Consider the following 243,793-nt stretch of genomic DNA (forward strand, 5'->3'; position numbering starts at 1 on the left):
ACCTATGGAGAAAATTAATAATAGGACTGTAGTAGGTATTTACTTATTCGTGATTTAGATGTAGCCAAATAAATAATTAGTACTGATACTAGAAACCAACCAAGGCACAGCATTTTTTTTTACATAACGTAAATAATATCTATATTTTTTTAACAATATAATATTATAATGTATTAGGTATTATATTTAACATGATAATCATACCACTATGGCATTATGGTGCAATAAATTTATAAAATGTTAGTAACCGTTTTAGTACTTTTGTTGATTTACATTTTATCAAGTAAAAAAATAAGATTATTCTGTATACTAGACTTTTTTTTTAATATTCAACCGATAGTACCTAATAAATAAGTAAAGTAACTGGTCATGACATAAAAACAAGACGTTTTTCAATTGCAAAAAACCTTATCAGTAACTACCTATACCTATTATAATTAGAAATAAAACCATTTTATTTAATAAAGAAAGATATAGTCCTACCTATCTATCTTATTATTTTAATGTATTGCTATAAACTTTAAAAATATTTTGATCTATTGCGTATTGATTGTGTTTAGCTTATAAAACCACGAAACAAATACAATTATACATAATATATGCCTATATATATTGTAATATTAACTCAAATTTAAGACTGACCTTTAGTGCATTTTCACATATACGTCCAGGTTAGTTGCAGCAAACACAGTGCAATATTTATACAGTTGAGATATAGGTACGATCCATTTTAAAGCATACAGACATTAAAAACAATTTTTTTATACTCGCTAAACTTGTATAATAAGTGTATAGGTACGTGTTACGTAGGTAAATAAAAACAACATTACAAAAATATTCTTTATGTTATCGAAAAACACAAGCGCATGATTCTCCAAACTCCAAAATACCAACTTGATTACAAATGCAACTTAATTAAATTAAAACCATATATTATACCTAGGTAATATATTGTTATTTATTACCACTCATTTTATAATGATTAAAGTAATATAAATAATACAAAATAAAATATATACCTATTACCTACCTATTTACTAATATATTAGATCTAATACAAAGTATTTTTAAACTTATTTGCAGTACCATATTTAAATTGTAATGCTTAATCCAACACACCCATGCAAATGCAAAAAAATACAAACATGTAAAATTAATACCAACCTAATCTATAATTTAATAACATATGCATATTACCTTAAAATGTATATTATATTTAATAATAGTGTAATAAACGTATTGTTTCACGTCAATCTGATTCATAGTATATAACCGTTATAAAACACACTAAATAAGAATATCTTAAACGTTTCAAGTATATTTGAATTAAAATTCTTGTATAGATTAGTCAATGGTTACATGGACTGCTTAGAACCGCTTAACTTTATAAATTTGTATGTCTCTCAACAAAAAACTAGGTCTACTTATACTTTTAATACCTATTCAATTGTACAGAACCATTTATACTATAAAATAGTGCTCTTTTTAATTAAAACCATAAGATTATCTAATGATACCCCTAAATTGATAAATTTACTTTTAACTCTATTGAGACATTTTGTATTAATTATATAGTTAGATTTTATTTGTGAATTATGTTTATTACATTCATTACCTAATAGGTATGCACTTTTATTTTATTATTTTTTTATTTTTATTTTACTCAACTGTTTTTTAATTTCACATTATTATAACTACATGTAAATTTTATAGCTATATTATGTTATTAACAAACAACAGAATTAATATTGTATCACGAAAAATTAACATTATAGATAGATCATTACTAACATGAATAAACTTACCTACCTAAATAATGTTATTTTTTTATATTATTATTATTAAAAATAAATTACAGCCAATATGAGTTTATGTACATGTAAATGTTTTTTGTTATAAATAATTACAATAGCAAAATAAAATATGAGTAGGCACCTAGTAATAATGATACCTGACAACTAAATGTCAAAATTGGAAATTAGCAGAAACAAATAATTAATGTTTCTAATTTCAGATATTTAAGTTTTAAGAATTGTGTGAAATTATTAATATGCAAAAATGCTAAATACTCAAAAACAATAGTGATTTACAAATTTACAATTAATCAATAAATTAAGCGATGAAAGATGATATAAAAATATTTTTATAGAACATATAGAATATAAAACATAGCAGGTAACTAAACAAAAACAAATATTAATATATTTAAGTTACCAATATTATGTTATGTAGAAATATATACCTAACTAATAACTACCTTTATAACCCAAGTTATTTTCCTGATGAATTGATATTTATTTAACTTTAAGCTTTAACTCATTTATTCTAAGCTTTCAGATCATTTCTGTCATTTTAAACAGTTCAGAAATTAAAATTTTTATTATTAAATATATTAAACAGAAACAGCTAATCCCTGTTTTTGTCAAATAAATAGAAAGTAAATATAAGACAGCTCTAGGCTTCTGTTAAAATATTGTTATTTTAGTAGGTATATTAAATTTAAATACATCTCTTTAGAGAATATCTTAGAAAATGTTTAATCGTTATGTGAATATTTCTTTGTCTATAAGTACAAACCAATAACCGTCAAAAACAAATGTTAAGTTGAAAAGTTGAAAAGTTATTAAAATATATTTAATATTATGAATCTATAAATTACTACAAATATCTAACAAAATTGTGCAATTAAATTTTTATTATTAAATATATTAAACAGAAACAGCTAATCCCTGTTTTTGTCAAATAAATAGAAAGTAAATATAAGACAGCTCTAGGCTTCTGTTAAAATATTGTTATTTTAGTAGGTATATTAAATTTAAATACATCTCTTTAGAGAATATCTTAGAAAATGTTTAATCGTTATGTGAATATTTCTTTGTCTATAAGTACAAACCAATAACCGTCAAAAACAAATGTTAAGTTGAAAAGTTGAAAAGTTATTAAAATATATTTAATATTATGAATCTATAAATTACTACAAATATCTAACAAAATTGTGCAATTAAATTTTTATATTTTTAAAAACAGTCTGTAATATGTTAAATCTTATTAAACAAACTACAAACATATATTTCTAATACAACAAGCCAAATCAGACATCAAAATGAAAAAAAAATGAATAAAAAATGTAGATGCATTCCCGTCTTATATAGTTACATATAATACAAATAGGTACTCTTTAAATCAAACATTACAACAAAGATTATTATAGAATAAAATAAATTTATGAATATGTTTATTACATTCATTACCTACCTAATAGTTATGCACTTTTATTTTATTATTTTTTTATTTTTATTTTACTCAACTGTTTTTTAATTTCACATTATTATAACTACATGTAAATTTTATAGCTATATTATGTTATTAACAAACAACAGAATTAATATTGTATCACGAAAAATTAACATTATAGATAGATCATTACTAACATGAATAAACTTACCTACCTAAATAATGTTATTTTTTTATATTATTATTATTAAAAATAAATTACAGCCAATATGAGTTTATGTACATGTAAATGTTTTTTGTTATAAATAATTACAATAGCAAAATAAAATATGAGTAGGCACCTAGTAATAATGATACCTGACAACTAAATGTCAAAATTGGAAATTAGCAGAAACAAATAATTAATGTTTCTAATTTCAGATATTTAAGTTTTAAGAATTGTGTGAAATTATTAATATGCAAAAATGCTAAATACTCAAAAACAATAGTGATTTACAAATTTACAATTAATCAATAAATTAAGCGATGAAAGATGATATAAAAATATTTTTATAGAACATATAGAATATAAAACATAGCAGGTAACTAAACAAAAACAAATATTAATATATTTAAGTTACCAATATTATGTTATGTAGAAATATATACCTAACTAATAACTACCTTTATAACCCAAGTTATTTTCCTGATGAATTGATATTTATTTAACTTTAAGCTTTAACTCATTTATTCTAAGCTTTCAGATCATTTCTGTCATTTTAAACAGTTCAGAAATTAAAATTTTTATTATTAAATATATTAAACAGAAACAGCTAATCCCTGTTTTTGTCAAATAAATAGAAAGTAAATATAAGACAGCTCTAGGCTTCTGTTAAAATATTGTTATTTTAGTAGGTATATTAAATTTAAATACATCTCTTTAGAGAAATATCTTAGAAAATGTTTAATCGTTATGTGAATATTTCTTTGTCTATAAGTACAAACCAATAACCGTCAAAAACAAATGTTAAGTTGAAAAGTTGAAAAGTTATTAAAATATATTTAATATTATGAATCTATAAATTACTACAAATATCTAACAAAATTGTGCAATTAAATTTTTATATTTTTAAAAACAGTCTGTAATATGTTAAATCTTATTAAACAAACTACAAACATATATTTCTAATACAACAAGCCAAATCAGACATCAAAATGAAAAAAAAATGAATAAAAAATGTAGATGCATTCCCGTCTTATATAGTTACATATAATACAAATAGGTACTCTTTAAATCAAACATTACAACAAAGATTATTATAGAATAAAATAAATTTATGAATATGTTTATTACAATTGATTTAACTTTCATTAATATTTTAATATGTTTGTAACCAATTTAAATTTAAAACTTGAAATTAATGCCTATTATTTAATTTTAATTATCATCATAAAAAGAAAAACTACATTTATAAAAAGAGTTTCTACCTAATGATTTTGGTCACCAAAATTAAGTTATTAATTTTAATAAATTGTCTATGTATTTTAATTTTTATAGAATTAAAATTAAAACTAATTAAATATCTTACAATAGCATAAAAAATAAATTAAATCATATTTTAATCTAATTGCCAATTTATACTTTAACTGCTAATTATATTGTTTAGCTTGTTTAGGACAATCTAGCACGAATACTATGTCTAGACTTTTTCTTTTAAACAATCATTTATCGTACAAATATTTATAATACATTATAAATACATTATACATTATTTATTATATTATACATTATCTATATCAAATAAAATCAGAGATGTTAAAAAATTTCAATTATATCATTCATAATACTAAAATTAATAAATTACTCTTATAATTCTCTTATAGTTTATTAAGATTTTTCAAAAGAATTGTATTTTATAGCCTCATATAAAGGTATGAACATATATTTTATCAAACTTCTAATACCTATATTAAATTTCAAGAATATTACCAATTCATTGTCAATACATTAATAATAATTAATTGAATTCTATAGATTTACATTTTTCATAATAATATATAACAGTAGGTAAGTACTAAGATGTATTATTAATTAAGATATATTTGAGCATTCTGATTAGAATTGATTAGAAATGTGTTTAATGTAGTAGTTTTAGAATAGTGTGGTAGGTACCTAATGAATTATTTAAAGCTTATATTTAGCTTTATAAAATCATAATAAATTTTGTTTCTTACAAGTTATACCCAGGAATCACCAATATAGGAAATAAGAAATGCACTAAATTAGAGAAATAATTAATAATTTGAATTTTCAAATAATTTTAGTTCCTTCTGTGTTCTGTATCAATTTTTATAATAATATACCTAACCAAAATACTGAAAATCACCAGTTATGCAAGAACAGAAAAACAATGAGTCTGAAGTGTGTATCTTAAAATAATTTAATATCATAAAATATTAATTTAAGTTCATTTATCTGAAAATTTAAAACAATGTAAAACAAAATTTAAAAAATGTTAAACTGTTTTATGAATTAAATTTAGTAATTAATCATCTTCTACTCAGAACATTCAAGAAAAATGCATTTTTTACAATTATACAATCCTATTAATATAAATAAAATTTTTATTTCATTAAATATTATCATACAATTTTTAAAAAATATATCACAGGTGTATGGTTTCTAAAATATATTATGTGTGTTAGGATGAACCTTAAAATCATATTATGACACCAAAAGTATATTTCATCAAGTGAGCTTATCATCTGTTTCTGTAAGTATTTAGTAATATTGAATAGTGAATACAAATTTAATTTTAGTGACCTTATCCCAGAGAAATTTTTCATTAAATCAACTAGATATTAAATACAATACTTTAATTGAATGGTTTTTAACATATTAATTGTATATATTGATAAATAAAATAAAATCTTATAACGCAAATACATACAAGCAATTGGTAATATTAATACTTTAGTATTTTTGAACAAAAGTGACATACCTTGGACATATGTGTTTTGGTTTGATTATTAATATTATGTTAAATCAAATATAAGATGTTTGAAAACTGGCATGTTCCTTCTAAACTAGCTTTATTTACTATTATGTTTTATTTTATTTTATTTTTTCGTGTGATGAAATAAATTTTAAATATATCTAAATATTGTTTAAATATTTTATCAAACCTAACCAAGACTTAACCAGTGGATATAGCAAAACTTTATGATGCAATAGTACCCAAAAACAATATAATATATAAATTAGTATTTAACTGTTTAAATATTTATTAAAATATTTTTTAAAACAAGACGCTTAATTCAAATGTCTGCTTGCCTACATTAAAACAATTAAAATCATTTGTTTATTATGATTTGTGAGTGTTCATATCTATGTAACCGACAAGTAATGAGGTAAATAATGTAAAACTAAAGCTCCTTAATTTTATAACACTATGAATTTTAAATGTATCAAACATAATTATTATTAATACCTAATACTTTATAATAAACATTTAATAAGAACTTCCCTTCTATACTATACAAACATACAAAATTGTTAAATTTATTATATTTCATACAGCCATACAGGCATATATTATATTCTTTATAAGTTATAATACCTGTTCACTATTCAGTACGTATAAGAATTATTCATCTAAACAAAATTAATTTTATAATATTCTTAATAACCTAACTATGTACATTAAGCAATACTATACATCAAAATAAACTGTTTTATACGAACTAAGATTTGTATCGTATCTATACGATTGACTGTAGATGATGAAGGAACAAGGTACATAATATTATATTAAAAAACTTATACTTAAAAAACAAAAGGCTAGGTGAAAAAACACTTCATTTTAAAAGAAAGCAAATAGTTTATTTAATAGTACTATGAGTGTATAGGTAATCATGACCAATTTTATATTTAATTAGTTTATTTTAAATAAATAATTTTTATTAAAAGTAGAAATAATTGTAATTTAAATTACTCATGCTATTTGGCACAAAGCAAATAATTTCAAAATTTTCAAATACTTCAAATTAAAAGTTTATGAGAATAAGGGAATAATAATATAATCAGTCTCTATTTAATGTTGTAAATGTACAATGTACATAAATAACATATATCTCTACATTTTTCAACTTTTCTTAAAACTGTTTTAGTCAATCATGAATAGTTCTATCTGATTCAAGAAAACATTTTTAATTCCTTTAATTTTATTTTAGATTATTTTAATATACAAAGAAACTATTTAATTATACTATTATACAATTAAAATTTAAAAAATATATATTTTATATTATTTTAATATTGCTGTGGCTTACAAATTCAGCCCTTTTATAAAATAACCTTTAATAATAACTGATTCACCATTAAAAGGTTAATTACCTTCCTACAATAGACAAGACTGTACAAGTAGATAACTAAATAAGAATTTATTATAAAAACTTGTGATGATTTTTTTTTTTTTTTACAAAATATTTTAGTATTTTACTAACATCATAAGAGAAGATAATAAAAACGTAAATACCATAAAAGCAATTCTCTCCTCAAAAATATGCATTTAGAATTTAAATCGAAATACTAAATACCATTTACTAACATAATTCAAAGTTCAAACAGATATGGATATCAAGTAATAGTTGTATATTATTATTTGTTTTATTTTTATTTTTATTTTGTAAAGTATAATAGTATTAAGAGTAATAGCCAGATAGTAGCGCCTATTATGGTTAAGTTACTAAATAAACATAATAATATATAAATAAAATAAAAAATATAAAATGATTTACAAGTATACCTACAAAATAAATGTTTAACCAACAGCCTATTATTACTAATTATTTAGAAGTAACAAAATAGTGGTTTAGGGAAATTATTCAACTAAATAATTAATTAAATCACTTAACTGAAGATTCTCAAGTTATTTATTACATAAAATAATACCAACTATCACAAAATACCGCAGGAATATATTATACTAAATATTATACTAGAAAAAATACCTCACCTTAATATACTAACAGTTAACACTCACATTTTTTATCCAAAACTTTTATGTCTTGTATATTATCTAGTCAATTTATGTCACTCAATGTTTTTCAGATTTTAATAATACATCTTTCTTGTCTTCTCATATTTCCTCTTATGGGGTTAACATAATATAACGTCCTAACTAAATAAAATATTTACTGAATGTAATAAACTAACTTAATTTGTTCTTGTCAAACCAAAACCATCAATTTTAAAATTTAATATACTATGATACTTACAATTAATTATTATTATTATTTTAAACTCTATTTTAACACCTTTTTTTATTATTTACTTTCTTTTGTATAACCAAGTAAAAAAGGATAAAAAAAACTTATTACCACTATAATCAATACTTAAAATTAAGAAAAAAAAATTTGTATGATAAATTATAATATACATATATCTTAACTTAGTTATGTCAATACTCAACAGTAATAGTCTCAAAATAATTTTCCTAATAATCCACTCAAGGTTATACAACAAGTACCTTCATAACAATAATGCATGTGAGAAAATATAATTTTAAAAATTTAACAACAAAACATGAATTAGTATCTAATTATTAGGCTTAATTATACCTAACTAATGTTTAGGTGCCTTAAAATTAAAAATTGAGATTTATAGGATCACATTGTATACTAGCATAAAAAAAAATAATGTAATACTTAAAACAAATAAAATTGTGTAGTTTAAGCATAAAGATCATATTATTTAATCTGTTGTAAATCAATTAATACTTCTAATTTTAATTAAAATAAATAACAATTGTGTAATTATTGAAAAAAATATAGTTTGTAATTTTCAATTTTTCTATTAGCTAAGGTACTCTTATAGTCCACTTTAATTGTACAACAATAAAATCAGTTTCAGTACCACCTAATTATAATACCTATAAGATAATTATATTAATTTACCAATAAATATTCAATCAAATCAATTATAATCAAATGAAAACCTATCACATTTTTAAGGGTTGTTTTATTACATTAATTATTATATTTATATCTCTCAGTAATGGCCAACAAATAACAGTCACGAGTTACCATACAATGCAAAATCTTAGATATACTTAAATGGCATGTATAAAATTGTATACTTTGAAAATATTATATGTAACTAATCAAAATAAATTATGACCTTAAATAATAAAATATAAAAAATATATATATATATATAATTGAATTAATATTATTTGTAAATTTTAGAAATATCAAAAATAATAGTTGATAATGAAAATCTACTTCTAAAAACTAAACATTTGTACTCGGGTAAGATTAAACCTATTATACTTAATTAAAACTTACAAAAATGGCTGATTTAACCTAATTTAAAACCTAACATGTAGAAGTCTCACGAAAGGGATAAAAGCAATGACATGATTCTTTAAATGTCTAATATGCTTGTTTATTGTAAATTGTAATATTTTAGGAAGATATGATAAATAATGCAGAGGAATAAAATGCAATGACATATTTGATGGTCTTATCAATCACTCTAAAATTTTGAATTTATATTATCGTTAGAAGTATCAATTGAAATGCTATCAATAACTTTGCTTAAAATTGATATCACATCAGTTAAACTATCCTAGGTAAATAAACCTAACTAAATGTATTTTTATTGCAATGATAAAAATTCTAGTTTGATTTTAAAAATAACAATGAAAATTCAAATTCACCAATTTCTTTAATCAAATTATTTCTAATATTAAGAGTATGAAAATGACAAGCTTAATATCAGGTGTAAACACGCCAAGCACAAAATAATGCTTAAATACAATAAGTAATACCAATCTATTTAAAAGCTCAATCTGAGATGAATGTTTTGGAGAAGCATCTTTGTATAAATCAAATTTTCCAGACACAAAACAAATTTAAAAGTTAATTAATTTGTGATAACTCAATAATCAATACCTACTATACTGTATTATTATACCTAAAATTATACTGTAGCAATTGTACATTGTGTTATCAAAACCATGGAATCATTTAAATTTTAAGACACCAAAGATGAATATTTTCAAAACATACATGATACATCAATCATATTACTAATTTTACCAAACAATTAATATATAAAATAAAATTTTAAATTATCAAATAAAAATCATATTGATATTATTGAATCAAAATTATTATGACAGTAGATGGCTATAACCCTCTATTAATTTAATTTGAATATTGTACAAGGAAAATATACTACCAAAACATTTTATTTCTTTTCAAAAGTATTATGTACACTATTTATCTCAGCAACTTCAAAAAAAATCATTTTCCTGTTTAAAACAAATTAAATCTTATTTGTCTAATAATAATATGTCAGATACTCAAGTACAGTACGTAATGTATGCATTAAATTTGAATTAAATAATGAATACAAAAAATATAGTCTTTCAGCCAAACAAGGATAACAAAGATATTTATAGTATTTAGTTTTATAGATATTAAGTAGGTATATTTCATGAAAATGTATACTCCTATTAATGCCATTGTATGTATAAAATATAACAATATTCATTGAAAGTTTCAAACAGACACAAATAATCTTAATACTGTATTCGTTCAACACAATTTAAGAAACAAAAATGAAACTAGATCCTGGAATAAAATCTTATGGTTATAATACAGAACTAATTTAGTTAGAATTATATTTTACAAATACTTTTATTATCAACAAATTTTTTTTGAGCTATACCTATTTGGAAAACAAAATACTAGAAATTCCTTTAAAAAAAATATCCCTATCTACTAGAAAAATTAAAGACCTGAAATCACAATGACATACATGCATCCTAACATAGCCAATAGGTACAATAGTCTTGTAAATAATTTGGTTGATAACCATTCAGAAAACGTAGACAAAGACACTAATATACACAGTCTTATTAATATTTTTTCAATATTATTTTGAAGATTACTATACCTATTGCCTTTAATTCTTACACTATAATAAGTAGGATTTCATTTTTAGTGAACTTATAATATTTCACAGAAGGCTATAAATTGATTTTATTTGATTTTTATTTGGCTATAAACATTTTATAAAATTTCAACTAAAAAATTATATCTTTGAAAATTTTTTCAATACTTAAACTTTGAATAATATGTACCTATATATCTTTTTGTTATATTTGTTTATATACCTGTAATTACAACTAATAATATATACTTGTATTAATATTTTTTAGTTTTTATTTTACGAATACAAATAAACTAAAAAAGTTAGAAATTTTTATTTCTATAAATAGCTCAAAAAAAGCTTACAAAATACCATTTGTAGGAAATTCTAGTAATATTATTTGATAAAAATTGTAAACATCGATGGCAGTTATTTCTTTTAGAATTACAAGAAAATTTCAAAAATTGCCTAAGGAGAATTTTACAGATTGAATATCAACATAACAAGGAATTTAAACATCAAAATTCAAACGCACATAAATAATATCTCTCTGTTTAATTTTTTTTATTAAAAACATATAGTAAATCTTGTATTAAATTTTCAAATCTCAGATATAAAAAGATAACCTTTTATAAATTACTGAAAACAAAATATTAACATTCTAACGCTTATACAGAAAAAAAAAATCTCAGCAAAAAATTTATAATAGATTTTTGATATCAATAAAAAAAAAGCTAATAATAATTGAAAAATTCAAAATGTCTATAAAAATAACTAAAAAACAAGATAAATATTTTAAAAATGTCATCATATAAAAAATGATAGAATATACATATCATGAAATTTTTCAATTGAAACCTTTCACAGAAGCTTAGAAAAACTCTATTATTGCTATTTTTTAAAATGGTAAAAATAATTCATAAACAATTATTTGGTGGAAAATATAATTTTTAAATCATAAATAGAATGTTTTCATCATACTTATTTGTCCTCATTTAACAGGTATTCATTGCGGTTTTAGAATAAAACATTCTACTATCATAAATTTATGATCATTGAATTCAAAAAAATTATTTTACAATAATTTATTACATTCAAATCCCTAACAAATGTAATCTACATAGACTTTGAAAAAAACATTTGATATTAAAGTAAACCATGATATGTTAGTTGACTAACTTCAAAAAATTGGTACCTATACTATTATATTGGTAATTAATCTAAATTAAATCATGGTAAGTAATATAACAGAAACCATATAGTTAACTACTATAAGAACTTAAAAACAAATAAAAGCAACTTCAGAGTTCAACAAAGTAATCTACTGCTACTATTGAAGAATAGTTTTCCATATGGAAGAAAATGTCATCTATTTACCACTTAAAAAATAAATCAATCGAAAATATTACTCTTCAAACTCTTCTAACGACAACAGTCTTGGATTTAACAAATATAAAATAATGAATGATACTTATACATTACAGGTATAAGAAATATTTTTAAATTGCACATAAAATGGTATGAAACTAAACTTGAAGAAATATAACATACTTTATAACACTTTCTTTTCAAGGATATCTATTTATTATAAAAATCAGTACAATATAATATATAATAACATTTTGTTATAAAAACTAGCGTAAAAAATATAGGAAATTGATTTGATATCAAGTTAACATTTAATGATTTCTTGAAAAATAAATCATTGACAAATTTAGGATTTTCAAAACATAGTTTAAATGATTATTACAGAAAACTAGCACATAATTTTATCTCTTTAGTTCACTCATATTTGGAATGTACAAACATTATTTAAGAATAATCTATATAAGAAAATACCAATTTTCTGAGATTCCTTTCTTATTATTCTTATAAAAATAGAATAAGATATTCTAATTAAAAGAAAATTATTAATTTTAATACTTTTGTTTAAATTACAAAATAACATGATTATATATGCAAAAGTATTAAAAAATATAAACTTCAAAAGCAATTCTATGTAGCTAAAGAAAAAAATCAGTTTTATATAAATTCAATTATACGTTACAATTGAGTTTTGAGTGCACAAATTCAAATAGTATTGATTTCTTCAATAGCATTATCATATATTTAAATATATTTAAAATGTTTTCTATAGTTTTTATAATTTCATTAATATGCCTATATAATTTTAATAATAATTACTTGCCAACCAATTAAAAAATTAAACATTTTGAGTAAAAACTCATTTAATTAAATAACAGTTTATTCGTTTCATTTTCACTGTTAAATATTTTTTTTTCAAGTAGTAACCTAACATGTTAATAATTATTATTATGGTAATTAATTGTTACTATTAAGAAAAAATAAACTAATTAATTCATTAAACAAATAATTAAATAAGGACAGAAAAAAAATTTTGAAGTACCCCTGTATTTTTTTATGAGAATTAAACTTTTCTATTTGATTTATGGAAATTTTATTGATAATTAATTTGCAGTTTCACAATAACACCATAGAAATTCGAGATAAAGTGATTAATTATATGTTACCTATAATAATGAAGAAAAATAAAGAATGTAATGTTTGCATGTGAACACTCAATCGAGAACCAAGACTCAAGAGGTATTTAAATTTACAATGTTTTTGTTTTTACTTGAAGATATAGTTAGGTAAATTAATATTCATAGTAATTAGTAACCAATTACAATATAAAAAAAACTTTTTTTAAGCATGTAAAGAAAATTACAATGTTTAAATGGTATAAAATAAATAATAAAACATTCGAAAGTAATTGTATTGAAAATTTTAAGCATTTTAACTGAAATTTAATAAATAGATGCCTACCATTGGAATTAGATTGGTTTTTATTATATCTATATGCATTAATACACTCAATTAATGTTTAGTTTAAAAAAGCTAAAAGAAAAACAAGAATAAACTAGCAGATCCAATTAAAGATTATTAAGTACCTAATATTATTTCTTTTAAAACTGGAAACCAATACTAACAAATAATTAAGTGATTTGGTTAAATTTTAGGGTTATTATTTATTTGGTCACGAGTAGTATAGTTACCTATTTAATCAATTCTTGAATAAATCAAATGAACCAATTGAAATTGATAACTTCAAGAAACTTGACTTTTCACTATATCTATATATATATTTGAACTACTACATATATATTATTATTAATTTAATAATACTGATATTTATTTATTATGTTTTATAATACACCTAATTATAATTTTGACATATTTTACGAATATGAAAAATATTTTCCTCGATTTGGTATACGTATTATTATTCATTAAGAATTATTTAATTTTTTGTTATTATTTTCATAAAATAACATTGCCTATTAAATAAATTTCATACCATTAATAACTTAATAACGTATAACTATTAACTATATTATATTATAACAAAACGAAAGATGGATGAATGTCTAATACTTATACCTATTTATTTACCTAATCATAGTGCCGAAATAAATAGATAAAATATACCTTTTTTTGTAAATACAGTATAAAATTATTCATTAAATAAGACTCTTGATAAAACACTAATAAACAAATAAGATTTTTAAATACTACATAATTTATATTATAGGTAGGTAATTAAAACCATCATAAAACATCAAAACATAACCTCCGGTATTTTAATTTTAAAAAATGTATACACGTCAATAATTATAGACCCCACCGCCCACGATGCACCCCAACCATAAAGCCCCATTTCTATAGTTCTATCGCCAACAGACGACAACGAAAACACCTAATATGTACATTGTACACCTATCCATGTATTATTATCTACTGACTAAACTGTGGTAGGGAAGAATACGAGTTCACCACGGGGTCAAATAATTATTTTTACATGCACACACTTACACGCGTGTCGTAAGTACTACAACTCCTTTTGTGCACCTTACATAACCCTTTCTTTCGCTACAAAAGACTATTGTAATGTTGTAAAATATACATCTAACATAGCAACAATGCACAACGGCGGCTATTAAAATCTCCGAAGAGATTGGATACGGTCCTGACCCCGTGAAAATACGCCCGTGAGAATCAGCCTTCGAGGACGTTTGTCTCCGTTTATAGAGTGTTTAGGGTACCACAAACATATACCTTGTAAACTTGACGGTTTTAAAAAAAACTAAACAAATTTAATTCCTAACTAAATACTCTTAAAACGCCAGATGGGTGTTTTAGTGTTAAGACATAGGTACCTATCTACCTAGTACACAACACATTATAAGAAATATTACACTTCAGTGCGTTACGCAGTCGATCACAACAACCTACCTACCAACCATATGTACTTAGATACTTATTATACTAAACAGATTCGAAATAATAAAATACTTTGTTTAAAACTCAAAAAAAAATTGCTTATCTATCAAATATACATATATTATTAGTTCAGTATAATAACATACGCAATGCCAATATATTATGTTAAATAACATAAGTCACACTACATAAAAAATATTTATGAACTAATTAACTAAACTATTTTCATTCTTCATTAACTACTCCATTACATTTTATTTTCAATTCCTAACCATTAAGCAACTATCAATATTAATACCTATTCATCAGAGAACAAACATTTTAAAACATATTTTAAATACCTATTTTAATACCTATATATTTTTTAATTAAATATACGTTTTGTCGTGTCATTTGCCAGTAGAAATATTATGATTGAACTAATATCTACAAACAATGTAACTTAAGTAACAGTACACTATTCAGTACCTATTCATATCATTATTTTTTTAAACATACTTTACAGTAGGATAGCATTCTTTTATATAAATTACATACGAATATGGAAAACTGACCATTAAATTTAGCGATTATATATATTTTATAAAACAATAAAAATCACTGTATAGATAATCTATAAATAAGTAATAACATAGAATATAAGTTTCTAATAATTGTCTGCAAGTATAAAATTAAATTTAGAACTACTTATATGTTAGGCTAAGCCTTAATGTTTAATAACAGGCTATAATACATATTGTTATATATAATTTTCATAATATTGTGAAATGTATAAATCAACTAAATATTTAAATTATCTAACAAAATGTAAAACCATAGTAACTATGGTATAGTTCATTTTTAAATATGTACCTATTGTGTATTTTTCATATGCCTTTTATTTTTATTAATTATAATACTGACTATCAATTCAATAACCTATACTTAAATAATGTTATACATCTATAGATTTTATTTTCAAAACAACAGAGAACTAGTATACAACAAAATTAAAAGTATTCTAATTGATATAAAAATAAAATACACTGCCTATAGGTACCTATAGGCTGTATGGTATTTATAGAGTTTACATTTCGTAAAACTCATTTCAATCATAAAAAAAAAATGAAATAAATGACCCATAACAATAAATAGGGTTAGAATAAAACTTGTTTTTCAATTTCTCTATTTGTCTAGAACGATGTAGCAATTTTTCAAAACTATCTATTTTTAAACGACCTGTGTATCCAGATAATAAAAAAGTAATGTTTTATAACTTTTTTGGATTTATACTTGTGATCCTACTTTAATGGAGGTCAAAACAATTCACACCCTTAAATAATACAATAACAACTAGATATAAATTACAAAAAACTTTTGAGTTGTATAAAACTATAATAATACACACTACACACAGCCAAAGTTTGATTTTATAATAGAAAATACAATTTTAATCACCATTAGTTTTATAAATCATTTTATGCCTATTTTTTTTAAACTTGTTTGCTATATACTATAAAACTTGTTTAGTTGTTCTACCTTAAAGTTTCTCAGTTAAAACTTACAAATAGGTATGTATCACATTATATCTATGTGCTAGTAAAACAATAATAATTATTTAAGAATAAATGAAGAAAATTAATTAGATTAGTATCTTTATTAGCTAATTTTTAAACACATCTGTAACAGTTGAACCTAAGCAGATTAATCATTACTTTATTCTAACATATTTAGTAAACAATATAAACATCAGACTAAAAATTAACTAACTAAAAGTGGCTATTAATTTAATTGAAATGGATTTATCAAAACTGTTTTATACCTGACAACTATTTTTAAATAAATTTATAAAATAACTTCAAATTAATTAAATCAAATCTACATTGAAATCTGGAAGAATATATAATAATTAATGATTAAGATGATATGCATACTTGATTTTCGGGTGATATTTTATTTTTGATATTTATTTACATAGCCCTAAACATTATTTGTAATTAATATTTAATTTTATACATTTATTATTTATTCATTATTATTATTATTCATTTATTATTTTTTTACTTGTTTTCAGATTTATATATTAAAATATTTTCCAAGTTACACAATATTTTCTATAAGAATACATTTAACTCTTATGAAATATAAAGAATCGAAATTCACACACAAATCATAACTAATATTTTTTTTTACTATACTCAATATTCCATATTGAATACTATTTTATTATTTTGTATATTTATATACATTTTCAAAACAATTATGTACCAAATAACTAAAAGAAAAAGAATAAAAAAAATATAAGAAAATTAGATAACAAATTTTTTATGGGTATCACATTAAATGTCTATTAATATTTTGATTTTAATAAATTATTGCATTTACAGAATTTGTTTTTTAATGCATCCATTACTTAAACTGCTAAAATAATACCACCATTTATCATCAACTAATAAAACTTTAGTAGTATTTACATATACATTAACAAATTGAGGATTAACATAAATACCATTTGAAAATTTGATAGGTACATAATATTATAATTTTTAAAAACAGAATAAATTAAATATAATATACATTAATGTATTTGTTGAAATTTAAATTTAAAATAAGTCAAATTTAATTTTTATTGAATAACTGATAATCTTTTCTAGGTAGAAACTCTACATTTTAAATTTGAATAGGTACTAAAATAGAAATCTGAATAATCTTCAAATTTAAAATAGTGTTATTAAAAACAATATAAACATATAAATTATTATTATTTATTATTTATTATTCAAGTCTAATAACTTAAAAATTGTTCATAAAATAAATACTTAGTAATGACAAACCTTTAAATAAACATAATTTTAGACTGATTATATATCAAATAATAAACTTTTTATAAGAGAAGTTTAAGCTTGTAATTCACTTAAAATTAAAATAAATAAAATTAATAATTAAAATCCATTAAAAAAAAACATTAGGTATTAAATAATTTTGAATGTACAAAAAGATTTAAAATAATTTTATTCATTATTTAAATATATAAAATTAATGAAAAATTATTCACATATATTTACAATTTATTATCAAGTTACTTTAAGGAATGGTTATATAAATCAACATATATTTTGCCTAAGTGATCTATAATATAATAACACTTTTATATTAGTAGAAAAACAATCACTTCTTCATATACACTCAAACTGTGATGTATCAAATGTATACATTTATATTTCCTACATAAATATTTAAGTACCTACCTATTTTTAGTTATTTTACAATGAATGTCATAAAAGTAGTAAGTATTAGAACTTAAATCAATCAAATTCGATTATACAAATTGTGTTTAATTAATAAAGTGGGTAGTATTTAGTTTTTTTTTTTATTAATTTATACTTATTTAGAAATATATTTATTTTATTATTAGTAGTATTTAGATAAATCATGAATAATTAAATTACCACATCATTTTGTTATGTCATAAAATATTATACTTTAATAATCAAGAATGTGTAATTTTTACAGTTAGAAATAAAGGTCATTATTTTGAAAAAACTTATTATACAGCTAATAGAAAAATAAGATCTTAGTAAAAAAAACCTTGATAAAAATAACAGAAAAAAATCACCAAGCACTAATAAATTCCCTTACAATAAATTGGATATCACAAAATTTTTTCTTTTCTAGTCCTAAATAGGTTATTTTGTGTTTCTTATCTATTTCAACTTTAAGAAATTTATTATAGTTTTTTACTTTGAGTATTTACTTTATTTATGTTACAGACATTATTTTTACTCAGCACCTAAAGTTAAAAGTTACAAGATTGTTTTCACACTGCTTACTAAGATTTAATGGAACCAACCAACTTATGTACTTTATCTTATTTATTTAGGATTCTAAATGTAGTTAATATAGTTTAAAAAATACCTACAGGTTATAACATACACATAATTTTTGCTTTTATTACATTAGGTATTTCATAAATTATATTACATGATTAATATGTTTTAAATACATTAATCAACTACATTTACAAAATAATTAATATTCATAAGACAGTTAAAAAATATTTAAAAATAATAATACAAATTACATTTTAAATATAAGAAAGTTAGTTTGTATCAAAAAGAAACTATAAATTTTTTAATACAAGTAAAATATAAATATAAAGAGGGATTAATGAAATATATTTTCATATTTTATAAGAATGTGTAAATAATTTAATTTACTTAAAAAAAATTTATTGTTCTTTTAACTCTAACATTCATTGAATTTAGTAATAATTTAGTTTTTAATTTTAGCTCTCATTAAAATCTTCAATTTTAATAAATTATTATGAACTTTTTATTTATTTTTAAAATCACATATTATAACTTATAAACCACAAATATTTTTCACAAGAACACTCTAAAACTAAATTAGTCCATAAATAAAAGTTAAAAGTCAAGTATAGAGTTAAAATAGGTATTTTAATCTGAGTTCCAGATAATCTCCAATAATAAATCAAAATTTAAGGAGATGAATACTAAACTATTATAATAACGTAGATACCAAAATGGTTAGATCTTTACAACTATGTGTATGAGGTAGATAGAACTAAGGCTAGTAGCTACAATATTGACTAATATTTAAATCTAACTTAAATCATATACAATGATTTAAGTTCCATTTTTCCTGCCTAAAAAAAGTCAATAAAATTAAGAGTATATGATAAATCTTTGCCTTACAACATACTAATCAGTTTTCACTAGATTAGAATGTGTAAAACAATAACATACTACCTCATTAAAATAATGTATTAGTACTAAACTATAAATATATAAAATGTGTATATCATCTGCATTTAAATAAAGACTTATCATAGATTATCAAAAGGAACTCTCAACAAATAAATTTACCTATTTTAAAACTCAATAATCAACCTATTATAATTATTTACTGATAAATCTTTAAGTTAGAAAAGATGTAACAATTTATAAATTATGTGAAAACTAATAAAAATTTCAACTTTTATACAAGTGCTTATAATTTAATTTAAATAGAAAATGAGTTATTATAATATAGCCTTTAGTAGTTAAATTAGTATTGTAGATTATTTAAAGTTTGTCACATTTGTTAATTATTCTTACATTATTATAACATTCATTTTAATTATTTTATTCATATATTAGAGTTCAAAGAAAATATTAGCAATTGAAGCAAAACAAGAACTGAACCTTACCCATTATAATCAATATAATTTTATTTCAAAGACATAACATACAAATAAGAAATCATCCATTCAAAATATAAGCCTAGAAGATCAAGTTTGGTACCTTTGATAATAAGCATATAAAACAAACTATTATTATCCTCTATTTAAATAAATTCATGTTATAGCTGATAAATATGGCCAATTAGTAGTCAAAAATCACTAATCAAATTCTTATACATATTGTCAACGGTAATTATTTCGTATTATATACATACCTAAACTAAATTTTATAACAATTAATTATATATTTGTAAAAACTTCTTAGATTTTTACATGAAATTTAAATGAAATGCAATTATCAAATTGTTAAAAAGAAACCACTTACAAATAATAATATAAGTTAATATTAACCCTGTTGACTGCATTAAAATACCTAATACCTACAAAAAAAAAATTAAAGTTACAAACCTCAACATCTAAACAGCCAACTATCTTAAATTTATTACATTTAATATAATTATAGATTAATAATTGCTCTCAAAAATATCGATTCACTATGATTGATTACCAAAAAACTTTTGCATTCATATTGCTGTCAAAATATTAAATATTTTAGATTCGCTAATAGAAAAGACAAAAACTCAAGTTATAAGAAGTATGTTTTTTTATATTGTTTTATACAATTAACATATTACATAATTTTCAAAATTCTTAGTTAGTAACTGAATACATAGTATGTGTTTTTAAAATCATTTATGAACACAACTCTTGAATTGAGATAACCGAGTTTATTTCCCTACCAAATTACTAACCTAACTCATGGTAATAATATATACTATTCATTTTTCTAAATTATGGGCCTTGAAGAAAATGTGTATTTTAATACTAGAAAATACATTTTAATCCACTACTTATAACATAGAGTAAATGCTACAAATACCATACTATTATTGCAAGTATACAAAGTCCTAATAATCACCAATTAAAATATTAAAAATATACTTAAATTTTATGCAAATAAAACCATATGTGTGTATATACACACTTTACATGTTACGATTGTTTTAGTAGAATACTTTTTTATTAAAAATAAAATCCTCCTCAAACATTAACTGAAAACCAATTGATACAAATGTTATTTAAATTGAGCATATCTGAATGATAATTTATACCTAATCAATAAATTAATATTAAAATATATTAGTACAAAAATACTTGATATTAGTTTTTGTTTTAAGTTTTAATTACCTGATAAAAATAGATTCAACTATTTTAACAGTAGGCGATAACTGATTTTTCTGTTCAAGCTAAATAATCAAACTTTAAATACAAATACTATTTAATAAACAGCATGAAATTAGGTTCAAATTTATTAATCATAGTTATCTAAGACAATGAGAAAATAATTTTAAATCATGAATTTTGAATAAGAAACATTTAATGATAAAAAAATACAGACAACCGTTTGTTTGTTACCCTAGTGTTCAAAAAATATTAAAATATGTTCAACCTATAATTAATTTATACTTAATACTTATATATATAACAATTGGTCATGTTTATGTAAAAAAAAAATAAAGATGTATTAACAGATGTATATAAAATACAAAGTTTACAATACAACTCCTGATATCAATAATTTTTAACTTCTATTAATAAATCTATTTCAACAAAATACATCATGGTATATGTTATTATTATAGAATTGAAGACAGGTAGATAACAGAACTAAGGTATCATATTAATTATTCCTTTAGACAACATTATAGATATATTGATACATAAGATAGTATTATAAAGTCAAATAGTTGGGTTTTTATTGATTACTTTTAAGTTATGTTAGTTTACAAATTATTTTCTATTATTTTCAAAATAAATACATTTTTGGGTTTGAAAAGAAACCAAAGACACTCATGTTAAATAAACACTATGCAAACAGATTAAAATTTGTGTTGAAAATAAATTGTTATATAAAAAAAAATTGACAACTTCAAGCCCATAGGGCTCTAGACTAAAGAGCCAAAATAATTTGTATGTAGTATAATTTGTTTTTCACTAGTCAACTTCATGTTTGAGTCTACAGCAACTTAGATGGGGTTGATTAGGGATTGATCACCAGTCACTCCACCAACCTCTTTGCTAACACAAAGTAATAGATACAAAAATATCCAGTCGTGTCTAAACGTTTAAACACATTTCCAATTTTAAACACTTCATCTTAAGGACCATCCATTAGATATATTAACTCCAACTTCTAATATATGAGGTTTGGAAAATCTAAAACACATTAGATGCACATAGAACTAAAAATAAAATTATTTTATAATGTTGCTTCATTAAAACAAAGTTGTTCGTTGATAAGAATACCTTAGAAATTGTTGACACGCGAAGATTTAGTCAATATATAAATAGTTAAGCGTTGAAGTAGTATAATCTTCAACACTGGTCATGGCTAATAATTATAGCGATGAATAAGCAACAACCTTCTAATAAACCCTAGAATTAACAACCTAACTCAGGGTTTAACTGTGGAGAAAGTTTTCCAACCTGTGTGTAATGACGGTTGAATAATAATAATGACGTGATGTTGGATTCACAATACTATATACCAATCCAATTGGTCAAATAATTGTGTAATGAAACCCCACTCCTCTATCCTTACTGAAAATAGTGTATCTTATAAAATCCAAATTTTGTATAAAAATAAAGTAATGGTAGTACTTACCTTGAGTTAGGCATAAAATCCTTACTTACAACATGGCCATACTATAGATTGTATACACATATAACATAATCAAATTTCACCTGTATAACAAAACAAACTTTAGTTAGACAAATGAGCTATACTTTTAACCAAAAAAAAATAAAACAAAATTAACATATTAATCAAAATAATAATAAAAAAACAATGGATAATGTACACTTAACAAGCATGAATTAATGTGAAATGTATCCCAGAAACGAATAATTATCAAATCATTAAAAAAAATCTATAACCCATCATTCTTGTTCTTTGCTTCAATAATAAATGAAATTTAAAATTTATCGTATGATACCTAATATTATTCACCAATAATAATGACTACCTTAATGTGATAATGATAAATGATATTTAATAGTTTTAATAAACAATTTATGCAGCATTTCATAAATATTAAAGTAAACTAAATCACTAATAACAGACAGCTAGAAATAATTTCTTAAATGTATTTAATATACACTTTAATCAAACTATTATATTAATTTATTGAGCCATTTGGCCAGCATAAAGAGTTAATAAAAATTTAATGGTATTAATATAATAATACCAAGGCTAATGTTTAAGTTGGAAACTTCACAATCATAAGAAAAGTAATAACAAATTTTCAACTATTAATTTAAAAATAAGTAAAAGCAAAAAGTGACGATTTCAATGAATAACTAAAATTTAATGAGCAGAAATTAGATCATAAATGAAATTAATTGATAAATAATAATTTAATGACTCAATAATGTTATTGAATATTTAGTGAATGAATAACTTTTTATTCATTCAACAACATGCTATAATTGATTCATTAAAAGTTTAATGAACGTCCGTTCAACCTGGCTATGCTTTACAAATAATGGCTAAACACAACATTTAGGATGACTTTTTACGAATCTACATATTGGACTTCACTTAATTTTTGTGCAACTAAAACACTAAGTTGAAAATTAATTTTTATTTTTTTATAAGATCTTTCATGAATTAAAAGAAAATGAGAATACAGTTTTATCAACTTCAAGTTGGTTTAAAATATTATAAAATAGTACTATGAAAAATCAGAACAAAAAATAACAAGTAGATATAGGTAGGTATATCATTTTATTTTCCAAAAATATTACCTTGAGGTGCAAGTATTGTCAGACAATATTTCAATATTTTATATGGTCAAATATTCAACATTATTGATTTCGAATCACTATTGAAGGTTTTGATATTATTTTCAGTGGTTTCATTACCATTTGAAATTTCATACTGAAAGTAGAGGATTGACTTAATTATAATGAGTATACATTTATTTTAATAATAGTGATAATTTAATGTCAGCACCTTATATTAAAATACTGATATAATATATATATATATATATATATATAGAATTGATTAATTTGTATGTAATACATACAAATTAAAAATAGTTTGACATTAAATTATAATTATTATAATATAATTATATTTGATTGAAAATGTAAACGAAAAGTATGTTAAAAGTTTGTTAAATTATTGACTTCATAACAATGGTCACTATGATACCTAACATTTTTTTTTTACTTATGCAATATTATTAAGTGTTTAAAATATATTTTACTGGGATAATTAATAAGTATGTGCTTAAATATTCTTTGTTTTTTAAATTTGTATCAACTTAATTTATTGTTAATTAATAATTACGAATTAAATCTCTGAAATGGTCACTCGTGCAATTTTTTTCATAGGTCAGAGAATTTCCTCCATAAACAAGGGCATTTATTTATTTTACCAATATTATATTAATTTTAAACTAAATAGATTTTATTATTTTAATAGTATTAGGTAAATTACTAAATTATAGATTATTCCATTCAATATTTAATTATTTATTTATGGGAATATCATTAACTTGCTACTAATAGGCTTATTTATTATAAGAACATTATTACTACATTAATTGTTCGCAAAAAAAAATATTGTAACATTTAAAAATTAAAGAGAACAATTATTGGAATTAAGAAGAAACAAATATCTAATAAATTATATACAAATTTTATTTATATTGCTATTTATCCTTAATTTATAAATATTTCAAGTAGTAAGCATTTTTTTTTTTTTTTTACAAGTACTGAAAGTAGTAAGAATTAGTATCGTAATACAATATTAATATTGATTACTTAACAATTAATAGTATTAATTTAAGCATAATACTTTATATAAATAGAATACCTATTTAACTATATTTATTAATCTGCCTACTTATTAAATAATTTACATAATAAAAATAGTAAAAAAATATATTTTTGTTAAAATGTAGTGTTATACATACTTTAAGCAAACTACTTAAATTAAGGATTTTTAAATCATTGATTTTAAAGATTTGGGATTTGGATTTTAAAAATGATTTCAATTTTTTGAATTTCAAAATCTTTTATTTGATGATTTTGGACTTGTTTAATTTTAGAATTTTGCCCAGCTCTGGATAAACACCAATGATAACTAAAGATGCATAATTTAATATAAAAACAGTCTATTAAGTAAAAGGATTATAAGAACCCACTTAATTTAATTTAAATTCTTATATAAAGTTTGAAGATAATAGAAATTTTACTTTAGAAGAATGTGAAGACAAATCTATTATGTATTATTTCCTATTTATTCCTATTTAAAAAGTATTTTATTTCATTTTGAAATCATTTTAGTAAATCTAAATTCTAGAAAACAAAATAAAATTCATTATGCCATTTTTTTTAAATAACAAGTGAGAAGACAAACCTATATAAAAATGTAAATTAGGTAAATATACTGGACCAGATTATATTACATACTTAATAGACTTTAATAATACAATATAATATCATAATATTATTATGCACATAGTGTATCGTGAATATCAGACGAACTCAAATGTAAAAATAAGGCAAAATGAGAACATATTGACACTCTGTATAATACAACTTTAGTAAGATATGTCCAAAATCTATAGAATATTATATACTTCAAAAAAATCTTAGGCTTTTAATTATTGTATAACAAATAATAAACCTAAAGCAAATACTAAATACATAATTGAGCAATAATCGAAAGATTCTAATTAGGTACGTCAAAATTATTCATCAGTTATCACAGACAAGAGAAGATTATGTTTAATTTGTATTCATTATTTAACGTTATTTAACAAAAGTTGTTTCTATGTTGGCAAATAAAATGAAACTAAATACAAGGTCAATTAAAAATAAACAAATTACTATGGTAATGAATGGTGTTTTTATTCCATTGTGAGTCATAGCGTGTTTCGTAACGATTGGCTAGTGGCCTTGTAAAATAATATAAAATCTTAAAAGCGTATGTTGTGGTAGTTGAAATAGAGTGAGCGTTTACGGTTCTAAAAAATCATTGGACGTGACTGATTTCACCATAAAAAATCATCACCATTTTATACACATAGTGAATATCAGACGTACTCAAATATAAAAAAACGTCAGAACGAGAACGTATAGACACCCTGTATAAATGTAAAAAAAAAAATCGTACACCACGTATCGTATTTTGGCAAATGGCTGCTTAACGACGGGTGAAGAGGAAGGGGGAATCGATTTCGCGTCGGCGACTGCAACGTTGCCACTGTAGACGACCTACGTGGGTGTATAGAGGTGGGGCGGATCCTTTGTGTGCGACACGGGCGCACGGCGGCTCAAGCGCAAGCAATTCGAAAGCACGAAATTTAAAGTAATCAATACTTCTGACTTCACAAAACCACCCCACGGCCCGTTCAAACAAAGTATGCATACATCTCAATTTATTATTACAAACTTTAAAACAATATTATTAGGTATAACGTTATATATAAGTATAATATGTGCATAGGTACCGCCCAAAATAATTGTACGTGCTAAATTATTATATTGTATAGGTAACTTATAGTACGATTGGTTATTACAAATAATATAATTTAAAATAAATTATACTTACAAAGTGACGAAAATCAAGTCAGTCGGTCAGCTGCCGGACGTTGCAGAGCAAAAGCTCCGAGGCCGGCGGCCTATACCTGCACCAGATGGTGGCTTGGCGGATACGTTTTTCGGCTTTTGGGTGACAATTTCTGTAACAAAACTCTGTAAGACGTGTGCACAATACAAACAATATAATATTAACGACATGAACGCTAACGCGGTCATGATATTATAATACTATGAAAATAACTTATGCTTACCGTCCGCCATATTTGTTGTCGGAGCACCGGCAGGAAAATCGAAGGACGTAGAACCGCTCGCCTTTGAGTGTAGAGCGCAAATAAAATATTGTGGGTAGTGATGGGCATAATCGAGATATATAATCGAGATATCTCGATTATGAAAAAGAATCGAGATATTTCGATTATGAGAAAAATAATCGAGTAATCGAATAATTTCCATTATGAAATTAAAGTAACCGAATTTTGAAATGTTTTGATTATTATTTATTATCTGGTAATTGATATTTGATTTAGTATATTTTAATTTTTAATGGGTTGTAAAAATAAATACAGATAATGCAATGTATGTTTATAAATAAGAATAATTTTTTGATTCTCTCAATACGTAATAATAGTCAATTATTCTTATCATACGAATAAATTATTTTAATTTCAGATATTCTCTCGATTACTAATCATTCGATTATTGTTTTCATGGGAAAAAACGATTTTAATTTCGAGTGATTTTTCGAGAGATTCTCTCGATTATGAAAATGTCTCGATTACTAATCATTCGATTATCGAAATCATTCGATTATGCCCATCACTAATTGTGGGACGAGTATGAACAATGAGCGTCGGCTGCGAACGGCCATCGGTGGGGCGGCAGCATTTATGAGTCTGCGCAAAGTGGAGAGGGCGCCGCCGCCGCCGTGTTATAGAATGTTCTAGAAGAACGTAGAACAATGACGTCAATACAAAAAACCGCTGTTACAGCTGCGTTTCCATTTCGACGGTTCACGACATTCGCCTATTTCAATATTAATGTGTTTCAGCGACTGCGCACGAAATATTTTTTACTCGTAGATTTCTAAACTTGACGGCCATGACGGGTAGGTATATCTATAGTGAGATAATGCGCACTGCGTAAAACCACTGCTGCGAATTCATACGACGGCACGTCATTATTGATTATATTTATATATCTATAGTATATATTACTAAAAAATACAATCATAAGCTCAAATAATCATTTTTGGAAGAACCAGTCACACATTAATTAAAAAAAAAAACAGGATTGTCTCCCCGGGCGTTACACCAATTATTCAATTATTCATATTTATTATTTATCGAAACGAAAATAACAAAAATATAATATCTTATAAACGTATAGTGTCTAAATATGTATAAAATGTATTATATCTAAGTATGTTTTTTTATTTAGCTACTAACCTGACTACCTACAAATAGACCACATTTGTATAGAAAGTACCTACCACAGTTCAACAATTATCATAATATATCTAGTTATTATTTTTTTAATTTTTGTCACTTGTCAGTGTTCAAAATTGGTTTTGTTTGTTTTTGTACTAAAGAAAGAAAACTAAAGTTTCTATTTAAGTATTTAACACCAATATTGAATATCATAGCTTGTAATTGATTAAAATATTAAAATATGCACGTCATGGTTAAACTTAACCACGAGTGTACCCGTTATAGGTATTCTTATTTTTTGTTATACGACTACTGTTGCAGATCTGTTCTATTTCATTGATCAACGTATTAAAATTATTTTTTTATGTTAAATAAATACCTAGGTAATGTGATTAATCGATTTATTGTATATTAATCATTATAATTCATTATTATTGCTATGTATAAAAGTATTATACACATTATATTTATTTTTAATGAACTGTAAATTTTACACGGAATAATTAGAATTAAATGGTTATAATTATAAATAATAGGTATCGACTTACATGTTTAGGTAAGTTTATCCTTAAACAAATAAATGGAAATACTCACTAATAATATATAGATCAGTTTTGGATAATTTTATAACTGCGATTTTTATTAAGTTACAATTTTGAATTATGGAATTCTTAATTATTTATAGATTTATATTAAATAGGTAGGTATCTATATAAATATAATACATGAATAAAATATATCTATTAAAATGACAAAAAGTATAGATTATAATATGTATATGTATTTACTTTAATACCTACCTAAAATATAAAATAATTTTGTGCAATTTCTTGCGTAACTTACGCAAGACAATTGCCTAATATAATAGTAGGTAGGTATTTATTATTGTTTGTTGACTATTGTTGACGCACGTGCGATATTGTTGTCGTACCTATTTCGATTATTTATATTATTTGTAGGCAAATATATGATATTTATTTTGCTGATTTGTTATTATTTGTTTAAAGTTTAAAATATTATAATAAGTAATAACCAATAAGTATATAGATAGTATATTCATTATTCATATTTATTATTTATCGAAACGAAAATAACAAAAATATAATATCTTATAAACGTATAGTGTCTAAATATGTATAAAATGTATTATATCTAAGTATGTTTTTTTATTTAGCTACTAACCTGACTGCCTACAAATAGACCACATTTGTATAGAAAGTACCTACCACAGTTCAACAATTATCATAATATATCTAGTTATTATTTTTTTAATTTTTGTCACTTGTCACTGTTCAAAATTGGTTTTGTTTGTTTTTGTACTAAAGAAAGAAAACTAAAGTTTCTATTTAAGTATTTAACACCAATATTGAATATCATAGCTTGTAATTGATTAAAATATTAAAATATGCACGTCATGGTTAAACTTAACCACGAGTGTACCCGTTATAGGTATTCTTATTTTTTGTTATACGACTACTGTTGCAGGTCTGTTCTATTTCATTGATCAACGTATTAAAATTATTTTTTTATGTTAAATAAATACCTAGGTAATGTGATTAATCGATTTATTGTATATTAATCATTATAATTCATTATTATTGCTATGTATAAAAGTATTATACACATTATATTTATTTTTAATGAACTGTAAATTTTACACGGAATAATTAGAATTAAATGGTTATAATTATAAATAATAGGTATCGACTTACATGTTTAGGTAAGTTTATCCTTAAACAAATAAATGGAAATACTCACTAATAATATATAGATCAGTTTTGGATAATTTTATAACTGCGATTTTTATTAAGTTACAATTTTGAATTATGGAATTCTTAATTATTTATAGATTTATATTAAATAGGTAGGTATCTATATAAATATAATACATGAATAAAATATATCTATTAAAATGACAAAAAGTATAGATTATAATATGTATATGTATTTACTTTAATACCTACCTAAAATATAAAATAATTTTGTGCAATTTCTTGCGTAACTTACGCAAGACAATTGCCTAATATAATAGTAGGTAGGTATTTATTATTGTTTGTTGACTATTGTTGACGCACGTGCGATATTGTTGTCGTACCTATTTCGATTATTTATATTATTTGTAGGCAAATATATGATATTTATTTTGCTGATTTGTTATTATTTGTTTAAAGTTTAAAATATTATAATAAGTAATAACCAATAAGTATATAGATAGTATATTCATTATTCATATTATAAAAAAAAATATAGTTCATTCAAATTTAGCATTACAATACATCATACGGAGATCACATTAAAAATACATAACGCATATAAAAAAAATGGTATATGACTTCCAATTTCATAATTTGAATCATCTGAATGCGGTATTCCGGTATATAAATATTAAATATATTACCTACCTATTATAAGATAGGTACATTAAATTAAAATGTTATACCTACGTACCGCAGGGAACTATAGAAAATACAATTTTATGAAACTAAATTTATCTTTTTAATTACAGGTGGGTGTGTGCAATGAAGACAGGTATACTGTATTCATAATATTCATTGTACAATATTATAAACATATATATAGGTAAGGTATACACTATACACTATACTTACTATAACAATATAGTCATATAATACCTACGCAGGAATATAATTTATCAGGCATGCTCACTATTTTCCTTTTATTTGTTCAAAATATTAGAATTTATATACACCTATATAGGTTATATAGGTACTTATAGTCCATACTACTGTATATAATACATAATACATATAAAATACACAAAATATAAATATATATATAAATTGAAATTTGATCCAGTAGTCAGTGACGGTGCAAACTTTTTAAGTTTTTGAAACATATTGTATATTTTAAATATTTTTTATATGATTAAAGTTGATGGTTGTATAGACTATTTAGATTCTTAAAAATATTAAATAAAATATATAATATTATATAATAATACTTAAAAAAAAGAAGAATATTAAAGTAAAATATATTTGTGTTGAGGTCTTACGATTAGATACCCGGACCCGCCCACTAATCCATTCAGATATGAAACAATAATTGCTTCAAATAATCCTATATAGCCCGCCTCCATTGTCAGTAATTTCTGAATTATTAAGCGTTATGTACTAAAAATTAATACATGGAGTAAGTATTAATAGATTATTATTATAAATTTGTGGGTTAGATAACTAACTAGGTATACTATACATATTTACCTAGATAATACATTTTAATATTGTATAAATAAATACTGACTATATTTGCATTTAACATAATATTATTATAAACAAAAATTACCTATATGTTTGCTGTAATAATAAAAAACATAACTAACGTTTTAAATTATAGATAATTATGATTTATTTCGAATTATTGGATGGTAATTGAGTTCTTGTAGTTCAATATTATTTTTATCATTATGTATCGTTTGCCTCTGATTAGTTGTTTCGAAATGCACTTGTATAGTTCTATGCTTTTTCCAATTATTAGCATGACGGAAATATTGTGAAAACGATCTAAACATCTGAAAAAAATGTAGAAAAAATTATAGGTGTATCTTTGTATTATAATATACACCTATAGCTGTATTCTTCATTACACATAAATTATTGTCTAATAATTAATATGAATAACTAATAAGAAATTAAGAATGAGTATCGTCGATGTATTATATCTATTTTTATTTTTTAGTATATCTATATATTAGCATTATTATCATACGTATTTTTTATTTTTAACCAATTACAGTATTATTTACTTGTTATCAACATAATATACCTAGCAATAACTTAATTTAATTACAAACATATTAGGTATATTGAAAAAACCATGGTACCTACATTATAATATTCTATAATCATAATTTATAAGACACTTATAGGTATTATTATTAAGAACTAAAGCATATTATCGTCTAACATTAAGGCTGTACCAAAAAATATATTATTTAAAAAAAATATAAATAAATAAATGTATACAAATATATAATATAAATAGGTAGATTATTAAATAAAGACTGATGTTAAATTTACGTTAAGTTACGCGTACATATTTTGATTTAAGGGTTTTAACCCTTAATCTTCCTTCTCATATAAGCATTTAACTTAATGACATTTATTTAAAGTTATTAAATAACTTGCTATTGTTACAAAAATCAAATTATATACCTAAATCTTACTTTTACTACTTATTACGTACAACTTATTTTTCATAAATGTCATGGGAAATCATATAAATTTATTTTTAATTAGATTTAAAATCATATTATCATGATATAATACTAAATACTTAGTAATACAATTATGTACTAATTTATCAAGACAAAAATGTTAGTTAGATAGCGTTTAGACCTAATCAACGATAGAATAATAATATCATTATAAATAATTACACCAAATTATCCTTCAATGATTAATGACATTTCCAACTGATTGCGTGTTAACTGTATGTACCTTTGAACAACAACCAAATGTTGCAAAGCATAATAGCATGATGTGTGGAAAAGCTAACATCATCCAATAAATAAAAAAATTTATCGGTCGTGAAAAATCGCCAAATATGTACTTAAATAAATTGCTAACTGGAAGCAAAAGTATTATAATGGCCAACCCTTGAAAAAGTAAAAATGTAAAACCAATCCATGTAACTTTTTCACACTGTTCCAATATTTCCTAAAATAACAATTATCAAAATTAATATTTATTTATTTTTGTTGTCACTGATATAAATCAAAATTATTTCATAAAATAATGAGTTTTTAATGATATTCGAATTTAGTACCTATTAATTAATTTCAAAAATACCTATAATAAACTTCTATATAAGTAGTTTGTAGATACTATATAGATACTATAAAATAGTTTACAATAGCTATGATAAATTTACCTATATTCATTAAGTGTCTATACTTATTATTTTTGATAGTTTCTAAGCTCTAACTTGAGTCTTAACTTATCAAAAAAAAAAAAAAAATTATATTAATATTGAATTTGATGTATATAAAAATATTTATTTATCAAACAAAAAATAAATTATTTTTTGAACCTATAAAAGTTAAAAACTAGACACCTTCCAGGACGCTTATATCTGAAAATATTTGTTACCCACCACTATTATATTTGTATATTTAAAATTTTAAACACGCACATATTGATAATAATATTTTATTGTATTCTTTATAGTCACTTTAGTTAACTATAGGTACTTTAATTTAAGCAATTAATGTTGTTAAAAAATACTTACAGTCTAACACACTACACAGTTACACTTATATCAAGTTTTGGACAAAATAATATATATATATACATATTACATATACTATTAATACTATATAGGTACATAATATAGAGGCAAGTTACCAATTTTTCAATATTTTATCTATTTTTTAAATACATATTTTACATAATAGGTACCGATAAGGTGATACATTTTACGTAAGACTCTTATGATGAATGTCTTACATTAAATGGATCACTCTGTATGTACATATTTTATAAATTGTTAATCTATAACCTATAACCTTATTACAATAAAATAATCTTAAACATGAATACATTTTTTTTTGAAAAATGGTTATACCTATTGGCTATCTCTATAGGTATTCAAGGTATTGAACACATTAGGTATACCTATATACATATATTTCATAAGAACAAGTTCTACTAAAATAATTGCTTTATTTAAATGAAAAAAAAAATCGTTACTGCAATATAATGTTATTTGAATAATTTATATTATATTAATTTACTATTAACATTTAACTTTTTAATTATTTCCCTATTTTATTGGACACAACAAATTTATATTTGATGCCTAAATAATAATTTGAATGCATAAAAAAATTTTGCACACTTACCACTTGCACGTACAGACACTTAATGATTGTTATAATCATAATAACTGGGAGCGTAGAAATTACTTCCACTATCCAAGCACACGTGAAATACCATGGGTCTAAGAAACTGTCACCCAAAATGACGATACACACAAAATATTGAAATGTGCCAAGTAACAGCCAACCAAGAGGTATTCCAATTAAATACGACAAAGGCATTGTGAATTGTTTGCTATACCACAGGCTAAATTGCTATACAGTAGAAATCCATATAATAGTATAATTATTTATTTTTCAGTAATATTATACATATAGTAAGATAAGATTATATGAAAATATTAATATAATCAGTAAGCTGTATTATGTATTAAATAAACTATTATATTTGTATATAATATATATGTAGATGTTACGGACAATTGAGAATTTCGGGTATTGTTTACACTGTTTACAGTATTCAATTAATTTGGGCAAAATAAAAATGATAATTTTAAAATATTATTATTTTCTACAATATTACATAGTAGGTAGGTATATGGAAGTATACGAAGTTTATATCTACACAGCCAGAATCGTGTGAGCAATGCGCCTATGCAAATTAAATATTCGAATAACATTTTAACTGTTTTAAAAACCGATATACTTTACACGATTAATATAATATAATAGACACTTCAAAATTTGCATGGCAAAGGATGTGACAGCTTCACGTGTATGACTTAACAATATTGGTAAATCGAGAAATTCATAGCTAGTTGAAATGTTACTGTTACATATGATATTAATCACATAATAATATTATTAAATAAAGGTTCAGTATAAAAACAGATAAAAATAAATAATAATTAGTTATTTATTTTTGTCTATAATATTAAATATTTAATCAAATTTAATATTTTCAGTTCATTGCTTATTTTAATAGTCATAACTTATGAGTTATGACTCATATACTCATACTGCATAACATTAAGAGTAATACATATAAACATAAAATTAGGCATGTTAATAATATTTTTAATTTGTGTTATAAATTGCAATTAAATATTATTCTATTTTATTTCTGTTTTTTTAAATTTCGTTAATTAATTAAAATATTTTAAATTTATCTATTTTTTTCGGTAAACGGACAGTTTGTACTATCTATTGTTAGAGTTGCATATCGCGGACACTTTGTACGGTGATAATAAATTGGTAAAATTCGATTTTGGACGTTTTGTACGGTATAAATAAACCGGGAAATATATTTTAAAAGATGAGTTAAATTAGATTGCAAATCATGATCACAATCAGTATATGAGACATGTGTTTGGTGTCACAGTATTAAAAGTATTAAATATTAACTATTCACTCTAAAAGAATATGAAATGAACAAAAACAAACTGTCAAACTAAATCCAAAAATGTTTAAAAATAGGTATAAATATACCATTTTAAGAAAAAACAAACAAATATTCGTTGGAAGTGTTCAAAAGTGTTTCGTATACGAGGAAAGTTACTATAGTTTGTATGCAAACCTTTATGAACTTATATTAACGGAAAGAATGGTACACCTATGGTATTCCCTCTTAAAATTTGGAATGTCAGACACCAAACAATTAACAATCACATAGACAAACAATTTTAGCGAAGGATGGAACAGTTCATTCAATTAATTGGTTGGATCGGCTAATACAAATTTCTGGAGTGTTTTGCGATCTTTACAATTGGACGACTGTGCTAGTCATTTAAACAAAAACATAAGAAATAAAAACCTAAATACACAAAACAAATTTCACGAAGCCTGTGTGCAGTACGAAAATAAAATAATAACAAAATTTATACAATTACTTGAAATAATTAGCCGTACCTAGTTTTAATTTTTAAATATATATATTATGATTTATGACTTATAATTGACAGTGAATATTTTAAAAATACATAACATGAATTAACAAATTTATTACCATAACTATTATTATTATTTTTATTATTATTATATTATTATTTATATGTGTTAACTAGCTATATTTTGTAATAACAAATTATGTCTAACATATTTTTATGCCTCAACATCTTTTTTACCTAAAATAGTACAAACTGTCCGCGATTTTCATTTTTTGTGGGTGATCATACAAAGTGTCCTACAACCATTTTCCCCACTTTTAAGGATATTTTCTATACACTAAAATCGGGTGGTAGGTTCCAAGTTTTCTAATAACACACACACATATAATGTATATTATGTATATGTATGAGTGATATATGAATATTGAATGCTTTTCCCAAATTTCCCAATTCCTATAGAAAATAATAATATATTTTTTAATTTATAATTAATTACTGATTACTTATTATATCTTATTAACTGCTTTCATTTTTGTGGTCCAAGGTGTTAATTTTATTAGAAAATAAATTTTCTATAGTATATAATATAATAATAATTCTAAGAAATGGCTTATGCATAAGTGACAAAATACCTACATTTTAATTATTTCTAAAACTTAAATTCAAAATACAACAACAAAACATAATGATAAACAAGTTACTGCCTAAAGATAAGAATTATATTTAATTTAAACAAAAGTAAAATTTATATTATCTAAATCTATATTAATTTGGAAAAAAAGGGAAATTGGAAATTTTTACCTAAAATTAATTTTCGACTAAATCGATTTTATTGTAATTTAAAGACAAATAATTGTAAATTTTTGAAATTATTATTAAAAATATTTATAAATATATTGAAATATTTATATTAGCATTTTCTATGCATGATAATGCATGTACATTGTGCGTATGTAACAATATGATTAAATTTTCAATTCGTATGATGCTTTCTAATAGAAAATCGTACTTAGTTTGTATTTTTAGAAGTTATAATTTCAGAAAAAATAAAGAAAAATGGGAAATGTAGGTATATTTTTTACAATATATATATTTTTTTTCGATGGAACTCAAAAATAAATATAACCACAGATACCTGCAGAAATTTAAACCAATTTAAACCAAATGTTTAGTTTAGCGTTTTTAATACTTTTATACATTTTCAATTTTTGTAAACAATTTTTTTTTTATAATTGTCGATAGAAAAAATTGCCTTAGTTAAAAACCTAAAAAGTGTAATACAAGGTTCACATACGCTTTTCATGTGTCAATTAAAAAACATTGAAAATACATGATCATAATATTTTTTGTAAGTGTTTAAGTGTTTTTTAAGTGTTAAAAATTTAAAAATATTCGTTAAAATCGTAAAAATTACTTATTATTTTGTAGTTAAAAATATTCTTTTACATCTAAAATTTAAAAATTGAATACACGATTTCTACCTATTAAAGTATTATAATTAAAAACTCAACCGAAAAAAAGTATATACATACCTACTCATATCAGTCATATCAATTATTTAAACTATTTCTCCTCAAACGATTTTTAATATTTTGTGTAATTCAAAAACAAATAATCGTGAATACTTAAACAATATTTCTATTTATTTTTTCTATACATGAAAAATTTAAAAAAAATTTTAACCAGTTATTAATAGGCATGAGAAATATTTGATCTTTTTTCAACTATTTTCTAATTTAATACGAGGTTTTATTGTAAAAATTATAAATTAAATTATATGATAAGTGCATAAATATTTCTTAAATAAGCATCTGTAATTTAAATGTCGTCAAACAATGTATTCAAACGTTAAATAACGATTTCTCATCAAACTACTTTTATATTTTTTAATTTTTTAATATAATTCAAAGTGTAACAGTCATAGAAACTTGAAAAAATCCGTTATCACTTAAATTATCGATTCCAATGAAATTTTCAAAATATTTAGATTCAATTTAAACTATTTATAATATATTATTATTATTATTATTATTTTACGAATTTTAATGAAAAAGGTTTTTTAATTATAAAGTGTTTATAAAAACTTTTAGGCTTAACCAAATACTTGAAAATGTATTACAATTAAATTTCCACATAAGTTGTTCTTTTAGTAATTCAAGAATATATTTTTAAAAATATTAAAAACAGTTTTATAAACGTTGGAAGTTCAAATTCATAATCACAAGCATTTGCAAATTATTTTGTAACTTAAAATACATTTAACGTTCAATATTTATATAGTTTACCTATAAAATTCAATATAAAGTTTCTTGTAGGTGTAGGGTTGAACATGCTGTGACCAAAAAATCTTAAAAAAATATAAATACAGTTTTTTTTTAATAAACCGTATTACTATTTTAATATTTAAGAGTAAAAATGAATCACAATAAATTATAATAATAATATATAATATTATAATAATTTATCAATTAATTCGAATTTATCAAATTTATAAATCCATTATAGTTATTTAATTTATTTAATGTACCTACCTACGTCATTAATCATTATATACTCGATAAGTCAACTCCGACTATTTACTATTTAGGTACTTAGGTATGCAGGAATTTGGTTACCTTCTATATAAATATATGATAATATGATCTATCCACATTTTTTACTATTTTTTTTTTTACTTTTTACTGTTTTTACATTCTTTTGTGTGATTGTATTAAAAAATAAATTAATATTTATTAAGTTAAAAATATATTGCTCTTAAGTTTAAATTACAATTAAAATTATAAGTCAACTATAGGAATATTTAAATAAAGTTAGTTATTTACATTTAGGTATATTATTGTATAAAAATATAATATAAGTAATTGGACCTATAATCATCACAAATCTACGATTATTAAAGTTCATCATAAAAATTAAAATACGATATAATAATATGGTTTATGTGGATACTATACACAAGTCACTACAATATTAATTATGGTAGGTATTAATTACCTTTTAAGTACTTATAGCTTAATGTAGGTTAAAAGATGTACATAATGTAGGTACCTTAATTTTTAAAACATGTTTGAACATTTTTTAATTTAAACATCAACTAAAAAACATAGGCATATGATATTAATTTTTTTACATTCCACAATCTGACATAATCATATTTTTGTATTTGTATTAGTATTTATTATTTAATTATATTAAACATTAACTGGAAAAATATAATATAGTGTATCGATAACACTTACGTATATCATTCCTCGATTAGCCGTCACGTTTCTCAATAAAACATTTTCTTCTATTTGCAGAGGAACATCCGATGGACTACATTCACTCATTTCTACATCTGCAGCTACGGGGTCGCCTTCACCATAAATCATCGAACTGCGACATCGGTTAACATATATTGTCGATGATTTTGGTTTCCCGGTCGCCAATAAATCATCTTTTAAATTATTTTTGGTGACTGGCATTTTAAACTGAACACATATTTGGAAACAAAATAATTGATAATTTTCCTGTAAATACATATTACATAAATCATAAATGTATTAATATTAAATGTATATAGGTACTATAATATAGCCATATACGTGCCTACATAATGTACATAGCTAGAAATATACCTAACATGCATATACCTTATACCTACCAGTTATTATTTAATAAATTTATTTTTACTATATGTTAAATTTGTATTATAGTATTATACAATATATAATATATATATTATATAGTATAATACATTAATATTTTTTTTAGGTACCTATATCAATATTGTTTTATAATTTTTATTCACGAGTAAAAAAAAAATTTACTTGAATAAAAACTAACTATAGAAACGATTAAAGATGATTCTTGCTTGTTTTACAGTGATGGTAGGTATATATCTATTACCTATCATTATTATAAATAAATCACACAATTTTTAATATGCATAATATGTATAATACATAAATAATATTAAATTAAACTCGTTATAAAACTGTATAATCTATTAATAACAAAAATTTAATTATATCTTTATTATAAGTATGTTGCGTCATTAATTAATACGAATTATTATAATTATTAATTGATCATTTGATCATAATACCTACTTAAATTTTAGCTGTTCAGTAATTACCTGAGACCTGAGTATCTTTTAAACTGCTATTATGCGGATTGAGGTTTTTATATAAAACAAATTATATAGGTAGACCATTGAAAATATATTAGTGTGACTGGACAACAGTTGACGTCTACATTAACTGCAATGTATCTACATAGTGACTGCATATTGTCCATTAAGCTACATAATGTGTGACACCAAAATATCAAAATTACCTTATCATTATGAAATTTTGAATAATCTGTTTATTGTTTATGTACATTAAGCAATCCGATTAAAACTTTCTTACATAATTATAAATTTTTGTATCTTAAATAAACAATACAGGAACTATAATAGGTAATAATAATATTAGTACTAATGTTTAACTAGTAAATGTCAACTTTATCAAACTATTATACAATAGTACTTATATACACAATACAAAGGTCACTTATTATATGATACTTAAATATGCATTAATCAATTTAACTTACTTATATCAAACTCTATTATATATTTATATATACCTATAACCTATATAAATTATCGCATTATCAAAAATACAAATCATAAAGGTGCTAAAGGTGAATTCACAAAAAAATAAAAAATACTTCATAATATTATATAAACGAGAACGAATCTATGAAAGATATCAAGGGAAGAGGGGGAAAGAGCATCCAAACTCTCTCTAACTTGGCTATGAAGTACAACTTTAAATATTTGTAATATATACGCATATACTAATATATAAATGCTAAAATTATTATAGGACGATACATATTATAATATATTACATACTTAGATTATTATTAGATATATTATAATATACTTTTAACATCGCGAATACGAACTATTTAGAATATTTTCTTATTTTCTTTTAAAAAAATGCAGGTTACATAGGTAATACCGCGTAAATATTTGATAAAATTAGTTCATAAGATTACTATCACTATTTAGATTATAGATTTTACAATTGAATAGTTTTTTTTAAAAAAAAAATTATTTTGGTGTCAGTCATTATCTTTTAAAGCTGTAGAAATTTATTTCGATCTTCATAAATTCAAAATTTAAGAATATGGTCCTTAGCAGCAAGTAATATCTTGTTGGTATTTTAGTATCTATATGTATTTGTATAGAATGGAATATGGATGAAGAAAAGAAATACTTTCATACATTTTTTTTTTAAAAAAAAATAGGTATTTATAGCATAAAAATCAAATCTAAACTTCTATAACTTTTTATACAACAGTTTTAGCAAATCCTAAAAACAATTCGTTTTACTCCAATATATATTTAATTAAACTGTAAAAACTATGAAATAAACCACCTTCTATTAAATCATTTTGTGTTTTACTATAAAACCATCATAGCCATAATTTTTTGTAGGCCCTAGGCACAGTACCTATATAGTGCTTATGCATTAATACGACCCTGTCAATGTATAGTCTACAAATGATTGTATTAATTTCGACCTATAGTAATTAATGAGTTTGATGCTATACGTTTTGTAAGAGGACTCAGCATGGGCGCCCATAGGGGGACAAGATAGGGCACTTGCCCCCTCCTGGTCAAAAATTATTATAAATTTGTAGTTCAATTAGTATAGCATATTTACATTTATATGTGAAAATAATATTCAATCTTTACTACCATCTTACATTTTAGATTTTTTTTATTTTAAGCCCCTTAAAAGATAAAAAGTTTGAATATTTATATTACCTATTTAACACAAGGTTCCCATATCTCATACGTCATATAAGTTGTTATTATAACTGGTTAAAAGTAGGTATAGGTAGGTACCTAACTACCTAAATAGGTATTAAAGATATTATTACCGTTTACCTTACACCATTAATTAATTATTCTATTGCCGTCTTAAGATAGGTACATCATCAAGATTTGTTTGTTGTTTATAGGTACTTTATAATCATTTGAAATTTACTTGTTCACAAAATTGATCAAAATCAGTGAAAATTTGTAAATTATTTAGTAGGTAAGTAGGTAAAATTTAAAAATGTATAAATTGTTTGATTTTTAAAGTCGCCACTGAATTAGGTTCTTTAGATAACTGTTTAAAGCTTTTACAGTTGGACAACAAATAACTTACTCAAGAACAAAGATCTGGACAAATTTCAAAATATCACTAGGACTCGTTTTTAGAATTAAACATTTTCAACATTTATAATAATATTAAGTTTTATTAATTTTATTTTCAAAAAAAATGAATGCCTACTACTTTTACAGAACCCCATAAATCTTATGAAAATATAAATGCTAAAAATCAATTTTTGTCATAATTTGAAGACAAATATGATGGAGACACGGTGTGACTATACTTAACTATAGAGAATACTCTATGATAAATAATTATAATAATATACCTATTATTCATTTTTCATTCCGATCCCATTATCACGACCGGTTGATAGTGTTATCATTTTAATCGCAAAGATAAAAACAGTTTGAAAAATAATCCATAATAATAAATCAAACTGAAGAACAACAAGCAAGTAATATCCACCACTGAATTGTCTGTAGTTTTTAAGACTATAAGTACATACTACAAATTACCTCGATCGATTTGTTGTCGATCCATTATGTGTGGAAGGTGGTCGATTCAGTTCCTCTAAAACATCACTATGTGTACCTTCAGTAGCATTTCATTGATATTCTTACTTGCCATTTTCAAATTTGATGGATTACATTCAGCCGACACAACAATTTGGGGACCAGGCCTCGATCCATTAATTGTTTTGCCAGCTCGTTACTTTTACGTTCAGTACGACCAGGAAAAGTAAGTTATTTTACACAAAATATCAACCCACCTCAAGTCATATCATAATAAATTAAATATTCATTAAGTCCTATAATTTAGTATTATTAATTACATTGGCCAAACGATAGCAAAGGAACATGATTTATACGAATTGAAGAAGAGGACTTTAGAAGAATGGTTTCTTCTCAAAACTATACCATGTTATCTCAAATTAGGTCTTCATCATAAACATATCATATTTATTGTTAAAAACATTTATAAATCTGCTTAAAATTATAAATTAATTTACAGTAAAAATACACATTGTTTTATTAAATTAAACATATATTATATTTTCAAAATAAAATTTTTGATTTTGATATGCATGAGGGATTATTATTTTTCTTTTGATATTATGGAAATTATCAATACAATTTTAGCAATTGTTTTTTGATGGAGGATTATGGTTTAATTTAATTTTATGTATTCAAATATTTTAGGGCAGACTTGAGGGCAACTATTCTAAGGATATATTCATTCAATATAATTTCAAATAATATTTCATGCTTAAAATATAGTATATACCTTTATAATATAATATCATTGCTATTCAAAATGTTTCAGATTTAATATTGCAGATTTTAATGTATTAATAAGTGGTAAAACAAAAAATGGTAATAATTGCCGTGTTTGGACAAATATATTGGATAGAAAAGATGCATCATTTATAGTTCGATATAAATTGTATGAAATTTGCTATGAATTCAGGATATTAGTGGAAAATAAAAAAACATTAAAAAAATACTGGAATTATTTTGATCAAGGTAATTTAAATTTAATATAGTATACCGATTTTTTACTTGAATTTTTTTTGTTAAATATTGATGGATATTAACTGTTTCATTAGTTTACATAATTATTAGTTACTTGTACCTATGAATAAAGTAATGTATGAATATTATTTAAAAATGAACATTATACAGATCAACATAAATGTATAAAGATGTCACTGAACTTTCATCATGTCATACATCTTTATTTTAGTCCCACAACAGATTTACCCATTGTTTTTTAGTTTTACAAACTGTACATTTTCTTTTAAATATAATCATCCCTTTATGTGAAATATATTTTGATTTAATACTATAATATATCCTTAATTTTGAAAACTTAAGAGTTTCTAATATTAATTTAATATAACACAGGACCAATTTATCCAGACGAATGTGATTGCTCAAAAGTATCAATTGATACATGGTTATCAAATACTAAATGCAGGACTAATATCGAACAAATCAATAATGATCTCAATCAATTTAAGAATGTAAATTTTAAAACCGTATTTGGTAAAATGGCTAAATTTTATAGTCAACACCCACACAGCACTAGTGTTTGTCATTATGTTGTCAAGAATAATTTAGTAAGTACATTTTAGAATGTAGCAATTAATAAAAAGAAAAATCATTAGATAAATGTATTTGCGTGTACTTTATTTTTACATCTTTATGAATTAAATTTTCAGATATTCCGAAAATGCTATGGAGAATATACAGGATTTAAGATGTTCATGGATAATTTATTACTGTCTTTAAATCGAAAGGTAAAACAATTTTCATTATTTGAATAAATGTTTTTATATTTTCAAATAAATATTAAACATAGGTTTTTATTTAATTAATTTAAAGCATATTTTAATACAATATGCATTGTTGTTTAGTTACATAAAAATTGAAAGAAAGAATAATATAGCTATATTCAAGCAGTATTAGATAAGTTACTTTTAAAAAGTAATGCTATTACATTGTTGGCTACAAAATTAAAAGGCATCTAGATTATTTTTTTATTACCAAAATACCCAAGTAGTAGGTAGTGTTACATTAATTTTCTAACTCAAAAGTAACTAATTAATATGATTTTACTTTCAACATTTTTAAATATGTAAAATTAAAAATAACATTAAATTACAATATTTAAAACAGGTAAATTTTACACGTTATATTCTTTTTTATCTAGTATATTATTATGTTTTCAAAATTATTGTCACTTATTTATGACCATTTATTGGTGCTAATATCTTCAGGCGTATTAAAAGGTGTTGTACTTGGAAGAAGCTTTCTATTAAATTGTAAAAACTTTAGTTTTATCATTTTTAAACTATTTAATATTCTTAAATTGCCTCAATATAGATTATTGTAAAAATTCTCAATTTAAGCTCATTTACACAATATTATCTACAATCATTGTAGATAATTATATTAAAAATTATTTTTTACAATATTAATCGAAATGTAATTTGTTTAACTGAGTTTTTTTTTATAAAATAATTTACTGTAATTTTTGTGTTATTTCAGTAAATAAATAGCAAAGTTACCTTAGGTAGCCAAAGTAATGTTATTTGAAAAAGTAACTATGTTACTTCTCAACAATGTACTCAAGACATTAGTATATTATGTAATACAGTGGTTTTCAACCTTTTTTGGATCGCAATCCTTTCAACGAAAAAAAAAATGTTGTTTTAATCATTAAATTTTGATTTAATTACCGATAAAATATTTAAATAATACAGAATTTTAATAATAATTTACACTGAAAAAGTTAATTAATCATAATAATACAGCATTATTTTAAAATGTATTGTTGAATTGATAAAATATAAAAACTACACAAATAAAATTTGAAAAATGTACAATTTAAATTGTTAATTACATGTTAATGAAATACTTGAGCTTGATCTTTTGATATTATTGATTCCATATTAGGTTTTATACTAGAGAGTAGAGACTACTGTAGTCTTAAGTTTGATTCTACATTTAATTTTATCCGATATTTATTTTTTATTACTGCAAGAGATGAATTCAAATACATTTACTGCCCAAATAACACATAGGTAGGAACTGATTATTATAATTGTTAGCGACTAAAATTGTTCAAATATATGTATATGATACCAGTTGATACGAGTTACAAAAAATTTAAAATGGTATGTTATTGTATAGATATAGAACAAAATAAATAATGAACTTTATTTTATTTTTTAAATAATATGAAAAAATAATTTTGTTTATTATTTTTGGTGACCCCCAAACCTATCATTCGTGACCCCCAGGTTGAAAACCACTAATGTAGTAGATGCCTTCAATTTTTCTCGAGAGAATGTTATTTCTACCATGTTATAATTGCATTTCCAATTGAAGTTAATTATCATTTTAAATCAATTTTTTAGGTATTTTTACCAGATCTGGAGTTTTTTGTGAATTTGGGAGACTGGCCTTTATCATCACCTAAAGAACTATTTCCTTTATTTTCTTGGTGTGGATCAAATTATTCTGTTGATATTGTAATGCCTACCTATGATATTACAGAATCAGCACTTGAAAACATGGGAAGGTAATTAACCTTGTATTTAATCATTCTTTTTTTTATTTTATTTATTAATATTTAAATATGTATTTTGCGCTTTTTAGAGTAACCCTAGACATGTTGTCAGTTCAAGGCAACATCGAAAAACCATGGTCACAAAAAATTGAAAAAGGTTTTTGGATGGGTCGTGATTCTAGCAAACATCGGTTAAATCTAGTAGAACTTAGCAAAAAAAATTCAGATATTCTCAATGCTTCAATAACAAACTTTTTCTTTTACAAAGAATTAAAAGAAAAATATGGTCCAGGAAAGAAGCCTATTTCTTTCTTTAAATTCTTCGATGTATTATTACAATTACTTATTATATTAACTATTTAATGACTATAATTATATCATTTATTTATTTATATTTTTAGTACAAATACCTGTTAAATATTGATGGTACTGTAGCTGCTTATCGATTTCCATACCTATTAGTTGGTGATTCATTGATTTTCAAACAAGAATCTGAGTACTATGAACATTTTTATAGTGAACTGATACCATGGGTTCATTATGTGCCAGTAAAAAGACATTTAGATGATTTGCTAGATCTAATAGATATTATGATGAGCGATGACAAAACAGCAAGAAAAATATCATTGAACGGTCAAAAATATGCAAGAGAACACTTAGCACCTCATAACATATTGGGATATTACTTACTATTATTTCAAGTAAGTTTAAAAGGATATTACCCTTAAATTGTTTTATAAACATATAACTAACAAATTGGCATTTAGCAGAACCAATGATGTATTTAGCTTAATATTAGATTGAATTGATTTATTACCAAACTTAAAGGTAAGAATCTATTTATGCAACAGTTTTTTATGATATTTTAATTTTTAAGCAAGCTATAATAATAAAAAAAATTGCAATTTAAAAAATTTAAATTAGTTTTTTAAAAAAACGTGCAAACGTAGATAATGTACGTACCTTTAATTTTAATTATAATTTAAGAGGCAATAGACTATACAACATTGATTCTACTAGTAAATTATTGTTTTATATGATTGTAAGAGGGAGATAGCTTTTAAAAGTGTGACTACTTCTTTAATTTAAGCTTTTAAGATACTATAATAATAATATTTTGCATGAATTTTACTTGTAAATGTTTAATATTTTATAAATTATAGTGAAAATGTATTTATTTTTTTATATTCTAGAATTACAGCAAATTTTTGACCTCTGTAGAAGTTCGCCCCAATATGGATGCAGTTATAAGTACTCCCAATAGTCCTAATCAAATACCATGTCAATGTGAACCCGAACCTGAACCTTCCATGAAAAATATTAAGACGGAACTCTAATAGTCATAAAAAAATGATTCATTCCTTTACAGTAAAAATTAATTGATGTTTAAATATATAATTATTTTAATTTTAAAATAACACTTGAAAGTAGATTATAATATTTTCTTTAAGACATAACTATTAAACTATATCTATATCAGATAACCATATTGATAATTTAAATGTTTGATAATTGATACTGAGTGTGTGTACCTAATACAATTTATATTTTTTATGTGTATCTTAATTTATTAATAATTTAACTCCTACTTTTTATTGTATTGAATCTCATTATGTATTTTTTATTCTTGCCTATTTGTCGAGTCAATTTATTATAATTATAAGGGATTATTAAAGGTTTATTATTATTTTTTTTAAATTTTATATTGTGTATTATGATTTATGTTAACTTAATCAACTTGTACTTATTCATAAACGCCAATTTTGTTTTAATTATTTACAATTAATAATTTAATTTTATATTCTTGCCTACTTAATTAGTTAATTTATAAGAAAATTATAATACTTTACTTTTGTTTGTTTTGTACACGACTATTGTTTACCATACTATACTATATTATATTACCAAGACTGGCCATTAAAGAGTTAAAAAAATTAAAGTGAGTTATTTTTAATATTAGATTACCTAATAAGTTACCTTTTTAAAAAAATAATAACAACTAACCATTTGAGTTAATTTTTATTTCAAATAAAGATACACACATATTTTTCTTTATGAAAATTAATACTATACATTTATATAACTTAAATACACATTTTATAGAATGTTGAGTGTTGAATGTGAATATAAATATAACATATTATTAACTTCCATAGAAAATTACAATTTCACCCAAATACATTCATTTTAAATCTTTCAATAATTACACTACCAGATAATCCAGTTTGACATTTTATTATTAAAATAAAAATAAGAATCTTAAATCTTAATGGTAATACTATTTTTATGTAATATACCTAGTGTTAATCAGTATTGAAACAAAGTTTAATTGTACAAATTGTTAAACAAGAATACATAAGCAACTCTATATCGTCTAAGTATGTATAATGTTGAACATAGACATCCTGTCTGTATAGAAAACATTATACAATGCTTTTTCATTGTATTTTAAAATCAAAAATGAGAAGATAAATGTGCATTTAATACTAATTAACTATTAAGTTAAAAGAAAATAGTCTACTATAAATTATTAAACTATGTATGCCTCTGGCTGGGCTCTGAGACTTATTTGTGGCTTTAATGACATTAACAATATTAATGTGAAATGTCAATTAAGAAGACTGTGTTACTTTGTAATTTCAATACAAAGAAAAAAATAGCACAACCAAAAACTTAGCTAATAATTACATGTGGATAGTAGCAACATTAGTTCATTTTAGAATATTTCTGAATATTTTTATAAAACATCATAAATAATGTTGCAATTAATATTGCCAGTGCTGATGTTCTCATAATTTGTAAAAGGTATTACTAAACTATTGAATACCATTATTTTCTTCCACATAAAATTAATAAAAATCAGTTAATAATTTAGCAAAATATTCTTCTAAGGCGTATAACATTTTTAATTTTTAATTTTTAAATCAAAAATTTCTGCAAAATCAAGAATTTCATTAAAATGTATCTATATAATGAGTACTGTAGATTTCTGGACCCTAAAATCTTAATAGAAATTTTACATTTTTCAGTCAATTCTTACAAAATGTACTAAATAAACCTTCATTACTTTTCTTTTCTACAAAAAATTAAATGTATTAAGTCAATGGCGGTGAATATAGGTATTGCATATTCATTTCATATTACTAATCCATTTAAAATACTTTAACTGCCTCACAAATACAATTTTTCTTGAATTCATAATCGAAAAAAGCGGGTAAGTGGGTACCGCTCTGCTGTAAATTAGGTGCCGTGTGGGTCACTATTATATATTATAGGAATATTAAATTTGAATCCAATGATAAGTATCATTATATACGAAAAATGATTCATATGTACATGTGCACATATTAAAATACTAATAAAATACTAAAATAGACTTTTGAACATTTTCTAACATATTAAATAATAAATTATACTGCTCCAAATAAGTAAATCATGTTTCACTGGTTAATGTTGAATAGAATAATTAGTTTTAATTCGTATCAATAAAAATAAATAGATTTCTATCATCCACTCAGTATAATTATAACATAAGTTTTGTCAAATTAAATTTCAATATATACAATAAAATGGTTAGTATTTAATATTTTATCAACATTGAAATTTTATTATAATTAATATCTTTTAATCTTCTATTAAACTTGAGATTTAAAATACAAATATTAAGAAAAGAAACCAAAAATTTAAATTTAGTTTAACAAATATTCAATCAATGAATTAGTTGTAGTTGACATACTAGCTCGGCCAGACATACTCTTATTGTTGTCACCACTAAACCAAGTTGTTCTAAACATTTCAGGATCATTTTTTGACTTACAAGTGTATTCAAATGGCACATATTCAATATTCCCATTCGACCAACCCTAAAAAAATTAATATATATATTAATACCAATGACGGGTTAAGATAATTATGGACTTCAAATGTAATTTTTTATATTTATAGTTTTATACATACAATTGTTAACAAAGACCCTTGTTTGTAAGTTGGTTTAAATGCAATCGTAGAAGGTTCTTCATCAAGCCGCCCTTGAATAATACAACTAAAACATACATTATCAACGATTAATTCACAAAGTTTAAAAACACCAAAATTAGATACTTACAATGGAATACAATCAACAACAGCTTCACTTATGGCAGTTTGAAATACAACTAGAGATCCACTATTTTTAAAAGTTATAGCTAAGCGTTGAGCATTCTGATCCCAGCACATGTCAGAAAGTGTTCCTCCAATTCTATATAACAAGCAAACATAGGAAGTTAAGTTAAATTTTATTATGAAGTTACAAGAATATTATGAACAAAAAGCTAATAGAATGTTTCTACCTCATAAAAATTCTAAATAGATGGTATATTTTATATAATTATTCTTTAAACAGTTTAAACAATAATTTTTATAGATTATCTTCTATTTCAAATTCAATAAAATAATTATTGTTAAATTAATGATACAACATCTAGTACACGACTAATATTGTTTAATTGAAATTAAAACTGTAAAATAATGAACCAGAATCAAAAGTCATCAGATTATCTAATATCACTATAATATAGATTTTAAACTAGAATTCAATGATCAATCATTGCATAAATAAAACAATGTTAAGCAGAGACTCTGCACTTGCCTCTATTATTAACACGGAATCTATAATATTTTTTTTTTTTGCTAAAACGTGTAGGTACAATACCTATATCATGTAGTATGGCTATTTTAGATTGATCAATTTATATTATAGTTAAAAGTTTTCAAACATATAACAATCCTAATTTGTATTTGCCTTATGTTAAGATATTAAACAAATTATTAATTTATTACTCACACTTTATCATTTATACATTCACTTTTGATATCAATTATAGGCCAAGCAACTTTTTTATAATTTCTTGATCCATTGAAGACATCTGATTTTCGAAAATCAATAGCATTTATAATCGAGCATGAATCGGTTGCAAATAACAAAATTGAACTGCAAGGTGACCAACAAGCACATTGTACTCTAGATCGGTTATTCAAAGACCACTTATCTGAAGTCCATTTATCTGTGGACCAAATTCTGTAGAGAAAATATAAAATAAAATTAATGAAATAAAAATTTTTATAAATTAAAATTAAATTAACCTATATTACCTAAATGTTTCATTAGTAGAACAGGAAAAAACTTTAGTATTATCAGGCGACCAATGTACAAAATTTAATGTGTCAGAAGTAATTCTACGTAATGGAACACAGGTTTCTAAAGGATAATTCCAAATATACATTGTTTTAGATGTTACTGCACTGGATATCAAAAGATCACCCTAAAAAAAAAATGTAAAATTAATTAATAAAAATTAAATAATAATAATAGACAATGTCTAGAATTCTGAATTGAGTAACAAACTTTTAAATAGATACAAATTAAATATTTATTTAATGAAAAAAAAATAAATTTTAAAATGTTTGTGACATTTTTATTTATTGGTTTATCCAAAACATATGTGAATAATATTACATATTATGGTATATAATAGAGTTTATGTAGAAATTACCATTTTATTCCATGATAATCCAGTAATATATCTATGGTCATCTTTGATAAATTTGCAAACATTATTTACAGTTGGTCTTACACTTAAGTTACTAAACTCAACTGTCCAAATGAAAATTCCTTTTTCACATCCAACTGCTAAAGTACCAATACTTAGTGGTCTAAAATAAAAACAGTCAACTATTAAATTCTAATAAATAAATAAATTATTACTATAAATACCTCCAAGCTAATGATAAAATGGCCCTTTGAGATTTTGATTTTACTTTTGCTTCAGTACCTTTTTGATTGTACACATGAACAATATCATGGGAAGAAACAATAGCAAGTTTAGTTATCTGTGGGTGCCATGACATACAACGCACTACACTAGACGACCACAATTTTGTTCTACTTATATCTGTTAACACCAAGTTTTCAGGACCCTAAAATAATAATGCAGAATTTAAAAATTACCAGAATGTTACAAAATAATAACATTTCACATACTTGTTTAGAAAAAAATTAATAACAAAGAAACAGGAATTTTATTTATGTTTTAAAGTAAAAAAAAAAAAATAAATATCAATATTTATTTAGTATTTTTTTCTACCATATAATTTATTAATATTATGTGAATATCAGTATTACAAGCTGCAATATTTACAATTATTTAAAAAATTTTCAATACATTCATATTTACATATTTATTTTGATAAAAACCTCTAAAAAATTAGTAAATTAGTAAATTAATAGCCAATAATCACTATTTATATTTTATATAATTTATATTATTCAATTGATTGTATTAATTTGTAATTAGGGCTAGAATTTAAAACTAATTGCATGTTTTTTTCTTTAAGTCCAAATTGATTGGTTGTCAGATTTGTCCACGATTTGGCTTATTCTCGTTTCAATAGAATTTTTGCATATTTTGAACATAATTGCATATTTATACATTTTTAAGTTTTCAATTTTTTTTTCAAATTTAAATGGTATTTATTTCACAAAATCAATATTTTTGGTTCATCCATCAAATTGTAGTAAATATATAGTAATAATAATAATAATAATAATAATAATAAAATAATATAATAATATATAATAATATAGCATGAATACTTACAATCTAATTTGGTCTGATTTGGTACAAAAGAAGAATAGGGGATCCAAAACACTTTTAAAAATTTGTAGCATTATAAACGGTGAATATGAATTGGAAGAAATTTTAAAATTAATTTAACTCCAGATCATATTGCATCATTTAAATATACTCCAATATCATTGTTGTGATGTGGAAAGGAATTTTAGTAAATATAAATCTATTCTACATTCAAATCACCGGTCATTCATATTTTAAAATTTAAAACAACATTCGTAGTAGCATGTCAAAGGTAATATAAACTAATATTTAATGTAATAAGTAAAAACTGCCTAATAAGAATAATTTATGAATTATGAAAAATTTATAAATAATTCTAGAAATAATAAAAATTTGTTTTTGCATATTTTGGTAAATAAAATGCATATTTTATAATTTATTATTGCATATAAATCCTAGCCCTATTTATAATAATAATAATTTACATTTTATCAAATAAATTTAAAAAAAATTGTAAAGACTAAAAAGAAGTTTTGCAGTATGTGGAGATTAAAAGTTTACTATTAATATAATATGTTACCTTCAAACTTGCACGAGGAGAAAATTTCATAAATAGTCCTAATGGATACATAAGAACTGATAGATTACTTGGATTTCTCTTAAAATATTTTGTTAGTTCGTCACAAGCAGACCAAAAATTTTCCTCAGCACTACAAAAACATAACAAATCAGATATAAAAAATATATCATATTTTCGATTATTACAAATAGCTAATAAAAAACATAAACAAAAAGTAAAAAATATTCTTTTCATAGTTAAAATATATTAATAACGCACTTACAATTTACTTAAAATTTGTTGTAATGTTGTTAGTCCTGACGTTGGTAAAAATAAAGGTTCAGGATTTTGATCTCCTTTCAATTGCACCACAATATTTGGGTAACCAATTTCCTATAATATAGTTAATTGATGTTTTTCAAATATAAATTCAATAAATAATACCTAACTAATTCAATGTTTTTTGTTTTGTACTTGATTTTCAACAAGGACATCATTAACAATATATTTTGTAAAAAAAAATAACTGTCATCAGAAATAGTTAAATCTATAACACAACTCAAAACTATATAAAAAAAATTAATTAATATACCAACCTCAGGTTTTATTCTTTTAATGACAAATGGCATGGATGCGGTCTTATCTGTGAGACTACAATCCCGTAGTTCAGGAAAATCTCTCAAAGAACACATATTAAATCGTAAATTTTGTGTACGTTAAATCAATGAAAATAAAAAGTTATTGATATTAAATACACGGACTAAGAAACTTAAGATTAACCGTTAACAATCCATACGACAAAGCTACAGTACATCCGACTTTCGTTATCAAAATTTGAAACACCTGAGAATTATTTTATACACCAAGCACTATAAACAACATTAACAATACAAATGCAAATACAAGCTATTTGAAATTGACAACAATTCGAGTTAAGCACAGTAATTATCTTTTTCTACGACTATGTAGTTGTAGTCTATATGACTATATCGTTATTCGTTTAAACTCGTCAAGTCGTAACGACCATGATATAACACTAACAAAGTAGGTATGTTAGCAGCTTATCACAAGAACACGAGTTGTATGCACGTTTTAAGATAGTACTATCGTTTTACGATTTACGCATCTGGTGCGCGCGTAACTGTGTTATAATCAGATAGCGCCGGCGCCACCATTTGAAATCATCACACACAGTCTGTTGTTCAGGTATTAATTGACATTAGGCGCTTTTTTTTTTTTAATTTTCGAGCGAAATAATGAACTGATGAACGTATAGAATTAACAACCATCTTTTTTTTTTGTGTATAAGTACGATAAGTCGATAAGTTATCGATAGAATTTCAATTTTGAGAGTGATTTTGGATAAAAAATTTGATCTAGCTTGTACTTTGAAGAGGTTGAAATGCCCAGTAGGTACTTTATTTTATGATCGGAAAAAATATATAAAAATTAAGGAAATACCAGAAATTTTACACTAAGCCAGATTTTGGCTAAATTTATTTCTTCATTTTGTTATAATTCATGAACTAAAAGTCAGTCTATTCATTTTTTTTACTATCCAAAAATAAAAAATATTTAATTCACAAACTTTTGTCCAAAAACAAGTCAAGAATTTTTTTCAAGTATACTTTTAACTAATTACCATCCAATTTATACTCATAGCCATAGTAAGGTCCATTAGTACTCCTAGAAAATTATAGTATTTGCGCCTCTCCCTCTCCCTCTCCTGTCCCCACACACAAACTTTGTGCTTAATTTCCTTAAATTCCTTATCATACTTAATAAATAGATGTTTGAATGTTATATCATTTTTTTCAATTATTATTTTTAAAATGTATTGACAAATTAATGTTAAAATATTTGAACTCTAAAATAAAAAGAGTGGTCAAGTGAGTACCTAATGCTCTGCTGTATAATAGGTCACTATAATTTATGTATTAAATTTGAATCCAATGATAGGTAGGTATCATTGTACACGAAAAACGATTCTGAACAGAAATGATTTGTCAGCTTAGGATATAATTTCCAGTGGTTGTTATAAAAGGTGGTTTATGTTTTAATGGCCTGAATATACCAAAATTTAAGTTCTTTTATAATTATTAATGGCCAAACTTATGGAAAATCTTGTATTAAATTTTCAACTCTTAGCTACTTATACAAACATTTTTATGAATTATACCTTCCAAATGATTTGCAAATATTCATGATTTTGATGGATCAATATTAATGAACTTAAAATGCTAATAAAAAAAAATTGTCCCTTTGTATTCTTATAATTTTTGAATCATTATAAGACTAATTTATGAGGAACTTTGTATTAAATTTTCAAGTATTTTGACTCGGCCAAAAAATTTTCATCAAAATGTATGAAAAAAAAAACTATTTCAAATGACTTAAATAGCATTAAAATAAGTGAAATATTTTGAAAATTAAATTGTGTAAAGAAAACGCCAATCTATATAACTGATGAAATTTTAAAGTATTTACAGTGACTAGTTTTTGAGTTACAATCATATAAAAAATCGATTGTGCCAGAAACTGGTTTTGCGTGAAAATTCCTGTTTTTCCGTCACATTTTTTTTTATTTTTCTCGATTTTTTTGAAGACTTTTGGAAAATGTTTACTTTTGACCTTTATAGTACACCAAGGATATTCACTTAGACATCGGAAACCACTCCCAAAGTTTGAATTAAAGCATTATTTCGAGAAATTATGCTGTACACACACACACACACACACACACACACACACACACACACACACACACATCATTTTAAAATCAATACTACATTCATCACTTCGTTCAGAATCTAAAAGTATAGATAATAGATACAATATTTAGAAATAACGTTAATTATTTTGAAAAACATTTAAAACCATTATTTGTATGATTATATTAACTTAAAACTTTTAAATATATTATGTTAGGTACCTACTTAGTACCTACTATGAATTTTATTATACCTACATCGACATTTTTTTGTTTAATTAATTAAGACATAATCTATTTATCTATTGATATTTTATAGTTTATACTATGCGTTTATTTTACTGTTTTACAATATTTACAGAAAGAATTTATTAAATTCTAAGTTGTTTAAATTGGTAAAATTTGGTATACAATATAATACGATTACCTATAATAATTAAATACCTAGGTACTAATAATTTAATAAATGCAATATTTTCGGATAATGCAAAATCGGAAAAATGTTAAAACTTCAACACTGGATACAATATATAGAATATATAGTAGTCAGGGTTTGTGATGCGTTCATAGATAATAAAGATATCTTTATTATCTATGGATACGTTTCAAAAATTCTATTATCTCTACGGTATCAATATTTCATTTATTTTATTTTTAATATAAATTACAAATTTAGTTTACAAATTTTACCGATGATATTGTTGATAGTAAATTATTAACTGTTTTAAAAAAGTGTTGTATTTAATTTTATTGACAATAATCATAAATCATAATCATTGGTACTAGAATCCGTTCCTGGCTAGACATTGATTAAGTAAAATTTAGAAACTTATATAAAGACCTTAGAAATCAGTGTCCTAGATACCTATGGCTTTTTTTTTTTTTATGATGGTTTATTTCATTTTTGGATATTAATCAAGAAAATGAATAGCATTGTGATCTTAGTTTAAAAACTGATAAAAATAAGTAAGTTTTTATCAATAATACTTTGAAGTTTTATACAAATTTACGAGTAAATATGGAAGTATAACTATTAGTAATTATTATGTTCTTTAATTTTTATCATGAGATTTATAGAAAGTTTTATAAAGGGCTATTATGAGTATAGTATTAAACTATTTTAATATGTTATACCCTAAGGAACAAATCTAGTTTACCACCCCCTCAAAATTTTGGTTTTTTTATACGTTTTAAAAATTATGGTGCCAAAAGTTTTTTTTTTCAGAAACCATTAGTTTTTGAGTAATCCAAAAAAAATATTTGTTTATTTTAACATACAATTTTCAGTACTTGTACATTATCATGACTACCACATATAGGGGTTATAGCGACGCTGTGTTCCACTCTAATCTTTTAAAGGCCAGCTTTGCTACTAGCATTTCTTATTTTTTTGAAGCCCACCATGTATGATTTTCAATAAAAATTAAGATTTACCTAGATTTACAATATATATTTTTTAATACATATATATTTATTATATCTATTTTAAGAATTAAAGCTATTAAATTTAAATTGCATTGTATATTTTAGTTTCTGAGAAGAAAACTATGCATATGATATATATTTATTTTACAATGTTGTGTTTTTAATTTTTTTGTTTCTGAAAAGCTTTTTTTGATGATATAAATAGTTTAAATTTATATTATTACTAGTTGAACCCTTGCATTTCGTTGCCTGTTAAAAATCCTACCTCTTATATGTCTCAAACTGTGTATTAAATTCATTACTTATGGTCAGGGCCGGATTGGTCTGACGAGCTACCGAGTAAAACCTCGGTGGGCCCCTCAAAATATGGCCTGGTATTATAGCTGGTTCGTTTTATATAGACATACGTGCCATGGAAACAAATAATAACAAATTCAAGGATAATAATTTCTCTTGTACTATTGTTATTACTTATTATTATTGTTTTTGAAACTAGTAGCAACCATCTATAAAAAAAAATTTCCATCGTAAACCTCAAAATGTCTGTTTGAGCACCTCCCGGGGTTAGGCCTATCACTTTTTAACTTACCCTATGTTCTAACCATAAGTCTAATAAATCTCTGTACCTAATTTTGTCTCAATCGGTCCAGCCATTTAGGAATGCATAAAGGGCAAACAAATAGAAATTCATTTTTATATAGGTATATATTAAATATATAATATCTTTTCTGATAACTAATAATAGGAAATTTAGTTAGTAATTTGTAGGGTTAAAAGTAAAATAATGTACAATACTTTCTTTACTTTACCCAATAGTTAGAAAAAATGGAAAAACGAGAATTTTGATGTATACGAAATAGGTTGTTAATATTAAAAAAAAATAGTTTTTATTGTTAAATAGCATTTAATATTTACTACTGCAATATTTTAAATTCTTCATAAGTAAAATGGAATTAAAAATAAAAGATTAAACTTGAATCTATATTATATTATAAAGTTTTAGTCTAAAGAATGTATTTATTTTTATCGTAGATAATATAAGTTATATTTTTTCAGGATAGATTGAAAAAAAAACGCAAAAATTTTATTCCGGTACCGGGAATCGAACCCGAGCCTCCTGGGTGAAAGCCAGGTATCCTAGCCACTAGACCATACCGGAGACATATAGAATTGTTATTAATAAAAGCCACATGAATTCGACTATGCGTTCGTGAAAATGTCAAACTCAGTGGTAGTAGCTGTGCCAGGATTGTGTATTAAGTAAGGCAAACTTGAATTTTGAAGCATGTAATTTTACTGAAGAGCCAATATATAAAACGTATAATAAGACATAAGATCTTTAAACCACATTTCCTGAACATCATTTTTGTTTGAGTATCTAGTGAATGATACGGTATTTCATTCAAACAAAAGATTTAAAAAAAATAATTATAAATTTAGGCTCCTCTTCATAAAATAAAATTCATAAAAGACACTCTTTTGAATAGCAAGTATACTCACTAATTATATTATTGATTTCATATATTTTCTATATTATTATTCACTATGCAAATTAGCATGGTTCGAACTTATCATTAATAAAACTAATATATTTATTTTTTCATTAGCTTTGAAATCAATTCAAGTTTGGCAACAATTTTTATGGTCTTTACGAGAGTCATATTTAGAAAATCTTTTACTTGACATAGCATTTTTCCAATTTTTATGTCTAGTTCTAGTAAAAATAAAGTCTGGGTTGTTCAAACAAAAAATCTGGACGGAAAGCAATAAATACTATTTTCTAATTGACTGTACTAAAGCCATTTTTATTGTTAAAACCATCTAGATTCTAGATATAAAACTCATTGTTCTCTTAGATTTACCTTTTATAATAATCAATTTTTTAAAAGTTTCTAAGTTTTGGATAGATTGGCCTTTTTCAATGGTTTGAGGAATATCAGCTGCTCCACTAATTTTACTAGCACTAGATATTTATTATTATATTTTGAAGTATTCCTACTGAGGCAAAGTCCAGACTCATTTACTTCATAACAAATGTTAAAATAAAATACTAATCTAATACTTAATAACACAATAAGAAATAATATTAATTTTTATAACATGGTAAAAAATTGTATAAACTGCTAAAATTTGTGTCATTATTATTATTGGATGAATATGAAGATAATATTTCTTCTCTAGCCAGCAAAACTGTTGTTTATCATATGTTTTGACTAAAACATTTTTACTAACACCATTAAAGTTATTATAAAACATTTATGTATGAACATAATAAGATTTTAATTAATAATACTATCAATTTTAAATATATTAATAAGCTATTTAAAACTGTGTAGTAAAATATCAATATGTAAATAAGATGTTATTTTATCTTTATAAAACAATTAAGTTAATAAGTTTTTTATTTTATTTTTTTTTTATATATAATATAAAAATACTAGGTAGAAACTGAGAAATTAAATTAATTTTTTTAATTAATTAATAGTGTTTTTTTATATATAATATGCATTAATGAATGTAATACATACAAATAATGTATTATACATCTATCCTATCAGTAATTTGTTTTCATAATATTTAACTAAAATTATGATTTTTAACATTTACTAAGTATAAACAGTTAATTCTAGTTTAGTCTAGATTAACTTAGTAATTGGGCTTTTATAATAATATATATGTGTATAGTGTATACCTACTGTTTAGTATATATATTTTTAATATTTTATTTTAGATCGGAGGAGATGGAGGCAAAAATAAATTAATAGCATTCATATGGCTGCTTCATATCAAAGGTTATATAATTGTATGTATTTATTTATTATTAATATGTATGTAACATAATTCAAAATTCATAACCATAAACAAATAATTTTATTTAAATATTTAACTGAAACAAAATTAGCTTTAATTATAATATATGACATATTTTAAAACTAAAAAAAGTCGACTTTCTTTTTTTTCTATCTGGTTAATTGGAAGTTCAGATAATCAGAGTTCTACTGTATTTGGTATTTTCATTTATTTATTTAAATCCCACTGAATAAGTTTTTAGTAAAGGGATTAGACATCCTTAAGATAAATGTTATGATGCTTAATTTTAATATGTTTTATGCATTTATTATGATGTAAAATATTTGTAAATCGTAATTCAAATACTTAAATTTAGCAGTTAGTATAAATTTGACTGGTGTTTAGATTTTTAGAAGTTTGATGTCTCTTTAACTTTTAAATTTCATTATTATTTTATCAGGTCTATAGAATAGTTTATAAACTAATTTATAAAAAACAGTTTTAAGTCCTGTCTATCAAATTAATTTTTTACAATTTCTAATTATTTAAAATTTATACTATTAATATTTATTGAAAAAATTAAAAAAAAATTAATATTTAAATATTTGTGTACAAACTTAAAATAACTGAAAATTATATAACAGTGTAATTTTACATATAAATGCCAAGAAAAATGTACTAGAAATTTAAAAAAACTGATTAATATACATATAAACTATGTTTATATATTATGTATGTATTTGCTCTGTTATAATGAAATTGATCAATGTTCCAGGATATGGTTAACTGCATAACATCTCAATATAGAACTGCAAACTGAAGTATACTGTTGCCATTATAAGACATGCAATTTTAATTAGTGGAATCGTGGAATTTTATACCTGTATATAATTGGAATTGTGGAACTTTTAAATAATGTAATAGTAACTATTTTAACATGAATTATCAAATATTATATTGCATTATAGTTTTAACATATTTAAACATTATAGATGACTGCAAGTGTAAGATCACCCCAAGAATTGGATGTATTGAAAGCTTAAAAAATAAAGAACTTTTTATTCCAAATGGCACATACATCATAACCAATATTGATGAAGATTTGAGAAAAATATAATAGTCAATTTAATTTTAAACAAAACAAGTAATGAATACATTGCTAGTTTATTATATAAAATATCCTGTCTTTTTAAAATTGTATCACTGGTAGATCCCAAACTATATTTTTATGGTTCACAGAAATATTATGTTATTTAACTCTTTAACTACACACGTTAGTATTTTGTACATTAAATTTTCATTTTGTTTTATTTTGGTCCATAATTGTTTTTTTTTTTATCAATTATGACTTAGAAATAACAATATATTTTTATTTTAAATATTTTTATGATTAAACTTGATATAAAATTAAGTTTAACTTTATTCTTTTATTAGTTATACAGTGTATCACCAATTTAGGGAACACTGAATTTCTCAGCCGGATTTTTTTAGAATAAATCGATTTTTTTTTATATAAACTGGTGGTATATGTATACGTATTTTTTGATACATTTCAAATTTTTTTTAAATTGTGGTCTGTGCATGCGAAGTAAACTTTTTTTTTTTTTTTTTGATAGCAACACCTATTTTGAACACCATATTCGGAGAGGCCTATTTTTTTTTAAAGTTATTTTCATGCATCAACTATGGTTCCAAGTTCAAAATTGACTGAAAAAAGGCGGGTTTCCACTACATACGTGCATAGAAAATTTTCTTCTGTGATTGATTGGTATACATGATAAGCTTTTGGTATACTAGACAGTTAATACGTTACAATCAATCACAGAAAAATATTTTTATGCATGTACACGTGCACGTGTATGTAGTGGAAACTCGCCTTAAGAGCCATGTCAATTTTATTAAATAATACATTTTTTTAATTATTTTAAAACATTTATAAAATCATTTGTAATTAATTCTAATTGGTTACTTTTCGAATATTTGTTTTTTTAGAATTGTCATAAACAAAACTAACATAATATAAGTATAAAATTATATCACTTCTAAAAAAAATATTTATTTATTAAAATTGACATGGCTCTTATTCAGTCAATTTTGAATTTATAACCATAGTTGATACATTAGAATTACTTAAAAAAAAATTGACCTATCCAAATTTAGTTCAAAATAGGTGTTGTTATTTTAAAAAAAAGTTTCATTATGCATGCGCAGATCAGAATTTCAAAAAATTTTGATATGTATCAAAAAATGTATATTTATATACCAGCAGTTTGTAAAAAAAATAATCAATTTATTACTAAAATATCCGGCCGAGAAATTCAGTGTTCCCTAAGTTGGTGAACATCCTGTATATACCACTTTAATTTCTATGTAAATCAAATTGATGTACAAAATACACCACATGTGTAATTATTGAAAAAATAATAGCTTATATAATTAAGAATTATTCTGTAAAAAGTATATGGTATTAAATATACCAAAAACTCTCATACCACTTCTATTATAAAATGTATTCAAATAATAGGCTTGCAATATTATGGTGAAACGACCACCTATTATTCTCAATTTCCACATAACAGTTTTTCTTATCATCTAAGATTGCTCTTATTAAGACAGATTATAATTTATTATATTATTTCCTAGATATATTTATTTTATTTTATTATAAATTTTAATTAAACTATTATAACATTAATTTTCTTGCAGTGATATGACTACTGAAAATTAAAAAAAGGGCATGTCAATTCAATATTGGTCATTTCAGACTCCTATTGCCAAAACCTCAGGCTGGATAACAACAATTCTACTGATTTAAAAATATTGCAGTTCATAATTGTAAATGTATTTCTTTGAAAGTTTCACTCTAGCCATTTTGTTTATATAACTTATGAATTACTTCTCAACAATTTAAGTTTAACTTTGTAAAACTTATTTATTTATCAGACATGATTATAACAATTAGTACTTACAAATACAAATGCATTTGGAAAACATCTTGTGATAATTATAATTAATTCCTTAAAATAAATTTTAAATTTTGAAAATTTTCTAGTAACTTCCTTGTATATTTTAATAAAAAGATTCTGAATAGTTTAATATAATGAATCATCTTTTAGAAGAAACAAGTTGCTCTTGTATAAAACTTAAATTCAGAAAACACTTAATTAAATATTAAAAGTTTGTACAAATATTTTCAGTCATTAAAAATAACAAAATCTAACGTTGAAACATTGTTCTTAAATAAATATCCTTAATATTTAAGTTCTTATTAATCAATTATATAATCCACATATTGTGCATTAAGATTTATGACTTTCTGATAATGTCTTATTATTTTGTGTGAAATTACTTTTAAAATTATAATTTGTTATTAATTTTGAATGGTACAATAAAAAGTTTATATTTACCATAATTGTGTATTAGTACCACGATTGCACTGTTAAATAGTACGTTTAAAATACACCCAGAGCGCTAGTTATTTGCTACTTTTGCTAGTGGTTACTACAACTGGTTAGTCAATAGTCAGTCTAAAGAGAGTTTTTGAGTATTTCGACTAGTACTGAATCCTGAGTTTGAGTGACATTGTGTTTATTAATTTTATACATCTATTGTGTATAGTATATTAATACACTTTAGGGCTTGAACTCAACATATTAATCACATTAATAGTATAAAATCTTCACGAGTATATGAAAAGTTTTTAATCATTTACGATTGCAATATTCATAAAATATTAAGCTACTCTATGTTTTGTTTTTTATATTATTAATATAATTAGTATAGTTGGTACCCCGAATTTAAATTATTTTTTATCACAATATTCGTGGTTGGTACAGTAATTTTGTAAACTTTCATTGTGCATTTGACATGGACTACTCGAGGTAAGATTTTTTAATTATTAGAAAATTAAATTGGGATTCATTAAAAGCAAGCCTTTTATAAGTATGGTTATGTTTAATTTTTTTAATTGGCAAACGCCCAACTTATTTTATAATTATTGTGAGCCAAACTTATGGAAAACCTTTTATTGCGTTTTTATAATTCTTGACTATTTTCATAAAATTTTTAACCATCAAATAATTTGCAAACATTCATCATTTTGACGAATATTATCAATATTTGAATTTTAAAAAATAATAATAAAAAAAAAATTGTGCCTAGGTATTCCTATGATTCTTAAATCACTATAAGATGAACTCATGAGGAACTGTATTGAAATTTTCAAATATTTTGACTAAAAATGTTATCGTCGATTATAAAAAAAAAAAAAAAACAAATATTATAAATACCCTTAAAATAAGCGAAGTATTTTGAAAATTAATTAAGTAAAGAAAATGCTAATCTCAATAACGGGTGAAATTTACAAGTACCTATTACGTATTACCTACGACTTCTATTTTTCGAATAATAACAAATATTAATTAAAATCGTCATCGTTACGCGGTTTCGTAGAAATTTAAACTTGAAACGCATACAAAAAAAATGTGACCTGCGATTTTGAATTTTTTTAACTTCAATAAGAACAACTTATAAGAAACTTTGTATTCAACTTTCAAGTTTTTAGGCATTCAAAATTTTTTTTTCGACACATTTCAAAAAAAAAAAAACTTAAAAATCGAAAATTTCAGTTTTTAACTAGCTCAAAAAAACCAGAATATTTTGAAAATTTAACCGTATAAATAACGCTAATATAAAAATTTGGTGAAAATGTCTAGTATTTACAGTTATTCGTTTTTGAGTTAAACTATATAACAAAATTTTTTGATAAGTGCTGGAAACTTCTTACTTTAGACACTGAGATAAATAAGAATATTATACTAAAGTGCGGACTCGCCTAGTTCGTTTGTTGCGAAAAACGGACCGTCTCAACTGCCGCTACCCCCACCACCTATGGCATGAAATTGAACTTCCATACAAATAACATTGAAAAACTACTCATTTTAACTTAACTTTTAACTTCATTTTAACTCTGGGATAAATGGTCGTGTTGCGTTAACTTTGGTACCAACATTTTTGTTTTTATATGTACTTAAAATTAATACTTACCAAAAATAAAAATATAAATTATTTGAAAATCATTTATTTACTCATGCCATTTGCATAATATAATTTTTTACCATACAGCCATACAGGAGTGGGGTAACCGGCCGGTTTTCACACTATAGTCCGCGCTCCAGTATATTCTCATCTATTTCAGTGACTTAAGACCATTATAATAAATATACTCATTTAGCCATAGGATACACCCCTGAAGTTTTAAATTGAAGCATTATTTTAACAAGTAGTGTACAGTGTATGCAGACACTATAGTCTATAACAAAACAAAAAACATCTGTAAAATCAATACATACCTCACTTCGTTCAGAATTAAAAACTATAATATTAGGTATATTATATTCAACTAATCAAAAAAATAAAAATAAACAGTTTAAATTAACTATCGAAGTATCTAACTCTTAGACTACAAAAAAAATTATTATATCCAATTTGAGAAATCCGCGTAATTCTGTATAGTAACCAATTATAGTCATTGAGTCGGAGTGGAATGAATTTGATTATCTTTAATTTAATAATAGTCACTGAGTATAATATGCAGTTAAAATCTACTTTAAGTAGGTTACTTGAAATATTAATTTATCATCATATTATATATTTACCAAAAACTGTCGTGGGGTTTTCCATAAATAATAGTGTAATACGGCAGATAAAGTATTTGGTAACGACAACTATAATTACATTGAAATTCTTATATGATTATAACAAGAAGTAATAATAAAATAAATTTATCATTATCTGTTACTCCAATACCATACGTCCATACTAGCAGTTCTTTGAGAGTAATGAACTGGACTTTGACCAAATGTGTCTGTAACAAAATAGAGATATAATATATTATTTGATTATTGTCTACCGTGCTCACGATATGAAAGTATAATATAGGTATACCTATGGAATATTATACGTGCCCGTATCTTTTTTGTCATTTTGATCATCACTACCTTTTTATTCGAATATTTAATATTTGTATCGACGTACGACCCTAGATTAAAATAAATAATAATATACTAGTATATATTTTAATCTATGGTACGACGTAATTAATGTTATTTATGTACCAATTTTTTTCAGAAATAATTGTAATCGCCAAACGCGAACCATTCCTGGTTTAGGTATTATTCATTACATAAATATTATATTACTCGTATTTTAATATTAATTTTCGACCGTCGTTAAATTCTTCACCGTGTGTGAGATACTCGCGTCTCTCATTGTTTAAGAGCACGCTACAGTCTAGCACGTGTTTCTTTGTCTCACAAAATGTAAAACATAACAAAAAAACTGATTAGCGCGGGAAACGATCGAGAAGGCTACGGTCATACTATAACTCGTAACTAAAGAAACGACATTTTCACCGGTCTGAACAACAACAAAAAGTTGTTCAATTCTGAAAATGCGTGATTTTGATACAAAAAGAATTACCAAATAAAAAAATAAAAACGATATTAATAATGATTTATATTATAAGTACCTATCATATAGCCAGTATATAGATCGGAAAAAATTACAAATAAATACGCAGTATGGCCCACGGAAAACCGTGGGATCGGGCTAGCTTTAGCTCACCCAGCCTTCTCGTCTATAAATCGTTAAAAAACGCGTACGGTTAATGTCCGAAACAGCGGTTCTAAAGCTGCGTGGGTCGCGAGTCAATTTTTGGAGGGTAGCTAGAAGTGTTTATTAATTATACATATTATGAAATATTGTAAGAAATGTATGTCTTTTAAAAAAAAATTGCTTAGACTATAGGACTTCTATAGAAGTATAGGCGGTCTCGATAGATTTTTTTGGAAGAACATTTGGGTCGCGGTCCTTAAAAAGAGATTGAGAACCACTGGTCTGAAATGATTTCACGGCGCCTTTAAATATATTATTTCATTCAGAATAACGATGTATTCATTGTATTAATTGTCGTGTTCAGACTTCAGACGGGTTTTTTTCGGCGGCGATCACCAGTGCTCTCCCCGCTTCGCCTAGTCCATCACCAGTACAAACATCTGCCGCCTAGTGAACCCACCTGCACCCGCCTAGCCCACGTCCACGTTCATGCGCACTAGTCTCCCGTCGACTGTCGAGTATGAACTTATTTTGAATTCGAAATTTCGAACACAATAGATAAAGGTACGTGGCATACCTTTCTTTCTGAATTCCAAGCGAAATTTAGGGTTGTTTGATAATAAAAAATTGTAACAGTGTGCAGTGGTAGGATTTTAGAAAATCTGTTACCAATGATCACGCGACACCGCAAGATCTAGTAATGTACGCGATATGGTAGAGATTACTTTTGAAATTTTTATTACGTTCAATTGGAATGTGTCATCTGAACATTAGGTGTTCAGGTGTTCTCAGAAAACACACCACACGTCTTACCTACGCTCAATGACAATTTTCACCGGTAAAGCACGTTTGAGCATAATATTTACCTTTTAGGCAATACGACTGAGCATAGAATATTGTATGTGATGTGTTGCCATATTCACGTTAACGACATTTTGTATTTTGTCGAAACACAAACAGAGACGTCGAATAAGATCAAATCAATTCAATTTATTAAGCAGATAAAATTAGAATCGATATTTAAATCGTAAGAATACGGAATCTTTTTTAATATATTTAATCCAAGTAATCCAACACGGAAATAGATACCAAGGTTGAATAATTACAATTTTATTATTTAAACAAATATGTTTGTATAAATGTATAATACAGTTCAAAATTGAAAATGCCAGTGTTGCAGAGTTCTTTATGCTCAATCGTTTTCTTCTGTGTTTGAATTTCCTTTGATACGCCGACAATTTGCTCAATTGTACATTTGTACCTCAGCTATTTTCACATTTCATTATTTTCTAGTAAGTAGGAAACTTAATAATAACCATTAACCTACTAGATAGGTATCTAATATTGTTGGTAGCCGGGAACAGTAGGTAGGAATAAGACGCTATTCGTATATTCATTATATTTTTTGGTATACAGCAATACAGCATCAATAATGTTGTACTACTGTTATTTATACAGGTAATTATATTGGTTGTATACACCTTTGTGGTGCTATTCTGGACTCTGGTACCTATGTCAATGTCAGAGGTAGACAGATTTCGTGTAACGTATCTTCTGCATTGTAAACTGGACAGAATTATAATTGAATATTATTATTAAACTTATTTGTTGTTTCTATTTTATAAAGTATACCTAATGAAACTTAATTAACATTTTACAGATCAATTGCTATTGGGGGAAAAAAAAACGGTCATAAAAGTATTGATGTGTATGCAGATTCAATACTGGGAGTGTTTAAGAAGAAAAATGGCGATCTCCAGTATTTAATTAGATTTAAAACCACCAACGACATATCGTTGCCAGACAGTTTTATTGATTCATTCATCATGAATACCATACATCCTCAGATGGTCATCGAGTATTATGAAAACATAATAACGTGGGAATAAATAAAATCAATGAGATTTGGAACAGAACCATATAATTATATATATATATATTGAAAAATACCTATTTATGTGCTTTTTGTATGAGTATTGGTAACTTTTTGTATTATAAATATTATTTTTTTTTTTCGTTGAAATCTAGTAATTCATTTTTATATTTTTAAGTATTTTTTTGTTTTATGATACATAAATACATAAATAAATACAATTGATGTAATGATGTTTGTTAATATTTTTCATAATGTAATAGAAAAATATGCTTTTATGTTGTTACAGAGGGATGAGAAATGTATTCAAATCAAAATGTAAATTAAATTAAGGATTAACCATGATTTAACCTAACTGCTCTCTGTTGCTTGAGATAATTTAAAAACGGGTTTCTCGATAAACTTTATAGAAAGAAACTTGCCTAAAATCACATGTACTAATATTACTGCCACTTACAAATTGTGAAATTTAGTGTTAGCACCTTTATAAAGATTATATTTTCATAAATTGTTTATAGTAGAAAAATAAGGGCTAAAAATTTGCTATGTTGTACATTATGCACAATACACGCACAGACACATTTTTGTTCTTAATCAAAGTTGGTATAAATAAGTTTTTTAGAACAATGATTTTTTAAAAAAATATTTAATTTATTGGTTTTCAATGAATTTTAAAAATTAATTAAATTATAATGAAAGAAATCAATTAACAAAAATAAATTAGTATTCAATAAAAATATTACACTAGAAATACTAAATAGTACATAAGACTTATAACATAAAAATATTTTAAATTTACAATACGTCATATTACACAAAATAAATAATTTTATACAGTTAATACTCTTAAATTAGTGTCTTTATTATCTACAAAAACGTCACAAATACATCAAATTCTTAAATGATTTTTAACTAATCAATGAGAATTAATTCAGGTTTGGACTTTTTATTGGTATTTTTTTCAGATTTTGTAATTGTCAAACTATTACCGAGGTGCTGGAGCTGTTCAAAATTAAAATTCTTTGAAGTTGTTGTGATGTTTTGAACATGATGTGATGCCAATAAAGTTTCATTTGGTTTTCGGTTATCATTTGTGTTCACAACTGGTGTTATGCTTAAACCCGGACAAGATGATAGCAACATGGCTGGACTCAATGGGACGGTAGCAGTCTTCTTCGTTTCAGGATTTTTATTCTGGAGAATTGTAGACTTTAAACGAGCCTGTTCGGCAGCAGAATCCAAGTCTATATAAACTGATTTTGGATTACGCGAACTTGTTGTCTTAGTCATCATAGTCGGTTTTGACTTACCCATAGGTACAAGTGTGGCGGCCATTGAATGTTTGACAGCTTTTGGCTTGTCTGAAGACAAATTGTTGGGTTTTTGATTTTGTGACTGACTTATGCTATTAGATAGTTTGTTGATTTCTAAAATTGAATCCAAATTGTGTGATGTTTTTAATTCGTTTGGTGTGCTATGTGAAATATTTAGGGTTTTACTTAGTTCTAAACGATTAATTTTTGGTCGTTTAGTGGGTTTATTGATGGATAACTTAGGATTTCGTACAATTTTTGAATCAATACTTGTTTTGATACTAGTACTTTTTTTTGGTTTATTTGGCAGTCTATGAGCATCTGATTTCTCAGTTTTAGAATTGGTTGATCGTTTTGTTTCTGCTTTTGGTTTATTAATGGGTTTTTTTAATTTTTGTTTTGTTGCTTGCAACTTTTGCTGCAATGTATAGTTATAACTTGTCTCTTGGTTTATTGGGTACATTAATGGAGATTGTGTATAGGGAGCGAACATAGACATTATTTGATTGGATAACTGTGTATTCAATGGAAGTGCATGTGATACTTGTGGAGAGTAAAGTCGTTTTTGATTTTCAATTGACATCTGTGTTGATAAGGTTTGCGACGAATTCAGTATACTAGTAGATTTAGAATTTGCAATTGGTGATGTAAAATCCTAAAAAAAAAATTATTTTGTAGTTAGAAACGATTTTGAAAATTCATAAACAAAATCAAATCACATTTATTTATTTATTTGTTATACGTAATTTATTTTCTAAGTTAACATGACATTTTTAAAATTGAAGGCATTGATAACAGTGATCTGAGAAGAGATTTTTAAAATTATTCAACCAAGGCAAATATATAATATGTACATATTATAATGAGCTCACGCTCACTTAAGGAGGTATTGTGGCTGTAACAATTGTGTTCATGCTTAAGATGATACATATTGTGCAAAAACTTAATTATTTAAATCACAGATTTACAATTTAATCCCTCTATGTTATCATATTACTATAAGCAGCCTTGGTTAGGAGCCCATTAGTCGATGTAATTAGTTATATTATAAGAAGTAATACGGATTTTATCTTTTACCAATTATTTGGCAGTACCTATAATGTATGTTTGGTGTACCAATGTTATTAAAATCGGAGTTTTACAGTGTAATTCATAGCCATTGTCAAAAACTAAGGTTTAACCTAGGTTTAAAAAAACTGGGTTTAATTCTTAGACCTTCGTTAAACTCGGGTTTAATGATGTATTATTCATAGTCAATGAGGCCAAGTTTTTAAAAACTGTGGATTTTCTTAGTTTAAATAATATAAACAGTAATATAACTCTCCAAATTTCCATATTATTACTAATTGTTACCAATCTAAAAAAAAAATTAAAATAGTAATATTAGTATAATAATTTAAGATTTTGAACGAAGTGATGAATGTATTTTATAATCATGTATGGTTTTTTTTGGGTGTACAGCTTAACTTGTCGAAATTATGCTTCAATTTCAGACTTCAGAGGAGTTTTCAAATGGCAAAGGTTATATCTTTGGTGAAATATAAAGGTAAAATGAAAGAATTTTCCAACAGTTTTCAAAAAAATTGGGTAAAACATAAAAAAAAGTGACGGAAAAACGGGAATTTTACGCAAAATTAGTTTTCTACAAAATCAATTTTTTATGTGGTTGTAACTCAAAAACTAATTACTGTAAATATTTGAAACTTTAGTCAAATTTTTTTTTTGAGTTATTTATAGACAACTAAAATTTTCGATTTTTCTGAGTATTTTTTTTTTTTGAAGTGTCGATAAAAAAATTTTGGGTGTCAAAAAAAACTATTTCAAAATACTTGAAAATTGAATACAAGGTTTCTTATAAGTTGTAGAGTAAAAAAATTAAAAATCGTTAGTCACAATATTTTTATTAACGGTTGAAGTTCAAATATTGACAAAAATTCGTCAAAATCATTAATTTTTGCAAATTATTTTGCAGTTAAAATTTATAAAAAATGTTGTATAAGTAGCCAAGAGTTGAAAATTTAATTCTAAATTTTTCATAAATTTAGCTTACAATAAAATTATAAAAGGACTTCAATTTTGAGGTATTTATATCATAAAAACATAAACCACCTTTTTCACCACCCACTAGAGAATATATCCTAGATTACTAGGCTGAAAAATCATCTCCGTTCAGAATCGTTTTTCGTATTCTATGATACCTATAATTGGATTCAAATTTGATACATCCATTATATTAGATTATCTACTATTATAGACGGTAGAGCGTGACTCACTTGACAACTTTTTTTTAAAGATGCTAGTGCTCTATAAATGACTCACACATCAACTATTAGTTGGCTAACATTATGATAATTTCCATTGTCATCCTAAACCTTAAATTATAATAATATAGGTAGGTACTATGATCAGTAATTACTAGTCCACTATCTAAATAACAAAGTGCAATAAAAATAGTAAACTCAATGAAACTAGTTTTCCACGATTGTTAAGTGCTCGAGGTAAAAAGTCACGAATTTTGTGAATGATACATAAGTATTCTGCTTTCTAAAATCGATATTTTTCCTGAAACTTTTATTGGTAAGTTCGTTATCATTATATGAATTTAATAAATTTTCTGTTGTTTAAAATGCAATTTCCTTAAATTTCTTACGCGTCTAACATTTTGTATATTACCAATATACATTTTTCGTAAGTATAAAATGCACAAGTTTTTAATACACGAATGAATTAAATTAAATGATAATAAGATAACAGTGATGTTTTTAATGAACCAGCTTTAAATCTAGTATTTACCTAGTTTATAAATCAGAGGGTTATCGTTAAACTTAGTCTATACTCTATCATCTAAGTAAAGTTTATCGTCTATGAATAACAAAAAAATAAACTATTGTTAAACTACTATTGAACCATTGTTGACTATGAATAACACCGTTACTGTCTAATTATTTCTTACTGTATTATAAAGAAAATTTATTGGTATAATATTAAATAAAAAAATAACTCCAGAATGGTTATAGTAAGAAAATGTTCAAAAATCGATTTATTTTTTTTAATTTTAAATAATATCAAAAAACTTATTGTGTTATAATGTTGAAATAAAGTTAAAAATTTAAATTTAAAAATGATTAAATTGTATTTGTATACTAAACTAGCAATATACTACTATACAGTGGCGTAGTTATGGGGGGGGGGATATGGGGATAGATCCCCCCCAGAGCCTTTTTTTAATGTTTAAATCATTGACTTATTGAGCCCCCCACTTTATGTTTAACCAATAAATTATAAATCCCCCCCAGAACAAAATCATAACTACGCCACTGCTACTATAGAATAACCTACCTTAAATCCTACCTACAAATTATGCCAATACTATTACCACTAAATTACATATTTAATCGCATATTGTTATTACTACACAATAATGTTGTTGGTAAATTAGGAATTTTTGGAATTCAGTAAATCATTTTTTTTTTTTGGTAAAACGACCTTCCTTTTTTGACCAAATAATATATTAAGTAATTTTAATGGTGCTTCTTATAATGCTCTCCAAGTTATGCTAAATGGATTTATTGAGTCAGCGCTTTCCAAAATATTGATAATGTAACCATAAGTGACAAAAATGTAATTATTTTTAAGTGAAAAGAGGAAGTTACTTTTTCATATTTGGGCAAAAATAGGAATTTTTGGAAAATAAGAGTTGTACCTATTTAAGATTTTTATAATTATAACCCCACTATGAACTAGTCCTTGGCCCACGTCTGGGATTCATGGCACTCAACCTCAAATACTCTACTATTCATAATTTAATACAGCAAAAAGTAAAAGAATAACCTCGTATTATAATTTTAGATCTATATGTACATATGCCATAAAATAAAATTACAAAAACACTAATTAATAATATTAATGTTTCTGTTAAAAATATTAAACATTTGTTTTTAACTTGTTGAATTTTTGTATGAATTATTATCTATATACTTACACTTTCATTATTTGCGATATTGCTCTGGTACTCAATCTCTTTTTCTTTTGTTTGAAGTTTTTGACAATACTTAATGATGACGTCATTAGATACATCGTCCTGTAATAAAATATTATTGATAAAAACATCATATTTAATTATTATGCATTATGCATTATAATCAAGACAAATACTTTTTAGCTTTAAACTTGTTATGTTTTATTATCTGTTATTCAATATTGTTATCACAATAATAAGTGATATAATATTACTTACTTTGTAACATTATTTTATAAAACTTCCTTTAAATTTCTCATCATTCAACATATCTGACTCGTCTCCCCTTTATATATTTACATATTTTATTTATGACGTCATCATAAAAAAAAACAATATTTTTGTACTACTGATCCTAAGAACTTGAACTTAGTAACTCATACATTGTATCATTTCCCATCTTTATTACATACATTACCACATAAAATAGGTTATGCCTTATTTCCTTCAAAATCATACACAATTGCTTTTGTTTTACTTCTATTTATCTATAGTTCTTTCCCTTTAATCACTGTTCTTCACTTTTCCAGTCTCTTGTTGACTTACTCTGGGTTTCATCTATTAATAAAACTTTAAAAGCAAACATTATGCATCATGGCACATAAACCTTGTATATTTTTTTTGAAAATGTGTCCATTGCTAAAGAGGGGATTGACACTGAAACTTGTTGCATAATTAGTCTAGCTCTAAGATCTTCTATTGTAGCTAATGGAATTGTTAATGTTAATGGAATTGTGATCCCTTAAATTTATGTTCTTATTTAAGTGTCGCAATTTAACACTTATTATTTAACATAAGAAGAATTCACTATTATTTGATTTATAAGAATTAAAATAATCTTACTTTTGTCCCAACAATGTTTTGATAGACATTCAATAATAGCTTGGATAATGTGTTATCTTTTTGTTGCCAACATTTGAATACACGCTTATAACTTTTGAAAACTTGAATTAAAAGCAGTTCATTTTTGCAGCGGTTATTAGTTTTAGCATATTCTGATTTCATTCTCCTTAATATTTGAACACTAAGAAACAATGCTTCTTTTGAAATACCTTCTCGTTCATTATCACGTAAATATTTCCTAAAATTCATAGTTCATTATTACTTACAATATTCTTATCATTTAAAATTGAAATGTTTACTGGGAAATTTTAACAAAAGTATTTGGTATAAATAATCATATTTTATAACTTACTTATCAAGATCGGGTATGTATTTTAACTGTATAGCCAAATCAAGTAGCATTTTGTGGTCACCAGTTTCTTTAAGAAAATCTAATAATAGATGTATGCAGCGACTCATGTGGTATGCAAACGAACCAGGGCGATCTATTTCACTAACTGGTATTCTCCAAACACCCTAAATTAGAACCACATAAGTAAAAATTGTTTAGATCTAGTAAAATTATAAAATTACATGGAAAAAATTATGAGGCCTTTGCCCAACAAATAATCCTCGTTCACCAAACATTAAATCTTTGAATTTATTATAATCTTTATGAGATGGCGAACGGAAATAGAAATGAGCCAACCGATAATATGACTTGTAATGTTGAGGAAATCTTTTGATGCAATCTTCTAAAGCCCTAAGGCATCTTTGAATTAATGTCCACCGAACTAGGGAAATACAATTACAATGCCATCATTTTTACAAAATAAATTAATATAGAATTGTGTAATACATACAGTCAATTAAATCTTGAATAGATGAATCCGTTTTCATTTTTTTTATTGGTATATTTAAATTATCCTTAAACAAACATTTTAAAATAACTAAATATTAAATATTTTATCAGCAATACACTTATACTTACGTTAGAAGTTTTGGTAATAAATTCACTTTGAAAACCATCTTTGAAATTATCAATTTCTTTTTCAGATGTCATCACATGATTAATGATTTTATTTAAAGTCTGTTTCACAGTCAAATTTATGTCCTACAAAAGTAATAATTTAACATTTTATATTTAAGCATTAAATCAAAATATTTTTAAATAAATGTATTATAAGTTTTTGCAATATTTACTTAATTTCATAACTCTTAAATTAAATTATATCAAAAAAAAATCTTTAAAGAATATGTATACAAAGTTACTCATTAATAAATAAAAGAATTATGAATTAAATTCTATAAAGTTGGTAAAAAAATAAAATAATATTTAGGATACGAATATCTAAAAGATATTGATATATTAATGTAAATCTTTTCTTAAAAATCTCTTTATGTTTAATAGGTTATACTTATAATGTACCTTTTTTATTATATCCTTACAATTTACCGATTTTGGAGTGGACACATTATTGGATTTCCTAAAAATATTTAATAGATAAATTTTAGTTAATATTTATTGACAAAAATATTATACTCACTTATCAACAATAGGGGACATATCAGATATTTGATCTAATGCTATTTTAATTTTTGTAAGTAATTCTTCATTTGATGATTGATTATCATGCTTTTCTAATAATTTTAAAGCTCCAGCATGGATTCTGTAATAAATCTGAAATTAAAAATATTACAAATACATTGATGAGTAGGTAATGGAAATATTTTATAATTTATTCTATTAATGTAATTAATATATGAAGTTTATGAATATATATTTTTATTAACTTACGATCAAATCAGTGGCTTAATATAGTTTAAAGGGTTAAACATTCTCAATACAAAAACTCATCCCAATTGATATCATTTACATAAAATAGATTTTAAATTCAATTTAATAATGTTACACTAAAATTAAACTGTAAATACACTCACTCTCTTATTATTATATATTCAACTATGCACTATAACTTGTATGTTTAATTATATTTTTTACCTCAAGGACTTCAATTGAATAATATTGAGGAGAAGTATAAATAATATGTTCTGGAAACATAGCCCCATACGAATCTAAATACTGAGCAGCTTTTAAGTAATGATCCATAAATACTAATGAGTTGTCATCATTTTTCTCAGTTATTTTCCCAAGTACATAATGATGCATCCAGCGTTCATCCTGGGAATCACAATCAGTGTATTCCCAAACCTAATAATAATTAATAAAATAATTTATATTAAAAAATATAAACAAGTATAACTAAGTTAAAATTTACATTATTAGCAGTTTCAAAACATTTTCTAGCAATTTTGATCATTTTTTCTTTTTCATCTTCAAGCTCTCCAAACATTTGTAAACTCATATTAGAGGTTTCCTGTAAAAAATTGTAAAAGAATATTAAATATAATTTGTAAGAATATAAAAGTGGAAAAAAAATAATTAAAAATTATATCAACTATTTAAGAAAAAAAAATACAACAAGAATAATATGACAATTTAACTATTATTATACAAAAGTATTAAATTCAGCATATATATATAATAATATAATATAAAAATTATGGTTATCAGATTAATAAATGGAGAGTTATCACACTTGAAGTGGACAAAGTGCCAAGTTATCAACTAAATTTTATTATAGAAATTACAGAAATAATTTTAAATTAAAATTTTTACCTTATCAAAAACAAAAATTAAAAGTCAGTCACTAATAATGCTTAGTTAACTACAAATATCAATTCAATATTGGTATTATACATCATAAAGTCATAAACAAATAATCACATACACATAAAATAATTAAAGTAACAAGAATTAATTAGTTGAAAGTACTAAAAACTAATAATAATTTAAATACACACTTGTTTCAATAAACGTGAACAAAAAGAATGAATGCTATAAGTGAATGTTCCATATTCAATGAGAAGAGTTGTATTTTCAGGACTAATTTTCAGAGAGTGCTTATAACATCGACCAGTCATATGAGCTCTTCTAATTATGTCACCTTCATTTTTTATTGATTCACACTGAAAAATATAATAAATAATTACTTTTTAAATTTATACACACAAATAATAACAATTTAATGAATTGAAATATTTAAATTTAAATTTATAATTTTAAGGGACTGGTACAGATTTCCTGATTTTGATAACAGCTGACTTGTATGTAAAACCACCTTGGGTAGAAAGGGGTATCTAGTAGACTAAGGGGAATAAAAAAAAAAACAAAAAGATTAATTTTATGTTCTATAAAATAAAACACGGGTTGACTTTTAATTGACGAGGTTAGGTTTTATTAGCTTATTACTCTAAGGTAGGTACAACCGAATAACCGAACTTCCAAAATTTTATTTTGGCGATATCTCACAGTTATCAAAATCAGGAAAACTGTGCCAGCCCCTAATTTATACCCTTTTTTTTACTTCTATCATATTCTATACATAATCAATATTTCTACTAATTAATACATTATTTATACCAGTATAAATAAACTAACTATTAAACAAATTTGAAAATATTTCCACGATAAAAATATAATAGAAGCAAATATAAATAAATATTGACTTACAGAATTTAATTTTGTTTCTATTTGACTTCCCCTAGCTAAAGCCATGGCAGCCCAAGAATCAAAACGATCTAAGTTATTGCAAAGATCAAGTAAGTAATATCGAATAGCTTTACTCTGAAATACAGTAATACATTATTTATAATAATTTTATTAATATTTCTAAAATATAATGAAGAATTTACCCAAGTTTTGTTCTTGAAATTAAAATCAGCCATTAAGTAAAATATATCTTTTACATCATAAGGTAAAGGATTATCATTTTTAGGTAACTGATCTGTTTCCCCTCTGATATACATCATTAAATTATCCATTAATCGATCTGAAATATTAACATAAATTAATAATGATTTATTTACCAAAATTTATTCTATTATGAATACATATATTATTTAACTTTACTTGGTTTGATATCTTCAGGTATGAGAGCTATGACTTTTTTAAACATAGCTTCTGTATCAGAATTTATGGTAAATATTTTTGATATACCATCATAACTAGGTAATTCTTGCGGTTGATAAAAATGCATTAATTGTCTAGCTCGTGGCCATGTTAGTGCTAATCCCATGGAATGATGATCCTGTATAAACAAAAATTATTGTTAAAATAAAAATAATTTACAAGAAAATATTATTTTATTGTACCTGTACATGACGTGGTTTATTACGTTTGATTAAATGTGTATATAAACAATAAAAAATTTGATCGACTTGTTGTACTAGGGATGTGTTATACAAATCTGTATGAATAAATGGCTCTATTTCTGATAATGTTAGGAATAGAAGGACACCATCTTCAAAACAACACCATGATCTTCTACACAAGAATAAATTAAAATAGAATCTTATTGATAGATATAAATATAGATAAAAAGATATATATATATATTGATCTAATACTTACTTTCCTAAATATTTATGACCAAGGAAGAGTAATGATAAAGACGATGGAATATTAGTAGTTTGAGATGAAAATGAATTGTCTGATTTAGATTCCTCACTGGAAATACAATTGATTATTTAAAAAAATAGTTATATGCAGAGTTTAGGACTTATAGCATTTGCATATCCATTGTAAGTGATGCAAAATATAGCAGAGTGATATACAAATATGTTTTATAGTACAGAGACTTTAAATATGAAATTTTATTTTGCATAATTTTGCTAATTATTATAATATTATATAAATAAGTATTTTTTTTTTTATAGAACATTCAAAACATTTCCAATTTTTTTTATATTTATTTGAAATAAATCCTTTTTAATGAGTGCTTTTTTTTTCATTTTTAGGGTATATTTTCAAGTTATTAGAGTCATACATAAGTGCATATGTTAGTGCTATAGGTCCTGAACTCTAGGTATATGTATTCTGGTAACAATATTAACTAATAAAATATAATACACACGTGATAGATAGGTATTCATTTTAAAATTATTTAAACCAAATAAAATTTCAAATTTCAAAAATTAATTTAAATAAATAAAATATTGGTCAATATATTTTATTATTTATTATAATATATTGAAACAGTATATTTTAATTTGCTTTTATAAATTTTAACATAAATTTATTTTTAAATAATTTCAATTAATTAAACATGAAAAACTTACTGTTTTAACAAATTATAAATTAACAACCACGGAGATACAGCATCGATTTCTGGATTTCCATCAGAAGTTTCTATCAGATATGATAAAAGATTTATGACTGATTGTATGAGTTTTGATTTAGATCCTTGTGATACATTATCAACTAATAAAACATTAAGTTAATAATAGAATCCTTTACATGCTGCAATTTTGTTACTTACAAACATCTAAGCCCTCTATCTTGATTGATTCTAACATAGCATAAAATATATTGTTTATAAATTCAGCCTGATTAGTTTTTTGGTTTGGATCACAATCTTCTATAAGACTTTTACGATGTTGTAGAATAGCTTCATACAAACATGGCTCACACCATTTAAATAATTCCTTTAAAAATAAAGATTATAAGATAAACCATTAAAATTAATTTATGAATTCTTACATGATAATTTTTTAGCTCTAAAAATGAATTTAACATAAATATGTATTGATTCATTCGTGTCATTGTTTGATAACTGGGTATCTCCATGAAAGCACATTGAGGTTTTAAGGTATCTTTTAAAATATTTACAACACTTAAATATTCTTTTGACTCATACAGATGTTTTACAGTACTCAACAAATTATTTCTAGAAAAAAATATTTAAATTTTAAAAATACAAATACAAATATAAATACAATACTAACAAACCTTTTTAATGTGATAATAAGTTTATCTGCTATCCTTTTATTTATTCGATAAAAATATTCTAAATTTGGCAAAACAATTTCATAATCATCCAGATCGCAGATGAAATCCAATAACTGAAATCATTGTTATTATTTGATTAGTTTAAAATAATAATTAATTTATGTATTCAGTATTTTAACTTTAAAAATATTAACTGCAAAAATTATTTATAAGATCATGAGATTAATAATAAATTATAATAATATAGATCAAATATAACATACATAAAATATGACAGGTGACACAACAACTAAGATGGATAGTGATGCCTAATATTAGGACTCCAAGGCTGAAATTGTGCCTTATCATAATAAGAAATTGATAAAGTCATCTTAAAATAGAAAAAAAATTATGAGAATTTGCTTCATTATACATATAAGATGATGAAAAATCGTAAAAAAAAAATTGTATAGCGTAATCCTTTAATTTATAATATGCGTCACCCTGCTATATAAGTAATATTCATTCTTGATAGGAATTTACAGTAAGTTTTACAAGCAGTTTATACATATGTAGTTAAATATAAATACTAATAAGTGAAATGGAAACTTAATATTACCATTTCAAGTACATCACACGTAAGCCTGGTTTCTTTATCTTGCAAGTTAAATAATGCTCTTAGCCATAGAAAACGAATATTAATCACCATATGATCTTCTTTAAAATCTAATATTGAGAGTGCATCGTTTATACTACCAATCCACAAAGAACAAAAGTCTCCTCCAATAATACTAGAAAATGAATTTATACAAGAGAATTTAATAATAATTATCAATATAAATAAAAATGTATAATTATATCAGATTATTAATGCTTTAATACCTTCCTTCTAATGGCTTATGAATAGTTTTTAATTGAAAATAAAGATCACATAATAGTTCTCCATAAGTAAGTATAGATGTAATTTCATTTTTAACTTGAATAATTTGTTCATCGTCTAAAGAATCAAAATTTGAGTCAGAAATATAAGTTATATGTTGTTTTTCTGTATGAATCCTAATTAAATAAAACATCAAATATAAATATTGAAAAATTATCTAATAAATTTAGTTTACTTACCATACTCTTTTGAAAACATCAATGTATACATGAACCATGTTGGAAGGCCAAGTATTGGTCCATTTATTTGCAATAATAATTAAAAAAATTTCTAGTAAATCAGAAATTGACTTGTTGTTATGAAGTTCAACAAAATTAATTAAATCTTTTGCTTCATGATCGGAACCAAAATAATTTTCATCATTTATTTGTCTAATAATAATATAAAAAGAAAATTATCACAAATTGTAACAAGTATTTGATTTATTATACATACTTAAGGCGTTCTTCTTCAGAAATATTATTTTTCAATAAATTTTCAGTAAGTCCATCACTCATTGCATCTGAGAATTCATATAATCTATACAAATCCATTGTATCCATAGAATCGTCTGACCATTTAATTGGATTACATTTATTACTGCCATCATTACTAAGCCTAAACCAATGTAATAATATAAATACAATCATACTATAATCTATTTAGTTTAAAAACTAATCTTACAATAAATGTTGGGGCATAGTATTCCATATTGATTTGACTAGTGTTGACTCATTAGCTTTTGAATTTGTTTTATTTCGAGCTGATCGCCGACTTAATTTAAGTTGATCTGCAAGTGATGGTGAACTTTTTCTTCGTTTTGTTACAGGAACTATTTATTTACAAAAAAATATAATTATACAAAATAAACTTTGTTTTTTTATAACTACCATTAAGTTTGAATGAAAGCTTTTCAAAATCATCTTCAACAAATTTTTCATCTACTATGATACAGTGTTTTGTTGTGTCTGTAGTTAAGGAGTCGTGATTGAATTGTATAGGTTCATAAAGAAGCTGAAAAATTATAGTTAAGAATTTTAATTATATATTAAGTTAAATAATTTATGTAACTCAAACAAATTTATATACTACAATACAAAAACAAATAAATAATAGAAAAGTACAATGTACATGTATAATATTGGAATGTCTAAAGGTTCAGTTATTTTATTACAAAAAAATATTGATTTTATATTTATAAACATTTTTATAGTATACAATGTAATAATTAACATGACTTTATTTTTATGAAATATTATGTACAGCCAAAAAAAAATAAAAAAATGTCTTTAAAATTGTAATAAATGAACTAAAACCTTTCATTATTAAATATTATTCTAAGTTCTATACAAAAATTAACACATAACTACTTAAAAAAAAAAAAAAATTGTATTTATATATTATCTGATTTTAAAATGAGAAATTATTTTTAAACAATATATTGGTATTAGACAATGAATAACTTCTTAAAAACAATTAATCTATAAATATTTATTTTATATGTTATTTCAGTATCAACTATTTACTATTTTACTATAAAACTATTAATATCTTAATAATCATTTTATTTTTCACTTACATATTTTTATTATTTTAGATTAATTAAAAATTAAAAAATATTCAAAAATGACCAACAAAAAAATAAAAAAAAAATTAGGTACATACATAATATATATACTTATTATATAAGTATAATACATATACAAATAACCATTAATTATTGAAATTTAATTTTAATTACAGGAATTACAGAAATTGCATTAAACACAAAGAAAAAGATTAAAATATTGTTTATAAGATCCTACAGTTATTAATTTTATACTGATAACATTAATCTATATTCCATGTTCAGAGCTAATTAAACTAATTAATTATTTCTGTAATAAATATTTGAAACAAAATAGCTACTGGAAACATTTAAAGTAGTAAAGAATCACGCAACATAAAAAATGTTTTCTTCAAATTATTACTTAATATTAAATTATTGTAGTTCGAATGTGAAAAAAAAATATTAAGATATTTAAAATAACCGTATGACATAATTGGGCTAGACTTGCTATGATTACACATGTAATCATAGAGACCTCTCTTACACGAGTAAAAATTTTTCACTTTACCTGAAAAAAACTTATTCTTTGAGTTTTATGCTATTTTAAATAAGTTAAAATTACCGAATGTTCATAATTTTCAAACATATGATCATAAATTGTTAATAACCATTTTCCAAGTTGTTCCCAACTTTTAAATTCTAATGATTTAGCATACAACATTGGTTTGCACTCCATACTTTTAGACAACTTTCCTAAACACAGAGTAGGATCATTTTTCTTAATATCTTCAATTTCATCTAATATCTTTTGCTGTATATTTGTATCTATTATTTCCGTACATGTTATATCTAAGCCACTGAAAGTAAATACAAAAACAAAAGTTATTTTGAATTATACTTTTTTTTTAATATTAATTGTTTAACCACATTTTTAACTTACCCGTCAGAACAATAACTTTTAAAATAGGATATTAATGATGGAAATTTTTTGAATATAATTTCTTTGATAAAATGTCCTTTTAAATATCCAGAATCTAAATTAAGTGACATACTTATATGATATAAACAACAAACATATTCATTGCTTGCATATAATAAAGTTATCAGTTTATCCAAAGTAGGCCAATGATTAGGATTACATTTAATACCCTGAAAATATAAATATTTTAAATTTGTTTTATGAAAGTTTCATTGTATTAAATATTAATACACATGAACATTGTACAGAAAATTGTACATAGTAGTGATGTTTTTATGGTAATTTTGATAACTTATTGTTTGTTAATAAACATACAAAATTGTGACTTAAAAATGTAAAACATACATAATTGTGTATTAACGTTTATACTTGGAATATTCCTTGTATATGACCATATTAGGCATATTATTTGCATGATAATAATAAAATGTTTTTCTAATTCTTAGTTACCTCTAAAAATGCCGATATTGCTTGATCAGTTTGATATAACTTGCTATGAGTAAAGCCTATTCGATACCATAGATTTAAATCAGTATTATCCATTTTTAAAGCCTAAATAATAGATAATGCATTTAAGTAATCAATATTATTATGCTTAAAATAAATAATTCAATGAAATTTACCTCTTGATAATGAATTAAGGCTTCAGGGTAGTTGGATTTTTTTAACAAAAGATTTCCTAAATTTGTAAGGCAACAATATTTCAAATGAGCTAATAATGATTGAGATTTATCTTTTTGGTTCAATGTAGTATTTAGCTAAAAATAATAATTAAACATAGTAAGAAATTAATTGAATTCAAAAATAGACAATTTTTTAAACATACAGAACTAATAATTTCTTTTTTTAACAAACTTGAAAGTTGTTCCTCTGCTTCATCTAATTGATCTCTCGCTAAACACTGCAAAGCTTGGCTATATTGTAATTCTGCTTTCGTTTCCTGAAATTAAATATTTTATAAATAATGATGAAATGAAATTTATTTTTATCTTTTTACAATAAAAAAAATGTAATTTATTGAGAATTGTAATTAAGAGCCAAAAAAAAATATATATAATATTATAAATATTATAAGTCAAGTTGATTATTAGTAAGGTTTAGATTTGATTGAAAATGGTACTTATTAAGCGAGTGTGATAGAAAGATAATCTTATATTATAAATGTTTTGAATCATTTTGATATTTTTCCATTCGTTCCTTTATTCTTATTTTTACACAATTTTCATGGAAATTTAACATATTTTTATGTATATTATACTTAATATTGTTGTTATATATAAATAGAGAACTAATAAAATATCTAGATATTGTTATTGAACTAGAATTATAGTAAATGACTTTAATTACAGACTTTATTTACGTCTTAAGGAAAGGGAAAATTATATGTATAACAGCATACTTTCTTTACACATTCAAATATTTGAGTTGATTTATAAATGTCAATAGTTCGTACAATGTTCTATAAAAATTAACAGTATGATTTAAATGATTTAGTTTATATGGAATATTTACCAATTACTTTAGTTGATGTGAAAAGGTAATTTTCTATGTATAAAAATATATTAGCACCCAACAGGATATGTTGTAGTAAAAATAACTTGAATAAATAAAATAAGGTTATAAATTAGTTTTTTAATATATTATTTTAATTGTTTTTACATTTAATTTTATCTAATAAATACTGTTTTTGATTTTTTTTTTTTTTTTAGCTACTTAAAATACATAATAATTACTACTTAAATTAATTTTATTAAAAAATCCAAGCATCTTTATGGTTTTGATTTAAACAAAATAGTTTAGCTTGTATGAAATATACACCGATATTCCTTAGTGGATGACGAGTGTTTATTTTTGATTTATAAAAATATTTTTATCTGATAATAATCAGTTTCACAATCGAAAATTAAGCTAAATACATGGTCATTCATTTTTCAATTTTTTTTTTACTTAATTTTGTACCTAGTTTAAGTTTATTTCTGATCGATCAATTACATTATTTAAAAATAAATGTGTTTTTTTGCTATTTGTTGTGCTTTACAATCAAACTCTAATTATTAGTATCATAACTTAAATATATGAATATTGTCAAAGTATAAGTATAAGTACTATGAATAATCTTGAAAAAAAAACATTTTAGTTTTTATAATTAAAGGTAAAATAAATGGATGACAAAAATTTACAAATTTATTTTGACTAGCTTAGGCCATGATAAAATAAAAAAAAGATTCAGTTATTTCTAAGGTATATATAGAGTAATACAATCCTAGATATAAATAAATCATCAACTATAAATCAAACACAATATTAACAAAATTGGAGACAATTATTGATATCATTATTAATTAAAATAAAAATAAATTCTTATAGCATAAAAGTGTTAAGTGTTTTTCTGAATAACTATTAATGTAATTGAAAACCACTTACCAATGCTTCTTTGGTAATTTTAACCGGCACATCATCGTTGTTGCTACTCTCATCAGTGGAACAATCATTTAACGCTCTGAGCTTCGTCGGTAACATAATATAGTATAAAAGACAAAATTTACGAAACACATCGACGTATTCGGGTAGACGCGTAAATGATGGTCACGCGAAAAATGAACTGTACTTCAATCGTATCTCATATAAGTACGAAATGATTATTGGATTTCAATTAAACTAAAACTTTATCGTATAATATACGAATAATTTAAACGATAAACGGAACGCCTGTAAACAATCGTAATTAATAACGCTCTCGAGCTATCTCAAGTCTTAATAAATAATAAGTGGTCTCTGATAACAAAGTAAAAAATAACAAATATACGACAATCCGTTTCAAACACAGATAATATATTAACATATGTGGTTATCATGGTAAATGCGTTCATTAGAGCATGGCATTAGAGTAACAAATAAACATGGCTGGTTGCGGCGAGATACGTAAACGTTATCAAAACGTTTCGTGAAAACGTTTTTCTAATGAAACATGAAAATGATATTAAAAAAAATAAAAATAAAATGGCGACGATAAATGGACACAGATTTCTATGTGGAATTGTGGAAGTCTGTGTAAACGGATTGTGTTGCTTACCGGCGTTTCGTGGTACGGATTGATGTTTAATAAATTGATAATACATTTTCGATTTTCATTCTTATCAATAAATTATATTTTTCTCGTGATAATTTAATATTTTAGTATGTGAGAAATTAATTACCAAATTTTATATTTGTTTAGTTTTCCAATTTTCTTTAGTCTTGCGTGTAATATCGTAACCCATAAAATTGCAACTATAAAAATATGGCGATTCAAAGGAAATATCTTCTCAAGTACATTTCGTTCATAAATTATGTATTGAAATCGTGTTTCAACAGATCCAAATCTCAAGTCATACGGTCAAAAATGCTTCACGATCTCAGAGTCAACATTCTTTTTGGATCTGAAATACATTTTAAATGTGTTCCTGATAATATATTGGAAAAGCTAGTAACGCATCATTATGACAATATAACAATTCTAAAACACAATTTAGAAATTCACAATTGTATATTTGTCAGTCAGGAAACATTAGACAAATTAAAATTGAATAATATGCAATGGGTACTAGCCAATATTAAGACTAAAGATTCTTATAGTTTACCTATGTCACACTATAACAGAATAATAGTGTTGACCTCTTATAAAGGATCTGATTGCATTCTAACTTCAACAAATTTATTTAATCTAAGTAACTGCAATCATACTTGTCAAGCTTGTATGTTGAGAATTATCAAACCATTAATAGACTTTGAACCAAAAATAACACAAAAAGTATCAATATCTGTGATGAAACCCTTGGTATTTAATGCAGAAACACAAATATTACAGGATAAAATACTTTACAATTATTTTTCTCTTCCAAAATGTGTATCAATAGGAGATATATTAAAATTAGATTTAAGAAAGTCTTATCCAGAAGCAGAATATTTAGTAGAATCTAATAGTATATCAATTTTTTACATTAAAATTGTTGACCTGGAAGAAAAAAATGTGCAAACAAATGTATACAATTGCAAAAATAAATTTTATATATCTAATTTTCATACTAAATTAAATGAAGTTCAATATTCAACTAACACATATTTACCCATAGAAAAAGAATTTGCAATAAATAACCTAAAAATATTAAATATAAATAATTTCAATGATTTTATTTTGAACATATTTCCGGGTGGAATGAATGATGAAGGGGAATTAATTGTGTCTATGATTAAACCATTTATTTATCAGAGGTACACAGGTAATAATTTCAATATTTTCTTATTATCTTGTACATCTAGCGAGGTGGTTATAATATTTAAAATAGCATTATCTTATCAAATTAAAAAAATGTATACTAGAACCTTGATAGCTTGAACTAATCAAAATCGGATCTAGTATGAAAAAGTAAAAGTTTGGTTACTGGAAATTTCTTTATTACTTTACATAGTGTATCATAGAGATATAACAATTTTACATTAAAATTAAAATTACATGATTATATATTAATATTAAAATATATACATACATTTTTTTTACAAAGTAAAAGATACATGATACATTGTATATTCAATATGATTAAGTAAAGTATATGATCGCTATAACTAATATGGTGTTCAGATACGTTAATTGTAGTTTGGATAATTAAAGTTCAACTAAATTTTAAAACATTAACCATTTTTTTCTTTTTTAGATTTTGAATCTTTGAAACCAGTTTTCTTAGTTTACGGAGTTAATGGTTGTGGCAAAAAATTATTAATTGAGTCAGTATCAAAATATATTGGAGTACAATATATATCTCAATGTTGTTTTAACTGGCCTACAAACAATATTGTTCAATTCAAAAAAAGAATAGAATACTTTTTTGATGATATTAGAAAAATGACACCTTGTTTATTACACTTAGAAAATATTGAAGTAAATATAAATATATATTAAGATTTTTCATTTTTGAAATAATGAATTGCATTATTTAATTACAGGCTTTAAGCTTATCTTCCACTAAAGATTTAGAACAAGAAATTTTAGATATATTTATTAGACAAATATATGTAGAAACCAAGAATCCTATTATAATTATTGCTACTACAAACTCAAAAGAAGATCTAAGCCCTGTTTTCTTAAGACTATTTTTACAATGTCAACAAGTTGGAAATTTAAGTAAAACAAACAGAGAACAGTTATTAAAATGGATATTAAAAAGAGATTCTATTGCATTAGATAACAAAATAATTAAACAAATTGTAGACCATACTTCTGGTTTCAATTATACAAATTATATGACAATGCTGCTATTAGCTGTAAAGTAAATTTAGAAATGAAACAGTTTTATGTTTAAAATATATATAGGCATGCCTTTGTTAATTTATGTATATATTTATATATTTTTTTAAGGAATCATATGGCTGTACATAATATTAAATCTACTGATGTAACATTAGATGAATCTGATATAATGCTTTCAATAGGTTTGTAAATAATTATTTTAAAGTTCATATTATTATATAATATTAAACTATGTTGTATTTTTTAAATTATTCATTTTTATAGACAAAATAAATTTAATATTCACAAAATCAATTGGAGCGCCATCAGTACAAGTTGTAAAGTGGGATGATGTTGGGGGCTTAATAAATGTGAAAGAAGAAATTATGTCTGCATTGAAACCTTCAACATTTAATATGAGGAGATCAGGTTATATATTTCATTAATTATAGAATAGATTGATTAGCTTTGACTACTGCATTACAATATGACTACTTAAGAAAAAAGCATTTTAGTCAACTTCAGCAGGTCAGTGATGTTTGGTACAAACCTTACTTAGTGCTCTATGCCGTGTCTGTTACTAAAAATTAAACGAATACATAGTAAGCTAATCGTCCTTTTAAACACAATTAAGTACCCATAGTTAATCCATTTCATTTAAGTGAACTATTAAGATTAAATTAATACATTTTTAATTTAGAAGTAATAATTAATAATTCTCTATAATTTTTTAAAAATAATTTTACATATAATTTTGTACCTAGGAATATTATTATATGGTCCACCTGGAACTGGAAAAACATTATTAGCAAAAGCTGTGGCAACTGAATGTAAATACAACTTTTTATCAATTAAAGGTCCCGAATTACTTAATATGTATATTGGACAAAGTGAAGCTAATGTACGAGAAGGTAAATATTTAACAATACACTTGTATAATACTTTAATTATGCTAGTAAAATAGTAAGTGTGAAATTAAGATACTCAAACTAATATTTTAAATATTTATTAGTGTTTAACAAGGCTCGTTCAGCTGTACCATGTATTTTGTTTTTTGATGAACTCGATTCATTAGCTCCAAAACGTGGTCAAAATGGAGATTCTGGAGGTGTTGGAGATAGGTAAAAAATTTTTATTATTATTTTATAATGCTATTTTTTTCCCATATTATTTATATTTATAGAGTTGTATCACAATTGCTAACTGAAATGGATGGAATGACATCAGAAAATCAACAAATATTTGTATTAGGTGCTACAAATAGACCAGATCTTATTGATTCAGCACTTTTACGTCCAGGAAGGTATTCTATTAAATACTAATAATTTTAATACATCTTATTAAAAATAAATATTTATTTTAGACTTGATAAAAGTATTTATGTTGGTGGTTGTAATGATAAAGAATCAAAACTTCATGTATTAAGAGCATTAACAAAAAAGTATGTAACATTACACTCGCATATTATATGAAACAATATCAATTTGTATACTAGGTATATTGACATGAATACATTGAACACAAAACACATACATTTATATATTATATAATTTTATTTAATTTGAGACAATTTATAAATTTTATTATTTTGTGTGTATTATTTTTAAGATGTTTTAAATTTTTAAATTTTTTTAGATTTAATTTATATTCAAATTTTCATCTAGAAGATTTAATAGAGCATCTTCCAGACCAAGTAACAGGGGCTGAATTGTATGGAATGTGTCACAATGCATGGCTAAACAGTGCTAGAAGAGTTATTCAAAAACGAATGATACTTATTAATGGTAAATCTTTTTATGTTGTAACATAAACTCTTGTACTGTTGAAATTATATATTTATTACTACTATAAGTTAAATGAGTACAATAAACTATGCATTATTACTTATTTCAGACAAACAATGTGCAACTCATGACAATGTAATGGTAACTAAAGAAGATTTTATGAACGCAATGAGTGAAAGTTTTATCCTAAAATAACTGTCCACATAACTATAACTAAATATACAAAATAATAAAATAAATAAGACTGATTTTATTTTAATTATTTATTGTATTACATTTAGTAATAATTTAAAGTATGATTTATTGGTCTTGGAAATATCTGTTATATTAATATTAAAAGTACATTAATATTTTACATGATGGCATTACCACATGAAATTTTATATAACCAATATAACTTATAAGTATACTGATGTGGTTTGTTGATATTTTTTATTGAAATTTTTCTAAGAATAAATATATTTTCTTTTATATCTATACTTCTATAACACCAACTTGCTTTAAATATTAGTTAAATTTAAATAAGACATCTGACTAACATTTCTTGTTATTCATAATTCGCCTACACTTTAATTTTTAAATTATGATTTTATCCATTGTTATTCATTAAGCAATTATACAAAAAATGTTATTAGTTATAACTTATAGTTAACACATTGAAGTAAAATTATTTTATATGACATACACCAATGGGTAATCAAAATAAATTTACAGATTTTTAATTCTATCAACTACTATGATTATAATTAATTGAATAATAAGGTCCAGCAAAGTATAACTTTGATTTGGAGGGCCCAAATTCTGGTTATTTATTAAGTTACAAAATATAGACAATTGTATGCATTATTAAATTAATGTTCATGTTAAATTTATAATTAAAATCAAGTCAAAAAATTAAAAGGTACACACAGAAGATACATTTTTTTTTAATATATATTTTTAAGAAGAAAAAATTATGAAAGACACATTAAACCTATTTTCTAATTTTAAACATATTTTTTTAGATAGAATCAGGACATGTTTAACTATTAAGCTATGTACAAAATAGTTACCTACATGAATGCATATAAGAACCATCTTAAGTTTTTTATATTTTTAAATGAAATAAAATATATATGCGTAGAGTAAGGCTTCTATTTTTCATATACTTTGACACTATAGTAAGTAGTATTCAGTAATTAAAACTTAACTATAATTTTAAAATCAATACTGACAGAATGAAAGCCATTTCAAATTCTTCTGATTTGTTAACGTAGATATCACATCCTTTAAAGCAGGCATGTCAACCTCAAAGTACCAAGTGGGTCAAATATATTGAATGGTTAACTACATAAACTGCTCACAAACATTGATCAAAAAAAAAAAAAAAAATATTTTATAAATTTTTTTTAATTTTATAATTTATAATTTATTAATCTAATATTTCATTAGATAAACCGAAATAGTGCGTATCTACATTTTCATCAATTTTCAGGAGAGCATTTAAACTATTTAAATTGTACATTTCTCACATGATACGTGATATCACTCATTTTAGTTTTAGAGGGAAGAAATGGAAATGATTTTTTGGTTATAGTGTATATGAATAAAAGAAAGCACAAGAAGATTATACATATTAACATAACCTAACCTTAATTTGTTCAAAAATGTATTACGATTTACATAACGATATATATATATATATATATATATATATATATATCATAAAACCATTATTAATACTTTTTTGATTACAGTTTTTCAGAAGATAAGACAGTATAATAATGTATAATATACCATTCTCTAAGATAGTTGTTATACAAAATAAATATTTTATAATTTGATTTATTATTATTTTTTGATTTGGTCCATCAAAATTGGTAGTTGCAGACAACAAACAACTTAAATTAACCACGAGCCACTAGTTTGACGTGTCTGCTCTAAAGTAATCAATGTAATCTGGCCAAGAAATTTAGTGCAACTTAATACTATCTCGTTTTTATAATTTTTGAATATAAGTTAAATCAACATAGTTTTAAATATTTTTCAATTCAATTCAAATTCAAAATTTATTTATTTTAAAAATCATAACTATAATTTGGATATGCATAATTTTGAGTGTAATTTGTACCAGCATTGGTTGAAATCAACCATCTAACGGAACAAATAAAATATCAGGTATCAATAAATAATAGCAACAATTTGCTAGTATAAAATAAATAAATATCTAGGTATAAATATATACATAAAATTGTTAGAAAGTATTAATATACATCAAATTGGCTAGGGTATTCAAAATGTATATTGTTTTCACATTTTTGAGGTTTCCAGGATTTTATCGATTCATTAGAAGATCCATAAAGACACAAATTTTTAGGATCATAATTAGCACAGCTTAAAGATAGACCTACATCATTAGAAGAAGGTAAATGTTCACCACTTTCAATGTCAAATATTCTCATTCCTCTTGTTGATGGAAAAAATGCAATATCTTCTTTTAAATTGTCAGTAACATCAAACTGATAGTGTTTATGAAGATGAGAAGTGTTTAGATCACTCAATGACACAGATGCATAATGGTTAGGACGCAGTTTACCAGTATTAACATCCCTGCAATAAATAAATTATTATTGTTATATTTTTTTATTATCTAAGTACAGTATTTTAAAATATTGAAAGCCGTTTTAATTTTGATTAAGAAATGAGTTATTTTTACTTTTGTTTTCAACCTCATAATTAAAAATATTATTATTTAGAGTCAATATTACATGCACATTTATTACATTTATTAAAAACTAAATAAACACTGCACTAACTTCTCAAATGTCTATTTGATTAATTAACTATTGAATAGTAAAATAAATAGGGTATCCCATGAGGATTTACCTATTGCAATATGTCCTTAAATAATGGAGATATCATAATTCTGTTTTTTCATAAAGACAAGAAGTACAAGTATTTTATATTTTATTTTAATTTAATTTAATGTATTGAAAAAAAAATATTTTTTCATTTAACCTTTTTGAAAATTTCGAAGAAAGCCATTTTGTAGTTAATTTTATTTTTTTTTTTTGAATATTTTAAAGCTTTAATAAAATTGTGATTTTAAATATATTTTTTTTTGAACACTGAAAGCATTTGCTGGCCACAGAAACCTGTGGGCCACGTGTTTGTTAAACAGTACTATGTTATTAAATAATTAAAAATTATTATCAAAACTATAAAAATACTAAAAACCACCAAATTAATGAAAATAAAATATCAAGTCAACATTTTTAGAAAAATATTTTCAATATTTATGAAAATAATTAAATATAAAATAAACTTATAGTCCTTGTCTCTGTGAGTCTTATGAAAAAAAAACAGAATTTCAGGAGATATCCGAATGGGTAAATCCTAACATGACACCTGCATATTATATATATATATTACATATAATATTATCATATTATAATTCTAATAGTTCATAAAATATTAAATAATAATTTTTACCAAGTTTTGATGCTTCCTTTGTAGTCAACAGATATAATATTATTTCCGCAATTATAAAAACGTAACCCAAGAGCTGCTTTATCAAGACTTGATATAAGACCAGAATTATCCCTTTGGAATTTTAAAACATATTTCATTTGATAACGAATATCCCATAGGAAAATATTCCCACTGTCATTGCCAGTAACATATTGTTTTTCATTTGTTGGATGCCACTGGATAGTTCTTATTGCCGATTTTTCAATATTATTCATAGTCATTACAACAATACCATGCAGCATATCAATTATAAACACATGTCCAGTAGCTCCTGACACTAAAAAAAAAAGTTGTTTTTTTATTTATTTTTGAGTTAAAAAATTAATTAATTTTATGCCTAGATAACGATGACATATTTAAATGTTATCATATCAATTTTTCTAAATTATTTAGTACCTGCAACATATTTGTGAGTACTATTTTTTTTTGCAGCTATAATATGGTTCAAAACTTTAGTACGCAATTTCACAGTTTCAATTATTTTACAAGTATTTGAGTCCCAAAAATGCACAGAATCAAAATGGCAAACAGAAAATACTGAACCATCCCAAAGCCAATGTACTGAATTTGGCGATATTGTATTACTTTTTGGATCAAGTGGAATAGGCACACGCTTTATGTGATGAAAGAATTGAACTTCGGATACATTAAACAATGTAACATTATGGTATTTGGACAAGACTAGTAAACTAAAAAATAAACACATATTTTAAATCTATAATTAGAATGTTTTATAAATAAGTTCATTTTAGATTATAAAAAAACACATTTTTTTAGAATAAAATTATTTGTAAGACTTTCAAGAAATAGTATATAATGTAATTACAATAAAAATTAACTTTACTTCAATAAATATCCCATCAAAAGACAATATATTTTTAATGCATATAGATATAGAAATAATAACAACTTTTTATATTTCTTAATATAACCCAGAATATTAATTTCTACATTATAAAATATACATACCGTTTACCTTCTCTAGGATCAACTTCCATACCTAGAATAGTATCTAGTATCAATCGTGTAGGACGAATCCGATCATTTATGTTAGTAGGGTACATTGTAGGCAAAGAAAATCTACCCGATGAATACGACATATAATTTAACTCATTAAGAATTGCACGACGTTTATATTCCATGGAAGATATAGCTCCAATGGAGTATTTTATCCTTAGATCCATAATAGAATATTGTTTTCTCTTCTGTTAAAATATCAAAAATAATTATAAATATATAATATACATAGCAATATTATATTTACAAATAATAATACAATTTAATTTATTATTTTTATAAATATACATATGTATCTAACAAGTTCAATAAATATAAAGTATTGCACAAGATAAAGCTATACACTTAAATTAAGATTATTGTGAGCTGTGAAGAAACATAATGGTCAAAAATCTAAAGGAACTATTTGAGGTACCTACCAAAGTGTATATATATTGCCGGCTCTAATTAACTTATACCAACATGGAATGTATTAATTTTATAATGGCGCCAGTAGACTAAAATAAAATAATTCATGTAATGAAATAAATATCAAATATTTTGTAAAGTATTGAGAGTAAGTAGGTAATTACGACAAGCGTCCAGTAATTGCAGGTAAACCGCAATCTGCAGTAGAACGCACATGACAAAATAGCCATAATTTTAAATCACATATATCTTTATGTGCATCATTTATACAAACACAAAAACAGTAGTGTTTTGACAGCTACTAATACTATGTAAAATGCACAAAATAGGTTAATTTTAACTTTTTCTATGTGATAGATTTTTAAGATGTTATCCATTATAACATGTAATTTACTATAGGTACACTATCAGTGTTGTTCTCATATCATTTATCTTACTGTTATTTTACATATAGATTTTCATTCTAATTCTTATGACGCTTGATCACAAACTCTCTTTTTTTAGCATGCGCTTGCTTTTGAAAAAAGAACATAAGTTTTAACTATTCTTTGTATTTTAATTTGTCAAATAAATAATATTATCGTTATTGTTAGTGTTACAACATATAATTAATAAAATTGAAAAGAGAAAGCAGCGAAAGGGTCTAACTTTTATGGTAGGCTTTAAGAAATATAATATAAATTTTCATCACTTACAATAGATATCGGTGATACTATTGAAATTCACCATATTATTGTCACTTCTATGGCCTGGTATGAGAAACTATTGAACACATCTCAACGTTTAGCCGCCCTAATGTAGAACTAACAATCGCTGTTTAAACGGCGATCTCAATGTACATATTTTACCAAATCGGCATCCGGGATAATAAACACGGTGTTTACCTTGAGACTGGCGGGCTGTGCCTGTTGCATGTCGACAGGAGACGTTTGAACAGAGCAGAGCAAGACCACGACGGGGCAGCAGTCGGTACGCCCTTGGTCGGGGTGGGGGGGGGAGCGGGAGGTACTCGAAAAACGTCTCGTCGGGTCGTTGACAGTCACTCTCGTGCGGCCCGGACGACACGAATCCCACAGCACGACGACGTAGTAGGTACGTGTAGCGAATCAAACAGTTCGACGCGTAGCTCAAATGGCGGGTTGGCGGCTGCTATCATGAGACGACCACGGAGCGTTTTCGGAAGTGATGTGCAGACGGTGATGATTTCCGGTGAACTGAGAGGGAGGGTACAGCGAAATTCGATTGCGCCGCCAAGTCCATTTGACTCGGTGAGCGCCGAACGCGATCAATCGACGCGTCGACTACGGCACAACGGCGTTGGTCGTAAAGATAGCCGAAGCACCTATACCAGTGATAAGGGATTGGTAAAAACCAATCATGTGAAGTTGCGTAGCGTACACTGCAATTACTACGGGCGATTTAGTTGTAGGTAACTAAATTGGATGCGTAAAATAGAATATTATTCATTACATATTATATTGATATATATATATATCTCATATATTAATATATTATTATATTATGTGATGATATAATTGTAATATACGTTGTTTGTAAGCGTTTTATTATTCTATATATACCGAGTAGTCCGACAGCTTGTATGTCGGAATTAATGATAAATTAACTCTGTTTTAGTAACTTTCTATAGTTAATTAAACAATAAGCAATAAATACCTAAATAAATAAAGTACCCAGTACCTAGGCACATTATTGTACACACTTAAGTCCGACATTTAATTAAAAACATTAACAAAAATGTACATATTAGTTATCTTTTTCAAATTTCCTTTTAAATAAAAATAATATGGAGAATATGAATATCAATTCTGGTTTTCAAGCATTAATACTTGCTGTTAAAATCTTAAATTCATATCGCTCAGAAATCAAAAATATGTCCTGAAATCCTATAAATCTCATTTTTTTTTCTGTTTAAAACTTAAACTACTGGGTTTAATTATTTAGTAAATTTAGTTATTTTTAATATATGTTAATTTAACTGTTATAAAATACCATCAGTTTATAGACTTTGCTCGTGTGTGTAAATTTATTTTTTGTGATGTTTATTTTTACATATTTTACACGTTTCATAATTATTGCATGCATAGAGGCAGTGGAGTAGCCAGGATTTTTCAATGGGGGGGGTTTACGTCTTAGGTCTATACAATAGATAGGTATACATAAAACAAATTATTTCAAATTGTATTGTAAACATTTAATGTCAAACAATATTTTAATTATATTACAATTCAGTATTTACATCAAGCGTAGTCTTCTTGTTTTAGTCGCTAATTTATTTAGGACATCATCAGGGTCTATTACTATATCACTATGTATATTCATCATTGCCAAACCATTTAACCTATTTTCACATGCGGTGTTTTGTAAATATGTTTTCAATCTTTTTAATATAGAAAAAGATCGTTCACTGCTAGCAGTTGTAACTGGGAGAGTTGCTAAAATCTGTAAAAGTTTGAAAGTAGAAGGAAAAATTGATACGTTACATTTTTGAAGAGCGTCAATAGCATTTTTTGGTAAATCTTTAGTTGCTGTAAATTTTTGATGCCAAATTTTAATTTCACTCACAGCTGCTAACACACTGCAGTCTAAATCACCTTGATACATTTCAACTAGCTGCTTAATTTTTCTTCATTAGGTATGTATACTATTGGATGATGGTAAAATATAGTTAAAATTTTCAATTAGGTATAGATTTATGATTTGAAAATCGATCATTTAATTGATTTAAAAAATGATCTATAAATGGAATGAATAAAGATATACGGTAATAATCCTCAACCATTGGTTGTCTACTATGGTAAACTATCGACGACCGCGTGAGAACAGAGAATTGAATAATTAAAGAAATTATTAAATAAAAATCAATGGGGGGGGGGTTACAACACCCAAAACCCCCCCTGGCTACGCCACTGCATAGAGGTATTTGTCTTTTCTTTTTTTTATATCATTTTCGATTATCTCATGTTATAACAAACATTATTTATAATATTATTGTAGAACTTTCATAGTAACATTTTTATGCTACCATTTTTCCACTTAAAATGTTTTTATTATTCATCCATAAAATATTATACGAGTAGTTTTCATGCTATAAGAGTTTTTTTACACAAAAATGTAAATATTGTTATTACAAATTATAATACAAAATGGTATATCTTGTTTTTAAGTTATATTGTAAAAAAAATTCTCTCATGTAATCATATTTTGTACCTTGTATAGTTAGGTAGGTACAATTTTCTACTTTACTATATTAAAGTGCACAATTTTCTTATATTTTTTATATGAATTTATTATGTCATATTATGCTGTTTTATATTTGTACATTTTCAGTGTTATCAAAATCTTATAGCTAATTACCATTTTCAATATTACGGAGGTACAATATTTATATATCATGAATATTGAATTATACATTAAAAATAAATATGTTTACTAAAACTCCTTTTAAGATATGCATAGGCAATATACTATACATTAATGGGGTTAGGTTAGGTTAGGTAAATGATCAATTTATAAAAATATAATAATAATATGAAAAACCTTCAATTACTTTTCAAATAAAGAAAACTGATATACTTGAAATTGTTACCAAATGTTGATGTTATTATTTTCAAAATATTTTGATTCTTTTTGAATTATTATAGATACGTTTAGAATTTTTTTCTTGATCCTAAAACCTTCCACGTTTTTAAAGAAAATGTCTTGATATAAAGTATAATACGAGTATTACAAGGGTTAGGTTATAGAAGGAAGATGAGATACATGTTAATTATATGATCTAGAAGTCAATATTTATTTTGAATGATCAGTCATACACAATAATGAGTATTGATCATTTACTATGCATTAAGAAAATGTCTAAAAATTAAACTAATTAGTCAGTTTTAAATTCCTCGTGTCTGTATGCTGTCAATCAGTAGATTAATATTTAAATATTGTTCTTGGAATTTGTTAGTAGATTATTTAAGTAATATAATGGAACAAGAAATAGTCGACCTACTAAAAATACACACAGCCAAATTTATTATAAATTATAATGACAATAATACAATACAATAAAATATACATTTTTACATAAACATATTATTTTTCTTAACAATAAAAATTAACAATATAGACTTTTAATTATAATACCTATATATATTGAATTTTTATATACATAGGCAGTATGTACAAATTGCAATCACAAAAATAACTATTGCACAAAAACAATTATTAATATCAAAATATTACAGTGTGACTATTTATTATCTTTGGTGAAAACAAAATTAGTGTAAAACTGAAGATTGTCAATTTTAACACTTGGACCATGAGAAATAGTATACAAATTAAAAACCAAATGATCTTAAACATAAATTAACACAATAGAACATACACAATTTCGTTGAACTCAATAAAATACAAATTAATGTAATTGAATATCCACTAAAATTTAAAAGTTTAACATTTATGAATTTATTTGTAACATTCTAACTATGAGATACAATGTATAATAAAGGATAATGGCAGGTACAATTATACATAAAATAGGTAAATATAAAAATACTCAAAATAAATATAAATTTATATACTTGTTTTAATTTATAATATTTTAACTTGAAGTTCTAAATATTTAAATATATTTAAGTCATAAGTACAAAATAAAAAATTACAAACGTATAACTGTGCATATATCTACCAAAATAAACAGTGGTCCTTGAAAAATTACTATTTTAAAATTAAGTGGTAATAATAATTATTTTATCACTTAATATTAGTAAAGGTTCAAGTGACTCACTGTCACTAAATTTAATAATATAACTTGATCTCTAAAATATATATATATAAATGGATGCATCTAATTAATATTTACCCTTTTAAGTTAGAAAATTAAGATGTGTATGAAATAATAAAAAAAAACTAAAATTGCACAAACTTTAGAAAACTAATTTGTTAACACGAAAAACTCTATCAATCTTTTAGTGCATATGAAAAGTATACAGTGACAAGTAATATATAATTAGTATTTAATTATGAAAAATATATGGGTAACAATCAATTTAAATTTAATTTAAAATAGAAATTTAAGTAAAAAAACTAACAATAAAAATATGTAGTAACTAAAATTATAATATAATGAACAAAATGAGAATCATTGGGTAATTAAAATATAAAATTTTAATTGTTGAATTCGTAAATACTACAAAAGTAATGTTGAAGAAAATAACTCTTATTATACTTCTTATGTAAAAATATTATTCTTATTCATACATATTTTTAAAATAATTCTATAATTAATTTTTGTAAATATATCAAATTTACTTAAAGTAACATTTTAGAATTATATACGAATATATAATTTAAATCAGTTGTGTATTAAAATGGACCAATACTACATAAACTAACTTTTATTTATGACTTTAATAACCTAATAATAATTCTTTTTTATGAATAGCAAAATATTGACTAACTTTCTAATTACTTTGAGTATTAAATTTATTATAGGTCAACTATATAAATTTATCACACGGTCGTTTTTTAATTATTGAACATAAGTCACTGAGACAGATGAACTATCAGAAGTTGATATTTCTCGTCGATGATTTGGTCCCTTGAGCATCTGTATTTTTACTCGATAAAATTTCAATCCTTTTTTAACTTTATATCTATTATCCTCCTGTAAAAAAAAAAGTATGAATTAAAAATGTTTTAAATATTTTTTTTAAATAAAAAATTACTGCTTCAAATGTCATATATATAAAAAAAAATAACGTTTTAATTTTGCTTAAGAATTTAAAACAATGACACATAAAAATATTTTTATTTAATTACCTTAACTGCTTGACAGTATTCTTTTTGTACAACTTCTGCTGAAAAATGTTGTAATTTTGGTGTTTCATCTACAAACAAAACAATATTTTGTAACTCATGTGTAAAGTATATTAAAATATTAGTCATATATTACCTACAAATAATTTTAGTGTTTTAAAAATATGTGCAAAAAAAAAAAACAACATATTTCAGTTGTAATCTCACATACAATAAAATTATTTTTTTAGTTTTATAATATTTCATGTGGTCAATTATTTTATAAATCTTTAATTTAATACTAATATTTGTGAAACAAATGGAATGTATTTAATGCAATTTAAGGTAACATAGGTCAATACAAATAAATTTATAATAATGTGTGTAAATAAATATTTTAAAAGAGTGTTTTTTTAATTAATTTGATGAATTTATACTCCAAACACGATTTAAGATATCTTAAATCATGACCCTAAACCATGAATGGTTTAATTATAATATGGTACTCTTAAATTTACAATAAAGAATGATATTAATTCAAGTTAATCCCTGCCATCTTTTGAGTATGAACATAGTCCATAATTTAAAATAAAAATAATTTATATATTTGAGATCAGCGTGAGTCTGAAATTTAATAGATATATAAGATGAGATCCAAGGTAATGATAATACTAAAATTACAGTTACATTAAGTTTTGGGCATAAGCAATTGTGAAATCAGGGCCCAGCTGCTATTTGCTATACTGATACTTCAATATTTTAAATTATAGTTTTATCCAGTATACCTACTAACTATATTATCCAAATATTATTTATTATTATACTGAATACTGATAGATCATAAAGGCAGATTTTATACGATTTACAAAGCATAACCAAAAACAAATTATGATTTACGGTTTTGAAATTTATCATAGGTATTAATTATTGTTCAGCAGATGTTATTTAATTTATAGCTTAATGAAATATTTTATGTATTACATAATCAATCATATTTTACTTTTGTATGATATATAACTTTCAAACTTCATAGAGCTTTATATAAAACTTTAATACTAAGTCAAAAAAAAGGTTATTTTATGCATAATCAAAATTAGATTCTTATTAGATAATACCATATTTTTAAATTAGATAAAAATACTCATAATTTATTAATATCATTGATACTAATTATTTATTAATGAAATAAAATAATTAGGACTAACATCAATGATTAATATCTTAGATTATAGACATTGGATGGAGTCATGTCCTATACTCCTAGCTTAACTACATTAGACATTTGAAGCACATATTAAGCCGAATTCCCACGATTGGTGTACTTGACAAAATGTGACACAAGTCAAACGAGGAACGGCCAATATTACTTGAATTACTTGTCAAGTACGCCAGTACAACTGTAAACGCCTTAATCGTGTACTGGTCAATTAATGTACAATAATTGTACAATAATTTTTATGGGCGTATTTGCAAGCACACCAATAGTCGGAATTCGGCTTTATCGATGAGTTTCACAATGAGATGGGTAATCTGCGCATGCGCAAGTTTACTCGTCACGTACAAATCGTGGTTATCACTAGTGAGTTTCCATGGAGAAAACAGTTTTTTAAATAAATATGCGCATTTCAAAGCGAGACTACGTTTATAATATGTGCTTTAAAATATCGGGACATGTCGACTCCATCCATTGTATAATAATTATGATCTATAAAAAAAAAAAAAAGAGGTTAGATTTGTAAGATTAATATAATATGTATTTTCTTCTATGTACGCGGTTTTAAAGTTATTTTTCCAACAATTATTTTCATCTGGCAGAAAAAATTATTGTTGGTCACGCTGCTTTCAATTGTTATCAATAAATCAGCCATCAAGCGGGAAATTAATGCTTCGTAATATTGTATATATGTAATATTATGTATATGCCATATTGTAATTTTGAAATATCACTGTAAATTCTAAACAGTAATATCAAATACATACAAATGTATAAGTATTTATTTTATGAATAGTTTGATAACAAATATTATATTCCGGTTAGTTTTATTTGGTTTGATACATTCGGATAATTGTTATTTCTTAATTTCTTATATTCATTATTTAAGAATCGACAACGGCAACAATGGAATCATCGCTACATATCATTTTAATGAAGGTAATATTAAGAAAACTTAATTAATATTAAATATTTTAAAACAACAATGATTTTAATTGTGTTAAAACGTAGGTATCATAAAAACACTATCAAAAATGAGCATATTAATGTGTTATTATATTTCAAATATTATCAACTATATACTTATTATACTTTTAATAATTTGTACAATACTTTAATTATTTCTTAATACATTTAATTACATATTTATTATAGATCACTAATTTACAAATAACAAAATAGTATTTTAGATTAAGAATGATTCATCATAAAAGGACAAAACAATTAAGGCTACCTAGTACCACCACCAAATAGACAATCAGAAAGTGAGAAAGATAAGAAAAGAAAAACAGATTCTTCATTAGATGAAATTTAATGATTTTTACTTTTTTAGAAACTTTGTATCGCTTAAGTTTAATCAGTCTTTTGAACAACTTAAACAATTATTAAGAAGTACTTGCCAAAGTCTCAATCAAAAAAACTTTTAACTTTTTTAACAATAAATTATATTATAAACTTAAACATTCCTTAACATATTAACAAATTAACAAGCATTTTATGATCAAAACCATTTTACACTTTTTTGCGGACATTATTAAGCACTAAAAAAACACAAAAATAATAAATTCAACGACAGCACGGTACGAATGTACAAACAACGATGGTTATATTATATTATGACATTTAGACATTTAACAATGTTCAATACTAGATAACATTTATTATATTAATGAGATAGAATATAGAGTATAGACAATACAATTTAAAATTGTATAATGTAATTTAGAAATGTAGGACTGTAGGACGAGCCAGATTAAAAAGGCTCGCTTGCCACCAGTTGCCCACCCCTGTTTTATAAAATTCTTTAAACATTTTTTTCTGAAACCTATTCAAATTATTGACAAATAAAAAAAATTTGTATTATTTTTAAAAATTCAAAAGTCAACTGAGATACTTGATAATCTTGATTAAATAGGTATAGACTATAAAATTAATAATGGGAATTATTAGAATGTCTGCATAAACTGACTATGTATCTGATCTAACAAAATTTGATAAAGAAGCTAATAAAATACCTTTAAAACATTATTAATAGTTCTTGAAACCGTTAAATTTTATTAAATATTGAATAATTAGTTGAGTTTGAAAGATTTACTAAAGTAACAAGTAATAGACTAAGTTCATGAAAGTATTAATAAAATAAAATATTAAAATAAACATCCAAAATATACATTAACAGAATCAATATTTAATTCTATGAGACGTCAATTATAGTAGGATTAGCTAATATTATATTAATTCAATAGGTTTAATTAATTCTTAATTTTTTAATTTAGGTATTTTAAAAATACCAAAAGGTGTATAATTTGTCATTTCTAAAATATTTTATTTTTATCTGGAAATTGAATAGATTACTTATTTAATAACTTAATATATTTAAAAGTATGTGATTATAGCAATGTTTCTTTTGAAATACAACAATGAACTTATGGTTTATAACATTTTATAAGTTTATTTTTTTATACAGCAATTATTGGAAAAGCCTAACTTTATGATGTTAAACATAATGGCTAATGATTATCAACACTTATTTTACTTTAATTTTGAAATCATAAATATAATTCAGCAATAAGTTAAGCGTAATATTAAAATACTTACCAGAGCCGATTTTTAGTAATAAGTTGTCTATGCTGTCAGGATGCAAAAATACCAAATTTCTTTTATTTTCTTGATATACTCTATAATTTCTGTACATAGAGTCCCATATAACCAAAACATAGTCTCCAGCATTGCAACTAAGTAATGAAAGAATATAATATAAAATTATATGAGTTGTTTTGTATATTTTATCTTGTACTTGTGTATAATATACTTACGAACTGATAGAAAGTTTTCCTTCATCAGACTCAGAACTTGAACTCTTACTCTATACATAAATAAAACAATGTTAAGATTTTATAATAAAAAAATTGTATTTTTAATTTACCAATTCCACAAAAACACTGCTTGATGCTGAACTAGAATCTATGTCCCTATTTAAAATACATAAAAATATGATATTACTATACATATAATTTATATAAATATAGACAGGAATACTATAGGGTAATACAGAGATTAATCTTGATCTTATTAAATGTCATATTTTTATAATAAAAATTATATAGAATAATTAATTTGAAATTGTATGAATACTTAAGGCTAATTTATAACTTTGCACATAAAAGTTACAAATAAAATTTCTAAATTACTAATTTTCGAAAATTGAATGCAAATAAAAATAAGTTGAAAATAAATATCTTGATTGGATAATAAATTAAGACACAAGGATCCATATCATGATACATCTATATATTATAACTGTAAATATATTTTTTAAACTTGCCATTCTGGTACAGCAATGCTATTTGATCTTGGTTTTGGAACATAAGTACTTAACCTAAGATCATTTGAACTTTTTTCCTTTAAATATTTGAAAGATTTGTTTTTATCATCTGTATTTTTCTTGCTTTCGCCCCAAAGGCACTAAAAAAACATTTTAAATTAATTAATTAACATAAAATATTATTATTTATTATTTTGTAAGTATAACAAATGTAATGTTATAAACTAGTTTTAAAGTTAATAACTTATTTATAAAAGTATTAAGATAAAAATTAAATTAAAATTAAAGATCTTTTAGCACTACAATTTCTACTTATAGAAAATAAAAATTGTATTATAAAATATAAATAATTATATTTATTAGTACTAATTTATAATTTAAAGCAATAAACCAATAGGGAATAAATAATTTTAAGAGAACGTTACGATTATAGGCTATAAAATCAAAAAAAATTATTATTGTTATATTGTTATAATTCAAAAAAAAAAAAAAACACTGTAAATACTTGAATGTTTATATTATAGTTATCTATACACTGTTAAATTTTCAAATTTTATGGTTTTTTTTTTGAAATGTAGATAAAAAAATGTTGGGTATCCAAAAAAACTTGAAAATTAAATACAAGACTTTTTAAGTCATGTTTATAGTAGTTAAAAAAAAATCAAAATGTCAGTCAAAATTGTTTTATAAAAGTGTATATTTAAGTTCAAATTTTTAAGAAATATATCATATCGCGTAAATTTTGTAAGTAATTTTGTAGTTGAAAATTCATAAAAATTTTAGTGTTCATATCTAAGGTTAAAAAATTCAACACAAAGTTTTCCATACGTTTTCCTTCTAAAGTTCGAACTATAAAGGAAACTCGAGCATCATTAGAGAAAAAAATTTTATGAACGTCTAAATTTTTACAAAATTGCGTAATGATAACGATTTATCCTCAAACAGTTTTGTATATTTGTTATTATTATTCAAAAAGTATAAGTCATAGATGATAGATACTTGAAACTTTCACCAGTTATTTAGATTGGCATTTTCTTAACACAATTTAATTTTCAAAATATTGCGCTTATTTTAAGGCATTTGAAATATTCGTTTTTTTTTTTAACTATTTATTATGAAAATAAGAGTTTTCCCCTAAACATTCGATGAATTATTTTTCGCTATAATTTAGTTTCGTTATTTTCATTTTCGATATTTTTAATTAGCAATGTTTTTTTTTGCTTTTTTGGCTGGTTACCAGACTTTAGGTAACTCATGCATGCCTTATTACATTGTCTCCATTTTACAAACACGTAAAATATCAAAATGTTCTCAAAAATCCATTTAACTTGCTTATGCTTAATATTATAGTGAATTTACCTATTATCAAATTTAAATGTAAGAATGTTATATAGTGAACTTCACAAGTTTTTTACATTGTAATTTTAAAACAAGTTATGATTTAGGTAAATTTTAAATTCTAAATTTTTTATGCATTATAAAACGTTTATTACTCGCTTTTAAGTTAAAATATAAAAAAAACCTATAAGGTAGTAATCATTATATAACATTCAGACATTGAAATTTGATGTTTTATGCATTTATAAGTAGAATACAATGCATATGTTTGTAATAGTCTCTTAATCAGAGATTGAATTAACTTTAAACCCAAAATATAAAATAATAGTAATTATTACTATAAAATAATTTATTGTAAAAAGTATTTAGATTCAAGCTACTGACAATTACTTGATCATCCCTTTTTTCATCACATTTCACTTGTCGTTCTTGAGCTAATTTTTGTTCACACTGTTTTCGTTCTTCCTGTATAGCTTGCTCTTTTTCCAATAACAAGTCTTCTTTAAGCTGGGCCATCATTGCTTCATGATTAACAAGTTCAATAACATCATATCTCTGTTTAAAATCAATAAGTTGTATATGAAGTTTATAGTAATGAAAAATAATGTATAATTGTTATAGAGAATAAGTTTAAAATTGTTGAGGATTTGAGAATAATATATACTTTTTCATCTGCGCAAAAAAACGATGAATTATGAATATTTATAAATGGGAATTTGTCTATGTCTCTATGAAATAAGTTTTTCTTAAAAGATTCTATAGTAACATAATTATATTATGCATTTAATACTAGAGGCAACCTAGGTCATATAAATAATAGGTTAAAAAAATATACATTGTACAGAGCCAAAAATATATCTATTTTAATAATTTATTCTTATTAATTTTACCTTGTTTTTTTCTAAGCTTTGTTCACTTGAACTACGTTCCATATTTGCTGCTTGAGTGACTAATTTAAAACGGGCATGCATCATTTCTAACTCTTTTTTATGTGACATTGTTAATTGATTTGTTATTTCTTTACGAGCATCCTCTAATCCTTGTTGCATCCACTCATCTCTTTCATTCTCCATTCTTATACGTAACTGACGTTCATGTTCTTCATTTTTTATGTGCATTTCTACAAGAGATTCCAACTCATTTATTCTTATTCTCATATGATCTAACTCACGTTTACTTTCTTCAACACACTGAAATAAATAAAAATAACAAATAGTAAAAATAAAAACAAAATTAACTTTTATGATAATACACTTATTTTTCTACACTTTAATTTTAAATTAATCTTACTTGAATAAGCTGTTGCAAATAAGAAGTCTGAATGTTATATTTTGATTGTAAATCAGTAGTAAACATATTAATTTCTAAATTTTGTTGAAGTATAAATTGTTTAAATAAATTTAAATCTGATCGCAATTTATTAATTGAAATATTAGCTACATTTTCCAATGTGTATAGACTTTTCCTCAATAATTTTACTGTATGCTAAACAAAACATAATAATAATATAGATAAGATGCAATTTTTAAGTATTTATATGAATAAATGTAGTACTTCTTGATGGCTTCCATTATACTTGTGTGGTAATACAAAACTATCTGGATTATAGCTGTCGTTTTCCCTGAAAGCAAAATATTGGGTATTTTTAAAATTTAATAAATTAATATTAAAATAATGCTCCATACTAAAATACAAAATATATAAAATATACTAATATAAATTCATTTAAATAAAATAACATTAATAATATTCAATACATAATAATAAAATATAATATACAATATACATGTTACATATATATAGAACCAATCCAAACTTAATTAGGTTTAAAGTACTGCCTACAAAGTTACACCAATATTGCTCTCATGTAAAGCTATTTTAAATAAACTAAACTAGAACTTGTTTCTAAAATTATTATACATAATATTTGTTATTAGTAATATTAGTTCACTAAACAAAATATGTATTTGTTATTTAAAAACTAATAAAACAGTGATTTTGATAAAATATTTAGGAATGCCAGGAAGTCATTTTTATTTAAAAAATAGTCATAAATCAATATTTATTTTAGTATAAGTTAAAATTTTACTGGTCTGAAAACAAAAGGTTCTATATTATACTTTTTAAATTCTATCAAAAGTTTATTTAAAATTTTAACTTAAAGGAAAATATTAAGCACCTTGAAAGTTTGAAGTAAATAGTCATGATTTATTTTAATAATAGGATCAATTGAAAAAGAAAAGTTTTAAATTTTAATTGTTTTGTTTTTATTTATATACCTAAGAACAAATCAAAATAAATTTTTAGCTAAATCGACATGAACTGGAATTTCGAAATAGAAAAATAGAATTTTAGAAGTTTTGATTCCAAACCATCAATTTTTATTGTAATATAATATGTATATTTAATATTATATAATTTATTTATTTTGTATTATCAAAGAAAAAAATGTGGGTTATAGAGACGAAACCTACAGTTATGAGTTACCTAATAAAATTGATATCCAATCATATTTTAGGTACGTAGGTAATCAAACAAATCTTAATAGGTAATTGCGTTATTCATAATTATTAAAATACGACATATTTTAATTTAATTGTATAAAAATTTACAAGCACTTAAAACTAATAACTAAATATAAACTAAAAAGTGTTTAGGTATATATGATATTTAGATGCATGCATTATGAAATTGTCGTTAAATATACTCATTTATAAAATAAAAAAATAATATAACATAATAATATAAGATCGGTTTGAATCTTTTATAATATATATCTTATCTAAACAGTTTCATTCTAACAATAAATCTCAATTAATTACGTAGGTCAAAGGCAACTTATGTACCGATAATATTTTAGTAAAATTGATGCTATGTAGCATGTACGAGACACAACGTTTGTCTTTAAATATTCCAAGTTAAAACGTGCGTACACTCGTACACATCAAAATTAGTTTTTTTTTTTAAATGATTTATAAAATTATAAAACAATTTTTGTTTAAAACACTAAAAATGGAAATGAAATACATTTGAAATACATTAAATGATAATAAATAATATCTAAGTACTAAAATATTGTCAACAAATACACTAAAAAATACATATTTCTAATCGCGTTGTGAAACGTAATTATTATGTTCTGCGTTCGATAGTTGATATATATATATATCAATACGACAATACATTCACATACTAAATGATCTACCAGCAAAGATATGTAAATTCTTTTAAATTAAGGTTTTTCTAAATGATTTTACAATATGATTTAAAAATTAGAGTTATTAAACAACTCTTTAACTAAATAAAATGTAGGATATCTATTTTACAAAGGTACCTACTATAGAGTATAGGTTATTTAATGACAAATTAATCATTTAGTAGGTTCAATACTATGATACTTTTATTTGAATTACTTCTATAACAAAATAAGTTGAATATTAAGACATTAACAATTTTGATTACCTATACCTAATGGCCGAATAGTTATTGTATATTATAGATATATATGTTACATATCTATATCGACGTAGGTAGGTACTATTGTAGTAATGGGACTTAAAACATTCTTCGTCAATTTAATAGAGCCTAATACTAACGATAAGTGTCTTATGGGAATTAACTAAAAACACTGTTTAGCGCTATTATTGTAAACTTATTTGTTAAGTTACCTATGTAATTACAATAATCTGCTGTTTCTATCAGTGTTAAAACGAACCTGCGTTAGTACTAAACACCAGTTTAGTAATCAGTGCGGTACCGCACAGGACAGAAGTATAATGTAAAGTGTAAAAGGTAAAGGTAAATTCTAAACTTTTGAATTTTATATAGTTAATTACAGAAACAATTTTAAATCAAGTTGCATTAAAAATAATTATGTTTCAGACAATATAACGGCAAAGTTACCAATTAAAATTGAAGAGAGCATTTTAGATAAACATCCAGATTCGTCTTTAAAGTATGTAATATTTATTTTTTTTTAAATTAAGTTAGATTTCTTTATACAAAAAACTTTTTAAAATGACTAATATTTTAATCAAACAAAGGTATATTGAATCTATATTATAAATTAAAATAATGTACAATTTATACATTAAAAAACCCGTCTAATATAATATAGGTACGTATTATCAATAATAAATACAATATTTTTTTCCTTTTATTATTAACCGTTTTTTTTTTATAATTGATTAGGCATAAATAAAATCTAATAAATAAAATGACAATTTTTTTATGAAAAAATAGGTAATACTTTAATAGTAAAGTGGAATAAAGCAATACAAATTAGAAACATGATTTAAAAACTTTATACATTATATAATATTAGAATTACAAGATTTTCATTAAATAATAATTGTTTTGTAGTAGGGTTCCATAAAAACATGTATAATTTAATGATTCGCTAAAATTTAATAATATAAATACAAAATATGGGCTACTAATCATGATTAAGTGACCATTAGCTAAATTAGTGCAACAGGCATAAGAACATTATTGTTACCATAAGATCGTTAGAATGTTATCAGACATTTTTAGCCGCTTTAGAGTTTCTAAATGTTAATCATGTGCTAAATAATTTGATAAATAATTACTAAAATTGCAATAAAAAAGAAGCTAAAATTTCAACCAAACGTATTGAATGCGATATATTATATCGTTTTTTTTTTGTTAAATAATTTCGAAATAAAAACATTTATTATTAAATGATCAAATACTCAAATTTAAAATTAATTTGAAGTGCTAAAATGAGTATAGTTATAACACCAGGTCTCACATATTATGTCTTAACTTAGCTAAAACAATTTAATATATTTTTTATAAATTAATATCTTACGAATTACAAGTATTTTTATGAACACTTTTAATAAGAAAAACGATTAGGTAAATACAATAGGAAACGGAGCTCTGCCTAGTATGATAACACAATAACCTCTATGACCCACCAAAATAGGTAGTCTTTCAAACTCGCGAAGAAAATCTACTTTCGTATCATAATTTGTATATATTAATATTTACTAATAAACGGAATAATAACAAGTATATACATCATTATCAAAGTATTATAAAATATTATAAAATTACAAATGAGTAAAGGCTAGTAAAGCGATTAAAAAAAATACATACAATGCACAAACTAATGTTCAGCTTATATCTACGTCATATTGTGTACGGATGCAAGATTAGGATGCTTTTTTTCTTACATTTATAGATATTTTGTAACAACTAAATGATTAAAAATTATCATTGTGGCAAAAGTTTTACAAGCTGTAAAAGCTGTACAGCTCAAATGTTTATATTGATTACGAAAATATTTATTAAAGTTCCTTCATAAATATTTTTATTCAGAAATAAAATAAACCTGGAGTATAAACTGTTTAAAAAAACATCTAGTCTATACTGTAATATCCATATTAATTATTATTTTTTAAATATAATATTTAAAGTATCCAATTATGTACAATTAAATCAATCATTTATTTTTGTTTTTATTTTTTTTTAGTAAGTATAACATGGTTAATAATAATTATAATTTAACACAAAAAAATATTATTTTAGTATTTATTAAATTTGAGTTAGATAAGCATATAATATGTTAAAAAAACTTACACAACTTATCATTTATCAACATCGTTTATATCATCTATATGACTTTAACGAAATCTAATGACCTTTGTTATCGGTGATCGCGATAATTTAATTTCTAAACATTTAATATTATAAATTATAACAATTATGTTCTACAGTCTAAAATTATTATTTATCTACTTGGCATAATCGAAATACCATTCTTAATTTTACCGAAATTTTGTTGCAATTTAAATTTTATATTTTCAACGAAATTTTTCGAAATGTTTAAAATAAATCTAGGAAAAAAAGGCAATTAAAAAAGAAGTAACGGAAAAAAGCAAATGAAAAAAAGGTATACAAGTAGGTATAGCAAAAAAGCAATATGCAATATAGTTAATATTTTTCCTAACACAGTAACACCATAGACTTCAAATATTTTTTTAATACATTTTAAAATATACAAAAAAAGTTTAGTGGGTCGATTTTAGTACAATAATAATAAATCATAATATCGCTTCCAAGCTTTTAATTAAACTGCATGCAAGTAGGTAACTACTACCTATAGCGAAAGCTGAAAGTCGTAACTATACCTAGAGCTTTAGAAAAACATTTTGTAAATATGAATATATACCTACTTAACATATTAAGTAGGTAATAGTTAAAAAAAAATTCACAAATTATTAAATAAAACCTTAATGGGAGAGGATAGGGGAAGGGGCTAGGTAAATTAAGTCCCGGAAAAAACAGGTAGTAGATTAGTTGAGTCTCGGGAAAAAATTGGTAGTAAGTAAATATTTTGATTGATGTTGAGCTATTTACAGGAATATAATATTATTTTTATCTTAGATAATGGATTTTGCATAAAATGCATGTTGCTATTTTCAAAATTATATACATGCAGTCAATGAGTGTCCACAAATCGTTACTTGATTGATTAAATATCAAAATTTTATAGTGTATGTTTTTGCATATTCCGACGTTAGCGTATGTTTTGCATATTTTAACAAAAAACTATATACGATCCAAAAAGGCGTGGAGCAAAAAAAAAAACAGATCATACATATCATTTTCGTACTTTTTTCCTTTTTATACCAGTATATCATCAATGTATCTAATATTTAATTTTAATAAAATATTTTTTACAATTATCAATGATTAAAAATTAAATTACAATTTTACAAATTACATTTTTGTATTACATATTTGTCATATTATACATCTTACTTTTTGTTTATAAAAATTTTAATAAAACTAATAAATAATTATCACTGCAAAATTAAAATCAAATATAAAATGTAATAAAAATAGAAATTTTATTCTGCATGTTTTGCATCTTTCTCTTGTTTATTTTGACCTTTTTTAGTGCATGTTTCCATGCATATTTTTAATTTTAAAATGTATATAAATTTGGTTTTTGATAATAATGAAATGTATTTTTATTGAGTTCATCCTACTACTGTTTTTCCGAGACTCAAATTACCTACTACCTTATTTTTTCCGGGACTCAACTTATCTATTACCTGTTTTTCCCCGGGACTCAATTTACCGAGTTAAGGTCTTTTGGGACTCAATTTAACAATCCCGAGAGGAAGGGCAACAAAAGCTACAAAAAACCACGTATATTTAATGTATTTCTTTGTTAAAGTACAATATTGTTGGTATGGTATTTTAATTTGATTTCGAGTTACCTACTAAAAGTATTTGAAAAAAAAAAAACAAAAAAAATGTATCGATTACTTTTTTTTCAGTTGCCTTTTTTTTTCTTATTACTATTTAAAATATATCATTATAATTGGAAATTAAAATATATAATAAATTATTATAAAATAAAAATAATTCTTATAATTCTCATTATCACTAATATGTTTGAACAACTTTTAAGGACATTTTCACGATTACCGTGATTACTAGTATTTCACGATTACTTAGTACCCATTCTATATTCTATTTATTGATTCTTAAACATGCATTAAGTAAAATAAGAGTATTTCGAGAGTTAAATAGTGAGTGGTATTTATTGACTAGGTACCAGTATCTCATTATTTAGTATTACCAATCAAACGGTTTTGTTTACAATTATTTAACATTGACCTTGTGTAAATTTAGTAAATTGAATTTTTTTTATTGCTAAACATCCAATCACTAATGTTATTCATATAAAAAAAGAATATTTTCATCAAAATTGCTCACATAATATGTTTGACACCCAAACTGTAGTTATTTTAAAATAAATTTAAAAATTTGTAATAAGTATATGGATATGATATTTTCCAGAAAAAATTGAATCATTCTGGAAAATAAATATTTAACTTTGAAATACATTCTATTTGTGTTTTTTTTTCAATACGGCCAAACCAGTTTTAAGCGTTATAGGTATTGAAAAATTTTGCTTATAAAAGAAACTAATAAATATAATATAATTAAAATGATAAAAACAAATCACTATAATAAATAAAATATAAATAATAACTATAAATTTCAAAATTTGGGGAGATTTTGCCAACAAATTGTTTCTTAACTTGTATTTTTGATATTTAAAATTTAAGAATATGTATAATGACAACAATACACACTATGTTTCTACGATATAGTATGGAAAACTTAAGATAGATACAATATTAGAATGTGTCATGTAAAAATATATCTATGTATTACAGCTATTGCCACCTTAATATTGTCTTTTAAGAAAATAACATTTATATATATATATATAAATATATAAATGTATAATAAATATATTATATATATATATATATATATATGTATATACCTTTTAAATTTATTTATTTTGTAACTGTCATTATTAATCAGTCAATGATAATATAATATGATAGACTAGACTTAAAATGATAAGCAATGAATCATTACTCATTAATTATTAATATTATAAAACAATATATTATGATTCTTGACTTGCATTATGAAAGGATAACATTAATATTATAGGTATAAAACTTGGTAGCAACTTTGATACAAAAAAAAAATAATCCAAGTCTTTAATTCCGATTAGACTTTTTATCATGATTATTTTTGGAACGTAAATAAGTAATAGTAATAGTGTGCAGCTTGAATTTTTGTGTCAGCAAACTGAAGAGATGAAATACTTATGTTTACTTTTACAAAACATTTGTCTATTTTAGGTAATAGTTATTTGAAATCTTATTATTTAAAGTATTACTGACTCATTTTGGGCAAGTTTCACTTAATCTAAGATCACAATGTATATAGGAATTTTTACCAAAATTATTTTCTGCACAATACAGAATTCCATATTAACTTATTAGTTATTACTAAAGGTCCAACCATTTTCATTATACTAATTATACTATGTACTTACAGATTTGACTGTGTCTCACTACATGCAAACTTTATTCTAAATAATTCATCCAACAAATAATAAAAAAAATATCAACAAACTAGTATCATTGCATTAATACAATAAAACGAAAATCAGATACTACCTATTTATTGGTTTAAAAAAACTATTGAAAAAACTTATAAATTATAATAACATAAGCGGAAAGGTTAACTAGCCTCCTCCTCACAAAAAAAAAAAAAAAAATAATTATAAAATAGAAAACATAATATTAAAGGAGTACCTATATCTTCAATAGATATTTTATGAATTAAGATTTTATTTAAAAAAATAATATCCTAATGACAAGTAATAACACTGCACAGTGCACATGTAGAGATATACTTAGTTAACCTTATAAGGTTATACACTTATAATGAAGAACATCAATCACTGTTTTAAAAATATGGTTATTAACTGTGTTAATACCAATAATCAAAGTAAAATTGTTATAAAATAATAATCCGTTATCTTTAAGTAGTAAACATCATCTTATTTTAAAAAATAAATATTTTAATATTAATTATGCTTATGAAAATTCGATTTTCCCTATCAATTATCGTACTTACTCTTTAAAACTGTAATTGATAAAAAAAAATGAATTAAAAAACAAAAAACCAATTAAATGAGCTACTTTTAAAAACTGGTGCTCCTTACCACTCCTACAATTCAACACTCAAATAAATATACTACATTGTACACATAAATAGCATAATCTCGATGTTCAGGATACCTTAAAATATTACACGATACCAATGGTGAGTTATTAATTATTATACTATAATAAACATTAAAAATATGAAGCAATAATGTTCAAATTCTAATTTATGAAAAACAACAATAAGACAACAAATTAATGAATTAACTTTTCATACATACATCTCTGAATGTGTTCTTTTAATGACATCTGATTCTAGCTGCATATCAATCTTACAAGATCCAAGACCAACTGCTGTCATTACTTCATTAAGTTTTTCTTCTATTGTATTCATATCTCCTAACATTAGATTACTTGTTTCCATAGCTACAGACTTATGATCATTATTAGATTCAATAGCAAGTGTGCCATCTTCTTGTATTGATTTTGATAAAAAGAACTGAGTTATTGCATTAAAATTGGGTACTGATGTTACACGGGCTATTTGAGGCAATTGTTTAATTAAAATATCTAAATCTTCTAAACAAAGCTAAAAGTTCAAAAAAATTAACAATTTTTATCATATTTACAAAAAACTAATAATTAACTGAAATGATTTAATGATATTACTTTTGGTAAGTTATAATCAAATATTGGAGGTGCTTGTGTTGCAAATGCTGGTGGCATATCTTCAAGTCCAGGGAATAATGGGCTTAAGAAGTGACCTTCAAATTGAGATTGGAAATTTTTACGTTTAGCGATTTCATCTGAATGACGTGCCATCATATGACAGGCAAGATCACTTGACCACTAAAATTAGAGACGTACTATTTAATTTGTATAAATAACTATTTTTCACGGGTAAACTAATGATTTTTATTATTAATGAATAAATGACATAAATTCAGAAATTTTACTCACAATTAGTAATGCTTGAGAAAATATGCGTCTTCTAACAACTTCAGCAACTGCATTAAAATAAAGTGTTGGTGTATTATGTAACTGTTCAACAACATCCAAATATTCACGAGTCAATTTTATGCTGTCGCTATATAACAACATAATAGCTTCAACATCACTAACTTTATTTTCTATAACAATTAACCACCTAAAAATAATAAATATTAATATAATATGCTATAAAATACAATTAAATTTATTTTTTCTTTAAAAATATAAGTTAATTATATATATATAAAGCCACTGTTTTCCTTTTTTATACATTTAATATCAAAGTAGATAATTATAATGGTGACTCATTTTGTATACCTAATTAATTTTAAAATTAATATTATAAACCAATAAATATAAAGCAAAAGTTAAATTTGTTCAGCTTTTATTCAAATATTTAAATAACAATTAAAAAATATATATTTATTGTGTTTAATTAATTAATTAAGTAAAAGTATTTTCCTTAGTTGTTTTATTATTTACAAAAGCATTTAATAAGTCTAATAATTTAACTGTTTTACATTAAAGATGACTGAAACATTTCTAATATAAAGATTGAAGAATAATAATATATTATTTGAATATAAAACATCGGAATTTATTATTGATTTAATTTTTAATACAATGATTATTTAAGTTTTTACTGTAACCAAAGTTGAAGCTAAATTCGTTTTAAAATAACTATACAACTATTTTAAAAAATTACATAATTGATATTTTAAGTTGAGTGTGTAGTAATAATTATAATGCATTTGATCTTATGAGAAGCGTATTTACAGGGGTAAATTAGGGAGATATTTCCCCCCTTGACCCCCCTTTTTTAGCTTATATTTATGAGTATATTTGTGTTTTTTCATTTAACACTTTATTTATAAATAATAAAATTCCAAGAACATTGACAATTTTAGTCTATCTCCCTCCTTAAAGAAATCTTAAGGACGCCACTGAGTCTTATCATTATGTATTTATACATATGATATAACATATGTATTAATTAAATGATTTATTGTAGTATGATTAGTTCCTGTGTTAATAACATTTTAATAACAATCAATATGTTTATGTATCAAGTTATTTGGATTATTTTATTTATAAATGTGGCTATGACCATTTTTAACTTCAAATTACTCTGACTTCAAATTTTATTTGTTTTCAATGATTTTTTTTATAACAATTTGTAATTATTTATATAAATCTAATTATTTTGTTTATTTAAATAATCATATGATACATATAAGTCATAAGTTTATAACTTTAAGCATAAATTACAAATTCTAAACATAATAATATGTTCGAGTTGAAACTTAAAACATTAATAATAATTTTTTTTAAATAATAAAGACTTACTTAAGTCGTGGGTGTAGATTATTGCAAAGTTCTTGCTTTGCTAAAATACTTCTATTTCGAATATCACATAACCTTAAATTGTTTTTATTCATCATTTCTAATTGCTTATCGTGAGATGCTAACAACACACTTATAACTGATACATCACCTTCATTAGCAGCTTTTGCATGATTCATTTTTATAGTCTAAAAACAAACAGAATATAATAAAAAATAATATGCAGAAAAATAATTATAGTTTAAAATTAATTTTTAAAAAGCTCTTAATATTTACATCAGCAAGATTATATTGTTCTGTTGCTAATCGTTTACTTTCATCCATCATTTGGGCAAGTTTAAATAATCTATGTTCCAGCCCTTTGATTTCAGAACAATCACTTCGACTAGAGCATTCATTCATGGCTGATACTTCTTGTAAGACTGCGTTTAACATTTCTTCGTTAAACTAATAACATCAAATATTAATTGTAATAAAACAAATAACCCATTGTTTAAGAATTGTCCTAATCCAAAATACCTGTTTTAAACTATTTTCACAATGTTCAACTATATGTTCCAAATTTGTTAATCCTTGTCGGGCTGTTACCCATTCAAGTAATGACTGATGAACTACATTTTTTACATCATTTGTTGAACTATCCATTCGTGCTCGTTCTTCAGAATTATTTTCTAAAAGAGCTGGTAGCAAAGGAATTTTTGATATTTCTAACAAAATATCATTAAAACTGAAAAAAATAATAATAATATTAAATAATTATAAATTTACACCTCAAAGAGTATTGATAGGAAAGGCACACATAATTTATGAAGGTTCATTTGTATAAAAAAAAAACTAACCGAATTTTGAATAATTTTATTATAAGCAACCGGTATTTATTTATTTATAAAATTAGCTCCATGGCTTCATTAATACACGAACCTAAGTATATTTTCTAAGTTTAATTACTATACTAATACTTTCTTTATTAACTAATAACATATCTAATAACTCTAAGAAATATTTAAATATTTAAAATAATTCATAACTGATTTATTAAAGTACAATTTTTAACAAAGTTTGTTTTTTTTTTTAACCAATTCAAAACAACAAAGCTTTGTCAGTTATATAACATGGGATAATTGTACATTATTTTTAATGGTTTTTTTAAGGTTTTATTAATTATAGTTTACTAATTACAGAATAAAATTTAATAATAGTATTTTTATATTTCAATTTTTAGATAATATAAAACTAAATATCTAATGAAATTTGAGGGATACCAGTTAATTAAATAAAACAAATTATTAAATTTAGATTAACCATTGTAAGAAAAATACAGTTATAGTAACATAAACATAACATTAATGGTGAACATATTTTAAAAACTGATTTCATTGTTATAATAAAAATTTTTTAAAGGATTTTAAAACTTTATGGCCTAACTTCCAAATTGGTACTCTAATAATTATTAATGATAAATAATATATGGAAATCATAAATTCAAAATATTATCGTATTAACACGTCTCATAAGTTTCAATAGTTGTTTTTAAATTTATATTAAACACTAATTAATCTTTATTTAAACATATAAATTAAAAGTAAAACATTAAAAAAAAGATTAATACATAGTATTAAGTATAGTTAGGATATTTTATTAAATACAATTATTATGGATAAAAATCAAATAAATAGATTTGCAAGCTGATGCTCTGCTCCTATTAAGGAATAATAACATTTTTGAATTAATTATGTAAAATAATAATATCACAATTTTTTTAGGTAGTTTCTTCTCCTAAACTTAATATAACACATCACAACATACTTGTTAAGTAAATTAATACTGTCTTCTCGTCCATTGAGATATTGTTTAAAATCATTTTCAAATATATCAGCTTTATATTTAAATTTCTCTACTGTATCAAGCATATTTGCTACAGCTGCTGACCAACCTTTAAATAATTTAAAAATATAAAAATTATAAGACTATTTTTCAAATTACATATTACCAGGCGCGGATCTAGAAATCACAAATGGGGGGGGCTTACTTATTATCAAAAAATGATAAATAAAGAATTTGTTATTAAATTTTTTTAAAGTAATTTAAAACTTAAAATAAGGCCGAAGGGGGGGGGAGCTAAAGCCACTTAACCCCCTCCCTTTCAGATCCGCGCCCGCATATTACATAAAAAAAAAGACATTAAAATATTTTTTAATAAAACCTTGATGCATCATATGTTGGTCATTGATAAGGATATCTATACAATTTAAATTATATTGAGCATTTTCACTATATTGTTGTGCTAGAGAAACTCTAACATTTAATGCTTCTATTGTAGGTGGCATTCCTTGAGTCCTTTGGTGTTCTCTAGTAAAGTCTATGTCTGAAACATAAATTTAAACATAAAAATTGAAAACTATGTTATTGTTAGGATTACATAATAAACGTAAAAATATTTAAATACAATTAAGTAGATAAATAAAACATGATTTTAATTTAGTAAACTAAATTAAAAAGAATAGAAAATATTTGAAAAATAAAATGTTAATATGTAACTTTATACTGTAAATGTCAGTTACTTAGGATTACAAACGGAAATGTACCCGAAAACCCTGCAAATATAAAAGCACATAGCATTGTCCAGATAAAATTGTATTAAATGGTAATTTGTACTTATAAAACTAAAACTAGATGGACATAAATTCTTATAAAAAATTAAATAGTATATTAAAGTATAATAAATAGCACCTTAGTGAAGCAGAAAAGGGTAAAAAGAATTAAATATGAACAATTTTGTTTTGAAGTTTCTAAAAATGACAGAATTTTCAAAATATATTCATTAGTTTTAGTTATTTTAAAATTAAATAATATTTTTTATTATCTAATTCAGATTTTTAAATAATAAAAATAAATTTACCTATTTAATATTGTTAATATTTATATTAATGTACATTTTAGCTATTAAATTATATTATTTTATATATACCCGATTCACATTTAGAAGCAACCCAGGAACAACCAATTTTTATCGGCGGTGGATAGGTCATAGTCAAACAACCCCCACACTGTATCAGTGGACTGATATATATTCCATGTGTATAAGTTTTGCCCATGCACAGAAGATGGCCGCCTGGGTTGCTTTTAAACATGAATATAGTAGTATTTTAAAAAAATACATACATTTTTTTTAAATTTTAGTTCTGTGTTTTTAATCTTTATGCTATAGTTATATTTTATGCAAGTACTAAACTAATAATAATATGTTCAAACTATTATATTATAATATTCTTACAAAAATAAGAGCAAGATTACATTTTGTATCCATTAATGAGGGCTCATAATTAAATGTTGACCCAACAACAACCCCCTTTGTTGTTTCTAAGTCTAAATCCAGGCTTGCATACTAAGTGTTAGAATTTGTTTGAAACTGATGACTAAGTGTGTGTTGTTTATTTAATATTTAACAATAATAATTATAGTTATGGCTACCTTCATAATTTTATGATTGATTTTTAATTATACAACATTATTTGTTACATGTTATATACAATATTAGAATATAACTTAATTAAAAATAAAAATAGTGTGATAATGTAAATAACAATTTAATAATTCATAAATATCCATACTTAATTAGTTAATAAAAACATTTCACCAAATATAATTAGATAGATAAATATTGTAAGACTTGTTTCAAATAATATCTCAATAAACTATTTTAATTCAAATATTAATATTTTTCAATGTTAATTTTTGTTTTAGAACTTTTTCAGTTGATTCAAATTAATACCTGACCAACAATGCTAATTAAATACTAATTTATTCTCAACTTTTTAGGTATTATTATATGCTCAAGAAAACTAATCTGAAAATCGTATTAATGTTAATGCTAAATATATAGCAATATATAAACCAATGGGTTTGCCTACTTAATTTTATTTTTCTAAAACAACGATAAAATAATACAGTAAAAGTCATTAAATACTAAAAGAGGTATATTTATAATAATGTATACATAATAAATATAATATCCATATTTCTTTACACTTTAATTTAAAACGGCGTTAAACAAGTCCAATATAATAATTCAACCATATATAATAATAAATAAACATTTTATGGTGGGTAAATATTAATACTGTATACACTATACTACTATAGTACAACATTATTTTAAAATGTTTCATTTATTCAAGAGAGGTACAATTAATTTTTTTTATTTTTAGGATGAGTAAATCAAGTTTGGAAACTGCTGGTATAGCAAATAAAGAAAACTCATTCTCCTACAAATTCAGATGCATTTGAATTGGTTTGAAAATAATAAAAGTAATACATTTTTTGTATGAATAGAGTCTGAGCAAATACAAAATTTCATCCGAATTGGGTCTGGGCATGTAAAATGATGTGTTTGAATTGGGTCCGTTTATAATTATTTATCGAATCATAGTGATAATATAATAAACGAATATAATATGGATCACATACTTTCCGTTGAAAATTAAAATACACTGATCAGGCATAACAATAGTAATATTTTATCGTAGTAATAAAATGCGTTGAATTACACTGATACATGACACTAGTATATGTTCACATTCCATACATAATGGACACGTCTTGTAATATTATGTTGAGTATAAAAGACAAACATATTAATGTTATTGATGGTTTTAAATTTTCATTTCATAAAAGTCTAAAAAATGATATTGAATGATGGAGATGTGTAAAAAAAACATGAAAATCTTTTTATAAACTCCAAAATGAAATAATTATTGAAAAAAATATCTCGCACAATCATAAACCTGATTAAGCAAATATTTTAACCAGGCAAACAGTGAGTAACTCTTTAAAAAGAAAATATCAAGAAAACCATTATAAAATTACATCTAAGTTGTTATATAATCAATTTGAAAATGATAAAGAAACTCCAACATATAAGGATTGTACTTTAATCAAAAGAAATATGTGTAATGCTAAAAAAAGTATTCAACCGAGTATTCCTATAAGTTTAAGCGATATTGATAAAACATTAAACAATTTTAAAATAAAAAATGTTTATGTTTGATATTTATGAAAGTAAAAAAAAAATCTTAATTTTTAGTTCAATCTTTAAGTTAAAATTTTTTTGTGTACTCAGTGATAACCTGGGTAGGGAACCTCTGATTTAATAAGTATTCAGCCAGATGATGAATGATTAAACAAATTTATGGAATATTTATTAAAAAATTATATTTGTCCCAATGCAAAGTTCCCTCCAAAATTATGGTCTGAATTTAAGCCTAATATAATAAGAACTACAAACGCATGTGAATCCTTTCATTCACACTTCAAAGTTCAATTCTATGTTTTATTCTGCTCACCCAAATATATTTCAATTTATACAAGTTTTAAAAAATATTCAAAGCGACATTTACATTAAAATGAGAAGTTCGGAGGAAAAAAGAAGAAACTATATAATATCTAAGGAAGACTTTGAGAAGGAAAAATTGACAGAAAAATATTGGGAAAAATTAATTGCTACGAATTTGTTAAATCTGTTTCTTATAAATTATTTACTTAACTTAAATTAATAACTATATGTTATTAGACAGTCCAAGTCCAAATCTGTAAAAATGGGAAGGGAAATATTTTTTTTCTGGAACCCAACTATAAGTACTGCAGGCTTTTTTATACGAGACCCAATTGGTAAACAATTGAAATCTGGAACCCAACTGGTATGCGCCAACAAATTCATGTACATTCAAATCTCAGTAACTCAAACACTTTTATGTCTCATTTTCTTTTGTCATTTAAAGTTATATAACTCAAAAAATAAACAAGTAAAATGTATTTTTATCCTTGAAATTTAAGTTATTGAAACTCCAGTCATATAATTTATGATGATACAACATATCTTAATGGTTACAATCATAATACATTGTATGTTAACTCATTTATATGTTATTTCATTGCATGGGTAATAAAATAATAAATCTAATCATCAAAACATACTTTAATTTTAGTTCAAAATTAAGAACTACTCAACATAAATAGTCATCGATTTGTTTATTGTTTTAATTATTGAATGTTGTCTGATAATATTTTATTTTACTTGTGTACTTTTACCTGTAATATATTATTCAACTTTAACTTTGTACTTATTTTTTTTATTATTTGTATGTTAATTAATTAAAAACTGTAAAAATTTGATTATAAAAACAAAATTAATTGGTACTATTAAAAATAAATATACTGAGTGATTCTTTAAACGAACAAAACTTTTTATTTCAAAATCTATGAACGTTTTTGAAAATATTTTTTTACTTTTTTGAATGACTATATACATTTTTAATTTCATATTCTTCAGAATAATTTTTTAGAATATTTTAATACGCATAAATCAAAACTGAAACAAGTAATTTATAAGTTATAAGCAGAGCTAGGATTTGTATGCAACAGCATGATTTTTTTGATGTCCTAAAGGAGTTTTAGTGACCTAATGTCCACAATTTAAATTATTCAGATAAAACTGGTACTATTTTTATTTTGCATGTTTTTCCATATTATATTGTATTTATTATATTTAAGCTGGTAATAATTACACTGATTAAAGCAGTGTTTCTCAAAGGGTGTGCCGTGAAATTTGAAAGGTATGCCGCGACAACTTGAACTTTTTTTATATTATTACCTAGTAACGATATTATTCGATAAGTAGATAATATTTATCCAAAGTGTGCCATGACTTATAAAAACTAATAATAATGTGCCGCGATGGGAAAAAGTTTGGGAACCACTGGATTAAAGTATAACTTGGTTTTTTGTCCAAACATAAATTTTATTTTTATAAATACATTTACAGTACAATAAAGGTATTATAATCATCGATCATTTATATTCAAAAAATTTAAAAAATAGGTGGTTGTAACATGTAACATATATTTCTTTTATTGAATGAGAATTATAAATTTTATTACTAAAATAATAATTAATCCATGCGAAAAAATCTTAATTAATCTTAATTATATTGTATTAAGACAATCAGCCAATCACTGATGTATTACAATAAATAAATGTATATTGTTTTTTACTATATTTTTATATGTATCTTTTAAAAATTAAAATGCATATTTTTGCATATTTTACAATTTTCTATTCCATATAAATCTCGTTATAACTAATTAAAGTTTAGGTGAATGAAGTAGTAGACAACAATAAATTTTACGGAGTATCTCCATAATCATTCTACTCTCCTTACCAAACTTTGATAAAATCTCAGTGACCAAGAGTGTCTGCTATTCAGAAGATTTTACAGTATATCAATTATTTTATGTTTGAAAGTCATTTATAATGATAAAAAATTTAATTCCTTATGGGTATATGTATACAGAGTGTACCAGGTCTATTTAACAAATATAGTAACATTTGTAATGGAAGTTTGTTAAATAGTTTTATTACACCTTATATATAAATATTATTTAATAATTCTCAGACAAAGTACAAAAGCTTACCTGGTCGAGTGTCAAAATAAGCAGAAGGTGGTTCAGGATGATCAATAAGTCTTTTACTAAACAAAAAAAATGGACTTGTATCGGTGCCGGCACAATAACATGAAACAGCCTTGAATGGGTCTAGATGCCCTCCACCGCTGACTAGCAAAACTTGCTTGTTCACTGGAATGTCAGTCTTTTTTTCAATTTGTAACTTTAATTCAGATACTCTAAAATATCAATGGAACAATAATTATCATGGTAAATAAATAATATATTCATTAAAGAAAATAATTTTACGTTTTATTGAGCATGCTAAAGTCACATGTAATCCATCTTCCGATGTCAACATGATAAACTAAAAGGTTTTCCATAATAAATGATGATAATATATTTATTTAAAAAACAGATCTATTCATGTAATGTCTTCCTGTTACCACAACTTCTGTTGTCAAATATGTTGTCATAAATACATTGTTATATTTTATATATTGCACATTGCAATGACATGCCAATTCTGTAATATGAAATACATTTGGTTTAAAACCTAAAACAAATAAAACAAGTTTAAATTATTTATTTAAACAAAAAAATTAAAAAGATTACTTATAGGTTATTTAATTAAACTAGACAACTATACTTGTATTATTAAGAAATATGTGTATAATAATGAAAATACTATAAGTTAATATTAGGAAAAAAAAAGTATTTTAATAGATAAGCAATAATAACGAGTAACATGAATTGGAAGTCTTTAAAAATATTGATATACATTTAGAGCACCTTAATCATTTAACTATATTCTATATATATGTATAGTTAAGGGGATTGAAAGTGACGATTTTCTGTTTTTGTCTAATACATGAACAACATAGGATTATAAACATGTTAAATGTGTATGATATAACCAATATACCAATTTATTTAATGAAACAATAAGAACTTTGAAAACAGATTTGAATTTATTGTCAGGTCTAATTGAGATCGACCTTCAAAATCCTAAAAACAGTATAATTAAAAAAGAGCAACTAAAAACTTTACATACCTACTTCAATTTTTGGAGAAGTTTAAATCAAAAATGTGGGAAGATCAATCTCAAGTAGACTTGACTATAAATTCAAATCTGTTTTTAAAATTCTTATCACTTCATTATATCAATCAGTACATTGACATAGAATTAGCAATAATCCTATATGTTTATGTGTTAGACAAAGTCTGATAATCACCGCTTCTAATCCCCTTAATAAATTAATTCACTTCTGATCAATGTTGCAATATGAAAATATTATGTATTACTTATATAAAGAATTTAAAAAAATTCTACGTAAATTATTAAGTATAGTAAATATAAAATACTAATGTATACATATATTTATAATATAACACCAATCATATTCAATAATATCAATTAATTTTTCAGAATTAATAACAAACTTGTATTATAGTCTATAGATATATGACACACTTAATACAATTTTTAACAAATATCAAGCAACAAAATCAAGTAGGTATAGTAACTACCTTTTTAATCTATATAATAAAAAGTATATAAGTGTATTATTCTTTATAAAAAATTTTATGACAAAATATGTTTCAAGAATAATTAAAAATTTAAATTTATTTAAAATAAATAATAAAAATAATAATTAAACATTACATAATACCTAATATACCTACACAATTAAAATTTTCAAATGAAAAAAAAAATAAATATTCAATCCATAAACATAATTTAGGCATTATAGAGTAGTTAAATATATTTTTACTACAAATAAACTTTCAGGGACACATTATAAATACTTAAATTTTTGATTTTTATATACTCAGCCTAGATAGTTAAAAAAAAAAAAAAAAACATAAATACCTATATCTTTAAATATTTATAATAATGTAATAAATAATACTATAGTAAATACATTTTATTTATTTATTTATTTTGAGGAAAGTTAGATGCCAAATTTATAAATGATGACTCAGCGTAATACAAAAAAGGATATTCCAAAACTAACTAGGTAGTTAAGAATTTAAATAGTGTATAAAACACTCAAAATGCTTTTTTTTATCTACATTAAGAAGGTAAATGCATGTCAAAAGAATAAACTAAAGAAGTGTTTTTATCAACAATGATGTAATAATTTCATCATGTAGGTTCTTATTGTTAATTTGTAAAAATAAAAAAATTACATACCACATTTATTGGCGCTCGCCGGACGGCAACGCACCAGCGTGTATAAATTCCATCGTGACGGATTTACATGTCTAGTTTTTTATCGAAAATGTCCTGCGTTCGCGAATAAAATGGAAAATAAAAGCTTACAAAACAATGCGCAAAAGTACAAAACCAAAGATAAGGAACACAATGGGGAAACAAAATTGCACAGAAGACACTCCTCAGCTGTTATTATAGTTATGATTATAATTTATGTTGAACAAAACGTTGGAGCACGCAATAGTACAACGACGGAATGAAACTGGACTAAGTCTAAAATAATAGCGCACTTAAAAAAACAAAACGAATAATAATGCAACGACTCGGCGCATAATATATATATACATAACAATATTCTCATACATGCAAACTATTTAATACTTTAATTTATTTATTTCACATTTTTAATCACTGCAATAACAACAACAATAATAATAAAGGAAATAATCGGAGACTCGTTATCATCTGTGCTGGTTGGTCCATATGTTCGACTGGCCGTCGGATCAGCTGACGGATTGTGTGGGACCGAAGGCTTTTGCACGATATTATTTCGCGGCAATCAACACCGCGAATCGCAATCTCCGCATTACATATTACGACGTGTTTGTCCAAGGTCTTGTCCCAGAATAATATTGTTATTGTTATTATAATGATTGCACGACTGAATAAAATAACGAGTAATATTATTATATAAGTAGTTTGATTGGATTATACGAGTAGTTTGTATTATCGGGAATTACGTAAATACACATTATTGTTTATCAGGTACCAAATGTATGATATAATAACCTGAATACTGATAGCATATATAGGTAGGTACCTACTTTGTTCAAACTTAAATAATTATATAAACTTTAATATTTTATTTTTAAATTATCTATTTATAATAATTTATACTACGATCCTATTCACACTGTTGAACTGTTCAGTGTCCTAATATACCGCCTACGTCACTGTTGAGTGATATCCTGATCCTTAGAAATAGAAACTAACAAACCGTTTGCACTCAGAATTTATTTATTTCTTGTATCCAATGATTTTGATCGGATTCTAATTTAACACATCCATTACAGACTACAATAACGTTATATTAACAAACCTACTTAAGTACCTACTAACATTACACAATAGCAAAATACACTCGACAATTCGAAACATACTATACAGCACACTGATTTCCCGGTTATACATTAATAAACATTATGTATATAATTACATAATTATACATTTAAAAATAAATTGTGTGTTTAACAATTGGCTTTTATTAGATATTGATGACTAATGAGTAATGAACTATTGACTAATGACTATTTTAAAGATTACAAGATTAGTAGTTATAAAAAAATATTTATTGTTATTTTCATTTTTATTTTTATTTTATTAGGTATAGGTAAGTGGAATAACTGTAAGGTAATTTAAAAAAAAGTTAAAACTTTCAAACTGTTTACAATTAAAAATTAAAAATAAAATACGAGTATACGTATATGCTATACTGCACACACATACAAACATACCTATATAGCCAAATAGGTACCTACATAAATACAGGTCATATAATACAATTGTGCGCCACATACATTGATAATTTTATGTAATAACACTACAACAGTATGACACAAATACATATTGGCATTCTTTTGTCTACTCTGTAATTAAGTATTAAAACTACAATGCCACTTATGGTCAGTGGCGGTTTAAGTTTTCAAAATTCAAGAAGCAAGTTTCAAAACAACCCACCAACTAAATTTACTAAGACCAATGTAATATTTTGTAGATTCTTTTTTAGTTAAATTTTTCATTAACTTTTACATTTTATGAGATAGATATAATTGTTTAATATTTGAATGATCTGTCTTTGAATCTTCTGTTATGAGTTATGAATAAACCTGTTCAACTTGAAACATTTTTTTCCTCATTTTCAGTGCAGGATCAGAGCTGCTCCTAGTGACTTAGTATACTTATAACAATTTAGCATCAATTGTCTTGAAAGGTTTTTTAAAATATTTTAAAATCATCATTTTGGCCTCAAAATAACTGATACTATAGGATGACGTATTTGAATATTCTCATTTTTCATACTTAGTGCTTCCTAATGAGAATCAATGTTATTTTATATTTATATTATTAACATTTAAGTATGAAATTATGATAGGTATTTCCAGATACCTACTTTATAAATTAAATAAATTAAGGCGATAAACCATATAGCACGTTTTCGTTATCAATAAAAAGTACGATAATGAAATTGATGATTGTATTTAATAGGTAGGTAACAAATATTTTTCATATAAAACAAATTTATTATATTGCTCATAACATTATTCACTATACTGAAATCGTCAAATTTTTATTTTGGTCCTTAATGCATGTAAAAAAAGTTGGTCAAGTGAGTACCCCCCTGTTGTAGATACTAAAGGTACCGTGTGGATCACTATTAGGTATATATTATAGGAGTGTTAAATTTGAATCCAATGATAGTTATCAATGTATCATTGTATACGAAAAACGATTCTAAACGGAGATGATTTGTCAGCCTAGGATATAATTTTCAGTGGTTGGTGAAAAAGGAGGTTTATGTTTTAATGGCCTGAATACAACAACATTGAAGTTATCTTATAATTATTGTAAGCCAAACTTATGGAAAATCTTATATTCAATTTTCAACTCTTAGGTACTTATAAGTACAAAAAAAATTATGAATTATACAAATTATACAAGGCTACAAAATAATTTGCAAATATTCATGGTTTTGACAAATTTTTTATAATATTTGAACTTGTAATGTTAATAAAAAAATTGTGCTTATGTATTGTTATAATTTTTGGATCACTATAAGACTAACTATTGACTTATGACTTATGAGGAACTTTGTATTAAATTATCAAGTATTGTGACTCAGGCAAATGTTTCTATCGATATTTATAAAAAAAAAAATAATCAAAAACGAATATTAAAATTCCTATAAATAGCATTAAAATAAGCAAAACATTTTGAAAATTAAATTATGTAAAGAAAATTCCTTTCTAAATAACTGATGAAATTTTCAAGTATCTACGACTCATATTTTTTGAATAATAACAAATATTTAAAATCGTTTGAGGATAAATCATTATCGTTACGCAATTTCGTAAAAATTTTAAATTCAAATGCACTTAAAATTTTTCCTATAATAATGCTTCGAGTTTTCTTTATAACTACTTCAAGAAAAATTTATGGAAAACTTAGTGTTGAATTTTTCAACCTTAGATATAAACACAAACAATTTTATGATTTTTCAACTATAAAATTACTTGCAAATTTTCGCGATTTTGACATACTTCGTAAAAATTTAAAATAGGTATAAGTGTTTATGATTTTTTTTTAACTACAATAAGAACAACTCATAAGGAACCTTGTATTAAATTTTCAAGTTTTTTTGGACACCCAAAATTTTTTTTATTAACACTAGGTACAAAAAAAAATTAAAAAAAAAAAATATTTTGAAAATTCAAGTGTACATAGCTAACACTAATATAAACATTTGGTGAAAAATTCAAGTATTTACAGTGATTATTTTTTGAGATACAACCATGTAAAAAAATCTATTTGGACAAAAACTGGTTTTGCGTAAAAAGTCCTGTTTTTTCGTTATTTATTTTGTTTTTGTTTTTCTCGATTTTTTTGAAAACTGTTGGACAAATTCTTTTGACCACTTTAATGCACCAAGGATATTCACTTTGCCATCTGAAACCATCCCCGATGTTTGAAATTGAAGCATTATTTCGACTAGTTATGCTGTACGTACTACACAGACACAAAAACAAGCAAAAAACAAAAAACTAATACTACAAATTCTTATGAATGTAAATCGTTATCGTTACGCTATTCGTAAAAATTTAAAATTCATATCTTCATGAATTTTTTTTTATATTTTTAAAATCATTGTTAGGTATCAAAATTTGTAAAGTTAATATATTGAATTACAAAAGTGTGCTGTTAATGTAAATATAATTGTGCATTGTGATAAAATAGGCAATAAAATTTAAATAAATTTAAATATTTTTAAAATGTCATTGCATTCATAAAATAAACGTAACAATTTTAGTTTCCCGCAAATAAAATCTTTGTATAACAATAAAATAACTGAAATCATTATTCTTTGTTTAAACTTTAAATATTTAATTCTGTCAACAGTTAAACTTAAAATATTTTTAAAAAATGGGGAAAGTAGATAAATACTTATCTTTGTACATTAACCAGAAGCGTGAATGTACATCGTCATAGAACAAATCACTGTAATGTGTCACTACTCACTGAATAGATAAACTATTAGTGTGAAAACTTATGACACTCTGTCAACTTATATTACTATTTATTCACATTGTTATTAAACATACTACATACATCATACATAACTATAGGTTTGTTGGTTGAATTTTAATGATTTATACTAAGAACCTAGTAATCATCCTAGTTATTTCCTAGAATTTCCTAGTTATCATAAAACGTTATAATTGAATTTCACTTATTATGTTTTTGAAATGTTGACAAATAGGTATTTTATTGATGCAGTTTATATTTTAGATCATCACTATACCTACCTACCTCAGGGTTAGAAGAAAACAGTTTTTTTTTTTAATAACAATACAAAACAAACGTTTTATTCATTTAAAACTTAGATGTTTTATACAAATTATAAAAAACAATTTCAATTTTAACAATATACTTATATACTTCGTTTTAAGTGTAGGTAATATATAGGTACATTATTAAGTATATTATGCAGTACTTAGTTAAAAACAAATTTAACTTTAACTATAACCAAATAGATTAAAAAATAAATAAAAAAAAATTATAAATAATAATAAAAATATTTCTTGTGAATTGCGTATCCGTACCTATATTGGTTGTAGTAGTGTACATATCTAGGTACTGTGATATGAGCTACACACAAAATGTATACTTCATAAAATTTGTTTAAAACACAAAGACATTCTAACTCTGGCTTACCGATGTACCTACTATAATTATATTACCTATGAAATTGTACTGTCTGCGATGATTTACGAATTTCAAACTTTCAAAGCACTATTCCCTGTTACATTGCTTAAAAATTAAAATCAATGGTTTTCAAACTGTTTTGGCGAAACAGGTACCTACTTTTTTAGTGGAAACGAGTACCTACCTACACACTTATGTTTAATCTTTTGTTTATAATGTTTATATGTAAAGTGTTTAATGCGTTTATTATACTGCTTGTATGGATAGGTAAGCAATAAACAATAATTTCAATATCAGTTTAGAAGCTTGGATAGGTGGTTTACCTATTCGGCTATTCCTATAGGTACCTACTTACATAGTTATACTCTCCATTTTTGTACCTAATTATTTTGTAGAAAATGCATGAAAATAATACAATAAATATTAATGATATTGATTATTGACAAACAATTCATATCATTCAAACAGAAAAAAACATAACTATATATTAACGGTAGGTACCTGTAAAAAAACTAATTGTTTTTATTCATATGACTTTCCGTATCTTCCGTCACGATGTATGTTGGATGTAACCGTGTTATTTCTCTCCATAGTCCATGGAGGAATTAGTTTACCTCCACGACTCCACTGGTCGTTGAGCGTTTCACACACTGTTATCAACGATGTATTTTATAAAATTGTATTTAATCGTCACAGAGATAACCTTGTCGTAGCCTAAAGGTTGATTTTGAGCGAGTGTTTCAGACAGATTTTTTTTGTTAACGCCCGTAAGCGCGTCAATTTTTTTCAACTTAAATTAAATCAAAACTTTCACCATGCTTGGTTCAAAAGCCGTACAAGCGTTTAGACAGTTCTCGACTACTGCAGTCAGGAGAGGACACGCTTATGAAGGTCCCGGACACGTAAGTTTAAAAGAAAAACGTGATTTATACAGTTTTGGGGTTATCTAGATTTTTTGGACGATCTCGATTTTTTAAATATATGTACCTACTTTTAATGTTATACTTATTATTTTTGTTTACTCTGCAACATGATGACAAATATTTCTTTTAAAACCAAAGTATTTTTTATATGTCTTATCATTTAAAAATTGGAATACTTAAGCTTTCAATGTAACAATTTTAGTCAAATATCAGTTCATTAAAATGGCTTTGATTTTTTAGTTAAAAGACTTGGGTCGCCTAAACACTTTGCAATGTCATTGTAATAAATTATGTTAAATATATATACAGTTGAACCCCTCTAATCCGTCACCTTCTGAACTGGGTGTGTGGTTGAAACGCGAAAAAGGTCGGATTATCAGAATATACGAAAGCAATTAAAAAAAAATAATTTTATCAAATTTATTTATTAAATTATTTTAAATTACATACATATATTAAATTATTTACTACATAATATGTGTTATATAAACAATTTGAATAAAAGTATTGCATAATATATACTTAAATGTTTGATCCAAATTGACATATTTTCAAAGTATTAAAATTGATAATACTATGGTCGGATCAACCGAAGTGGTGGACGAGAGGGGTTCTACTGTGTATGATATTTTAAAATTTTTCCAATGATCAAACTAAATATCTACTATGTAATGAGGATAGTTACCATTTTATCTGAACTGATTGATTTTAAATCTGTGTGACAAATTATTTTTGTGTACTTATCTAAAATTTGATTTTTTGATGCTGTTTGGCTAGTGTTAGACATTTAGCCAACATACTTATTTGTATAGATTTTTTTTGTGTGCTTGATATAGATGTTCTAGCAGCATTATATTACACAATTTACTAACAAATTTTATTAATTAGATTTATACCTAAGTACAATGAAAATAAATATCTTATCATAGATAATATAAATTAAATTGCACGTATAAGTTATTTTAATTTTAATATTAAGGTCAATATTGAAAAATATTTATCATTATACATCTCTAAATAATAAATTATAGAATAAGTATATTAATTTAAATACATCTATTTTTTTCTAATTTAAAACACTAATGACATGCAAGGTTCAAAAGAGATATCCTAATCTGAATTTTAAAGGACATAAGTATAAAATATAATAACCTAGCCATTTTATGTAGGAAGTTATAACTTTATAGTTGAAACATTTTATTGAGAGTTAGTTTATAAGTTATTATGTTTTTTGTTAAGTTTATCGATTATTTTAATGGATACAATTTGTGTGTATTAAATATATATATATTGGATCATAATCGAGCATTTACTAAGTTACATAATATGTGATATACCAGCAATATGTTTTGAATCTAGACTTTGATATGAGTTAATGCGTAACTACTTTGTGTTAACATAATTATATAGGTAACATTTTTCTTGAAAATGTTGATAGTATGCATCAATAAATATTTGGTATTACATCATAAATTAAAATAATATTAATAAAATATTAATATTATTATAATAATATAATTATAATTATTCCTTTTAAATACTGCTAGTATACTACGATTGATATAGGCAAATTGAATGAAATTAAATTGAAATTTTAAATATATTATGTATTTATTCAATATTCAGACATTTACTCGCACCAATATTCTTAAAACATGAAAAATAATTAATTATTATTCAATGAACTTTTTGTTATTTTGCGATAGTTATTAAATAATTATAATAGATATTATTAAGTAAATAGTTAAATAATATGAAGAATTTGGTTAGTTTATGTAATTCATTTTAAAATCACAGTTAATAATGTTGTTGGATGTTTGATGCTTATGATATTTTTTAAGTTATGTAAGGATAATATTTTAATAAGAGGAGAGTCCAAAAACTCTAAAACAAAAATTAAAAAATATCAAAAACTAACTCATAATCTTAATTCAGCTACAATTTGATGTATGGCCATTCAATGACTGAATATATTATAATTTATAACTAAGTATGATTATAAGTTCACTAAATTTATTTGAAGTGATCTAATTACACTTAAAGTCTACAGACTAAACAATTAGGTATAATGAATATTTAAGTATTAAACAAAAACATACATATTACATTTGAAAAAAACATTATGAAACACCATAAAAAAAATAAAAACTTATGTAAAACTTCACATTTTAAAACAAACTTTGAAACTATTTGGTATCTACTTATTTTGTAAAAAGTCATTTTAACATTTAAGATAAGGAACCAAATAGTCACAGTAAAAATAAAAGAACTTTTATTGTGCATACTACTTATTCAACTATGTTTTGGAATGTGAAATGTGAAAAATTTAAAAATAATGAATTTAAAAAATTGACTTGTATTAGATATAAATATATAATTAATAAAATAAAAACTATTACATAATAAAAGTGTTTTTTTTTTTTTATTACAAATATTTGGGTTTTTAACTATAATGAAAATTACTAGAGACCTTATGGTTATCACCTACAAAAACAGTCTTAAATAAGCAATTTACATATTCTCTTGAAGTAATAAATATACATTATTATATTATTTAAGTTAGGAAATAAGTCAATTTTTTCTAACTTTTGACATATTTAGATCTGAGAATTTTTATTAATAAAATCACTCGAGACACATTTTTCTTAAATTTATTTATTGATTATATAATAATAATTACATTGCACTATTTAAATATTTATAAATTAAATAGTATTATATCTAAAATAATTTTTGTATTTTCAGAATTTGCCATTTGATGTGTTCAGCAAGTACAAGTTTACTCTTTACACAGCACTCTTCTTTAGCTCTGGTTTTGGTCTTCCATTCTTAATGGTCAGATACGTTAGAAAGAGGAGTGGATAAATTATTGTCATCAATTTTTTATGGTAGTATAATATTTTCTATTATATTCTTAAACATAATAACAATGTTACCTATTATTTTTATTAATGTTTTTTTTTTTTTTTTTTTTTAGTTAAACCAATCATTCCAAAAAGCATTCAGTTACACATAATTATTATGAAACAGTTTTTTTTAAGCCTTAGGCGCAATGTTCATTTGATATTTTTCTGTTAAATTCAATAATAAACTTAAAAATTATATGAATTATTTGTTTTTTTTTTTTAATTTTATGTTAATTTAATAAAACCATAAAAGTAACATTTTTTTTTTTTGTCTTAGTTGGGACTGATTAAAAATAAAATTATCAAAATATGGATAGGCCTATTTATATTTTAATTGAAAACTTCAATATATTTCTATATATAGCCTACTGGTTGTAGTATACTATAGTTGTAATAGTTGTAAGCTCACCTAAAAATATTGTAATACTAAATCATATATTAAATACATAATTTAATGTATAAAATTTTATAATTATGTAGAACCATTTAACATTACTCAAGTATTATGAAACAAATAATTTTAGCTATGAATTATTTTAAAAAGTTAATATACTTGTAATTCATTAGTATTTTTAGGAGAGTTAACTATTTTACCTTTTAGGAGAGCTAAAATCATTATGTTTGGGGTTTGATAAGTTTCCACATGTTACATAGTATAATCATAATTATATAAATTTCTACATAAACAATAATACACTATATTGTAGGCCGTATTATGTAAATTGTAAGTTAATTTTTATTTAAGGAAACTGTGGATTGCTATCACCTCAAACAACTTGATTCTATTTTATTTATTTTACTTGCGTTGATTTAATGTATATATGCTAGATAATCTATTTTTTCTCATACTAGTTATGTTGGAATAAATAGCCTTTGTTATTTATCAAAATGGCTTAATGTTCAATCACAAAATATATAAACTCAGTATTATTACTTATTTTTCTATTTTTGTAAAACAAATGAGACAATAATATGTAAAAACATGTTATATTTATTGATGTATTGGTAACATTTCAATGCAGATGTATATATTATAAATTATAAAAACAATAAGTATTGATAGGTATCAAATATGATTACTGACTAGTGTGCTAATTTCTTTTAATAGAATAAAACAATTATCCTATGGTTTTAACCATTGATAATATCAACATCAAATAAAATAAATATATATTTTTGGAATTTTGATTTGCATTGTTTAGATTTAATAGACCAAATTTTTCGATATCCATGCACTGACCTTTTTTCATTTGTCTCTCATTACCAAAACTATCTTTTGGTATTATACACAAATTTGCTGAATCCTAAAACAGTCCAAATAATTTAATTGTTATGTGTCAAAATAAACTAAATGTTTAACAATTATGTATAAATAGTTCTTTACTTTAACGAAAGCAGTGTTAATAGTTTGAGATCGCAAATTATAAGGAACTAATTTAGAAGAATTCCTTTCTTCTAATTTATTACCGCCAGTAAATATAACAAAATCAGCAATGTCTTCTTTATTTTGAAGTACTAACCAGTCAATTTTTATGTAACTACTTCCAGATCTGAAAACACATTTAAATAAAATATAGGTATAGTCAATATAATAGATTATTATAAATATTGTTTTAATTTTTCTGTTAAGCCTAATATATTTTTTTAACCATTAAAAATTAATATTAAAATTTTAATTCAAAAAGATTACATACGTTTTTGATAATTTAAAATGTTGCCTTATAAATAGATAAATCATTCAAAAGGAATAGGTAGCTTTATTTGAATAAAAAAATTTTAAATTGTATTTAATTTATCTTACTTATTTCAATTTTTAAATGTTCAATACCTTCAAACACTAACAAATTTTTTGATTTAAAATTAATAAGATAATAAAAATAATATTGCATTATATCTAAGTCATATTGTAATAATCATTAGGTATTTTAAAAAATATGGTTAAGGATATTTTTATACTTAAGTAGAAGTTGGCTTTGGTTTGTTTCAAACATTATTTATCAATAGGTACCTACTGGTAACTGGGTTTTATAATTATTTTTTTAGTTGGATTTAACTTTTTGCTTAGTTTTTATAATATATAATGCTTAATATAGGTAGTACTGCTATATTAAATATAAACAACAAATTTTGTTGATGAATTATAATAAATAATATATTATTATTATTCAGTTTTTTATAATTATGAATTACCAGTTTATCATAAATTTAATATAATTATATTTTAATATTTATGATAAATAATAATAAATTAGTGCTAAATTATTTATTTTTTTTTCTATTTTTATACATTTTAAGTAACGTTCAAAATAAAATATAAAATTATGTAATGTATAAACAAAATATAAGAACCATGGTTTTATTATTTATTGCAAACCATCCCTTAATTATTGATTTATTATAAGCACCTATTTTATTAAATTGAAAACAAAAGGATAATAATTAAAATTATTTCTACTAAATGTAATAACTATTTAAAAAGTCCATTGCTAATATAATATTTACCTCTTTATCTGCCTAAATTTTACATCTGGTGTTACAATAAATGTATCATCGTCATCTTCTATGGGAATATCACAAATCAATTCACTCTCGCTTAAATCTGATACATAAGATACTTTTGATGTTAATAATTGCACACATGTTATATTATCCCATTGTGCATCTGGATTAAGTTTAGAGTTAAGCATTCGTTTGATGGGAATCAATGAACAATCGCATTCAATAGGATTACCTAAAGATGCGTATAACTTATTAATTAAAATTGTTTAATTATACGTATAATAGATATATAATTAATAATTGGTAAGATATTTATTAATATTAGGTACAACTAGGTATGGTACTAACCTTTAAATGAGATTGTAGTTCCTTTAGTTACAATTTTAGCCAATTCAGGAGGAAAATTATTAAATAGGTTGTTTTCTACATTGAAAGTTTTCAATTTTGGAACAAAGCTTATGATCTCTTTTGAAAGTTTTGTCAATTTATTGTTGGAAATCAACAATACGGACATATTTTTAGGCATATTTCCTACTTTTTTCATTGATTCCAAATTATTGAATGATAAGTCCAATACTTTTAATGATGTTAAGTTTCCAAGTACACCTGAAATGTAGGTATGTATTTTAATAATGAATATACTGGGTAGATAAGTACATACTAACATTGAGTAAAATATATATAATCAATGGTACTAGTCAGTTATTGCATAAATAATTACATATTAAATTATGAAGTTGTATACATTTATGACTTATATGTATACAAATGTTAATCTTATTGTTTAGGAGCTTACATTTTATAATGTGTATGATTTTATATTACCTGGTCGTATTTCATCAATAGAATTATGACTTAAGTTAAGATATTTAACTTTGTGCGTTCCAACTGTTATGTCGTATGTTATTATTGGTATTTCATTATAGCTCATATCAATTGATTCTAAGTAACTAGGTGTGTACATATGGTTTGGAAATGATTTTTTGGTGAAAAATGAAAACTGATTATGACTTATATTCAACTGTAAATATTTTAATTTATCAAGTATTACTATACTAAGTAAGTAGTTAAAATGAAAAGTATTAATTACTTACATATTTAAGAGATAGGCAGTCATCCAATAAACTATTCGTTTTGTTGTCTAAAGAATGTAGTAGATTATGTGACACATCCAATGTTGTCAATGATACCAAACCTACATATTATAAAAACAAATCAAAAATACACACGAAACACAATACATTAATGAGGATATAATATTTAGTTTAAAAACAATTCATTGTGGACTATAGAGTGTACAGTCTATAGCTGAGGTTCCCAAACTGTGGGTCGGGGTTATATTTTTATATATTTTTTGTTGTAAGCAACTAATTTATTAAAAAAATAGGTCATTCATTGATATAGTGGGTCGCCAAATTTTAAAAATTCCCAAAATGGGTCGTACAATAAAAAGTTTAGGAACCTCTGGTCTATAGTATAGACTATAGTGCCCTGAGGTCTGAATTGATATAGTAAAATATATGTTAGCCTTAAATTTAGTTATAAAGTAAGTTAGTAAGTAGCTTTGAATTATAATGTACTGTTATATGTATACAGATTATATCTTAATGTAAAAATGTCTATGATTAAAGGTCTATTTTTCAAGAATAATGTATATATTATATTATTATATTAATATTTCATTATTAGTTATTACAATGATACATTTTTTTTATGTCTATTTACACATTATATAGTGAACAAAAATATGATACCATCTTCAACTGAGGGTGATAGTAATTAATTAAATCTTAATGTTTCTTTGAGGAGGCCAACATGAAAAATTTTTAGAATTCTTCTAAATAAAAATAAAACCGAGAATTTGTTCGTAAAACCAATTATTGGCAAAATCGATTTTGATTATTTTTGTCATCTAACTCAAAAACAAATAACCACTTGAAATCTTCACCAAATGTTTTTATTAGACTAACTTTATAATTTTTTTCTATAAGTTATGATTATTTATTTTATTTGACCAAAAAACCTGAAAATGTAATACAACATTTTGAGTGAATTTTTTTAAAGACATTTGGAATTAAAAAAATGGACGATATTTAATCAAAGAATAATGATGTTTGTTATTTGGTTATAATTTAAAAATATTATTCACGAGAACTTCTAGCTACTACGTAGGTATATTTAATATTACCTTTTATATTTTAACGACATTATCAAATGCAATGTTTCGACAAAAGTTAATTTAATCTAGGTCATACATATATTGTATTGCTAATGGTAAAATAAATTACTTTTTTTTTGTATCCAGATTAAATATCTATACATCCTATTTCGTTTTTTAGTTTTCCAATTATTATTTTAAATAGGTAACCAACTATTTCATAAATAAAATGCCTACTGACCTTTAAATGCGCCATTGGGTATTTCAGTTAAACTGTTTTCAGTCAAATTCAATAATTGCAATTGTAATAACCCATCAAAAGCCTGCGATTCGACTTGAGTGATATTATTTTGTGATAGGTCTAGATAAAACACTACAGGCAATACTCCAAAAGCCTTTGTACTGAGCTGTGTAATACTGTTACCCTAAAAAGGTTATTTAAAATACATATATATATATATATTAGTATATATTATTACATTTTTGCAGGTACTTAATCAAAATAGGTATTTAATAACGTTCAATATAATATTACTCTTAATGATAGATGTCTTGTTGAAACTAGTTTGCTTAGCGCTTCAGCTGGTGGTATTGTGATAGAATTATAATCCAAAATTAAGCTTTGTAAAGACAACAATTTTGAAAACGATTCGCCATTTAAACTGTTGCCTAACATATTGTAACTTAAATCCAGCGAGAGGAGTGCGTTCATTGACGGCCAAGCTCGATCAGGTCCAACATCTTTGATAATATTATGACTTACCGCCAGACTTGACAACGATATCGGTATGGTTGGTATTTGCGTGATATTATTATATCTTAAATCTAAGTGACTCAATGATGACATTTTAACAAATGTCGCAGCATTAATTTTTTTTATAGAATTATTATTCAAATACAGTTCGAGTACAGTCGGTAGAGTGCCAAATGTTGTAGACTTTAAGTCTTCCAGGGCATTGTGACTGAGGTTGATGGATCGTAAACTGAGAAGCGATTGAAACACGGAGGGGCTTATAGATTTTATACGGTTATAGCTGAAATCCAATGTATGTAGTTCGTAAAGCTTTGGAAATGTACCTTTAGGTATCACCTTAATGTTGTTGTGTGTCACGTTCAAGATTTTAATGCCCGCCATGTTGGTAACTGGTACCTATAATAATTGTATATTATTAATTAGATATTATATTATATTCACAATTCATAAGGAAATAGGTTACATAGGTATATTATTAAATTGTCAAATATTGAAGCTAATTTCGAGTATTATATTAAAGATTAAATGTAGGTACCCATTTTATATTTCTTATGATTTTGTATAAACAATACTTTTATTATGAATCATCGTTGACGTATTAAACATTTAAATAAAACAAATGAAACGGACTCGACATTTACCTGAGACATATCCGTCAAGTTATTGTAAGACAATTGCCATACTGTAGCATATGTATTATTGTCAAACGCAGTGCTTGGTATATTTGATATTGAATTGTACGACATGTCTAACATCGAAATATTAGCACAGTTTTCAAATGCTCCACTGTCGATTTCCGATATATTGTTTTTGGATAAATTTATGTAAACTAAATAAAGATTTTTGAACGATAGTTTTTCAATTTTAGTGATTTGATTTTCAGATACATCAATGACCTAAAATATTACCTTATTATTCACATTTAGTCAAAATACAATTTATTTAATACAAGTACCTAGTACAAATTTGTAATAAATAAAATTAACTTCTAACAAACTTATAACTATATATTTCATAAACATACTTCAACGTAATTTTGACCAGAAAACATTTGATAGTCGATAATCTGCATACGATTTCTAGCCAAATCTATGGTACCTATTCTTGTCATTGACGCAAATGTCCCTCGGTCGACTTTAGCAATTTCATTGTCGCTAAGATATAATCTTCGAAGAAAACGCATACCACGAAATAACTCCGAATCTAAACTTGTCAGTTTGTTATGACTTAAGTTTAAAACCCGTAGTAATGTGTTTCTTGCAAATGCACCTCTTTACAAATAAATAAAAATAAATATATAGTTAAAATTGAATACCATAATAAAATTAACTAAGTATATGAATGATTGCTAAAATAAATTATAATAAAACCTTGTAACGGATGGTAATGAATTATTAGCCAAGTTAATCGACACAAGCTTCGTTAAATCCCCAAAATGGGAAGAATCTATTTTAGAAATATTATTGCTAGATATATCCAATGTTTCTAAGTCTCTCAACCCTTTGAACTGATTTTTTTGAAGCGTTCCTAATGCATTGCCTTGAAGATCGAGATACTTTAACTTTTTACATGGACCTAATGAGTCAGGAGACAAAGACGTTAATTGTCCATTTGTTATGTATAATTTTTCTAAACGGGTTGGCAATTGACTAGATTTAAACGCGCTGGTTGGTATAGTAAATATTGCATGTTTGTCCAGTCTCAGTACTTTTAAATTGCCCAATATCTGTAATATAAGTTTAATTGAAAAATTTAAATGTATAGGTAAGTAGGTACGTTTTTTCATTGAAAAATATATCTTGTATTTATCAAAACAATTTACTTACTTTCAATGGACCAGAGGGAAATTCAGCCAATTTGGAGTTTACGATGTGTAATTCGGAAAGTGTGTGATTAATACCAAAAAATAAATCATCATCCAGTAATCGTATTGGCGTATCTTGTATAATCAGTCTGTTTACAGGAATCGAATAAAATATGTCTCCAAATAAACGACCTGTACAGAGATATAATAGGTACATCAAAAATACACACAATAGAATAGATGCTATTGCTTATTATAATACCTAAATCATGTTTATATAATTTTAATATAATAATTAATATAGGTACTATAATAAGAATTACCGATATTGCACGATGAGATGGTCAAGTTGTCCACTACTACGTCACCAAGTGATGCAACGTTGGAAAGACCGACGGATAGTGAGGCCAAATTGCTGTTTTCGCAGTGTAACGCTAATCCATTGTCGGATTCTGCTACGCATCGACATGGGTGCAACGCCAGTTCAGGCAAACTGCCTATTTTAGGACACCTATACTTAGGACCGGGTTCGCTGTATTCGCCATCAATGGAGTAAACGTAAAGAATCAAAACTAGAAGTATGCGATTCACCATATTTTTAAATGACTGGAAAACAAGAATTTGCATCGTTAGTACCTAATAATCTAAAATAAACTAATATTATAGGTATATTTTTAAATTTTACTCGCAGACAAAATGTAAGAGTTGGTATTTACTCTGAGTCTTTGTAGACTTTAGGTAGGGACCTATAGGTATTTCATGTTTTTTATTCTACTGCAGTAAAATATGTAAATGTATATTAGACTTTAGAATTCAGACATACCTATACACGGCTACACATTATACACAAATATAAATGATAATATAATAATATAAATATATCTATTTGACGTTCCAAGTATTTTAATATTTATATAACATGTATATAAATACATTCAAGATAATAACATTACAATAAAACTGTTTTCTTTTTACGAGCGATCTAAAGAAAGTAACGAATAATTATCCTAGTTTCTGTAGGCTGCAGCTGTTGTTACTTGGATAAAAAATAAAAATACATGATATTTAAGATCCATTTTAGCATGTACAATGTCTGGTAATTATTTAAAATAAAAAAATGTACAAAATTGTTTAATAATAATCCTATAACCTTTGATTAGGAGTAGGTACCTATTTTTATTGCTAATTATAATATTATTTATTTCTTATTATATAACATGTACTCGTGTATAATTATACTTAATACAAATAATACCTACTTATAATAAATTAATAACTACGTTTAGTTTAAAAATTTCCATTTCAGTTACAGTTTCTTTTGTTTATAAGTATTGATTAATATTTACTTATTTAGTTGGTATTAGAAGTGAAACAAATAATATTTATAGTAGCTGGTCAAAGAGTAAATATCGATTAATTAAAATAGAACCTTTTGTTAATAAATTTATTGAAAAATAAAAAAAGAGGGAAAGTCAATAATTACTCTACTGTAAAAGAGCCAGTAAGTATCTAGTTTACGTCGTCATTAAGTAAATCACTGTAATGTATATGGTATACCTACCTATGTTAAAATAAAAGTGAATTCAATAATAATTCATTAGATACATATTAAAAATGATTTTGAGCGAAGACTGTTCGCCTAAATACGTATATTATAAAGTAATTAAAAAATATAAAAATAATCAATAGAAATATAATAATTGAAAAATGAACCTAAATGTTTTTAAAATACCTACCATTGTGTATTCAAAATATAATAAATATACGCAAAAATGTCAAAGATGTAATGCATAAAAATTCTTATTGTGTCCATATTTTTATTTGTTTTTTCTGATTGTTTTGAAAAATACTCCTCTTTAAGTACGAACTAGATCCAATTTTCTATTAGAAGCCACCTTCAAAGTTGAAGATCAGAGCATTTTTTTTTTTTTACATAATATCGTGTGACTCGTGTACAAAAAACAACACATACACAATACGTAGACATATTGTAAAATCAATAAATATCCATTGTTCCGCACACAAAAAAATCAATTTACATATAAAAATGAGCAAAGAAAATAATAAACTTAATATTTTTTTTTACAAACTTATTTTCGTTTTAGCTACTTGAATCATTAAAAATCCATGTCTCATGCTCAAATATAACCCATCTCTATTCTAAGATAAGAAGGGCGCCTGTGCTTAAATAAATCTCAAATAATCCATGATATCTAATCAAATAAATTGTATAAATTGACACTTATTATGTCTCAACTGGTGATGTTTGTTTTGTCATTGTGTATGTTTGACTAGGTACCTAGTGAAACTTGTTAGCACAATGAGAATTTGTGTAACTAATATTTTATCTATGAAAACATGTTATTAATAGGTAGGTAAAATTTTTATTTTTTTAGTGTTATTAATTATTAATTATTATAAATCTGTTATAGTTATAGGTAGGTACCTATAATCATGTTTTTTATAAATATATATATCATGTTGTTTTTGACTTCTAATATGGTTCTTTATTAGGTATATGATTATCCAACTATTTAAATACGTTATCTAATAAAATAATAAAAAGTGTAAGAAAAGTGTAAGAAATTTAAGGGAATAGGTATCATTTGGAAAAAATATGCCAAATCAAAATATTTTTGTATTGGTAGCTAAATTACTTTCCTTATGGACTATAGTTCGGAATCTTTACTCTTTAGCGAGCAGTTCTAACTTAACTAGACCCTAGTGAACACATAAATTGATAAATTCAAAATCAAAGTTATATGATCGTAACGTGCACTCGAGCTAGTCGAACCGAGTAGGTAATTTATAATGTGACGTAGGTAGGTACCTATAACTCGGTAGGTACATATTATACATTAATATGAGTCCATTAACCATTTACGACCTTTGTTTAGGCATTCTTACATCATGTTCATCATAACTAGTAGTTGAACTCTGTATAATTTATTAATACAAATATACAATAAAACTATAACTATTATTATAACTTATAATCATATTATTCATATTTCATAACACATACCTGTAGGTACTATTTCACTAAACAACGACTACGTAGTAATCCGTCATTTTTTCATTCGTGTGAAATATTATGAATATAACATATTTTCCGTGCAGAAGTTTTTCATTGTCATCTAAATTAAATTTGTTAACAACTTTATTATAAACACTGCAGCATGTATTTGTTCCTTGAATGCGATAGACTACTGCAGACTGCGGTATCTACTACTTTAACTGCGGTTCACATGATACCCATTCCCATGGTAGGGGTAATGTCCTCGGAAGAAAGAGAGAAAACTACTATAGAATTTCGTGCGTTCAATTCCCTTTCACTCTGTGTACTGTGAATCATAATAAATATTATACAGACTATAATAATAATATTAATTAACTGCTGCATAGTAGTTATTAGAAATATATATGACAAAAGTTTACCTACCAATATAAACACACTTTAAGATCAAAGTACGTTTGTATCAATTTGTATATTTATAGGTAGGTACAAATAATCGAGAGTATCAATTACTCGTGACTGTACTTAATAGATATATTAAATTTTAATTCAATGATACATAATTGTACACGAAAAAAAAATTATTCTGAGCGTAGACGACCAGCCTACCTATATATTATCTAAAGATATTTTATTTTATTATATATTTAGCTATTGTTTCTAGTAAATACTAAATAGTAATATATTTTTCTATTAATAATACAGTAAGTTGAAATAATTTTTTATAAAAACAAATTGCTTACATTATAAGGTAATTATTAAAATATTGTTTTATAATATAGGTACATATATTATATATATATACCTATATAAGTATAGCTGCTGATAGTATCTTATAAATCAATACAAACATTTATATTTTTAAATAATAAAAAAATAACAAAGAGGATAAACTGGATAGAGGATAAATCTTTATTTTACGTAGGTGTGTAAGTGATTATAATAATGTCAAAATTTGAACTTTTATTGCTTATAAAAAAATGTTTATGACTTATTTACGCTTAACGTTTAATTCCCAGTAAAAACCTTCAATGTTAAATTAAAAATGTTTATGAATTTTTTATTTAAAAATTAGTAATTTGCAGAAAATTTCACTGATGTTGACAAATTTTATAAAAATTTGAATTTGAAACGCATTTAAATAAAAATTATAACAATAGCCTATAGGTATAGGTGTTTTGGATATTTTTTAATAATTAAAAAGATAACTTAAATGGAAACTTAAGTATACTAAACTTATATAAATGTCGTTCTTATTGTAGTTAAAAAAAATCAAAATCGTTCGTCACTATTTTTTTTTTTATAAGTTATAGATCAAACTTTTACCAAATATGTCAAAATCGAGAAAATTTTGTTGAAAAATCATAAAATTTTTTGTGCTTTATCTAAGGTTGAAAAATTCAACACTAAATTTTTCATAAGTATAAGCTATTCCTTCAAATAGCTATAGAGAAAACTCGAAGCGCTATTATAGGAACAATTTTATGAGCATTTGATTTTAAATATTTGGTTTTATTCAAAAAGTATAAGCCGTAGATTCTTAAAAACTTCACCAGTTATTTAGATTGCCATTTTCTTTACATGATTTAATTTTCAAAATTTAACTTTCGCTTATTTTAAGGTTATTTATTAGGTATTTGAAATATTCGTATATTTTTAGTTTTTTTTTTTTTATAAATGCCTATAGATAAAATTTTTTTGGTTAAGTCGAAATACTTGAAAATTTAATACGAAAGTCCTCATAAGTTAGTCTTATAGTGATTCAAAAATTATAAGAATACAAAGACACAATTTTTTATTAGCATTTGAAGTTCATTGACAAAAATTCGTCAAAATCATGAATATATTCAAATTATTTTGTAGGTATAATTCATAAAAAATTTTGTATAAGTAGCTAAGAGTTGAAAATTGAATACAAGATTCTCCATAAGTTTGACTTACAGTAATTATAAAAGAACTTAAATGTTGGTACATCCAGGCTATTAAAACATAAACCATCTTTTTCACCAACCATTGGAAATTATATCCTAGGCTGATAAATCATCTCCGTTCAGAATCGTTTTTTCTATACAATGATATCTATCATTGGATTCAAATTTAATATACCTATCCAATATACTATTGTCTATTATAGTGACCTTCTATACAGCACAGCGTTACTACTTGACCACTCTTTTTTACCTTTGCAAATATATACGTAACTCGACTCTTTGATAAAATCGATTTCGAACATTTATATATTTATATTTATTTATACTATATATTTGTTAAATTATTCAAATTTTTCGACAAAATAAATATTCTGATTATTTTATTGTAATTTGAAAACGAATAAACATAGAAACTTGACTTTTTTACAATATACCTACCTACAATATATACACATAAACATTTTAACATTTTAACGCTTATAAAATAATTTTTGAATGCTTTTTTGATGTTTTGAATTTGGTTATTAACAGAATATTCCTTCAAAAATTCTTAATTGAATTTATACTATTACTTATTTATATTTCAAATACTAAATCACTTAATATAAACATATCACTCATATATTTATATTCAGTTTCAGGAGCAAACTTAAGTGAAGAATAAATTATGGTATTTTTAACTAATTTATTTTAATTATTTTTTAAATGTTCACTTGTTAGTTGTTAGAACTAAATTGTTAATGATTTCATCATCATTAAATTTTCCTAATGCATCTTTTTTTCACATAACATAATAAAAAAAAAATATAAAATAAACTTATCCAACATTTTTATTTTTATATTTAATTTTGTTACAATATTTTATGTATAAATTACAAACCAATCTTTTTAATATCTTATTAGTTAAATTTATACTAAAATATCAATATGGTCTATAATTTAAAGTCCTTATACCTTAATCAGAATTTTATCAAATTTAATGTTTCTAATACATTTACTAATTGTCCTTAGGTTTTGGTAGATTATTTTTAAATTGAATCACCTCGACCTCTTTTTATCTTAATAACTGTTTTCAGTCCTTCACTGTAATAAATACTTCAATTGTATGTTGAGTAATACTAATTTAACTAGGGTTAAAATAATCAATGATTTGGGTATTTTGAATTTGAATTATCTTACAAGCTTAACCATAACTTAGTTTTAAACAAAGCTCATAGAAGGCTTGGTTTTGTTAACAGAAACACCTAACCCTTCATAAATATAATTCATCTTAGAACTCTGTATTGTTCCCAAGACCCTAGTTAGGCTGTCCCTAGAATTAGGTTTCTAGTTTAGTCCTAAAATTTCTCCACCTATAATAAAAAATTGGAAAACATACAACATACAATTTTTAAAAGACTCACTTATTTTGTTACAAGTCCATCGTTAACTAATGAAATCAACAAATCTATCCCAGAATCTATAGGTTTAGACTCACTTCAACTTAGAAGACAAGTTAATGATATTATTTTTACCTTTGATTTTCTAAACGGCAACATTTATTATCCTGAACCATTAGCTTTAAATTTATCATGTATTAGAGTCACATTGTATGATCATCTTTAAGATAAATTAGTATTGAATAAATTTAAAGTACTCAAGTAAATATTTTAAATACTTCAACTAAAGTTATTCTACATAGTGTTTTAAATATGTTTTCAGTGTTAGTACTTAAAAAAAATACCAATTAGTAATTTTTCAAATAAGTATATTTTAAGTAGGAATCTATTTCTTTTTTTTTTTGTGTGTGTGTATTTAAATCAAATTTAATAATATAAAAATAATAAGTATTGCAAATAAGAATCAAAAACATGCAGTAAAGTGACAAGCTTTTTTTTATAATTAATCAACAAACAAAATTATATTCTATTTTAATTACACTCATTTTATGGGGTGGCTCAATGGTCTAACCTTAATTCAAACAGTACTTAATTTGAGTACAACAAATGAGTGTAAATTTAATATTTTTATTAATGAAATATTGATATAGGTAAAATAAAGTAATAAAATATATCTTGTAACCAACAAAAACCATAAATTGTAATAAAAAATTGTATAGATTTGATAGTGATAAACTAATTTTGATTAACTTTAACATGGCTGTGATATTGAATTATTTATTTATTTATTTTTTGTTATATTCGACAATATATTTATAAACTGTTGCAAAAGTCTTTGTTTATCTCAATGTATTTTTTATTTTAAAATATTATTTTATTTTACTCTTTCAAAAATAAACTCTGGATATTTATTCTCCCCTTCTGCGGTACAATAATACAATCTGCCTTGACGCTTAGTATAACAAAATTAAATTATCATAAAATTATGAATTGAGAAGACAAGAGTAATATTAACATTACAATGTACGAAATACATATTTTAGCTACTTATGTTTATTATTATAACTGTTTTTTTTTTTTTTTTTAACAGCTTATGGATTGTATAATATTATGTAACCATAATAATATAAAAAACTTTAAATATATAAAAATAAATACTAAAAAACGTTCAAAAACCTTATTTAATAAAATTATAATACATCATGATTTTATTTGTTTGAACTAAATCAAATTTTTAATACATTTTATTTTTAAGAATTTTTTTATAAGATTTATTAAATACATAGCTTTCAAATACTGTGTGATAACTGATAACATAATATAGTATAATAAATTAATAAATTGATGTACATAATAATATCAATTACTTTTATTAATAAATTAATTGTTTTGAATATGAGAGAATGAAGTTAATTAATTCAATATTAGGTGTGTTCACAATAATAATCTTAACAAAATATTTAATTAAAGTATCATTTGTAGTTTAACAACATAAATTGCGTTAAAAATTATTTGCATGAAAGTATACATACATTTTTACTTCTTAGGTATGATACAACATCTTAAATAAATAATTTAGTGTTTTTCAAAATTAATTTGTTAACTAATTCTTGATAAGTTGTTTTGTTTTTACATAAAGCAGTCAAAGTGGGTTCAGCACCAAGGTCTCTCAACTCAGTTAATCGTTCCTGTAAATTAAATACAAATTAAATTTATTTATTTTTAAGTCAATTTAATAATTATTTAAAAGCTGACCTGCAAAGTAGAAATACTGTGAGTAAATACACGTGGAGTACTCAATATATGTGTAGGTTTGAATCCCTCATTGAGAAGAAAATCTAATATTTCTTTTAATTTAGTAGGACTAACTCTCAATGTTGTAGGATATTTTGAACTAATATAGCGTATAGTTTTCTCTGGTACTTTAAGTCTTTTGGCTAAATATTGTGCAGTAGAATCTTTATTGAGAACTACTCTATTTTCTTGTTTTATCTCTATAGTCCTAAAATATTTATGTATATATATAATATATAATTGGATTAACTAAATTCTATATTAATAAATATTCATTAATACCTTTTAAATATTTCAGGTGTAGATCGTAACATCCAAGGCTTAATTGGTAAATTTGCTGCTTTAGCAAGAGCGATTCTTTGATTTATTTGATCAATGCTGTACATAAATATCCAAGTATCTTTCCAAATATCATTCTTATTGACATTGTTTTCTAAAAAAAAAGAAAAAAAAGTAGACTCAATAGATAATTTTTGAATATTATTATTTTAAAATGGCTTTTGACTTATAATATTTAAGTACTTGTATTTTTGATTAAAAATATTAGTACAACATTTATAAGGCCTTACATTATAAATCAGGGGTGGCCAAACGATCGATCGCGGACAATTTCATAGTCGATTATGTTAGAATTTATTTTTAGGGCCACGCACCCTATAAATATTTTTAATAAGTATAGTTATTCAATAATAAAAATAATTTTCTATAAAAGTCAATCCTCAAAAGTGGAGTGTGTTGTTAGTAGTTCGTGACCCAAAATGTTAGGCCACCCCTGTTATAAATTATAATCTATATAACATAGTAAATTAAAAAGCATAATATATTTTTTTATTTTGTATAAAATTTAATTAATTAATTACCGATTAAAATATGATATATGTGGCTGAGAGTTGTAAAGTCCCGTGTAAATAAAAATTTGTAACGCATCAAATGGTAACATACTTGTTCGGGTTTTTTCTAAAAACACAAATAAGATGTTCATCACTGATATTTATATTGTTATTATATTCTGATTTAAATGATTTTATTTATTTTTCACATACAGTCATCAGAACAGTTTAGGTATTCTTTTAAATAAAATGTACAATTATTAATTAAATTTCAACTTATACTTAATAATAAAAAATGAGATAATCATTATTTTTCTACATTTTATTATATGAAACATGTAGTATTATATCATGTTAATTTATAAAATAGATAGTGTACTATAAATTACATTATATATGAATCAATATAAAATGTATACATTCATACCTCAAAAGTAGATGCAAAATAATAAACTCTATTTCCCTGTGGCACAATTTTTGATTCTATATGAGTTTTTTTAGTAAGATATACAAGTCTTTTCATAGGCAGTTGTAGGAGTACAAACAAATCATCCATTTTTTTGGGATTCCATTTTTTTAGTAACACTAATCCATTACTCAAATGATCTGGAAAAAACAATCAAAATCATCATAAACATTTTTTTTAATAATACTATTGAATAATGTACACAAAGACAAGACAATGGCATATTTACAGGGGTTAAGTTGACCCTCAAAACCAAAAAAAAAAAAAAAGGATAACTGTAATACCTACTAAATATATTGAAATACTAATTTAATATTATACTATAATATACATAATATAGATGATTGTTATACTAAACTACAAAAGACTAAACACATTGTAAGTGTACAAAATAATTTAGGTACCTATAATAATTTACTTCATAGACAGTTAAGAATAGCTGTTATAGATACAAATCCATATTTCTTAAAACATTCTTATCGCACGAAATTGACGACCGATGCACACTGTTATGCAATTATTACTATACAGCTATTTCCATTTTACTCGAATTTTAATTTAATTTCAATTGTCTACAAAATATCAACTATTGTCAGCTATTTATTTTGTTCTTGTTAATGGTGAACTTCCTTACAGCAGACTACACTCTACAGTTTACTTGAGTAAGTACTAAACATGATATTATATAGTTTACAGTAAAGATACTCTCTGATCTCATGAAATTGTAGATAAACTCATTAAAAAAAAGACAATTAGATTTTGTACTTAGAAAATTTAAAAAAAAACATTTAAAATTAAAATATATAATATTATATTTTAACCACCACACAGTTTTTATTTATATAATCTATTAATTACTATTTCTTATTTCCTAATATCAGTATCTATAATATAATGTAAAAAATAAAAAAAACATTGGACCCTCCCACCAGAAAAAAATTGAAAATATGCCACCTCATACAGATTTAACATTATTTAACTACCTATCTTTCAAATGATCAAATAATCCAGTGAAGCAGAAGTGTATTTTCACTCACCTACAAATCTGAAATGGTGTAACTACCCCAACAAAAGTATTCCCTCGGTACCATATAATTATTATACTAAAACATAATATTTAAAGCAATAGTTATGTTTCTCATAAATGAAAGCATTGTGTCAGCTTAGGTTTTGCCCCCTACCACTAACCCATTTTTCATGAAGTATAGATTTGGTACCGCAAAAAGAATTTTTAATTTTTGATAACTTTTAGCATCTCTAATAATATCTATACTTAATTTAATCAATGTATAATACAAATTATGTTAGTCTAAATAGCATTTTACAAACAAAATTAATATTAGTAGGATAAGGAGAATTTAATGGGTTTATTTTCAGCCCTCGTCAATGTCAGTGTAAGAATTTGGATGTGTTATATAAACAATAAATCAATTGATTGAGTGATGCAATAAGAACTCAGAAACAGATTTAAATTGCAAGTCTACTAAGATCGATTTCCTCACATTTTTGACTTTATCAGTGTAAATGTTTTATTATCAAAAAAGTAAGTAAAAATTAATTTTATCTCAATTAATAAATTTTAAATATATGAATGTGTAAAAGTTAACCTCATTTCCAAATATTTTTTTATGAGAAAATGAAATTAATTTTCAGAATTTGCTTAACTATCAATCAGTGTATTGGAAATAAAACACATTTAAATGCCTATGTTATGTGTGTGTGTTAAATGAAAACTATTATTTAAAAACATTTAACTGAATTGTATAATTTAAATATTTTACAACAAAAAAAAAAAAAAAAACCCAATAATGGTACATAATTTATTAGGGGACTAATATTTAATAATAATATTTCATTATTTTACTTACCAATATTAATTTTGAAAATCCATTCATTACTAAGAACTGTATTAGAAGTAAGTCCATGTTTAATACATTCATTTAATTTCTCTTGATGATTTAAAGTAGAATTCATTTTAAATTGAACTTCATCTTGAATAAAAAATTTTTGTTTTTTATCTATCATGGAACTTAAATATTTTCTTAATTTAATAGTATTTAAATATTTTAATGGTTTGAACATATTTGAGACTAACATTTTTGTCTATATTGATAGTTAAAAATTAAAAAAAATATAACTTGATCGTAGTAAAAATAGAAAAAAAAGTTAGCTTAAAAAATTGCACAACATATTACTACAGTATGAAGAGACATGAACATTAAAAATCAAGTTCAATACCAAATAAATTAATTTAAGTTTTGTGTTTTGACGTACTTTCGTTGTCGTAATCGTATAATAAAAATCATGATAACAATATACATATAATTTAAAGATAACTCATAAGATTATTTAATAAAAACTATGATAACATTTTTATCATGATAAAAAATTAAAAACTATGAACGGTCACGGTTTTTGGGTTCTAGTCGTTTTAGATTATATGAATACGTTTTAATATGAATTTTTTACAAAATAATTTGTTGAGTTACATTTTACTAGTTAATAACTAATAAAAGTGAAAACTTAAAAGAATAATTTTATTCGTATTTTCATTTAAAACGTTTCGCATAACTTAGTAAACCTTGCTAGGTTTTACAAATCATGAAAATAAAAACTAATTAAGAAGTACTTAATATAAGTACCTATCTATTTAGTACTCAATACTGAAAATGAATATGATTTTAATTTTTTTAACTAATAATTAAAAATTAAAAACTAAGGTCTAAGATATGGTACTAGGTAGGTACCTACTCATAACTCATTAATGAGTGGTTTAGACGTTTGGTTCATCACTTCTAAGTTATTTACTTTCATAGTTTTATGCTTTTGTACCAATTCACATATAAAACCTACTTTTAGTATGAATTTAATATAGGCAGATTGTCGATTGAGTAGGTATTACTTGAAAAAAGTTTAAAGTTATGTATTTGTTTATTAAAATGTCTCTTGTTTGGAAATTATTATTATACATTAGGTACCTAAGTATTAAAATAAATTTGGTACCTACGACCTACCACTGTAAATATATTTTTAAATATTTATAAACAAAATAATTACATATTCTGGAAAATTAATTATTATTTATTTTCACGTAATTCTATATTGTGGTATTTAGCTATAACTATACTACTACATTGTATATTATAACTAGATATTTGACAATTATTTTACTATTTTTTCTATTCATAGCATCTCAAATTATATATTATTATAGGTATTACCTATACTATATTAACTGAATAATCAGTTATACCTGAATATTTGATTAATCATTAAAAATATGTGTACATTATGAACAGTGAACACTTATACTATCCTAAACGATTTAAATTAAATCTATTATTGTATAGGTACCGAAGTATATGCATAACGCATAGGTATACCTACTAATAACTAATTTTTATATACATATTCAAAACAATACGTGTAATAAACTAATAACTATATTGTTACTTACAAACAATATTACCATATGTACATTATTTAACCAAAATATCGTAACCCAACTATAATCGTTTATATATTACAATGAACATTCATTAAAATTTTTAAAATACTTACTAATTTACTTAATTACATATGACATATTATATATAAAGTGATAAATTAAAATTGTGCATATCTGTATACAGTCACTTGTTAATATAATTGATTTAGGTGTAAGGCTAAAATAGAATAGATACTCATGGTATTTAACTATATTCTGGAGGTATAGATAATAGTTTTTTACGTTAATACCTACTACTTACTCCCTATAGTATTTAAATATTAGAACAAGACACTTTGCTTATTCGTTGGTTATTTTATGCTAAAAAAAAAAAAAGGAAAATGAATTTATACAATAACACAAGAAAAGATTTTAAATTAAGTATACAAAATTCCGTCATCTGTTTTGTAACATAATATAATAATATAATTTATTTATTTTGGGTATCACGTTTAGACATTAGTACTAGGTATATAGTATAATATACAACTTTTAAACACCACTAAACCATTCATATAATATAGTAAATAATAATATAATACCTACCTATGTTCTAAAAATTAATAAATATTAAACCAAAATATTCATCAATTGCATTTATGCTAGTCGCATACTCTACTTTATACAGGGAAAAATCATATGCTCATACTGTACATTATTATACAATAGTATGATTTTTTTTAAATAAAAAATAGTTCAATAATTAATTAAAATCTAAAGAAATGTAAATTATGAGATGTAAAGGTATACATTTTCATCCAATCAATATAATTAAATATCAATGGATATTCTTTACATTTTAAAGTTTTTTTTTAAATTTATAGATGATTTTCTATTAATATTTTAGATTCTGAATAAATATCCTTGGTACGTTATAGAGGTCAAAAGTAAGGTTACCAAGTGTTTTCAAAAAAATCGAAAAAAACACAAAATTGACGGGAAAACGAGAATTTTTACGCGAAACCTGCAGCAGTTTTCGACAAAATCGATTTTTATACATAATTGTAACCCAAAAACGAATCACTTTAAATACTTGAAATTTTCAATTTTTACCAAATTTCTCTAGGGTTGTATATACACAGTTAAATTTAAAATATTATGGCTTTTTTTGAGTTCTTTATAGATAATTGAAATTTTCGATTTTTCTAAGTATTTTTGTTTTGAAATGTCGATAAAAAAATCTTGGAACCAAAAAAAACTTGAAAATGTAATACAAAATTTCATAGAAGTCGCTTTTATTGTAATTAAAAAAAAAAAATCAAAAATCGTAAGTCACAATTTTTTTTATAAGCGTTTACACTTTTAAAGTTCAAATTTTTCCGAAATATGTCAAATCGCGTAAATTTGTAAGTAATTTTCTATAGCTGAAAGCCTGAAACTTCATAAAAATTTTAGTATATCTAAGGTAAAAAAATTCAACATAAAGTTTTCCATATGTTTTCCTTAAAATAACTATAGAAAAAAGTGTCATTATATAGGAAAAAAATATTATGAGCGTCTGAGTTTTAATTTCTTACGGAATAAAGTAATAACGATTTATCCTCAAACAATTTTAAATATTTGTTATCATTCAAAAAGTATAAGCCGTGTATCTATTATATTTGAAACTTTCTACAGTTATTTAGATTGGGATTTTCTTTACAAAATAGCTGATTAATTTTCAAAATATATAGGTACCCATTTAAAATATTCGTATTTTTTTATAAATACCTATCGATAAAATGTACTTGGTGAAGTCGAAATACCTACTTGAAAATTTAGTACAACGTTTCTTATGGGTTAGCCTTGTAGTGATTCAACAATGATAAGAATACATGGGCACATTTTTTTTATTAGCGTTTGAAGTGCAAATACTGACAACAATTTGTCAAAATCATGAATATTTGCAAATCATTTAGTATAGTTAAAAATTTATAAAACTTTTGTTTGAGAAGCTAAGAATTGAAAATTGAATAGAAGGTTTTCAATGAGTTGGACTTAAAATAATTATGAAAAAAGTTGAGCGTTGGTTAATTAAAAAAATTTTATCTTAAGTTTAAATTTTTACGAAATTCAAAATTTACTCGTAAAATAACGATTTACTATCAAATAATTTTAGATTTTTGTTATAGTCAAAAATTACTAGTTGTAAAAATTTGAAACATATACCAATTGTTTAAATTGTTATTTTCTGTTTATGATTTAATTTTGTGGTATGTAAGTCATTAAAACATAAACCACTTTTATCCCCACCCAATGGAAAATATATCCAAGGCTGACAAATCATGTCTGTTCAAAATCATTTTTTGTATACAATGAGACCATTGATTATCATTTGAAGTTTAAATTTTTACAAAATCATAAGAAATTACGAATTTCAAGTTCTTTGTAGTAAACATTTTCAAAAAATATCATTCATTTTAAATAATATGAACAATGAACATTTTATACAATATTATATAAAAAATATATGTATTTTATTAAATGTAAAAACGGTGTACATTATTGTTAAAATTTAAAATATTATTTGTAGAGAATTCAAACTATTACTTATGTATAAATATGAATTTTACATTTTTATTTTTTACCATACACGATGATCACTTCAAAATATTACATACCTATATGTATATTATATTTAATGTTTCTTCTTTGTTTTTTAAAAAATAATTCGATACACAACAACCAGACATATTTGGTACCTAGTTTAACTTTGAGATATTACTTATAGTTATATAATAAATATTAAATGTGTTAATTGTACACTGTTTAACATTACCATCTAAGCATTAATACTAGCTCAAAAATTATTCACAATAGGTAATATAAATAATAAATATACATATATGATGCAATATGATTATATACATTTATATTATTATAATAATTAAATATTCATAAAACAATAAATGATATTTTTTTGTAAAAGAAATACATTTTTCTACCGTAACACTACCTACTAGTAAAATAAAATACTCAAATAATAATATTAAAAAACACAACACAATATAATATGGAATCATACACAGTGATACATTTTGTATTTATGTAGATAGTGTTTTCGCTTAGAATCGTTTTTGCCGTTTTTGATATACAATTTTATAATGACACGGAAATCAAATTTAATAAATCGACTAGAGTAGTACAGTGACCTACTTTACAGTAGAGTGGTGGATCACCAGCCAACGATTTGTTTTGTTATTTAATTGCTTTATTTTTAATTATAGTCAGCCGTTTACAGACATTTACAGTTTTGGTGGGACGAAAAGACCTTACGAACATCGACGTGTTTTCTCTCTTATGGTATCCTAATACTACTACTGCGTTCGCGTTGTCGACCTTACATAATGATAACAAACCTGTCCGTTTTGCTATTGGTTATCATTTTTTTATATGTTCCCTTGGTCTCTCTCCCTTTTGCCTTATATAATATCTCCATGGTGATGCATGACGGGAAGCGTCGGGAGCAGCAGCATCTGTCAACCGTGTGTGTAGTTTGTTTACAATATTTTTTTCGCGTCTACAAATCGTTGATCGGTGGTCTAGTTATTTTAAGGAAACTTTATTCTACATTTCTATATTTATATTATAATAATCGTAAACTCTTAATACTCGCATAACAACATTTTTTTTTTTTTTAAATTACGTGTAACTGTGTAAGTGATATAACATATTATTATTATTGCGTCGACATACTTAATTTACAACTGTTCTCTACTTCGTACTTATTATTATTTTCGTCATTATTTTTCGTTATTAGTATCATTACAATTATTTGGAAATAAGTATTACCTTTATTAGCACCTTTTTCTTTTTCTTTTAAAAGGTTTTCATTTTTAATACTTATTATAACGCTGTAAATATTTGTGTTTGTGTTCCGTATTTTCGATTTATGCTCTATATTGTCTTGTAAAATTAAATCGTTCGAAATGTTCAAATTGGATTCAGTTCAGATGCCTCAACAACTCAGTCAGGCCGCTCACGATCGTGAAAAAGTATTTCAATGGATTGTTGATTTGTGCAATGCTGAAACCAGAGAAATTGCACTTTCTGAGCTCAGGTAACAAAACCTTTTGTCACTAAAGTAATATATGAAAAAAATCTTTACACAATGTTATACTGTTATTGTAAACATTTCTTTAACAATATTGTTTTTTGCAGAATGTTAAGACTGTACTGTTGGCTTGCATTTTTAAAAAAACTGTACAATTAGTACAACTTAATTTATATCTAGGTATAAAACTTAAAAAAAAAAAAAATTATGTTTGCATTTATTTAAACACACATTTTTCTATAAGATAAAATATTATAATTATATTATACCTAGTATAAATTAAAAAAAAATTAACTACTTATTAAAAACAAAAATATAATACTTATTTTGTTTATTTTTCAGCTCAAGGCGTGATATTATCCATGATCTTGGTCCAATGATTTGGCATACAACAGGCACTATAGCAGCATTATTGTTTGAGATTGTGTCTACTTATCAGTTTGTTAACCCTCCGACCATGTCACTTCAACAAGTAACTCGCCTTTGCAATGCTCTGGCACTCTTACAGTGTGTAGGTGCTCATCCAGATACACGTTCTCAGTTCCTTAAGGCCCAGATACCTCTTTACATGTATCCATTTCTACATAATGCCAACAAATGTCGTAATTTTGAACATCTAAGACTTACAAGTTTGGGTGTGATCGGTGCTTTAGTGAAGGTAAATGATAAATTTTATAAAAACTATTTAATTTAAATACCTATAAAAACATATAGTCGATACATCAAAAAAAAAATCTATCTTACTAATAAAATTGTATCTAATAAGTGTTACTCTATTTGTGCATAACATTTTTTTTTTAAATTGACAATTTTTTTTTCTTTTTGTTGTAACTAAGGTCTGCATTTATATTTTCTAAAAAAAACTGTAAATATTTTTTAAAAAAAAAATTAAAAAATGTAAAATTTTACTATTTATTTTTACATTATTCATAAAATATCTAATTTTATTCAAATAAATTATAAATTGTTGTAATGGAAATATTGCATTATAGCAGGGGTGGCCAAACAGTCGATCACAGACAATTTCAAAGTCAATCATGTTAGAATTAATTTTATGGCTCTATATGTTTCTTAATAATTAGTTATTCAATAATAAAAAAAATTTTCTATGGAAGTCAATCCTCAAAGGTGAAGTATATTTTAATAGATCATGACCAAAAAAAGTTTGGCCACCCCTGCACTATAGAAATAATTATATAGGTATAAACAATATAATTAAAACATTTATTATATCAAATTGTAAAATATTTGAATAACTGATATATAAATATTTTGTTCTTATTAGTATGAATAAATAACAGCCAGCATTACAGATATTAGCCATCATGTTTAATGAACAACTTGGCTACATTTGTATGCTACATAATAGATATTGTGTCAGTATCACAACAAAGATTCACGTTTTTTTTTCCTTTAAACTGGAATAAATTTAGAAAAGTGTAATATAGGTTTATCTATATATAATATATATATATATATATATATCCTTTAAAAATTAGATTAAAAGTAGTCAATATCACATAAGTTTTCTATTTAAAAATAAAAACAAAAAAAAAAATGAAGCTGTACTTTTTTATAATTGTTATATTTTAATAGAATATACCTACTATGATAAATAATTTAATAAAATTTGTTAAGAGTCATAAAATTGGCATAATAAGTAATGACAATTAATTACTTTTCAAGTTAGGCAGGTAATATTACACAAGTCTTATGTTCTTGTATTTTTTTCAGACAGAAGAACAAGAAGTTATTACTTTCCTACTAACAACTGAAATTATTCCGCTGTGTCTACGTATTATGGAAACTGGTTTTGAGTTAACTAAAACTTTATCAACTTTTATACTACAAAAAATACTCATGGATGACAATGGTCTTAGTTACATTTGTCAAACATATGATCGGTTTTCTCATGTTGCTCTCATACTTGTAAGTATTTTTTCTACAATATCAACAAAAATTTTCAATATTTTTTCATTCGATTTTCAGGGGAAAATGGTCTTGGCACTTGAAAGAGAACCATCTACTAGATTATTGAGACATGTTGTGGGATGTTATGTTCGTTTGTCAGAGAACTCGAGGTATACAAATAATTATATATATTTTTTAATAATAAATAGGTGGATTAATTTGATAAAAATTATCACTGGTACCTAATAATATATATTAAAATATATGGATATTCTTTGAGTTTTATAATTTTCATAATATTTTAAAGAACTAATTTACTTATCTGGTATATATACATCCTAAAAGGTTAGCTTTATTTTATCCCGAAAATATTTTCCTATGGATACAAGTGACTAAAGTACTATCCAATAATAAAAGTATTTCATAAAAATAAGATCCTATTAAATTAAGAATTTACTCTAATCTTATAGTGCATAATAGTGTATAATAAAGTTCTGTACAGTAAAGAGGATGGAATGAAAGGATTATTTTAAGTTATAAAATGGTTTGTGTTTGTACTAAACATACTCTTATTAAATTAACCTTTTTATTTATTTTTTTTATTATTTAATACCTAATAAAAAATTATTTTTATTTGCAGAGCTCGTGAAGCACTCCGGCAGTGTTTACCTGATCAATTAAAAGATATGTCGACTTTTTCTGATTGTCTTGCCAGAGATCAAACAATTGCTGCCTGGTTGTTGTTGTTGAAAAATAATTTGGAATCTGTTATGCCTATTGACGTATCTCCTGGTGTTCCATCTCTCGTCAAGCCATAATAAAATAGCTTTTAAAATGTTTATTATTCAAAAAAAATTCACATGTCTTTTGATATATCATATCAATTTGATATTAATTAGTAGCGAATGACAATGTACTTATCTATCGACTTTTATGTGTTACTTGGGTGGGGAGGGGCTTAAATAATAATAATAATAAAGTAACTTGAGTCTGACTTATTATTATTTATTTTTTTTATTTTTTATTATAAGTTAAAACATGTAAAACAATTACCTCTCTAACAATACCAATAATAATTATTTAGTATTATATAATTGTGCTGTTTGTTTAATATTACCGTCTCAATGTTCTTAATAATTGCTTATGAATTTTAAAATAATATATCAGTAACTATTTTTTGGTCTGTTAACTCATATTAATAAAAATAAGTAAATGTTAAAGCTCATTGGTTAATTTTAAATTTATAATGACAAAAATAAAATTTTACTTCTAATTTAAAAATTAAATCTTGATTATCTGAGTATAACATAATTTAATACAATTTAACAATATTACATTAACTAGTACAAAAACATTTTGTCTTAAGCAAAAGACTAAAGAAATATTTTTAAATGTTTGATCTCAATAGGAATTGATAAAGATTTTTGATTATTATTTTATTATCTACTATTTAGGCTCTTTTAAAATATATAGACCATAGTTTAAGACAATGGTCTTCAAACTTATTGACTTGCAACCCAATTTTCTTACCTTCCATTAACAAAAAAAAAGGTTCAAATTGGTTTATGTCCATTGAAAATTATTTTATCTAATGCCATATGAAATCTTTTTGTGTCACATCGAACATATAATAGTATATAGTATATATATAAATATGGATTTTTAAAGTTATAAAAAGTAGATATATCAACCTATCTATATACCAAAAATTGAGTCGTGATCCATAGTTTGAAGGCCACTGGTTTAAGACATAAAAGTATGCAACAGAATAATATTGCGTCATCAATGTCAATCCTACCTATTCGTGTAGATTTTAGCATACTATATTATTTACTACAAAGTTACAGCATACTTTTTACAAACATTAATATTACATAGTATTTTTCATTAACAACTGTTATGTCTAGGATCATTACAGATTAAATAAAAATTAATTTTACTCTGTCATTTAAAATATCCAATTTCTATAAAATTAAATTATCAAACAACAATTTGTATAAGTCCCTTGATATTCCTATATTTCACTCCTATAGAGTTAAACTGATTAATTTAAATTTTAAATTTGTCATGTACAAGGTTTCTAAAACAAGAAACAAATATTAAATTAATATATTTTTTAAATTATTATTTATATAGAGTAATGCATTTGTTTAACAGGTGTAATAGTGACTTCTACATTTGAATAATGTTTATAAATCATGATTTAATTTAGATGATCAAAAACATTATCAAGTTTGTCAATTGTTCTTAATTATACAAATTTATAATTAATAATTTAAAATTAATCATACTAAAAATTCTAGTAATAAGTTTTATTTGGTAAAATCTGTGAGTCTGTAACAATCTGTTAAATTGATATCTAAAGTAAAATTTAATATAGTATATTATATTTTGGTATTAATATATTAATATATATATTTCATAATATTTTATGGCCCAATATATTGGATGTATCAAGGAATCACTGCTATTTAGCAGTATACTCTTACTATTATAGTGTTATATATTAATATTATTTCATATTCATAGTACTATAGTAGAACATTGTAAATAGATTGATGGAATAAACAATCTAAAAATGTTTGGTTTAAATTAATATTAATATTTTGAAATTTGTATCGTGTATATTAAATAGTAATATATGTACATTATATATTGGTAAAAAAACCTTACAAATAATGTTTCATAAATAACAAAAAATTAACTTATCATAATTATTTGTTCAATAATCAAAATTTGATCTTGAAATGTCTATAAAATAAATTTAACAAATGTATTATCAGATTTTTAAGTTTATGTAAGAACAACATATGTAGTAACTGGTGACCTACCTACTTGTTATTTGTTAAGTTATGTTACTGACGCTAAAAAATTGATCTCATCTGAAAGACATTATCTCTCCTTCAAATTAACTATTAACTATTACTGTGTAGTTTATTTACATCAGTAGATAATTTGTTATGGCCAGTAGTACCTAATGAATATATTATATAATAAATAATCTAACAATATAATTCTCACAGTTTGCTTCTGGGTCATAAACTGTAGAAGGTGTATGCCCTGGTCATTTAAAACGTAAATTAGTAAATTATAATAATTTAATATCGCTAAACGACAAACATTCAAAAACGATAAACGTTTGTTCACAATGCACGTTTTGTTATGATTTCGATATCAAAACGAACCTGACGTACAATGACGTTATACTCGTGTTTGCAGATGTTTATATTGCCTTCATGTGGAACTATAGGCTTCAACACTTTTGAAAAGTACGTTTCGGCAACACAAAAAACCGCGAACGTGTACGTTTGGTCGCTTAATTTATAAACGTGTGTTGATCGTTGCGAGCGCCACGACCAACTGTACTATAACTATAAAATTAAATATAATAATATCTTGTTATTGAATACACATTATAAGTTATAATTGTTAAGTTATTGAGTTCACGACTCTCGCCGTATTCCTGTGGCACAGTCACAGGTAATGGCACAAACCAATTTTACGAAATTTATCATTATAGTTTATCTAGGTACTATAAAAGAACTAGAAAGTGTATAAAAATTCTAATTACATCAGTGTTATAAACACACACACACACAAAAAAAAAAAAACACTAATTGTTATATAGAATAAAGAAAACAATTATTTTTTTAAAAATGGAAATCATTGTATTAATTTCGACACTCTTACACGAAAGCACACGCCGTCATTCAGACTTAGGTTCTATGACGTCATTCGAATATTTTCAAACTAAACTCCTGTATCGTATTAATACGATTATTGTGTTAAATTGTGAGATACATGTATGGACTATGGACACATGTCATAATTTTTAAATAACGACATACCTAGTTTAAATCTAAGCAAACTTGTTTTTTATGTTGTGATAGGATTATACGAATATAATGAATATGTAATAATATATAAATATGATAATATCATGGGTTAAGTCATATATATCATGGACATAGTTATGGGGAGTTTTTTGGGTTGTTCAAACACCTTCCGAAATTAAAGATAAAACAATTTTAAAATAGATATTGTACTACATGTATACTATACATGTAGTAGTTCGTGTATTGAGAATTAAATTTAATCTATATCCACGATTTAAGATATACATAAATCTGTATATCTGTATATCTTAAATCGTGTCAATATCTAATGTACACCCATGATATATTATATTATTAAATCTATGTAAACACATTATATCCCTGAATATATTGGTATAGACTGCATAAACGCATTATGGCTCTCGTATATATCGGTACGATATAACGGCATAATCATTATATTATAATGCATGAGTTGTAATAGTTGTATTATTATGTTATTAATTATTTATTATTTTCTCGGAGATGAATATCAACAGACGCAAAAGACATTTTACTAGCCATCCTGAGTCGACTTGTAGGTATGCAATACGTCTTGGAGCAAGTGATCGAGTCTTACATGACGTCATTAAAACCTATGTAAATCTAATGATTAAAAAAAGGTAGAAAAGTGAGTGGTACCGCTCTGAAGTACATGGGGTGCCTAGTGGGTTACTATTATGTTCTATTACTAAATAGTATTAATAGTAGAGTTAATAGTTAATTACTATTATGTTCTATTTCTATAATGTTTCTGATTTAGTGAATTGATGATATTTTCGAAACGTCAAATTTACATAGCTATCTGGCATTGTATTGCCATTGTTTAACTATTATTTATTAACAATAGCATTTTTTTTAAATACATTTTTGATTTTTTTGTTGAACAATCCAAATTTGATTTCCTTTTCATTCTGGACCATTGAATAGTGTAAACAATAGTATACTAATTTTTAATAATAACAAATAATTGGGAATACCAATGAAAAAAATATCAATATCTTTAAGTAAAAATTTGATAATTAATAAAAATTTAGTAACTCATTTTTCATTAACTTATAGAATCAAAAATAGCCTTAAAACCTGCTTCACTATGTACTTTTTCATTTACCTTAACCTCTATTTTTAATACATTCATTAACTAGATACATACTTTGGAAGCATTATTGTTTTTCATTAACTGAACTCTATTTCCTTGTTCAATTATTTTATTTAAGTAAAGAACGGTTTCATCAGCAAAAGATTCAGTCTTTTCAGGAACAGATTTATTAACTTGCTTTGGTGTTGATATAGGTTAGGTTGCAAATAGAAACAAACATTATAAATAAAAATTTATAAATTAATGCAGAAATATAAAATTTTAAAAATAGAGAAAGCTCATACTACGCATATGATAACAAAAAACCAGGGCATAAATGGAAAACAATAGTTAAAATACTAACTATGTTTTATACACTACTATTAATTATATCAACATAGGTTTTTTTTAAATTACCTCAGCATCACTTTGGGAAATTGCTGCAGGAACAGTAGTTATTGGAGTTGTTTTTGTGTGACCATCAGGCATGTTAAATAATACTAATGGCATTCTTCTCGGTGTGAATGCTTGAAAAACCATTTATTTCTAATAAATATTTTAGGCAAAACATTTTCCTAAACTAAAACTTATCTAAATGGCTGGTATGTTGATTGTTGAATCACATATAAAGTAACCTCTACATTGTAATTGAATCACATCTCCTTTCTTTATATCTTTCAATTCCGAATCACCTAACATTTGCGATTTCCAACGATTATTTTTTGTATTTAAATATTGGTTGAAATCATCATCTTTGGCTAATACTGCTTTACTGATTAAATGATCAAAATAAACACAAATAGCTGGCACCTGTATAGGCAAGACTTCTTTAAATTCTGAATAACCAGTATTTGGTAGCCAAGTAACTTTAACTGTAGATTTAAAATCAGTGTTTCCAAGGTCAGGCACTGCATACATTTTTTCTATTTTATTATTATTTTGATTTCTAAAGAAGAAAAATCACAAATGGTAATCTTTAAGTGAAAAATTATGAATTCTAATTAATAACCATTACTTTTCAATACCATTTATTAAAAGATTGCCCTAGTTAATAAATGTTGCTTGACGCCCAGCTTCTAATAACTCTGCATCACTATGATTTATAAAAATTTTAGGTGTCTTTCAGACACAATTTTTTAGTCCTAGTTGGGAATTTTTAGGATGTCTAGAGATATTGTCAATTTTATGTGGTTTTTTAACATCTTCTACCACAACTTCAGCAGGTGGATAAGATAATACAGCATTTTCTTTATATTTGAATTGGATAACTATAAAGTAGTATGCCTGGGTGCTATTGAATCAATTATACCGTGGTTCAATGACCAAATTTTATCTTACTGCATAACTGTAACTTATGCACATACATAATAAGCGAACTAATGAAATCCATTATGATTCCTTATTTTAAAAATGCTTAGTTTAATTAATATAATCTAGTTGATTAAGTCACAGCAAAAAAGAAAAAAAAAGAATTGCATACGCCATACAATATACTTATTTTTTGTATCTCAATAAAGACATAAAGTACACAAATAGTTATGCTAAGTGATTTCTTTATTTAATACATTCATGTAAAATTACATTGATAATATACTACAAAGTTAATTGTATGTTTCTGTCTTGGTTTGTCTGTGAAATTGAGCTTTTATAGAACATAAGAGAAGTGCTCACAAACAGAAGTCACACTATTTTTTTTTTGTTTTTTTTTGTTTTTTTTTTTTTTTTACAGTATGATCTCTGTGTACGTGTATTTACTATGTTTTACATTTAAATGTTAATAATGACAAACTAAACAAACTATAATACTAAAATATTCTTTCATTAATTATCATCATTGTTCAATACTGCTTTTTTAAAAAAAATATTTATAGTACATTTAAAATAAATAAAACAATATTATTTTTTTCTCAACTATATAATAAATAATAATAATACTTGTAGCGTAAAAATAATCAACATAAAAAAAAAATTGGTAACAATTTTAAATATTATTCAGAATTACTATGTAAACATAGAATTATAAATTAAATTATAATTATAACTCAAGCTAATCTAATAAGTTATACAACAAAAATAAATAACATGTATAATGCATACCACAGTCATAAAAGTGTTGCGAACAAAACATTCAATTCAAAGTAGTTAGATTTATTCATCTAATATATTCCACTATTTCACTCAATTCTAAAGTATCTAGAGTTAAATATTTTATGTCATGACTCAGACAATAGTCGCTGATAATGAGGCATTATCTCATGAGTAGGTATATGGAGACCAAACTCTAAAGCTACTAATACTCCAAACTCAGAAACCATTAAATCTTTTCTGCTCAATCTAAATACTATTTCAGTTCTCTGAAAAATAAAAGTAAATAATATATAGTTAAAAGTTAATAATAATAAAGATATATATTATATATGTAGATATGACATAGATAGGATATGATATAGATTAAAGTAAAACTTATAGTTAGTATAAAACTAAAATAAATAATTAATATTGATAAACAAAATGTATATCATTGAAATCAGTAAATATAATATGATTAAGCTATGTTTAAAATTAGAGCTGTGTATTTAATGTTTTCATTTAAAATTACATTTGCATTTATTTGAGAATATCTGTTATCAATTAATATTAAAATCAGTTTTGATATGTATTTTTTTAATTAAGTATAATATTTAAAATTATTCTATAAAGAAAATTGTTTACGGCTGAATTAATAAAATAATAAGAACATGTAGTGTTTATATGTGTCATAAATGTTTTAAAACATTTATATAAAATAAACTTTTATATTTGTGCAATAATATGATAATATTTATATACTTATCAAATTTAATAAAATAAACATGAAAAAAAAAAATATAAAGTCATTCATTTATATCACCATGTAATAATTAAATTCACAGCCTTATTTATAAGTTTATAATATTAATTTGGATTTAAATGCTAAGTTATATGGGCTTAAATATTATTTAATCATATTAAGCAAATAAATAATAATAATAATAAAAAGATAAGAAATCTTTAAAATATTATGAGATTGATAGTAAAGTAAACCTACTTCAATGAGATTAGTTAAAGGTTCACCCTTCATATCATTTAACTTTGCAGACAAAATAATACATGCTCCAGCACATAGTTTACGATTTTCTTTATTGATTAAGCTTTTGACTAATAATCTTTCAAAAAATACATAGGCCTGTGCTATAGTTAACAAGTCTGAAGTAGCATCTGGTTTTGTAATTTTCCGCATTTCTCGTTTAATACTGAAAAAAAGATAAAAAATTAATTACTTAAAAAACTAATATATAAACATAATTCTATGTTTATTGATATATATATTTCTAATTTAAAATTAATTACCTTCTAAGTTTACTTAATGTTAACTCAATATGTGGAAATTTATCTTGAAATTTATCATTCAATTCTTTTTTAAGATCCGCTGGACGAACGTAATCAATAATTGATGTCTGAAATATAATACACATATATATTATATATATATATTGTATATATTAAAGACGTAACAGCTTCAATGATAAAATATTTAAGTAATATTAATGTTATACAGTAGAACCTCGGTTAACCATCCGTCTCTGGACCAGAGCTTTGACTGATAATTGAAAAAGACGGTTAAGTGAGTAACAAACATTTTAACGTACACATAAGTAGTCTACCGCCTGTCGGTTAACTGAGAAAGACAGTTAATCGGGTGACAAACAATCAAGGTTCTACTGTACTTGTATTTAATAATTTTAATCCATTATTAAACAAGTATTTTGAAACATATTTAACTTATAAAATTGGTTTTCTACACATCTTTACATGAAACTCATAATGAAACAAGTCCCGATGACAGGGTATCAGTAGAAATATATAAAATCAGCATTTTCTCTTGCTGGATAGAATATAGTAAGAAATTATTAATATTGTATGATGTATAAACACATTTAGATTGTAGCTTATAATAAATTATACTTATCAATTATTAATAATTATAAATCTGGGTTCTCACAACTCATGCACTTGTTCTAAGTCTATAAAAATAAAATAAGTAATTTGTATATCAAGTGTTCTATTTAACAATAAATTTATTAAACATATTCATTAATCATTAGTATGTTGGCCTTGACTTGCATCAAATTTACTGTAAATCATTAGTAAGAGTACCAAACATTGGCAAAGTACACTAGTAGTGGGAATGTGGAGTTTTAAGATAAATGAAGATTTAATGAATGTATAGTTAAATAATACTTTAATTAAAAAATAGTTAACAGTACATTCTAAATATATAAAATAATTAAACCGAAATATGTTTACCATGTAAGATATGAATGTTAAAAGTGTTCTATGTTTTCCAGCAAAAAACTCAGGGTCATCAAGAATGTTTGGAGAAAACATTGCTGCTCCATTTTCATCTTGTTCAGTATTAGTAACTAAAAATATATATTGGAAATTATGTGTTATAAAATTAAAATAATTTAATAAGAAAATGTTTACATTACATTGCACAATTATTTATGATTATTAAATATTAATTACCTTTTGTCAAATCACCTTTTGGAGATGATGATGCTGGTTGAACAGTGCACATTTTGTAAGTACCAGATCCAATTGCTACATTATCAGGAACATCAGCTGAAATACACCTTGAACAAATTATACATATTTAAAAAATGAAAAATGAATAATAATTATCACATTATTTTTAATAGTATTTAACCCTTTCAAATATTGATAAAACATTTTTAATACTAACAAAAATTTAATTATTTAAAATGTTTAATAACAATAATAGCTGCCAATAGCAAATAATTTTAAAGGGGTTCATAAAATAAACGTAATGAATATTAAGAAAAATAAATGTTGAATACCTTTAAGAAATTTAATAATTTTTTTAATAAATTTGGAGTTATCTTAATAGTTAATATATTACACATTTATGAATTAATTTTATTTACCTGCTTAAGGTATGCGATTTTGACTGTATAGTATCTAACATCATATCTTCAATTGGGGTTTTGGGTTCAACAATTCGTGAAGGAACTAATAAATGACTGTATGATATTTCCTGAAAACAGTTAATAAGGGCACAACAAATAAGTCAAAATATTAATTCCAAAATTTTATCAAGTATATAAAATTTTACTTAGAAATTTTATATTATAAATATAAAAGAGACTATAATATAATACAAATTCAACATATTACACCATCATAACATTTTATTGAAATATTTATTAAAATTGAGGTTTGGTTAAAAACAAAGTATAAATATAAAAAGACATTTTTTTTGGGTAATTTTAGTTAAAACTTATAAGAATAAGCAATAGAAATTCTTTTAAATGTTTTACTCATAGAAAAAAAGTTTAAAAATTGATAAAAAAAATTAAGAAGTTGACTGTTTACCAGTTGAGAATTTGTTGCTTTCTAGAGCAGTGTTTCTCAAACTTTCTTTTATGGCTACTAAAAAATATACTCTTTATTGGGAAGGCAACCCCTCCCCCCCTAAAAAACATTGGAACATTAATGTTCATTTTTACTATAAGTCAGCGGTTTTGTACCGCTAGTCAGCGGTATTGTTAATAGTATACATACAGACTACAAATTACGATAACTAGATGAAATTTGATGCTAAAAATCAATTAATAATACTGATAAACACAATTTCTTTGGACAGCAACATCTAACAAGTTATTAATGTAGTTTGTAACAAAATTTTCATTTTTAGATGATAAAATGTTGTTTAAAATGCTGTTAAGTGATGTAAAAAGACATTCAAATTAATTTTTTTATAGAATTTAGTAAAATTATTTTGGATATCTATGTTAAAAAAATTTAATTGTAAAACATATAAGCCACGCAAAAGATTTTATATTTAGGTCTGTATTTAATACACATTAATTACTAATCAAGTTTCTATGATTTTTTTCCCTTAAGAGGGTAAAAAATATGCTAGATCCGGCCCTGTTAACAACTCATGGGTTAGGGAACACTGTTATTATATTTAATGTAAGTATTACAACTTTAAAAAAAGTAAATAATTTAACTATAATTTTGAGATAGTCAAAGAAGTTCTTTTTGAAACATACAATAGATATTAAAATATTATTAAGCTAATTATAAAATAATTATATGTTTAATATTTGATAACTTTTAATCAAACTTTGTAACTTAAAGTAGGTAACTTAGTATTATACCTATTCTAAAATAATGTACTTTATTTAGTTCAATTAAAATATTTTTATTTGTTTTTTTTAGATTAAAAATGAATTTATAGATTATTTATCATAAAAAAGTACACATATTTACAAGTTTATTATGGAATAAAAAACAATTACATACTGGTATTATTAAAGGCATCAATGACTGTTCATGGATTGGTGAAATTGACAATAAGCATTAAGGAATATTGAATGGAAAATATTCTATGTAAATGCGAGCATACTGAAAGTTTCTTACTGTGGGAAGATTACAAACATGCATATTTATGTCAATAACATTTCAAATGAACAAACATTATATAAAATTATTGTTAGGTATATTACAATGCTTAAATGCTTTTTTAAAACAAATCTACACAAATTTATGATAATTGTTAAATTTATTACATTTTTAGCTTGAGTAAGCTATGAATTTGTTATTAGCTTCACAATGATACAATGGCAATTGATAAAAATATTATACTTTTTACTTAATTAAACAAAATATTATGTGTTCTATCTTTATAGATTTAAAATATAACATAAATTTTACTTAATCCAGAAACATTTTTAAAATTTATTCTCTTGTTATTTGGTGAAACCAAGAAAAATAATATTTTAACTTAAGATACAATCCATGAAAATTAAAATTAATTATATTATTTGTATTGAAGAAAACATTAAAATAAGAATTACCTAATAATCAAATTGGTAACTAATTTATTATTTGTACTGTACCTGTCCATCTTTGCCTTTTTCTAATCCAAAGAGATCAAACGCATCAATTATATCATTAACAGCAGATAAAGGACGAGTTCCAGATGTTTGTCTTCTACGATTCGGTTCTTTCTTTTGCTCACATCGCACACTACAATTATATCAATTAACAGAAATAATTAAATATTTATTGAATAACTATAAAAAACATGGTACAAACATTATGGTTCTGTTAGATCTTTTGAATGGTATTAGCGAATAAACAAGGAATGGAGTTTTCTGTGGAGTGACTAATACTAAACGTTCATTTTTGAATCGATGTTGTATTGTTGGACGTACAACTCTAATATCCATAGATTGATTTGAAGAGCTATTTTCTTGAAGCAAAGTACTAGTTTTATATAGAGCTGTAATTTTTTATACAAACTAATTAATCATTAGTTAAATGTGTATAAAACAATTTTTAGTCTAGCTTAATACTTGATATTTATCTATTATTATTTATTTAATTATAAATAAATATATTAACCTAATTTCATGTAACATTATCTCAAGAAGATTTTATTAACAATTTTATCTGCTAAGAAATTGTTACAAGAACCTATCAAAATGTATTAAAATAAATGTTTAGAACCTACGTTATAATAATAAATTATTATTAGAAAATGCTATTATTCTATACATTATTTTGATTACATGTTATTGAGTAAAACATTATTCAGTTTAACATAATATTATATTATAATTTTATTTAGCTGTAGTTTAAGTGAATTTATACTTGTTGAATATATTTAGGGAGACATTGTATCATAATAGCTAAATAAAGATAGGTTAGGTTATTCTTGAGAATCTAGTAGTTAATTTTTAAGATTATTTTTTTCTTTTATCTATTTTAAATTAAAATTTTTATTCTCCATAAAACAATTACACTCCCTTACAAACAAGTATAATAACATTGTTAAATAAAGAAATGTTATAAAAGTGAGAATATAATCAGAAGGTTACTTGGTTTAAAATAATAAATTAAAAAAGTATAATTTGAAACCATTTATACCTCTTAATAAAAAAACCAAAGGAGTTATAAATAATAAAAAAAAAAATTGTTAATATAATTTGGTTAAAATTTATGTGAATAATATATTATATTAAGAAACACCACAAAATATTTTATGTAATATTATTATAATATCATGGTTAGGTAACTTGAGGATAAGTTTTAAATATATTAGTATAGTATTATAACAAGCCTGAGAAGTCTATAAGTTTAAGTAATTATAAAGAAAAATATTGAACTACTCATAGTCGTGAAATTTATAAAATAAAAATAAATAATTAATAAATAAAAATATTTATGTATTCTGAAGAAAATTGAGTATAATTAAATAATATTATTGTTACTTAAAATGGTTTCAGCTTTGTAAAATATAATAAATATCTTCATAAGCATATATTTTTACCTAAGCCAAGACTTTCAGAACTGCTGAAATTTGTGTTACTTTTATCATCAGACAATAAAGATTGAGGAATCATGCGTTTACGATAGTAGGCTGCCAATTTTTTTGATTCCATAGTTACATCACTTCCAGTTGTGTTAAGTCTAAAAATGTTAATTTTTTTATTGGAAAACATATTCAATAATAATTAATCATAAAATACAACATAATCACCTTTCACGAAATGGTAGCCTTCCACAATTCTTATCAGAATCCAATTCAAAAAATTTATCAATACTATGTTTATCATTGATATTTGATTTTATTGGTGTGGATGTTAAAGATCGTGTTTTAGTTAGTCTTACAGGACCATGAAATTCAATATCCATTTGTTTCAAGATAATGTCACTTTCACTGAATGTATTCTCTTCATTTTCCATCCCTATGTCAGGAAGTGATGGAAACTCCATTTCAGATTTTTGATGATGATACATATTATTTTTGATGAAAAGTAATTTGTTAGTATCTTTATGAGTGCCATCTAGAGAAATATTTGTTAAAAATGACAGTGCTGCTATTCGACGACGTGAAGTATCCCCAGTTAGTGTGCTCATCATGATTAATTTTTTTTTAAATTCCTGTTCACATATAACATTATATTAATTAAAGTTAACTATATATAGCTATAACTTAGTATATTAAAAAGTAAAACAAATATAACACGAATCATATTACACAATATATTTCAAAGTAATATTATGTAATATTAATTACTAATTAGTAAGTGCTTAGTAATATGTATGTTTTAATATATTATAAATAATAACCTTAATAATTCTTTTATAGTCAATCTTAAAGAAATAAAATCAAAAAATAAGTACAGGGTTATTTAAAATGATTCATCCGATTTAAAGTGCTTATATTATTTTATTTTTTAGGTTTAGAACAATATGTAATACATTAAATATAAGAAAAATATGTCAAGCTTAATTAACTGTACCAATAAATGTGGCTCCCTTGGTCACAATAACAACACCTAGTTGGAATATAATATAATACCTATTCATCTCAAAAGACTGACGATTGCGCTATTTTTTAACTCCTCTTTGGTTGATGATAATAGTGATACGTATACAGTATCTTTAACATATCCCCAAAACACATAGTCTTATGGCATATGATTAGGTGACCCAAGAAGCCAGGTGCAAAGCATCGGATGATTCATTTTGAATAACCCTGTATAATGTATAATTCATAATTTACTTTAAACGTACACTATATTTAAAGACTTATATATTATTATTTATTATAATTAATTTTAATCAATGGTAATAATTTATGAGAAATTAATTTTCATTCAAATAAAAAATTGCGAATTAAATAAATGTATTTAATTCAAATAATACCTTTTACAAATAATTATTTTATAGTGATATTAACTATACTTTTACTTCTTAATAAAAAGAGAACAAATCTAATTCATTTAACTATAATAGTATGTTACTAAAATAACTAAGCAAAAAAAAAAAACAATATCACATAATAAAATATTTAAAAATATTAAGAAAGTAAATTAAATAGGTAATAAAAAACATATATTAATATTAAATATGATAGCAATAGTCAAATACTTGTCAGTTTTGATTACTATTAACATGATTTATCATACAATAAAACCTCATTAATCTGGAATAATAGGAGCTCTAGGTTGTCCAAATTAATGAAAGTCCTGGTTAAATAAAATAACCAAATATCGTAAATTTTAAATTAAAAAAATTTTAATTGAATACATATAACTACTAATATTTATAGGAGCAACTAGGGTGGGGCTTTGGGGGCTAATCCCCCCCAAAAATAATCATAACCCCACTAAAAAAAAAAATATTTTACCTTTGGTTTAGTTTTGAGGTGGGGCTTTAAACAAGAATAGCCCCCCCCCCCTAAGATTTAGTGCTAGTTGTGCCACTGCTAATATTAAACCTAAAAAAAAGTACATAATTGTATTATAATCATTAAATATACAAACTACATATAGTATTAAGGCACACCTTCTAGCACCTTTCAAGCATAAACTAACGTAAATTATATATTATAAACGGCTGTCTGTACTAATGACGTCCGGATTAATGAGGTTTATTTGTATTATACTATTGCACACTATGTTTTATTTAATTCTTATATAATAATTTTGATATTATAGCTATCAAAAATTGTTTTTTATTTTATAATTAGAAAATTTAAATGATATTAATTACTGACAAGTAATAAAATTTATAGTTTTTAATTAGATAAAAACAGTTACTTTTTTTCCATTACTCTGAGTTCATTTAATAATTCACTGACTACAGAAACAAAAATATAACTAGGAGTGTTATTATAAAAAACAAACGTAACTCTAACATGATACCAATCAAGGAACACACCCTAACGATACACATAACAGGTTAAATTAGTCGTAGTATGATTATTCATTCATATTAATATATTAACCATTAGTTAGAAGAACTATTGTAAGCAAAATATTATGATACACCTACCAACGGTTGCAACAAACTGGGTTCTTATCCAAAATTCGAAATGAAAGTCCACATTTTTTGCTTCCAATTCACAAACGTAAGATTTTCACTATTAAATAGATACATAACTACAATTATTAATGTTTATAAGACGTATAAAGTATAAACATAAATTTATTGTTCGATTTAATACATTTTAGTTCGATCGTTAAGTTTTGTTATTAATATTGTATCTCAAATATTATACTTTTTATTTTTTTATCATTTTTAAGAACACTCGCCATCTTATCTAATCTCCGTCTCTGGATGTGATAACAATAAATCAATAATCATAATAAATAAACCAAAACCACGGATGTTTTTTAATACGTCCGTGACCAAAACCAATTTTCTAGTGATCTTCACGGTGGTTTTCATTGCTACTATACATTTTGTAAAATGTATTATTGACCATTGTAGTACGACATTTACGTCTCTTCATAATAAAATAATAAACTGTGAAAACTGTTTTAATAGTTGAATTTCTCAAAACCTACTAGTTAAAAATGTTAATAATTAGATCCTCTAAAATTCATTTTCCATCTACATAGAGGAAAAAATATAGTATTACATATTTACATCAAAATTCCTGTTTTATAGTAGACAACTAGACACATGTATTCACTAGATATTTCATACAAGTACTAGGTACCAGCCACTTGAGCCACTAGGTATTAGGACAGCGGCATGGGCGCCGCGAGGGGGGTGCACTTGCACCCCCCTGGCTTTTCAAAAAAATAAAAATAATAAAATTTAAAAAATTGAATGGTTTTATATTATAATATATTTATGTATAATAACTATTAATATACAATATATTTATACATATTAAAAATTCTATTTAGAATTAGAAATCACCGTATACTGTGTACATGCACCTCCCTGATAAAATTCCTGGCGGCGCCTATGGACAGCGGTTCTCAACCTTTTTATATTTGTGTACCACCTACACAATTTGAAAATTAAAACGTCCTAATAATTATGACGTTAAGACATACGTACCTATATAAATATATGTATCTATAGTTGCCTATCTTTTACTAGTTGGTTTTCCGATCGACGATCAGCACAGCAGTAATACCTACGGCCATACCGTTATTTCCCAGAAAACATTTATTGAAAATATTGAATTTTTCCCTCGGACTAGGAAACCAAAAACTAATAAAATTGTATATTGTATATATTACAGGCAAAGTAAATAAGTTGATCAATAGTAATTTTATACAAGGTGAGTCTGCCACCAAATCTGGACAAAATAAAAAGTTTGTACCTAATAATTGTTTACTATTACCGATAGGAGTCATTATAGTTGTTTTTATATTACAATGACCAGACAATTTGAACTGCCCGACGTATTCGTGAGTTGTGGGCAATGCAAAGGAACTCTAAATTTTACTTTACACATTATTACCTGCTCTATTGACTATTTATGTAAATGTTTTAAAAATACCTACATTCAACATTGTATATTAAATTATGTCAAATATCTTAACAAACAGCTTTTGTTTTTATAAGTGTTATTATAGCAATAATATTTTGCTATGTTATCTGAGAAATATTTTAGCTATAACTATACTCTATTAGATTTAATATGATTTACAAAACTAATTCTGGTACCTAATTTAATATTAATATAAAATTATTGGTTAAATGTTGTGTTATATTTTTGAAATATTGCTTTTATGATACCATTTTATATTTTACAAATAATATTTCGATGATAGTTATTGTTATGGTCTTTGTATTTTGGTGATACTACTCGACTTGTCTTAAATAAGTTGAGTGATATGTCACTATTTCAGTACCTACTGGTTTTTATTGGTGTATTTGAAGTGAACGTTTATAATGTTATTTTTATTTAAGTTTTTTGAAACTTAAAAATGTATAGTTGAAATTTGATAACTATTTACTTGAAATATTCGAAACCAATTAACATTGTACCTATCTGAAGTTTATTATGTTTATCAGCGAACTTTCTCAAAACATAATTTCTTTAAGAGATATGACTCGACACAGGTGTTACTTAGATAGAGAAGAAATGATATATTTGTACCTATAAACAGGATTGTCTTATAAAAAGTTAGTTTGGTATCTACATTTTACTTATAAATGTAAAGCAGCGATTAATGAGTAGATAACTCGGAAGTTCTACAGTAGTAGGTAATTTGTGCTCAAATAAATAAACATAGGTACTTAATAATAGCATATAGATTATCGATAAATAATAAGTAATTAATTAATACATTGTTTTTTTTTTTACAATAGGTATATACTTAGTTATTTTTATTCGGTAGTTTACATTGTCCTACACTGATTCGTTCTTTGTAAAAAATGACTGAACAATGTGTATTTTCACTTTGAACACTAAATCGGGCATTGTGTATAGCTATGGGTACCTATACTATCAAGGTACCTACTGTGCACAATGCGTCAATGCCCAATTTCCTACATTTCCCGTAACATATAATTTAATAATAGTATATATTATAGCTGTCGAAGATTAATTCCTACATTTTATATTAATTTACCAGTTATCTTTATCATAGTATAGAAACTAGTGATTGCTGATGTGAGCTATTGTTTAGTTAGGTATATATTTGTTAAATTTCATTTTATGTCAAAATGAAGATATACTGTGTGATAATTTCCATCAAAATAAAATTTTAAATTATTTAAAATTCATAAGTTATGTACAGACATTTTAATCATTAGATATATTTTATTTTTTTAACATTTTATTTATAGGTATAGGAAGAAAATATCGCGATGGGAAATGTCCTAGATTCAGCAGTAGGCACAATACCTATGCATCGTCCATTCGTCCCTGTTTTTATTGTAGTAATTCGATATGGTTAATATCTAATAATAATATACAATAATAACAATATTATAGTAATAGTGAATTTAAAATTTTTAATTTTATTTGACGATTTGACCAGAAAAAATTGATGTCACTGATATGAGAGTACTGCCGTACTGGTACCCACTTAGTTAACCTAAGATAATTCTTTAGGTGCCTATGACAAATTAGACAAATTTGATAGGCAGGTATAATATGATGACATTAAACATTAAAGCCAATTTCACGTACCATCTCTTCTGCAAAGGCTAAAAGGAGGTGATTTTAGTAGGCGTGCGTCGTATGTGTGATGAAATTGACTAAATTGAAAATAATTGTCTACATAAGTATATAAATTGTTATATTTTGTATACATTTGTACAGAATTAACTTAATATACCATAACCCTCATATTATATGTTTTTCTAATGTTAAAAAATTAAGAAAGCATAATGAAGTATATTAACTAGTCAGTACCTATAAAAATTAATAACAATTATAAATGCATAACATACCTATTAACATTTTGGTATAATATATTTATTATTTGTTGAAAAATGCCAAATGGTTACGACAATTCCACATCTTCAACCGATTTGTATATCAAAAAGATATTAGTGCACTAGTTATTTATTTTCTTTCTCACCCACGAGCAAAATAAAAAAAACTCTTTCAAGCAAAATCATTTATTTTATATTTAAGAGTAATTTTAGTGTGAAATATGACTTTTTGGTAAACTTTTTTTTTTTTTTAATAAAAGTTAGACTGAAAAACTTACGGAAATTTTTAAAAAATGTTTAGTTAGTAGAGTTTCTAACTTCAAAATATTCATAATTTTGACGAAATTTGATAAAATTCTAACTTTTAATGCTTATGAGAAACCTAAGATTAAATTTGCAAGTTTTTTGACCCATTCAAAATATTTTTATCAATATTTATTGGAAAAAATTAAAAATTTTAAATACCTACCTACCTTTATATATGTATTCAACCATATAGGCAAATAGCATAAAAACAACTAAAATACTTTAAAAATCATATTTATAGAAAATGCTAAAAACCTCAAATATCTATGGTTATTATTTTTTTTTGTTTTTTCGTTTCACCAAAGAAATAAAATCAATTTTATCGAATATTGGTTTACGTAAAAGATCTAGTTCACTTTTGTTTTTGGTTTTTTTTTCAGGTTGTATTGATATGTATTTGAAATTTTTAACTTTTGACCCAACTAAGTATTCAACAAGTACCAACTAGGTACAATTTTCTATCAGAAATATTACTCAAAGCTGTAAATCAAGGCAAACATAGCCCCAAAAAATGATGACAGACACAAATAAAAACAAAAAATACATATATGGCTCCACTCAGAATCTAAAATGTAGATAAGAATTATGTAATAGTATCTATATTCTATATATCCAAAAAAGTATGTACAAAATGGTAAGTATTACAAATAAAAAAAAAAATATTAAATTGTAGTTAATGTGTTGAAAAGTCTTGATATTGTCTACTTAACTCATTAAAATCATTACTGCAGTAGTTGAGCTTGAGTTCTTATAATAATAAATCGCTTATAATATATATTACCATCAAATTAATACCCAATAGTTTTCAATATTTAGTAGAATATAATTTTAAAAAGTGATCAATAAAAGTACCTACCTATATGTACACATTATTTCAAAAATTTTTAACTTTTTTGAAAATACGAGTATAATTTTGGTATAAATTGCCATATAATGCCATTTCAAAACAACATTTAAAATGGTATTTTAGGATTATTTTGATCGTTATGACTTTAATTTTTTAATTTTTTTAATGACAATATTCATTTTATTAATTATAATAAAAGGGTAAAACCTTTTAGCATGAGTAGTTGTGTACAATTTCACTTAATAACTAGATAATAGAATAAGAGTAGTATTATATAAACGTAAATATAAACTTAATATGAGATTTAATTAAATAAAAAAATAAAAATTTAAACGACTTAAAATTCTTAAAACTATTTTGTTTCTATTAATAAACTCTAATATTTAAAAAGCTTTATTTTAAAAAAAATATTAATGTGCATTTAAAAAGATATATTGCAGTCAAAAATAATCCTTAGGTCTCTAATAAATATAATTCGTGTGACAGTAGTAATAGTATAGCCATAGGCGCAAATTGGTTCAATTTGGCGGGGGGCTAAGCCCTGATTATTTATACATTAAAAAAAATCCGTTAGTACTAATATTAAATCACGATTATTATTGTAGTATTTTAAAATTTAACACAACATTCGTCGAAAATCGTTTAATATGGCATACCTAATAACTATGTCATAAGCCTATAAGTATAAATAACCAGATCTAGTGTCCCACAAACTATCTATGATATGATATATTTGTATAGGTACTCGTAGTATTATTCTGTAGTCATACAATATACCAAGTATATTTGTTTTTATTTAGAGTTTGGTTAAATCTACAACTACCTGAACTACCTACTATGTATTTTAACAACGGTGCTAGATCATTCGAAACGATTTTAGGAGTTTTTTTAATTATTAATAGTAGGTATATAGTTGATGTAATGATTTTGACAAAAACTAGTTCTAATTTATTACTAATACTAAAAAAAAATTAGTATAAAATACAAATATACGAGTATATCTATAAAAAAGTGTGAAAATTTAATACAAGATTGATAATAAGTTGTTCCTACTTACAGTGTTCAAAAAATACTTTTGAATATCAAAACAATTTGAAATTCATTTTGTTGTTAATAATTAATAATTAATAATATTGTTAATTTTAATAATGAAATCTTGAACTTTAAATGCAAGTTTGCATTGTTTTTACTGAAACCTAGAAATCTTAAAAATACAAATCCATATTTTTTAAGTTAAAATTTCAACGAAATTGAATTTTTAAATTAAAAGTAATGATTTTAATTATTTATTTTTTTTGCGATTGATCTAAGTAAGGAGCTTGGTTTTTTTATATATGAATTTGTGGAGTTTGCACTAAATGCTAGATAATGTTTTATTATACCTAAACCTATTATGTTAATACATAGGTACCTATGTATTATTAGTTTGTCGGTAAACATTTTTGCGTATTCTATATCCATAATTATTTTTTATAGAATCATTACTTTAAAATAAAAAAGATAATAAATCAATGTTTATAATTGAAGTCTTTTGACAATTTTTTTGTCTTTTTATTGATTGAATGTTATCAATGTTTCCAATTTTTCTAGATATATAAATTAGAATGAAGACGTGATTTTAGAATCTTTAGTTTGCTAAATGATCTATTACAGTTAATTTCAGATAAACTGACAATATTAACAGTTATAATATTAAATTTTATAAGTCTACAATTTAAATTAAAAGAATCTAAGTATAAAATATATATTTATTTATAGTTAACTGGCCTTTGGGGAATTATATTGTAAGATTATTACGAATGGTGTTGTATTAGGTACATACACATTACAATATTATACTACGCTTTTATTATATAATTTATATAATATAGGTATTACATCTACATTGTATACGTACAAACATAATGTACGACAATTCGTGGAACGCGATTGCAAACTGCTGGTATATAATGTTATAATGTTATAAATTATATTATTACTGTACACAGGTACTTGTTGCGTCGGTTGTGTGTATTTTGTTTGGAGATTTTTTTTTTATCATTTATTTATTTATAACTTTTTTTATTGTGCCCGTCGTCTCTTTTTTTCGCGAGATGATTCCAAGCAGAACGCAAGTGTACTTACACGCGATTGAGTGCGTGTGTTTGTGTGTGAAGTCGTCTTGGTCGTCGCTAGTGCGTATAGATTCTGTAGCAGCGGCAGCTGTACACAGGTACGCAGTTGCAAGACGGTCGCAGTAGCGACGACTACGGCGGCGGTCGGTATATTGTCTGAAAAGTTCATTCCCCCTACTATACAAGCGACCAATGGAAGAGAATAGCGCGGACACGCACACACACATACACAATCGCGTACACCCAATGTCTTATATATTATTTACGAACGAGTGTATTTGTGTGTGTGAGTGTATTGCTATTATTAATACAATATAATATATATGCGAGTTGTGTTTGTATGTGTGTGCGAGTATGTACGTGCGTGCGCGTACATAATCGCGACTGCAATACATCTACCGGAATATTATATATATTTATTATTTCGACGATGACGACGAAAATGATGCAATTAGAGCCCCCTCCGCCAAAAAGTCTGTACGAATTACTGTAGTAGAGTTAAATAAAATATTATGTGGAGTACCTATAGTAAAATATAGAGAAATTCGCGTGTTTTCAATTCGACGATTATATAGCCTATACCAAAATGACGTTGTGTTTACCATAATATTAATATATAGACACCGTGGTCAGTTTCTTGGCGATTCGTGTCATACGTTATTATAGTATGACTGCCATCCAGCATCGAAACAGCGCATGTCCAGTGTTAATATACCTAGTTTATTTATTGTGTTTGTAAACGATACTAGTTGAAAGACTCATTGGCCCCAAATATATATTGAAAAAGATATTATAACATTTTTAGAAACTGACAGAAGAATAAAATTATTTCAATTACCTACTTAAATGTATAATGGTACTTTTGAGGTGTTAAACTCAGCCAACTCAGGCATGGTTTTCATTGCTGGTAATATAGTATAATACTTCGATTATTTTGTTATGAGTTATAAACTATAATTTTTATAATACGATAGTATCGTATTTGCATGATTAAAACTGTATGTTAAAAAAAATATATGTATAATTATTAAGTATGTATAGTGATGCTGATTTATTCTTTAAATGCTTACCTATTATGCTACATTAAAGCGAATTTAAGTTTCATCTCTAAATTTCGAATTTAATGGTACCTACTTAATTTATCTATATTATTCTACACTTGTGAAAGGAGAGATAATATAACTAATATGAAATTTTTAAATTATTTTGTTTATAGTTTGAATGATTCATCCGGATAGTTGTGCAGTATACAATTTTGAACCCTGGGAAAACCCGATTACAAGAATCATACTTTACTTAGCTTCAGTAAAAATGAAGTATTCTGAACTATAGAAAATGACCCATCAACAAGAGTTTTTTGTTAATCTATCAAGAAATAACGAATCTCATTTATAATTAATTGCAGTAGTTTGAGTACTAGTTATCAAATAGTACTTATTATGAATTTATACCTTTAAAATTTATCTTGTTATAATATCATATATGAATGGCGTTTATATACTTATAAAAATCAAAAAAATATACAAGATTAAAATAGGCAAATTAATCTGCAAATTAGTTTATAAGTACCCTCTCAAAGAATCAGAAAAATTTCAGGTGATTTGCTCGCTGTATATAATTTCCAACGGCCATAATTCTAATGTCAACCCATATGTGTAGGTATATGACCATATAATATTTTAAATGAAATTCAAAATTTACAATAAGGTTGATAAAAAAAAAGTAGACGTGGCATCTCTCCTTCGCGGGTTAAGAATTCCTGTTTTATTTAGGAATTACTTAGATACTTAGGAATCACGTATTCATATTATAACTATGATTTTTCAACAAAATGATGAAAGTTTATGGCAAGGGTCGCGGGCATAGTATAATATAATATGTTTACAGACTTACGATAGTATAATATCCTGCATGGGAACTATAGGTGAACAATCAACAAGAAAAGTACTTTTGTAGTACTGAATCCTATAATTTTTCGACAAAATTGAACGTGGAGTATTATCGTCCCTTCCTTGCAATCGGTTCAAAACAATATCACAATTTTATAAAATCCTTTTCTAGAAAAGGAACGTATTATATTTGTCATTAATTATAAATTATAATATAAAATTGATTTTCCTGAAAAAAATTTAACAGAATATATTAAGTAAATTTCAAATGAAAAATAAATAGAATTGTACGTCGAATAAAATATTTAAATGTATGATGGCATAATATTTTTTTATTTTTCAGTACCATAGGAGTATAATATAAACCGTTCGTATTAGAACATTGTTGATTATTTCACAGTCCGTTTTCGATGTTGACATTATTATGGTAATATTATTTTGATATGAACTTGAGTAGCTTGACGTTAAGTGTACAACAACATTACGCTGCGGACAGTCGAAATAAAATACGTTACAATATTTTTACGGATTAGGGGGGGGGGCGCTAAATTTCAACCCCACACTCGCGGAATTGAATCGTGAGCACCGACGTAAAAATGTTATACACATATTATGTATTATATAGGTACCGGTAATAACATATTATATTTTTCTCGTTACTTACTATGGCTCGCGGCCGCAACCTTGCGCTCGAGGAGTGGGCAAATACCGGGCGCGGGCGGCGATCAGCTGATGGGGCGGCCGCCGAACTCCTCGCCTGTTGCAGCACAGTGGTGTGTATTATATACGTCCTGTGCCATCGTCTTCCGCGGAGACGACGACGACGACTCCGCGCGCGCCGTCGGTCATCAAACGCGAACAGAAGGAAAGCGACGCGCCGCTGTAATAATATAATTCCCGTCGACGATCCTGCGCGCGCGACCACCACAGATAAATAATATCGTTACACAGCTGCTGCAGCAGTCCGCGCACGATACGCGAGTCGCCGGTAAAATAGTATACCTATCGTATCGCCGTGCGCAGCGTCACACAATCGCCACCGGTCCGTCCGGAACAACGGGTCATTGATTCGGTCTCCGTCGCCGTCGCCGATTTCTGCACGCGCACTTGTACGTTTCGTCTTCTGAGTCTCTCTCTTTTTAATTTTAATTTTTTTTTTTTTTTTACTTTTCGCGCGCACGTTCAAAATTCTAGAATTTAATATATTGACTTATTAGATTCGAAGGAAATCGTTAACGTACACGTTCGAGTTTTTTACGTCCGCTCCGCCGTTTCGACAATAGCAAAAATTATATAATATCTATAAATATTGTACTGTTAGGTTTATTATTATAATATAATAACCATAACGCCGGATATTCGCTCGTGCATCGTGCCATTAGCCGATATTATTAATTATAAATAATATATAATATACCGATTCGGCGCAGTTCTGTTCGACTTCGCATTTTCCGCGTCACGAATTTCGCCGCTGCAGGTAAGTCGCAGAATACATATCTATATTAAGGTGCGAAGGTGAACGTTCGTTGACATTTCGAACGATCCGAAAATACAAAATTAATGTTTATATTATATTAAATGAAAATATATCATATTATACACCGGGAATTTAATTTCTATGTAACCAAGAATGGGGATAATTAAACGTTTTCAAAACTGTAAATATGTTTAAAGCACAAATGTAATATCTATATGAGGTATTCACATTTAATATATTATTTATTTTTGTATCTGTGTAGGTCCCATGGGTATCTAAGTGTAAAATATAGATATTTTTGAGTGTTTTAATTTTGTATTTCTTTGCAATTCGCACATATAAAGACGCCATAATAAACGTAAATGGTGCCATTGAACTTAAATATTTATTTTTTAATGGTATATAATTATTGAAATCCGTTAGGTTTGAAAAAAACAGAACGATCGTCTATCCCTATGCATCAATGACTATCATGTCAAGACGAACCGCGCCATGCGGTTGAGGAGACATCAACGACAGTTAAACGAGAAAACATTATTAGTCAATTTACGCTATTGTGCTGATATCGATCGATATTCGAATACACTCTAAAAATATATATAAGCTGTGGTGCAGTAGTCTTCGTAACTACTGAAATAACCAACTACCTACAATATTGTTTATCGCGAGATTAGAAGACACATCGAATCACACAGGTAAAAAATTGTCTTTAAACCGTTTTCATATTCAGGTAGATTAATATATATTAATACAGTATATACAGCCAGTAATTATTTAATATTAAAGTGGTTATATTAACGAAGTATAATATACAGGAACACAGTACAAAGTATGATGAGAGTATTCATATAATTATGAATGAGAAAATTAAAATATTTATTTTTTATAAACTATAATTATATCAAATTAATTATATTAAACACAATATATCATCATAGAATTCTAATATTTTGTTTAACACATTAAAGTTTTAGTATTTTTGTAAAGATTCTCTAACTGTTTTATTAATTAAAACATAACTATATACCTAGTAGGTAATGATTAATTTTTTTCAAACTTTTACAATTAATAACAAAATAAATAATGGAGTCCTTAAAAATTGTTCTCATATTGAAATATGTTAAGAAACACATTACCTTTATCATTTCGACAAGCATCAACCATGAAATTGTATTTTAGATGGTCACTTTTAATGACCTTAGTAGCCGTAATTGTAGACAGGAGAATGACCCATTCATCGTGGTTATTTTTTTTAAATCAGAATTCTTTGTGCAAAAAATCATTAGTTTCCTTCAAAACTCTTAATATATAAGTATATTGAGCTGACTTAAAAAAAATTGTAATATTAAGTTTGAAAATGGTTTTTTTATAATAAGTATAGGATAAAAACATAAATAATATTACAAATTAAGAAAAATTAAAAATACATTTTTATTAAAAAAATAATAATACTTATTGCACTTAATATCTATATGCGTGTTTCTTAAAATTTATTTATTTTCTTACAACATTTAAATAATGTAACAAAACTGTATTTTTGTAGCTTTGCTTTCTGCCTTATGCATTTAGTAATATGTGTATAATTGTATATATACCAATATAGTACCTATTGACATATTGTACATTTTTAAGAAAACTTTTATTGAAATTATTGAAACTATACTTAAAATGTCCAAATAGTTTTTTAAATTTAATTAGCTTATAATATGAACCATTTTCATTGGCAGTTTGCTATCTTTTTTTTTTATTCTATATAAGATATAATAACAGAAACTTTTCATCTATTGATAGACATTATATTATAGCAATGTATATTTAATTGTGGTAGGTACTAAATAATAAACAAAATACAATTTTGAGTAACTATATCGTAAGAGTATACTTATGACAATATTAAAATTTAAGATGTATAATTTTAAACGATAAAATACAAGTTAGAAATCAAAATAAAATATTAGTTTTATTATTGAAAAACAGTTAAATACATATAATAAGTATTATATTAAATAAATTTTTATTAATCAAAATCTACTATATCTTAATTTAACGGATAACTAAGTCTTAAAGTGAAAACAAATAAAACAATATTAAATCGTTTGAATAAGAAACAATACTTGACTTAGTATTATATTAAGTATAATTCTTTTGTTTTATAAACTTTAAGCAATAGTCTATATATCTACATGTCAATTTATTGAAATTGAATAATCGTCTAACCTACAGGCTACTGAAAAGTAGGCAACTTTCAGATAACTTCAATATTGTAGGTATTTAAATTGCGTGATGGAATAAATATCAAAATGAATATTTCTATTATGATAATTTAATTAGTATACTTATTACGTAGTTAATAGGTTTTGGTAGTTCTTTCTTAAAGATGACCGATAAATAAAGTGTTATGATTTTCGATGTTTAATGAACAAATAAACGTTATTTAATAGAAATTATCTATACAGATATTAGTATTTACTATTTAGTATAATCTAATTATATATTTAACTAGTAAAATAGAAACAATGTGATGTCTTTGTATATACTGTATAGAAGGTAATACATTAAATACTAAAATTAGTGTCAATGAATGCACACCTTGTTTATAGTTATAATGCTTAGTTAATTTGGTTTTCATTATCATTGATTAACTTACAAAACTTTTATTTTACTATAAAAATGCTATTGTATAGACAATTAAAATATACACACACAAAAAAATTAATACATAGATATAATAAAACATAATGGGATTTTCTAATATACCATGACTGGATTACCCATGAGTTCAGTGAAGTTCATAAAAACATTATATAATGTGTTGATAGAATATATATATTTATTATTGCATTACAATCGTTTTTCATAGCACATTTTCATAATCTATATTCTAAGTTATATATTTTAATTTTTCTGTGACAAAGAAATTAAGGAAAATATCTTATAGGATTTAGTATAATATATTATAATTTTTTATATGATATTATATAACACAACTAATAATAACTAAGATAAACAATGATTTTTCCATAATAAGAGTTTTTATATTCAAATAGGTACCTAATGATATTATAAAGAAAATTGAATTGCATGAAAGCTATAGTCGAATACAATTAGGGTCTTGGGATACGGTTATGATTTCATTTTTAGATTTTATATAACATTTTTTATTTTTAAGATTATCTAGGATACCAACATGTGATAAGTGAGGCCTAAAATTATGAAAAACTTCTTAGTTTTTTTACAAAGATGAAAGAATCGGTAAACATTTTTATTTTAACAATCTATTGACCATTGCCGTTTTAGATACCTATAACAATAATAGTATATAACACTGTCAAATAAACAATAACATGCCTTCTAAAGTTCTACATAATGTTTGTTCCTAATCCATGCAACTATATATTTATAATTTATATACATATCTAAAAAATAGAAATCACATTTTCAAACAATAATTATTATTATAGAAACAATGCATGATTATAATAAGTATTCTAGATCGTGGCGATCGTGCTAGTTAATATATAACCGACTTTTAAATACGCTTTTGTAAGACACAAATTAAATTTAGTCCAACGATAAAATACGTTCTATCACATTATTATTATTAATAACAACCTTTGTGTAATGGGCCACTCACATTATTGTAATATGCACCCGTTAACAATAACGCATATCCGTCTGTATTTTTAATTATGATATCTAATTGAGTACAGATATTGAATGAGATTTCTCTTATAGAGGAAAGTAGTGTACTATACTGTATGTAGGTACCTTTATTCGACATCCGCGTTCAGTTATAGATCATTAAACCACACTGAGTCTAACACAGATTACGATTATTTTGGAGCGAAGACAAAGAAGACATCGAATGCCGAATTTATTTTATGCCGTATCAAATAAGTCCGTAAATAATAGTCACAAAAAACAATTCAAGAACATTCAAACTATTTAAAAAGGCGTGTAAAACGTTATTGTTAAAAATATAATAACGCACAAATCATAAGTAACTAGTAACTATCAAATATACCTACATATATCGGTCAAAAAAAAAATATATATTTATAATATTATCGATCATTTTAACGTAATTGGATATTGGTTGTTGATATACCTATATCGGTCTGGTTCTCAAATTCGATCCAAATTTACGTTAGCATAATAAATGCACGATTACAATAATTAAAAAAATCCATGAAATAATTCGACTAGCTTATTAGTTATTATGTAGTATACGTCATCGTGCCCATGAAAACTAGGTCCCACCGCACTGTCTCGGTAATTAAGACATCGGGAAATTTGCGAATTTCATCTATAGATTACATATTATTATTTTATATTCAGTTTATATATTTCGTCCTTGTCATCGGCATGTTTCGATCTAACGACCGGTCAACGAACTATACGCTCGATAAATTTTTTTGTATCTACCGGAAAGAAACAACTAAAAGCCGTTCCAAATCTAAAATCATGAAAGCCCACGACCACGAGTCCAGGAATAAATTCGTCTCGTACGATGTTCTACGACTACAATCATATTGATAATTATACAGATTTATTTATACTCTACGGTTCTAAAATCCGTTGTTTAAACTATAACGGTGCGTTGCGTCGTTTAACATAAGAATTTATCTATACACTACAGGTACCTACATCATCTTACGTAGGCACATATAATATATGTATAGGTATTGGATACCTATTACGAAAAAAAGTGCTAAATGACCGCGGATAAACAAATTATAATATGAATGATTGTTTTAGAAAAACGGGATCAGGTGGACGACTAGAGCAAAAGTTCGTTGTTAAATAATAACTTATTTAATAATATTTTTACCTAGCTTAGGTTTAAACTTTTGTTATCCTTGAGCAACAGTATTGAACCCTTTCATAGATAAGCTCTTATATAAATTACCTCTATATTTTTTATGTGTATAAAAGTGAGTGGCCTGTTAAAATGTTATAATATACTAGCAACTATTATCTACTATACTAAATTGTGCCCAGTTTTTAGCACGAAGTATATCATAAAAAGTAAGGAAACTGACTTTTATCAAATTTTAATAATTTAATCATAGTTATTTTTCTTATAAAATTATCTACACAAAATACAGAATCCAAAAGATCATGCAAAAAAGATCCCATGCAGTTTACGCCTATGTATAGCAATAATATCACGTATGGTGTACGTCTTGCACATTTATTTATACATGATCGGGTGCATCGAGTATCTACTTTATAAAACTAAATGAAAATTCGTTAGGGAAAGAAACAAAACGAGTAATCATTAAATAACAGTGAGAAAATCAAATTAGTGTATGATGGGTACTTAACAATAATATATAATGATAAAACGTTGGGTGTTTGGTAGAATCTAGTCAAACAGGATTACACGTCGACCGTTATTCACTTGCTCGAGTCCGTTATTATACATACTCACACAGTCACATAAACACACACACGCGCGTGCGTAATATCTTACACTAAGAGAAATTACTAGGTATATACACATAGTCACTTGTATCGGAAATCCTACCTAAGCGTGTATAGATATATATTATATGCTTATTATAGGTACGATTACATAGAACTAATGATATTTAATTATATATATATATAAACGTGAGGACGTTCGGGGAGATGGTACTTGTGCGTGTGCTTGTACGCTGTGCGAGAACCGTTTCTGGCGGCGCGGCGGTCGGTCATTGTCACCGCCGCTTCCGCGTATATACGAGTATACACCACAGATAAATAGTAAATACTAGATCGCAAAATTCGATGGTTTTACATTGTAAAAATGTCGAGTCTTCGCAATTTAGACGATCATCATGATCGGCATCATTAATTATGATGCCAATAAAATAACCCATAATTCTTTTATAAGAGGCGATTGTTTAAAAAATGAAACGGTAATGGGCTGAAAATCGATTCAAGCACACTGTAAGGTGCCTTATTTTTTAAATTATGTATTGATGTAGGAACGTATAATAAAATAATTACCGCATATCAGGTATATTTTTTGATATTTATCATTAATAGTTTTTAGTATTTATCTATTAAAACTTAAATGCAATATATAATATATATATATATACTAATTTCTTAAATCATAGGAAACGGATTCGCAATATCATCTCTAAGTCAGTCAACTAGTATTTTTATGCACTGTCTACCATTTTACTATTAATAATAATTTTTATACTAATAATATACTTAATATTATCAATCTGATCGATAAACGGACGACAAACGGTATATCGGGAAAATTCGCGTTTCCTGTACGGTACCTATATATTATGTGTATGTACGTCATCGTCGTCATTACGACGTAGATATTACACACGATGTATACATATCGTATATTCGTATATACCTATAGTAATTATATTATGTATATGTATACGATTTCGGTGAGACCGCGAGTTGCTTTGTATGTAACTTCGTTATACATGACTGCGTCAAGAGGACCGCGGACACGACCCAACGCCACAAGGTCATTGAGATTTCTTTTCGACGTGTACCGTTATATGATTTACGCTGCGGTCGTACTATAGCTGTGATACACACTGCACGCGCGATCGTAATAATATACTTACCTAGTATAGAACGGATATATACATACCTAACTATACTATAGATATAGACGATATAGTAGCAAGTAGCTATACTAGGCGGGTAACAAGTTTTACTTTACGCCATTGACGTATAACATGCGACATTCGTGTATAATATATAGGTGGACTTTGACTGAATTTTGGGAATTTCGTTGTAGTAATATAGTAATATATTACATATTTTTTTAAACAATATATAAATGATTGTATTATATAACAGCAAACGGTCCATGAGGTCGTATATTTTTATAAAGGGGAATTAGGTCATGCATCTTCGCCATTGCCATTGAAAAAATTTGAAGTATATTATGTTGTATAATAAGTTTCTGCATTGTTTTCTACACATTTCGGAGACTTAAACTGCGAAATAAATTGTATGCATACTCATTATACAGACTAATGAGTAATGAGTAATGACTATTCACGATAAACACGAATATTATAGATAAAAATTAACATTGCTAAAAGCTGTAAGTTTTTTGGATATTCTTTAAAAGGATAAGGACCAACAACTAGGTTTTTCACCGTATATTTATTGAAGGGCTCCAATGCTATATTTATATTCACGATAATACACATTTGATTCAAATGGTCGCTGTTAAATTAATAAAATAGTTTCATAATATTCATAGTATTCACTCTGGTCTAAACTTTGACTTCAGAGTTGTTTATGTAGGTGACGTAGCGAATTTGAAAAAGTGTATTTTTATTAGATTATTAGATGTGAATATTCTAAAAGGCGAGTAAAAGTCTGATTTTTATTAATACGCGTAATAAATTGAACAACTCAAGTTCAACATTTCACAAATTTCTAAAACTTTATCTTTAATCTTTTTTACTATATACGTATATAACCTATACATTTTAGAAAAATAAGTTTGTTTGCATTATAGTATTTTAATTTATTATTAGTACTAGTATACTACGGTTCGTTAAAGATAAATTAACTTTGAGTAAAACAATGCGGGACCACTGCACGATCGTCTTGATGGTAAAAAAGCGTTTTCATCGGGCACTGCAGCGAATCGCGCTTTCCCGTTATACGATTACATGCGTACCTATAAATTATAATCTATATATATTTACGTGATCAAGCGGACCTCCCTAGTTTCGAAGATTCCCATCGAAACAATCTATTTATATATACCTACATTTACACGGTTCTACATCGTGTTTTAAGTGCCCTACATTAAAATGTATACCTTACCTTTACCATTTTAACAAGATTGTTAGACGCTCGCTATAACGGGCATGTCAAGATTGTCATTGTAGAGGTATCTATGGTCTGATTGAGTGCTTTTACAAAATAATAAATAAAAGAAAAAAAATATTATGAATTTATTTTACAAGCATTTGTATATTTTTTAAAAAAAATCGAAACTAAAGATTATTTTAAGTAGATATCTATATACATTTCATGTTTATCAAATATTTAGTTGTATTAAATGGAAAAATAAGCAAGCGAAAAATGTTATAGTTATTATTTATTACGTGTTAAAAACGGTTTGAACCACCCGTATGTTCACCGAGTGATTGTTTACTTTTGTCTAAAGGCAAAGCGATGGTATAATAAAATAGGTATACAACTATATTTTTTAGCTTTGTATATATTATACTATTTTATTGTATTTTTGTTCACGTAATTTAATTTTGGTCATTATGGAGTGGGAGTGACAATCGCATACGGGTGTTTCATTGTATTATATTCGCAGAGGACTCAAACAAATCGAAGTTGTTCGTCCCGTTTGCGTATATTATTAAACAGTTTTATATTATAAGTCATACCACGAGTGTAAAAATTGTTAATGTTACTCTACTCTCTTATCACTAAGGGTCTGAAGTTTTGACTTTTGATGAGTAAGTCTCAAGCCATCCGAGTTCTTGTCAAGTCAGTGTAAATATACGTGAATATAATGGCACATTGACGAAGACAAATTCTATTTTAATTTTTAACATTATGTATAGTAATATTATACTATTATTATGTTATTATATATTTATGTGATAATGCCGTAAAACGGAATTTTAGTTTTATTTGAAAAAAAAAATATTTGATAATCTACGTAATACGTATAAATATATTATATATTTGTCGGTATTACATCAAAGTATTTGATCATTGTAAGTGTTTATATATATTTGTATAATCATTTTCAGAGATATTTTTTAACGCTGGAACACGTGCGTTCACTGGGAAAAATTACAAGAACTAAATAAGTAGGTACCTCAAAGTATGTCATAAATTACATATTTATTAAGTACTGCACTTTTGCTATAGCTCAAGAAACACCAGTATGGAATGAGAGGATTTTTGATAATACTAAATAAAATGACATGATATTCTATTATTATATATTTATAGTTTGTTAATTTCTAATACGTATATTATAACTAAGAGTCAACGAAAAACATAATATATATATTTAACTACATTAAACTACATATTTCCCACGGAAAATTATTTAAACATGTTTATTTTCTGTATAAATAACAGTTAATAAAATTACCCTCTATTGTATAGTACATTAATTGTCGCGATAAATAACTATGCGTTATAAGTATATTCGTATTATTATATCATCAATATATCATATTAATATTAATTATTAGTAATAGTAAATACTTCTAAACAAAATTACGGGAGTGCTTAATTTTACTAAACAATATACGTGTCCGTTACACTACTGCTATACCATAATATATAGCGGATATTCGAAATTTCTCGAAGAGACTTAAACGACCATGACCTAACGAAGTTTTTACTGTTTTAACACGTGACAGTGATGTTCTCAACTCATCTCAACATATCTCGGATCTTTGTTAGAAACCCGAATGCTGTGTGAGAGCAAACATGTAGTATTCAATGAGGCGGGAGGAGGGAATAGTTTTCTAAAAGTTGAATTAAGCTAAAGAATAAAAATTGTAATTTTTATAAATGTAAACACTACAATTTTGACAAATCGTTCAATTCTTATGCCGGACACACAATATGAGCCTATACAGGAAACGATCGTTATACTATAATATAATATATTGTATATCACAACCAGTATTATTCGATTTTTGATTGTAGTACCTATATAGTACCTACCAATAGTGATTTATGAACGTGACTTTCTCAACGCATATGTTTATATTATACGTAATACTGTACAGTCATAGATTCTTGGGAGGCCTATCGTCTACAGGCATAACACTCATCGGAAGTGTTTATACTTTATACAAATATCTGGGTGACGGGATCAATGTAATATAATTCGCTTTTATGTAGGTGCGCCTTTATATATGTATACCACACACAACTCACAGAACCTACCCAATAAAACAGTAATAATAATAATAATAATATGTAAAACGTGTTTTCCTTCGCCGAGTGCATACCTATATCTCGCATCAAATAGCTCGCTGCTGTGTTATATATATACAACCCATATTATAATAATATTATATACTAAATTTATTTTATTCCTACATAGTTTATGTTTTTACGGATCACGAGACTAAATCAGTATATATAAGTACTTATAATATTATAATATGACGTTTTATATGTATACAGGTAATAGGTATTATAACATAATATCTATAATATAACGTTATCTAATTATCTGCTAAGGTATAATAGTATATATACTCATGTGGAATGTAACGCGCACGTTTGTCACTTTATGCTGTACGTGTAACACACGTATTCAGCAATTTTCCGATACTATTACGATTTCAACGGTATTTTTTCTTTTTTTTTTTTTTTTGTAAATCGATAATTACACACTAGCCCAGACAATATTAATTATTGTCGTCTTAACGCAGTCGTGTTTTTATAACATAAAAGACAGTAGATAGAGAGCTTTTTCTTTTTTCCTTCTTCAATCCGGACACATGCGTCCGCCGACCACGCCGCGCACGCGTATAATTACCAGCTATATACATGTATCCGCTACTTCTGCTTCGGCAGACGGCTCGCCTTCTTTACGATAATAATAATTATTATATATAGGAATAACCTCTCCTCTCGGATCTCGTGCGGCCAACACGTACTCACAATATTATATCCATTAACATTCCGAACGATCGTCGATATTGGTCCGCAACGCCATTGTAATATAATAGGTTAGGTATATATTATGTATATGTACGCCACTGCCATTTTACTGTATACGGCGAATATATATATATATACATACTGTGCTTGAAGATGTATAATTGCCGCCGCAGAGGACGGCAAACGCTACAAAATATTAAATTGACCGACGTAACGATATTACGCAGAGCGGGAACAACTATATACCTACTATTATATAGTATAGGTACCTAAATAACATCGTAACGTTTATGGTTAAACAAAAAACGTCGGTAAAATTTAATCTGTGAATTTTGTGTTTGATTTCCCGCTTTAAATATTTTTACTATATATTGTATAGATCATCAATTTTTTTTCGATTCAATTCAGTTTACTGTGTTCATAAATTATTTTTTTAAACGGTAAAATTGACGACGTTTGACTGATGTATCAGCTAGCGCGAGTGTATTTTCCAAACTGAGGGTATTTCTGAGGATGCGTCCACCTAAAAAGAATAACTTTGCTTAGTTGAAAAAATGAGAATTATGCACAAACCATTCCCGTATTATTTATTATACTATAATAATTATAGGTTTCATATTCATTAAACAAATACATCAGAACGTCATCGATATATTATAACCGATACACATATTCCCAATGTAGACGTGTAATATAATTTTGGTTTGTGCAATAAAGATGGGTTCAATGTTTCTAATTTATTTTCTTCTATATTTTGTTTCTTGCTAGTTGCTAGTGATTTTTTAATAATTATGTACTGTTATATATATGTATTCGATAACTAGGCGTAGTATTTATATAGTATTCATATCTTTCAAGATAATTTGCTAATGTCTCGAATGACCCGAATTGGTTTTTTATGGAATTTTACTAGATGAAAATTGTTGGCACTTACTTAATAAGAATATAGGACATATTAAATACATAATATGCGATATTTCCATGTATATACATATATAGGTCTAAATTCGATCTTAACTGTTTATCCACAGTTTTAGTATATAAGTTATGAATAAAATGTTGGTTGATCAATTTTCAGAAGAGATAAAATAAGACATCGAATATTTTTCACGTACCTGTAATATATTTCATTTGATTCGAATGTATACAATTTGTTGGTCATATTTCTCTGTTAACTTGACCGCAGAAAAAATTAGTATTCATCGAATCATTCACGCCAGTATAAACCATTTTACAGTTACGACTCTCGTGAAATAAATATATAATATACATGCGCTGACGACAGAAATTGCTAGATAATGCAAATTCATGACTCAATATCCGAAAATAGTTATGGCGGTAGACTACAACGACGACGACGTTTTGACTTTTTCTCGGGTCATATTTCCGAGGAAAAAAATTTAAATTTTAAAACACGTACCTCTGTTTGCGAAAAAAAACTTTCGCCGTTTTAAATCGTTGACCTAGAAATATCAAATAGGTTGTTATAATAATATTCGACCTACGTTCGTCATATATAATAATAATATATCGTACTCATAACATGTACATTACGTCTGCGCTACACCGTTACCGTTCGGATGAATAATAGTGACATAAAAAATAAATTCACACACAGGATTTAGGTACGACCACGCGTTCCATTTTATGTTTATAATACGACTTTCTACGTGATCACGGTTTTAACGCTTACGAATACATGACTAATCATTGAACAGGAATACAAAGCTTATGCGTTAATATCATAATGCGATTATGAAAAGTCGAATGCGGATGAATTGGTAAAACAACAAATACGTGATGCATACAATATACATTCCGTTTATTCGAATATTTCGATACAACGATATCTCTGTACTAATAATTACTATATTATAATATATTATTATACTAGATGTACCATTGACGGATTAGGAATTAGATCTTCAGAAAGGCTTTATGACTTTTGTAGACTTTTGTGAAATGTTGAAACATTATTATAGTATAATATAGGAAGTAAAGTGCATATTACTTATTGTTAAGTTTATGTATAGGTACTGATTCCAAACGGCTTTTAACTTATGAGTCTGTTTCTTATATTTTTGTTTATCTTGGAGTAGGGAAATTCTGGCCTACTGAATGTAAATCTAACGAAGGGTCGGAAAATAAAATAATTATTCTACAAATTTGGAAGGGGCCAATAATACACTGATTATGGTCGGTCGACTTCTCTTATTAGTGCTTGCGAACTTATATAGATATAATACGTTTCTGTATTCTGGACACGATGGCATACGAGCAGACGAGCAAGGTTACAAATTTATAACCAATAAATAAATACCAATTTGATTTTTAAATCTGTTCATTTTTGTCAGTCATGTGTGACATTTAATTGCAGTAAACTATGAACACAATGAGAATCACTTAAAACTTTACGTATTGTCTGCTTATTCTAGCACTATATTATTATGTTAAAATTAACACAATATTATATTACGAAAATGACTATACTCGATTTCACAAATTTTGTAAACAACGATTTTTTTGGTGGTTTTTTCTTGTTGTTATACATATCTTAGTATATTTAATAACAACGCATTATATTATTATTTGTATCATATATAAAAAAATTCACATTCGGGCATCGCTCTCTGATTTCAAGCGTGTCTTGTTGTATCATCGTAGAATTCGTGTATTGAATGGATATGTATTATTTCTGAAACATAATATAACCTACGTAGGAAACCAATAGATCGTCATTAATGGTATTATTATTTATTGATAGACATAAAACTTATTTGTGCTTAGTACTTATATTTTTCGATAAAATTTATGGTTGTCTTAATATTCGTTTATCCTATCAATTCATATATATTATATTGACAGTGCATAATTTATGAGGAATAATTACAGGCTTGGTAAATATTGTTAACACATATTTTGAAGTTTGTTTAACTATATTGTATCTTGTATTAATATTTACAAGCAACGTTATTGATCATGACTAGAGTTTGGTACTTTTGAATATTAATTATATTTATGAAAACTAAACACGTAAATAATCATCTTCACTAAAATAATTTTGTATTGATAAATTATTATAAGAATAAATTATTTAAAACTTAATTTTGGGAATCAAAAAATAAATTTAGTTATTTTTTTAAAAATATTTTAGTAATGTGTTTTATATAAGTTAAATTTTGTTTCATTTTCTTAATTTTGAATACAAATAAATTTTAATGGCATGTGCTTAAATATGATCTATATTTTTCAAGAAAACAAATTAAACACAAAACAAATACTTGTATTAAATTATATTTATAATGTGGTTATTATAATCAATAAAGAAAATATTGATTACAGCAAAATATATCGAATGAAACGTATCTAATATTATTTACATTTCTGTTTTTCGTACCTTTGAAAATATTAATATCAAACTTTCATTTAGTATTATCAAGTGCCTTGACTTTGTTTAATGCATTTATTATTAAGTAAATAAAAAAATTGTATAAAACATAATACCTAATGATATGTAGATAATAGATGATTGTATTTAATAAAACGTTTAAAACATAATAGGTGCGTAATATATTCATTATTGTTTTAATTGAATGATTATATTGTATAGGCGAAACTATAAACTGATTTACCGATATAATTGTTAGGCATATACATACTTCAGGGTGGGTCACATTTTATACGGAAACATGAACTAAAAATTATATTATATTATAAAACCATCCATGATAGTTGGTACATAATATACTACATTATACGGGTAAGTACTGATGACCAACGGGTATATTATGCACAGGAATCCACACCGTAACATCTATCTCGGAGATAAGCCGTACCTAACTAATTTAAATTCAATGACATATATACATATTATATGGGCCATGTACTCATGTTGCTTATACCCACACGATATGTGACACATTAATTTATATATATATATGTATATATTATATTATATATTTTTTAAACCATTAACATAATAATTATTATAATTTATCAACATTCTATCATAATATTGAGTGTATCTATTATTAGGTAATAATAATTAATTTTTTTTTTTAATTTTAAGTTTTTAATTAATCGATTTTATGATGCACTTACCTAATTAAATGCTATTATTAAGTAGTATTAATAAATAAATATTAGCATTTATGTGATTATCATTGCGTTGTATACAAAGATGATCTCTTCAAATATGAATTAAAAGCTCGGTACCTATCTATTCAAATATAACCCATAATATAGTATATATACGTGGCATATACCTATCTACTTACTGCGTCATATTTTGAAACTAAAATATAATTTAAAATTCTATTGCATTTTCGCTTAGCTAATGTATAATTATATTATGTTTATAGGCTATAATAATTGTTAGAAGTTCTTGAACTTGTACACACCACCGTGTTATCAAAACCCAAAGTATAGAAATATTTTATCGTAAATGAAAAAATCATTTTGAAATACCTAAATAAAAAAAAACCACTGTTCTATTTTCAAATACTTTTTTGAAGAATAAAGATTTACATTTTATATGGACTTACATTTTACGCATGATTAAAATTCTAATTGAAAAAGATCAAGGATGCAATTGATTTTCCGCTAGATTTTTTTCGCATCTATGACGCATTATTTCTCAGAAATGGATCGCCGGGTTCGACTAAAAAAAATATGTATATATATATATATATATATTCATGATTTTAACCAAGACAATTTTTATGGTGTGAATGCAGTGACACTTCACCCTCGGTTAATTTGCATTTTCCGTCATAATACGATTCAATACACTTAAATTGCATACTTAAGAATTGAGTACAATAAATGTTCCTACATCATATTTCAAACACAGTTACTATCATTTAGGTAATTTAAATTTAATCCTGTTTTAGTGTAACAAAACTCATTTACCTGCAGACTATAGCAGATTGAAATAAAATATGTATTATACATTTATACATTATATTATAGGTAGGTATTTTTCTCGAGCTTAAAAAAAAATTTACTGCAGTACTTAATATTAAATTTAGAGTTATAATATACTATATGAATCATACTTTATAAAAAATAAACGAGATAATGTAAATAGTTTTGGATAATTCACTGCAGTTAGTGGGATAAGTGAAAACGTGAAGCTGTAGGTCATAGCTTAGAGACTCCTGTGACTTAGTACATAATATCTACCAGCAAATATTGTTTAGTTTTTAATAACTGAAAATTAAAATGTCCAATATGATATAATATTTATAATATTATAAATATTTAAATTTATATTTTTCATAATAATAATAGACATTAAATTACTTTTAATATGATTAAATATTAGAAGTGACAATTAAAATGTTTCATTATCGTTAATATTATATTCGTAGTCACATTTTAGGTCTTGGTCGTAGAACAGCTTCAACGTATAAATTATAAATTCGGTGTTTACTATAAATGTTTATTATAAATTATTTCCGTTAGATATATATCCACAATCTACCTGTCCATCTGTCCATTAATCAAGTAATCGTACCTACATTATCAGCTGTTAATTTGATTAGCCATAAGCCCATAAATGATAAAAAAATCCCCTGTATTCTAATTCTATTTCCTATATTGGAATTATCTTGTATTGATAATTTTTTTCAGTTATTCATAAATTGAATTTCTATTTTAAATTTTTAAATTGAAATAATATTAAAATGTTTTCAATTTTTTAAAAAAACAGTTTTTTTGTTAAAAATGTTGATTATAATATTATCAAAGAAACAAAAACAATTAAAACGCTTAACTAAATTGTTAGTAGATTTATAAAAATGAATATTTAAAATATAGACTTAATTGGTCATTTGAAAAATTTAACTAAAAATAGTAGATACAAAATAATTATTTTTTACAGTAATGGACTTGTCTCATTATTCTGGAATTTATTTTATCATTGAATATATTCTATGACACTCACTAATACAATATTTTAAGGAAATTCATATTAATTATTATAATTTATAATATAATTATACATATTGGTTATTAAAAATTATGTTATTGACAATTGTATTTTTGTATTTAGAATGAAGAGTCATGGCATTTGTTCAGCAATGAAGTCTTCGTACAATAAAACATTATTACTTAAGATATCCATAATTGGATTGATCATCAGCCAAAGTTTAGTGAAATCGTATCCCTCGTGGGACACACAAACTACGATTACAGGTAATACCCAAAATTCTAATGACTATAATACCTAAATAATTTATTTAGTATAAACATGTATATGACGTATAAACCAACATAAGCATAATATACTGTTAACTGTTAAGTGTATACGGGTAATTATATACTATAAAAAATAATAAAGGTACTTACCTACATTTTAATCGTTAAAAATGCAAACACATATACATTTTAGATAACTATAACATCATACATTAACCGATAGAAAGTGAAAATGTTGATTAAAAATAATATTATATATCTATTTAAGCCTTTGCGTAATAAAAAGTGATATATCTAAAAGGGAAAATGAATAATAACTAAGTAATTATAATTTTATTTATATTTACAAAAATTAAATAACATACTCAGACAAAATTATAATACACGGATATTCGAGTTCTTAAATCGCAGTGCAATTGGATAATCAGTCGTAGGTTATTAACCTCGGTCAAAATCTACTACAGGTATTATAGTATACGAACAATGTTATAATAATTATATGTTTTATTCTGCTTATACCATTTCAAACCGTTAATTTATGTATATAAACTATTGGGAACTTCAAGTATGTAAGAAAATATGCGTGAACATAATTTTAGTCTATTGAAATTTGGAATAAATAATATTTAAAAAGTATTTTCGAACTACTAAAGGACCGAAACTATTATTTGTTTAATGATTGCGAATGTAAAAATAATTTATAAATAGTTTAAAAATAATTTTCAACATAATAATATTTTAGGTCGAATATCAATTGTATGATTATTTAGAAAATTAATTTTTTTTTAAATCATCCACGTTTATTAATATCTAACAGTTAATGAAGTAATAATTAATAATAAAAAAAATCGTGTCTCAAACAATTCAATACTCGTATATAACTCGACACTTGAACACTTTGTGTAATTATTTTAGTAGCTGCAAGCTCAGATAAATATGTGATTTAGGGAGTGTTATTTTACTGTTATAATTTTTCAACGTTATCGATATTAAAAATCAAATAAGTACATTTTATCTTTAATCTTAATAAACCAAATCAGGAAAACAGTAAGGTCACGATCGTTTTAAAACATATCCAAGTATAATAAACTCAATGACTTTTCAAGAATGGTATAGCTGATGTCCTGATGACACTTTCTTTAGTTTAACTCGTATTATAATGAAGTGAATAATAGTCTTCGGGAGGTAGGTATAAACAAACTATGTTTACAGTTAGGAATGAGTCATTACTGTTATAGTGTTATAACATAGGCATGTACTATTCTCAAATATAAGTAACTTTTCAACGTGTAACCTACCTATACCTACTATAATAATTAATATTACTTATAAGTCGCAGAAGTCATATCTTATTTGCGCATTTAAGCATCTAAGATTGTTGTTGACTGTTTTTATTTAATTGAGCTAGCTACCATTTACTCAATATATAAAATAAATATATTTTCGATTCGCTACATTTGATCGTGTTTTTTAAAATATTTCTGACCAGTTCAATTTATCTAGCTGAGGCAAATGTTCACTTTATTTAATTTGTGCTCGGATAGAGTGTCTACTTTAGGACTAGGGTTAAGTTTGTATTGTTTATGCATTTTTTTCTCCGTCCTATATTATAAAAATGGAACGAACAATAACATAGATTAATTTAAAAAACAATCCTGAATCGTATGAATGCAATGCATATACTTATAATTATAATACACAGATAATATACGGGACTACGATGATGTATGGGTAGGTAGGTTAATATTTTAAATTTTAATGTGTAACAATTGCAGTGACAATCGAACACCTAAGTAGAACGACAAACGTCTTGCGTTTTTATTTTTCTTGGAGGCAAAATAAAATCACGTTCAACAAACAACTATGCGCACAATGCAAGCTGAACATTGGCGCATACATTAAAAAAACTTGTTTTTCCACTACCTTTACGGGTACGGGTTTTTTGTGGGCACAATACAAGACAAGATAACTGTTAATCGAAACACACGCTGGCGCGCGCGTACACTCTCAATCTACTGACCTACAAACTGGCCAGACACAACTCTGGCCCATTGTCTACACCTATATATGTATATATTATACACATATGTATGTGTGTACCTATATGATGCGCTGTATACAGGGTGATCCATTTATAAGCTACATAATTCCTGTAATAATTTTCAAAGTCAACTTTTGTATTATTGAAGAAAAAAAACGTTTTTATATGGGTTTCAATATAATTACACAATATTATCCAATTTTTTTTCGGTTTTTTTTAATGATAATCAAGTTTTCAAAACATCATGATTAGAAGCAGAATACATCTAAAAAACTAAAAACGTAGATGTATTAATATTAGATAGGAAACAAATAGTTATTGATTGATTAAAATATGTTTTTAATTTTTTTAAGTTCACGCGAGTAGATTAGGTACTTCACTGTACAACTTGCAGGCATCTCTTGTCCTTAGTTATCAACTTAAATTAGTTATTACTTATAAAAAATAAGCTTTCTATTCAATGTTTAATATTTATTCATTACCTAATGTTTTTATATTATAAAAGTATCTGTGTTTAGTTATGCAATTAAAAATGCATAGATCGTCCATAAAAAAATTAAAGAACCACAAGATAAGAAAATTATTTTTATAAACATCATAATTAATATATTTCAATTTTAAATAATTTTCAAAAACCCGCAACAACCGACTTGATCATTCCGTATATTGTTATGTGTGTCAGTATTTTATAAACATTTTTCACCACATAGGTATTTGTTATAATAATAATAATAATAATACACACCCACTGCAATGGACAAGAGTAGCCGATTAAGGATAAGGGAAGTAGCATTCTTTCCGCAGTCGGAAAGACTCGCTAACAGATGAGTAATAGGCCGAAATTACTACTTACCTTACTATCTATTAACAATTTAAAATTGTGAATAGAATATGAATAGATTAATTGCTATTATAAATTAACGGTGGGTAGACAACCATAGATATGTAGTTTGTACCTTCGATAAAATGTATTATAATATAGTATACTATTCAGCAAACTTTTAATCTTTATTCCATATTAAAAATGACAATGAAATAAAATATATATTAATAAATTATTAAACCATACGTTGACAATATTGAACGATTAATGATTAAACAAAAAATATTTTCATATTTTTATAATATTGTTATTGTATATTAAAGTTGAAAATAAGTATGGATTAGGTAAGTATAACAAAACAAAAATGTTACATTATATCATTTAATCATTATTATATTACATAGGTACCAAGTTGGTTAATAAATAGACACCTACCGTTTATAACGTGAAAATCGATTTTGGTTTTTTGGAGTAACTCAAACCTGAAATTTATTTTTCAGATTATTTTGACTCTTTTTAAGCTATTTGTATTCATTTGAAATTTGAATTTTTTTTATAAGTGTATAAATGCAAATATTTAAAATAAATTTCCATAACTTATTTTTGCTTTGGAATTTTAAAGTAAAAATATTGCCAAAATCCTTAAAAATCATGAAAATTGAAAATATTCACACATTTCATAGCTACGGCTTGGACAATTTAAATTAAAGTTCCTCACAATTAGTTTATACTAAAAACCAAAAACTTTAAAATAATATAAACGCATAATTTATTTTTATAGACATTTTTAGTTCCAATTTTGAACGAAATTAAGTACATATTTAAAATATGAATAATAATATTCATTATTTTGTTATAGTTCAAAAATATTATTTGGTAGAATATAAAACTTTTATTAAAATTTAAGCTGATGGATACTCTCTAAACCTCCACTCAGAATCGTTTATCTTGTACAATGATTTATTATTAAATTAAAATTCAACACATCTATTACAGTGAGTGAATACAATTGCAGTCTATTAAATATACACCACATAAACGAATTAATTTAAAGAAAAATAGATAAATTTCTAACCATTTCTAATGTTATACAGGATTGTGCACTTGTATAGTAAAGCTTGGACTTTTGGTCCTAATATAACATTAAAAGATGATAATTATAGCTAGGTACAAGCCATAACTAATTACATGCAGTATTGTAACAAGTTTAATTTTTCACGAAATATATAATATTAGTTATAATATAATTGATTTTCATTGTAATTTAACAAAATAAATGTTTTACTATTTAATATTTATACTTCTGTACTATACAGACTCTATACTTTATATAGATAAAATATAGGTAGTTACTTATGTATTTTATAAAAACTAGCTCATTTAATAAAATATAATACACTTTTGATTTTTAACATTTTCACTACAAATGAGTAATTTTAATTTACAACTTAACTTTATAATAGTAAGTACTGTAATACAATAGTACCTAAATTGTTACATTTTACAACTAGACATTTCATACATTTTTAATTTATTCTATTTATTTAATTATATTTTATGTAAACGTGCTTTTAGTTAATTAAAAATTATTCGTATGAATAAAAAATAACTATCGTTAGTACATACAATTCATTTTTGATTACTCGTACAAAGATTTTTCTTCACCTTTTATCGATTTATGATCAATACAGGACATTTACACGCAAGTCACATGCACTGCTTCTTTTTTAACCATCTCATTATTTAGTAATTTTATATTTAATATAGAATTCACACAGCATACATAAAGTTCAGTGAAGTTAAAATTCCCACATTTTTATAAGCTTGACCAGTCTAACCAGCATTTATTCACAAGACAGAACCAGTTATGAGTGCAATTAAAAATAATTTGTCATAGCAAGTATAAATTGAACGCAATATAGAATTTATGATGAGCTTAACGTCATAAATAATTATTATTGGCATCGTAAATGTAATAATCGCTCATCTTTGATAAATATAAATACCTATCATACTACGATAATATACTTACTATATTATAACTACATTTATATATGTAAGACGGATACAGGTAGATTATACCTATATATTATATTGATTTTAGTTATTAGGTATACTTATTATTATATCGTTGGAGATGGGCAGTAACAGATCTTTAGTGAAATGGCATTTATAAGTTTATAACATCTATAAAATGTTATTATTTTATTAAGATATATTTTTTAATACTACTTGTAACTAATAATTAATTCAATAGATAGTTCAATATTTTTTAGTTGTGATATTTAGACTTTAAATACAAGTAATAAATAATAAAAAAAAAATATTTCTTACTAATTTTTAAAAATATTATACTATAAGTATACATATAGGACATGGACGGTATAATTCTATTAAATGATGGCCATGAACTTACAAAAATTCTGTACAACATTGTGAGTTATAACATTGTTGGTACATAGATAGACAGATCCTCTGTGTTTCGTATGAATGGTAAAATATGAGTACTTAAGAGAGACCATTGTTTTTAGAATATTATAATTCATAGCTCTTTATTATTTATTCTATTTGTTATTATTATTATTATTTTTTGTTATGATAATATGACAATCAAATGTGTTTTATTATAACTACACAATATTAATAGTTTTAGACTCTAAGCAGAAAAATGAAAATGAATATATTAATTTTACAATGATGTATAGTTTTTTATTTATACATACGTCTGAAGACATTTTTTATACTAGAAAAATTGCTACGTTTTTCAACTTCGAGAATAGATTTTAGTAATAGCAGTACTCTAGGGTAAAAAGTGCCCTAAGTATTTTATAAAATAATTAAGAAAATCCCGAAATTTTTACTGAAATAAAATTTTCAATTTTGTATGTTGTTGTGACTCATAAATAAATAATTTTTAGGTCATAAAACAAAAATACATATTAGCATTTACTAGACAAAAAAAAAATTATTTCATATTATTGTATACTTCCTAAAACTATGCAAATTTAATAGAAGGTTCCTTGTAAGTATAGTTGTTACTAAAACCAAAACATAGGCCAATTTTTATGTATATTTGAAGCTAAAATTTGGGCAAAGTTAGATATTTAAACAAAGCATAAAGGTTTAAGTTATTTTGTTGTAATTAAAAAATGTTGATCGTTGAACTTAAAAACTTGAAGTATATTATTATTCTTTATAAACACAATTATTTATCGTCGAGTTAATAAATTTAAAAAACCATAAATTATAATATACAGGTATACATTACGCAATGAATAATACTCGATAACGATCGAATAGGTGTATACTCTACAGGTTATACTAGGTATCTACAGCCAATTTTTTGGATTAAAATTACAAACGCCACACATTATCGTTTCTAGTACCTATATTATTTTGATAAATAAATCATAATACGGTGTGTTGCAGATTTTGGTCGCAATATCAGACAACTGCCATGCGTCAGCCGAAGGTCCGGGGAGACGGGCGTGTGCATGTTCGCCTACTCGTGCGCCAAAGCGAACGGCACGCATCTGGGCACCTGCATCGATCGATTCTACTTCGGTAGCTGCTGCAAGACTCAGTCGGCTGCCGACATCGACGCGGCCAGCGAACCGGACAACTACCTGAACAGCGTGGACAACAACGACGTGGCCGGCCCGGCCGCAACCACGGACACGAAAACGGGCGCGCCACTGCACCTGCTACATCAGACGACGGGCGCCACCGCCGACAGATACAGCACGCCGAGGCCGAGCTCGACGACGGTAACCGGTTACCCGACGTCCACTTCACAGTCGTACAAGCCCACCGGCCATTTCGCCGTGTCGTCGTCCACGCCGTCCACCACCACGTCCACGTCCACGTCTCGCACCCAATACACAGAGATATCGGTGTCGAGCGGCACAAAGCCATCGTACGCGAGCAGCAACAGCATCAGCAGTTCGCCGCCCACCGGTTCGATATCGTCTTCGTACTCGACGACGATATCACAATCGACGAAACCGATGCCGTCGACCACTTTTTCCACTGCCAAGCCTTCGGTCAAGCCGACATCGTTCAAACCGCCGCCGATCAGGGACCAAGCCACTACCGCCACGGCCACGGCTTCTGTTACAACGGCCGCCGTCCAAAAGCCAAAGCCTCAGACCGCGAGACCGACCGTCCAGTTTAGCGTTCCCAGCTCAACGGCCAGCTTTTCACACGAACCTACTACGAAACCCGTCGCCACGACCGGTCAACCGTACACCACGATGACGTCCATGCGTCCCGGCCCGCAGCATAACAGCACCGTCACAGCCACGTTCTCTACAACCAAACCCGTCATGAAACCGTCGAGCACCACGTACAAATCGACGGTAGCGTCCACGGCCCCGTCGTCGACGACCGTCGCGTCTGCACAAAAGGTCAAACCACAAACCACAGCCAAACCCACCGCGACGACGGTCAAACCAAAACCTACCACCGGAAAACCGGAAGCGTACGGATCCACTGTCGAATCCGCGACCGGATCCACGTACGCGACTCGCTCAACGGTCGAAAACGTCACTGAGATCATCGCCAATTTCACTGCGGCAACCACGAACGGTCAGAGTCAGACACCGAGCTACGCCAGCATGACGACCGTCACGTCTACCTCGCCGACCCTGGTCACTTGGACCACTCTCGACAAAGTTCCCGTTGTACCGGCCGAAAACACGAAACCACCACCGCCACCACCAACCAGTAAGTTTTTGTTTGAAACTCCCATTTAGTCAAAAAAATTTTGTATCATTAATAACATGTTATTTATGTTTTAGTGACGCACAAGCCATCGGTTATCGACGGTTCGACACTTCCTTCTTGGGTCAAACTCCCAGTCGAGACACATGAACCAAACACAGTCGGTACACCGCCGAAAGAGAGCAGCTCTAGTGCATCATACTCGTCGACGATGACGATGCCCAAGCCGACGACCCTACCTAGTCCATCCGATAATGACATCGTTATGACTTCAAACAGTGTCGATACGACATACAGTAGCACGCAAAATCCTTCGAGTACATTGTCAATGCTTACGCAGTCGACTTCGACGGATTCCATCGAAGCCGGAAATGCTCCTCTGAATATGTCCAACTACAAAGATGGTAAGTTAATCATTTATATGATACATTATAATATTTATGTCATGAATGAAATAAATTATTAAAACCTTTGTTTCCTAAAAATAGTTTGTGGAAGACGACTTTTCCCAACTGCTAGAATAGTAGGAGGTGAAAAAGTTTCATTTGGCAAATGGCCATGGCAGGTAAGTTAATTAAAAATTTGGAGTAAAATTTTAATAAAATATAACCAATAAAATGATTTTTTGTATTAAAGATTTCGTTAAGACAATGGAGGACGTCTACATACTTACATAAATGTGGGGCGGCATTATTCAACGAAAACTGGGCTGTAACTGCTGCGCATTGTGTTGAAAAGTAAATAAAATATCAGATATAGGTCTATCGGTTTTATGTTTTGCAATAAATATATTCTTACAATTGAATTGATTTAATTTTTGAATCTAATCATTTTAGCGTTCCTCCGAGTGATTTACTCCTCAGACTCGGTGAACACGATTTGTCAGTAGAAGAAGAACCTTACGGTTACGAAGAACGAAGAATACAAATAGTCGCATCACATCCACAGTTTGATCCCAGAACTTTTGAATATGACTTGGCCCTTTTGCGATTCTACGAACCCGTTAAGTTTCAACCAAATATCATACCTGTTTGCGTTCCTGAAGATGATTCAAATTTTGTAGGTTCTTCTGCCTACGTCACCGGATGGGGGAGATTATATGAAGGTTAACATTTAAATATTAATATAATAAAACAATATCAAGGGCTTAGAGCAATATAATTATATATATATATTGAGTACCCATATATTACTGTATTTAATGTAAAAATAAAATATTGTACTTGTGTTTTATTGATAATGAAGTATATATTATTTAAAAAAAAATAATAACAACATTTTATAAAATAAAATCTTCTTCTTTTTCATAAATAGACGGGCCGCTTCCTAGTGTTCTACAAGAAGTGACAGTTCCTGTGATCAACAATTCTGTTTGCGAAACTATGTACCGTGCAGCTGGATACATTGAACACATACCAGATATATTTATCTGCGCTGGTTGGAAAAAAGGAGGTTTCGATTCGTGCGAAGTGAGAATTAATCCATAACTTAATATTTTAATGGTTTAAAAGATAGGAAAATTAATTAAAAAAAAAATATATTATGTTTGTAGGGTGATTCCGGTGGTCCTATGGTAATCCAAAGACCAGACAAGAGATGGTTACTAGCCGGTATTATATCATGGGGTATTGGATGTGCTGAACCAAATCAACCCGGTGTATACACTAGAATTTCTAAGTTCAAAGACTGGATCAATCAGATATTGCAATTTTAACGGACAAAACAAACGCGCAACACTCGACATAACCATTCAAAATATCATATCAAGTCGGTCGGTTGTACAACCACAGTTTTTAGACATTTTTTTTTGTTCCTAATGATTTTATACAGTACTCATAGTATATGTTTTTTTCGCACGACTTGTAACAAAAGAACATCATGCGGAATGGTCAGTTTAAGTGTTATTGATCAGTGTGAATAGTTTCTAATTTTGTTCGTATACGTTTATTGCTAATAGGAGAGGTGTTTTATTTACAGCAAACACAGCCGTTTTATAGATCTCTATAGACTATTACGTCAACGGATGCAATTAAATAGAACATCTTTTTTAGATATTGATCGACACGTCACACATTGTATACTTGTTATAGTTGTTTTCACTAGATGTATGTCTTATTATTCTTATTCACGTGGAAGTACGCTCGTCTTTAAACTATTGAGTTGTCCATCAGTGTAATACTTGACAGACACCTTCACGAATTGATTTTGCTATACAAAGGACATAATATTGTTACGACTCACAATGTTCCTTTTATTTCAAACACCATAATACTTAAAATTATATGCGATTTAATAATTCTTACTAAATAAATACAAATTGAAATTTTATAGATAATAATTATTAGACAAAATCAAAGATAAAATATTGAAATATTTATTTTGTGTAACATTAAGTATGAATATACATAATTTATCAAAAAAATAATATCATTCAATCAGTCGATAAATAATATTTTAACTGAAGCCAAAAATATTAACTATTATTATGATTAAAAATTTGATCTTATTGTTTATTCGTGTTAATAATTTTCATATTTTATACTGTTCAATTAATAGTGGTTATTCATTTTATCATTGGTTTAATTAATTCATTTCTCCTTAAATCATGTTTTAACAGTCAATTTTAGTAAATCACATAAATTAAAAATCACATACGAATCTGTTAATATTGAAATACTAATTTTTTCGTTTTCAAAAAATTTTAATCGGACATTTGTTTCATTTTATAGTTTATGTCTATTGATTTATTATAACTTATTCGTACATAGTATATATATATAATATTATTATTATCTATAGATATATTTGTTGTTAAATGCTACCATAAGTACAATTTACCGTTAATTGGTTTATAGACATAACTTTTACTACCAAAATTTAATTAATTTTGGTTTTGATTTCACTTTGACAACATACGAGTACATTCACATGAAGAAAGTACATGTATTTTTAGGAGTTTGAGATCGAATATATTTTGAGGGTGTTTTAAAAAATAAATATATTTAGGTATACTAAAATAACGGGAATTAATTTATTTTAATTATCTAATTTATTAGTATTTTTGTAATTTATTGTTAATATAAATTTAATTAATAATTTATGTATTGTGATATAACTTAATTATAAAAGTAAATATATTTTTATCATACATTATTTATTATAAGTATATAAAAATATTTTATATTCTTATGAGATGTAGCACATTTTAGCCAGTGCTCATTCTATTTATATTCATAATTAGTACCTATGGTAAGTTAACGTGTTTCAGAGAAATCCAATTTATATTTTAGATAATTTACACACGTAATGTTTTCTTATAATTTGTTCAAATTAAATATAGGTAAAATATTTTTTATTTAAGCAATATAAAATATTGAATTTAAAATCGGTTAAGGTATAAATCCATTTTATGTATTAGGCTGGGTATTTGCATCAAAGTAATTATTATTGTGATAATATATTTTGAGGTTTCTCTGAAACATTGTAAATATTATAGTAATTACCTATATTTATAAATATGATTTATGTAAACAAATGTATGAAAGTACATTGTGTAATTTAATGTGTATAGGTATAGGTTTTACAAGATTAGTGACCAAATTTAGAAAAAATATATTTATAACATAAAAGTGACTATATAGTATATAAACTCAATTGTAAAAATAAGTGGTTTTATTTTTTAAATAAAGTTTTTATACAATAATTTTGTTTTAAATTATGATATAATATTATAATACATACTTTTACTACTTAAAAGTATTAAAAATATTATCGCCTTACAAGAAGATTTTTAATCGATCAGCCACATGTCGTAGGTTTATACTTACCTAATCAATACAATCACTGGGTGTAAGAATGATGATGTAAATTATACCTGCACATGACATATCATGATATTTATTATTTTTATATATATTATATAAATATAATATGTTATGGCCAGGCGCGTACACAAAAAAATATTTTGGGAGGGGTTTTGGTTTTAAATTTTTATTCTTATATAATCTAACCTAAGGTTATAAATAATAAAACTTATTTCCTGAAATTTCGGGAGGGGGGGGGGTTTGAACCCCTAAAACCCCCCCTTGTGTACGCGCCTGGTTATGGCCCATAGACAAGTAAAATACCGAGTGTTTTATAAAATGCTCGAACAATGCTTTTTAAGTTATAACCTATACATGTAGGGGCGGATAATTTAGAACAGAGGTTCCCAAACTTTTTATTGTACGACCTATTTTGGATTTTTTTTTAATTTGGCAACCCACAAAAACAATGAATGACCTTTTTTAGTGAATCAGTTGCTTGCAACAATATAATATATGTATATATTATATGTATATTTATTTTTAATACAATAATACAGCGCGACCCACAGTTTGGGAACCTCTGATTTAGAAAATACATACCTATCATATTAAGTCCAAACATTTTATACACCTAGTAACCAAACTGACGAAAGCTAAAAAAAATATATGAAGATAAATTTTTTGAGTTTAATTTGTATATAATTACATATTATATATATTCAGAGTAAGAATACATACATGCAATTACTAATTAGGTAGGTACCTTCATTTTTTATTTTATAATAAAAACATACGTTTTTTTTTTTAATAAATAATTTCATAAGGTATCATTATATTTTTTAGTCCACTCAATTTATTGAAAACAATCATAATCATACACTTTATAATATATTCATTCATACATAACTAAGAATACAATTCAAAAAACACAATGATTCGATTTTTAAGTCAGATTGCGAGAATTAAATGAAGAATAAAAATGTTTATTTAATTTATATGAATATTAAATTTGAATATTTATGTATGTTATAGTTTCTACACCTGCACGACATTAAAATTAAAATACTTTACTTCTCTCGAGAATCGTAACCAAACCAAAAAGAACCGGTTCTTAAACCAGAATTGTGGTAGCCAGAACCTATCATTTGAATATTTTAAAATAGTTCGAACCAAAAATGGAACTTTTATGAAAAATATTGTGTTTTGAAATGATTATTAATTTTGATTTTACGTGATTTTTTTTTCTAGTATAGTAAAAACGGCTTTGATAAATTATTTTTCCATTATTTTTATGAACTTGGATAAAGTTTTGCAATACAAACATCCTATCGGTAAAATGTAAACAAGCTTAATTTACTTATATAGGAGAAGGGCAAAATTGTATGTTAAGGTTTATCTATTATTTTATGAAGAAATATGATTTTTAATGCGTTTTAAAACTTACATGACTATGACTTTAAAGTTTGGATTTTCTAAATTCTAAACTTAAGACGTGGTCATACCAATCTATTATCATTATACTTAAATAAACGAATAAAATATTTTATTATAATTTTATATTTAGTAACAATATACTTAAATCTAGTTTTAAGCTTGTAGCAATAATAAATAAGACAAATTAATCAACCAAGAATAAAGAAATTGAGAATTTCAGAAAAAAACAAGTACTAGGTAATCATATAAAATTGACTTTTAAGTTATAACAAATACACATGTACTTAATAGTCGTCATATTGACACACTTCCTATAATATAAACTTTTTAAAGTCGATATTTATTAAGCTATTGCATAGCTTTTATCGCAGGCGTGGTGACTGAAAATATATTTTTCGTAACGAAAAAGCGTGACCGTTACCCGTTAATTGTTACCATGGTTACCGAAAATAAAATAATAATAATAATAATCGTTATCATTTATTTATTATTTTAGTTTAATATTATTCACTGTTATCTACCAACAAAACAAATGCATTTTGTCAAATCTTGAGATATGCGGTGTTGCAGTTTCAGCGACGATATACAGTATAATAATAAAAATAATATAATAATATAATAATATTATATTATATTATTATTATTATTTTTTTTATTAAATTTTATTAACTTCTTATTTCGTGTTAATATGTAATACTGCAATAGCTTTATCGCGGCAGTCCCCGAGTGCCACTTGACTTTTTTTATTTTGATTAAAAAATCCTAAGTGGGATTTAGTAACATTAATTATAAATATAGGCGCCCGGAGGGGTGCAAGCTGGGGCATTTGTCCCCCCTGGTTTTTTAAAAATATTTTTTAAATTGAATGTTTTAAAATAAATTACTATTTACTATATGCATAACAAATTCTAATATTGTCCCCTCCTAGAAAAATTTCTGCTGACGCCTATGGTTATAATTATAAATATTCAAAACAATTATTTAAAGAGTAAAAACTATAATGAAATAATAAATTTAAAATTTAAATATCGAAAAAGTTATTTTGACACTCAACATTATTTTCATAAGATTTAAGTCAAGATTCTTGAATTTTGGATATTTTTGGTTATAAAATGGTTACATTTTATATAATTTAGATACATAAAAATAATTTTGAAAAGAAATTAGTGGTATTACCTCAGCACCTGCCACCTGGTATTAAAAACGGGAATTCTGAATTTCCTTGCAAGTTATAAAATTAGTTATCGTGATTAATGATTATACTTCAAAAAAAAAAAAAAATTAATTATTAATTTTAAACTTAAGATTATAATTACTAATTTTTAATAAAATAAATCAGCATTTATATATTTTTACTTCAATTAAACACTGTTTAATTTGACAACAATATAACGATAGGTACCGAGTTAGATAACTCAATTGACAACCACACGCGTTAAATTGGTCTGCTCTTACTACGACGCCGTTTTTATTACTGTATATATTATAACCATACACATGTGATTAATGGGTATCAACCTCTACATGTAGTCGGCGAATCATAATCCTCAGAAAACGAACAGCGCATTTCGTTTTTTAATTGATACTCTAATAAAATTAAATGCCAGCTGAGACAACAGACATTTTAATTGAGCTGAAATGATTCAGTTTAAAAAATTTTATTTTGCATGTTGATATAAATTGTTATAATCGTACGTAGATCACTAGTTGATAAGTACAATTTTATGTTTATTTTATTTTCAATTTTCATGTTTGTGGATACATTTTAATTATTTAATACGTGTTCAAAAATTAGAAATTATAAATAATTATAAAATTGTTAATACTTATAAGCATCCAAATTAAAAAAAAAATGTAATTATTCATTCAAGTTTGAAATAAAAAATATTAAGTTTTGTTTATAAGTTAAAAAGCTGGATAAGTAGGTCGGTAACTGTCTTACTGTATAGTATTATAGTAAGAGTCAATTGTACGAAAATTATTAGCTCCATGTGATTGTGGAGTTAAACATTATTATCGGCATTTTGCTGTTGCTTTTTAATAGCAGTGTTAACATTTTTATAAATTATAATTCACCAATAATAAATATGTATATAATAATATGTGTACAGTTTTTTATGCCAAAAATCACTTATAACATAAGTCTAAATGTTTATCGAATAATGTGGTATAGTTGGCCAAAACCGCATAATAAGTTTATGTATAATGTATATTGTCTCTAAAATATTAATACCTACTTGTCAATATGGTTCTTTAATAATAAAAATATTTCAATAAAAACATATTAAGTATAGGGTGCTTACGCTTAAATAATACCCACAACAGTGACGTGCCCCAAAATGTGATTGTCAAATGTTTCTGTTACAATATAACAACTACCTATAATACGTTATAAACTAAATTTTTTACTAATTTTATGTAATGAATAGAAACGCAACAGTAGATCAAGTGTGTGTCAAACAGTATACAAGCCTATAACTACTTACTCGTGTATAGGTACATTATGTTGTACGCGCCTCAGTCTTTGCATTAAAAATGTTAATGATTAGCTGATGTTTTATAATATATAGATACTTTATAATATAATACCCATATATCTGTTGTTGTTGATTTGTAGATAATAAGCATCTACTTCAAGTCTTCAACTTAAAATCAATCTTAAATTCTGTATTAATTTCACTTTACATACTATTATAGGTACCTAATAGGTGATGTAGTGATATGTAGTGTACTACCTATACATAGATTAAAAATTAAAATGTTGAATATCATTTGAAAAAATATACTAATAATTACCTGATTAGAGTCCTGATTGATCGGGGAAGAATTATTGACTAACTTTTTTTTTAATGTTACATATTAAAAATCTTACAAAAAATAAGAAATAATATTGGTAGGTATAACTTGTAATTTATTTATTTTTATGTTGGTGAAACTATTGATCCCCGGAGAAAGTCTGTGGAGAATTTTATTATTGAAAAATAAGTGTTGATTCGTCTCCTAAATCATGTCTTTTAACTTAAAAAGTTTTTTTGAAAAAAGAAATAAGTAATTAAACTGTAGCACGATTTTTAAGCGACTACAATATTATGGTCTGAAAGGAATAATGACAATAACGTTTTATTTATGTTATCTGATGCCGATAAAACTACAAAAAATGTAAAGCCATTTTATATAATCTTATATTTTGTATTCTTGTCCGTATGATTTTGTGCCCCTCGAAATCCACCGAATTCCAGAAAAAATAATGGATACCTATTTTTCATAACATAAATTATTTAATATAATATAAGCAGAGGAAAAAATATTTTGTAAGCAAATTATTTTAATTATTTTTTTAAGTAAATCCAAAATTGTATTTATGTATTTCAGATTGGTATAAGTATTATGAGTTATTTATTTTTTTTTGTTAGAGATGAGTTATAAGTAATTTTGGAAATGAGTTTACTTTTCTTCCTTCTCTTTCTAGTCATGTTTGTGTAGGTATCATATTTAATATTTATTGATTGCTTAGACCCCAGTGGCTAAGTATAACATTACTAGTTAAAACTTAAAAGTCTTAAGTAAATTATGGATGTATCATTATTCGTTATTAATACATGATAAAATATCTCATGTTATTAATTATTAATAATTAGTAATAAAATAAATAGTGATAAAGATAAAATTATAATTATTTTAAATTGTAATATGTTATTAGTTTATAACCATTCAATACTTTATGTTTAATGAAAAAAAATGTAAAAAAATATATACCTCATTAACTATTGATTTCTATCAAGTTACATAGGTAAATGCACACTATATAATGTAGTTATTTTTATCTAGTTTAATCAATGAGACTTAACCTTTGAGTTTTTGTTATCGTACTTAGGTTCTTAATATTTTATTCATGGCCGAGTTACCGCATAGAGTCTATGTTATATACTATGCCTAGGGACCACGAACAAATAGAGACTACATTTTCAATAAAAATGTAATTTAATTGAAAAATCGATGAAAAAAATTATTTTATCGATAATATTGATATTAAATATGTATTATTAATTCTGAAAAAATAAAAATTATATTATTAAATGGTTGTAAATTTAATATTTATTTTTAGGTACGTATAGCCATAATTTCTCCATATTGTAGAGAAAGTGTCTAAGAGCCTCCAAATGACTTAATCTGAGCTGATAATATTTAACCAGTTATGAGTAATTTCTTCCTTAGTTACTTGTTTTTATATATTACTGTTTTGAATGTAAATATAATATAATTTAAAACGATTTTAAACAAATTGTTTCTTTAAAATATACATTTTTGGAAAATGTTATGATTAAAACCTACCTATCAATCAATTTATGATAGTGTATAGTCAGTGCAGTTAAAGTGACAAAGATAAGATTACTACTTTACAACTACTATCTAATGTCTATTTTTTCTATTCACATGATAATACTAAAATAAACGTTGCGTATTAAATGTCAATAATTGAGTCCTCGTACCAGAATGCAGGAAAAATAATTTATTAGTCAAATCTCGGGTATAATCGAAAAACTGTAACCATTTTCCTACAAAAATAAGATACCTATCAATATACCATAGATAGGTATTCCTTTTCTATTCATTATCCTCAAAAAAAAAAAAAACAAATGTTGACTATGTTTTTCCGTTATTAAAATAAGAAATTGATACACATTTATTAATTTTAATATGTACCTATTAATTATACTAATTACTTCCTATTTTTGGCCAAAATTATATTTTAATATTATTTAATTATTGTTAAGTATAGGTAGAGGTGGGAATTTTACCGTAAATTTTTTTTTAGTAAATGAAAGTCATTATACATTGTTGTGCACATAAAAACAAGTGAAATGAGTGGTCGATCAACTTTAAAACGGTAAAAAATATTTACCGGGTAAAAAAAATATCGGTAAAATTTACGTAAATCCGTAAAATTTACCAAGTAAATTTACTGAGCTTCCATCTCTAAGTATAGGTAAACACTTAACATCAAAAATTAAATAATATAGAGAAATATTATTTTACAATAATTTTTAACTATAACATCATATTATCGTCAATTTTCAAATTACCTATATATTATATTATTATAGGAATACTAAACTCTTAATTAAATACTTATTTAAATACAAATCAATTAATTTATATGATTATTTTATTAATTTAGAACAAGTTATTTTAGTATTTAAAAAACTAATGTATGACCTTAATATTTAGAGAAAAATGGGACCATCTGAATGAAAAATATACCTAACCAATGGAGTCCACGATTACATTGGGAAATGAAAAATATATTAATTGAAATATATAATTATTTTGAGTGAAATATAACATCAACCGTATAACGTATACTGGGACCAAGAGGTACCTAAGTGGCAACTACATGTTAATACTATTTTTATGACTTTTTTTCGGGTAGAAATATCAATATTATAACATAAAACATTTATAGGTTGGAATTTTGGATTTTATTTGTACCGTCGCATTAATAATAGCCAATAGGTAATAATTATAAATATTTTATTATTTTACTAGGTCCTCTGAGCACTAATCGAATGTTGTTTTAAATGTAGTTATTTGAAATACCTAAATAAAATAGGGGTGGATTTATACATAAATAAGAAAATATATTCTTTTTCTACCTAATTAAAATATCATAAAATTGTAACTGCACACTCAGCCCTCGGTGTCCTCTCATAAACCAGCCCTGGAAGGGATTTTTAAAAAAAATATCCAATACAATTTACTCAATTGTTTACTCTCTAGTCTTTTCGGAATAAAAAATAATGACTACGTACTATTTTAGTACATATTTTGTTTACTTCTATATATATAGATTCAACAATGTATGAATAAATTAATCATTTAATAATAGAAAGTCAAAAACTTAATTTATGTTTTAATTCTAAAACTGTGTTACAGATTTCGAAAAGGCAATTGATGTTGTAGTATTTTAACTTTTAAATTTTAAGTTTGACCATTACTCACCAGTATACTACTTAAAGATAAAAGATTTAATTCGAGACAACTAAACAAAAGACAGATATGCTTTTGAAAAATCCAATCAATGAATTTAATTACATATACAGCCATACAGGCTACAGTAGGTATAGCTAAAACTCTGAAATCGGTAAGTATTCGAAATAATATTTTACACTTTCGTTTTTCAACCCACCAGATGTCAATGATATAATTTTTTACCAATAGGTATAAGAGATTTACTAAATTATTAGTTATTGCCCATATGGCCATATATTTTATAATACTTAATTAAAAATTGAATTGAACATTTAAACATATTTTATACTATTTATTCTTAAACCCAATATACCCATTAATAATTATTTTATTATATTTAAAAAAATTGAATTAATAATAAAAATTACATTAATTAAATTATTTAAAATGAATATAAAAACAGCATTTTTAACCATACCTGTAGAATATTTTATTACAGTCCTAAGTCAATATAAATTAGAAAGAAGATGTTTTTATTAAGTTTGACGTGACTCAGATAATGTAGGTTAACAGTAGGCTATCCTACTCTATATAGTCAATAATTGATACCTAAGAAGACCCTAAAACAATTCGTTTTAAAAGGTTTTATTAGGACTTAGTTCGTATACTGTTTAGATTACAATATAAAAGGTGTTAGTTTATTTGAATAAAACTGGGTTATGCGAACGAATCACTAACCAGGCAGCTAGGCGTTGAAATTTAATAAGTCGACCGATCGATATTCGGTTTAATTGAGTTCGTGGACGAGGAGTGTTGAATTTACGTGTTCGGGCGCGCGGTGTATAATGATTATACATTTATACATTACTATAGCACGATATTAAGCCAGAACGCGCGACCTCACTCAACCATTTCCGATAACGTGTACAACAATATTGTTAACAATCATTATAATTTATAAGCTAATATACAATATTTTTAACGGCGAATTTGTTATTAAAATAATAAAATAGTTTTAATACGTCGTCTGTAGCAATACGTCCTAATCAAAACAACCGGCAAATGTCGGGGACATTTTTATTTCACTTACAGCTCTCGTCTTAGGTACATTATAATATCGTAGGTAAAAACGATAAAATAAATATTACGGAATTATCTGGTCTGTGGTGTTCCTATTATTATGGTAGTACGATGGGCGTGCACTTAATTTTTTTAACATAATATTATTGTGTAGATGGGTAAAGTAAAATCAAACGGTCTGACCGAATGGCGACGACGGTGGTTAGGGTGTCGGCTGGGAGCGAGCGGGTTGAGCGCAATGCGATCCGTCGGACGTTTTCTCGCGAATCCTCCACGTAGCGTCGGCGGCGGAGGAGGACCGGAGGAGGTCACGGGCTCACGACGCGTCTGGCTGGCGGCGGTGGGTTTTTGTCGCCACGCCGCCGAAAGGAATAAAGGATCGCTACAATATTATTACTATTATTATTATTTTTTATGCGTACGGTGACCGTTCGCGTATTCAAACATTACGCGAACAGAAAACGGGGAGAAATAATAATAATGATAAAAAGAATAAAACGAAAAGCCAAAGGTATATATAATATAATATAAAGCGTATAGACGCGGATAATGCGATACATATTGTATATATATATATATACACAATATGCATAACATTATGTATAGGCGAGTAGGTAGTACGAAATAATATAATAAGAGGAAAAAATAAAACGCCACCCGACTCCGCTCGGATCGTTTCGGTCGCCGTCGCCGTCGCCGCCGCCGCAGGTTTCGCACGCAACAGTATACAATAATAATATTATTATTATCATCGCCGCCGCCGCCGCGGTCGTTACGTCGAGCGCTGCGCACACGTCTACGGCGGAATTTCACAATAATAATAACACACAAACACCGACGGAACGGACGATTACCCCCACCACCCCCCTGACGGCACCCGCATCCGTAGTGGTTGTACGCAGCGACGACGACGACCGCCACCGCCACCGCCGCCGCCGCCGCCACTGACGCGATTCGTCTGTGTGTGACTACGACTGGCCCGTTCGCTGATAACTCGCGTAGATAATATTATTATTATTATTATTATTTTTTTTTTCACTTCCAACGACGTATAATAATAGTGTAATAATATCGCAACAATATAATACTATTACTATTATATTTTATCATTATTATTATTGAAATAATAAAATATTATACCATCTATATATTATTATTATTATTATTATAATATACGCGCGCACAGTGAACTCGCGCGCACGCACGCACGCACGCTCCTCCGATCGCCAGCGTTATTGTAAAATATTGTGTGTAGTGTTAATTAGTTGACATTAGAGACGTTATACGCGTTGCACTTCGACGACGAGGAGGAGTCGAGACGGCAACGCGTCCGTTAACGATAACGTATGTGAATTACGCGCGCATGTAGTTGGTACTGCATCGTCGGACGAACGTCCTCGTACCTACGGTAAAACGTTTGTTATTATTACAATATTTTAATAATAAATCGATAGAGTATCGCGAGTGATTGGGGGGGTTTTTTTTTTGTCTTTTTTAAATTTATTCTCTCCGTTCTCGCGGCGCGCGGTGTTCGGCCGCTTTTCACTCGCGACGTGTCCGCTCCGTCGAGATATCGTCTCATCGCGACGGTAATATGCGATTGTTATTGTTCTGCGCGCACGGCGTTCAGCGTTCGGAAAACGGCGGTTCCCGACGAGATGCGTAAACGACGGACCCGGCGCGGACAAGGAGACGAAGACGAGGACGAGGACGAAGAAGAAAAAGACGACAAACACCACTGCCGTTGCCGCCAGGAACACGTATGACGACGGTCCTATTGCCCCGACGACGCGAGTTGTTGTCCGTTTGTGCTTGGCCGCATCGTTCGTTGCCGTCCATCCGCGAGCCGGACGTCGGCAGAGTACTGTAGTTAACGACTCTCTGCCCAAACCTTTAGAAATCCGCCCATCTCATTAACGGCTCGAGTCATTGGCGATACTTATCTGGCTACGGCTTTTTATTCTCATACCAGTACATGCGATTCACGATTGCCGAGAAATATCACTCAGAAAAGGTCAGTATTCATAATGATATTATACCTACGTTTTGTCATCTCATATATCGATCTCGACTGCATAGTACCGCGAAGAGTACTGTTTTTCGAACATTACTAGCTGTAATGTCTCCAAGTACCTACTGTTTTTTACACAGAGATTTGACATTTTAAGCAATTAGGATTGCTCCAGCTGGAAATAAATATATAATCAATGTTCAGCAAAAATGTTGTAATTATCATTTGTTAAAAAATGTGCCATATATTAAATTTCTAATTTAATGTATTTATTTAGCACTTACCTACCTATAATCTATATTATAGTATTTTGTTAAAGAAACATGTTCAAATTAGGTACCTACATTGAATTTATAAAATATATATTACTTAAAGAATTTTTTTTTTTATATTAAAAAATATTATACTCGCGAAGATACCCAGGACTACCAAAAATTAATTTTTCGTAAAATGGCACTAAAGAAATTAGGTAGTAAATTACATCATCTTCTCTTAACAGAGCGTTATATATCTGCTTATATAAACCGTTTAGTTCATCTTAGTATTAGCCAACTGTTACAATTTTAAAAGAAACCAATGGTTATCATACTAAATTTTATTGAAAAAATATTGCTTTTGAACTTTTGAATTTTTAATAGTGATGAGTACTTAGATGTTCCGGTCAGATTTCTTAAATATTTTATGGAGTACCTATCTATGTTCAAAAGATTGCATTTATTTTGTATGTTAAACGTTATGATCAAGTTGTTATTTTAATTAAAAATGAAGGCTAAAGTAATAAATTTGAATTTAAGTCAAATACTCAATTGAATATTAATATACCAAGAATCAGAACTAAAAAGTGACTAAATCATAAATGTTTTTTTGAAACTATCTCAAAAATTTCAATCAATTAATCTCAAATACTAGGAAAGCTTTAAGTTCTATATTTTTAGCTCTCCGATTAAGGTTAATAAATACGGGTATGGTCGAATTGCACTCATCTTAGTCGAATTACACTTGGGTTTAAAAAAGGTAATGGTCGAACTGCATTCGGGTAAAAAGCAGGTAGTAGTCGAATTGCACTTGGGCTCAAAAAAAGTATTTCAACCAAATTATCATACATTTGAAGGAGTTAAACATTTAGTAAACATTCATTTCCCTTCCCACTTACAGGCTTAGAACTGACAATGATTTTAATCATTGGCGTGGTTAAAAATGATTGTTTTATACATCACATTATGTAATTATATATTTATACATATAATTATTCTTATATATTATATTATATACATTATATTATATTATATTATACATTTTTACTGTAGCATTCGTAAACATAAGATTCACATATTTTTAACGGGTTTCCACGGTTTTTCCATTTTAACTCTTTTTTTGAATGAGTGCAATTCGATTACTACCTAATTTTTAACCGAGTGCAGTTCAACTATTACCTTTTTTCAACCCAAGTGCAATTCGACCATTTCTTTTTAGGTAATAAGTGCAATTCGACTATCCCGATAAATACTATTTGATTAGGTTTGCCCACCTACCTATTTTATACATAGTAATTAACAATTTTTTTAAATTATTTTGTATCTTAATTCATGTAGGTATTTAAAATTCATAGTTCAAACTAGACCAAAAATATGTGATAGTTACAAAAATTTTTAATGAACATTAAGGAGTAGTAATAAGAGGACCTTATTTTACAATCTTATAGGTAGTAATCTTGTTTATGTATTTGACACAAAAATGTACAAAAAACTATACATTTCTTTAAATAATATTTTAATCCACCCATTCACATAAATATTACTAACATCAAATCCATTTATTGTTTAAAAACGTTCTTAACTGATTGTCAAATAAATATTTAAATTAAAAAGATAATTTAAAATATTCTAAAAATAAATTAATATACCCATTTCAAATATTTTGTAATTTAAATTTAAAATTGTAAGTATTATTGAAAGGGTTGTATTCGTCTTTATTGTCATTTTAGTGTTTTGTATTAATTTTTCATTCAATTTCCATTAACTATATATTTTGTTTATATCCAAAATAACATTTAAAAAATGTGGAAATTATTCTCAATTTGTATTTACCTATTCCATTTTATAAAATAAATTCTTAAATATTTGTTAAAATTAAACAAATATAATTATAATAATATAAATATATATCAAAATTTATAAAACACATTATAGTATTAAAAAACATATACTCAGATAAAACAGTTAAAAACTGAATTTTCTAACTTAATTTATTATTTAAATTGAATTTTAGATAACTAAAAAAATATTGTTAGCTATAAGAAAATAAATTATCAATATATTCTACAAATCATTACCAAAAAAAGGTGGGCAGCTGGATACTGCTCTATTGCACAGTAGGTGTAAAATAGGTCATTATGATGGATGGGTTAAATTTGAATTTAATGATATATCATTGTACTTGATAAACAATTCTGAGTGGAGAAAGTCTGTCAGCCTATGTATATCACTAAGTATATGGTTTTTTATATAGCTATTAGGTAAAATAATTTATTTTACTATTAGTAATACGTTAGGTTAAATTAGTTTTTACTAAATAATTAATAAATTGAATTTGAAATTATTATTGAGTGTATAAAATGTATGTTATTTTAGTTATAAGTCCCTACAAAAAAGGATTTTTAACTAGAGTTAACAAAATAATAAATACTGTAATTCTTTGTTTAATTTTGTTATTTCATCCAAATTTGAACTTAAAATGTCCATAAAAAAATATATGCATGTATATATTTTAAATTTTTTGGTTACAATATACATGATAAACTTAGTATTGAATTTTTAAGCCTATAAAAATAAAAATTGTACATTTTATACGTTTTCATCTGCAAAACAATCTATACATTTTCGTGGTGTTTACAAGTTTTTTCAAAATTTGAATTTAAAATTCTTATAAAAATACCTACTTTTGTATTTTAAATATTTTTACATGTTCATAAGAAAAACTTATATAGGATTTTGTATTCATTTTTTAAGATTTTGACATTTATTTGATATTTTGATTGACATTAGTTTAAAAAAGTTTTGATTAAAAAAAAAAATAGGTTTAATGCAAAACGTTAAAAAATAATACTAAAGTCTAAGTTGCCAATTACCTATGCAAAATTTAATTTTTAATTTTAGTTATTTGAATCATCTAAGAAATTTTAAGCCTACTTTGCTATATCTTAAACATCATAAGAAATATGCAATTGTTATAAAATCTCAATCTTAATATCTAATAATATATTTTTTTCATTAATTGTTCCAAACACTTAAAATGAAATACCAATACATCAAGTAGTCATCAAATGATAATTAATGTTGATGTTGAATAGGTTAAATATATTGCAATTTAAAAATAACTTGCATGAGAAATTTAAATATTATAAAACATCAGTACCTAGTTAATATAGTGGGTGTAGTTGAAAATTAGGTTTTAGTATTTTTAATATTTAAATTTTAAATTATAAACTTATAAAATAATGTTCATCTATTTTTAACAATTATAATGGTAATATTAAAAAATGAACAAATAGGTAGATAACTGGTAGCTTATTTTGATTAACACTTAATCCGTTTCTGAGTCTCTCTTTTATTCTCAGATGTTGATCAATTCATATCAAATAAAATATCTCAATATATGTATTCATAAATCTATACTATTTACCTTAACAAAATTAAATTAAATCAAAAAATATTAAATTCTGATTCAAAATATACCAAAAACTTGTAGCTACATATAATATGTATGGTTTATATTAAAACCCGGATTAAAACCATTTATACCAGTCAATAACTAAAAATAGTAGAAATATTAAAAGTCGAAATCTAAGATAACTTAATGTTTTTAAATAGTTTTGTAATACAAACTTATAATATTTTATATTGACTTTTTTAATAACTCTATTATCTTTTAACCATTGTTTATTTGTGGAACTTTTAATTTTTTGGTCTAACTAAAAATGTATAAGAAAAGAGGAGTAAAACAAAACATTAGGCTTTTATAAATTTATACCTATATTTATTATTTTTTAAATAAAAAGGTTTTACTGTTATTATATTTATGTTATACTATATTTTAGTATCCATATGAATTTAATTAAATAATTTATATCTACTAACATAATAATAAATTAACTGTTTTGTTTTGTTTTTTATTTTAGGTATATGTCATATTATGAAATGAATAAAATGGAGGACAGAAAAAGGACAATTCTTTCTTCTGGCAATTCCAATACATCATTAACTCCTGTTAAACTTCAAAAACTTAAAGGTAAGAAATAAAATTTAGGAGTCACATATTAAGGAATAAAATATTTTTACGAATGCTGTTCAATTATTTAATTTATTTGTACATTGTTTATAATTTTCCTAAAAATGATAATATTTTATATTTAAAATAATAGGTACATTTTATTTAGTGTAATACTTAAAATTTTAAAATATTTTTTTTCAGAAAATGATAAAATAAGTAATGAAAATGATAATATTTGGAGCATTTCAAAAGTAACTAGAGGAGCTAGTGCAAAAAGTTCAGGTTCAAAAACAGTAATGAAACATGCTTTACGGCAACAAGCTAAACGAAGACGCAAAAACACTACTATTGCGGCTGGAAATGTAGCTCCTGTTCCAAGAATTATACTTCCTCTAATCAGATTAATAGTAAATATAATTTATCTCATAGTTATATATTTTATAAGTAAAACTGGGTATTAAAAAGTTTATGCATTACAATATTATGATGATTATTATTATTTACTAATATTTGTTTTGTTCACTTACCTTATTTGCCATCCTATTTTTTTTTCATATGGTATTTACAGTATACTAATAGGTTAATACGTTTGACTATAACAAAAATAATAACAGTATGTAATAAATATGTTTAATGGCGACGTGACTCTTTGATAATCAATCTATTGCTTTGTCATTGGCTTTTTGAAGTCCCTCAATTCTTCCTTTGTATCTAGGTGGAAGATATTTCTCCACAATGTGGCTGATGGATTGTATCTGTCTACAGTCGCCACTGTATTATATTAACTCAATAGTATCACAATATTTTTTCAATTATTTCAATTAAATTATTAATAAATTTTTTTTATTTAAAAATGTTGTTAATTAGTACTAAATATTAATAGAGTAGTGCTATTAGAACTAAATGTTTTTAAATAAATAATTGTAATAATATTTTATGAGTTAAGTTAACTGATAAAATAATAATGATAATACAGTATTTTAAAATCAATGTATAAACGTATAAAATATAAGAGTTATATTTGAATGTGAACTTAGATTGTTATTCGTTATCAAGGTATTATCTTTGGAATAGTAAAAGTCAACTATTAATTGGTCAAAATACATTAGAAATACTGTTTTTCTGCCAGGATTTTATCACTTTATCCGTTGAAAGATGTGTCTTGTAAAGTTAGGCAGGCTATATCTACTAATTTTATATTTGTAGTCTTTAAATTATTATTATCTATAAGAAAGATTATTATTAATATATTTACTTGTGTTTTTACAGCCATAGAAGATGAATCTAGAGTACCTACAATGTTGGAAGTCTTATCATCCATTCCAGGTTTTAGTTTGGTAAAACCACGTAAACGTCCCGGATCTAAACGATTGTCAGCTGCGGCTCAATTGCAACAAGCAAAAGCTGAAGGTTGTGTTGATTTAGAAACACCAGACTCTATTCTTGCACAAGTTAATTTAAGATCACTTTTGAATAAACAAACCTTTTCAATGCTCCCTCGTCTCTATCAACATAAACTTGTTCAATTGTTACCACATGTTGATCGAGAAAATTTAAGTGATACTCAATCAGATTTCAGGTGTGTAACTTGAGTTAAATATATCTTAGTAAATAAATTGGAAATAACTGAATATATTAAAAATAAAATAATAAATCTTTTTATTTTATAGGCCATTATTAAACTCATCTGTTTTAAATAATGAATTCTTTGCTCAAGCTTGTCTTGAATGGACCGATAGATTATCAGAAGGAGAATTTACTCCTGAAAATCAGCAAAAAATGAAAATGGATATTGATCGTGAAAAAAGCAAACTAGATCCATTTAAAGTAAATCATTTAATAATAATATTTAAGAGTAAATTATGAATGTTTTATTAGTGTTCGGGTTCTTTTATTTTTATATATTATCTTTTTCGTGTGTATGCAGTGAAATAAGAGTAAAACATTAAAACTACTTATTGAACAAATAACATGAAAATGGTTTTTATTACTTGCATATTTGAGAATATTTTAGGAGTTATAAGAATATTTAGTGTTTTTGGTATATTTAAGAATATTTTGTAATTATGAGAAAAATTTAATAATTTATTTTAATTTTTAATTGTTATTTATCTTAATTTTGAAGTATCAAATAACTATAGATATTCTTATCAATCATTTATTTAAAAAAATTATAAATTAGTTTCAAGTCATTAGCTGTGCATCCAATAAATAATTATCAAAACAAAACATGGTTTAGTATGATTACTACAGCATAATATTTTTTTATATGTATTATTTTAAAACATATATTTTCTTTTTTTATAGTAGAGAGTACAGAGAATATTTTTAAGTATGTTGGGATGTTATTATCAAAAATATTTTGAATATAAAAACTATGCTTTGGAAATTAAATTACCCTTAAACAGGATTTTAATTACCTATAATCTATTCCATGTTAAGTAGATTGTTTTTTTTCTTGTCTTTTAGGACAACCGTCACTTGAATTTACTATGTAATTTAATAGAGAATATGAAACATTTTCATATTATTATAATTCTCTGTAAAATCAATAGATTATTTACCATTCAATTAAGTTGTTAATAGTTCAGAATTTTTTTAGTTTTAAAAGAATATCAAATTTTAAAATTCTGAGGTTGTTAATTATGATTTATGAATTAAAAGTTATAAGTTAGGAACATTTATGAAAAATGTATGCTGTTTTTTGATTCTTGGTGTATTCAATGGTTAGGTAGATAATAACATTACATTATAATTAATTAATAATTATGTATAAATTAATTAATTAATTTAACAAATTTAAAGAAATTAGTAACTTTTAATCTAATTTGAGTTAATATAATTAATTTTTAATTTCAGTTAAAGTATTTTGAACCTATATGGGGTGAAAATAGATTATCTAGTTCAAATGCTGCTGTTTCGGACTGGCGTAATCCTAAGCATAAAAAAACTGAAACTATCACTGTTCCAATAAACACAGCTCCGGTTATTACAGTTACTAAGGATGTAACAATAAATGCAATAACAACAACAAAAGAGATGACAACAACGACAACAACAACTACAATCACTACAACAACAGCAACAACAACAATACCAACCACATGTTCATCGTCTGATGATATTAAAAATGAAGATAAAAAATTAGAATTACCATGGGATTCTGTTGATTCCACGACTGATTCTATGATAAAGCCATTAGTAGAGGATATGGATATACCAAAAGTAAATGCTTTTTTACACATTGTAATCCATATTAATATTGGTGTTTAATAATAATTAATAAAAATATAAATGGTATTATTTTTATAATTTAATGAAATTATTTTTTTTTCTATACAGGATGAAGATATTGAAATAATAGATATTCCATTGAAAGATGAGTTCATAAATGATGTTGGTAAAATTGATGATGTTAATTTAGATGAAACATCGGTGATTAAAAACTGGTCTTCATTAATGAATGATGATCTGGGCACATTAATTCCAGAATATGATAGTGTTTCTACTTCAAAAGAAAAGGAACAAAGTGAAAGTGAAGTTCAATTGGAGTTAGAAGGTAAATTTAAATTTAAATTATTAAGTCTATATATATATACTAACTATTTCATATGCAAAAATGTATTTTCAGTCACTTTAACTCCAAAAATAGATGATGTAAACTCAACAACTAATCAAATTCCATCAAACGAGCCAAATGACAGTAATATGAATATTATACAAGAACTTCCAAAAACCATTTCTCCACCTGTGGTTGTTCGAATGCCTAGTGTTATTCAACCTCTTGTTATTACTTCTTCTAACAGTTCACCATTACCCAGTACACCATCTTTATCATCTTTATCTCCTTTAATTCAAACTCCTCTAGAATCTAATATCCCTAATGATTTTTCATTTATCAACACAATATCTAATATATCGTCAGCTCCTTCTGATCGTCCAGTTCACCATACTTATGTGTCATCAATCAAATCACAAGTAAGATATATACATTTTTACATTATCACTTTATTGATACATAAATTGTATCAAAAACTTTTATTACTTGTGTTTTTAAGGTGAGCTCAAGTAGTTGTACAACAAGTAGAACTAATAGTAGATCAACATTGAAGCAACCACCTGGTGCTATTAATTTAGAAAGAAGTTACCAAATATGTCAAGCTGTTATACAAAATAGTCCAAATCGTAATCAACTTAGGTGTCAACTGAAACCACCACCATCAGTATTAATTGGCAAAAATTCTTTGTAAGTAAAATAATATTTTAGGTGTAAATATTGAATGATTAAGAATTTATTATTTAATCATATTTGATTATTTAACAATAGTATACGAAATGGACCAAAACCAATCAGAAACATAAATATTACGAGCAGTTCACAACCTCTGGTTGTTAGACATGTGTTTGCATCTTCTCGTGGCATTCCAGTTATGTCTGTTGGACCACCATATCCATCTGATGTAAGTATTAAACACGTTAATTATTTTATTTATTTTAATAAATTGTTATTAAAAAAATTCTTCTAAATTCCATTAAAATACTTTTACTGTGTTAAAATTAAAACTTAAAAGATTTGTACTGGTCTTTACAAATATTCGAGTGTGTTTCAATAATTTAGTAATCTATAATCATTTTGTCTTCAGTAATATTTTTGATTTTAGAATTGATTCATAAAATAATTTTATTTGTATTCTTCATTAATAATTACAATAAAAAATAAATATTTTTCAATATTTATTGTTAAGAAATAATTTCTATGAAATTAATATTGTGTTTATTATAATTTTACAGCAACAGCAACTAACGGAAAAACAAATGGGGCAGTACCTGTTAGTTCAGAGGTCTGGTGGAATAACAGGTATACGCCGATCATCTAGTGCTCCTCCGACCAATAACAAAATAGCTCCAATTTTAAATGGTGGAAGACCAGCAAGTGTAGGTATACAAGTATCTACCTATGGTCAATCACAACAAACGAATGATTGTTCTTGTAGTCTTAATGCTATGGTAATATGTAAGAAATGCGGGGCTTTTTGTCATGACGATTGCATTGGCCCTTCTAAACTTTGTGTTACGTGTCTTATCCGATAATAAAGCTCAAAATATGATACTAAAAATATTATGCTAAACTGTAACACAAACTTAATTTTGTTCAGGCATTTTTCGTAAATGTATTAAGTGTGTAGATGAAAAATTATTATTTTTTTTTATTGACTTATTGCCTATATTTACTTTGTTTTATTTTTCTCAATCCTAATTATATTGTTATATATATGTATAAGTTGACCTTTTTGAAACTTAAGTATTGGCAAACATTACAGATTAATATTAATTCATAGTTTATTTAATTGTTCATTTTCATTGACCATAAAATCCCCAATTACACAAAAGCTAGTATAATCAAGATTAAAATTACATGCATTACATTACAATTACTTTACTTTAAAATTTAAAACCTCATGTTTAAGTAATTATTTAATAATAAATTTAAAATAAAATGTACATAGATTTTACTCCCACCCTAAAGATAATCACATGTACTTATAAGGTAATTTTTAAATATCTGTTATATATTTTTAAAGTTTTAATTTTAATCATTACTAATTGGTAGTAACTATCCATAAAAATCAAACAATTTCTCATAATAATATAAACATTTTACATAACTGTTCTTATTGTATTATTTACTATAAGAACAATAGCTCATGGAATTATGTTATTAAGTAAATACAATTAAAATTATAAATTAACTTAAAAAAAAAATTAAGTAATACATCATTAGGTTGAGTTTTCGAGAAAGCTAGTCTCTCATTAAAATAATTTATTTTGATTTTCTGTATGTAAATACCTACAATATTATAATAAAAATTACCTTGTTTAAGTATAAGTATAGCATTTTAATTATTAAACATTTAATCAAAGCATTTTGCATAATTCCAATAATTAAAATATTTCCCAAATATTTATTCAGATGTTCTTACTTATTAATATTGTTATGTATTAAATTTTATAATAACTTATTACTAGTACATAATTTATAATTATATTTGTTTTTCATTTGTCATTAAATATTATTCTGATAATTAATAAAACAAAGACGCCATGTTTTATATGACTTGTTACTAATACAATTATGTATAAGTTTTAAGTTATCAATCTCAAATTTTCCAATTTTTTTTTTAAAAATTTGATAATATATATTTTTATTAAAGTTTAATTTAATTGATTATAATTAAAAACATTTATAAGTTAAGAGCTTAATTCAAACTTGTGTGGTGTACAAGACTATGTTTATAGATTTTTGTCAGTTATGTGATAATGTAGAATACTTAGAAATGTTCTCGTTTCTTCTCTAAAGCTCAAAAATTAATTTCAATAAAATTATTCTATAAAAATGTGTATTATAAAATGGATTTAATATAATTAAATAAAAAATGCACCCTTCTCCTTCTCTAACACCGTAATAGTTCAACAATGTTAGACAAACTATAATGACTATCTTAGATATTATTTTGAATAATTCCATATTTTATGTGCCTATATATTATATATTGATTCAAAGTAGACTATCATATTTTCTCTATTTCAGTTATTGAAATCTACCATATAATAAAATATGGGGTCAATGATATACAAAAATATGTAAATAACAATAACTAGAAAACTTATTGACTTATAGGTGTATAATATATATATATTTAAGGTTTAATATTACTTTCACATGTTTCCAATACTATAAACATTAGGTAATATTTACCACCAATCAACTATCATCTAAGTACTAACTAGTTATGAGTTAGATATAAATATAAATATATTGAAATCAAATGATCTGTTATAAACTTTCCGAGCATTAGAAAATTAACTTTAATTTGCACTATTGTTTCGGTGATGGAATTGTGTTATCTTACTATATCCTTTTTTATTTATTTTTTTAAATTTTAATGATAAATCTTATGCATTAATACTAAAACCTATTTTACTATCCTTATGTGATTGTTAATAAATTTATTGTTGTGTAATATTTGTATTCTGTATGAAAATGTGTACTTAAGTGTTTGTAACTATACTTGAGTGTACATTATTAAAATCAGTATACTCAACCAAAAACAGAGTTGTCGAAATATTTATATTTTATTTTTTGTAATGTCCCTCTTAAGATAACTATATATTTTATTTGTAAGGGTACATAATAAGAAAACAAAAATCTAATCTGATATTAAGTACCCCATATTTGATAACATTTTTGTTAAGTTTTTGTTTTTTTATTTATTTACTTATTTTTATGATTATTGAACGTATCCTAAATTTAAAAAGTCTATATAAACATTTTTATATTAAAATATAATATAGGATATAATCATATTGTTTATTGTTTTCTTTAATATTATGTCTTCATATTACTATATTAACAATGTATCATTAATAAATGTCCACTGTACCCACATACTTAAACCATTCAGAAAAAATGTATACACATTTAATGTTGATTATTTTTTTTTCATCTGATATAAATAAGATATTTGATGTTATAAAATAAAAATATATATGATGTTTTTTTTTTTTTTATTTAGTTTTATAAAAATACCTACTAGATACTAAAAAATTAAGCATTTATTTAGGTTAAAAATAAACTGTACATAAATATATTGATTCTCATTCTGTTTATGCTATTATAATGATATTGTTAATTTACTTTATTATGAATAGGAATAATATACGATTATTAAGTGTATTGTATTTGTGTTGAATTTTTTCCCTCAAACATTTGTATTCTAATAATCATAATATGGCACTATAGTATAAATAATAATTCATCAAATTGTTATTTTTTATCAATTTTAATGGTTGAAACATTTTTTGATGAACTTATTGGTTCATTGAACAAAATATGGAATATGGCTTTTGATAAAAGAACGTTATATTTTAACATAAATATTTTTTCAACTAAGTATATAGTTATATGTATAATATAAATAAATATTATATATTATAATTTTAGATATAATATAAATATATATTATACATAATATTAGATGATTGTATGACTGTGTACAGTAAGGAATAGGTGTGTACAAAATTCTTTTCTTTTTTTTTTTAACCTAAAATTAAATATTTCTGTGCAATACTTGCTTAACACATTGATAAAATTAGATTGGTTAACAATTCTTGTGTAATTATTCTGTTAAAATGGATATGTATTAATTTATATAAATAAAATAATTAATAAATAAGTTAAAAGCATTTAAAGGTATGTAACTTTAAATAATATTTTAATCAGTATAATAAGCATTTATTTTTTCAATGATGTGATCATTGTGATCCATATTTATATTTTATATTCCGAAGTAGATATTTTTATTGGAATTTACTTTGTTATAAATTATAATAATATGTTAATGTTATAGATCATTATTCATGTAACTTATTGCAGTGCACTCGAGTTTGAATGGATGTATTATATTACACTCCAATTTCTTTATAAAAATCTTGTTGATATCCTATTTTTTTGAAAGAACACTGTCATTATCATATTAAATAATGACATATCCAAATAAAAAATCATGTAAAATTTAAAATTTTGTGAAGATGTTAAGTTAAAATCTTCCATGATTTAGTGATCTATGTCAGTAATTTTTAATGGATTTCATATTTAAAATTTTAAACTAGCAAAATAAATCAAGTAAATCTAACTCTCCTTTTTATGAAATGCTTTGAGTTAAAAGAGTTTTACTGTATTAAAAAATACAGTATATATAGTTTCTTTGGTGAAACATTTTTTTTAAGTGTCTGTTTGAAATGATGATCATATCTAATACGTCCAACAACTAGACCAAAATTACGAACTCTTCAAAAGATCTTATTTTAATTTAAGGGCTGTAAAAATGATGATTGCCTAAATCAGCATTAATAGTCCACACAGAGATTACTACAAATAGGTAACCTATGACAAGGATGTCATTTGTGTTTTGCAAGGGCAACTTGTAATTTAAATAAGATGTTCAAAGAATTACAATTTATAAACACTTAAATACATTGGAATGTGCGAGGGGGTTATAAGGTGGAGGTGATGAGGCTAAATCCTCCCCCATGGGCTTTTTTTTAGTCTTCAAACATAACTGGATTTTGGCTCTTTAGTTCATCAAAATAATATAAAATTACACATTTTTATTTATGACATCTTTGATATCCCCCCATATCAAATTCTTGCGCTAGCCACTACATAAATATGTTGTTATATTAAATTATAAATTTATAATAACATATTACATAGGTAATGAATCGTATTATTCATCACAAGACTAATATATTCTATGTTTGATGTAATGTTTCAGAATAAGAAGTTAGTATTATAAATTAGATTGTTTTTTTTTTCACTTAGATGTGTTTAAAATAATTATACTAAAATATTTTTAATATTAATTAAAGATCCTAACTTATCGGAAGCCAAAAGTATTTTTGCCATCATTCGGATCTAATGGGAATTCCGCCATATGACATTCTAATTTGGTTAATTTACCCTTGTGATTCAATGCACCCAATGCATAAAGTTGTTCCAATGAAAGTACCTTTAAAAAAAGAAAATGTAGCTTTTAAACAAAATTCAAAATAGATTTCATAAATAACATTAACTTACATATTGTCTTCAAGTTCACTTTTATAAGCGCGTGATGTATATAAGCAAAAACATTTACCAGAAGCTACTCGACCAGCTTTCCCAGCTCTTAGACTAGCACTTGCCTATATCATTAACATAACATAAATTAATATATCATAATACAAATTCACATCTTCAAAAATAATTTACCTTTGATATTAGTACAACTATTAAAGATCCATGCTTGTATAAGAATTGAAATTATTTTGTTTACATAAACCTGGATCAATAACATAAATAATATTGTCAATTGTTAAAAATAAGAAATTTATGAATATTTCTATTGCATATAAATATTATTAATTTATTTTAGGCCATAGGTAGCTGCTGGTTATTTTTATCATTTTGCAAGACTGTAAAAAGGTCATTATCGTACAGGTAAACATCCTATCTGAAGTTCTACTGGACCGATTTTCATGATTTCTATTTTTAACGCAAATACTCAGTGTGCAGATGAACCATCAAAAAAGAAAAATCCCAAAAAGTCAATTATTTAAATAATTATAAGTTTAAAGTTTACCTACCGTAAAAAAAATAAAATAAGTCAGGTTGTCATATCAACTATAAAAAAATAAAGAATTAAAATTAAATAAGTTAGGTAAAAAATAATAATACTATTATGTAGTACGTCATAACATTTTTTCCTATAATGACG

At 24.9% G+C, this 243,793-nt stretch overlaps 14 protein-coding genes, 5 long non-coding RNA genes and 1 other non-coding gene across 48 annotated transcripts; 8 read left to right on the top strand and 12 right to left on the bottom strand.

The window, feature by feature from the left end:
- Positions 1–22,017: 22,017 nt before the first annotated feature.
- On the bottom strand, positions 22,018–27,674 carry LOC114130100 (uncharacterized). Of its 3 annotated transcripts, XR_007605520.1 has the most exons (6): positions 27,527–27,674; positions 27,286–27,415; positions 24,465–24,597; positions 23,323–23,402; positions 22,965–23,258; positions 22,018–22,874 (listed from the first exon to the last, which is right to left on the bottom strand). It is a non-coding gene; the product is annotated as an uncharacterized LOC114130100 (long non-coding RNA). The 3 variants fall into 3 exon arrangements; XR_007605521.1 differs by lacking the exon at positions 24,465–24,597 and having other exon boundaries at positions 22,018–22,900; positions 27,527–27,665; XR_007605519.1 differs by lacking the exon at positions 24,465–24,597 and having other exon boundaries at positions 27,527–27,656.
- On the top strand, positions 26,952–39,998 carry LOC126551600 (uncharacterized). Its single transcript, XR_007605522.1, has 3 exons — positions 26,952–27,094; positions 31,209–31,282; positions 39,664–39,998. It is a non-coding gene; the product is annotated as an uncharacterized LOC126551600 (long non-coding RNA).
- Positions 28,099–39,828, bottom strand: LOC114130099 (uncharacterized). Of its 4 annotated transcripts, XR_007605518.1 has the most exons (5): positions 39,604–39,828; positions 34,563–34,793; positions 33,160–33,378; positions 32,006–32,231; positions 28,099–28,426 (listed from the first exon to the last, which is right to left on the bottom strand). XR_007605518.1 is itself a non-coding variant. In XM_050205495.1 (4 exons), the coding sequence occupies exons 1-4, from the start codon at positions 39,826–39,828 to the stop codon at positions 32,061–32,063; spliced, it is 846 nt and encodes a 281-aa protein (XP_050061452.1). In that variant the 3' UTR covers positions 31,854–32,060. The 4 variants fall into 4 exon arrangements, 3 of the variants coding, with proteins under 3 accessions (XP_050061452.1, XP_050061453.1, XP_050061454.1); XM_050205495.1 differs by lacking the exon at positions 28,099–28,426 and having other exon boundaries at positions 31,854–32,231; XM_050205496.1 differs by lacking the exon at positions 28,099–28,426 and having other exon boundaries at positions 31,854–32,231; positions 33,099–33,378.
- A 2,890-nt stretch (positions 39,999–42,888) lies between the features above and the next one.
- On the top strand, positions 42,889–48,517 carry LOC114130118 (protein O-glucosyltransferase 2-like). The gene is made up of 8 exons (XM_027995014.2): positions 42,889–43,242; positions 43,828–44,027; positions 44,409–44,623; positions 44,726–44,803; positions 46,427–46,590; positions 46,668–46,905; positions 46,980–47,279; positions 47,772–48,517. Exons 1-8 carry the CDS (start codon positions 43,088–43,090, stop codon positions 47,913–47,915), a joined length of 1,494 nt encoding a protein of 497 aa, XP_027850815.1. The 5' UTR covers positions 42,889–43,087; the 3' UTR covers positions 47,916–48,517.
- A 551-nt stretch (positions 48,518–49,068) lies between these two features.
- Positions 49,069–54,786, bottom strand: LOC114130120 (aladin-like). 2 transcript variants are annotated; one of them, XM_027995015.2, is made up of 10 exons: positions 54,345–54,786; positions 54,032–54,141; positions 53,770–53,899; positions 52,331–52,533; positions 52,110–52,269; positions 51,709–51,878; positions 51,401–51,634; positions 50,684–50,815; positions 50,536–50,620; positions 49,069–50,441 (listed from the first exon to the last, which is right to left on the bottom strand). In XM_027995015.2, the coding sequence occupies exons 1-10, from the start codon at positions 54,438–54,440 to the stop codon at positions 50,268–50,270; spliced, it is 1,494 nt and encodes a 497-aa protein (XP_027850816.1). In that variant the 5' UTR covers positions 54,441–54,786; the 3' UTR covers positions 49,069–50,267. The 2 variants fall into 2 exon arrangements, with proteins under 2 accessions (XP_027850816.1, XP_050062814.1); XM_050206857.1 differs by lacking the exon at positions 54,345–54,786 and adding an exon at positions 54,223–54,332.
- A 2,318-nt stretch (positions 54,787–57,104) lies between these two features.
- On the top strand, positions 57,105–63,717 carry LOC114130107 (uncharacterized). Its single transcript, XR_003592896.2, has 6 exons — positions 57,105–57,424; positions 58,940–59,143; positions 60,615–60,686; positions 61,449–61,590; positions 61,666–61,817; positions 63,380–63,717. It is a non-coding gene; the product is annotated as an uncharacterized LOC114130107 (long non-coding RNA).
- On the bottom strand, positions 58,971–59,042 carry Trnae-uuc (transfer RNA glutamic acid (anticodon UUC)). The gene has a single exon. It is a non-coding gene; the product is annotated as a tRNA-Glu (tRNA).
- A 2,666-nt stretch (positions 63,718–66,383) lies between the features above and the next one.
- LOC126552719 (uncharacterized) lies at positions 66,384–67,851 on the bottom strand. The gene is made up of 2 exons (XR_007606134.1): positions 66,620–67,851; positions 66,384–66,539 (listed from the first exon to the last, which is right to left on the bottom strand). It is a non-coding gene; the product is annotated as an uncharacterized LOC126552719 (long non-coding RNA).
- Positions 67,852–69,818: 1,967 nt separating this feature from the next.
- LOC114130124 (calcineurin-binding protein cabin-1-like) lies at positions 69,819–87,413 on the bottom strand. Its single transcript, XM_027995020.2, has 33 exons — positions 87,016–87,413; positions 85,418–85,531; positions 85,215–85,349; positions 85,042–85,143; positions 84,553–84,761; positions 84,235–84,469; positions 82,954–83,077; positions 82,748–82,895; positions 82,520–82,681; positions 82,264–82,455; positions 82,027–82,200; positions 81,764–81,935; positions 81,166–81,278; positions 80,917–81,103; positions 80,696–80,861; positions 80,496–80,637; positions 79,789–79,884; positions 79,530–79,701; positions 79,288–79,465; positions 79,071–79,207; positions 78,889–79,002; positions 78,180–78,344; positions 77,594–77,692; positions 77,317–77,526; positions 76,862–76,995; positions 76,744–76,801; positions 76,306–76,428; positions 76,178–76,241; positions 75,909–76,108; positions 75,688–75,851; positions 75,336–75,573; positions 74,457–74,555; positions 69,819–71,129 (listed from the first exon to the last, which is right to left on the bottom strand). Exons 1-33 carry the CDS (start codon positions 87,109–87,111, stop codon positions 70,074–70,076), a joined length of 5,778 nt encoding a protein of 1,925 aa, XP_027850821.2. The 5' UTR covers positions 87,112–87,413; the 3' UTR covers positions 69,819–70,073.
- Positions 87,414–87,716: 303 nt separating this feature from the next.
- On the top strand, positions 87,717–91,897 carry LOC114130125 (peroxisomal biogenesis factor 6). 2 transcript variants are annotated; one of them, XM_027995022.2, is made up of 11 exons: positions 87,722–88,850; positions 89,283–89,506; positions 89,572–89,894; positions 89,984–90,057; positions 90,140–90,283; positions 90,619–90,765; positions 90,867–90,975; positions 91,038–91,157; positions 91,218–91,295; positions 91,490–91,638; positions 91,748–91,897. In XM_027995022.2, the coding sequence occupies exons 1-11, from the start codon at positions 87,872–87,874 to the stop codon at positions 91,831–91,833; spliced, it is 2,433 nt and encodes an 810-aa protein (XP_027850823.1). In that variant the 5' UTR covers positions 87,722–87,871; the 3' UTR covers positions 91,834–91,897. The 2 variants fall into 2 exon arrangements, with proteins under 2 accessions (XP_027850824.1, XP_027850823.1); XM_027995023.2 differs by lacking the exon at positions 91,748–91,897 and having other exon boundaries at positions 87,717–88,850; positions 91,218–91,349; positions 91,490–91,615.
- Positions 91,898–93,672: 1,775 nt separating this feature from the next.
- Positions 93,673–97,894, bottom strand: LOC114130111 (DNA excision repair protein ERCC-8-like). Of its 5 annotated transcripts, none has more exons than XM_027995007.2 (6): positions 97,458–97,894; positions 96,585–96,662; positions 96,118–96,353; positions 95,545–95,837; positions 95,110–95,425; positions 93,673–94,227 (listed from the first exon to the last, which is right to left on the bottom strand). In XM_027995007.2, exons 3-6 carry the CDS (start codon positions 96,330–96,332, stop codon positions 93,882–93,884), a joined length of 1,170 nt encoding a protein of 389 aa, XP_027850808.1. In that variant the 5' UTR covers positions 96,333–96,353; positions 96,585–96,662; positions 97,458–97,894; the 3' UTR covers positions 93,673–93,881. The 5 variants fall into 5 exon arrangements, with proteins under 5 accessions (XP_027850808.1, XP_027850806.1, XP_027850807.1 ...); XM_027995005.2 differs by having other exon boundaries at positions 97,269–97,894; XM_027995006.2 differs by lacking the exon at positions 96,585–96,662 and adding an exon at positions 97,269–97,376 and having other exon boundaries at positions 97,458–97,893.
- On the top strand, positions 97,728–127,848 carry LOC114130098 (uncharacterized). 13 transcript variants are annotated; one of them, XM_050206524.1, is made up of 4 exons: positions 97,728–97,998; positions 112,137–112,209; positions 124,315–124,414; positions 127,557–127,848. In XM_050206524.1, the coding sequence occupies exons 1-3, from the start codon at positions 97,728–97,730 to the stop codon at positions 124,391–124,393; spliced, it is 423 nt and encodes a 140-aa protein (XP_050062481.1). In that variant the 3' UTR covers positions 124,394–124,414; positions 127,557–127,848. The 13 variants fall into 13 exon arrangements, 2 of the variants coding, with proteins under 2 accessions (XP_050062481.1, XP_050062482.1); XR_007605909.1 differs by having other exon boundaries at positions 97,863–98,002; XR_007605910.1 differs by lacking the exon at positions 97,728–97,998 and adding an exon at positions 104,378–104,530.
- LOC114130096 (RB1-inducible coiled-coil protein 1) lies at positions 100,598–130,441 on the bottom strand. 2 transcript variants are annotated; one of them, XM_027994988.2, is made up of 21 exons: positions 129,743–130,441; positions 127,855–128,101; positions 127,576–127,784; positions 122,310–122,471; positions 121,913–122,039; positions 120,626–120,833; positions 120,383–120,553; positions 120,110–120,294; positions 118,733–118,919; positions 118,442–118,621; positions 118,054–118,361; positions 109,809–109,875; positions 109,545–109,739; positions 109,145–109,444; positions 108,645–108,809; positions 106,917–107,056; positions 106,518–106,563; positions 106,408–106,457; positions 106,190–106,326; positions 102,403–102,470; positions 100,598–102,247 (listed from the first exon to the last, which is right to left on the bottom strand). In XM_027994988.2, exons 2-21 carry the CDS (start codon positions 127,926–127,928, stop codon positions 102,113–102,115), a joined length of 3,114 nt encoding a protein of 1,037 aa, XP_027850789.2. In that variant the 5' UTR covers positions 127,929–128,101; positions 129,743–130,441; the 3' UTR covers positions 100,598–102,112. The 2 variants fall into 2 exon arrangements, with proteins under 2 accessions (XP_027850789.2, XP_027850787.2); XM_027994986.2 differs by having other exon boundaries at positions 108,639–108,809.
- A 9,102-nt stretch (positions 130,442–139,543) lies between these two features.
- On the bottom strand, positions 139,544–149,020 carry LOC114130109 (toll-like receptor 3). Its single transcript, XM_027995000.2, has 14 exons — positions 148,813–149,020; positions 146,111–146,393; positions 145,810–145,979; positions 145,354–145,709; positions 145,008–145,254; positions 144,625–144,879; positions 143,765–144,379; positions 143,471–143,654; positions 142,166–142,266; positions 141,897–142,092; positions 141,420–141,677; positions 141,075–141,303; positions 139,957–140,122; positions 139,544–139,876 (listed from the first exon to the last, which is right to left on the bottom strand). Exons 2-14 carry the CDS (start codon positions 146,379–146,381, stop codon positions 139,691–139,693), a joined length of 3,234 nt encoding a protein of 1,077 aa, XP_027850801.2. The 5' UTR covers positions 146,382–146,393; positions 148,813–149,020; the 3' UTR covers positions 139,544–139,690.
- A 4,440-nt stretch (positions 149,021–153,460) lies between these two features.
- On the bottom strand, positions 153,461–157,470 carry LOC114130106 (transcription termination factor, mitochondrial). The gene is made up of 6 exons (XM_027994997.2): positions 157,072–157,470; positions 155,165–155,343; positions 154,768–154,864; positions 154,190–154,340; positions 153,869–154,115; positions 153,461–153,801 (listed from the first exon to the last, which is right to left on the bottom strand). Exons 1-6 carry the CDS (start codon positions 157,298–157,300, stop codon positions 153,676–153,678), a joined length of 1,029 nt encoding a protein of 342 aa, XP_027850798.1. The 5' UTR covers positions 157,301–157,470; the 3' UTR covers positions 153,461–153,675.
- A 4,605-nt stretch (positions 157,471–162,075) lies between these two features.
- Positions 162,076–165,635, top strand: LOC114130117 (CCR4-NOT transcription complex subunit 9). The gene is made up of 5 exons (XM_027995013.2): positions 162,076–162,729; positions 163,066–163,381; positions 164,458–164,652; positions 164,713–164,804; positions 165,275–165,635. Exons 1-5 carry the CDS (start codon positions 162,599–162,601, stop codon positions 165,450–165,452), a joined length of 912 nt encoding a protein of 303 aa, XP_027850814.1. The 5' UTR covers positions 162,076–162,598; the 3' UTR covers positions 165,453–165,635.
- A 5,487-nt stretch (positions 165,636–171,122) lies between these two features.
- Positions 171,123–180,735, bottom strand: LOC114130116 (CDK5 and ABL1 enzyme substrate 2). 2 transcript variants are annotated; one of them, XM_027995012.2, is made up of 12 exons: positions 180,484–180,735; positions 179,837–179,926; positions 178,181–178,584; positions 177,971–178,110; positions 176,734–176,920; positions 176,535–176,664; positions 174,555–174,664; positions 174,136–174,242; positions 173,914–174,029; positions 172,957–173,063; positions 172,655–172,859; positions 171,123–171,941 (listed from the first exon to the last, which is right to left on the bottom strand). In XM_027995012.2, the coding sequence occupies exons 3-12, from the start codon at positions 178,561–178,563 to the stop codon at positions 171,801–171,803; spliced, it is 1,626 nt and encodes a 541-aa protein (XP_027850813.1). In that variant the 5' UTR covers positions 178,564–178,584; positions 179,837–179,926; positions 180,484–180,735; the 3' UTR covers positions 171,123–171,800. The 2 variants fall into 2 exon arrangements, with proteins under 2 accessions (XP_027850813.1, XP_027850811.1); XM_027995010.2 differs by lacking the exon at positions 179,837–179,926 and having other exon boundaries at positions 180,484–180,734.
- An 8,573-nt stretch (positions 180,736–189,308) lies between these two features.
- LOC114130102 (uncharacterized) lies at positions 189,309–189,808 on the bottom strand. Its single transcript, XR_003592895.2, has 2 exons — positions 189,661–189,808; positions 189,309–189,482 (listed from the first exon to the last, which is right to left on the bottom strand). It is a non-coding gene; the product is annotated as an uncharacterized LOC114130102 (long non-coding RNA).
- Positions 189,809–189,970: 162 nt separating this feature from the next.
- Positions 189,971–218,613, top strand: LOC114130101 (serine proteinase stubble-like). Of its 4 annotated transcripts, XM_027994991.2 has the most exons (11): positions 189,971–190,473; positions 190,897–191,168; positions 199,239–199,298; positions 207,179–207,321; positions 213,618–214,913; positions 214,988–215,314; positions 215,399–215,475; positions 215,547–215,647; positions 215,747–216,015; positions 216,225–216,379; positions 216,463–218,613. In XM_027994991.2, exons 4-11 carry the CDS (start codon positions 207,180–207,182, stop codon positions 216,622–216,624), a joined length of 2,529 nt encoding a protein of 842 aa, XP_027850792.2. In that variant the 5' UTR covers positions 189,971–190,473; positions 190,897–191,168; positions 199,239–199,298; position 207,179; the 3' UTR covers positions 216,625–218,613. The 4 variants fall into 4 exon arrangements, with proteins under 4 accessions (XP_027850792.2, XP_027850793.2, XP_027850794.2 ...); XM_027994992.2 differs by lacking the exon at positions 199,239–199,298; XM_027994993.2 differs by lacking the exon at positions 190,897–191,168.
- A 9,539-nt stretch (positions 218,614–228,152) lies between these two features.
- LOC114130108 (polycomb protein Asx) lies at positions 228,153–241,220 on the top strand. Its single transcript, XM_027994998.2, is given in 12 exon segments — positions 228,153–229,214; positions 233,389–233,498; positions 233,682–233,870; positions 233,873–233,887; positions 234,750–235,059; positions 235,151–235,307; positions 236,340–236,705; positions 236,823–237,039; positions 237,112–237,458; positions 237,539–237,726; positions 237,808–237,940; positions 238,272–241,220. Coding segments are annotated over 11 exon segments (2,328 nt in total). The 5' UTR covers positions 228,153–229,214; positions 233,389–233,392; the 3' UTR covers positions 238,572–241,220.
- Positions 241,221–243,793: the final 2,573 nt, after the last annotated feature.

Source organism: Aphis gossypii, chromosome X (genome assembly GCF_020184175.1).
Source record: "Aphis gossypii isolate Hap1 chromosome X, ASM2018417v2, whole genome shotgun sequence".
Taxonomy (NCBI): Eukaryota; Metazoa; Arthropoda; class Insecta; order Hemiptera; family Aphididae; genus Aphis; species Aphis gossypii.

What these genes read in the sequence shown, in the direction of transcription:
- LOC114130099 (XM_050205495.1), bottom strand. Translation starts at nt 39,828, where the DNA reads ATGCCAGTCACCAAAAATAATTTAAAAGATGATTTATTGGCGACCGGG. An exon ending in CTAATCGAGGAATGATATAC is followed by an intron (nt 34,794 to 39,603) that starts GTAAGTGTTATC and finishes TCTACTGTATAG; the next exon opens with CAATTTAGCCTGTGGTATAG. An exon ending in AGTGTCTGTACGTGCAAGTG is followed by an intron (nt 33,379 to 34,562) that starts GTAAGTGTGCAA and finishes TTGTTATTTTAG; the next exon opens with GAAATATTGGAACAGTGTGA.
- LOC114130118 (XM_027995014.2), top strand. Translation starts at nt 43,088, where the DNA reads ATGTGTACCTTCAGTAGCATTTCATTGATATTCTTACTTGCCATTTTC. An exon ending in GTTCAGTACGACCAGGAAAA is followed by an intron (nt 43,243 to 43,827) that starts GTAAGTTATTTT and finishes AAAATGTTTCAG; the next exon opens with ATTTAATATTGCAGATTTTA. An exon ending in ATGTTGTCAAGAATAATTTA is followed by an intron (nt 44,624 to 44,725) that starts GTAAGTACATTT and finishes TTAAATTTTCAG; the next exon opens with ATATTCCGAAAATGCTATGG.
- LOC114130120 (XM_027995015.2), bottom strand. Translation starts at nt 54,440, where the DNA reads ATGTGTTCTTTGAGAGATTTTCCTGAACTACGGGATTGTAGTCTCACA. An exon ending in GATTATCATGGAATAAAATG is followed by an intron (nt 51,879 to 52,109) that starts GTAATTTCTACA and finishes TTTTTTTTTTAG; the next exon opens with GGTGATCTTTTGATATCCAG. An exon ending in GAATGTATAAATGATAAAGT is followed by an intron (nt 50,816 to 51,400) that starts GTGAGTAATAAA and finishes CTTGTTATATAG; the next exon opens with AATTGGAGGAACACTTTCTG.
- LOC114130124 (XM_027995020.2), bottom strand. Translation starts at nt 87,111, where the DNA reads ATGTTACCGACGAAGCTCAGAGCGTTAAATGATTGTTCCACTGATGAG. An exon ending in GCTTTCATTCAAACTTAATG is followed by an intron (nt 82,896 to 82,953) that starts GTAGTTATAAAA and finishes GTAAATAAATAG; the next exon opens with TTCCTGTAACAAAACGAAGA. An exon ending in GGCCTCATAATTTTTTCCAT is followed by an intron (nt 75,852 to 75,908) that starts GTAATTTTATAA and finishes GTTCTAATTTAG; the next exon opens with GGTGTTTGGAGAATACCAGT.
- LOC114130125 (XM_027995022.2), top strand. Translation starts at nt 87,872, where the DNA reads ATGGCGATTCAAAGGAAATATCTTCTCAAGTACATTTCGTTCATAAAT. An exon ending in TATTTATCAGAGGTACACAG is followed by an intron (nt 88,851 to 89,282) that starts GTAATAATTTCA and finishes TTTCTTTTTTAG; the next exon opens with ATTTTGAATCTTTGAAACCA. An exon ending in TGAAGCTAATGTACGAGAAG is followed by an intron (nt 90,766 to 90,866) that starts GTAAATATTTAA and finishes AATATTTATTAG; the next exon opens with TGTTTAACAAGGCTCGTTCA.
- LOC114130111 (XM_027995003.2), bottom strand. Translation starts at nt 97,487, where the DNA reads ATGCAACAGGCACAGCCCGCCAGTCTCAAG. An exon ending in CACAGCCCGCCAGTCTCAAG is followed by an intron (nt 96,354 to 97,457) that starts GTAAACACCGTG and finishes ATATTTTAACAG; the next exon opens with AAGAGAAAACAATATTCTAT. An exon ending in TACTCACAAATATGTTGCAG is followed by an intron (nt 95,426 to 95,544) that starts GTACTAAATAAT and finishes TTTTTTTTTTAG; the next exon opens with TGTCAGGAGCTACTGGACAT.
- LOC114130098 (XM_050206524.1), top strand. Translation starts at nt 97,728, where the DNA reads ATGAGACGACCACGGAGCGTTTTCGGAAGTGATGTGCAGACGGTGATG. An exon ending in TTACTACGGGCGATTTAGTT is followed by an intron (nt 97,999 to 112,136) that starts GTAGGTAACTAA and finishes ATTATGTTTCAG; the next exon opens with ACAATATAACGGCAAAGTTA. An exon ending in CATCCAGATTCGTCTTTAAA is followed by an intron (nt 112,210 to 124,314) that starts GTATGTAATATT and finishes TTTTATTTTTAG; the next exon opens with GATGAGTAAATCAAGTTTGG.
- LOC114130096 (XM_027994986.2), bottom strand. Translation starts at nt 127,928, where the DNA reads ATGGAAAACCTTTTAGTTTATCATGTTGACATCGGAAGATGGATTACA. An exon ending in GTGAAAATAGTTTAAAACAG is followed by an intron (nt 120,554 to 120,625) that starts GTATTTTGGATT and finishes TGATGTTATTAG; the next exon opens with TTTAACGAAGAAATGTTAAA. An exon ending in ATAATGGAAGCCATCAAGAA is followed by an intron (nt 109,740 to 109,808) that starts GTACTACATTTA and finishes TGTTTTGTTTAG; the next exon opens with CATACAGTAAAATTATTGAG.
- LOC114130109 (XM_027995000.2), bottom strand. Translation starts at nt 146,381, where the DNA reads ATGGTGAATCGCATACTTCTAGTTTTGATTCTTTACGTTTACTCCATT. An exon ending in TTCCCTCTGGTCCATTGAAA is followed by an intron (nt 145,710 to 145,809) that starts GTAAGTAAATTG and finishes CTTATATTACAG; the next exon opens with ATATTGGGCAATTTAAAAGT. An exon ending in ACTTGACGGATATGTCTCAG is followed by an intron (nt 144,380 to 144,624) that starts GTAAATGTCGAG and finishes CAATTATTATAG; the next exon opens with GTACCAGTTACCAACATGGC.
- LOC114130106 (XM_027994997.2), bottom strand. Translation starts at nt 157,300, where the DNA reads ATGTTAGTCTCAAATATGTTCAAACCATTAAAATATTTAAATACTATT. An exon ending in GATTTTCAAAATTAATATTG is followed by an intron (nt 155,344 to 157,071) that starts GTAAGTAAAATA and finishes TGTTTTTTCCAG; the next exon opens with ATCATTTGAGTAATGGATTA. An exon ending in ATTTTGCATCTACTTTTGAG is followed by an intron (nt 154,865 to 155,164) that starts GTATGAATGTAT and finishes TTGTGTTTTTAG; the next exon opens with AAAAAACCCGAACAAGTATG.
- LOC114130117 (XM_027995013.2), top strand. Translation starts at nt 162,599, where the DNA reads ATGTTCAAATTGGATTCAGTTCAGATGCCTCAACAACTCAGTCAGGCC. An exon ending in CTCATGTTGCTCTCATACTT is followed by an intron (nt 164,653 to 164,712) that starts GTAAGTATTTTT and finishes TTCGATTTTCAG; the next exon opens with GGGAAAATGGTCTTGGCACT. An exon ending in CGTTTGTCAGAGAACTCGAG is followed by an intron (nt 164,805 to 165,274) that starts GTATACAAATAA and finishes TTTTATTTGCAG; the next exon opens with AGCTCGTGAAGCACTCCGGC.
- LOC114130116 (XM_027995012.2), bottom strand. Translation starts at nt 178,563, where the DNA reads ATGATGAGCACACTAACTGGGGATACTTCACGTCGTCGAATAGCAGCA. An exon ending in TTCTGAAAGTCTTGGCTTAG is followed by an intron (nt 176,921 to 177,970) that starts GTAAAAATATAT and finishes AAAAAATTACAG; the next exon opens with CTCTATATAAAACTAGTACT. An exon ending in AAAAGGTGATTTGACAAAAG is followed by an intron (nt 174,030 to 174,135) that starts GTAATTAATATT and finishes ATATATTTTTAG; the next exon opens with TTACTAATACTGAACAAGAT.
- LOC114130101 (XM_027994991.2), top strand. Translation starts at nt 207,180, where the DNA reads ATGAAGAGTCATGGCATTTGTTCAGCAATGAAGTCTTCGTACAATAAA. An exon ending in ACCACCGCCACCACCAACCA is followed by an intron (nt 214,914 to 214,987) that starts GTAAGTTTTTGT and finishes TTTATGTTTTAG; the next exon opens with TGACGCACAAGCCATCGGTT. An exon ending in TATGTCCAACTACAAAGATG is followed by an intron (nt 215,315 to 215,398) that starts GTAAGTTAATCA and finishes TCCTAAAAATAG; the next exon opens with TTTGTGGAAGACGACTTTTC.